Source organism: Mirounga angustirostris, unplaced genomic scaffold (assembly GCF_029215605.1).
Source record: "Mirounga angustirostris isolate CCGP_5_RB_7025 unplaced genomic scaffold, mMirAng1.0.hap1 SCAF_1, whole genome shotgun sequence".
In the NCBI taxonomy this organism is placed as follows: domain Eukaryota; kingdom Metazoa; phylum Chordata; class Mammalia; order Carnivora; family Phocidae; genus Mirounga; species Mirounga angustirostris.
In genome coordinates, this window is record NW_026991709.1 from 51,796,273 (window position 1) to 52,084,630 (window position 288,358).

The 288,358-nt window shown below is 36.6% G+C and overlaps 1 protein-coding gene across 3 annotated transcripts; it reads right to left on the bottom strand.

Moving 5' to 3' along the window:
• Nucleotides 1-3,667: 3,667 nt before the first annotated feature.
• On the bottom strand, nucleotides 3,668-227,670 carry CBLB (Cbl proto-oncogene B). 3 transcript variants are annotated; one of them, XM_045902809.3, is made up of 19 exons: nucleotides 227,536-227,670; nucleotides 225,986-226,167; nucleotides 213,128-213,378; nucleotides 135,633-135,779; nucleotides 116,134-116,290; nucleotides 108,090-108,211; nucleotides 104,885-105,022; nucleotides 101,674-101,761; nucleotides 98,688-98,819; nucleotides 87,208-87,411; nucleotides 69,559-69,744; nucleotides 67,640-68,005; nucleotides 60,004-60,101; nucleotides 46,941-47,087; nucleotides 43,785-43,882; nucleotides 43,538-43,669; nucleotides 40,817-40,957; nucleotides 32,993-33,112; nucleotides 3,668-7,335 (listed from the first exon to the last, which is right to left on the bottom strand). In XM_045902809.3, the coding sequence occupies exons 2-19, from the start codon at nucleotides 226,151-226,153 to the stop codon at nucleotides 7,076-7,078; spliced, it is 2,955 nt and encodes a 984-aa protein (XP_045758765.1). In that variant the 5' UTR covers nucleotides 226,154-226,167; nucleotides 227,536-227,670; the 3' UTR covers nucleotides 3,668-7,075. The 3 variants fall into 3 exon arrangements, with proteins under 3 accessions (XP_045758765.1, XP_045758767.1, XP_054360127.1); XM_045902811.3 differs by lacking the exon at nucleotides 227,536-227,670 and adding an exon at nucleotides 227,215-227,346; XM_054504152.2 differs by lacking the exons at nucleotides 225,986-226,167; nucleotides 227,536-227,670 and adding an exon at nucleotides 209,254-209,409 and having other exon boundaries at nucleotides 213,128-213,266.
• Between the last annotated feature and the right edge of the window lie 60,688 nt (nucleotides 227,671-288,358).

Sequence of the window (288,358 nt, forward strand, 5' to 3'; positions counted from 1 at the left end):
GGGAGAGTTAATGGGAACACATTCTTTTTCTTCACAAGTGCAATTGTAGTGTGTCCTTGATTTTTTCTTTCCTGTGTGTGTGTGTATTGGGGGGCGGGTAAGTCCCTCAGTGTAGACTCTCATATGTTCATATGTCCTTCAGGAGGTCACTCACTAGGTTGTTGTCTGACTCAGAAGATGTCCACTGGCTGACCTCCCTCATGCCTGGTTCGGTGGCGTACACCCCAAAGTCTTTTGCTGCTTGGGTTGTTGTGCCTTGTAGGTGGCCTTCTTGGGTCCCGTCAGGGTGGCTGAAGCTCAGCCGCCTTGACAGTGGTCTGTTTGCCCCATGGGAATGTGATGCATCCTTGCCCCCCGCTCCCGAGGTGGGGGGGGCGCTGCTTGTCAGTAATTCACTGCAGACCATTTTGTTTTTACTCTGCTCAAATACTCACAGATGGCAAAGGGTAAGTCCACTGCACAGACATCCAATAGGAAGAAATAACAGTTTTCTAATCTCTGCAATTGGTTTGGGAGAGGTGGATTCAATCCTTAACATTCCTATCCATTACTCACTTCTCCCGGGCCAACCCCTGAATCCATCTTCTTCTGTTTATTTACTTTGGAGGCTGCAGAAGAAAGTTCTGCCACTAGCCTCATAATGGGTCCTGCAGAGGTTTGCCAGGTGGGTTTTTAGAATATGGGTGCATTTCATCTGTTGTTTTCAGTTTTGGAGCTTTAGCCTCGTTCTAGGAGAAAAGGAAAAGTCCTTTCAACATCTGGCTACATTTGGTTTGAGGGGACTAGAGAAACTCACTAGTTTTGCCACTTTTCTTCATACCCTAAAGACAAAATTATTTTTTTGTGTGCCTGAACTAGATTTTAAATGAAAAACAAAACAAAACAAAAACACAAAAAAAAGCCTTTTGTCTACAAATAAAGATCTTCTGAATATTCAGTTTAGGTGGTGGTCAATGGGGAAGAAAGCAGCTCTCAAGAACCCCAGACTGGCATTGGCGGTCCAGCCAGCTCACCATCTCTAATCTCTACCCTCACTGTATGGGGCTTCGAGAACAAGCTCAGGAAGAATACATGATGGTAGTGAAGGTTTTCTGTTAAAAACTCAACTCTGCAGCTTTTCAGCAAGATGTATAGGTCATTACCCTTAAGGTTTCAAATTTCCTCAGTTTAGCCACACCGGTCTTGTCCCACTGTTGTCTACCTTTTGCTTTGTGAAGCGATGGGAAAAATCAAACATGCTTCTATTTGCAGTCTACTCCAGGGATTCTAGGAGATGAAATGTGGCTTAAGTTCCCTGGGTAGGGTATATGGTAATGAGAGCTGCCATTTATTGAGCATTCAATGGTACCAGACATGTTCTGGAAACTCAGTGAGTCTCCTTATCAATCCTTTTCTGTAGGCATGGTTGCCAGTCTCCTTTTACATATGCGGCACCTAATGGACAGAGAGGTTAGGGCACCTGCTTAAGGTCACATAACTCGGACGGGGCAGAGGTAGAGATTGATCCTGGGCATCCTGGCTCCACAGCCTCTACTCTTACCCACTGTCATGTTGCCATAGGAATCTGTGAGCAGTGATCTCTTAAATAGACATTTGTCATGATCTCTTTATGAAGAATTAAGTATTCTCTTAGCTTCTCAAGTTACTAAAAGACAGGTTTGAACTTTGCCAAAATAAATTTTATAATCTCGCAGTTTTTAGTTTGTGAATCTGATTTTTTTTTGTTTTTGCTTATTAAATAATTTTTGTTCCCCATCCCAACAGTGAACAAAAAGTTTCCTCTGTAGTCACTTTAGTGAATAGGCTTATACGTCTTCTGGTCCATGGGTGAAGAAAACAGGATCAAAAAAAAAAAAAAAAAAAGAGATACCAATCCACACAGATAGTGGCAGAGCTGAAACCAGAACTCAGGACTGTTTCTAGTATTGGCTATTTAAGGGTGCAATTTTTATTGATTTCAAATGTTTTATTGTGCATTACGTACTGGGTTCTGTATTAGCTTGGGACACAGAAATTAGATATGCTACCCTTACTAAAGAAGTTCAGTCTAGTTGGGACCACCCATGGAATGAGTGCAGAACGACTTAGGTATGATAAGACCATCCTATGTGACATAAAAAGATGACATGCTCAACTCAGCCTGTGCCTACTTCAGAGGCAATGCTTGAGCTGGATTTTGAAAAATAAGAGTTGGTCAGACTGAGAAAAGGGGAAGGCATATTCAGAACTAGCATGTACAAAGCCATGAAAAATGTTTGGACAATTGCAAGCTCAGCAGAAGTGAAGAGGGCCTGGGGTGGGAGGTGAGGATAAAGAGGAATGCAGACAGGGAAGCCCTACAGGGGTTTTTACACTGAAAGCCATAAAGGGCTTTACATTGAGGAGCAACATTTGATTTGAAGTTCAGAACCTTCATTCTGTCTTGCACTGGAGCCAAGAAATCAAATTCTAAGGGAGTCGTAATTCAGACCTAAAAGAGAGTAGTGGCAGTAGGAATGAAAAAGAAGCAAAAACAGGTAATTTTAAGAATGCTGTTCAAGTTTCATGTGAAAATCAAACAAAAGACATGAAGAAAAGGCATGGAAGTTAAATTTTCCTTAGCCTATTGCTTGTCATTTGATGTGCCAATTCCTGTTAGGCACACCCTCATCTGTCTGGATATTTTCATGGTTACTGTCAACTCTGACTTCCAGCAACTGATTGCTAATCCTATGGTTCCTAGAATCTTAGATGTCTTGCATGGTCCTTTACCAACAGGCGCCAATATACCCTCCCTCGCCTTTTCCGTGTTCCTTGGCCCCACTACTTCTCACCTTTTCCTAAGTGACTATTTTATAATGTGTACTGCTCTTTTATCTCTGGAGTTCTTAACAAAAACCTTGCTCCTCCTTTAGGCTGACAAAATGCTATTCAGCCTTATCACTGGTGGAAGTTTCCAGAAGGAATGTATCACACCTTTACTTCCATGTCCTAGAAGAGGCCTGATAGTTGTTGAGAGGGTTAAATGTTTTACTACTAAGTTCCTTGCATAAAGGGCCCAATAAAAGTTCTTAAGCACATACCGTAAGTACATAATTCCAGTACAATGTGATAATTTATATACAGCATTTATTGTGTTGGAATTATATGCTTATGTATATTCCCCCATTTTAATTGTATGTGCTTTGAGGGTATAACTATTACAACGATGTATGGGATGTTGCAGGTATCAATTACTTTCACAACATTTCATGGTTCTTGATATGGAAGTAGTTATTAACATTTTTTTAATCTCCACTGTTCCCTCCCCGTTATATACTGGCCCATTTTATATACTCTCCCTTATAAAATAAATGATTACAAAAAGCAAGAATTTAGAGAACAGATGTTACACTTGGTTAGGAATTCTCAATTGTCATCTGAAGACGTTCAGCCTTTCCCAGATATGGTTCTTACTTGGAACTTTAATAGAACTCTTTCAGTTCGAAGACATGGAAGGAGCTTATTTAAGTAAATATCTTAAAATTATATGGTTTTGGTATTTAATAACCATCTGGGATGGGTATTTCGTACAACCCTGTCCACTTAGTTCTTGAATCCAACGTCTTTTGCTTAGCACAAAAAAAACATAGAAATGCTGTGAAAGAAATGTTTTTGTTCATTTGAAAAATAAAATACCAACTCTGCATTTTGTTAAGATTCATTTTATAAAATACCTTAAAAGAACAGATAAAGTACTTGAGTTTACATAATAATCAGAATTGAAAAAAGATGAATATAAATTAATTGAACACATAACTATTTTGCCACATTAGACAAGTCTTAAAAAGGCATTTAAAAAAAATAGTAATTGGGAAGAAAACCCTTCACTCTATTGCTGTCTTTTTTTGGAAACTTTTCCTAGAAGCACTGAAATCCCAGGTCAACAGGCGGTACCTGTGTTGTTGAAAACACACTGTAATTTGCTTCCAAATCTGTCAGCTTAAGAGAAAAAATTAAAGTTTTAACCAGGTTCGATAATTCAGTGCAAATTTGAAAATTCAAGAGGAAAAGTAATGTCCAAACTGTAGGAAATGCTTCTGGAACTGAAAAAGAAAAAAATTCACATTATGAAGAAATCTTTGCAAGTGTTCTTGTGTGTGAGATATTGAGTTAACAAATGGGCCCTTTGAAGTTGCAATTAGGGCTTTAGTAAGACTATCTGCAATGTGGGCAAGGGAAAATGAACAGGGAAGACCTAAATGTCATTTTGTGGAAGGAAGCTCAAGTTAACCATAAGCACTGCTCTGATTAATTCTAGAAAATTTGGACAGGATATTGCAGACATCAAGGGGAAAAAAAGAAATTATGGAGACTAATTTACTAGACTATCATTGAGGATAAGTACTTCTATCCCCAGAACATGTTGGGGGATGGGGGAGAGCAAGTTAGTGTTGGCCATGATTGGTTTTAATTATATGGATTATATGGTCTACTGGCTTAAAAAATAATTACCAAGTCTTGAGAAATGGGAGGAATGTCTAACTTTCTAGATCACAGTGAAACCAAGTATTGATCATTTCCAACCATTAATGAGTAGTCATTTTTATAATTAAAGTATTTTTAATTATATCCATTAAAAAAATTTTTTTTTTGAGTTTGGTAGTCATTGGTAATATGTAGCAATGGGATTTTCATGACCACATTTGATAGAAAGTTTCCTTCTTTCCATTCCATAGAAGTTTCTGATTCTTTTTAATGATAAAACTAATGGTTGCTATTGAGTACAAGTTGCAGAGATTTTAGTGGAGGCTAGTAAGTCTTCTTTGCAAAGTAGATTTTTTAAAAAAAAATGTAGGTCTAAATTTATATCATCAGTCTTTTTCTAATTCTCACTGGAAATTTTCACATATTATTTGAAAACTGAGGATGAACTATGTTTTTCTAACATTTGTATTTTACATCACTCTCTATTAAAGTTAAAATGATGTTATCACAATGAAGTGGCAACTTTTGGCTTTTAGTTGTACCTATGATTGGCAAGTCATAAAAAACACAAAACATACAGTGCTATTCCAACGTGCCATCGGAGACTGACAGAAAAAGAAGTGAATAATCATGATGATGTACATGAAGTTCCTAAATCAATGAAGAATTAGCTGATGCCATTCGTAAGTGTACAAAACTGCACTCATATACCTGCTCACAGGTGGAACATCTAAGGAAAAGTCAAAATTCCTCTCTGGGGACACCACTGACCAGTGCAGAATCACCTGAAGAAATTAAAACACCCAAGCCCGTGGACTCCTTGCAAGTACCTCCTATCGTGATAGCCAAACCCTCAAGGGCACATGTCGCACGTCACTGCAAAACAATGCATTGGTTCTCCTCCCCTGGTTAACTTGGTGACCCCTCCAGGCTTGCACACTGATTTCCTGGGTCCTGCTAGGTGTTTGGTCCTGTCCTTTCAAATCCTGAAGAGAGGCTCACTAGCAGATGCATCCTTGTACATCACACCAGGTGTGAGGCTGAAAGAGGAGCGGCAGAAATGCGCACCACCCTGCAGTGAGTCCATATTTAGAAAAACTGCTGTGGGCTCAAGCATTTCACACAGACCTGGGTTTTGTCCCATTTCTCCACGAACTTCTCATTAGGCTTTGTCCATCAGAGAGAGACTTTTGCCATCAAAAGCACAGATAAAGAATAACAAGACATTACATCGCAATCAGCTTGTGACAGTTTGTGCTTTAAAAACATAGTGCGTCAAGCACATCAGAGATGCTAAATAAATATTTGTAGCTTTATTAAAAGAATAACATGGTTTCTGAAGAACCAACCTCCATTTTGGAAAAAAAAAAAAAGAAAAACCATATAAATTTCTTTCCCCTGACTGGATGGAACAATGAGAATCTACACATTAAATATGAACTCTGATTTGATTGCAGAGTTTGCCAAAAAGGCGAAAACAGAGAAGAAGAACATTGCCACAGTAGCAACAGCACTTAGCAGTGCGTTGAAGGTTTAACTTTCTCCGCCGCGGTATGAACTGGTTCCTACACCTGTTAGGCACCAGAGTGCAATCACTCACATAGGAAGTGAACTCTCTTCCACTTTGGGAAAGGTACGATCATAATTTTATCTGAAAATCAGGAACATATTTCAGGGAGACGGCCCTCTTCTTCAGCTTGTCTCAAAGTAATGCGGGAGTAAATGCCAGGGGACCTCATCCTATAACCTCAACATGGCATTGTCACGTGCAAGTGTATTCCTCCCACATCTGCAGTAGTTGCTTCCTACTATTTTATGTTTCTACAGAGTAGTGATGCCCCTGGGAGGACAAAGATGAGAATATGCAGGGATAAAGATCACAAAACTTACACTAAAAAGGGATGGTCCTCTATATCATATGAAAAACCCCTTATCAAAAGGCAGTGAGCTCACGGACGAAAAAATGCTTTATACATTCATAATTTTCCCGTCTCACGACAGCAAAGGTTTCCAAAGACAAGACTCAGTAGTGAAGGCCACACTTTTTTTTTTTTTCTTTTTTTTTGCATTAGTTCGATATGTTGAAAATCAGAACCTTGGAAGCATCTTGTAAATGGGAGAAATGGAACTGGACCCGGCTGGGCGTGGGGGCGGGGCGTGATGGAAGGGATCCAAACGAACGTGTGACTCAGCTATTGACGTGGACAGCAGGGGAGTTGGTGGGAAATGTTACAGCAGACCTGACTCCTCTACCAACGGTCTGTCAAGAACACAGTACAAGGATCAAAAAACAAAAACCAAAAACCCTAAAACAAAACTAAAACCAAAAATGAACTGCAACTTTGCCAGCTTGTAAACAAGGAAAAGCATTTCACAGATTCAAAGTTCAAGGGAAGTAAACGTCTTTAAATTATTTTTGTCAGTTCAACCCTGATTTAAAAAGTATGGCTAGCAGAAATAAGGAAGCACAGCCGTTGACATCCTGAGCGAGCAGATGTCTTCTGAGAAGCAGCACTTCCAAGCCTCTTCTCAAGATGCCACGCCGAGGAGACACCTTCTCTCACTTGTCTCTCTTCCACAGTCCTGGAATATCGATTGCTTGCCATGCTGGTGTGGACAGTCCTGGCTGCTATAGATTTAGACGTGGGGAGACTGGAGGAGGGTAGGCGAATTCTCGGAGGATGCTCCGGGCCACTTCCACATTATTCTGGGCTATCTCTAAGGCTCTCTTCACTTCTTCAAAGGCATAACCCTCTCCCATGAGTTTTGCAATTTTTGCATCAACATTTTCCAATGCTGCCTCAGGCCCGTGGGGTTTTCTGTGGTGGATTTCTGGTGCAGTCCTGCGTGGTCGTGGTTTAGGAGGTCTGGCTGGTGCTTGTGAACCATCTGTGTAGATTTTAAAAAGATCATGTAAATAATGGGCTAAAAATAAAGACACCGTATCAGTTTGATCTCATTTTATATGAAAACCCTATTTTTCATTATCTCCATAAATAAACTTGCCCTCCCATTTGAACGTTAAAAAAAACTGAGTTAGAATGTGTTGGAAGTTTGAGAAATTAATACAAATTTACTCCCAATGCCACATGTTATTCTTTAAGCCATATGAAGTAACAGGTAGAGAAGGGGAAAAAAATTGAAAATGAAAGGCTTTCATTATGGGGACACTAGCTTATTCTTTCCTACTATGGTGGAGGATCTTTCTTGGGAAGTTTCTACCAGGGGAAACTGTTACAAGGTTGTCGATATTCCTGGAAGCACATCCCCAGCAGGTCCTCCATCCCACCCAGGCCACAGAACAACTACTTTGAGCAATAGGCTTTGTGGTGTCTCTGCCCGTCTGACTTTTCAAGTTAATAATGCTGTCTGTCACCTGATGCTGGGGTGGGGAGAAAAATAGTATATGCTTCGAGTCTACTGTTAGTTAATAGGCTGAGCAGAAGTAAACTCACTGCTTTGCTCAAATACTTTACCCAGATTCCAAATGTAGGAAGTTTTGCTAGAGAAAAAGCAAAGCCAGCAAAAACATGAGCAACGGAGATTCGGACTCCAGATCAGTCCCCTGATAAGCTTCTCAAAGTTAAATCAAAAGACATTGGTGCCCATGAATGGAGAGTAATCTTACTAAGAGAAAGAATTAGAGACCACTGCCCCTCACAGACCCCAGGGCATGGGCTGGTAACTTGAGAAGGCACTTTTATATCATGGATGTCCATATCTATATTTGGTACTGTTTTTCAAAAGTCTAAATTAAAAAAAAGATTAAAATAAAAATTACCAAATTTATGTCATGCAACACATTTATGGATTTAAGACTATTTAGACATCGACACTTCCTTAATAGCTTTCTCAGAGCACTGACAAATGCCAAATGATAAATCCAAGGACATAGTTAAGTAGATGAGGAAGTGAGGCTACAATCCAAATGCCTTGTGACTCTTGTCCCCATCCTTGCCCTCCTGGTCTCTGCTGCTTTGCCAACTTTCCCAATATCTTCATGAGAAATTGTAAGCTGATATTTTCAATAATAATCAAATCTAAATCAAAAAATTATCTAATACATTCTTTTATATTTTTCTCATAAGTCTTTTTCCATGAGAAGGTAACTTGTCAAAAACATCCTCTTCACAATTCCAGCAGTATAGTAGTATAACATACATACGTGAAAGCCTCCAATATGAACATATTTCGTTCCACACCAAATTGGATGATAGTCTTATTTTTAATCTTTACTTTCTTAAGAATACTGCCCAGTTTGGAAAAATATAGCTATAGATAAAGCTTATTAAATTATGCTCATATACAAGAACACATTAATTTCTGGTTCTTGCTCAAGTCTGTATATACTGTACCTTGCATCTATAAGTAAACATCTCAAGTTACTATGGTCTGCTAAACTACATTTCTTACTATGTTTTCAGGTCCCATTTATTTTCTATTAAGTATTTCCATTATGTCATGCAGAGCTGGACAATAAATTTTACTTTGCTTCTAATCATTTCCATCTAAACTGTTAGAAATTCTAGCAAGCTATCCTTTAATCAATCACCACGGAAGTCATACATTGAAATCTTGTCTGCTCTGATTTACTTTTTGATGAGAAAGAGTACCTACACTTAAATGCAAGTCTAAATTCCCCGTTTTCTACAGGTAAGGCTCAAAGAGTTTTTCTAATACTTTCATTTTGCTTTTGTCCAGAATACTGAGAAGGGCAGATGAATGCCAAGCATCACTGAAAAGAACAGCTAAATATGCTCCTAGAATGGGAAGGATACTATGGTAGCCGGAGACACATCTAATAGTATAATTGGCAATGAAGTTTTAAGATTTAGAACTTTTAAATGTAATAAGGATATGTATTTTTAATTGAAGTATAGTTGACATACAATATATTTGTTTCAAGTGTACAGCAGTAATTTAACATGTATATACATGTTACCATCTGTCACCATACAAAGTTTTTAAAGTATCACTGACTATATTTCCTATGCTGTCCTGATGTTCTAACTGGAAGTCTGCACCTCTTGATCCCTTTCAGCTATTTTGCCCATTCTCCGAACTCCACACAACCACCAGTTCTCTGTATTTATGAGTCTTTCTCTGTTCTTTTCATTTTTTTTAGATTGCACATACAAGTGAAATCATATGGTATTTGACTTATTTCACTTAGCACAATACCCTCTAGGTCCATCCACATTGTTGCAAATGGCAAGATGTCACTTTTTATGGCTGAGTAATATTCCAGTGTGTGTCTCTGTGTGCGTATATACATCTTTATCCATTCATCTATTGAGGGGCACTTACATGGCTTCCACTTCTTGGCTACTGTAAATAATGCTGCAATGAAGATAGAAGTGCATATATATTTTCACATTAGTGTTTTTGTTTACCAGTGTCTTATAGTTTTCAGAGTACAGGTCTTTCACCTCCTTGGTTGAGTTTATTCAGGCATTTTATTATTTTATTTTATTTTGGGGGGGGCTTTTTTGGCATTTTATTCTTTTTGATTCAGTTGCAAATGGAACTGTTTTCTTAATTTCTCTAATAGTCCATTATTAGTATACAGAAATACAACAGATTTCTATATATTAATTCTGTATCCTACAATTTTACTGAATTTATTTATCCTATTAGTGTTCTGGTAGAGTCTTTAGAGTTTTCTATATATGGTATCATGTCATCTGCAGATAGTGACAGTTTTACTTCTTCCATATGAATTTGGATGCCTTTTGTTTCTTGTCTGATTGTGGTGACTAAGACTTTTGGTACTATGTTGAATAAAAGTTGTGAGGGAGAGGATCCTTGTCTTGTTCCTAATCCTAGAGGGAAACCTTTTCACTGTTGAGTGTGATGTTAACTGTGAGCCTGTCATATACAGCTTCACGATGTTAAGGTATATTCTCTACCCACTATGTTGAGAGTTTTTACCATATGAATAGATGTTGAATTTTGTCAAATAAGTTTTCTGCATCTATTGAGATGATCGTATGATTTTATCCTTCATTTTGTTAATGTGCATCACACTGAATTGCAGATGCTGAATCATCCTTGTACCCCTGGAGTAAATTCCACTTGATTGGGGTGAATGATCTTTTTAACCTTATTTTTGAATGTTGTTTGCTAATGTTTTGTTGAGGATTTTTGCATCTATGTTCTTCTGGGATATTGGCCTGTAATTTTATTTTTAGTAATATCTTTTGTCTGATTTTGCTATCAAAGTAATGCTGGTATTGTAGAATGAATCTGGAAATGTTCCTTTTCAATTTTTTGGAATATTTTGAGAAGGGTAGGTATTAACTCTCTTTAAATGTTTGGTAGAATTCACTCATGAATCCTTCTCGTTCCGAACTTGTGTTTCCTGGGAGTTTTTAAATTACTGGTTCAACTTCATTACTAGTAATTTGTTCATATTATCTATTTCTTTCTGATTCAGTCTTGGAGGATTGTGTTTCTAGGGACTTAGCAATGATTTCTTTTAGGTTGTGCAAATTGTTGGCAAATAATATTTTGTAGTAGCCTTTTATAATCCTTTGTATTTCTCAGTTGTAACTTTTCCTCATTCATTTCTGATTTCATTTGAATCCTCTCTTTCTCTTGATTAGTCTGGATAAAGGTTTATCAGTTTTGTTTCTCTAAGAACCAGCTCCTAGCTTTGTTGATCTTTTTTACTTTTTTTTTTTTTTCCCAGTCTCTCTCTCATTTATTTCCACTCTGATCTTTGTTATTTCTTTCCTTCTTCTAACTTTGGGCTTTATTCTTCTTTCTAGTTCTTTAGGTATAAAGTTAAATAGTTTGAGATTTCTGTTGTTTCTTGGGGTAGGCCTGTATGACTATAATCTTCCCTGTTAGAACTATTTTTGCTGCTTCCCACAGATTTTGGAAATTTGTGTTTCCATTTTCATTTGTCTCAAGGTATTTTTTTATTCCTCTTCGATTTCTCCATTGACCCACTTCTTGTTTAGCAGAATGTTGTTTAGTCTCCATGTGTTTGTGTTTCTTCCAGTTCCTGTAATTGATTTCTAAATTGATACTGCTGTGGTCAGAAAAGATGCTTGATGTAATTTCAATCTTCTTAAATTTATTGAGAGTTGTTTTATGGCCTAACATGTGATCTATCCTGGAGAAAGTTCCACGTGCACTTAAAAAGAAGGTATACTTGCTGTTTGGGGATGGAATGTTTTGGATAAATCTTAATTTGGTGTAATATGTTGTTCAATGATACTGTTTCCTTATTGATTTTCTGCATGAATTATCTATCCATTGATGTAAGTGGGGTATTAAAATTTCCTGCTATGATTTCATTAGTGTCAGTTTCTTCCTTTATGTCTATTAATATTTATGTACTTAAATGCTTCTATGTTAGGTACTTAGGTATTTACAATTGTTATATCCTTTTGTTAGACTGATCCTTATATCCTTACATAATGCCCTCTTTTACATCTTTTGTGTCTGATGTCCGCGTTTTTTTTTTGTCATTTTCATGGAATATCTTTCTCCATGCCTTTACTTTCAGTTTGCATGTGTCTTTAAGGTGTGAAATCTCTTGTAGACAGCATACAGATGGATCCTTTTTATCCATTCATTTGCCCTATGTCTTTTGGTTGAAGCATTTAGTCCACTTATATTTAAAGAAATTATTTATAAGTATGTAGTTATTGCTATTTTGTTAATTGTTTTCTGGCTATTTTCATAGTTCTCTGTTCCTTTCTTTTGCTCTCTTCCCTTGTGATTTGCTTGGATTTTCCTTCTAAAGAGAAGTACGTATTTTTATGTATTTTTGAGTATGTATTATAGGTTTTTGGTTTGTGGTTAGCATGAGTTTCATATATAATTCCCTATTTATACAGCAGGTTATTTTGCTTGTCACTTAAGTTTAAACTCATTTTGAAAGCACATTTTTACCCTGCACCCCACAATTTATGTATTTGATGTTATCTTGCACATTTTTATTATGTGCATCCCTTAACTAATTATTGTAGATAGTTGATTTTACTACTTTTGTCTTCTAACCTTTGGAATAGTTTTATAAGTAATCTAGTTTTACTATATAAGGCCTTCTCCCCCCACTCCGCCCCCCACTTAAGTCCCTTTAACATTTCCTGTAAGGCTGGTTTAGTGGTGATGAACTCCTTTAACTTTTGTTTGTTTGAGAAACACTAACTCTCCTTCAATTCTGAATGATAATCTTGCTAGGTACAGTATTCTTGGTAGTAGGTGTGGTTTCCCCGGCCCCCTCCCCACCCCCCACCCCCAGCACTTTGCATTTATCATGCACTATCTTCTGGCCTGCAAAGTTTCTGCTGAAAAATCAGCTCAAAGTCTTACAGGTGTTCCCTTGTACATAGCTAGTTGCTTTTAAGATTCTCTCGTTATCTTTAATTTTTGGCATTTTAATTATTATGTGTCTGTGCGCGAACCTCTTTGGGTTCATCTTGTCTGGGGCTCCTCTGTGCTTCCTTGGCCTGAATGGGTTTTCTTTCCCAGGTTAGAGAAGTTTGCCGCTTTTATGTCTTCAAATAAGTAAGTTTTCTGCCCCTTTCTCTTCTCCTTCTGAGACCCTTATAATAAAAATGTTAGTATGCTTGATGTTGTCCAAGAGGTCCCTTAACCTGTCCTCATTTTTTCTTTTGCTGTTCAGCTTGGATGATTTCCACTATTTGGTCTTTGAGATTGCCGATCCACTCTTCTGCATCCTCTAAACTGTTGACTTCCTCTAGTGTATTTTTCAACTCAGTTACTGTATTTTTCAGCTCTGATTGGTTTTTATATTTTCTTTATTGACAGTCTCGCTATCTTTAAGACCATTTATTTGAACTCTTTGTTTCATTTAGTTTCTCTTTTTTTTTTCTCCCTCTGAGGTTTTGCCTTGTTCTTTCATTTGGAAATTCTTCCTCTGTCTGTTTGTCTGACTCTGGGTTTGTTTCTATGTATTAGGTAGGTCAACTACATCTCCTGGTCTTGAAGGTAGTGGCCTTGTATAGAAGGTGTCCTGTAGGGCCCAGAAGTACACTCTCCCTTGGTCATCAGAACCAGGTGCTTCACCGATATTCCATGTGTGAGCTGTGTGTGGGGGGGGGCTGGCTTCTACCCTTGTCCTCCAGGTGTGGCAGGGTAGGAACCACTTTAGAGGGATATCTGTAGGAGAGGGCAGGCTGGATCCATGGGGGAATGCCAGAGTGGGGTGAGCAATGCTAGGAAAGTAGATGGAGAGCATCCAAACTGGTGACCACCAGCATTGAGCTAGCTAGGCTGAAGGAGGGCAAGGAAAATGGTGTCTGCCAACACTTCCATTCCTGGAAAAAAGGTTCTACAGATCTCTGCCCCTCCTGCACATACCCTAAAATGGTCAATCTTCAATAATGGCCCTGGTGCTTTTTCAAACTGCTGCCTTGGAGTAAGTTTATGTACAGGCCCTTTAAGAGTGGAGTGGAGCCTTGATTTCCTATGGCCCTCTGGCTCTTCTGGAGTGAAGCTCCACTGATTTTCAAATTTTCATATTCTTGATGCAGATCCCTAGGGTGTGGGGGATACCCAGTGTGGGGCTTGAACTGCTTACTCCTCAGGGAGGACCTCTGTACCTGTGATATCCCTCCTGCTTGTGGGTTGCTGTGCCAGGGGTTTGGGTCCCAGCCACATCTCCTCTCTGCCCCTTCTACCCTTCTCGGGGTGAAAGAGCTGTTCTGCTAGTCTTCAGGTAACTCTCAGAGTTGCTCTATACGTAGTTGCAGGCTTAGTATGTCTGTGGGAGGAGGGGAGCTCAGGATCTACCTACTCCACCATCTTTTCTTTATCCTAAACATATGTATTTTTGATCCTGGTAAAGAACATTAAAACAAGGCACCTTTCACCAGGAAAAACCCCAAGAAGCCTATCTGTTATGTAAGGTTGCTATAATTAATACTGGCAATGGTAGTTGCAGATGACTATTCTTTTTTTGAAAAAAATTAGTAAACACAATTTAGGAAACCTAAGTTAGCAAGGAAAAACACACACATACACAGACCTGATGATTAAATCAACTCTAGAGTAGTGAAGGTATCTCTGATCCTGGAACTGGTATTATTTTGCACACAAAATACATTTGAAATATCAACTATGGAAAGTGATTCAAACAACCATTGGAAAGAATCATGCTAGATTTTGAAGACTACTAAAAAAGACCTTCTTAAAGCAAAGATTTATTATCCTAATAGATATTTTCCCTTGAAATCCAAAGTCACATATCCCAGCTCATTTAATCCTAGTCCTAACTCAAAATTTATTTCCTCAAAAGAGTGCTGACCTCTCTTCAGAATTTTACAAATGCTTGGAATTTGAATTGTATCATGTATTTGAGCCTACAAATAGAAGTAAAACGGAATCTGTTGCAACTCTGGCCACTTGTTTATAAATTTCTACTTACTGATGAATATTCAAGTTTGGCATATCTTAATTTTTTGTTCAGTTGTTTTAATTGAATAGAGTAGCTCTGTACCAGGTCACTGACAGCTACAACTGAGACTTTTCTGGATGTAGATGAGGAACATCACTTATTTCACTTTGGCAACTAAGATTTTGACCTTGAGCTAAGCCATTTAATTGTACAATTTTCACTCTCTAAATCTACTTTCCTATCTCATTTTTAGAAATATTATTTATCCCTTCTCAGTGAGGTAGTATGCAAATAATTAATGTAATGGTCTTTTCAGCACATATATTGAACATTAAAAATAAAGGACAATGTGGGGGAGGAGCAAGATGGTGGAGGAGTAGGAGACCAAAATTTCGTCTGGACCCAGGAATTCAGCTACATAGGTATCAAACCATTCTAAACACCTACGAACTCAACAGGAGATTGAAGAAAAGAAAAACAACTCTCTGAACAGAAAAGCAACCACTTTCTGGAAGGTAGGACGTGCGGAGAAGTGAATCTGAGGCGATATTCGGGAGGATAGACGGCGGGGGAGGGGGCCTCCGTCAGCCACTACTGGCAAGTGATAGAGCAGTGGAGCACAAAATTGGAACTTTTAGAAGTCGGCTCTGCTGAGGGACGTTGTTCCAGTGGCTAAGTGGGGGGTGGAACCCTCACTGGGACAGTGTGGTCTCAGGACCCTTGGGGTCACAGAAAGACTGGGGGTGCCTGAGTGCGGCAGAGCTCCCAGATATTGGAGTGAGGAAGCCGGCTGCAGAGACGGAGCCGAGGAGTGGGCTCTCAGAAAAGGGTTGCCATAAACCGTGATCTGCAGCATAGTCAGGCCACTGCTCCTCCAGTAGGGACCCAACAAGCGGCAGATCCAGGGAGATTCCCCTTCCTCCACGGGAGGAGTGGTGCGGGAGCACATGGCAGGGATCTGCTGGGGTTGGAGACTCCACATGGGGATGTGGGCCAGGGATAGAAATGCTTGGTCACAGGCTGGGTGAGCATGGAGTAGAGCCAGAGACCAGGGAGACGAGAGTGATTGACTGCTTTTCTCTGGGGGCTCACTGAGGAGTGGGGCCCCGAGTTCTCGGCTCCTCCGGGGCAGAGATTGGGAGGCTGCCATTTTCACTCATCCTCCAAAGCTGTACGGAAAGCTTGCAGGGAACAAAATCTCTGGAGAGCAAACCTGAGCAGATTACTTAGTCCGGACCGGCAAGGGTGGGGCAATTCCGCCTCTGGCAAAGACATTTGAGAAACACTGCAACAAGCCCCTCCCCCAGAAGATCACCAAAAACAGCCAGCCAAGACCAAGTTTACCAGTCAATGAGAACGACAGAACTCCAGCACTAGGGAAATACAGCACATAGAATTCGTGGCTTTTTTCCATGATTCTTTAGTCTTTCAAAGTTGATTTTTTTATTTTATTTTTTTAAATTTTTCTTTTTCCCTTTTTCAACCAACATCTTATAAATACCTTTTTTTAAAAATCTTTATTTTTCATTTTTAGAGTCATATTCTATTCCTTCATAGTAGTTAACCTTATATAAGTTGTTCTCTCTTTAAAATTTTGGGAGGCACTTTCTTCTAACAGACCAAAATCTAGCATGTGGCAATGATCTATGCACCAGCATGATCATATTCTTTCTTTTTCTTTTTTCTTTTTTTCTTTGTCCCCTTCTTTTCCCCCAGTTTCAGGTCTTTTCTGATTTGTTTAGTGTATATTTTTCTGGGGTCGTTGTTACCCTGTTAGCATTTTTTCTCTCATTCATCTATTGTCTTCTGGACATGACAAGATGGAAAAATTCACCTCAGAAAAAAGAACAAGAGGCAGTCCTGACTGCCAGGGACCTAATCAATATGGACATTAGTAAGATGTCAGAACTAGAATTCAGAATGATGATTTTAAAGATACTAGCTGGGCTTGAAAAAAGCATGGAAGATATTAGAGAAACCCTTTCTGGAGAAATAAAAGAATTAAAAATCTCACCAAGTCGAAATCAAAAAGGCTATTAATGAGGTGTAATAAAAAATGGAGGCTCTAACTGCTAGGATAAATGAGGCAGAAGAGGGAATTAGTGATATAGAAAACCAAATGATGAAAATAAAGAAGCTGAGAAAAAGAGAGATAAACAACTACTGGATCACGAGGGCAGAATTTGAGAGATAAGTGATACCATAAGATGAAACAATATTAGAATAATTGGGATCCCAGAAGAAGAAGAAAGAGAGAGAGGGGCAGAAGGTACATTGGAGCAAATTATAGCAGAGAACTTCCCTAATTTGGGGAAGTAAACAGGCATCAAAATCCAGGAGGCACAGAGAAACCTCCTCAAAAATCAATAAAAATAGGTCAACACCCCGACATCTAATAATAAAACTTATGAGTCTCAGAGACAAAAAGAAAATCCTGAAAGCAGCTCGGGAGAAGAGATATGTAACCTACAAGGGTAGAAACATTAGATTGGCAACAGACCTATCCACAGAGACCTGGCAGGCCAGAAAGGACTGGCAGGATATATTCAGAGCACTAAATGAGAAAAATATGCAGCCAAGAATACTATATCCAGGTAGGCTGTCATTGAAAATAGGAGAGAGAAAAAGCTTCCAGGACAAACAAAAACTAAAGGAATTTGCAAACATGAAACCAGCCCTACAAGAAATACTGAAAGGGGTCCTCTAAGCAAAGATAGAGCCTAAAAGTAACATAGACCAGAAAGGAACACAGACAATACACAGTAACATTCACCTTACAGGCAATACAATGGTACTAAATTCATATCTTTCAATAGTAACCCTGAATGTAAATGGGCTAAATGCCCTAATCAAAAGACATAGGGTATCAGATTGGATAAAAAACAAGACCCATCGATATGCTGTCTGCAAGAGACTCATTTTAGACCCAAAGACACCCCCAGATTGAAAGTGAGGGGGTGGAAAACCATTTACCATGCTAATGGACACCAAAAGAAAGTTGGGGTGGCAATCCTTATATCAGACAAATTAGATTTTAAACCAAACATTGTAATAAGAGATGAGGAAGGACACTATATCCTACTTAAAGGGTCTATCCAACAAGAAGATCTAACAATTGTAAATATCTATGCCCCTACCATGGGAGCAGCCAATTATATAAGCCAATTAATAACAAAAGCAAAGAAACACATCCACAACAATACAATAATAGTGGGGGACTTTAACACCCCCCTCACTGAAATGGACAGATCATCTAAGCAAAAGATCAACAAGGAAATAAAGACTTTAAATGACACATTGGACCAAATGGACTTCACAGATATATTCAGAACATTCCATCCCAAAGCAACAGAATACACATTCTTCTCTAGTGCCCATGGAACATTCTCCAGAACAGATCACATCCTAGGTCATAAATCAGGTCTCAACCAGTAGCAAAAGATTGGGACCATTCCCTGCCTATTTTCAGACCACAATGCTTTGAAACTAGAACTCAGTCACAAGAGGAAAGTCGAAAAGAACTCAAATACATGGAAGCTAAAGAGCATCTTACTAAAGCATATGGGTCAATCAGGAAATTAAAGATGAATTTAAAAAATTCATGGAGACCAATGAAAATGAAAACACAACTGTTCAAAATCTTTGGGATGCAGCAAAGGCAGTCCTAAGAAGAAAGTATATAGTAATACAAGCCTTTCTCAAGAAACAAGAAAGGTCTCAAATACACAACCTAACCCTACACCTAAAGGAGCTGGAGAAAGAACACCAAATAAAGCCTAAACTGAGCAGGAGAAGAGAAATAATAAAGATCAGAGCAGAAATCAATGAAATAGAAACCAAAAGAACAGTAGAACAGATCAACTAGGAGCTGGTTCTTTGAAAGAATTAACAAGAGTGATAAACCCCAGGCCAGACTTATCAAAAAGAAAAGAGAAATGACCCAAATAAATAAAATCATGAATGAAAGAGGAGAGATCACAACCAACACCAAAGAAATACAAACAATTATAAAAACATATTATGAGCAACTATATGCCAGCAAATTAGATAATCTGGAAGAAATGGATGCATTCCTAAAGATGTATCAACTACCATAACTGAACCAGGAAGAAATAGAAAACCTGAACAGACCTATAACCACTAAGGGAATTGAAGTAGTCATCAAAAATCTCCCAACAAACAGAAGCCCAGGGCCAGATGGCTTCCCAGGGGAATTCTACCAAATATTTAAAGAAGAATTAATACTTATTCTTCTGAAACTGTTCCAAAAAATAGAAATGGAAGGAAAACTTCCAAACTCGTTTTATGAGGCCAGCATTACCTTGATCCCCAAACCAGACAAAGACCCCATCAAAAAGGAGAATTACAGACCAATATCCTTGATGAACATGGATGCAAAAATTCTCACCAAAATACTAGCCAATAGGATCCAACAGTACATTAAAAGGATTATTCACCACGACCAAGTGGGATTTATCCCTGGGCTGCAAGGTTGGTTCAACATCTGCAAATCAATCAATGTGATACAATACATTAACAAAAGAAAGAACAAGAACCATATGATCCTCTCAATAGATGCAGAAAAAGCATTTGACAAAGTACAGCATCCTTTCTTGATCAAAACTCTTCAGAGTATACGCATAGAGGGTACATACCTCAATATCATAAAAGCCATCTATGCAAACCCACAGCGAATATCATTCTCAATGGGGAAAAACTGAGAGCTTTCCCCCTAAGGTCAGGAACACGGCAGGGACGTCCACTATCACCACTGCTATTCAACACAATATTAGAAGTCCTAGCCACAGCAATCAGACAACAAAAAGAAATAAAAGACATCTGAATTGGCAAAGAAGAAGTCAAACTCTCACTCTTTGCAGATGATATGATACTTTATGTGGAAAACCCAAAGACTCTACCCAAAACTGTTAGAACTCATACAGCAATTCAGTAAAGTGCAGGATATAAAATCAATGCACAGAAAACAGTGGCATTCCTATACACCAACAACAAGACAGAAGAAATTAAGGAGTCGACCCCTTTACAATTGCACCCAAAACCATAAGATACCTAGGAATAAATCTAACCAAAGAGGCAAAGAATCTGTACTCAGAAAACTATGAAATACTCATGAAAGAAATTGAGGAGGACACAAAGAAATGGAAAAACGTTCCACGCTCATGGATTGGAAGAACAAACATTGTTAAATGTCTATGCTACCTAGAGCAATCTAAACATTTAATGCAATCCCTATCAAAATAACATCCACTTTTTTCAAAGAAATGGAACAAATAATCCTAAAATTTGTATGGAACCAGAAAAGACCCTGAATAGCCAGAGGAATGTTGAAAAAGAAAAGCCAAGCTGGTGGCATCACAATTCCGGACTTCAAGCTCTATTACAAAGCTGTCATCATCAAGACAGTATGGTACTGGCACAAAAACAAACACATAGATCAATGGAACAGAATAGAGAGCCCAGAAATGGACCCTCAACTCTATGGTCAACTAATCTTCGATAAAGCAGGAAATAATGTCCAGTGGAAAAAGGACAGTCTCTTCAACAAATGGTGTTGGGAAAATTGGACAGCCACATGCAGAAGAATAAAACTGGACCATTTCCTTACACCACACACAAAAATAGACCCCAAATGGTTGAAAGACCTAAATGTGAGACAGGAGTCCATCAAAATCCTAAAGGAGAACACGGGCAGCAACCTCTTCAACCTCAGCCACAGCAACTTCTTCCGAGAAACATCACCAAAGGCAAGGGAAGCAAGGGCAAAAATGAACTATTGGGACTTCATCAAGATAAAAAGCTTTTGCATAGCAAAAGAAACAGTCAACAAAACCAAAAGACAACCGACAGAATGGGAGAAGATATTTGCAAATGACATATCAGATAAAGGGCTAGTATCCAAAATCTATAAAGAACTTCTTAAACTCAACACCCAAAGAACAAATGATCCAATCAAGAAATGGGCAGAAGACATGAACAGACATTTTTCCAAAGACATCCAAATGGCCAACAGACACGTGAAAAAGTGCTCAACCTCACTTGGCATCAAGGAAATCCAAATCAAAATCTCAATGAGATACCACCTCACACCAGTCAGAATGGCTAAAATTAACAAGTCAGGAAACGACAGATGTTGGCAGGGATGCGGAGAAAGGGGAACCCTCCCACACTGTTGGTGGGAATTCAAGCTGGTGCAGACACTCTGGAAAACAGTATGGAGGTTCCTCAACAAGTTGAAAATAGAGCTGCCCTACGACCCAGTAATTGCATTACTGGGTATTTACCCCAAAGATACAAATGTAGGGATCTGAAGGGGTATGTGCACCCCAATGTTTACAGCAGCAATGTCCACAATAGCCAAACTATGGAAAGAGCTAAGATGTCCATTGACAGATGGATGGATAAAGATGTGGTAGATATATACAATGGAATGTTATGCAGCCATCAAAAGGAATGAAATCTTGCCATTTGCAATGACGTGGATGGAACTGGAGGGTATTATGCTGAGCGAAATAAGTCAATCAGAGAAAGACATGTACCATATGATCTCACTGATATGAGGAATTCTTAATCTCAGGAAACAAACTGAGGGTTACTGGAGTGGTAGGGGTGGGAGGGATGGGGTGGCTGGGTGATAGACACTGGGGATGGTATGTGCTATGGCGAGCGCTGTGAATTGTGTAAGACTGTTGAATCACAGACCCGTGCCTCTGAAACAAATAATACATTATATATTAAAAAAAAAAAAAAAAAAAGCAGGAAGGGAAAAATGAAGGGGGCGAAATCGGAGGGGAGACGAACCATGAGAGACCATGGACTCTGAGAAACAAACTGAGGGTTCTAGAGGGGAGGGGGAGGGGGGTATGGGTTGGCCTGGTGATGGGTATTAAAGAGGGCATGTACTGAATGGAGCACTGGGTGTTATACACACACAATGAATCATGGAACACTACATCAAAAACTAATGAGGTAATGTATGGTGATTAACATAACAATAAAATAAAAATAAATTTCAAGTTAGGGAAATTATGACAAATCCAAGGATCAAACAAACTTACTTGCTACCTCAAAAAAAAAAATAAAGGACAATGAATTCACATTTATGATAACTGCTATACTTAAATGCCATGAACAGTAATTACTACAAATTAAAAGTTATGTCAGAAGTGTGGAAGAGGAAAAAACATGGAATCTGTTGTGAGTGCTAATTCCATAGAAAGCTTTTAAGCAACATCTTAAGGAAGATCTGTTACAACCTGAACTAAGAGTAGAAACTATTTAAAAAAAGTGGGGGTAGGGGCTCAGTTGGTTAAGCATTCAACTCTTGATTTTAGCTAAGGTCATGATCTCAGGGTTGTGAGATCAAGCCCTGCATCCGGCTCTATGCTGGGTGTGGAGCTTGCCTAAGTTTCTCTCCCACTCTCTCTTAAAGGATTCCTTTTTTTTTAGTTAAAAAAAGGGGAGGAGGAGATCATTTTCATGTTCATCATTAGAGCAAACTGCTTAAAACTAATCTTTCTTTCTACATATCCATTCCCAAAGCTTATAGACAGCCTTCACTTTACAGCTTGTTCTTTTTCACCATGTCTGAAAGAGACACCAGGTCCTTTTTCCCTTTAGAATGGGTAAGTAATAGAAAGGAGCAATGAAACAGAAGATGAAACTATCTTATAGTTCCCCAAAAGTTATTACACTTTTGGAGTACATTGGAATTACTATGAATCTTACCAACTCTATGGAAATTTCTGTACCTGAATAAATGACCTTTCAAGATCTTCTTAAGGATGACATGTGTTTATTCTAGTGCTGCTGCCCATGCTCACTGTAGTTTTGAGCTATGAGCAATGGCAATGGCATCAAAATAAGTGCAAGAATACCTGGAGCCATAGGATATAAATAGCACATCTTCTTGGCGCGCCAATTTTACTCAAGGATTACAGATTTACCAAGGAGGAAAATGTAAAATTTGCACAAGTTTTTAAGATAAAACAGACTTGCAACACACTGGGGCTTTAACCAAAAGTGGACAATCAGGAAATTGATTCAGAGTTAACTCCTTGGTGGGCTGAAAGGTTTGAGAAGCGGTGGTTTAAGGTTAAATCTTGATTCAATTTTCATTATCTGAGCATATAAAAGAGCAAAGCGATACTGAGAAAAGTCCTGGATGGCACGGGAATAATCCTGATGAACACATGGTTAGAATAATACCTTAAATGGTTACTCCAGGTGGTGCATTCTAAATGAGGGCAGTATCCTCAGGAGGATGAAAATTGGTCCTTGAGGGATGAGAAAAGGTCTTAGATGCTAAAAGGTACACAGAAATAGAGAGTATATCTGTGGTATTAAACTGTCATTTGCAGGAGGGCAGGAGTGATTACAGAAAAAACAAAGGTCTAAAAGGGTCCTTAGGCAGATTATGATTAAAAAAAGCAAACAAAAGGCAAGCTACATGCTGTCACTCACATTTCTCAGGGTTGATGGCACTTCTACTTCAGGGGCTACCAACTATTTCACTGCAAGAGGTCCTTATTTATTACTCCCTTCATTGTCTAAACTTTGGTGGTTTTTTTAAATACATATTTTGAAAGATGTATCTAATAAGCAGATGTCATCACACAGATGAATCTATTTCCTATTTGTCATATTAAGCCTTATTTAACAATAGCTATAACACCAAGTTTCTATATTTCTAGACCAAAGCAGAGGCATTTAATTCATTACTTTTCTTGCAAATAAAGTTAGGGTTTCTGTTAGACGTCTAAAATATTAGTCTGTGACAGCACATAAAAATGATGGACCATCATACAATAATTTAAAATGACACTTATTTTAAAACTTAATGATGTGGTGAGTTACTTATGAAACTATGTTAAATGGAATTGAGACAGAATTGACATACTGAGTATGATCTCAATGTTGTGAACATGTACACAGACAAACATTAGAAGGAAGTACACAAACATTAGAAGGAAGTGCGCCAACATGGCAACAATGTTCCTGATTGATGATGGGTTAGAAGTGACTTCTCTTTGTTTTTGCATTTTATTCTCCAATGTGCATGTACTACTTTCATAATTAGAAAAAAAACAAATCGCCTCAGATCCCCTCTGCTAGCTTTACAGGTCTAAGCTGCTCAAAGATCTAATATGGAGAAATAGAATGATTTTGCTGATATAAAAAGTATAGAAAGCATAGAGTGGGTGGCTTCCTAAGATCATGTGAAACATGACCAGAATCTAGGTTTCGAAATCTCTAGTACAATTTCTAATAATCTCTTCCATCCCTCTGTCGTCCTTACTATTCCTTTGCTTCTATCAGACTTTATCCATTGGGCATCTCTAAACTCTGTTTAACAATCATTGTTATATGCATGTGTGATTTTTTTAAACTTAATTTTGGCTTAGCTACTGGCAGGATAACAACAAACTCTGCTAACAACAACAATAAAAATGCACACATAGCTTACTGATAAAACACAGAATTCATATCCTAATATACGGATACTTACTAGCTGTGAGACCCTGGGTAATTTACTTTCTTCTATAAATTGACATTAATACTATTTCAGATTGGTTGTGAGGAATAAAATTTTGTCTATATTTATAATATCCAATAAATGATATATATACATACATAATTACATAGTTATACATATAAATGTTATATATATTGAATTATCTCCTCTGTTTATACATATACTATATTTAAAATTCTTAGCTTAACATTTGGCCCACAGTAACTGCTTAACAAATTTAGAAATTAATTATTATGTACAATCTGAGACATCATCTCTAAGTTAGAGTTACTACTTCATGGATAGTATTTGAGATAGATATCGAGTCTTAACTTGAGTTACTACTTCACAGATAATTTACTACTTCATGGATAATACTTGAGATAGACATCAAGACTCAGACTATTGATTTTCTCAACTATAACAATATCTGAGAATTAAAAATATAAATTTAACTGATCGAGGCATTAAAAAATTTTAAATACATCATTATGACTCTGTTATTCTACTGGAAGTTAGATCAATTCTAGAACTCATTTATGCCACAAACTTCAATTGCTATTAGTATAGATACACTGATTTTATAAGGACATGTTTTAATATAGTTTTCACTAAATTACAAATAAAAAAAATCTTCACATACACAGTGGTAGATAATTATGATAGTTAAGGCTAAAGTTATACAATTTTGTAATACATCCAGACGATGGTTATAAGAGAACTATATTACTATTAAATTTGTAAGAAAAAAGGACTCTAGAAACTCTAGTTTGAAAACTAGAGCTGTGTGTAAAAGACATCTCAGGTAGTTGAATTGTGGTGAAACTCTTAACACTGCATTTTCCTTTGTTGAAACACAAAACAAAATCTTATAAACACAATTTATCTTCAAACATCTTATCACTAATGACAATACACAATTCCAACCCTTGACTGAAGTGAAGCCACGATTTTCAACTGAGATTTTAAGAATATTCTATAGATCAATAGACGATCTCTATAGAGATCTCTATAGAATATTTGGTCTTAATATAAAATCATTCAATATTCTATTACTTTTCCTTTAAGCTAGTAAAAAAAACTATATTGGAATTAGTTCCTTTTATGATGAGACCTGCTTTATTTTGTTAGTGTATTTGGTAATAAGATCTTTTACCAGTTACAAACATATTTAACATAAGTCATGTGCTGAAATTCTAGTTTTTTTTAGTGTTATTTTGAATTGCCTTCTAAATATCAAGAAATGAAAAAGCTTCCCATGAGCTAATTCTGCACTTCATCTGCACGAGCACAAACCCATCATTATGACTTTGTTATTCTCTGGATTTTTAAAGAATGGTATTCAAACCATAGCACATTATATCTTAAAACAAGAGAACAGCAAACTGGAAAATTTATAAAAACTCACATGTAGCTGATAGAGACATGAACCCCATGTGAAGAAATGAGATTATTAGCAAAAAAAAGTTTGCCCCACATACAGGTATATGTGAATTTAACAGAGTCTGGTAAAATCCACTTTTTTTAAAAAAAATCACTTATTTCTGATTAACTATTATGACATTCATATCATTAAATATCAATTGTTACATCTAAGAATATTATATTTTGGGGGAGAAATAAAATATTTGGAAGGCTGTTGGTATGTGTAGACATACATGCATACATTCTTTTTAGGTAAGATAAGGCAATATTTTTAAATCAATGAAAAAATATTTTTAAATTTTTAAAAAATATTCTTTTTCACAGAAAACTTATATATAAATCACTATCATTTATTTAGAACATTATGAAAGACAAGAGAAATTGAATTTGTAAGATACAAATTATACCGGAATCCTTAAAGGTCATTTTAAAAAGACCTTAATAAAAACACATCACTGCAAAATAAAGGCTTTAAGAATCCTAAAGACACATGGCACCCAGTCTCCAGTTTTTAATGGACAGACCTAATCCAAAGAACAAGCCCAGCCCTCTGTTGGTGTGAAATAAACCAGTGGGCAACCTGTTAGTCCCGTGAACTGCATGTCAGCAAATATCTTGATGGTAAAAAGTACCTTATTTTCTGTGGTCCAACTGTGTTTGTAAAGAGAGTTCAGGGAGTAGGTTGAAATATTTGATGTTACAGCTAGCTGAGGCCCTCAGAGTAATAATCAAGATGATTTTTATCTCTCAGGTAAAAGCCAGTTCAGACTTCTGGTAAATGCCTATTTGGAGATATTTCAACAAGGTTGTGACTCACAAGTTCTTCCTTGAAATTTCTAGTGTAATGCATATCAGAATTCCTACCATTTGAAATCCTATGTGAATGATGTTCCTCTGGGCTCTACAACACCCACATATTATGGAGCAAAACTGTAAAGAAGCTGTGTAAATACAGCCTTTTGGCCACAATTCTTCAAAAAACTTGAATATATGTTTCTTTTAATCTAGAATTGGTGGCAGTGAATAGATTATTTTAAATCAGTCATGGTACTTTCCTCAAAGTTGTATTTTAATGTTATTTCCTTAAGGGATTTGCTTCCTTCTCTTATGTGGAGGCTGTCAGATAATGTCACTCCTTCTTGAGTTTCACATTTTTTCATCCATCTGGAAATCTAGCCTTTCGACTGGAACTACAGTGTTTCAATGGCTACCCAGGGATATATCTGAAATCTTGAAAGGACTAGAAGTAAATAGGCAAGACAGCATGGACCAAAATTTGAATAGGTTAATAAAATTTTCTAACTTTCTGAGATCTCTTCAAATGTTAGAACATGTAAAACCATAGAGGGGCTTCTCCAATACATGTCATCAAGTACATAAGAACTACCGTGTTGATAATTCTCAAAGCAACTCATGAATTATCTTGATTCAGAGGTTACAGAATGGATGGCTGTCACTATCAAATCTTGAAAGAGGATAAGAATCTACATAGGAAAAACTTTTGATGTTTACAATTATGAGACAAAAATATTGCTCAAAAAAATAGGTGTGTTCAGTTCTGGTCCAAAATGGCAATGCAGGAAGACCCTGAACTCACTTCCTCCATGGACACACCAACTCTGCACCTATTTATAAAGCAATTCCTCCTGAAGAACTGAGGGCTGACTGACCAGCTTCTGTACAACAAAAGATAGACCACAGACAGAACAGCAAGAGAGATGGAGACACGGTCATGAAGGGAATCCCCACCACTGATGCTGCCAGCTGCCATGTGGAGGGATGGTTCCGAGGGACCATGAGCAGATCTGTCTGCCCTAGGGCACAGAAACAAAGCTGTGGTTTAAACTTCTTTTAAAAGAGCAACTAGACTGCACAGCAAAGGAAAAAAAAAAAAAAAAAAGAGCAACTAGAATATAAAGGGACTAGCCCTAGAACCCTAGCAAACAATGGGGGAGCTGCTAAAACTCTCTCCAGGTTGGGCAGGCTGGTGAATACACCATTTCCATTCCCCCCTCCACCTTGATCGAATGGATGGGAGCAGGGTCCAGGCATCCTGACTGGACTACCACCTCACTGAGCCCTGGGCCCTAGCCCACACCAGCCCTCACTGTCCCACCATGGCAGCCCCAGAGTGGTGCACTCTTGTCGGCACTTGCTGTGGCTCCAGCTGTTGCACTGAGGGGGCACAGGTGCACTGAAGCCTGGAACACTTCCCGTAACACTTTGGCTTCAGATGGTTTGCCAGGGTACCCCCCAATATGCAGCACCCTAGGAATCCCCAGTCCATGCCCATCTCGGTTTCAGCTGCCCTGCCAGGGCACCCACTGCATGGAGTGTCCTGGGCCCCTACAGCCTGTGTTGGCCTCAGCTCCAGTCAGCCCTCCAGGGCACCTCTTGCACTGAGCACCCCGTGACATCCTGGCTTGTACCCACTTCAGCTTCAGCTGCCAGGGCATTCTCTGCTTGGAGAGCCCTGGGATCACCCCAGCCCATGCACACTTCAGCTTAGGGACCTCCCGCGGCCAGCCAAATCCACAGGCACACAGTTTGTACAAGGGAGGACTATACACAAGAGTGTTCCTTCAAGCTTAGGAGAAGTTGGGGTTCTACCTAATTCATAGACACAAAAGTCAAATGACAAGACAGAGGAACATGCTCCAAATGACAGAACAAGACAAAACCTGAGAGAAAGACCTAAATGAACTGTAGATTATCAGGCATATTGCTTAAGAATTTAAAGTCATGATCAAAAAATGATCACTGGTTTGCAGAGAAGAGTGGAAGAACTTAGAACTTCAATGAAGAGATAAAAAATATAAAAAAGAACCAACCAGAGCTGAATTGTACAATAGCTGAAATGAAAAATACACTAGAGGAGATTCACAGTAGTGAATGCAAGAATGAAATCATATCCTACATCTTTTCCAACCACATGTTATGAAACTAGAAATCAATCACAAGAAAAAAAAACTTGAAAAAGCACAAATACATGGAGGCTAAACAACAAGATACTAAACAACCAATGGGTCAACAAAATGAGGAAATAGTACATGGAAACATGAAAGTGAAAACACAATGGTCTAAAATCTTTGGGATTTTATATAGAGAAAGAAGTTAGTTCTAAAGGGAAATTTATAGTGATACAGACCTATCTCAAGAAACAACAGAAATCTCAAGTAAACAACCTAAACTTATACCTAAAGGAACTAGAAAAAGAAGAACAAACAGAACCCAAGTTAGTAGAAGTAGGGAAAAAAAAGACCAGAGCATAAATAAATGAATTAGAGACTTAAAAAAAAAAAAATCATTGCAAAAGATCAATGAAACCAAGAGCTGGTTCTTTGAAAAAACAGACAAAATTGATAAACCTTTAGCTGGATCATTAAGAAATAAAAACAAAAAATCAGAAACAAAATAGTAACAACTGAAGCCACAGAATACAAAGAATTATAAGAAACTACTACAAAAAAATTATATGCTGACAAAGTAGACAAGCTAGAAGAAATGGATAAATTTCTAGAAACATCAGATCTTCTGAAACTAAATCAGGATGAAATAGAAAATCTGAACAGATCAATTACTAGTAATGAAATTGAACTGATAATCAAAAACCTCCCAACAGTAGTCCAGGACCAGATGGATTCACAGGTGAGTTCTACCAAATATTTAAAGAGTTAATACCTATTCTCCTCAAACTATTCCAATAAAATAAAATAAAATAAAATATAAAATAAAATAAAATATAAAATATAAAATAATATAAAATAAAATAAAATAATAAAATAATAGAAGCTTCCAAATACATTCTGTAAGACCAGCATTACCCTAATAGCAAAACCACCAAGACAAAGACACCACAAGAAATGACACCACAGGTCATTATCCTTGATGAACATAGATGCCAAAATCTTCAAAATATTAGTAAATCACATTCAAAAATACATTAAAAGGATAATTCACCATGATCAAGTGGATTTATCCTAGAGATGCAGGGATGTTTTAATATTTGCAAATCAATCAACATGAAATACCACAACAACAGAACAGGATAAAAATCTTAATAGATACAGAAAAAGCATTGGACAAGATTCAACATCTACTCAGGATAAAAACTCTCAACAAAATGGGGTTAGAGGGAACATATCTCAACATAATAAAGGGCATATGTGAAAAATACACAGCTAACATCATACATAATGGTGAAAACCTGAGCTTTTCCCCTAATACCAGGAGGAAGACAAGATGTCAACCCTTGCCACTTTTATTCAACATAGTACTGAAGTCTTAGCCACAGCAATCAGAGAAAAAAAAAGAAAAGGCATCCAAACTGTTAAGGAAGAAGTAAAACTGTCACTATTTGCAGATGACATGATACCATATACAGAAAACCCTAAGGATTCCACAAAAAAAACCTGCCAAAATAAATGAATTCAGTACAATCGCAGAATACAAAATTAATCCACAGAAATCAATTTCATTTCTATATACTAATAATGAAGTAGCAGAGAGAGAAATTAAGAAAATCTCATTTATAATTGCACCAAAAAGAACAAAATATCTAGGAATAAACCTAACCAAGGAAGTGAAAGATCTGTACTTTGAAAACTATAAGACACTGGTGAAAGAAACTGAAGATTACACAACCAAATGGAAAAATATTTCATGCTCATGGAGTGGTAGAATTAAAATGTCATACTACCAAAAGCAATCTACAGATTCAATGCAATCTCTATCAAAAGACACAAAGCATTTTTCACAGAACTAGAACAGATAGTACTAAAATGTGTATAGAACTACAAAAGACCACAAATAGCCAAAGCAATCTTGAAAAAGAAAAACATAACTGGAGTTATTGCAATCTTAGATTAAAGATATACTACAAAGCTGTAGTAATCAAAACACTATGGTACTGGCACAAAAACAGACACATAGGTCAATGGAACAGAACTGAGAGCCCAGAAATAAACTTGTGATTATATGGTCAATTAATGTACAACAAAGGCAAGAAATACAATGTGAAAAAGGCAGTCTCTTTAACAAATGATGTTGGGAAAAACAGACAGCTATATGCAAGAGAATGAAACTGAACCATTTTTTTTTTTTTTGAAACAACCACTTTCTTACACTATACACAAAAAGAAACTTAAAATGGATTAAAGACCTAAATGTGAGACCTGAAACCATAAAATTCCTAGAAGAAAACATAGGCAATAATTTCTCTGACATCAGCTTTAGCAACATTTTCCTAGATAGGTCTTCTCAAATAAATGATTGTGACTACATTGAAATAAAAAGCTTTTGCACCGTGAAGGAAACCATCAATAAACCCCCCAAAAGGTAACATACTGAACGGGAGAAGCTATTTGCAAATGATGTATTTGATTAGAGGTCAATATTCCAAATATATAAAGAACTTCTACAACTCAACACCCCTCCCCCCAGATAATCAACAACAGGTAGAGGACCTGAATGCATTTTTCTAAAGATGACATACAGATGGCCAATAGACACATGAAAAAATGTTCAACATCACTAACTACCAGGGAAGTGCAAATCAAAACCACAATGAGATATCACCTTGCACCAGTGAGAATGGCTAGAATCAAACAGAGAAGAAACAACAAGTGTTGGCGAGGATGTGCAAAAAGGAACCCTCAAGCACTATCGGTGGGAATGTAGATTGGTGCAGCCATTGGGGAAAACAGTCTGGAGGTTCCTTAAAAAATTAAAAATAGAAATACCATATGATCCAGTAATTCCACTACTGGTATTTGCCCAAATAAAACAAAAACACTAATTTGAAAAGATATATGCACCCCTATGTTTTTTGCACCAGCATTATTTACAATAGCCCAGATACGGAAGCAACACAAGTGTCCATTGATCAATGAATGGGTAAAGATGATGTGTGTGTGTGTGTATACACGCAAATTGCCATTTGTGACAACATGGATGGACATGAACAGTATTATGCTAAGTGAAGTAAGTCAGAAAAAGACAAATATATCTGATTTCACTTATATGAGGAATCTAAAAGATGAAACAAGTGAACAAAATAACTAAGAGCAGTAACAGACCCATAGAGAACAAACTGATGGTTGCCAGAGGGGAGGGGTGTGGGGGGACAGGCAAAATTGGTAAAGGTGAGTGGGAGATACAGGTGTCCAGTTATGGAATGAGTAAGTCACAAGGATAACAGGTACAGGATAGGGAATACAGTCAGTGGTATTGTAAGGACGCTGAATGGTGACAGAGGGTAGGTTCACTTGGGGTGAGCATACCATAAGGTATGGACTCATCAAATCACTATGTTGTACACCTGAAACTAGGGTAACATTGTGTCAACTGTACTTCAACAAAGAAAACTGTGTGTTCAGCATAACACATACATCAGCTACTCTCCCCTCCTTCTACCCATCCACTCCCCTACTCAGCTATCCACCTATCCAAGAATCATGCGCTGGGCACTCTTGTGAACATATGGGGACACAGCAGTGAAGCAAACAAGACTCCTATCTTCAAAGCATTAATATTCTAGCAAGGAAGACAAATAACAAATCAAACCAACAATGAATGCCATTTCAGGTAGTGACAGGTGCACGGAAGAAAAATAAAGCACAAGAAGAGCACAGAAAATGACTGCATAAGGTCTAGGAACTATTTGAGATATGGTGGTCGGGGATGGCCTCCTGAAGAAGCAAAGCAGCAGCATTTCATTATTAATGGCCAGAAGTATGACTGGTATTTACTAAAATGGCACATCCTTCTCCCATTCTACTTACTAGCTGCCAGCAGAGCACTGTGGCACAGCACTTTGAAAATTAATAGTTTGGTGCCAATATTAATTCTAAAGAGATTTCTTCCTTCAGTCAAAAAATAAGAGAATGCAGCACTTTGATGTACAAAGAGATTTTTCCCACTTCTCATATCTGGTAAGGCAAAACAAAAGTTAGAGAATGAATAGATTCTGAATCAGAATATGTGCTTTACCGAGTGAACAAAGATGATATGAAGGCATCATTCTTTTTTCTATTTCATGAGGCAGTTTTGTAGGCATTCCTCTCATAATACAAGCAAATTGTAAAGTGATAAAAATACTTTTTTTAGGCTGGCAGTGCTCATTAAATTATATAATGAATAGAAATGTGCTCTGAAAAGCAAAAAGCACTATATGAACATTAAGGAAGCATTATTACTATTATTAGCCAACTCACCTGAAGATGAAGGAAGCTGATCATAGTCCTGTGATGATCTGTTGGATTTGATATTTTCACCTGGTAATCTCCTAGCAGGAGGCAAAGGAATTTGGCCACTTGCTGGATCATAAAAGGGATCTTAAAAGTAAAGATAATTTTCAAATTAAAATGGTTATCTTTACCAAGTGGCTGGAAAAAAATTCTAGAAATTCTCTATAAAGAGCAAAAGTTTTGAAAATACTAGAATAAGAATTTAATAACTGATATTAACCATCTTCTAATCCTATTTTCTAATTTATTCATTACTTGCTCAAATATGCTGTTCCTATTTATTTCTAGACAATACAAAGTACTAATTATATATTTTTCAGATCTTAATTATAAAATTCTTAGTGATAAAAGCTGCTTTGAATTCTTACTTTCTGTCCCATTGTCCTGTACAATGAGTAGAAACTGTTGCAAAGTAGGGGCGCCTGCGTGGCTCAGCCGGATAAGCATCTGCCTTCAGCTCAGGTCATGATTCTGGGGTCCTGGAATTGAGCCCCAAGGGTCCTGGGATGGAGCCCTGAGTTGGGCTCCCTGCTCATCGGGGAGTCTGCTTGTCCCTCTGCCCTTCCTCATGTTCTTGCCCTCCCTTTATCTCTCTCAAATAAATAATAATCTTAAAAAAAAAAAAATAAACCTGCACAGTAAAAAAAAAAAAAAAAGTTTTGAATTTTGCCTGTAAGAGTCATTATCAAATCAGTTAATCTCTAAGTGTTAGGCATAATCTGTAAAATGTACCTGACATTTGGGATTTGTGAGGTTTAAATGAATCCATGTGTGTGAAATCTCCTGTATATATAAAGTGCCTTTTAAATTACTACTACATTGGGCATCCTATGCTAAAAGTCATTTTTAACTGGGTCACTGAAGAGTAGATTCAATTGTTAAAAATTGTGCTATTAGTAACATTAAACTTTGCATATACAGTAAAAAGTGATATTTTTAACCACCTTGATAATCAGAGCGGGGGCATCTGCAATAGTGCAAATTATAAATTATACACAAATTAAAAATTATTTTGCTACTTTTAATGATGTTTATTAACTGGAACTGAAGGCAGAAAAATAAATTTTGTCAGTGGTACCATATTAAATTGTTAGGACCATAAATCTAACTGGTTTAAAATTAGTAGTATATGGATTTAAATCCATAGATCTGGTTTCATTTCTGAGTAGATACACATTACCTCTGCGATGTCTGGCTCACTGATAATTTACTTAGCTACCACTTCTATCTCTGGCTCCTCTGTTTTCTTCTCTCATATTACTTTCTTTTATGTCTGCCAGGATCTCCAGAGGTATGGTAAGTTCCTCTGAGGGAATGGGTCTTATGTTACTCATCATGTTTGAATTATATCCCCTAACACACAGTACCAATCACATTGCTTGGTAAGTAGCCTAAACGTCATAAATATTTGCTTTTAACTACCAAAATAAACCCAGACCAATTTATATTTTTCATAAATTCAAAATCAGTGAAATCTGAATTGCTAGCATAAGATTTAGATTGTAAATATTAAGGATCCAATGTTTTAACATCCCTTGAAGTTTGTCATTAAGAATACATAAGATTTTGATTATTTAAGAAGAAAATGAACACATACCAACTTTTAACTAGATAGTGTAAGAGTTGAGGACTTTGATTATTATTTTCCCCATTTTGAGTACAATAATTACCCCTGCTTTGCTAGAGACTTTTTGACCTAAGGAAGGTTACTTACCTTGCTTTCATTAAATTCAAGATTAAAATTAATGTTAGATTTTACACTTTTGATATTTGAAGAGTCCATGGTTCAGCCTCATTAATTTTGCTGAAACATTTTCGGAAGCAATGAGAAGATAAATCAAATCCCATGCAACAAATGTTAATCTTTTCATTTGGAAGAGTAAAGTATTTGGAACTAGGTATGGTGATTTCTGCCCAAATTTAGAAATTTCCCAAAGATTTAGAATTGAATATTCAATAAAATTTACCTTCCGTTATTGTGCATTTTAAACATCACTGATGTGTGGAAAAGATTGCCTGTTTACAGTACATACACTTTAAAAAAATTTCTTTAGGGGTAATTTAAAGGTTTGTCAAATATACTTATGCTGTACTAATCATGCATTTAAGATTAAACATTAGATCCTGGATATACTGCAGGGTCATAAATAGACTACAAAATATAGAGTTGTAGGATATTGCTCCATTAAACTATTTCACTTTAAAAGTCACTAGGGTACACTAAAAATACTACCATAAATAGCAAAAATACTTAGTTCAGTTCTGACTCACTATCATATGTGTCTTCCTTCACGCTAAGTTTGCTACTGGTCAGGGATAGGGCATACTGGGCTTCTAGAGCAAGTTGTAAAGTTGAAAGTATTCATGCTTCGATGGGAAAAGATCTGCAACCCAATTACTACAGACAGTACAATAACCACCAACTGTCTCCTGATAAAGAAAATTTGAAAAGCAATAAAGTTTTTAAAAATAAGTTCTTCAAAAACTAATTAAAATTTTATATCCAGTTAGAATTAAAACATACATATTGAAAAAAGCATAGCCAATGTACCATTTATGTAGTAATAAATGTTCAAGAAATGAGTGAATAAACACGATGGGATTAATCTATTCTAAAAAGCAAAGTACTATTGCCTGTGATTTACAGTATGGTAATGTTAAGTTGAAATTAATACTTAGTTTAGAGATTATAAAAATCTAAGGAAAGACTGGGAGGAAAGGTTTGCTCACTATAAAAGAAGTGGGAAAATATTCATTGAAATTATGCTATGTAAGAAGGAAACCTATCAAATGGTTATTTCTAGGAGGTGGCATTATGGAATGTTTTTCTTAATTCCTTTTTTTTTTTTTTTTAATCTGAAACACTTCCAAATATTTACTCAAGTGTAGAAAAAGAGGCAAATAAAATTGGACAGTTAAAACAGTGGCATATTTCCTGCGGGGCTGTCCAAAAACCATCTGGAAGATTTATCTGTTATCCTCCACATTTTAAAAGAATATCAATGCAGGATCTAATTGTTAGAAGGGTCTAAAGAGCTATTTAGGTGAAATGAAATTCCTCCCTCTCTGTGGCCCTCACTCTTTAACTCACATTCATAAAATCCCTACTAGGTAGTGATCAGGCCACTGATTAAATCCTCCAGTGTTAGAGAACTCATCACCCCTCTGATTCAATAATTCTTAAAAAAAAAAAATGTTTAAGAATTCTTAATTTAGGAAATTACAAGGACATTTTCATTTTTTTTTAAAGATTTTATCTATTTATTTGACAGAGAGAGACACAGCAAGAGAGGGAACACAAGCAGGGGGAGTGGGAGAGGGAGAAGCAGGCTTCCTGGTGAGCAGGGAGCCCGATGTGGGGCTCGATCCCAGGACCCTGGGATCATGACCTGAGCTGAAGGCAGATGCTCAACGACTGAGCCACCCAGGCGCCCCAACATTTTCATTCTTAATCATTCGTCTCACTGGTCTGCCTTCGGAGGAAACACTGAGGAAATCTAGCCCTTTTTTCACAGATACTGTAACTAGAAACAACCCCAGTATATATACCGAAGGTCGTCTCGCTCATTAAACGTTGCAGGTCCTTTAATCCGCTGTGGTTTCTGCAGTCAGGTATAAATTCCCGTGAGCACCCTGGCTGCCTTCCGCCAAGAATACCCCAACTCAGTATTTTCCTCAAAATTGAGCATGCCTCACGGTCCCCCAGAAGGCTTGTGGAAACATAGATGGCCGGCCCTACTCCCAGAGTTTCTGATTTGGTAAGTCGTCTGTGGAGCCTAAGAACTGTATTCTTATGTAAGTCCGCCGGTGACGCTGATGGAGCTGGTTTGCAGACTACAATCTGAGAACCCGCCACTGCTCTAGCCTGTCAGTCCTTCAACATCTCACCACACTGGTCTCCGTGACAGCTGAGCACTGGACCTCACCTCTCGCCTCCTCGGGTCTGAACTCTGAGTACAACCCTCAAATGGCAGGAGGTCCCATGGTAGCCACATGGTGACAGTGTTTCATAAAGGTCATAGTTAACCGCCTAAATCCTCTTCAATAACTCTTGCTAATGACCTAAATATTCTATTTTACTTTGACATTGCACTTCTGGATGCAACTGGAAAACTTTCATTTAACTGTAATAAAGTCAATTTTTTTGGCTTTTCAAGTTGAATTGTGACTTTAGGATTGGATAAGGACTTCAAAAGAGATTCCAGGTCAGAAAAATAGTGAAAGCAAGGTTCAATGAGGGCTGCCAGATATGTTGTGTATTTTGTGCACTGCACAAAGACATGCAGTTATGGGAATGAGCAGACCGTAATACAGCCTTGGCTTTGTTCCTGGAGCACTGGTCCCGGCACAACGGGGAAGGATGGGGGCCGCTTTCAACCCACGAGCACAAAAGAAGGGCCTTTTTGTAATCTGAACAAAAGCACATATGTGCTAGCAAAGTATAAAGCTTTTTTTGAAAATTCTTCAGGTTTTGTTAAGATAGGACTAGCCCATCCAGAATGGATGCTCATGCACAGCAGTGGGCATGACTATTTGCTGAAAGAAATCTCGCATGAAGGCTGAAAACAGAAACCAGATCAAAGAAGCATCAGAGCTGTACCCCTGCTTTGCTTCCCTCCACATCCTGCAGGAGTCCTAAGGCTCCTCCGCAGAAACCCAAGACCTTGCAGTTTGGAAACTGTTGCTTCACAGAAGTCAGTGGGCTTATAAGGCTGGAAAGGTGAACCTGACTCAAGTGTGCAGGGCACTGAACGCTGGGAATAAAGAGGGAGGTTTGATCAGGTGTTTAACACAACACCATGAGGAAATCTAATTTTTTTTTTAAGTCATCTATCCTGTGTCTTCAATTAGGGATAATGATTTCATTAAGGAAAACAAATCTCAATCATGCCCAGTAAAGGTTTACCATTACACTAGGCTAAAATCTTCCCGATGGAACCACAGTGACAGCAACAACTGTACAATGCTCATGCAGTCTGCTTTAAGACAGCGATCCCCCCTAGTTCCCTTTTATGGGTCTACAACTAGGGAGTCAAACTTTCATCATTTATAGAGGGTTCTTTAATGAAGTTCACTGAAATAAGAGTGCAGAAAGGTCACAAATCTTCTACTTTAGATACATAATGTATTAAATCATTTGCAAAATGGTACTTAAATGCTTATTTATGAGTCAAAAGAAACCTTCATGTTCTATTATTATGTAAGAAGAATTAAAATAGTTCTTTTGAAAAGGAGGAACTCTAACATGTGGTTTAAGGAGATTAAGAGTACCAACTTCCAGGTATACAATAAATCACAGAGACTGAAAGTACAGCATAGGGAATAGAGTCAATAATACTATAACAACACTGTCTCGTGACAGAGGTGACTACGCTTTTTGTGGGCTACACTGAGGAGCGTATAGAATTACTGAATCAATGTTGTAAACCTGAAACAATATAACATTGTATGTTAATTATGCTTTAATAAAAAATAAATAGAATTGATTAAAAGCAGCTGTCTCAGTGGATCTCATATAGGATCTGGCAACAGACTAGAAATTTGTCACGTTAATGATATGAAAGGCTGGAAGAGGAAAAGAAATTACTATTTCTTCTCTTAGAAGTATTTATTATCAAGGGATGTCAACGCTATTAAGAATGGAATTAGACTACCTGCATGTACAAAAGAAGGTCAAGAGACGGTCAACGAGTTCCAACGATACGCCCTGGCCCCATACTAGCCTCACACCATAGGTTAAGGGTGACTGTTGCTGAGCTGCCTGGCAGCCAAGCAACATCAAAACAAGCAAACCTATATATGAAATAAAAAGAGTTTTTACAACTTTTGTTTTATCTAATTAAAGGTGCCTTTTCATTTTGTAATTTTTTTAGTAATATCGATGGCATTTTTATGAAGTTTTTTAAAGTAAAGCACAATGAAAAATAAAATTATGATAACTAAACATTTTACAATTAACTCTTTTGATTAAAAACAGGTAAAGCTGTGTATTTGTGTAAAATGTTCTCTTCCAACTCCCGGAAAACTTGACTTAATTTTAAAAGAAGGCACTACATTGGCTTTTATTTAATGGGGATTAAACCACATAAATAAAAGGTGACAGGGACCTTGTAGGAATCTGACCAGAGACTATCCAGAAGTTAGCCTTAGGAAAGGTTAACTAAAGTTTAGAGTGACTTTTTTTTTTTTAATGTTAAAGTCCATGTATAAAACAAAGATTTGAATAACTGAGTAAATGAAAAAGATAGCAAATGTTATTAGTGTTTATGATCTAAGAATAAATAGGAGCCTAATAGTTTTTTTTTTTTTAAGATTCTATTTATTTACTTGAGAGAGAGAGAGCGAGCGAGCATGAGAGGGGAGGGTCAGAGGGAGAAGCAGGCTTCCCGCTGAGCAGGGAGCCCAATGCGGGTCTCTATCCCCGGACTCCAGGATCATGACCCAAGCCGAAGGCAGACACTTAACCAACTGAGCCACCCAGGTACTCCTAGGAGCCTAATAGTTATCCATGCTTTCTGCTTGGATTAGAAGGGGTATGACCCTCGCTCTTTGATTGGTAGTATCCAGTGAATTCACGGACCCCAGGAAGGGAGGGAGCCATCTCACACAGCAGGTGATACAGAGGACAACTCAATCAATTATTTACTGATGAAAAACTAAATTCAAAATTATTTCTTAAAAAATGAATCTCTTTTAGAAACTGAAGTTACCTATTCCAAGTTATAGGTATATAATTTGTGTGTCTCATCCATAAATCACCTCAAATCTTCTAAGTTACCAAACTGAGTGGAAAAAAAACCCTAGGAAAATGAATACTAAAGGTGAATGATAATGGCTAAGATTCCCAAGTTTTCACTAAGACACTGAGGCAGCCCAAGGTCAAACTGAGCACTTATTAAAAACTTTCAGATTTATCTAATATAACAATGTAAGGTAATTATTAGAAAAGAAAAATTTTACCCTCTGTTCATCCAAACCAAATTGAGAAAAAGGTTTCCGAACACGGATCAGTCTCACCAACGTGAAAGATCGGAACAGTTAATAGCAGCAGATTCAATGTAACTGATTGTTTTTTCCTGACAGTTCTAATGGAGCGGATGGTTTATTGTAAGTCTCTTTGTTTTTATTTCTACTCCTCACTTGAAAGGCAAAACAAAACAAACAACCTATGTAGTAATTTCTCCTTGAAAAAGAACACTTTGAATAGATATATTGAGATATTAAGGAATAACAATGGTAACAATAAAATGCAGATACTTCAGAAAAACTTATCTACTGATGTTGTAATAATGCAATTTACCAAAACATTATCTTTTTGAATACAATTATGACCTGAAGCCATAGCTAGTAAAATTAAAACTATTAGGAAAAAAATACTACACTCAGAATCGGGAGAGTCTAAATTCTCTCCTCATCACTACTCTCCCAATCACGGAGCCCTTTTGGGTCTCAGGGATGCCTTCTGTGGCATAAGGATGTTATCTGGATTGGATGAGCTCTACAGCACCTAGGATTCCTATCGCTTCTGACATTTTTGTAATCCCAGGAGCCTGAGATCATGACCTGAGCCGAAGGCAGATGCTTAATGACTGAGCCACCCAGGTGTCCCTGTAATCCTTTGCATTAAATCAACCAACTGACAAGCAAACCTACCCAACTGCTGTTTTTTTCTACCTGGATTTCTCTGCTATGGAGTTAGAAACCAGTAAATTACTGATGTTTACTTGACAGTACGATCTTAGAAATGTTCTTGCTTTAAGTGAAAAGTTTTCTTTGGCTTTTTCCTCTTACCTGAAGGAAGAAGGAAAAGGTCCTGTCCTGAGGATGGCCGGCTGTTGGAGCCGGGAGGTTTGGAGTGTTCAGTGAGGCTATGCCTTGCAGGAGGTGGGGGAGGTGGGAGGGATGGGGGGAGGGCGTCAAAAGCATCTTCACCTGCATTTAAAGAAAGGTCAATATCAACAGCAGAACTTCATTAATGAAAACACAGCAGCATCAGACCAAAGTAATGATTGATTTTCTCTTGCTGCTCATAAAGAACTTCACCTGCAGGGTTTATCTCACAGTTTACCAACTTTGAGAACGAAAGCTGCTTATTTTCTGGGAGTGTCTGAAGAGAAACACAGGCATACAAACACACATGTACATGTGCCAACTTTTCAAACTCCCAGGCCTTTCTGGTAAAAAGCAGCACTGCAGGTTATGAAAGAACTTATTATCTACCTGTAACCTTTATAATATTAAGACACGAAGTTTGAACTAAAAATTATTGTAGGTCGTACCATCAAAACAGAACTTTTTATGTAACAAGAGTTCACAGCCTCTTATTAGAAAATCACACTGTGCACAAGAAATTTAATGTCACAGAACAGATTATCTTTTAAAGTTTATTCTTCTGGATTTTAATTCATTTAAACTAATGTTCCATATATTGTCAAAATACAGAAAATGTACCTATAGTAGAGAAATGTATTTTTCTATTTATCAGATATTGCTAAAGAGGAACAGTTAAATATAGAACTCTCTTCTGTGGTCCCCAAATTACTTATATTTGCATATTTCCCAGCTTTAGTAACTACAGAATATTGCAGTATGCTTTTAGGTCTACTTATTTTTCCCTTGTCACATCTTACTATTCTACTCATATTTTCCCTTATCTCAATTCTTTAAAACAATAAAATTGCAATGTATGTATTTTTGTAAGTAATCTCAAATATTCTGTGAATAAAACAGGGTATAAGCAAACACCTACATATTCCCGTAGTAAAAATTCATGTATTTAAATTTATTGACTTAAGCCAAAGGTATATTGAAAAAATAGCTTTATCATTCATCCAACTTGCCTTACAAAACATATTCAAAGTATTTTCTCTAATGATCATAAGTCTTTTTCTAACTTAAAACATTTGGAGGTGTGGCAGAGGGGAGGAAAGAGAGCTTTGCTATCCTGCCAACCTTAGGCTATCTGCTACATTCATTATCTTATTCATCCAAATCCTTTTTTCAGCCCCTCAATGTCAGGTACCATGCTAGGCACATGGGTAATGTGAAGGTCAAAATCACAAGGCCCTGATGCAAGGAGCTTAGATTCCACAAGAAGATCTAAGAAAAACTCACAAAGAGGTCTGATTCACAGGTAAGAGTCCCTCAGGTCTCACAGAGAGAGCTCCACATTGGAAGGAGGACAGGAAAAGTAGAAAGCGGTATTCAGCAAGGTGTTATCAAGAACAGAAAGGCCTGGGATATCAGAGGCTCAAAAACATTTATTCATTAAATGCAAGGATGGTGTCTTCTAGACAGAGGGAATAGTATAAATAGTATAAATAAAGCATGAAATGTACATGAAGAGCTGGAGGAAGGTTGAGTTACAAAGACAGGCTGGAACACTGATCTGCATTGTTTGATATGGTAGTCACCATCCATATACAGCTGTTTAGTTGAAATTAAAATTGAGTTCCATCCACAGTCGTGCAGGTGAATATATAGATTCTTTACATCACCACATAAAGTTCTACTGAACAATGCTGATTTAGGTCATGAAGACTTGGGTAACAGGTCAAAAACCAGCACACAGGAAGAAGTGGGAGGGAGAAAAAAACTGTAGGTAAAGAAGTTAGGAGGTGCCTGTAATTGATGTAGTGAGAATGAAGCACTGAGCTACAGAAAGAGCAGGAGCAAAAGACACCGCAATTATATAACTAGATACATGGGTTGACGGTGTCTGGGAAAAACTCAAAAGGGTCATTTCACAGTTCTCGGTGCCTACTAATTGATTCAGAGAAGCTTATAGATGGACCTTCATCATACATTACTTTATGTTATGGTGACTTGTTATTGTGAAGCCTTAAGGTGTGGAGATTCTAATTGTCTTCCTCTAAAAATAGGTGAGAAACTTCTAGAATTAATAAACACAGATACCAGCACCAGCCAACTTTAACATACATACATGTGTACCTTCACGCATGTATACACACACATTAGTGTACTTTACATTAAAATTCGAACCAAAGAGACTGAGATTCTTTGGATGTGTAATTGCAGTGATTATAAGACAGAATCCATCTTATATATATAATTTTCCATAATGTAATTAGCTAAGTAAGGGGAACTGGGCCATGTTATGCTGAAAGAAAGAGTAAGTACACATTCATTAAGAACTGTACTTAAGGAAAATCTCAGATGAACACTTCAAATCTACTAGAACACAAGGGCTCAGGGGAAGGAAGGATGAGCTCTCACAGGTTTTTTAGACTACATCTAGTACGTGAAGAGATGACTTGATAAAATGCAGACTGATGGCCAGCCCTGTACACCATTGCTTCAATCATATACGTGGAATAGTGGTTACGTGAACGTGAGAGCCACCACTACCTAGAGAATCCATTCTAATTCAGACAAATTCATAACCTTGTAAGTCTGTGTTACATTTAACTCTGAAATCTGATAATTCAGATAGATATTAACTGAAAGAAGAGGGAGGGTGGCTTGTTTGAAAATTGTTTTAAAGGTTTCAACCTAATGGAGGGATGAGAAGATCATAATCAGAGGGCGTCCTGTTGAGTGAAGAACCATGCTTTGGATTGTCCCGACTTGGAGGCCTGGCAGGTGGTAATGGCACTGGATCAGAGGCTGAATCAAAAACATCTCCTAGAGGATAACACAAAATCTTAATGTATTTTCAGTACAACAATGGCATGGAATTTTGCCTTTAAATTCTGACCATTAAGATCTAGAACACAAAGAGAATATGTTTTATACATACCCTTTAAATATATGCCTAATTCAGGGATGTTTGATTTCTTCATCTCTGAAGATGTACCATGTGTTCCATTTAATATACAATGACCATTATCACAAGACCTAAAGCAGAGATCAAAGGACAAAAACCGTAAGAAAAACTACTTTCCATTTAAAAGTAATTTGGAGGGTGATAGGAACTAGCAACGCTGCTCATACGCCAAAGCTTGAAAACAAATATAATTTCCCTTTCTGGAAAAGGTATAAGAAATATAATCTAGATATTTTTATTCAACTATTTTTACAAAGAAGAAGTAAGTATCTCATGGAGACAAATAATATTTTTTTAAAGTGAAATCAAGAGTTACAAAGGCCACAAAAATTGTTGATAAGCTAAACACATCTGTGAAAATTAACATATTTGGACGAGTTCAATAATACCTTGTCAAGTTTTTGAAAAAAACATGTAGTAAGGCAAAAATAAATACGGAATAGTCCCAATGACTTTATTATTTGTTGATGGTATTTAACATATATTTATTTCTGTAATTTAAGCTTTCCTTATAATAAACTAGAGCCCATCAAAGAAGAAGAATTATTAAATGTTCCAAAATTTCATTAAAATTCTGATAGGCATATTCGAAGACATAGGGTCTGTGTGAGAATTTCACTACCGCTGTGACCAAAACTCCAGCACTTCTAGCGGCTGTAGACAACTGACTTTGGCAAAGGCCTTGGGTACATGACAAATATTTTAATTTGGGTGTCTGTAAAGGATAAAACTTACTAAAAAAGTATTTTTGTTGTTTGTATTAATACATTGGAATCATACCATGACCACAATGGACAAAACTGGGCCATGCGAATATAGCAGGAAGAGAAAGTACAGAGCATCTTTTGTCTTTAGAATATGGCTGTGTAACAATGAACTCTCTGCTCACCAAGTTATTCTGTTCACAAAAAGCTATAGGAAACAGAGTTTGTATTTTCCTTTTCTCTGATTTACTCTGAATTCTTGGGCAAAGTAAAAGTACATACATAATGGACGAGATAGTGGATATTTAAATAGTTACAGCAAGAGTGTTTCATCTGAAATTCATTCCCATTCTCTCTGGTGGCCACGTCTGTTTCAGGGGCCAGAGATGGTTCATTTTAAAATAGTTATCATATATTGAATTTTCATAATAATGATGGATTTTTATGAAACTGAATTGAATTATTCATCTACTGTTTAACTTTTTCCACATATTGACAATTTATTTCTTCTGATGTTCCAAAGGGGGAAAAGGAAGTGTTTAAGCTTAAAGAGCTTAAAGAGTGTTCTGTGGAGGACATAAGAAGTTACTTCATCCATTGGCTTTCGAGAACAAATTAGATAAAAAAATTCACTCCAATTAAGGTTAGGGATTATCAACATTTATTACTTCTCTATAACAATAGAAAGATGGTAATGGTAGTCATAATTCAAATTTATTTTCAGGATTTGGGAGGCCTGTCACCAAAAATCTCATCCAATATGATCTGACAATTAAAATTTAAAGCATTTAAATTATACCTCTCAGTTCTTCAGCAATGAAAAAAATGAAATCCCAAGGAAACCAAAAAAGCTCATCTTATTTCAGTCTTTAAAAATTACATTTGTCAGAGTCAAAAGGACTAAAAATTGTGACAATTTGTATTTGATGTGAAGGAGTAAGTTTCTTCTAATAAGAGTAGTAAATATTTGGTTCTTCTGATATAAGAAATTGCCTCTCAGTTATTTATCTTCTCAATGATACTGTTTTATCAACAAATGCCTTAAACACCACTGATTAGCATGAAATGCTTTGGTTCTTGTTTTGAAATATGAAGCCCTAGACTGCAGAATGTTAGTAATCCTGGTTAAGAATTCTGCAGAGTGTTGATAATTCTAACCAGGATCACTCATGTAGACAGCTCTCTGGTTAAAATGAAGATTTGCTCCTTTTTCCCAAGTATTGCATTTTCAACTCCATGTGATACTCAAAGGCACTAAAAGATTTTTTAGATTTTCCAACTGAAAAGAAGGAAACACTCCACTCATAAAATGCTTTCCACTGATTGACTTGACCTTGAAAAGGAAATGGCACACGAAGGAAAGATGACAGAGATGGCTGAGAAGTGTTCGGCAGTTCTATCCTCAACCAAGAGCTGCTGGAAGGCAGGAAGGCTGGGCCACCAGCCGGAGTTGAGCCCTATGCTGTGTGCCGAGCATCGCTCCAGGGATTCCGTCTCACAAAGGCAATGAGCTCACAAAGTAAGTTTCAAAACCAAGATCTGACTTACTGAGTACCTCGTGTAAGTCAAATGAGAAAAAAGAAAAATACTTGAGATTACAGATTATTAAGTCAATTATGTAAGTGCAGAATCATCTTTCTACTTTTAAAAGCATACTAATATTTCAATACCCACCATCTGTTTTTAGTAACTGTTATACACCTCAGTGGAGCTGCCACTTCAAAGACCACGGGAGTCTCCATCATAAGGAGAACAAACAACTGACAAGAAGAAAAAAAAAAAGACACTATCCCTCACAATCTTATTCGAGCTAAGGAAAAGTAAAATAGTTCCTGATTAAAAAAAATACAACTAAGGGAAATACTTTTAGTTGGTTGTTTTTTTTTTGTTGTTGTTGTTGTTGTTTTTACTTCTTCAAGATATGATGGATAGAAGTAGGTAGCATATCAAGAAGGGAAATGAATATATATTATACTAGTCTTTACATCATAAAAAAAAATTAATTCTAAGGAAGGTTGAGTAATACTTTAGTTTCTGAGCACTGATTTTTCTTCATGAGATATGTGCTTAGAACTGATCATATGCACTGAAAATAGCGTATTAAAAATTCATGAATTAATCACCACAATACGTAATGTACAGCATTATTAGACTATAATTTGTTTTGTGGGGGGAGGGGCAACAAAAATGTTCCATTAGATTTACTAGTCGATTAATTTAGTTAAATGACTTCCTGATTAATGAGGAATCTCCATCTTTTAGTTTTCTCTGAAAATAACGCAGAAAATAATATATAGGAAGAGGTTGTTTTGACCAAGAAATCAAGGATTTTTAATTAAATACATGTAATTCAGTTGTTTAAAAAAAACCACAATGATAATGCTTATGCAGATGTGAGGTGATAAAAAGCGGCCTTTATGCTTACCTAAGAGGAGGTTTTACATTATGGCAATGAGATGGTTGTGAATTCAGGGAAACAGGATGGGATGAAGGAATCTTGTATTCATCATCATCTTCCTCTACTGGGTCTCTGGTTTTCTCTGAAAGGGAATTTGCTAATGGGCCAGTACACCTACCGGAGAGGGAAGAAAATCCAGTCTAGTTTCAGCATAACAATTCAGAACAGGCAAGTCGGATGTGATATATTCAAATCAAAGGAGCTACTTTGTCATTTGTGTTCATTTTTCAATTACAGGGTAACATCAGAAGGGCTGTTCTTATACTAAATACAAATGAAAAGGATTTTCAATCTTTTGTAAGAGTCTATTGATGAAATAAAAGAATCTTCATACTTATAATTTTAAATGGCACAGTAAGAAAAACTAGTATCCTGTCAAATTAAATAAAAAGGTCTTGAAGTCAAAAGAGAATGTATAAAATTATTCAAACCAAAGCTATTAAAATATTAACATTTTGTTCCAATTTAACTTAAATGGGTAAATTAAGATAATAAATATATACGCATGGTAGTTTTATATATTAATGAAGTCTTTATAGAAAGGTCAAACTTTGTCTCTTGTGAATATTACCTATAGCTGAAAAAAATCCAGTTCAATTAAATGAATTCCTTCTCCTGTGGAGTTCAAGTACAATTCAAATTGTTAATTTTTTTTTTCCCCAACAACTGCTAAGAACTAAAAATGACTGGAACAATTAGGAGTAGATAATAAGAGAACTTATTAAGTCTTTGAGGTACAGTACATTATTTTCATGGCTTCAATTCCCTGGCTAAATAAAAAAGAATGAAAATGAGTACAGCAATTACCTAATATCAAAAGAAATTTTCAAGCATTTTACTTGTCCATGAGAGTAAATAAACAAAATAAAACAAAGCCAAACAAGGAAACAAAACCCACTGTTTTTCAGTCGTCGCTAATGGAGTTTAATCTAATCCTTGCTTATGCAAGTGAAAAATATCAAAGTAGAAACACACGCACCTACCCTAACTTTCTGGCACCCAACCAATCTGCAAGACATTGTTGGTGTATATAAACCCAAAGCTTTTGCTAGTCATGGTGAAACCTCTGTTTCATTAAAAGCTTTTTTTTTTTTTTTTTTTTAATTCCTGTGACTGCAATTTTGAAGTACCTTCTGTAGAGGGAGCAAGAATCCTTTGGTACATGGGCCATCAAGCCCGAAATAACTTTCTCATTTAGATTTCTTCTCACTAGTTAGAACGAGAAACATTTTAAGGGCTTTTCTTTGTGCCCATTACAAGAAGACATTGTGAAAAACGTAAAAGTTTTCAAGTTTCAACTATGTATTTGAATCCTTAGAAAGTTCAAAGATTAAAGAAAAATCCCTCCTAAGACTTTTCAAAAGCATATTTTTACCTGTCTTTGAAGACTTTTTCAACACTGATTTTTGAATTCTTGTTTGTTTGAACAGTCTCCAAATTCAAATGACAGTTTATAGTGAGATGAAAGCACAGTGACACAGTGACAAAAAAATCCACAGCCCAGAGCCCAAGCTAATGACCTGATTAATAACCTAAGGGTTACACCTCCAATGGTGTAACCTTAGAAGAGGTATGTATATTCCAAATGAAGGCTGGGGAGTACATGGACTGCAAAATGGTGATCTTGATGGGTGTTAGAGTAGGGAATTCAAACATGACCATGGACATTGATTTACCTAACTCAAGGACCAGAATGGGTTCTATCAGCAAATGAAAGAATATACATCCTTTCTGTATCCTAATATACTTTCATTCATAATGAATCCTTTTTTCCTATGCAAGTCAAGCATATCTTGTATAAAAGAAAAAGACTTATTAACCAAATGTTCAACAACATCAATGTTAGAAATCTACCATCTGCCTGTTGAGGATTACTTCCAAAGATTTAAGAGTTTCCAAAGAAGCACTGCATATTGAGACAAGAATGGACAGTTTTTGAAATCACATCTGTTATGGCTGATTCTATATTTTCTCTTTAATGATAAAGAATTTCATCTGGGTAATTCCCCCCCTACTCTTTTGCTTTGCTGCAAATCAACATATGGAATATTTCTGAAGAAAATGAAAAGTAAAGCTCACCTAAGATTTTATGGAATAATAAAGGCTTACTGCTAAAATTTACTAACCATGGATTATTAGCTTAAGTGGATTTTAGTGGATTATACCCAGAAGTGAAAAAAGCCTTCAAGTGGCATTTCTATCTAAATCCAAAAAAGTGCTTAAATATCCCATTTATCACCATTTTAATAAGTTCGAAAGAGTCAGATATTTTTCTTCTTTGTGTTTTTAATGCAAACTTCTTATATCAGTATAATATTCTACTTAGATAAGCCAGTTTATAAAGAATATCATTCCAGTGCATTTAAAAAAATTTTTTTAAAGATTTATTTTCTTTACACAGAGAGAATGCATGGCGGGGGAGGGGCAGAGCGAGAGGGAGAGAGAAACTTTAGCAGATTCCATGCTCAGCAGGGAGCATGATGCCAGGCTGATCTCACAATGCTGAGATCATGACCTGAGCCGAAACTGGGAGTCAGATGCTTAACCTGACGTTTAACCAGCAGCGCCACACAGGTGCCCCTCGTTCCAGTACATTTTATTTAGCATTACATAACTTTTTGTATCAAATTAATCTTATCCAGTTCTGAAGGGAAAAATAAAAGCAGTTTCTATCCTAAAAAACAGGAATGTACAGTATGGACTTTGGGTGATTATGTGTCAATATAGGTCCAGCTGTTTTAACAAATGTACCACGACGGTGGAAGATGTTGATGATGGAAAGGGGAGGCATGTGTGTGGGGGGGTTAGTATAAGGGAAACCGCTGTACCTTTTCTTCAATTTTGCTGTGAATCTAAAAAAACTAAAGTCTCTAATTACTCTAAACTTCCCTAAAAAATAAAGTTTTAATAAAAAAAGAAGGTACAGGGGCACCTGGGTGGCTCAGTCGTTAAGCGTCTGCCTTCGGCTCAGGTCATGATCCCGGGGGCCTGGGATAGAGCCCCGCATCGGGCTCATCGCTCAGTGGGAAGCCTGCTTCTCCCTCTCCCTCTGCTGCTCCCCCTGCTTGTGCTCTCTCTCCCTCTCTCTCTCTCTAATAAAATCTTTAAAAAAAAAATAAAATAAAATAAAATAAAATAAAAAAAGAAGGTACAAATAAGATAAAGAAGTTGTATATAAAATACCAAAAGAGAAATCTCAAATCACGTAAATAATTACACTCTTTGTAATTATATGTGGGATTTTTTTTTCCCTCAGCACAGACTAATTCAAAAAGTACGTTCAGTTTTACTCACCACTAAATAAGTGGTAAAAGAATTAGCTTCACAATTTTCCTTAGCTATCACGTGTGTTTACTTTTGGCAGTGGAGAAAATACCTAACTTACGGGACACAAGAAAATTTTCAGTCATTGATTTGGCTTCTGAGAAATGTTTAGGGTATCAGAGGAACAAAACAGAGCAAATTGTATTTGGCTGGTTCCAAGTTAAAGCTGCCAAGTAACCCATCTCACCATTTACACCCATTACTTCATTCCCTTTATATTATCATCCTACACTCACAAAGCGCTCTGCACTGTGGCTGTCATTCTGGAGTTCATTCTCTGGTAATGCACAAGGACACATCCTCTCAAAGATGCACGGCCATTCTCTCCCCAACCTGCACCTCTTGTTAAATTCACTGTGTGTTAGTTATCTGAGCCTTCAGTGAGAAATACATCCATTTTCTGCAAGTGCACACTTGAAACAAACCAATAATATATTTTCCAACGCTGTTCTTAGTGATTTTTACATTTCAAAACAAACTCACAGATACACTCCTCTATAGCATTTTATATTCTTGGTGTGAGAGGCACATAATCAGAGGGGTGACCTGCATATCCCACTGGCTTTATTTATGTAACTTATAACTCACACACCACACTTTGCCATGTACTTTTCTTTCCTTCAATTGAGTAATTCTTGATAACTCACTTAGTCCATCAACTTTTCCAGAAAAAAAGGCAGAGTAGAAATATCCACTTTCATTGTCTATATATGAACCTCTTGTGACATTGCCCGACAAAACAATTTTCTTTCAACTTTAATTTGTTCGATTATATGTATTCAGTATATGTTCCTTCACTGACACTGTGTTTTCTATATATTCATCTATGTCTGTCATCTATTTCTGTCCTAAATTGCAAAATGCTTAAGGGTAGACCCTGAGTCAACAAAGGCCTGGCATGGTGTGTGTCCGGAGGAGCACTCACAGCTTTTAGATAAAAATGAGTGGTTATCAGAGAAATAGATGACCAAGCTGTTAAGGGGAAAAGAACAATCATTTTTAGGATTCTTTCGTAATCTTAAAGGCATTTTAAATTATTTCACTCGTTTTCTACATGTAACAACATTTCACTCGTTTTCTACATTTATACACTCGTTTTCTACGTTTAATCATATCTGAAGGCAAGGTTTTAAAAAATGTCTTTTCTTAAAACTGAATCTTCAGAACCTGCTGTATACATTAGTCCATATTTCTTGTACTAATTATCACAATCCTAACAGGGAAAATACTTAACTCACAGAAATCATAGCCCTGGGAAGTGGTGACACAAAATAAAGCTGTATTTGAAATGATTGCACCTATGCCAAATAAGTAATTTCCCCAGTATATCAGAGTGAGTTTTATAATACACATACTGATTTTGAGGGTTCTTTATGATATCGAGAAAAGTTGATGTGGCATATCATTATGTTTAACATGCGCTTTCCTATAAACTTTAATTATAAGCATTTCACGAACTTGTATATAAATTGGAGAAACAAACTTTAAGTTACATTTTTAAGTTAACTTATTCAGAACCAATGTCCATCTCTAAAATTTTTAGGGGGTCTGCTTTAGAAATCAAGAAGATAGATACTGAGGAAACACATACTTTTCTTGAGAATCTAATTTTTCAATATATGTTGGACATTAAAGACTTCACAATGATATTTAAAGTGGTATTATTTGTAATCACCCAAAACTGGAAATAACCCAAATGTCCCTCAGTGGAGGGATGGATAACCAAGCCACAGTATGTTTTAAAATGGAATACTTACTCTGGAGCAATAAAAAGGAACAAACTATTAATACACTTGATAACATGGATGAATCTCAAATGCATTACACTAAGTAGAAAGAAGCCAGACTCAAAGGACTATGTACCACATGATTCTATTTATCTGACATTCTGGAAAAGGCAACACTATATGGACATAAATCAGATTGGTAATTCCAGGGGTTTGGGGTGAGGGGAGACACTGACATCTTCTGAAGTGATGGAACTGTCCTGCAACTTGATTGTGGTGGTGAGTACATGGCTATGCATTAGAACTCACAAAGCTGGATTTTACTGTACGTAAATTATGCTTTAACCAGGGAAAATTTCATTTTAAATTAAAAACTCATTTAAATTCATTTTAGATATTGTAGATAAGCATCTTTCACAAATATGCTGAATATTCTTAGTGGCATTCAATTAACTTTGAGAAGACAAAGAAATCTTAACAGAAACTAAGAAATGCTTGAATGTTGTAGAATATGCAAAGATGCCCTTGCTTAATATGAAAATAAAATCTCATTCTAACCCTACACATTTCTATCAATGGATCGATATGTTCATGGAGAAATGGAGAATATATGATAGATTATGCCTCTGTGGGACCAAAAAGAGACCGTATAAGGAATATATTTTACATTGTATATTTAAATAGCATCCAAAGGCTCACATTTTTCTTTTCCTTCTTTTTTTTTTTTTTTTTTTTTTTTTTTTGAGAGAGAGAGAGAGAGAGTATGTGAGTTAGGGGAGGGATAGAGGGAGAGGGAGAGAGCCTCAAGCAGGCTCCACGCTCAGCACAGGGCCCTATGTGGGGGCTCAATCTCAGGACACCGAGATCATGACCTGAGCTGAAATCAAGTTGGACACTCAACCAACTGAGCCACCCAGGCAACCCTAATGGCTCACATTTCTAAGGCTACTTATTTTTTTGTGATCTTAAATGATCTTTTTGTAAATTATAAGTAACAGGTTTGTCAGACCACTAGGACTAATGTTCTATCAGTTCTCATCATAGCTTTTAGTCAGAGAAAATCAAAGATTAGTGGAATTAGCGGCACTCCCCCCCCATCCAGGTTATAGCCATCCACCAAATGTTGTTTTCCCATAAAAGATGAGAAGGGATTGCAATTCTATGTGAACTTAGAAATTATAATACTATGATAAAAGGGAGATAAATAATATTCATATTTATTTTATACACTCTCCACACATTATTGCTTTCTCTGTTGAGACTGGAATAAAATGATATACTTGCAACCCTCAACTGTTTTCATCAATGTCTCAACAAAAGGCTGTAGTGATTCACTAGAAAACCTACGTTAGGTTGGTCAAACTGCTTTGCAGATTTGAACAAAACTTTATTTTCCTGAATAGTCTTACGGATTTATAAATTAAGTCTGAGTTTCAAATACTAAGTTCTATCAGTAGGTAAAAATCAAATGCACAAGCATTCTACATAATACAACAACAGAAGAATGCCACAGCAATCATAGTGAACAAATTGAAAAGAAGGAGCCTTGGGGCGCCTGGGTGGCTCAGTCGGTTGAGCGTCTGTCTGCCTTTGGCTTAGGTCATGATCCCGGGGTCCTGGGATTGAGCCCCGCATCAGGCTCCCTGCTCCTCGGGGAGTCTGCTTCTTGCTCTCCCTCTGCCCTACCCCTGCTTGTGCACGCGTGCTCTCTCTTACTCTCTCAAATAAGTAAATAAAATCTTTTGTTTTTTTTTTTAAATAAAATCTTAAAAAAAAAAAAAAAAGGAAAAGAAGGACCCTGTCCACCATCCCCTATATATCATGTCAATTGTTATTTATAGGACACTGCTATCTTTGGTAATAATGCACTTTTCCATTTACCCAAGGTAAAACAAAAAAAGTGCAATATTTTGGCAAGACTTAAAAAGATTTTAAGGTACTACTAGAGGAAAGCTGGTTCTGAAACTAATAAAAGAGCAACCATATTCATTTGCTAGGATTAAAAAAAACAGAGTAGAGGGGCGCCTGGGTGGCTCAGTTGGTTAAGCGACTGCCTTCGGCTCAGGTCATGATCCTGGAGTCCCGGGATCGAGTCCCACATCGGGCTCCCTGCTCGGCAGGGAGTCTGCTTCTCCCTCTGACCCTCCTCCCTCTCATGCTCTCTGTCTCTCATTCTCTCTCTCGCAAATAAATAAAATCTTAAAAAAAACAAAAAACAAAAAACAGAGTAGCTCTTAATTACAGCTTATCTTCCATTAAAAAGTTTTCTACCATCTTTTCTTATATTTAAATCAATAACACTAATTTCTTATCACTGAGCACAGAAAGAATTCACGTAAAACTGAAGTACATATTGCCTACACTGATCCTCAGGTGAACAATAACAGAACACGTTTTCCTGCTTTTTTGACACTAGGCACACGTAATGAAGCCTGGTATGTACCATATACAAAATGAAAAATTCCCATCAAGCTCATTCCCTTTAAGTGTTTTTAAATTACAATGTGGTATTTGTGGTATTAATGTCTTCCGTGGTTTAGTCCTTTTTTTTCTTCTTTCTCTGTCATCCACCTGCTAGTTAAAAACAAAGCAAAACAAAACAAACTTTCCCCTCTACCAGGAATTCTCCAAATCGTTTCATTCACACACTGATCTAGCTTTATAGTTTTACACTCAGATTTATAGAGAGACCATTCTGGTGACTGTTTAAAGACAACCACCAAGGGCGCCTGGGTGGCTCAGTCGTTAAGCGTCTGCCTTCGGCTCAGGTCATGATCCCAGGGTCCTGGGATCGAGCCCCGCATCGGGCTCCCTGCTCAGCGGGAAGCCTGCTTCTCCCTCTCCCACTCCCCCTGCTTGTGTTCCTGCTCTCGCTATCTCTGTCAAATAAATTTAAAAAAAGAAAAAAAAGACAACCACAGTCACACGTGTGTTCACATGCACAGAGGCTGATGTTTGGAAGCGTGGATCTCTCTGGTCACTCTCACTGGAGGGTGGCAGTTGTCGAGGCTACATTCACAAAGCTACATTTCTAGTTTATTTTCCCTAGCAATTTGGGATATAAATGAAGATTTTGATAATAACCAATAATGTTTACTAAAATTTTACTCTACAGAAGTGTTCTAAATAAATTTTATCTAATTAACATTTCAGGGGTAAATGGCATAGTCTACTCCAAGGTTATATTTTAATATATAAGTTCCTATATTGTTAAAAATCTCACAGTTAACACTCATATGTCTAAGAGTATAACAAATCTATTAAATTTGAGCATTAAGTTTATTAGCTTTTGATAGTACCTACTGAAATATTCACCTGAATATAATATAAATTTTAAGCTTAGATCGTATGTTCAACTGTTCCCTCAAAATGTCTATTTAGGGGTGTGTGTGTGTGTGCGCGCGCGTGTGTGTGTGTGTGTGTGTTAAGCATTCCAAACTCAGCAGATCCCTAAGTCTCTGTCCTGTTCCCGCATCTGCTCTTCCCCAGTCTCCCTCACTTTGGAAAATGGCACCAATGATTCACTCAGTTTCTTTAGCCAAAAACCTATGTAGGGGTCGTCATTAACTATCATACCTCACAGATACCCAGTTTATTAACAGGTACCATTGGATCAAAATATTCCCCAAAGCTGACCTAGTAAATCTATCACCGTGACTCCAGTCAAAGCCCTGACCATCTCTGACTGGTCTACCACATCAGACAACGCCCACATCAGACCCTCCATTGGTCTCCCTGCTTTCACTTCTGCTGTCCTAACGACAATTTTCCACATAACAGCCAGGGAAATTCTTTAAAAATGCAAACCAGTATCATGTCAAAATGCTGACCAAAACTTTCCGAAACTAACCAAACCAAAATTCTTATCTTGGCTTTAAAGGTGGTATAATATTTAACCCCGGAAAACCTTATTCAACTCTAGTCAATTTATTTCAAGACAAATATAATTTAGTAAAAATTTAAACTACAAAGTAAAAAGTATAATACACATAGGATTTTTTTTTCATTCTCCTCCTAGAAAATAGTAAGTACCCATGTTTTAAGCTTTTATTTAAAATTTTACATTTATAGCTAAATGTCAATTATGTTAAATAGAAACCATTTAGAAAAACTATTTAAGAAAAAAATAACAATCTATGCAAACTAGTACAGTTTTAGCTTGCTTAACAGAACATTTTTTAAAAATAAATTCTATATTCTTCTAGGTCTCAAGATAGTTATATAATGAAAGTCACATAATTGCAAACATATAATTTTATAAGAAAGTAAAACTATCAGCATAGTCTCTTACATCAAGTAAATGGGAATCACGGTAACATCAAATAATTTAACAATTACACTTTGGTAAATATTTATAACAACACAATGTACATTTAAAAAGGTAAATGCCACCATCGGGGGTGGGAGGATGGGTTAGCCTGGTGATGGGTATTAAAGAGGGCACGTTCTGCATGGAGCACTGGGTGTTATACGCAAATAATGAATCATGGAACACTACATCAAAAACTAATGATGGGGCGCCTGGGTGGCTCAGTTGGTTGAGCGACTGCCTTCGGCTCAGGTCATGATCCTGGAGTCCCTGAATCGAGTCCCGCATCGGGCTCCCTGCTCGGCAGGGAGTCTGCTTTGCCCTCTGACCCTATCCCCTCTCATGTGTTCTCTCTCATTCTCTGTCTCTCAAATAAATAAATGAAATCTTTAAAAAAAAAACAAAAACAAAAACTAATGATGTATGGTGATTAACATAATACAAAAAAAAGAAATAAAACATTACAAATGTAAAAAATAAATAAATAAAAAATAAAAACAAAAATAAAAAGGTAAATGCTAGCTGCGACTTTCCTGAATTCAACTTTGGGATTTTCAATATTTGCGAGAAATATAAGTCTACGTTAGGTAGTAATATGTGATTTTGCTTTGGGCTGATTTTGAAACATGCAGAAAGAGTCTAACATGGAATTAGGTACTTGAACATCCAACATCTCTATTTCATCCCTATTTGCTGAGACCTCTGCTCTATGCCCCTCTAGGGCTACGGGTCTATACTCACTGGACTCTGGTTATACATTCTAATGAGGCTCAGGTAGACCAAACATAAAAAACAAAAACCAAACAAAACTAGAGCAGTAATCCAACTCATACTGGCTTCAGCAATGAGACACAAACAGCCAACTACAAATGAACACTTACATTGCCAAATATTTCATATATAATTAACACTATAGATGAGTACCCCTTAAAAAACATACTGCATAGAACCTAAAAAGTTGAAGCCCAAAAGGATTTTGGAGATCATTTAAGATAAACAGCCCCTTCATTTATCACTTGGAGAAAGTGAGGCCTGAGAAGTTGCCTTCTTCAAAGACAGTCAAATACTTAATATTGCTGGAGTCAGGTCTGGGATCAGGTTTGACTATTTTTAATGTTCACTTCAAAATTCCATGCTGGTTTTATAATAACACAGTCCATAAATGATTAAGACAAGTGCTTATTAAAATATTAAGTAACAAAGAAGGGCATGAAATTATCTCTACAATATAATCTAAATCATGTAAAAAAAATCTAAAAAAATTCAAAATGTTAAAACTCTGGACATTGATATTTTGAGTATGTATATGCTTGTATTTACATATTTGTTAATTTTCTTTCTTTTCTACAGTTTCCATATTTTATACAATGAACAACTGCTACCTATATAGTCAGAATAAAAAACTGAAGAGATAAATGTCACATTAAAAGTCGACACTTGTATTGTTAATTACGGTTAATTTGCAGCATGCAGAATCAAAAACTAATTTGCTGTTAAACATATATTGTTAAAATATTTCTCTGTTTAAGTAAAGCAACTGCACTGTTTCCGAGGGAAAAATCAAGAGTAAATGGGGACAACATATATTCACAGGCACTTACAAACTGAAGGACTAGAAAAATATTAATAAAACACACTATGCTATGAATTTATTCTTAATTTATAGGAGAAACGGTATCTAATATTGAATATATATGAAGCAAACTGCAACTTCTGCTTCTTACCCACTTGCCAATAGGAATTTAATAAACAGAATATATGAATTTCATCTCTAATTGGCAAGATTTTATTTACTTCATTTTCTGAATTATCAGAGTTAATTGAACTTAGATGTTTTATTATATATACATATATCCAGAGTTCATTTGAGGCTGGGATATCCTATGTTCTTACTGATTTAGAGCCTACTATACAGAATATGTGTGTTTGCTTCCAACTTTTATGTCAGCTACATTATCTGGCAGTTCCCAGAAAAGTTACCACTGGAGAATGCTCCAAATAGCTTAGTTTCCCACTGTCCCCTGAATGATGTCACATTTCACACTCTTGCTTCTTCTTGTCCGCTCACTTTTTGAACTGTGTCTATTCTTCATGACTCAGGAAATTTCCATCCTATGAAACAGCCTCAGACTTACAAAGTCTGTAACAGTCTTTCCTCCAAGCATAAGTAAAAACTAAGAAGTTAGAATTATACAATTTAGTGCATAATGTTCTCTAGGGATTTCATGTATGTTCACTTTATTTTCTAAAGTAGAGTGCAAATTTCTTGGGGGCTGGGATTTAGCTTATCCTTCTTTTGTATTTTTATGTATAGGGGAGCTCAGTGACCAGCAGAGGAAGGAGTGAAGATGCTCTAAGACTTTCAATTAGAAGTGAGATCTTACCCGATAGTCAACCAAGCAACCAGGTACTCTCGGTGTATTCATTACACAGCAAACACAGTAACGGGTTATGGAAGATCAGAAAATTTAAGAAAAAGTTTTTGCCCTCAAAACCTTATAATCTTTTTTAATGTGGAGAAGCACTTTAAAATTAGAAGACAGTGGAGCAGAGTTCATAGTTAAATGTGTAGGACATAGACTGTAGAAAGAAAAATGAGAATTAGTCTTACCACTTACTGTCATTATGAATGAAGATGTCACACAAGTTTTCATAAAGAAATAGAGCCTGAGACATGGACCTTTAGAATAAAGATTCTGAAAGGGTGGTGCATAGGCGGAAACAGCTTGAAAAACTCACAAAACCAGGAAAAAAAAATCAAGACAAGATTGGATGGCAAGCATTAGGAATTACTGAACAATGTTTTAGTTGGGTAAAATCCTGTGGATCTTACTGCTAGCAGAAGAGCACAGAATAATTTAAAAGGAAAGAAAAAACAATGCTGGGTTTTAAAGAGGAAAGTGATCTGGAGAAAGCAGAATTTAAATTCAATCAGCTGTGTAAACAAAATATATTGGAGAAAAGGCAGGGAGCCTGATTTAACATAAAGAGCAGGAAAATGGGAATCAGGAGACTTGGTTTTATCCTGCTTTGACTTGGGTAGATCTATCACTTAACTAACTGTCCAATGTGTCTCTTGTGTCCCCATTTTTCAAATACGATAACCCAGGTTAACTTATTTTTCGGCTGATTCATTTTAAAATCCACTGATACAAATTCTAAGATCAGGACATACCATCATGTGTAAGATTCTTTCAGTTGTCCAGCTATGAGGCAACCGGAAAGATTAGCTGATTATAAAAAAAAACTTCCAAAGAACAATCAATGTGACTTAGTGACTGAATGGGTTTGGGCATTGGGAAAATTGAAGGAATCAAAGATTATTTTCTGGTATCACACTGGATAGTTGGGATAAATGTGACGCCCCTCAGGGAGAGAGGTAAATTGGAGGAGAAAGCTCATTGTGCTACTCTGTCCTCTTCTCCGATACAAGGAAGACTTAAGTTTTCTCTCCCCGAGCTCCATGCTCAAAGTTTAGGTAAGTGTCATAGATGCTGTGGTTCCCAGCAAAGAATCAGGAAGGATCTTGATTTCTGGTACATTAGTTTATAAATCTGACTGGATCATTTTTATTGATGTGTTTCTATTCACCTTGTACTTTCTGTATGGAGTACTTCACACCCACTATTTACCATAGCTTTACACACCCTCCAAATTCAACAGAACTCACTTGATGCTAGGGAGGAGGGTGGCAGCGGGAGGAGGAGGAGGAGAAAGCCGGGGAGGAACATCATATTCTTCACTTCCCAGGTGGCCATTGGAAAAGACCTGAAAGGAAATGAAAGGGCTAGTTTAAGAATTTAACTTCTGGAGGACCTTAAAACAGTAACAGCTCTTAGAAAAACTATAATTTTGAAAAGCATATGTAATGTCAGTTTATTTAAACAAGTGAAATATCATATAATTTACTTAGGAGTCAGAGGCACCATAGCGATTATTCACCACTAACCAAAGGAGTATACCAAGTTATATGTAAAAAATATAATACAACGTGATTCTTGAACATATTGAGAAGGAATACATACTATAATTTCTATAAATCTGATACAGGTAGCTAGATGTACAGACAGTAAAATTTCCCAAATACCTATCAGTTTTTATGGAAAAGTTACCATTCTCTATAGGATTCTGTGAAAAGAAAGCAGTACTGGTGCAATTCTTATTTCAATTCTCCCAAAAAAAGTGTTCTAAATTATATCTCTCTGGGGTTAACAGAACATTTTTAAACTTCTTGATAAAACAATACATGAGTACAATCAGAAATGCCTTTCACCTTTCAAGGCTTAAGCTTCAACATTATTGGCAACGAGAGACCTGTTCTGGCTTTCAAAGTGCATGCAATTTTAAATGAAATTTTTCGTGTGAACAGCACAAGCTAAAATTGTTACCTTGCTAATAAGGTGGAGAGCCAGTGTTTAATTACTCAGAATAAGAAATTCCGATTTCCAGGTTTCTCAGTTATACTACAGGCACTGAACAACTGCTTGTTACTAATGCAACAACTTGGAATTAAAGCAATTTAAAAAAAGAGACTAACTTTGCACAGTCACACACATACAAAAAAGGTTAGACATATTTTAAAATCTTTAAGTAATCATTAGTTTTTGTCATGGGGCTCTTACCGAAACTCTTATTAATTCATATTTAAAAGGTAAGCTGATATGGGGGCAAAAGGCTGTAATATAACCTGAAAAGCCCGATATAGCCCCATTACCAATTTCTTTTCCTCCCCTCGTATTTCTAAAATGGTGTTGAAGCTTTTGGACGCAAGATAAAAGTCCATGCCCTTCTCTATCAACTTAAAATAAGAAACATGGTTTAAAGGACACATTTGAAATATATCAATGATTGCTTTTCAGAGTTACACAATCTAAATCGTATAGCATTGAGGTGTCACTCTAAAATCTAGGACCTGTGCTGGAGTTCCAATTTCTCCTTTGCATGTCTCCCTCATTAGAGGCGATACTATAGTTACATGTGGACAAAACAGATCCCAAACACCATTTCATTCTGAATTCCATGTTCCCACCTGCACCCATTCTAGTAGACTTAGAATCATTTTAGCTGCCACTGCCTGAGTGAGTGCAATAAATTATAGGTTGAGCTAAAAATAAATATTTTATGTTCTTTGGAAATGTGAAAAGCCTGTTTATAAATAGAAAAAAAATTGTTCCTCAAATGTGTAGACTGATGGCATCAACGGAAACAATTTACATGGAAACCCCATGGATTCAGGCCTTTTTTTTTTTTAAAGAGAGACATGGGCGTGGGGGAGGGTGGGGCAGGGGCAGAGGGAGAGGGAGAATCTCAAGATCTCAAGCAGGCTCCACACTTGGTGGGGAGCCCGACACGGGGTTTGATGTGACGACCCTGGGATCATGACCTGAGCCAAAATCAAGAGTCAGACACTTAACCAACGGAGCCATCCAGGCCCCCAGATTCAGGTCTTCTTTAATTCTTTAACTAAGGAGACATCTTTTTCTCCTGCCTTCCCAGCTGACCATCCCAAATGTACCACAACTCCATTGAAAATGCTACCAATTTAAATATTCTGCTCCTATTACTATTCTGCCAAAAAACAAATAACAACAACAACAAAAACCTTTAAAACCTCTTTCCTGTCTAACAAATTAAAGATAATTTAGTGTAGAATTCAGAACACTCTATTATTGGTTTCAATCTACACTGCTGTATTTCACCTACCCTGCCTATTCTATTTTAGCCATCCAAAATGGACTTCCTTCACTATGCCCATTCTCCCTTCCTTCATGCTAGTCCTCCCTGTCATGTCTACAAAAACACCCTCCAATCTTTTCGTGTCTATAAGCCAGTGACCTTCTTGCATGCAGCTTTCTTTATTTCTTCTTTTACACTGCATCTCAGTGAGATTTGTTTTTCTTCTTGAGGAGCCCGTATTGTTCTTTCTGAATGCTTCTCCTATGTCTTATCTTTTAGTGAACTAATCCTACACCTGTCTCCTTCTCACTATCACTAGACTTTGCTTTATTCATTTTGTATTTCCCCTGGTGTCTTAAACATCTTAAGAACTCATACAGCTGAAAGAGGCTGAAGAAATAAAAAGACAGTAGGGGAAGTTTAGACTTATGGAAGAAGTTTAATCTGAGTTATCATGTAACTTATTATAAATTCTAGGTTATCCTAGATTAATATGTTTCTACATGCCTTAAGATAGCATCAATGCTAATCTTGAAGTTTGAAGTGTCTTCTTAAGATTCAAATATTGTCTAAAAATTAAGCTTCAAGTATTTGGGACCCTTGAGATACCGGGTCTTTTGTGATCATCTTAGCACAATTAAGACAAAATCTTTTATTTGTACAAAACCCCAAAGGCAATCCCTTTTCCTTATCCCACGTATGTGAAGCCACACAAACATACCCCCAAAATATGGCTAAAATCTGTCCTTCTATGACATCAGATTGGAAATGAAACCAGTGTATGCCGAGGACTTATTTCTTGATAGCTCTTCAGATTTATAGATAAGTTCGAGGTATTCATATAAATATGTGCCTCTCCACCAAAAGGCAAAAGCCACAATCTCAAAAAGGGGAACTTTTCAACGTATTTATCTAGCAGCATCTTCAAAAGATTATTGTACACAGGATCATTTTAGAATAATGTCACTTGAAGTAACATCTCAAGTCAGTGATAGTTTTCTATCACATTAGAAACAGCAGTATTCTTAAACTTTCAAGAGGAACAAATAAAGATAGTTTAACACAACATTAGTATCTGGATATAAGTAGATAAATTTCAAGTATCCAATGATATTTTAAAACATTTTAATGCAAATATTTTCACCTCAGCTAATTAAAACAAACCAACACCAACAATAAATATCTAGCCAACAAAATTTTATTAAAGAGCAGGTTTCTAATGTGGCTAGAATCTGAGAATTTCAGAGAAAGGAAACAGTACTACAGGAAAGAAATTTCTTACCAATAAAACAAGATAAACCTAAAAACTCTTAGCTTGCACATTCACATTAAAAGTAAAGTATTACCTAAGCTAATTTGATGATGTTAGGTGGGAGGGAGGAGAGAAAAGGGAGTCAATGAAAGTCACAGAAAATTCTTACACTTCATTTTAATGATGAGCTGAATGGCTCTTTCCCTCACAGCTCTCTACAAGTGGCAAATGGTGTAATTAGAATTTAATTTATTCTTGCTCCCCTTACCATTCATCTCGTGAAGATGCAAATGGAAAGGGCAAATGCCTCTAATGGATGGTGGGAAGTGGCACAGTGACAGAGGACACATGATGAAGGAAAGCAAGTTGTCTCTCCATTTACGGGTGTTCATTTTATGAATTCCCCCTGCAGGTACATCCAATTCTAATTTAAGCATTTTGTGCTTACTCAAGTTTTCTTATCTTTATAATGGGAAGCTAATAGTTCATTTGAAGTATTCCCTCTAATGAACACAAGTTTACATGAAAGTTGTTCCTATTTCACACAACCATGTGTTTGTTTACAATTGGAGAGATTGATGGGTTATGTGAAGATACATCAACTTCCAAATATCTAGATCCTCATCCCCTTCATTCCCATGGTAAAATGCTTTAAAAACTGCACACCAGGTATGGGGGGTGAGGATACATTGTAACATTTACTATTCTCATGAAAAATAGGAGGAAAAAACTCATATTTCAAATGAGAAAATTACATGCTACCTTCGGCTGAAGGCCAGTGTTGGAAAAATACATTAAAAAGCTGTTTTTCCTCCTTGTATATCATGGATGTCCTCTTCCTCCAAGCCCTTTCCCTGCCCTGCCCTCGCCCAACCCAACCCCAGCACATATACACTCTCTTGCTTCTATCATCAGCTTAAATATTGTACTAACTCAGCAACCAATGTACTCATTAGGAATTATGCTAAATAAAAAGAGAGGAGGGAGAGAAAGAGATGATGATTTTGGTCTTAAATTTGTAAAAAAGAAAAAAAAGGACAACTGTAATGAATGAAAATGTCAACTGTTACAACTTCTACTGCTCCTTTATGTCTAGCTGTTACTTTTGGTTTTATTCCAGACCTGAGGAGTAGGAGGATTTAGGTATTTGGAGGGTAACTATTCTCCTAGATAAGGTACTATTATTCTTCCATTTTATAAAGTAAGAAAAATAAGAGAGACAAACCAAGAAACACGCTTAACTATGGTTCCCAGAAGGGAGGTGGGTTGGGGGGACGGGGGAAATAGAATCGATTAAGGAGTGCACTTGTGGTGAGGAGTGCCGGGTGATGTACGCAAGTGCTGAGTCACTATATTGTATACCTGAAATTAATATAACACTGTATGTTAACTATACCAGAATTTTAAAAAATAAGGAAATATTTTTTATGTTATAAATAAATCTACTCATTTAAAAAAAGGTAAGAAAAATAAGTGGAGTTGGGGCAAAGATGTAGTACGTTGCTCGCCTCCACAAAGTAACTTCTACAGCAGGAAGTAAGACTCCGTTCTGATTCCAGAGCCTGGCTGATCTGTGCTGATAAGATGGTTAGCTCTGTTAAAATGCAGCTACCAGGTTTGCCTTATCCTTGTCAGTTTTCATTCTGTCTGAAGGAGTTCTCTGCTATAAAAACCTTTTGTTAAATTTGGAAGGGGAGAAAACATTGGGATTCTGGTTATCCTGAACACCAGGAGGGTCTTGCATATAGAAAGCACTTACAAATGTGAAATTTAATCAGTTTGGATGGAGGAACTATAAAGATGTAAGGTGAGAGGGCGCCTGGGTGGCTCAGTCGGTTAAGCGACTGCCTTCGGCTCAGGTCATGATCCCAGGGTCCTGGGATCAAGTCCCACATCGGGCTCCCTGCTCTGCGGGGAGCCTGCTTCTCCCTCTCCCCCTCCCCCTGCTGGTGTTCCCTCTCTCGCTGTGTCTCTCTGTCAAATAAATAAATAAAATCTTAAAAAAAAAAAAAAAAAAGTAAGGTGAGAAACAAACTCCAAGGCAGGATCACAGAAACTGAGAACCACAAGATCCCAGATGGACTCAGTCCTCTGTCAGATGTTAGTTGAAGCCAGTCTCTTAGGTTTTGCAACAGTGAAATGAGAAGAGGAGTTAGGCTTTTTCTACTGTATATAAATTATGATGTACCTTGTGGTCTACTGAAGTTCCTTCATAAAGATAATAAAAGAAAAGAAGAAGAAACATCTCTTTTACATTATTTATTATATTAACTATATGTAAATCCTTCTTTATAATCCATTGTAGAAGTTGAACAACTAGACTGAAATCATAAATCTTAGAAGTCTAATTTTGGTTAAAATTTTATGTCTGGTTATAACATGAAATCAACTTTGAGAATATAAACATTGTATACATACAACATATGAGATTAGACCTTAAAGAATCTTAATGAGGATTATTTAGCAAGAACTAAACAAAATTAAAATCCAGCTTTCACTATGAGATATTGTGCAATTTACTCAATGTTCTCTAGGATATTAATATGTACCAATGGTCAGGACACAAAAGTTCACATAGAAAACATTTAAAGGAATCTTCAAAACTGAAGTCACTATTAATATTTCATACCTATAGTTAACATAATAAAATTTCATACCTGTAACCTAAGAAATTATAACCCCCATTTAAAAAATGGTAAGCTTCCATACAAAAATTAATAGCCAGTATGTTCTAGGGCTTAGAAGGGCAGGTTTATATTAGTGCTAAAACTGTATAACATATTATGTAAAAGAATCCAGAAATAAGAGGTCTTCAATGAATTGGCTAAGATAATTACTATAAGTATTTCCAAAGTCCATTCAGGAAATAAATTGTATTGTGTTGCAAGATATAACCAGTCAATTCATGTCAGAGCTCATTCCAACACTCTTCTCAAGAAAAGTATGATCAGGTATGAATGAAAAGTAATAGAGGTTAAAGGAAAAAAAGAAAAACAACCCAGCAGATCCTTTCAATCCAGATTCTAGGTTGTGGAAATATACATTTGATGATGATAAGCACTCCATTTTCAGAAAACATTATAAAAATGCTTTTATAAATACTTTTTCTTCCATTTACACGTTTAGATGACCTTGGAGGAAACCTTTAGAGACCTTCATATTTAAAATAGATGATATATTTAAAATACTGAAGGTACCGAGGTGAGTCTTGGACAAAGAGTCATGGCAAACTCCCAGCACTCCTCCCCTTTGTTTTGAATGCCACACTAGACATTTTGACTCTTCATATCCTGGCTGCCCTAGAACCTCTGAAGTTAAATATTATTATACAAAGGTTTCATTAGCACTTAACCTTGACACAAGAGCACATGTGTACACGCACACGTATGTGTGGGCACACACACACACACAAGTTGAATACATGTGTCGTACTTCACATTTCTTTTTTTCTTGAATATATGGTGAATTCATCAATGCAAACCATTATTTTGAAGGAATTGATTACTCTCCTGAAATAACAATTAAAGATCAATAGGGAGGCATCACTTTAATATTACAGTCTTCCAAAGAGGCAAAGCCTCCTTCAGCCGAGGGAAGATGGCAACCATCTGATCTCAGAGCCAAAAATATCATGAAAACAAATACCAGAAAATATTATAGTACAACTCTGCCAAGGGCCTACCAAGAATTCTAAACTCAATGATTTCTGCTGCTGCCTCTTTGGTTCCCTGTAAGCTTAAATTCTTTCCTGGATCTATAAATGATAGTGGTGATATCTTTCAAGTTAGAGCTCAACACGTGTGACAGTCTCTTTCAGTTTTATGGAGAAACAGCTTGCCCTGTAAGAGTGACCTGGAAGTGCTGTCTTTATGTATGGGAGAAGTTCATTTTATCTGGATGCACAAGGTGACTGTCCTTGGCAACAATGTCAATGGCCGATTTATGATACGCTATAATCAACTTTTTTTCAGACTAGGTAGAACCAGGTGAGTTAACAAAAAAAACCAAAAAACAAAAAAAAACCCCAAAACCAAAAAACAATGGTGCTCATTCTCCCACCAACAAGTTATTCATAGGAAAAAGTTTTGGCAGATGAAATAAGGGAAGGTGTAATAAATCTCCTGCAAATTATCTAGTGTCTTCACATTAAAATCAAATCATTACTTAGAACCTTCTTCCTGACTTCTTTTAAGTTTAAATGAGCTTCTGATTATTTATAACTTGGAGATAATTAAAGACCTTCAGGGAAGTGCCACACCAGGCAAAAAAAAACAAAAAAACCCTCAAAAAACAAAAAACCACTGCCCAACCTTTTATTCTACCTCCTATCAGAAGAGTTTGAGAAGACTGTTTAATCTCTGCTTTGCTTCTTTCTTACCTTGGCTCCTTCTAAAGGCAAATCATGGCGTCTGTGTTTCCGCATAAGCACAGGGTCAGAGCCCATTCTACCGTGCCTTCCATTTACATTTGAACTTGCTGTGATTCCAGGCTTTGGAGAGCCATCCCCTAAGAGCCGACATCCCACTGACTGATTAGTTCCAAACACATCCCGAGGGCACCAGGCTTCAAGAGGCATTGGCTGGTCTCGGGAAGGCACACTTTCCACGTGATGGAAGTGACGACTCAGTCTATTTTCAGGTGGGATTGGGGGAGGTCTCTCAGGTGGAGGTGGAGGAGGATCTCTTAAGGGAGGAGGTGGTGCTGGGAGCGGTTTATCTTGTTTTCTCACCATGCAAGGAGAAGACTGAAGAGATACAATGGGAAAAAAAATTAGAAGTTGTACCATACACTGAAAAATGATTTCCAGACTAGTCTATTATCACTTTTGTTTTCTAAGCCATAATGGAATTTTATTAGATTCCTGTGTCATCTTTTAATGTTTCTTTTTATCATCAATTAAAGACATTTTTGAAAATTAAGGAAAAGTTTACGCAAATATATCTCATTAGAATTTTTTTGTAGAAAATGAATACATAAACTTAAACGTTAAGGACTATAAAGACTCTATAGGAAAAAGTAGCAGATATCAAAATTATGTGATGATTTTGACTGACTGAAAATAATATTTAGTCCTTAATTTATTTGCACCTTTACACAATTTAGGAGAGAGAAAGAAAACTATCAAAGTTGCTGTTGTTTTGCTTTTTGAAAGAGCAACTTGATTTGTATTATCTCTGAAAGAAAGTGTTGGTTCTGCCATTTCGTAACATAAGGGGCAAATTTGCTCTGGTCCTTTGTTTTACCAGTTATTACCAGAACAGTGGAAAATCATAAATAATAGAGCAGCATTATTTGTAGAACCTATCTGAATTTGTATGGATCCTTAAAATGAAAAAATATCGGTCTAATTCCCATCTGGAAATATGAAGGTACATGCACCTAAATTGAATCTATGTGATTCTCATGTTTTTATTTTTATTTACATGGTTCATCCGATGAATGATTTTGTACTTTTATGGTTAGAGAATATTACAGAAAAAATGGAATGTGCTATATGTTTACATAATTCTAACTAAATACAATCCTAAAAAGTCTTAATCTGATCTTAAAACCAAGTTAACTGTAATAGAGAACAATCAACTACTACTAAAATATTGTGCTTCTGACTCATTTTAGACTCTAGAGCATATTACCAAATGGAATTAACTTTTTAAGTCTTATATTTAATAAAGCAAAATATGCCCTTATCGAATTTGGAAAAAAAAGTCCTCATAAAACTAAAACAAACCATGGACTTAGATTTACATAGTTAGAATTATGTCTTTAATATTAAAGAGTAATGTGATTACTTCACAAATAGTGTAATTCTTTGTAATTAATTCCTTCAGGTATAAAAAGTACTATACAAATAATTCCCTCTTCTGAGTCACCTTGAAACATGGGTGATAATTTATCACATTGTAAGCCCTTATGCAAATATACTCCCATCACATTTTTTCTTGTCATGACACGATGAAAATGAGTGTAAAATATCATTCGATAAGGGCATGCAATTTATTTTAATGCATATAATGACTTTTGAAATCCATTTTACAGAATAACCATATTTACTCTTTATGCATTTTTGCAAATCAGGGAGATATTATAGACATATGCTCTCTCTGAATAATTATGTAACTTTTATAGTAATAAAGCAAAGATATGATAGTGGGCTCACCATAAGCAAAATGAGAAACACATCAAAGTTCTTCATAAACAATTAAGAGCACAAGAAATGCAAGGAATGGAATTCAAAGGAACTTGAGCAACCAATAAGTGTTACTTAAATTATCTGTGTTTCTAATAAAATCCGTTTACCTTTGGTGAACCAGTTGGGCTGCCACAGGGAGACCGGACAATGCCTTTCTGAATTAGATCCAGGCGAGGAGGTACTGGTGGCAGGCTTAGATGTGGGATTTGGAGAGGATCTGGATGTGGTTTTCTTCTCTGTGCAAGGGGAGAGGATCCTGGTGATGTGACTGGTGAATTCTGCCTGTCAGTGCACTAGAATAGAGAAGACGAAAGATGATGGTGATTTGATATGGAAAGTGTATGCCTTTCAGTTCTTTTTATTTTTATTTTTATTTTTTTTAAAGATTTTATTTATTTATTTGACAGAGAGAGACACAGCGAGAGAGGGAACACAAGCAGGGAGAGTGGGAGAGGGAGAAGCAGGCTTCCCGCCGAGCAGGGAGCCTGATGCGGGGCTCGATCCCAGGACCCTGGGATCGTGACCTGAGCCGAAGGCAGACGCTTAGTGACTGAGCCACCCAGGCACCCCAGCCTTTCAGTTCTTAAGGAAGACATTTGGTTTGAGAAGGTGTCTGCCATTGATCATCTGTTAAACTCAGTTTACTCTGATTAATAGATAGAAAGCGCTCACATTGTCCCTCAAGGGCAGTATTATGTAAAGAATAAATGGGTAAGTTTCTCCTACATATTGCAGACAAGGTCTAGGAAAAAAGAAGTGCAAAAGCATAGTTTAAAAACAATCAAATGCAAACATTTCCTGCAGAAGCTCGTCCACATTTTATGAGGAAGCCAGAAATATACAATGCAGAAATGCACATTGTTCTTGGTTTCTAGACTATGGAATTTTCTTAAATCTTTGACTTATAGTATATTCTAGAACTTAGAAGTCATTTTGTTCCATACAAAATATGTATCCAGTGCATAGCCTACTTTCGTAAAACCAATTAAATCAGGCAGGGTTTAACAAATAAAAATGTGTATTTAAAATAAAAACAGACCAACTGTTTTTTCCCCGGGACTTCACATGGAAAAGAAATCCTCAAGTTAAGTGTTTTTCTTTGCTACTAAAGGTTTTCTACTTTCTCTTCTAGATAAAATGGCATCGAAAAGCCAGTAACAAGTACTTTGATTTATAGATGTGTAACCTTTTTTTATCTTGGAATTTTTCTTTCTTTTTTTTTTTTTTTAAAGATATTTTATTTATTTGACAGAGAGAGATACAGCGAGAGAGGGAACACAAGCAGCGGGAGTGGGAGAGGGAGAAACAGGCTTCCTGCCGAGCAGGGAGCCCGATGCGGGGCTCGATCCCAGGACCCTGGGACCATGACCTGAGCTGAAGGCAGACGCCCAACGACTGAGCCACCCAGGCGCCCCTTGGAATTATTCTTTTAATGTGACATAAACTGATTGTGATTTCATATAAAAACCATACCAATTAATCAAATAACCTTACCAAGGTAAACAATATTCTGCTATGAAATATCAGGCAGTTTCTTTTTCAAGGCAAGTTACTAGCTCTTTGGAGATCTAGGTTTGATTTTTGTACCTACTATGCTTTGATAGTCATCTGTTTCCTAATGCTAGCATTTTTAGAGTGTTAAGCTTACTGTTAACCTATTTTCCTCCTAACATTACTCACCTATATAAGAGCAGTCAATGTCAACAATTGACAATTTAATTCAAGCTGTAGCAACAGTAACAAAGATTTAGCCATTCTGTCTTTATCTGAGAGGAGATGATAGATTTGTGTTCACATCCACACTTAGTTACATTGTGTAAGGCTTTTTCTAATTAACTAAAACTGGGGTTTGTCTGGTGTTTTTCTCATGATTAGACTAGGGCTATGGGGCTTTAGAAGGAAGATGAAGGTCAAGTAATATTTTAACCACATCATATCAAGGGTCCAAACCATCAATATGATTCATCATTGTTGATGCTGACCTTGATTACATGGCTATGGTACTATCCGTCAAGGTCTCTTCCCTGTCAAGTTACTCCCGTTTTCTCCCCCTGTCCATACTATACTATACTCTCTGCAAGGAAGTCACTATGCACAGACCACAGACCACACTTAAGGAGTGGGGAATTATGGGCCCCACTGTAAAGGCTTCTTTTATTTTTTTTAAAGATTTATCTATTAGAGAGAGAGAGAGAGAGAGAGTGGGGGGTGGGGCACAGGAAGAGAATCTTCAAACCGACTCCCAACTGAGCAGGGAGGCCAATGCAGGGCTTGATCTCAGGACCTATGAGATCCTGACCTTAGCCAAAACCAAGAGAAGGATGCTTAACTGACTGAGCCGCCCAGGCGCCCTGAGGCTTCTTAAAAATAATTTTGAGTGGCTACACAAAATCTTCTAGACCATACCTCAGATATACCTGAATATTGTCATGACATTGCTAAACTGCCAAGTCTCTGCTTCTCTGAAGGGTGCCAAATAACTAAAATAGGTCAACAAATTTACCCATAATTTTACATGACAATTTTAAGAACCTTTTCTTCTTTTTAGTACTTCCGTGATTCTTTTTTATATTTATCACCCTGCGATAAGGCAAAAACAAAACAACAACAACAACAAAAAAAAACCCTCAAATGTTACTAAATTAGAAGAGAAAAAGTAGAAACTCTGTAGTAACAATAAACTGATTTTAATGCAGGCAGTGATTCTTAATAAAATGACAATTCTACCCAAAAAGCCATGGAGCCTCACATGGTCAGGAATTTGAACCTTCTGGGATAAAAATGATCCAAAAATGATCATACACATAACATAAAGAACTCCTGATGTAAACTGTGTGTATCACAGTATCATAGTATTTTAGATCAGGAGGTGTCACAGATCTCTAATTCTCCACAGTTCCCATTAGGATAAATTACATTCTCTGAGAATTAGCAAAACATCACCTGATAAAAATGCTTTGTTGATCTGGTTATTGTCCTTTACAAAACAGACGCAAGAAGCAAAACAATCCACAGTTCCTATTCTAAACCACACACACACACACAGAAAGTGAATACATAGCACTTTATCCATTCAGTTGTTAGCAGAGAAAGTTTTCAGTACTAGGTGCACACAAAGCAGACTGCTGAATAAAACCTCTGCCCCTCTGAGCACTTTTCTTCCACAACTCTCTTCCTGCTTCCTTCATTACCTGGAAACAATTCTGACACAGCCAACAGCCCACCATCACTATTAGACCTTGACTTCTGCTTTAATTATTAATATTTAAAGTTGCCAAATTCCTAATATGTTTAAATAAAGGGATGGATTTGATGTGAAATGAGTGAACTGTTAGATATTGAAAAGGTATACTGAAAATCATCAGGAGAGACATCCAAACCCATGTGTGTGGTGCAGCAATAACCTTGAACTTCTAGATACTTACAGATAAGCATACTCTCAACAGCTTCGTGAATATAATTGGAAGCAGACCTTGCTTAAGGATAATTCATGTTGTACTCTCAAGGTGATTACATACCATCCTCCTGAAAAACTAATTCATTTTGAAGCATTACAATATCTGTAAGTTGACTTAGATTTTATGGAGGATATATTTGTATGTGAAGAAAAAAAGAACGTTTCATCTTTATTGATTATGTGGACTAAATTTACCATAATTTATTTATTTTCCTGAGTTCCCCTGAATTATAGTAAAATCTCCATGTAAGAGTAGATAAGTTAACAATGCCCTTTAGATTAATAATGCATTATTCTTTGCTGAACCTTTTGCTCTATGAACAATTCTGTAATCAAGAGTACTGAAACTTTGCATTAACTTTTATTGCTGGCAAAATTCAATGCTAACTATGAACATCCGTAAACACTCTTAGTAGGCAGTTTTAGTAGATGGTTAATAAATAGCCACTTTTAATTTATTTCTATAATCACCATTTTTCCTTCCTATTTGATAGTCTAAGGAGAAAAGACACCTAACACTATGCTTCACACCCCAGCTCATAATTAAATTCTTAAATGAGGCATTAAAAATTCATGACATGAAAACCTATCAACTCAATGAGAAGAATGAAAAGTTGGCCCCCTTTTTCCCTTCTGAAAATAAAGAGAAGCAAAGAGAGTGATTTAATGGAGATCTAAAATTACTTCTCCTTTAAACTATACCTCTATCTCTATACAATGTTTGAATATTTAATGGTCTTTTAAAGGACTGTGATTCTACAGTACCAGAATCTCCCCCTACATAGGGAGAAATGACGAATGCCTTTAAAACTGAGCAGTGACAAAAACATGTGGCCAGTCATCTTTAGCCTGCCAATTTATACTATTTCCCAAACAGCTTCTACCATCAGACATTTCCCTCAGCTCTTCCTCCTGTGTCTTCTTCCACATGTCTAATCCCCATCCTAAGATCATTCAGGTCATTTACTCTTCTCTACTTCTTTTCTTTTTTTTTTTTGTTTAAAGATTTTATTTATTTATTTGACAGAGAGAGGCAGTGAGAGAGGGAACACAAGCAGGGGGAGTGGGAGAGGGAGAAGCAGGCTTCCCGCGGAGCAGGGAGCCCGATGCGGGGCTCGATCCCAGGACCCTGGGATCATGACCTGAGCTGAAGGCAGACGCTTAACGACTGAGCCACCCAGGCGCCCCTACTCTTCTCTACTTCTGATGTGTGATAAAGAGGGTTGTGGGGGAAAACAGCAACAACAAACGACAAACCTCAACTTATTCTCTGGTTCGGGCTTCAATTCTAAGACTGAACTATGCTAACTTAACCACATGATGTGTCCAATATTCCTCAAAATCACTACCATCTTCATTCTGTATAGAAATGCAGATTTAGTACACGTATATAAAACTTCTTGAGGAGAAGAGTAGGAAAACATTTATTTAATCCTGAATAATAACAATTAGGTATTTTCGTTGCTAGGGATACACTTGATTGGAATATGTGAATTTCAAGTGTGACTAACTGTCACACTGAAGTCCTAAAGCCAACTGATTATAAAAAACAATGACCATATAGTTAGACGTGTAATTTGACATCCACGTATATTTTCTAGATGTAATGTTTGAATTTCAGCTAGAACTTTAAAATGCCACACTGTCTTGCACAAATCGCCCACCTGTTAATATTGTTACCTGTAGATTACAAAAAGGTTAATCCATTTCATGGAGACCTTATGGGTTAATAAAATTAAATGAAATATGAAATAAAAGCTGCCACAAAACATTTAATTTTATTTGGATGATATAATTAGGAGTATTGACTCTTTTGATATAGAAGTGATAAAATGCAGCCTATTACATCTCCAAAGTTCCAAAGTTTGCTCATCTTCACTACCAAAAGATAATTCTATTAGAGATATCCTTAAAGAAAAGGCTCCCACCCTTATTTCTTGTTTTGTCCTAGACAATTCCTTTCACTATCAGGCCTAAACAAAATCAAATATCTAAATGAACAATTAGACTAAAGTCTTACAATGCATTCGAAAGTCAAAAATGTCATTTGGATTATTTGCTGTTATTAATTCTGATCATTAGCAAAAACTTCTAGAATTTAACATAAATTTTTAAAAAATACTTTATTTCTTTGACAGAGAGAGAGAGATAGTGACAGCAGAAACACAAGCAGGGGGGTGGGGGAGGGAGAACCAGGCTTACTGCCGAGCATGGAGCCCGATGTGGGGCTCGATCCCAGGACCCCGGGATCATGACCTGAGCCAAAGGCAGACACTTAATGACTGAGCCACCCAGGTGCCCCGATAAATTTTTATTTTTTTCATATCGATCTGGAGAGCATCTTAAATATAGAAATAAATAATAAGAGCAAAAGTAGTAAAGCGGAAGTTAACAGGTTTAGGAATATGTATGTTGTCAAACTGTTCACCATAATAAATAAGTTGTATTGATTTTTGTGCTCATCTCCTTGTGTCTTCAAGGAGACACACCGTTCACCGTTCCACTTTTTTTCCCTCATTTTAAAGAACATAATTCACTACACAAAATTTGGAATTATAGGAAAATGTAAAGAGCTTTTGAGGACATGTACACACAGCCATTGGTGATGTTTCCTAATCACATATACACATTTTTAATCTACTCTATATTGGCTAACAGTACTATAGCAAAAGAATTCTAGCTGCCATTAAACATTCTTCATGAATATAATTTTAAAGGGTGAATTATATGGATATACCAACATTTACATAATTATTTCCTGCCATGAACACTTGGGCTATTCTCAATTTTTTTCTATTGTAAAGTAATAAATAAAAAAGTCTTTGGTCATACACATTTTAAATTTTTTGTACAGACTTTGACTTTATTTAATTAAAAAAACTTTTTATTTGACTATAATTGACATGCATTTTAATTTTTAAGGGCAGAATCACAGAATGTTTTGAGCATAGGATAATAGGCTCATAACTAAACTAGGTAAAAGTTTATGAATATGCATAAGACCTTTTCTGTCCAAATGGTAAAAATAATTTATTCTTCTACCAGTTATGTGTGATGGTTACCACTGCACGAACCTCAAAAGCATAAAGTATTTTTAGTTTTGGATTTGTTTACTTCGATATTTGACTGGCATTTTAGTAGCACATGCTGATGTTTCACTTTGAACTGCTTTAATAATTAGAAAAGAATGTAACATTTTTTTGCCATGTGTATTTCTTCTTCCGCTTACTGGCTTTGCATGTTCTTTGTCTCGTTATCTGTATTATATTCTCTTAGGTACCCCTCATTGATTGGTATGAACGATTTATTAGGATAGTGAACCTCTGTTATGATATAATTATTATAAATATTTTTTCCCAGTTTAATTTATTTTCTTCATTATTTTATGATAGAGACTTTAGCTCTGTTCTTCTGGTTTTAATCTCCTAATGAATAAATAAAATCTAATTAGTGTAATAAGAAGGCATAGTAATCAAGGGATACTTCAAAAGATCATGTCCATTCTGCCACTGCCTTAAATGGAGTCCTTTCTTGGTCACTCCATCTTTATCTGTCTACTCTATTAAGTTAGGATAAAGAAATGGAAAGCTATGGAAAAATTAACTAGTTAAGTATAGGAAGTGGGATATGAACATGGAAGTAACTGTAGAGAATTTACTACACAATATAAAACAACCATTTACATAAATGCAACTACAAGAGTTGGGAAAGATGGAACCATCCTTGCACATTACAGAATGGTTGATTTTTATAATTTCATTCCTTTATTTTGATTTTGGGTAATTCTCACTTTTTTCTCCTATTACACTTGCTTTCAAAACTTTAGAATAAATTATCTTTTTTCATTTCAGCTCCTTTCAAAAACAAAAGCTGAGCACCTTAACTCCTGCCTGTATTACCATCATACTAGCATATTCATCTATCTTAACAATTTCTCCTAAGTTCTTTAATACTGGGAGTGATGAGTATGTCTTTAACAAATTGGAATCCTGGTGCTCTAGAAATTTAAAGACCACATCTGATTCTTTTATGTCTGCATACTTACCAATTTTTCCTAGCCCTTTGCTTCCCGAAAGGAATAAATGCTATTCTTTATTTCTCTAACAAACTTTACAGAATTCTTTAGCACTCAGAATAGGATGCTAATGACCACCATAATGAATAGGGAAATCCAAATTTGCAATTTTAACAGAAAATCCTGAGAGAAAAGGCCCAAGAAGTAAAGTAGTCAAAAGCCCATCTCAGGATGCTCAGCAATTACCAATAATAGTCGGGGATTCATTCTATTTTAGTCACTCTTCATTTTATCCACACCTTTTCAAGAGCAATTTTATAAAACCTTTAATAAGATCCATTATTATGGAAATGCAAAACATTTGGTAAGAAACCTCAAACCCAGCCAGGCTATTATTAAAAACAGGATAAGAGAAAACCTCTCCAATTACTAATAAGATGAGAGTACTGACAATCCCAAAGATAATCAAAGTCAATTTTATAATATTTCTAACAAGATTTTTACTTAATGAATTTTCATAACTGAACAAGGTAGATCCACATATTATAAGGATGATGAGAAGGACTCTTAGAAGGTCAATGTTTTTCCCTAAATGCAGGAAAATTAATGAAGGACACTAAGAAAACTTTTATCATTAAAATATAATATTTTAAGTATAGTTTCCTTGCTGCTAACTATCCTTTTGGTTCTTTTCTCATGTTAATTTGTGAACATAAAACCTAGAGTCTTTTAAAGAACAGCCTATACTGAATATTATTCTGAGGGTATCCATTACAAAAACATTTATCACACACACATACACTGATCCATATGCAATTATGACTTATGTTATCTATTTTGGAATACCTGTACCATTTTTTTTTTTTTAGGTAATAAAACTTATATGAGGAATGTGATGTAAAAGCAATAGAATCATGCCCTGCTTATCCACAGTCCAACTGCCAGAAGCTTTAATCTGTAGCAATTTAGGGAGAAACTGAGAGTAAAAGAGAAGAGTCCTCCCAATTTAATCTACAGATTCAATGCAATTCCAATCAAAATCCTGGCAAGTTATTTTGTTTGTATCGTCAACCTTCTAGAAGTTTATATTGAGACAAAAGACCACAAATAAACCAACATGATATTGAAGAAGAACAAAATTGGAAGACTGACACTACCTGACTTCAACACTTACTATAAAGCTACAGCAATCAAGGCTCTGTGGAATTGTCAAAAGAGTAGCCAAATACTTCAATGGACCATAATGAAGAGCCCAGAAATAGACCCACATAAAAACAGTCAACTAATCTGTGGCAAAAGAGCAAAGGTAATACAGTGGAGCAGGCAGTCTTTTCAACAAATGGTGCTGAATCAAATGCACATCCACATGCAAAAAAAAAAAAAGACAAAGACTTTATACCTTCATTCACAACAGTTAATAAAACCCCTAGAAGATAAATAGGAGAAATAAAGATGACCTTGGGTTTGGTGATCACTTTCTAGATGCAACACCAAAGGCGTGATCCATGAGAGAAATAACTGGTTACATTAGACATCACTAAAATTAAAAATTTCTGCTCTGTATAAAAAACCATCAAGAGAATAAAAAGGCAAGCTACAAACTAGGAGACAATATTTGGAAAAGACACATCTGTAAAGGACTGTTATCCAAAATATACAAAAAACTGTCAAAACCCAACAATAAGAAAATGACTGGATTAAAAAATGGGCCAAATACCATCACAGAGACTTCACCAAAGATATACCAATGCCAAATAAGCATATAGAAAAGATGCTCCTCATCATATATCATCAGGGAAATGTAAATTAAAACAATGAGATACCACTATATACTTCTCTGATGGTCCAAATCAAGGACACTGACAACACTAAATGCAGGAGAGGATGTGGAGCAACGGGAACTCTTATTCATTGCTAGTGTGAATATAAAACGATACAGCCACTTTGGAAGACAGTTTCATGGTCTTAGAAAACTAAACCTACTATAAGTGTATATTACTCATTGAAAGAAACCAATCTGAGAAAGTATGTTGTGTATGATTCCAGCTATATGACATTCTAGAAAAGGTAGAGCACAGAGGATTTTTAGGGCAGTGAAAATACTCTGCATGATACTATTATAGTGGAAATGTGTCATTATACATTTGTCCAAAACCGTAGCCATGTATAACACCAAAAGTGAACCCTAATGGAAACCATGGACTCTGGGTGATAATGATGTATCAATGTACGTTCATCAATTGTAACAAATGTGCCCCTCTAATGGGGGATGTTGATCATGGGGGAAGCTACTACACATGTATGGAGACGGGGTATGTGAGACATCTCTGTACATTCCCTTCACTTTTGCCGTAAGACAGATGGTTGCTGTGGGTGTCATCAAAGCAGTGGACAAAAGGCAGCTGGAGCTGGCAAGGTCACCAAGTCTGCCCAGAAAGCTCAGAAGGCTAAATGAATATTATCCCCAATACCTGCCACCCCAGTCTTAATCAGTGGTGGAAGAACGGTCTCAGAACTGTTTGTGTCAATTGGCCATTTAAGTTTAATAGTAAAAGACTGGTTAATGATAACAATGCATCATAAAACCTTCAGAAGGAAAGGAGAATGTTTTTGTTGACCATTTGGTTTTTGTGTGTGTGTGTGGCAGTTTTAAGTTATTAGTTTTTAAAATCAGTACTTTTTAATGGAAACAACTTGACCAAAAATCTGTCACAGAATTTTGAGACCCATTAAAACAAAAGTTTAATGAGAAAATAAATAAATAAATAAAACCACTCTAAAAGTCTAAAATAAAGAAATGAAACAAAACAAAAAAACAACCAGCCTCCCTGCCCCCCAAAAAAAGTCCTCTAAAGAGGGGGAAATTTTCTGCTGCATTTTTTTCTATAAGAACATAATGTAAGGCACCTTGTTACCTCACTAAGCATACAGGTATTTGATTTGTGTATAAAATGAGGTGCACTATTTTAAATTATTATTATTGTTTACATTCCACTAACAACTTCCAGAAATTTTTAGAAACTACAAATTAGAAGCAGTGAAGAACAGGTAAAGGGTTAGAAACTTAACCTTGGAGAGCTACTGAGCGGAGGAAGAGTTGCCTTCCCTGAGGTTTGACGGGGAGGTGGTTGATAAAATTGCACATTTAAAGAAGTGCAAACAGCCTGACAAGTGAAGTAACCTCAGAGACGCTGCTCCATTAAAACTTAAACACTGTTAACTACACTGACCTATGCTGCTTCCCCTGGAAATTCCTGTTTTGAGGACCTAATCCCCTGGCTTGGGACCAGCCTCCATAGCCCTGAAATTTCTTTGAAGTTTATATTTTAATTTAAATATCTGTATGAATTTTGCATCCTGATCCAAATATTATATGTGATTTTAATTTAAATGTATGGCTCTCCTCTCTTTGTGCAAGCCCCCCACCCCCAAAATCTCATAGCAAATATAAGCTTCAAGAAGTACCTCAGGCTGATTGTAGTGGCTTCTTATGCCCTTTGATTCACTCAGCTGCATAACCAATTTTGAAAAGTCAGGGAAGGGTGACATATAGTTCAGAAATATTTCCATAAAAATGGCTGAGAAACAAGAACATTCTGGGGACTAAAGGAATAAACTTCAGTCTCTGAATAAACTTCAGTCTCATGTGAAACCCACACTGCTTTGCAAAATACCAGGTACAGCTGGTTTGAACAACAAACAATTACTATTTAGTTACTGTAGCTCTTCACTGTACTTTAGAGACTACTTAATTATTTCAATTTACTTATGTGGAAAACAAGACTATTGTAAGCTTATCTAAATTATTTAGTGTTTAAAATAGTATTTCAGCTGAAATGATGGCAACTTCGCATTTTCTTTGAGTTTTAAACCTAAAGGATGATTTTATGATAAATTATTTTACTGTGGCCATGCCATGAAATCATAACGATGTAGATATTAATATAGCAAAGAAATGCAATCAACTGCTTGCCAAACCAACACAGTTTTGGTGTCTAGTTCTTTCTAAATAATGATAGCTAACAGCAGCTAAGAGAAAAAAAAAAAACTTTCCACAGACATCTCAAAAATACTGATATTTAATTCTCAGAAGCACAGCAGTATCTCGTCTTAAATAACACTCTACAAAATAATGTTAGTAACAGCTAATACTTAACATTCACTATGTACCAGCACTGCTCCAACGGCTTTATACATATTAACTCATTTACTCTGAGTAGGGTTTCACAGACGAGGTCACTGAGGCACAGGGGGTTAACTAACCAATGCAAGGCACATCGAGATTAAGTAGAACATAAACCCAGGATGCTGGACTCCAGGGACCTTAAGAGAACTGTTCTTCAGTGTCACTACCAATCATTCAGTTAAAAGAAAACAAAAGAAAACAAAAGAACCTCTTCTCAGTGACATACTGTGTGTTAGGCACTATGTAAGTCTCTGGGAAGGAAAAGAAGGGCCAGGGCTAGGAGAGCAAGGCACAGCATCTGGGCTCCAGTCTACCTACCACAAGGAGGCCGACTCAAATGAGGTACAGGTGTTCAAGTGCTTGCTTCTCCTAAACTACTCATTATACAAACCATTTTAAAGGAATCTGTAATGTCTCTGCAGTCACCTATAACTTCTTACAGCCCTTGGACAAGGCAGATTTTCCCTCGGTTAATCCCATACTGATATAAAAAAAACCCGCTACTGTTTTGCAGGGAGAGCTCTAGGAAAATCAGTAAACAGAATGAAGTTAAATGAAAGGAACCTGTTGACTTTGCATGGCTACTGTCACCCAGAACTACCCACACCGCCCAGTGGGGGCGGTGAGGACTTCTGACATGTGAGCAGAATAATTCTTCCTGGGTGGGACCGTTCCATGGCTTGCTGGAGGTCTCATACCACCGGCCACTAACTGCCACAGGTTTCTCCCACCCCTGAGTCACCGTGAAAATCAAAATGTCCTCACATATTTCTGAATACCTTCAGGAGGTAGACAGGCCTGCAGTTGAGAACCATGTCCTATATTTTGAATGTCTATTGTTATTTTTGTATTTCATTTTTGTTGTAAGTTTTATCTTTACTACTCCCACGTAGACCTGAGATCTGTGGCTGGAACCTAAGTCACATTAAAAAAACAACATTTTCCTAAAGACGCTGATGTGTGCACATGAACTCTTTCCTCAGGATCAGGAATACCATGGGTCCTTTTCTCACACATTATTATTGTTGGGACAAGCAAGAATTAGGTAATATATGAAGTTTTTAATTAGTAATATGTATTTTAACCGATGATGGCAACATTAGGAGAATGTCCAAAAAAGGATAAAAGAATGACTCCCTTGATCTCTGTATTAATCTCAGTTCACATACTTGGTCAGTCTGTCAACATTTTCATTTTTGAATGCAAATCTTTATTTTGTTTGTAATTTTACGTATCGGGTGAAAAATATGTTCTATCAACATAATTGCTGAGGAACTCTTAAGATCCCTTACACCTTTAACAAAATGAAACAAAACTCTCTGACTGGCAGTAGACACCTTTTCTTAGCTCTGATCTGACTGAAATCAGAGAGAAGGACATGATCTTACCAATCACACCCTAGACTTCCTCTGAGGACTCACTCAGATCCAATTATCCTAGAAATTCTGACAGCTTGAGAACTCAGGCAGAGGTAAAATTTCAAGCAAAATCTAAAACATCTAGTTAAAAACATAAAACAGACTATTTCTAGGATGGTAACCCATATGCTGTATTGTAGATTTATACATTCTGTTTGCTTCTGTAAGATTAGCATTAATATATTTATAAAAGAAACAATAAGATATTCTATATGTTCAGTATGCAACTATTTATAAACTCCAGCTACAGGATATCACCATGGTAACAGGAATATACAAACAGCCCAGTCCTCCATGCTATGATAGAAGCATTACTAATTTAAAGAATGCGATATGTTTAAGACAGGCAAAAATTAGTTCACAATATAGTCGTCAACCTGCTCATAAACAGGAGAAAGAGGAGTATTTGAAATAGCAGATAGAAGAAAACTGAATCATTCCACTGGACAGTGACTTACAATCACTCTGGAAGTTGAACGAATGAATGAATGAATGAATGAATGAGTGAGTGACTGAATGAGTGAATGAGGCAAAAGAATGAAAAAACAGAGAGGAAGAAGATTCAGGTAGAATAGCTATTGTGTCAAAATGACAGTGTGATATTTGTTTATAACCTCAGCTGTTAGAACTGAATAGTATCTATAATTTGATATTTTGCACATTTATATTCAGTCTTCAGTTTGGAATAAAGAAAGATATGTTAGATCAGGTCACCGATTTCAAAGAGCATGTGAGCATGCATGTCCATTTATTATTTCACTTAATATTTACTGCGTGTGTTTATGTACCAGGAAAACACAAAAAGAAAGAAGACATTGACACTGGCCTTAAGAATTAATAGTCTAATGGAGAAGGCGGTCCTCTAAATAAAACAAAACAATCTCGTGTAACTCCTGAGACAGAGGTACATATAAAGTGTTATGAGAACATAATGTCATAGCAACGTTTTTCCCAATTAGAGAGAACTGATGCTTCAATCTACACTAAAATTGAGGTTTTACTGAAAGTTAAGTGGCAGGGATTTATGAAATATTATAAAATTTACAATCTGTTTAATTGACTAGAAGCAGATAAGTGCACATGAAGACATTTAGTTGAAATATGATTCCTCAACTTACAAACAAATAATTACGAGTTGTTTAAATTTCACCAATATCTCACAACTGCCAGAGGGAAGGAGAGAAATCTGCAGTGGCGCTTTAGGAAATGACCTCGGGGACTGCCAACTAAGCCGCTGAAGGGGGGACTTCGGAACAATGAATATCTGAGACCACCAGTCTTCTCTTGGTAAACTAAAAAGAAGACCAGTATAAAAACCTCTCAGCAACCTGGACAGAAAGCTCCCCAGTGTGCCACGGAGAACAGAACATGCCCGGTCTTGTGAGTGGGTGAGAAGAGGTGGGTAGACCACGAGAGTCGCCCTGAACATTCTGCTGCGCACCTTAGGTCACCAGTGATTCCCTTCGGTTGTCGGGGCCACTGCTGAGCAGGGCTCAAGCTTCAACATACTTCAGTAGGAAACAGACCAAGATGGCAACTTTCCCTAAACTCCTGGAGGGCAGCTACTGTTACCCGCAAGCCGTTAAAGGATATAGAGTTCTTGAAAGAATTCCTCTTAAGACCCCGCTCTCCTCCCCTGACATCAATCACTGAAAGAAGAAAATCCATTTAGTAAAGAAAAGTGAAATGCCTTTCTCCTAACTAGGAAACATTACCTCCTAGGTCATGTGAACTACTTGAACTGCTGTATGTTTCTTAACGACTTTTCTGTTATTCCCTATTATCCATGCATTCAATAAACATTCTTTATATGCTTGCTGTGTCCTAGACCTGAGTCTTGCAATCTTTTTTTAAAGGGCTAGATAGTAAATATTTTAGGATTTGCAAGCCAAGCCAAGATGGATGAATAAATAAATAAATAAATAAATAAATAAATAAATAATCAAGGAAATTATGTAGGTACTTATAAGCTCATTTAAATATATAGACTTATAAAATGTAAAATCATTCGTAGCTCACAGAAAAACCAAGAAAAACAGGCCACAGCTTGCTGATTCCAGTGCTAGATCACTGTCAAATATCCAGGCCAAGCTAAGACCATTACGTTATCAAATTAAAAGGAAAGGTCTTTTGCATCAAGACCTAGCTTCTTCCGATAAGAGCCTACAAGGATGATCTAAGAAAGCTCTGTCCAACAGAACTATCTATTGGAGAATAGATATTTCTATTATATCAATAATATATATCTCAATACCTATCGAAAATGTTCTATATCTGTACAGGTCAATAGGTGGCCACTAGACACAAGCGGCTATTGAGCATTTAAAATATGTTCAACGGCACTCAAGAACATTTTATTAAACTTTAATTATTTTAAATTTACATTTGAATTAGCCAAATATGGCTAGTATACCGGAAAACAGATTTAATAGTCATTATGTATCAATTGGCAGGTCACAACTTAATTTTGTTTGGGTTTTTGGTGACCTGTTAGGTAGGTGTGGGTGTAAATATTTTTATAGGGCATAAATATTTTTAGAATTTTGTTTTTATCAACAGATCAAATTTAAATTATTTTTAACTTCTGGTTAAAATTGTATTGGGGGTCAGTCATTATTCATGATATACATTATATTATAGAACTGAAAAGACCTTCAGAGGACAGGTAGTTACGCTCTATCAAGTACAATGTGTGTGACATGTTGCATAGAGGGCAAAACAAGCATATTGGGTAATGGCTCACAGCTGGACTTTTGAAGTTAGGAAGATCTGGAATAAAGTATTGGTTCTGCTATAGAGTAGTACTGGGGTCTTAGGCAAGCTATTTCACCTCTTCCTCAGTTTCATCCTTTGTAATACATGTAGGACAGTAACAGTAGCTTCTTCATTGGGTTGGTGAAATAATCAGATGAGATCAAGGATTGAAGAACCCAGAACAGTGCCCTGTCACTGAAATCATCACTGTTACCATTATATTAAAATTAATAATACTGCATGAGGAATGTTCTAGCATACGCTCTACAATCTGACTTAGTAGAAACCATTTTATGACTCAGCATGGGAGGGAGCTATGCATGTGGTTTGGGACATATCGCTATTATCCAGAAAACGTAAGTTAGAATCTGGTCTCTACAACCTACTAACGCAGCAAGTGACATGTGTAGTCTGCGCCTCACTTCCCTATCTGAAGCATGAGAATATTTACCTCTGGAAGTTGTTGAGAGGATAAAATATGCAAAAAAAAAAAGCTTTGCTCATATAAAAGACATGTGTAGTCTGCGCCTCACTTCCCTATCTGAAGCATGAGAATATTTACCTCTGCAAGTTGTTGAGAGGATAAAATATGCAAAAAAAAAAGCTTTGCTCATATAAAAGATACTGAGGAATGACTACTTCCTTCCTTCCATCTCTTGGGTCAAAGGAATTACATGCTTCAAAACTAAGTTGTCAGGATTCAGGGGTAGAATCAAGAGTAGTTTCTCTGAGAGTTAAATTATGGCATTCATGAAAAATTAATGAGCTGAAGAGTAGAAATAATCTCAGACTGATAATGTCAGAGGAGCCATGCTGGTGATGGTGACATATCTGCACATGTGAAAAATACCAAGGGCATTCATCTTTGTTGAGCATGGAATGCTGAAATATAGAAAATACAGGAGCCCACGAGATAAATTTTGATATCCTCAAGGAGTAAACCAAATAAACGCCTCGTCTGTTTCCTGCACCAAGGGTTTCCCTCTCACAGAGACAGATGCAAACAATCTGATGCCATTACACGTTATTATCACTCCACCTAGATGGCAAATAGGTTTCACGTTACCTGCCAAGTCCTAATGAATTGCAGTGGAGGTTCTATAAGGCTGTGACCTCAGCGGGGATGAGTGCCATGATTGATTGGCCCTGTCTGCCACGAGTCAGGAGGAGGGCTGGGACGGGGCACCTTCAGAACTTCTGAGTGTAATCCAAATTTCATAATCTTTTCTGTACACAGAATAACCTGATATCTAAGAGTCCAGTTCTCTTAATCATTATATTTCTGGCTTGTAAATTATTCAGTTGGCATTCTAGTTCATTGACTAGTCTTTTGTGAGCTTAGCTACTCCAACTGGGCAGCAGCATCCATTCTCAGTAAATTGACAAAGTCAATTTTCTGAGTCAGTAATTTTGATAAGCAAAGCCCACACTATGGTAAATTCACAAAGGTAAATCTTATGTGACTTCTCAATAGCCAAATGGAAGGCTGGTTTTCCTGGTAAGAAAATAACTCGAACAGATACTTCCTTTAGACTTCAACAAAGACTGTTTTTATTCAGTTTCATCATTTCCAATTTTCATATTTTGTCTTAATTTTTTCTTCATTTTCTTAATTTTTCTTAATTTTTTCTCCACAGATCTGCTCTTGTCAGTCTTAGACAATGTTTAATTCTATAGGAAAGCTCTCACCATCTCCCATTTTGAAGTTTAAAACCAGCGAGAGTACTTGGAGTAGAGACATTAGTTCTTTCTCAGTCTAGGATTTCATCAGCCTGTCAACATTAATCAGGTCCTCACCTTCCTTTTGATTCTTCCACCTTTCTTTCCCAAACCCAAATCAACTGAGTTCTAGCCCATCTGTGACAGCATCAGTCCTTTCTCATGCCCCCACACCAGCCTGATGAAACCTGTGGTTTATCATTTTACCTTTCGAACATTTGCCAACCGATTCATCATCAAGGACTCCTCTCGGTCATCATCATCATCCAGGTCCAGCATGGGCATTCCAAAGGGGTCGATGATGCTACAGCACCTGGAACCTTCATCTCTTGGATCAAAGGGGTCCACGATTATGGGCTCTGTTCCTTTTATTTCACAGCGACAGAAGGGACAGCCCTGGCCGTCCGACTCCTGCACAAACAACAACAACAAAAATGTGATTGGTCTTTGTTCAAATAAAACAGTGCTGAGGGGCCAATGTTCTTCAACTATAAGAAGAAGTTGCAAACAAGAGGTTTTAGGGTAGGAAGTAAGAGTGAAGGAAGATCTGACTTGAAGAAGTAATAGAGCAGAACAGAGAGCCAACAAAATACATGATAAATGTTCAGTATCTCACATTTTCAAAGAAAAACTCTAAAAAAAGTTTGATTTGCCAAAGAAAAGGAGCCTAACTTTATTTTCCTGAATATTCACTTACAATTGTAATGTATCAAAACTTGAGAGTTCTATAGAAAACTGGAAATTGAATCATTTCCCCCTTTACCAAAAGGCTCCAGTGCTAGTGAAACATTCTATAAAAAGGACATTTTGAGGACACCTGGGTAGCTCAGTCGGTTGAGCCTCTGCCTTCGGCTCGAGTCATGATCCTGAGGTCCTGGGATGGAGCCCTGCATTTGGCTCCTTGCTCAGTGGGGAGCCTGCTTCTCCCTCTCCCTCTGCTTTCTCTCTCTCTCATGTAAATAAATAAAATCTTAACAAAAATACTTTAAAAAAAAGAAAGGACATTTTGAAAAAAATTCATTATAAATAAAGTAGTAGTATCAAGTAAACAAGCCATTCTGGAAAAGTTCCTGTGCATATAACTATGGCTAAATATTTCCATTTAATTGCCTAGGTATTTTAAAATCTTGTTTTTATAATCAGTGGGAAAAAAATAAAGTAAATTGACATCTAGGAACCATCAACTGTCCTGAGAACCTGTCATTCTGACACAGCTCATTTGGAATATAACACCAGGTAAATTTTAAATTTTACCCCTCATCTTGCTTCCAAACTAGATACTGCAAAAAGATTTGTGTAATACTTTTAGGCCAGAAACTCATTTATTGGTAATTATTAAAGGTTTTGTCTACCAATTCCATTTCTCAAAACTCACAATTGGCAAGGAAATAGAACAAGACTGTTTCCTCATCCTGCACATAATGCTGCCTTCTAGAGTAGATGGTATATGATACTCACCACCATATTTGTTTCTGCATTTTACCCTAATTTTAATCGTGTGTTATTTAAAAAATAGCAAAAAGCATAAAATCATTTTAAGGCAGAAATGGAATGAATTAAAACCATTTTAGAGATGAGACAAGGGATGCAAAGAGAGCTAACATCTTTAAAAGAACCATTTAGTACTTAACTCAAGACTGTCCCACCCACTTGGTATGATGGGAAACTGGTTATCTGCAAGCCCTACACTGATGCTCTGACCAGCAGTGGAATAACACTTCTGCTCTTCCCTCTCTGAACAATTGCTGGGCATCCACTCGGGCAGAGCCTGTGGTCGCTGGTTATTCTTTCCCAAATATCACTCAGATGAACAAAGTGAACATCTCCTTTTGCCATACATATGTCAAAAAAAGAAAAACAAATGCTCTCCGCACTGGTTAATGAAAAGAAAGCACAACATTCCCTTATACATCTACTGTTAGATAATTTGGGAAAGGAACTTGGGATGGTAAACTAGGTGAGCTAAGGTGGTGTGGAGAAATACAGGCAGGCTGATAGAAAATCCTTTGATGTTTACTGCTACAAATGTTTACGTTGGTGGGCTTCAAGGCAACTTAAAGATTTTGTGCCATCATTTTACAGATGATAAAACTAAAACTTGATTCTTTTGTACGACATTAACATTTCCTAACACGGGAGTAAACATTTAAGGAAAGCTAAACCTTTCTCCCGTCTTTTGATAACAAGAACATTAAACGCCAAGTGTATTGTCGACATAGGTTATCATCTAGATAAAATCCCCTTATCATTACAGTCTAAAGGGATCCATATTCTGTGCCTGTGAGAGCGTTTTCGTACAGATCTACGCGAAATAATTTCAAAGATAGTATATCTGATATAGAAGAGCAAGATGGGAAAGGGCTGATGTTCCCTGGGTGTCTTCAATGCACGAAGGATGGAAAGTAGTACTCTGGGCTCTAAGTAGACACATCATTCATTCAGACATTTAAAAAAATTATAGAAAATTTCAAACATATGCAGAAGCAGAGAGAAAAGTGTAATGAATCTGTACGCACCCAACTTTAACAATTATCAGTTCCTGTCCAGTCTTGTTTCATTGATACCTTTACTTGCTCCCTCCACCCTTGGCTTATTTTGAAACACATCTTACCTATAAATGTTTTCGTATGTGTATCTAAAAACAGAAAATCATTTAAGACCTAACTAAAGTATAATTACCGTTAACTAAAAATTAGTCCACCCGATCTAAAACATTGAAGTCAGTATTTTTTTAGCACAGTGCCTGGAATGTTTAAGTCACGGTATTCAGCTATAAAAGCTTCTCTTAGAACTTCCGAGGCCAATTTGCTATCTTTTCTTGGTTAAGGATGACTTCCAGTTTATGCCATCCATTTCATGAGAGAAGGTAACTGGAAAGATGAGTTTGGAAAAGGGAAGAGGGGAAGGGCAATAATAGCATCTTGATGGCACCAAGGAAAAGACTAGGAATAGTGCATCTATAACTGAAGTTAGTTTTTCTCCATCTCTGCTATCTGAAAGTTTAATACTGTACAAATTACTGATGTATGTTAGAGTTGTGGGTTTTAGGAATTTGGATCAGAGAGCATATTTTCTGTTTAGCTTTATCTCTGTTGAGAGTTCACATGACTCACTAAATTAATAACAACAACAAAAAATCCCCCCCAAAAGCCTGAGTTGCAATGTACACACACTTTGATTTGCAGACATGGATCCCACTGAATCTGTCTCCCTAATGGTATTTACTCAAATATGACTTTACCCATCACTGTCTCTGTAAACTGACTACTGCCATATGCAAATTAAGTTTAAGCATAAATTCTCGAATGCCACTTTGGTACTCTGCTCTAGTTCTGTCAGATGGTTGATTGAATACACATGAAGAATGTCTTCAACAGACATATAACTCATCAGGATTGTGACTCAATAATTAACATAATGTTTCTGTCAACATATACTTAATGCAAGATCAAGGAACATATGTTAATAAAGAACAAAGACCAATAAATAATTCCTTTCCCAGTCCTCAACATATTCACATCCTGAGAATGTTAAGAGGAAGTACTTGGGACTCCATCCGTTCTAATTGATTCAGTAGATTTTACTTCCTCGAATAAGAAATCCTTCCAAACCAAAGATACAGAAGTTATCAGTGAATACTACACTCATCTGAAACTAAACTATGTAATATGCTCATGACAAAATAATTCAGACTCATATGCCAACCATTAATACTGTTAATGATATTAAACATAAACATAACTTTAGGTAACCTGAGAACAAATTAACACTTGACAGAAAAATAGAAAAAAAAAATTCTTTAACTTCCCAAATTGTCCAGTCCCCAGTCACATGCTACGTAAAAATCCAAATAAATATCAGTATCATAACATCATCATCATCATTATCATCATCTTGCAATGGGTCAGCTTCTATATTCTTTCTGCTTAAATATTGTTCAGATGGATATTACCTCTTAAATAGCTTCTTTAATTTCTTTTTAAGATACACATATATAGTACAATTTATTTGCTCTCAGGATGATTATTATTAAAGGTCACACTTTAAGGTTAATCACTTCATGGCTTCCCATCTATTCAATATACATGGAGAACCCTGAAAAATAACTAGGACTTCCTGAGTCTCATTTTGGAGTGTATTTTATATTTTTTACTGTGTGTGTATATATGTGCTTTCTGTATCAGTGACTTCTAATTTATATTACTTTGCTATATTTCACATAGATTTGAAGTTACCATAAATCATTTCTGTAAAGCATGGAACAATTATAAATAAGTAAATAACTGGAAAAATACACACCTATACTGAGAATAAATTGGGTCCACACTAAGCATTTTCAGAGCACAATATTTCCTACAGAAATTCAATAACTTCTTGTTAAAACAATGAATGAGGATAGTTAATAGTAACCTTAGAAAGAGATGGTTGGTTTTGGTGCTCTTTTACGAGGAGCAAGGTAAAGAAGATGTTGGTGAATCTAGATTCTTCTAGTTTTAATTTGTGAGGCCCACAAAAACAGCAAATCAGAAAAAGAGCACAGACATTCTGAATCAGGACACGTGAATTAGAATCCCACACCTACCAATTACAGCTGTGTGACACTGGGTAAGCCATTTCATCTTATTTGTAGGGCATAATGAGGGAATGTACAGTTTAAGGGATATTTCACAGATAAAGATAAATTAATTCGAAGCTTTCAAAGTGCTTGCAAATTGTGGCATAATTACTATAAAAATAATTTCAAAAGCAAAGAAATATAATAAGATAACTGAGGAAACCTGCCTTAGCATCTGAAAATAATTCACATATCCACAAGAATTCCCATCTTATAATGAAACGAATACAATTTTAAAACCACAGAATCACCACTGTTCATAAATTAAGAATATCAGAAATAGGAGACAGCTTTGTAAGTGATACTATCAGTTACTACCATTAGGAAAAATACTAACTAAAATTTCAGGTACTATTGTAAGCACTACCCATATATTAACTAATTTAACCCTATGAGGTAGGTACCATTATTATCCCCCTTTCACCAATTAGAGAATGGAGAGTTGACATAATTTGATGGAGGTCATGAAACTGAGCAGCAGTGAGCAGGAAATTACATCCAGGAGGCCTAATGAGCCTAGTCATTCCATCACTATCCTACCACTATCCTACACTGTAACATAAGGATGTAGTGGTTCCTCAATATCAGATTCATAACCTAGGTTAAAATAAAAGTTTAAAAATAGCTGTCTAATACTGATCATTCAAAAATGAAAAAAAAGTATTTTGTTCAAATCGCAAATTTCAAAATTAAATAAACTACTATAATCAATAAATATCGTTTGCTCTAATTGAAAAGTTTCAGCTTTTAAAAGGAAGATGAAAAACTTGTCCTAGTAATTAGAGTATTCCTTGGGATATATTTTTTACATAGTAAAAGCTTTTGAAATATTTGCTGCTAGAGCCCAATTTAAAATGTTAATGCATTAAGTTTATGCACTTGCATTCTAAAGATGCTTTATTTAATGGAGTCAACTTTTAAAACACCTATGGATGGCCTCTGTTAGAGCCAACCAAAAACCTTTCCCAAGTGCCAATACCTGCTACTGTCCAGGCACATCACAATACAGTCAGCCCGAATTTAACACAGTCAAGCATCTGCTCCACCAGATTTTATTTTCTCCTCTTTTTCATTCCTATTGTCATCACTGTCGTTCATGAAATAATTGTAACATTTTTGGATGACTCTGGTAGCCCCTACATTACTCCCAAAGTGAAACAGGAGCTCCCAACATTTTATTTCATCTCATTTATACAAAAAGACACAATGTGTCACCAAGGACAGAAATACCTATTTAACTATCTTAAAGGCAAATATAATCTTATTTGTAGTACTAAGGTTAAAAAATTTCACTGAGGCTAGAATGTGAAGGTTGGTTGCTTTTGAGGGAAGATACAGTAAAAGATTATTTCTTTGTGCCTTAAATGTGATGATGTGAGCTGGTTTCTCACCTCTCTTACACATTTATCCCCTATGGTGCTCTCTAAATACGGACATCCATAAATCTCTTAAATCGTATTTCACATTAAAATCAGAGCTCGGGACACCTGAGTGGCTCAGTTGGCTAAGCATCTGCCTTTGGCTCACGTCATGATCCCGGGGTCCTAGGATCGAGTCCCACATCAGGCTCCCTGCTCAGCAGGAAGCCTGCTTCTCCAACTCTGCCTGATGCTCCCCCTGCTTGTGCTCTTTCTCTCTCTGACAAACAAATAAAATCTTTAAAAAAAAAAATCAGGGCCTTACTGATTTTCATCTAATGACTTTGTGAAATTTTATTTTGAACATTCCAGATATCTTTCTTTTAAATCATTTGGGAAAAGATGCAGAAGAAATAATCACAGGAAGAAATTAATTTTATTTCTGACTGAATTAAAGTCCTTGGCAGTAATTCAAAACAAGGCTGTATATCCAATTGACATATGTATATCCATTTTTATTTTGAAAAGAAGATGTGAATAATACAGTTTAGAATTTGTGCCATTCGTAAGCTCGGAAGCCACATTCTAGATTCCTGGGGGGTGGGGGGAACACAGTATGAAAACAGTCCCTCACTTTACACCTCGTGTGGTTAAGCTTGCACCATCACGGCTGCGCAGTATGCTACTACAAAAAGATGTGGAGGAGTTCTGGATGCAGAAGAAAAATGTTTTGTTAAGAAAAATGTTTTGTGGAATAGTGAAGAAGTGAAAGAAACTGCGAGTTTTATTGCCAAGGACAGAACAGGAATGCCACACCCAGAGTGATACTGCTTCAAAGAATGTCTCCAGAGAGGTGATTATTCAACTTATTTCGTATTCTGCGCAAACTCTGGCTTGCTTATTCAATTTATTAAATAACACAGATGTCTCAGAAGGAGAAAAAAGTATCTGACACCTCTTGAGAGGCATGACTAATGGGCCATTATGACAGAAATGAAAGGGTAACCACTTGCTGAACAGCTAACTGACACGGCTACTATGCATTTCTTAGGGTTTCCGTTAATTACATAAAATTTCAGTTTCCAATGAATTCAATTAAACCAAAGTAGGGCAACAAGTGGAAGGAAAAGTTGGTGAAGAATGACTTGCTAAAAATGCACACTGGCTGAACACATAATGTTTTATGGTCAGGGTTTAGTATTTCTTTCCTCCTGGACTCTGACTGATTTATCAGAGCTTCTTGGCAGACGTGCAACCTTTAAAATCCTTTTCCAATCAGCATGCCCAACCAAAGTAGTAGAAAGTAACAAAAGATGTCTCGAATCCATAATTAAATTTGAAGGATAACAGGATGTTCATTTTAAGTAATGATTATTAATACATGCCCCTTTATAAAACTTTCATATTTAGTTTTAACTTCTGGAGGGTCAGGCCTGGGTCTTAATAGTGTTCTTCCTAGCTCAGAGATTAGTACAGAACCTGGGACACAGCAGCTGCCCAGGAATGTTTCCTAAATATATGGATAAGTAAATGGATTTGAGACGTTGTAGAATGATGGATAAAACAATCCATGTCTGCTCCCACCAAGTAAGGTAACAAATGATCCCTATGCCTAATTAAGTTTGAAAACAACTTTTTCTCTATAGAAAAAATAAACAAGCATATAAAGCAAAAACAATGGTTTTAAAGTCAGAAAATAAGGACTCTAGCTCTGTGCCAGTTTGAATAAAGAGAACATTGAAAAAGAGAGACATATTGCTATGTGGCATCATATCCAGACTTCAGAGTCATACAACGTTTCCCACTGCATTTACAAGTTTAGATACAATCTTTGACAATATCCTGCAGAACTATGGAAATGTTCAATAATTGTTCTTTTACTTCTCATATTCACCATGGATTAGGTGAAGTCCTGTGAGCAGCTTATCAAGGCCATGATGTGAGGCTTTTAGAATATCTATGGTTTGTCAACTGCATTTTAACTGGATTAACTTTATAAGAATTTTACTTTTATTAAGTAACAAGGGCATTTTGCAATAACATGCTTAAATGATTGTCAAACACTGCTATTCATATTATATGAAAACAGCCAAAACGGAACTGTTGGTTGGCAGGAAGCACCACTTTGTGAAATCTATATGTAAAGGTAGAAATATTCATGTTATCCCAAAGTGGAAATGTTCAAAAGCTGATGCTTCCTTTAACGACTAAGATCCGAGTGAATTAGAAAGACTATGGAATATCACTTGGAATTCGCAAACCTTGGCCTAAGAACAGTTTTCTTCAGGGTAGAGAAAACTTGAACCAGGGATCACCATGCAATGCTTATTGGTGTAAAAAAGTAATAAAGAGAAACTCAGTTTTACTGCCTCTAGCTTACTGCCAGTATTATTGCAAGCGATAAAAGTAAAATAATGTGGCTCAAAAATAAGTGGACAAAATCAAAATGTGAAAAGTTGAAGGGAATCATCCAGCAGCTACTGAATGGAACAAATGGATCTTAGGTTTAAAATTCTTAGAATTTATTCTCAGATCTTGAGCATAATAAAAAGTCTTTGAAAAAAATCATAGGTACTTTTTTTTTTTTTAAATCACAGGTACATTTTAAAAGAAAAATGAAGAGAACTAAAACATCTGATCTACAATATCAACAATTTATCTAATTTATCTATTTAGCATCTTTTTAATGTAATTGAGTCTTCTTGTCTTTACACTATCTAGCATACAGTCCATAAATATTTACTGAGTACCTACCACTGTGGAGGCAGGTGGCATGCTAGAAGAGAGGGATTCCAAACTAGGTTCTTGAAGAGAAACAGGTAAATATGTATGTTTACAATACAAATACAATGAGGTAAGAGTTTACAGGGACATATACAAAATGTATCAGAAGAATATTTATTAACTGCAACCTGTCTTGTGTGGGAGGAATTAAAAAATAATGCTGAAATAATGCTTTTGAACATTTTTCATTAACCTATATGCAAAATTCTTCGATCACATTAAAATAATAACATTATTTGCTAGTAGCAGAAGTGTGATTTGTATTTCAACCTTCTGAGTATTTTTGCATTTGTCATTTTTTGCTTACTCCTTCACTTAGTAAACCACTACTTTATAATGACCTTCTCCTGAAATTTTACTCAAAGACTAAATTTTCAGTGCTTGGTAATTTATGCACTTCCTCAATTTCTAAAAGTAAAACTGAGAAGTACTTCAGAGTAATAAGGAAAAAAAAAGCGAAGGTTAACAATTTACAAATATGATTGGGCACGTCTTTACATAAGGCCATTAGACCAATATGAAAAATCATGAAGTGAATCAGGGAACTGATCAGCCACTGTCAAGAGGAACTGTACTATTTGGAGAATGCACAGTAATATACAGAAAAGTTGTAGTGATGTAAGGGACAAAGGATTAACAACACAGCCCTGGCAACAGAGAAACACTCCTGGTCTTTGGCACATAACGTACCTATTTATTGCAAAGAATTCACGAACTTGCTAAATAAAATGTGTAGTATTGTCCGTGAAATTTTAGAACATAAATTTCTTTTAAGAAGTATACAAAAAGTAAAATAAATAAAATCTGCTTGTTTTATATTCAGTCATACTCTTTTACTTACTCTGGGCTGTAAGGTAAACAGCCATTCTGTACGATGCTTTAAGCAATAATCTTCAGTAATCAAAGGTTTCGCCAAATGGGAACTTCTGACTTTTAACCCACTTAATTTCCAAATACTAGGTAGGTATCAAGTTAAAGATGCCAAGTCCTGCCATATGTACATATGTGTATGTTCCCAGACTGAGGCCCCAAGAGTAGAGGCCAAAGACATAGGCTATGTGTGGGGCCAAAGAGTACTGAGAGTTTGTATCAGCCTAAACCTCTGGTGTCTTTAGGGGGAAATACAAAGTTTTTAGCTTCTCCGTACCTATGAGAACCATACCACCACCCAGAAGTCATAAGTCAATCCAAAGGGGTGACAAACACAATTGGCCTCTATTTATCCCGAGATACTGAATGGGTATCAGGTAAGGCAAATCATCATAACAGTCCCATCTGTCAGTCGGGCACTGAGTCAGTATCTCTGCAGTAGTTTCTACTGATTGATGTGAAATACACGTGCAAACATAATTCTCTCTTCTACCAGAGTAACTTAGTGAAAGTCATTTATAAAAAGACATTATTAAGTGTGTAGAACAATTAACACAACTTACATAGCAATCAAGTGCCTATACGGTGAGAATAAGTTTGCTAATGCCACACCGAGCAATCCTCTCCCTCCAAGTTCTCCCTTTACTGCACAAAATTCACCACCATCATGAAGGGTTTATAAAGGGAAATTAGGGCATGGATATCAAGGAAAACCTAAAGTAAAACAAACCCAATGCATACTGGAAAAGAGAAGTGTAGGGATATTGAACAATTTTTACTGAGGTAGGAAAGATATCTGGGAGTTCAGAAATGATGCTGAAGGGGCGCCTGGGTGGCTCAGTCGTTAAGCGTCTGCCTTCAGCTCAGGTCATGATCCCAGGGTCCTGGGATCGACCCCCGCATCAGGCTCCCTGCTCAGCAGGAAGCCTGCTTCTCCCTCTCCCCCTCCCTCTGCTTGTGTTCCCTCTCTCGCTGTGTTTCTCTCTGTCAAATAAATAAAATCTTAAAAAAAAAAAAAAAGAAATGATGCTGAAAACATAAATCAGGGGCACCTGGGTGCCTCAGTAGGTTGAGCGTCCAACTCTTAATTTCGGCTCAGGTTATGATCTCAGAGTCCTGGGATCAAGCCCCTCAACGGGCTCCAAGCTCAGCAGGGAGTCTGCTTCAAGTCTCTCTCCCTCTCCCTTAACACCTCCCCCTGCTCACATGCTCACTCGCTTTCTTTCTTTCTCTCTCAAATAATATTTTTTTTAAAAAAGAAAGAAAAGTCAATTGTAATTCATTTCTTCATTCTTCCTCTTTTTCTTCATTTCTCAAATCTCCCCAAAGGAAGAAGTAGGTCTTTTTTATAAGATCGTGAAAATGTGAAAATCATTATATTTTATTACTAAGTAATGAGCTCAATAGCGCCAGTGCTCCTGAGTCTGCATTCTCCCTGCCTGACCCTCTAAGGCTTTCCTTCCTCAAGCAACGAAGAGGTTCTGGGTTGGACAGAAGATCAAGGACTGAGACAGCTCAGGAACGGGGCAGGGATGTCGATTATATACTCAACAGCAAATTTTTTAAAAAGGTTTGAAAATTTAATTATTTGCTTTCTAAACCCCATCAATAATATTGACTTCAATAGTGACTGTGTTAAACAGCAGTTAAAAAAATGACTTGATCAAAATATTCTGTGAATCCTTTCAAATACTCAAAACTGGAAATTTGTCCAAAGACCCATTTTCAAGCCCCCAACCTCTATTACAGATAAAGAAATATAAGAAAACCCTTGGGGAAACCAGTTATTCTCTAGGTCTTAGTCTAAAACATTAAATCAATTCATATTTATTGAGGTACAACTACTTATGACTAAATCTTAAAATTAAATTATACATGCAAAAGAAACAATATAAAAAACAGCAAGAAAAATGAAATTATATAAAACAGAAAATCAAACACATGAGGTTTTTTTTAAACTACTCCTCAAAGAAAGCACTTAACAGACCATTTCCTGAATCATTAAGATGAAAAAAACTGCAAGGAGAAACAGTAACAGGAGATATAAACCTGGATCATACCTGCCATGCTGTGAGGCAAGAGGTGCACATCAAATGCCCACAAGGCTCAATCTTGACATCTTTGTCGTTCTCAGCACAAATTTTACACAGCTGAAAAGTGGAGCCCATTTCACAATATAATTCATATTGTTCCTGGAATTTGGGAGGGGAAAAAAGGCAGTGTTAATGTATTTCTAACATGAACTCCTAATATTGAATTTTTTCAAATACAATGACTTACAGTAAATTCCTCACACTTGATCCTGTCAGGAATATGTTGCCACTTACAACATGTTTTAAATTGTTAATCACAATTTGGACATTTGAGCTTTTATCTGCAATTGTATAAGCTTTTTTATACTTTGGATTATTTAATGTTTTATACTGTTCCTTTAGGAAGGGACTTGCTTCAATGGTGACTCAAAAGACAAAACTTATGGTTTTAAAAGAAAATATAAATAACTTTAGTTTCTTTGTGTGTTTTTTTTTTTAAAGATTTTATTTATTTATTTGAGAGAGAGAGAATGAGAGATAGAGAGCACGAGAGGGAGGAGGGTCAGAGGGAGAAACAGACCCCCCGCTGAGCAGGGAGTCCAATGCGGGACTCGATCCCAGGACTCCAGGATCATGACCTGAGCCGAAGGCAGTCGCTTAACCAACTGAGCCACCCAGGAGCCCCAACTTTAGTTTCTTTGTAAGTGCCATATATTCATCTAATTTTACTGTAAAATTGCAAACACACATACATACTTATACACACACACACATATATATGACTCTGACTGAACACTCAATTTTATTTTTTAAATACCTTTAGAAATTCCAGAACAGAAGAAAGGCAGAATTTGCCAAGCTCTTCCTGCATGCTACAGACTGTGGTCCACATTTATTATGTCATATCATCTCCAAAGCATAGTAAGACATATTGAATTAAAAAAAATACCTGAGGCTCAATAAGTTTAAATTATTTTCCTCAAATTCTATATTAAATCTCTAAATTGCATACTCTTTTCCCAATACAGCACTGTCAGGAAAACTAATCACTTCAGCAACCAAAAATTGTTTTATTAAACATCTATTCTCTTGATATACTAGTTTTGAACATTTTGACATAGTAAAATTCTTGGTGTCCAAATACTGAAAAGATCTAGGTCACAAAGAAGATATAAATATATCAGTACGTGTAAAGAAAATATGAAAAAAAGTTAATTAATAGGGATACAAAGAAAAGGAATTATGGAAATAAAAATTCATTTAAATAAGGCAATGTTTCAGTTAATAAGTGTCTATTAGGTACCTGGCCCTTGGCAGGATAAATAAACGACAATATTTAACTGCTAGTCTACTAAAAGATCTTATAATCTTGGTGAGAAAAAATATATATATATATATATATTTATATACACGTATATACACAAAGATACACATGCACATACACACATTCATATACAAATTGTGTCTACCATGAAGTATGTATGTGTGACTGTTTAATTTTTAAAGAAATTAAGAAAAAAGACGAGAATGGATCAAGATGAAAAATAAAGAAATCTAAAGCAATTAAAAATATATTGTAAGTCACTGAAGTCTTTAAAATAATAGCTAAGTATTTATATTGTTATGACATCCAAAGGACTGGTTTGCAATTATTAAAAAAATTACAGTGAGCTAAAAGCACGGATGCAAAACTCAATGGAACCTAATGGGTAAGTTATTCAAATATTTATGATAATTTAATGGAATGATATTACTCCTGATTATGTATTTTTAAACCATGGCTTTATAAAGGGGAACTTTCTTTTGTGAGTGTCCTTTTACATGTATTAGAACATAAGGAATCACTACATAATTAAAATAATGTCAATTATATTTTATACTGTAAAAACTGTCCATCAACTGTACATATGTCAACAAATATGTTTCACATAATAATACCAAGACCACTGGGACTAAATCTGGAGAATTTGAAATAAAATAAAATGATCTCTTGTCTTCCCCCAAATCTACATTTTCTGGTTTTTATTTGATTTTTATTATTTATTATACAAAGCACAAAAACATATAAATTATAAAATATTTTAAAACTAGAGTATATGCAAAACAAAATACTCAGGTTCTCCCTTTCATCTTCTTCCTAATTCCCTAAACCTTCTTACCTCCTCAGTTAAGTACTGTTACCAGTTTGGTATTTTTAATTGTTATTTTTAAAAATGGCAATTTCTTTCTTTCTTTCTTTCCAGAAACTGAACTAACATAATGTAACTTTACACAATGAAATGTTACATAATTGAGATTCTTAGTAATGGAACTTTTTTACATAATAAAGATGCCGAAGTTCCCATGTGAATATGTGGAGCTATCTTCCTCCTCTTAATGACTTTACAGTATAATGCAGTATGAATATACTATGGTTTACTTAACCTATGATTAAATAGTTTATAATTTTTCATTTTAGGAAAAATGCTGAAGTAAATACCCCAATGTACAGATCTTTCTTTGTATATGTGAGTGATATATACAGAATCCAGAGTCAAAAATGTTTTTATTTAGATTTTGATAATTACTATTACCCTCAAGAAAGGCTTACCAAGTTACACTCTCATGCAGTCTATGAGGTTGCCAACAATAGATTTATAAGAATATAATTATTATCTTCAATACACTTCAAGTACCCATTTGACTCTAAAAGCTAATGCATATTATTATTCTAATCTTCTTTGGCGTTTACTAAATCTATGGCTCTCTCTTCATAACTATTTACTTACCTATGAATTTATCTATCTGTCTGCATAAATGCCAATATTGTATTGGAAGCAAGAATATTAACAGAAGAAATTTTTATTCAAAAAATGGAGACAGTATTTTTTTCAAACACTCTTAGAATTCCTTAAAGTATCTTCTGCATGAAATACCTATACATCCTTTTAGCTACAGTATAAGAGGATGCTTTTTATTTCAAAAGCATTAGATACTTAACAATTATAAATGGGTTACCAGAAATTGTCCTTACCTGCGTAACTTTTATATGGTCATGGGGTGTGGGTTCACATAATCCAGTTAAATCAGGATTATAACTCCTCCCATCAGGATAAAGATAGCTGTATTATAAACATGAACTTTATTACCATAAATATACATTTTTTAATTGCATTTAAGATTATTTAATCTGATTCTTTTATATTCAAACCCACATGTTGAAGTTTCCTTTTTATGTAATTTATATCAAGAACCTTTGCTATCACTGTTTCCATAATATTACAAGTTACTTTTAGGACATTTAAAATTTAGAAATCATTTTCATATAAGAAGTACATAATGAATATGGACTCAGCCACTAAGCAACTATTTCCAATTAAATATCTTTACTATAGTCCTTTAGGTAAGTTAAACATTTATTTTTCTGGTCATTCATGGTCTATTCCAAAACACTTTGAATGTACACCAATTTGCAATGATCGTGTTTCTCATGTGAAGCACAGTTAATGTTACCTGCATCATTTTACACCATGCTTAATAACACGAGAGAAAAACGGAATTAAAGCCCACAAGTTTCCTATAAAAGTTATGCAAACATCTCCATGGTTCCTGTTTCTCCAGTTTCCCATCCTCTGTCTTTCCATCTCACCTTCCAGTCACCCCTACACACACTAGTCTACACACATGCTGACAAACACATGTACACGCATGATTAAAGAAATTAGAAAATGTTACAATTATATGCTTCATTTACTTCAAATCAAACTAAAAACACAATCATTTATAAATATGAGGTTCCACTGTTACAGAGAATTAAAATAAGAACTAAAGTTATAGCAATAAGGCCATCTTGTTAAAAGCTTTTATTCATTCAGACACTCCTTTAAAAATGAAGTTTATTGTGTTAGGAAATACCTATTTTAGATTTTTAAAAATGGTAATATTACTGTTGGATAATGTTGACTGATTAAGTTATATAGTTAGTTTTGTTTGGTAGCTCTCTGTTTTGGATGGCTTGAATGAAAAATTCAGAATATACTACTACTGTGATCAATATTTTTAGGGGCAAAACTATACTAAAACTGTTCTGTGAAGTAACAAAAAAATTTATTCTTAAATAGTCCAAAATATGTTCATAAGTGTTAAAATTTACTAGTAAAACTAGAAAAAAAATTAACTTAGAGGACAGACGATTCTCATAGGGTAAGGAACAAATCAGTAGATCAGTGAATTTTTTTTTTTTTTTTTTACAATTTAGGAAAGAGAGTTGACTACATCTGAAATGACAAATTTAGAGTGTTTTCGCAGGGGTGGGTTAAAGTTCTACAAATATTAAATGAAGAGTGCTAAGTGAGAGTTGGTAAGTAGATTTCTTTTTATACCCTAAATAATGGCCAGTTTTAAAATTATTATATAACATTTTGCTCATCACACTTAAAAAACATGTAGAAATTCTATGAAGAATTCAAACCTGAAAGATTATAAAAATGACAATAAGGTTGCTACAGGAAAGGTTGAAGGGTCTATCTAATGTATAAGGGGCAATTTGTTATCACTATCCTCAGTAAACAAGGGTCTACTGATGAGACCCTCCTCAATGGTAGGAAAGGAATAAACAATCTCGGTTGGCTGGTTATGGAAGTAAATTACCTACGTCATACTAAATTGAGTTAATTAAGGAAAGGACAGCTGACCCTGATGATAGCTGGACCAGATAATATCCTGTGTTTTACTGATCTTAGGGGAAAAAAAAAAACATCTAATAATATCTATTTTAATATAATCTAAAAATCTGATTTAGTTTTAAATAATAAAATGTTAATATGACCTATTTTAATGTACTCTATCACTACAGTTCAAATTCAACTAATTAAATGCCTCTGAAGGGGTGTTTGTATGTATGTGTGTGTGTGTAAATATTAACATCTGATTTGCGTAGGAGTTCAGAGGCTACACTACTGATTACAATATTATAATTTGGTTTTTTTATTGGCTTTTAAAAAATAGATGGAAGGCGTTATGAACAATATAAATAAGTTGTATCAAAATTACTACATGTACAGATTTGCTCGCTCATAACCTCTATTTATAAAGTAAAACTTTACAGCACACTTTCTTAAAAACAAAATCCTGTCATCACAGTGAATCAAAAGCTACACATATGAATCTCAGATGCATTACAAGTAAGTTATAAATAACTGAGGATAGCAAATTTATACTAAGTTAAAAACACAGAAATACAAACTTGTTACCAGTTTGCCATACAATTCTTACGTAATTATTTCTTGAAAGCTCATAATTTATAAAAAAATGTTTTTCTTCATATATATCCTAGCACTTTTTTTTTTCTTTTTTGCAATTATTTTAGAAAAGGTGTAACTTAAATTATTTTCTCTTTGCTAACTCTTGTGCGCTTTTTCCTGCTAGGTTTCTATCACAATCTGTGCTGTTAGCAAATAAGAGAACATCCGTCCCTTATTACTCAGTAAGGGCAAAGGGCAAGAAAAGTGAGCATGATGATACGACAATAGAACAGAACAACACAAAAAAGAGAACAAAAAGATGAAGGGAATGGCACATGACTAAAACGAATGAGAGATATTTACTAGGAAGGCCCCTATCAGATTGTCTAAACTTTGTGGAGAAAAAAAGTCATTCTTACTCTAAAAGACAAAGGAGAACATACTTATTTTTAAATTTTAAAAAAGAATAGCTTAAGTTAAACTGAATTCAGCTCTTAACATATAATTCTGGAATAGGGATTGAATATCAGTGTGACCAAAAGAAGAAAGACACAAAGAGAAAAAGCGGGGAAGGGGTAAGAAAAGGATAAGAAGAAGAAAGAGAAAATCTGGTACTACCGGTCAAACAAAAAGGAAAACTAGCAACATGAGGGTTAAACGAAGCAAGAGAAGTTGGTTATTTTAAAGAATTATCTTTTTAATAAGTTTTTTCATCTATTTTAAACTCCTTTTAAGTGCTTTTTTTTTTTTCCTGTGAAAAATACAAACTCATGTTCTAATCTGATGCTGGAATTTACTGGCTGTCATATACAGTTTAAATCAAACCAGTTACCTTAAAATGACTATTTTAAGTGAACGATAAGAACTAAGGAGCACTCCATTCCTCAGTCTTGAAATAGACCAGATCATCAGCCTCACTATCTTTTCTCTCCATCATAAAGCAGTGTCTGTCTTTCAAACTGGTGAATAATAAGCACCCTGACTCCCATTTCTCATACTCACAATCCTTCCCTGCTGCCGTCAATCAGGGCTTGAAATAAGGGCTTGTTATGCGGGATGGTCTGTAGGATATTGCCGTCCCCTGTCACATAGCCGATGGCCCACTGTCCCAATCTGGTGCAGCTTAACCGGAAAATGTAGCTGTAAAGCGTGAGAAAATGATGTTTAGTCACAAAGTGTATGCTAACTACTAAACAATCTGTTAGACTTTTTTAAAGTCAAAGAATAAACGGAATCATTTAGAATATCCGAAATAAGGTTCTTTCTTCTTATTTTAACACCATTGTCCTTCTCTGTTCATTGATCTGTAAAAGCAGCACTGACAGTAATCCCACTTAAACACCTCCAGGGCTATAGGACAAAAGAACTGAAGTTGATCTACTTCAATATCAAAGGATCTACTGCCATCCCCATCAGCGGGTGCTCAGTATGAAACAGTTAGGACAGAAATCGTTTTTGGAAAGCAAAGTCAAAATTTAATTTGTTCACTTCAGAGAGCAATTGAATCAGTTTCTACTATGGAATTCAATATATCACTTTGTAATTTTAAAATTATGCATTTTAAGTTAATGACTTGTTTAAAAATAATATATTTTTCTTTGGAGCGTTCCAGCCATTCATCTTTAAATGAAAGATCAAAAGAGCTGAACTACATTAATGAGAAGACAAACTAGATTAAGCACATGGCTGCCACCCAACCCTGTCCAGTTCAATGTCTTACAATAGGAAATTAAAATAGTTCAAAAATATAAATCAAATTAATGAAAATGACAAGGAGACACTGACTTGGTTTTAAATTCACTGTTACTTATTTATTAATATAGCTATCTGCTTGTTTCATTTTAGATCACTTATCTTTATTTAAGTGTATTGCACTCAATCTTGCCATCATGATAACCGTATCTGGATTGTATAACCCCTTAAACAGCTCAAAAGTAGGTCAACAATCTGTTGGCTATATTTGAGTACCCTGATTGCTCTACATACGTGACAGAAATTGATATATCCTAATGTACATTAGTTACTTATGAACCAAGTACTATAACTTTGCAGAATAAATTAACATACATAATGGCTATACAGTTATTCAATTTAACTAACTTGTGTATTTAGTACTGCAAGGTGATTTCACCTTTGAAGAAAATTGGGTTCTTAAAGAAAGGAAGAAGTCGTGATTTTTAAACAGTAAGAATTTCATACTTGTTTTAAAACCTTTGGAAAGGACTCTTCAAGAAAGTCCTAAAATGTATTCTCCTAGAGAGCCTGAAAATAGGCTATCAACCTGCCAATAAATGGAACCCTTAATCAGAATCATAGACAAAATAATTCCACACAGACTTCTAGCTGTCAACTGGATCCCCCCAAAAAGCAAAACCTGAGAGACTCAAATGTCCTTGCAACAGGTCCTACTATTTTCTGTACCAGGAAGCCAAAGAGAAGAAATGCTTTCCAAGAGGAAGAAACTATTCCACAAAACAAGTATTTATCAAAATCATTTGATTTGTTCACCGAGTTTTCCTAAACTTTATGTTTTAAATACCACATCACACTTTAAACATAACAATTTACCACAGACTGACCATTTCATCTTTGCCAAAAACTCAGTAGAATAAACTGTTACAGGGCAAATTGGGAAGAAAAGGAAGAAAGACATCCTTTTGGAGGGCACTGTCCTTTTATTAAGAGAACTAGTCCAAAAGTGATGCGGCCTGGCTTTTGCTCCCAACAGTGTTCTCTCCCAACATTATTTATCTCCAGAATCTTGAACAAGAGAACACAAAAGGGACTCGGTTTCTTAATTTTGCAAATAACTTCTGTGTTAAATTTGTAGGATTGTGTAATTCCAAACATAGCACATCTTTCAAATCATACTCCAAGAACAAGAAGATACTTTGATGCCAATCTACAGAGTAGAAGTTATGGAAAAATCTGGTATGAGAGATCCCTGACCAAAACAGAATGACTCATGTAAGCCACTGTCAGCATCTCAATGAGAACCAACTCTCCTTAATCTAAACAGAAGACTTCAACAGGAGCCAAACTGTTCTCTGTACCCACTACCTTCTTTTTATATACCACATAAATTCGTAAAAATAAAAAAAGATGGAAATTTTCACTGTGGCAGAGAAAAAGGAATCGACAGTATTGGCTTATACTAGAAACTACTTTGTTAAAGGACAAACACCATTTGCACTACAAATCAGATAAAAATGGCATTAGAAGAAAAATGGAACCTTAAAAAAACAACCAAATTCATTCCTGCAATGAAATGACTCCTGTTGAGTGATACAATGAAATCAGTGTCCTCATGGATGTTGGGAAGGCATCTCCTATTAAAATGTCACTGTATGAGGAGGACAGGTATCCACTGTCACTGCTGTCATACCCCGCACACTGCTTGCCACAGCACAAACGCCTACTATGTAAGGCATTTCTAAATGGCACATGGGGAAAATGTATGAATGAGGAAAGAGATTTTCTGATCCCAGATTTGTCATTAATAAGGTATGATTTCTCAGCCAAAGCCACAGGGTTGACCAAACAGCCAACCTCTGAGTTTCACCTAGTTTTATCATCTGGAAAATAAAACATAAATTCTGAAGCTACAAAGAATGACAAGGTATTATGGAAGAAATTCTTAAGGACATGAAATTGGTTGGATTGTAACAATGGGCTTACATATGTTTATATACTTATATGTGTTCAACATGTACATACATGTACACTTATATGTACTTATATTTGTTTATATTATATGTTATTATAAGTGTTTACCATAGAACCAAATTGAACATCTTGAAAAATATCCTAAAATAATGAACATGAAACTGATTTATTTTGTCTTTAGCACAATATTCAAGTATTCAAATATACACATACAATTTTATATACAAACACAGGTGTCATGAAAGAGACAATGCTAATACCCTCCTTTAGTTTGAAAATCAGAGCTCTGAGACTTAATGAATGTCCAAGTTTATCAAATTACATGGTACCATATCCTCTTTCACTTCATGAATAGAGTTTCAGTACAAGTACAATGAATGGATTAAAAGGATTCAATTAAAAAGTACCATTGTGGTCTATTAGCATTTCCTTCCCCCCCCTCCCCCCCGCCCCCATGGGTGTTACTGATTTACTTAAGAATGGACAAGAGAGGACTTTTCATCATTAGATATACCACATAATATTGCTGCTGAAGTCTTACCTTCCAGGTTTGGTGCTATATTTCTGCAGTCGTGCTTTAACTTCATCATATGTGAGAAATGCCATGTAACCCGGATGTGTTACAGCTAAGAAATTCCAATTCCGTAAAATAGAGCCCCAAGGCTAAAAATATGAATAAATGAAAAGATACTATTTAGATAATATCAACTATCAATTATACACCAACCCATCACTTAATATAGTTACTGAAATCTCCTAGATATTTTTAAAGTGAATATGAGCTTCTGTAGCTTAGGTCAACCTTTACCATTTAACAGTAAACATGAAATACCTTACTCTCTTTTTGGAGAAATATTAGGCAGAAAACAGGATAGGATACAGAGAACAAAAAGAAAAACTATATACTTTCTTCACAAGTTCTATTCCCAATACAGCATTTGTGGTAATTTTGAAACATAAAACACATCACTTTTCTGTTCAAAACCCTCTAACTTTGAGTAAAAGTCAAAGTCCTTACAAATGGTCTAGAAGGACTTTACAGGGTTGATGCCCAGTTCCCTTTCCTCCCCATCTGTTGTGACTTCTCCACTTTCTGCCTCTTCTCCAGGGATGATGGCTTCTTTGTAGTGGGCTTGAACACAAAGGTACTCCCCCACCTCAGAGGCTTTGTATTTGCTAATGATGCCTCTACCAGAATTTTTCCTCCAAATAGCTAAGTGATTCCTCTCCAGTGTTGCTTCCTCAATGAAGCCTTCACAGACCACTCTATTGAAAACTGCTAGCTCTCATCACATTCCTTATCTCCCTTGGTCTGTTTTGTTCACCACTGTACCTTTAAGGTATCTAATTTTATAGAACAAGAAGCCATACCATGGGATGTAAGTGATTTGGCACCATTTATACATTAACCAGAAGCTACACAAGAATAAGGAACATGCCTGTCTTGCTCACCAAAGGGATACCAGCACTGATGTAGTCTCAGAATACAGTGATCAGGGAGGTGTAATTGTTGAAGAGCTCCTCTAACTAGTCACTTGTCTAAAAGGCCTTGACTCCCAACCTACCATTCTTTCCATGGTAACGTACTACTCTGCTCACATTTGGCTAGTTCTTGCACAATTACAGAAGGTTTATGATTCAGTAGTAAGTTAAAGATCTTGCACAGAAATACACAAAGGCACACAAACAGAGTCTGTACCATTCTCTCTTTCATGTGATTAGTTACCCCTCCAGTTACCATGGCAAGAGAAAAAAAGGCAGTCAGTGATAGACAATTTTGCTTGAGGGTGTGAATGAATTGTCTCGGCCATATTTTTAAGGCTGAAGCTGCATTTATTCCATGGACTTGGCGGCATACTCTATCTGATGTGCCAGGTTATTAACTCATATCTTCTACAGAAAAGAAGAAAAAACGGTATTTTATGTTGCCAAGTGAGAACTGTTGAAGTGGTCATCCTAGACATGATCATTGGTAGAGGGCTCCTGCTTTTGAATGTTTTGAGACTTGTTCCTCATTATTGTTAAGCAAGTTTTAGATTCACAAGGCAGAATTCTTCAAGGATTGTATCTCTTGAGATGAGGATAACAAGGGAAAGAAAGATTTAGTAATGAAGAGTTCTTTAACCTTTTCTGACATAACAAGAAAAATCTTCAGGGTATTCCCCCAGCACACTAAAATATCTAATTGGGCAAAAAGGAGCCCTGGAGAACACAATTATGAGAGGTTCTGTCTATGTACTTGGGGGGAAAAGAAAAAAAAAAAACATGTTTCTAATTTTCTTCTAAAATCATGACTAAAAATTACATAAGCAATACTTGGAAGAATATTAGCGTATCTTTTTAAAAAAAACTGAGAAATAACTGCTAGTATAGGAAATGGGTTTTGTTTTGTTCTACTTCCTCATCTACAAAGAACAAGGATGGAGAGAATATAACATATTTGGGTCACTTCCATCAAAGTCTACAAAAACTAATGGAAGAGTTGTTTAAAAAAGTGCTGCACTTTGTGGAGAACCAATGCGCAGATCAGAATACAACTGAAAAAAAAAATGAAATTGGAGTTTTGAGCCAACTGCTACAGTATTAAGCAACCATTTCTTGGTACATAATCCAGAGGGCCAGCTTCTAACTACAAAAATATTTGTGTAATAGAAAGAGTCTGTGTACTGTTTTTCTTGTGAATGCTACCCACAGTCTGAAACACATGGTAGTTACGTGTTTTTTGTTTTTTTGTTTTTAAAGGATTTTGCGAACTAATGGCTTAAAGAAGGCAAAATAAAATGCTTTGGAGAATAAGATTATTTTTGCATTTGTTTTTAGACTAAAGGAAAGGTTTTCACACCCACCAACACAAAATTATTTAGAGATTCTTAAATGACTACAGAAATTAATTGAGTGAATGAAGGAAGCTATTCCCTCCATTCTTCCAAAATACTATTTTCAAGAATAGCCCTTTACTGACTTAAAGCTTCTGCTGGAAGAGGGGCCCGGACTGCTCTGTCTAGATCCGCTCTCTTATTCCTTGCTATAACAGATGTCTTTCCTCTTCTTCTTTTGCTCTCTATTCCACTGATGCTATATATTCCATAGTCACGAATATATTCCCCCAAATCACACATTCCTTATGCCGCCACCCAGAAGCCCCATTTCTCAGCAACCCCATCGTCTCTAGTAGTGGGGAAATGGAAGGAGAAGGGGAGCAACAGCCCCAGGGAGAGGGAAGAGAGAAGCAAAATCCCCCTCTTTCTGTTTCAGGACTTTAGCACCTGCCAATCCCAGCATCTCTGAACTACCTGAAAAGGAGAAAGAGAAGATTAAAGGCAGAAGAAAGAGGAAAGGAGGAAGGTAGCTACTGCAAGATTGTTCCAACATCTTCCTAGTATTTGTTCAAGTTCTGGCAGAATGTCAGGATAAGGGAAAAGAGGAAAAGAACGTACCTAGTAACCAGACTTACGTTCTTTTCTTCCCTTCTTTCATTTCCTAGACAATTCTCAATTTCATCTCCTAGTTCCTGCTGATGACTTCTTCCAACCCTTATGCTAGTTCTCTGTTGTCAAACCGCAATCTTGAGCATGTACCTTACTCACTTTCAGAGCCCATTCTGCTAAATACCCCACTCCCAACAATTTAGAGGTGAGAATTCATTGCTAATTCACCACCACCACTGTGCCTGCAGAAAAATATATGTTCATGCAGTTATAGTATTCATAAAACACATTTTTCATACAGAATGCATAATTATAACTTAAAAAAACCTACTACTCAATTTTTAAAGTTGTATAAAATAAAAGATCAGTAAAAGTTAATTTTAAGGCACATGTATGATTAGTTAAAACATCTGAGTAATGAAACCGAAAGAAGTGAAGAATCACAGAAGTATATAGGAGCTAATGAGAGTTCTTTAGCTACTTCTGTAATTTTGAGTTTTAAAAGAGACTAGGCATGTTTAATTTACAGGTATTTTTTTGGTTTTGTTATCTAAAACTTTTCATGGTAACTCTACTTAAAAAGACTCTTTTCCTCTCCCATCCCAGTGAGCATAAATAAGACACACGTAAGAGTATTAAGATCACCTGCGCTGTTTTAAAGTGAAACAGCTTATAAGAAAATATGTACACGTTAAATAACAGTTTGGGTAAGTGTTCAACCAACATTAAAGTGCCCTCATAACTTTCATATATAACCCAGGCATTCTAGCATTTAACATCCGCACTAAAAAGTCATCTAGGCCGCCCAGAAAAAAACACACTTTTTCTAGAATGAACAGTTAAGGCAGGAAAATAATTTTTTTCTCTTCCTTCACAAGGGGAAGAAACAAAGCTTCTACTACTTCAAATGTCTTTGTATTATGTGAAATAAATTATTTGTAAAATTATCAGAAACCTTTAAAGAAAGGAGAGGTTCTATTATAAAATGGTCAGTATCAGGTAACACAATCTTTTTACAAAATGTATCATTAAAATCATTGCCTAAAGTAAGCTAATGGCCTATACAGGCATACCTCATTTTATTGTGCTTTGCTTTAACTGCACTCCACAGATACTGTGTTGTTTTTGTTTTTGTTTTTTTCAAATTGAAGGTCTGTGGTAACCCTATATTGAGCAATTCTTTCATGGCACCATTTTTCCAACAGCATTTGTTCACTTCAAGTCTCTCTGTCATTATTTTGGTAATTTTTTAAAAGATTTATTTATTTATTTATTTATTTGAGAGAGAGAGACAGTGCAAGCAGGGGGAGGGGCAAAGGGAGAGGGAGAGAAACAGACTCCTCACTGAGCACAGAGCCTGAGACACGGGGCTCGATCTCACAACCCTGAGATCATGACCAGAGTCAAAATCCAGAGTCACACACTTAACTGAACCACCCAGACACCCCATATTTTGGTGGTTCTTAAAATATTTCAGATATTTAAATCATCATCGTTTCTGTTATGGTGATCTGTGATCTTTAATGTTGCTACTGTAATTTTCAGGAGTGTCACAAACCACACCCACATAAGATGTCAAATGAAACCCATAAATGTGTGTTCTGACTGCTTCACTGACCAGCTGTTCCCCCCCATCTCTCTCCCTCTCCTCAGGCTCTCTATTCCCTAAGACACAACAATATTGAAATTAGGCCAATTAATAACCCTACAACATCCCCTAAATGTTCAAATGAAAGAACAAACTAGAAATGATTCAGCTGAATGAGGAAAGCAAGTTGAAAGACAACACAGACTGAAACCTAGGACTCCTGCAGCAAACAGCCAAATTGTGAAAGCAAAGGAGAGGTTCTTGAAGGAAACGAAAAGTGTTATGCCAGTGAACACACAAATGATAAGAAAGCAAAACAGCCTTATTGCTGATACAGAGAAAGTTTTAGTGGTCTGAAGAGCAGAGCAAACCAGCCAAAACCTTCCCTTAAATGAAAGCCTAATCCAGAGCAATGCCCTAACTCTTTAATTCTAGGAAGACTGAGAGGTGAGGAAGCTACAGAAGAAAAGTATGAAGCCAGCAGACGTTGGATCATGAGGTTTAAGGAAAGAAGCTTTCTCCGTAATATAAAAGTGCAAGGTGAAGTAGCAAGTGCTGATGCAGAAGCTGAGCAAGGTATCCAGAAGATCTGGCTACAACAATTAATGATGGTGGCTACCTTCAATGGAGAGGAAATGGCCTTCTCTTGGCAGAAGATACCATGTAGGACTTTCATAGCTAGAGAGGAGAAGTCAGTGCTATAGTCAATACTATTCTCAACAGAGCCTGGATGACAACACACCTGTTTACACATGGTTTACTGAATAGTTTCAGCTCACTTTTCAGACATACTTCTCCAGGCAAAAAATTCCCTTTCAAACTATTACTGCTCATTGTTGATGCATCTGGTCATCCAAGGGCTCTGATGGAGATGTACAATGAGATTAATTATTTTCATTCCTGCCAACACAACAGCCCATGCATCAAGGAGTAATTTCAACTTTCAAGTCTTATTATTTACTTATTTTTTAAAGATTTTATTTATTTAAGAAAGAGAGAGAGAGAGCACTAGAGGAGTAGAGGGAGAGAACCCTCAAGCAGACTCCCCGCTGAGTGTGGAGGCTGACGCAGGGCTCGATCTCATGACTCATGAGATCACGACCTGAGCCAAAAGCAAGAGTTGGACGCTCAACCAACTTAGCCACCCAGGTGCCCTCAAGTCTTATTATTTAAAAGATGTGTTTTGTAAAGCTATAGCTGCCCTATACAGTGATTCCTCTGATGGACCTGGGCAAAGTTAACTGAAAACCTTCTAGAAAGGATTCACTACTCTAGATCCCATTAAGAATATTTGTGATTCATGGAAAGAGGTCAAAATATCAACCATGGACAGGAGTTTGAAAGAGATTGGTCCCAACCCTCGTGGATGACTCTGAGGGGTTTAAGCCTTCTGTGGAGGAAGTAAGTGCAGATGGGGTGGAAATAGCAAGAGAACTAGAATTAGGAGCGGAGCCTGAAGATAGGACTGAATTGCTACAATCTCATGATACACCTTCAACAGATGAGGAGTTGCTCCTTAGGAATGAGTGAAGAAAATGGTTTCTGGACATAGAATCTACCCCCTGGTGAAGATGCTGTGAAAATTGTTGAAATGACAATAAAAGATTTAGAATATTAGTTGATAAAGCAGCGGCAGGGTTTGAGTAGATTGACTCCAATTTTGAAAGAAGTTCTACTGCAGGTAAAATGCTTTCAAACAGTATCACGTGCTACAGAAAAAAACTGTTTGTGAAAAAAAGGACCAATCAATGCAGCAAACTTCACTGCTGTCTTATTTTAAGAAATGGCCACAGCCACCCCAACCTTCACCACCCTGATCAGCAGCAGCCATCAACACTGAGGCAAAGACCAAGACCCTCCACCAGCAAAAAGATTACGACTCACTGAAAGCTCAGATGATGGTTAGCATTTTTTAGCAATGAAGTATTTTTAAATTAAGGTGCATACATTGCTTTTTTAAGACATGATGCTATTACACATGTAATAGGCTACAGTACAGTGTAAACATAACTTTTATATGCACTAGGAAACCAAAAAAAATTTTTTGACTTGCTTTATTGTGATATTCACTTTATTGCACTGGTCTGGAACTGAATGAACCTGCAACATCTCCAAGATGTGCCTGTATATACCAAGGGAATAATCATGAAACTAGTGTAAACTGAAAATATGCAAAAGCACAATTTCTGCAATCATTTATCTAATTTCTTATCCTATACATCCAGGTAGAATATGATCTTAAAGTTGTAATAAAATAAAATGTGTTCTATAAGTATTGTTGACAAGAATTAATTTGCCTTCTGTTAACAGGTCCTTTCGTAAATTAAAAGTTAATCCCACATAATTTGATTTTCTTACATAAATCAGTCACCAGATCCTTGCAAACTAGTGCCAAGGAGAATCATAAATCAGAGAAGGGAAATTCTTATAACATGGGAAACATGAAAACCAATATTATACTCCCAACATTTGTTGAAAGCGTGTTTCAAACAGAATAAATCTTACTATAGACTAAAGTAATAAAAAATTGCATCAGAATACAAGCAAGCCTGTTTTCTGATCAATTTACCTCACTTACTATAGAATTCATATTACTACAAGCATAAAGATTTTAAGTGGGATTCTTTCATTTTGTGACTACTTGAATTGAATGCCATACATGATATATTTGACTCTGCCAATGCAGAGTCAAATAGAAAACACAAATTTCAAGTCTTCATGTTTAGGGTAGTTCCACGAAGATATACAAAAGAATAAAATGATAGCATCCAGCTTTCATCATTCAATAACACTTGCTTTTGAAAAGCTATCTAAAGACAATTATAAAGGACAGACTAAAAAATAAAAACAATAAACAGGACAAGAAGGTTATGTCACAGTCATACATATCAGTGAGGAAACAGGAAAAAAAAAAAAAAAGCCTAAATTTACCAAAAGAGTAATTTGTTAAATTAATGACATACTATTTTGATGGAATATTATACAGCAGCTGAAAATTAATAATTATATTAATGAAAAAGATTTATTGACATGAAAAAATGTTTATAATATATGGTTGAATGAGCAACGTAAGTTGTACAACAGTACACACCACTGGACTCTCCTATACAGAACCTGATAAATTTACTATTTATTGCCAAGTTTACCATTTCCTTTCTCACCAAATGAAAGCAGGAGACAAAGGGGAGACATTGGGATACAACCTCAGCAAATGCCCACCTGTAAAATTTGCATTCTGTCAGTTACTGGGCTAAAAGTGAGAAACTAAATAGGAAATTTAAGAACAAAGCTCCTTTGCATGGATCTTCTCAAAGGTAACAAGCAATCGCCAGCCTCATAGCACCTGGTACTCCGAACTTAAACCCTAAACATATAGAAATGACCAAAAACTTACACCAGCGACTTCAAAATTATAGACTACCAAAAATGAGACTATTTCTCATATGTTTGTGTGTGTGAGAGAGAGATGTACACATACACGTGCACACAAATGAACACACGCACATCACATGCGCACACAGGGAAGGAGACCAGGAGGGAGGAAAGGATGAAGCAAATAGGAAGCTTACCTGAAAGAGCCTGGTAAAAATATCAAATTCAAAAACTGAAATGTAATCATTACAAGTTAAATCAATTGTTGATTTCAGAGCCATTGCTTCCAGGCCAGAGCTAATTTGATGAACCTCATGAAGGCACTGTCTGAATACTTTCCATGGAACAATAGTTCTGTGCAAGGAAAAAAAAAATAGTAGTTGAATCAAGTGTCATTTAAGACTACCTTCCACTGAAATAGCACAGTTCAATCATAACAGTAATATAATTAATTGCATTTGTATTAAAAGACAAATAGTTGAGAAAAAAGAAGACAAACAGGTGTTCATAATCAGTAATGGGTTTTGCTAACTGGATTATTTTCCATTTGCTAAGAATGTGACAAAAATCTAAGTAAATTTCTCTCTCAAAAAAATCCTTCACTATCAAGATATTTCTAAAAATACATCCAAAAGAAGGGATTAGGTCAAAGTCCTGTGTGTCTGACCTCTTGCGTACACAAGATCATTTGACTTTGAATCAAGTTAAATTTTCCCCCTCTTTATTTCCTTAAAATAACTCTAAGATGATGGGTTCACACAATAGTAGGAATTCTTTATTCATGGCACAAAAGAGTAATTCACCATTTTAAGAAAGCGCAGGAGAAAAGTCATGAAGGCATTTTAGCCATTACCCCCTTGTATTCTGCAGATAAACAACATGTTATCTAACCTTTCATATTAATACAAAGGGAAATTTTAAATTGTTTAACTGGTCACACTGGCTAGCATATAGAAAGTTATTTATTGAAAACTTATTTTTCTTAAATATCATGCATCAAAATTTTTATTAAGCAGCGCATTTACGTAGTTTAAAAATTTAGAAGAGCAAAAAACGGTGTCCAGGGAAGTCTCCCAGTCTGTCCTCCACCTGACCGGTTTCTGACCTTCACCACCTCCTCCCCATCATGAAAATAAGTAATACTTATTATTCATCCCTTAGTTCATTTTCCTCCTTTTGGAATGTTAAATGCCTACTCCTGAAAAGGTGGGAGAAAGAAGTCCTTCATGTTTTTAAAATTTTAAGCTGCAGTTTTTACAACAGGACATCATAAGAGCTATACCTACACTCTTAGAAGATTATAAATATTTAAGCCTTAGGTTTTTCTTTTCTAGTATCTTGTAAGAAATAAAAGACTCAGGCTGAATGGACTACATCGGCCCTATCCTAGGCCAATTCTCCCAGCGAAGCATCGCCATAAATGTACAATTACATATTCATTCAATAATTATCTACTGCAGCGGTTGTCAAACTTGAGCATTCATTGGGATCGTTGAAGGGCTTGTTAGGACAGAAATTGCTGATCTGCAGCCCAAGATATTCTAATTCATTATGACTGAGGTGGGGCTGGAGAACTTACAGTTTTAACAAGTCTCCAAGTGATGCTGATGTTGCTGGTCTGGGGAACAATACTTTGAGTCACTGATCTCTTAACTGCTAAGGCAAAGCACTGTGGATAAATACAATTACGAAAATACAAGATACTATCTGTCCTTGAAGAAGATACACACAGGATAGAAATAAGACGTGTAATGTTAAAAAAAAAAAAAATTAGAGGGAGGGATATATAAGGAAGTCCTGGAGGAATTCCAGAGAAGGAGTGGTCTGCGGCAAGATGAATAAATGAATGGTGGGATACGCTTACGATACCATGCTGTATTTATAAGAAAGTTTAGGTTTGATATACCACTAAAAGAAAGAAAAATATGAGGCTGAATACATCAAAAGGCTTTTCTCCATGTATGAAAAAAACAGGAAACCACAGAGAACTGAAGAGACATACCACATCAGACGCCGTTTAGAAGAAACACACGTCAGGCTCTGACTAAGGTTAACAAAATGTTGCTGTTTTAAGAAAACAAGGAACACTTCTGATAATGTTAGAAGGCTATTGATTTATGGCGAAGTGTAAATATGTAATTGTGTCCAGTTTCATTACAGTTACCACGAAAGTAGTGCTTAAGAAGCACATTTTCTTTTCCAAATTAAGGTTCAAATATTCAATGCATAAAAGGGACATGAACCATAATATTCAAATTTTTAAAAATTTATACAAAGAACTATTGATTTAAGAATGGTATATGTTTTATTTTTGTATGGAAATCTTAAGAGAAAGTTATCTTGTGTATGAAGTATAAAAAGTAAATCAACTGGCTAGATACCTCTGATACGTTTCCATAAAAAAGTTATCTTCATCCCAATATTTAAGGAGCTTGCAGATCATAATTCCTTTCAATACCCAATGATTTCCCAGGGCAAATTCTTAAAAAAACATACGAACTTCTAAAATTATAGTCTAACATACCACTTGCAACAATAATTTACAAAGCAGCAAGCCACATTTCCACAGTACTTGTGTAAATGATACTTGCTCACAGTTCACTTGTGATAAAGGTGCAAACAAGCTCAATTAAGGGTTGTAACAGGGATTAAGAAGAAAGGGCATTATCTGGTTAACTAACTACATACAAAATTGGTACAACAGATACCTTTCCTTTGATCAACTGAGTCAAACACCCAACATAGAGAATGGTGGGGAGAAAGAGGATTTCATGAGTGAAGAACAGAAATAGCGTACAATGACTTATTAAAACAAACAAACAAACAAACAAAAAACCTGTTCTAAAACTGTTGCACTAAGGATCTAGCCTTTCCAAAGAGGATTTCAAGTTGCTACCACCTTCTTTCCTGATGTGTGTGGGGGGAGGGGAAAAGGAGAGGATGGCTTTCACACCTTTAATTAAACTACAGCAACAACAGAAAGTAGTGGTTTCTACTCTCTTTCCCTAGAGATGAAGTCAGAGAAAATATTAATGACAAATTGTTTTACAAATACGTACAAACTTCATTGTGCTGGCAGAGATCTGGGAATAGAAAAGAGGAAGAAAAACTAAAGAAATAGAACATAAAAGCTTCAAGCTCTCACCAACCCAGAGATATTTTAATCTGTCCTTTTTGCCACTTACAATCATAAATCACTTTAATTACAAATTGAATTAACTTTAAAATCTACTAAAAAGCACAAGTAGCTGTTAATCCACAAAGAATGGAATACAAGGCCAATGGTTAGCCAGACACAGAATAATAATGATTTCAGGATTTTTAAACATCCAGTAAGAGTAAGAGCTGTCATTTATTGATTGGTTGTCTACTCTCTCTGCCAATCACCAAGTCCTATTACAATATATATTACTGGAGTTTGTCACAATAACACCATGAGGCCGGTAATATATTTATCCTCATGATACAGATGGGAAAACTGAGGCTTAAAGAGGTTAAGTAATTTGCCTAAGAAAGACTTTATATGTCCTAGGCATTTTGGTAGGTTCAGAACAGAAATATAAATAAAGTCACAATCTAATTAAGTGGAAAGACTTGTAAATATATTATGTTGTGTCAAGTGCAAAAGTTATTATAGAAAAAGATGGATGTGCCTTGCAAACCCCATGAGATGAAGCTCCCTGAGAAAAGGGAGCTTACTCACCTTTGCCCAAGACAAACAAGGTGTGCAACTAAAATTTGTGTAATTAGGGGCACCTGGGTGGCTCAGTCATTAAGCATCTGCCTTTAGCTCGGGTTGTGATCCTGGGGTCCTGGGATCGAGCCCCGTGTTGGGCTCCCTGCTTGGCAGGAGGCCTGCTTCTCCCTCTCCCACTCCCTCTGCTTGTGTTCCTGCCCTTGCTATCTCTCTCTCTCTGTCAAATAAATAAATAAAATAAATAAAATCTTAAATAAATAAATACATAAATAAAATAAAATTTGTGTAATTAAACTGTGTCTAGGGAAAGCAAGGGAGTGTTACACGGAGGAGGAGCCTAGAAATTTGTGCTCAGTCACTTTCTCCACTACACAGAAATCTTTTGAGGACTGAAAAAGAGTAATAGTCCATTCATATCATGTCAGGAGAGATAAGAACTTAATATAAGACTATATTATTTTATTATTAGATGATAAGTCTTGGTCTGTTTACTAAGAAAACAAGAGTAACTTTATTTATAGTCTTGAAAACAGAGGGAGTGTCCTTTCAGATAAAAACAGATAACAGGGAAACAAAACTGAAAAGTTGTCAGTAGGTCAGCAACTGACAAGCCACTCAAATCTTCCAGGCTTTTCTCCTCCTCTATAAAAGTGGAAGAGTATATTGGATATTCTAACTTGAAAATCTTGCAGTTTAAAAAAAATAATAAAAGGAATGGAAGACAAAAGATGTTAGGAGATTGTCACACACACACAAAAACAAAAGAAGGCAAAACATTTTCATGACACCACAAGTTCATAAAAGGATATAGGTTTTACTTTTAAACTCCTATGAAAAAAAAAATCCACATAATAAAGGTGTGAATCTCAACAAAGGCTAGGGTGTTTGAAAAGTCATATACTTCTGGTGTGAATGAGAATTTATACAGCACTTCTAGAAGGCAATCTGGCAGCAAGTTTCAAAAGCCTATTATTTTTTGACCCTGAAAGCCTACTTCTAGGGATTTCACCTAACAAAATTATGTCAAAAATAAATAAATAAATACACAGTGGCACAAATATCCATCCGTAAGTCTCTTCAATATAGTGTTGTTCATAATAGTAATAAATTAAAAACAAATACACTCAATGGTAATAAAAGGACATACTACATTCAAAGATTATAATATTATAAAGCAATTAACAGTTGTACAAAAGAATATTGTCATGGAAAAGTGTCCATGACATACTTAAATGGGAATAGCATTTTTGAAATTGCATGTCCTTTACGAGCCAATGCTAAAAACTGTCTAGAATGTCGGGAGAGATCAATACACAGTTTAACTGATAAGAACTGGCTCATGCTGGGAGTTTAAGTGATTATTTTATTTTTCTCTATAAGCCATTAGAGTTTATTAGAAATAAAGAAATAAAAGATATGCTAAAACTGTTTTAAAATATATTATATAATCATAGAATGAATCAATTAAAAACAAAAATTATAATAGTATTTGCCTGAGACCACAGGTTTATATGTAGGAAATACAAAAGAATTTATATATTGAGCTATGAAAAGAAATAAGAATTCAACATGGTTGCAGAATAAAAATCAGTTGTATTTCTATAAATAAGCAATGTATCATTAGAAAATAAAACTTAAAAATACTTGATTTTTACAACAGCATCTGAAAATATTAAATAAACAGGAATGAGATAAACACAAACACACAATCAGAGATATAAAAGACACAGAGGGTTATAACACTTTAATGGACTGGCAGATTCAATACTGTAAAGATATCAATTATCCCCAAATTGACTCTTAGATTTAATATAACCCCAATCAAAAATTCTAGGAGACATTTCTGCAGTAGGAAATGGTAGGCTGATTCTAAACTTTATAGGGAGATGTCAAAAGCCAAGAATAATCAAGTCCATCTTCAATAAAAACAACACTGACAAACTTACACTCTGTGCATAATTAAGACAGTGTGATAGTAGCACAAGAATAAACAAGTAGATGGAACAAAACAATAATTTTAGAAAGAAATACAACTATATTTGGACACTGGATATGCAATATCAATTAGATTTAAACAGCAGTGGGGAATGAATGATGTTTTCAAAAAATGCTGCTGGGTCAAATAGATATACATATAGAAGAAACTGAATCTTGACCTTTACCTAATACCATATACAAATTTTATTTTAGATTATTGTTTTATCTTTCATATTTAGGTCTAAGATTAAAGGGTTTTTTTTTTTTTTTTAGAAGAAACTAGAGAATATCTTCATTACTTTGGAGCAGGCAAAAAATTTAAACAGGCCCCCAATTGCTCAAAGGATAAAGAAAAAGAGAAATTAAAACCTGTGTTCATGAAGATAGATCACTAACAATGTGAAAAAGAAAGCACACATTGGGAGAAACATATAATCGACAAAAGATTCCCATCTAAATATTAATAACTACTACTCAAAATTGGGCAAATGATTTTCACATACACACAAAAAATCAAAATGTTCAATAAACAAAGATATATTCAGCTTCACTGGTCATCAGAGAAATGTACATTAAAAACACAGTGAAAGGGCGCCTGGGTGGCTCAGCTGGTTAAGCGACTGCCTTCAGCTCCCGGGATCGAGTCCCACATCGGGCTCCCTGCTCAGCGGGGAGTCTGCTTCTCCCTCTGACTCTACCCCTTCTTGTGCTCTCTCTCAAATAAATAAATAAAATCTTAAAAACAACAACAACACAGTGAGATTCCACTTGACCCCACTAGTATGGCTTATGAAGAAAAAAAAAAAAAAGACAAAGGATATCAAAGGGTTGGAGAAGATATGGAGCAACAGGAACCTTTAGGCACTGCTCACAGGTGAGTCAGTTGGTAAGCCACTTTAGAAAACTCCTAGAAGCATTAAAGCTAAAATTATGCAGAAACTAGAAGCCAGCAATTCCATTCCTTGGTACACATCCAACAGAAATGCATACATGGGTTTTTAAAAATATAAAAAGAAAAGTTCATAATAGCACTACTGATAATAATCCGAAGGAGGAAGAACCCAATGACCATCATCAAAAGAATCAATAGGTAAAGTATGGTATAGCTGCACAATGGAGCAAGAAGAACGAACAGTCTGTCACATATAAGAACATGGGTGAGTTTCATAAACAAAGAATAAAAGGAGCCAGATTTTTTTAAAGCACATAACTGTATAATTTCAACTCTGAATGATTCCATGATGCTAGAAGTCAGGATACCATAGGCAGACAGTGACTGTATGGAACTTGCTGAGGGGTTGGGGAGAAGGGGTACTCAGAATTATAGGTAATATGCTATTTACTTTGGTGGCATTTACATTAGTGTGTTCATGTCATAAAAATTCTTCACTTTACAATGATGTTTTCTATACTTTTCTGTATGTGTATTAAACTGAATATATAAAGCTTTACAAAGTTTTACATAAAAACTCTAAGATGAAAAAGAGAAGAAAATGTGGGAATGGATGTAGTACCTGCCATAATATAAACAAGAAAGTCAATGTTTATTTGTGGTTATTGGTTTTGTCACTGTGGTGGTGGAAGCGGTGATGGTAGTAGTTGTTTAAAATTCATTCTAGCTCAAGGAAATAAAATGTCACCTTGATTTTAAACAAAATGAAAATCTGTTCTATCTATATTAACCCATTCTTATGTTTAATTTCATCTGAATTTGGTCAGAAAATTCACTTTGACCAACGAAGATATATTTAGTGTCAATACCTTTAAATTGAGGGCTAGTTTTGGTCAGAAGATAATGAAATATTCATAAGATATTTTATATGTTTTGATTTTTATTATGGATTCAAATAGTACTGTGACTCCTAAGCCTGTTGATATTTTGTATAGAGTTTTTCCTAAAGCCATTCTTTTTCTGTAATTATTTCTGTAATTTGTTAAAGAATATGAAAATAGATTGTTATCAAGCTATACTGTTCTTACTCTTCCATCACAAATGTTTCTAAACACAAAAGTTTTTGTTTGTTTTTGAAAAGCAAATGTTTTCCAGGAACTCACACAAAGAACATATCAATACTCTGGTCAAATAGTTACCTTACAATTCATCATGGACACCATGGTAACAACCATGGTTATCAAGGATGTTCATAATTAGATCTAACCATTCCTGTGAAAATTCTTGACTCTCATACAGAAAGACACACATGCTGGGTATTTAGGGTTATTTTTTCTCAAAAACATTCATAACATTTTGTCTATAGTGTGGACAAGCATTACTTCTCTGTAAAACAGACAAGTATCATTCTCATTTTCAGATTCTGAAAGTTAAATTTTGAATCAAACACTTTTTATAAGATTGCAGAAACAAGGAAAATAGCTTCTTCAACATTATTCCTGATTTTCTCAGTAATCTCATTCATATGATAGATTTGATGCTTTCTAACTTCTGGTCTCACAACCAGACTTTTGAACACGATTAATTTACTATAGCCATGAAATTATTTTGGACATAATTCCATTTATTTTCTGGCTTTGAAATAAAGTTTATTGGTGAAAAGGGATGGGAAGAGGAACTGTAAATATAATCCATAAGAATATGTCAGAATTCCATGTTTAACTTTTCCACTTAGTAGCCATTAACCATAAACAAACAAAGATTCTGGTCTTAAAACAGTGGAGTATTTGTTCTTTTCTTTCTACTGCACAACTTTCTTCAGTATATTTTCTTTGAAAGGTTAGTGATACTTGGTAGGTTTGTAAGACACATGAGATACGTGGATCACAGCAAGATACCTTTGATCTGCTGAGGTCAGGTTAAATAAAATCAAGAAGTTATAGATTCTAAAATTAGAAAGTCCTGCCACAGAAGGGCTTCAGTAAGGCTTTAAAATGATCTTCCCTTTAGCATTAAGAGGCCAGCCCATCTTACAAACAACACAGTCCATAATAAAACAAAGCTCCTCATAAATCTCTCTACAAAGGTGAAATAAGTTAACAAGCAACGGGCAACGTCTGCTAGATATTGAAGTTAAGCTGAGGCAAAAGAAATATACAACTTTCAACAACACTTTAAAACCCTCACACAAGAAACTGCATAAACACATGGAGCCTATTAAAGCTTTGGTTATAAAGGAGACCTACAGAATTTCTTAAAAGAGAAAATAAATCAGGTTATAAGTGCCTTGTTGTTACTACATCTAATGCAAACTTTTAAGTCTTTATCTAGTTTGATCTTTAAGTACTATTATCTGGTTCATCTCCCTCTTTCTTTAAATCCTGTCTTCCTTTAGCATCTGTAATACCACCACACTCATGTTTTTTCCCCTACTTTTCTGTGATTCTTCCATCTCCTTAAATTTCTTCTATGAATACTTCATTTATCAGAATTCTTTTTTTTTTTTAGATTTATTTATTTATTTTAGAGAGAGAGTGAGAGAGCACGGATGGGAGGGACAGAGGGAGAAGGAGAGAGAGAATCTCACGCAGACTCCATGCTCAGCGTGGAGCCTGACTCAGGGCTTGATCCCAGGACCCTGAGATCATGACCTGAGCCAAAACCAAGAGTCCAACTCGTAACTAACTATGCCACACAGGTACTCCCATTTATCAGCATTCTTTAAGGATCTGTCCTCTTCATTCTCCCTGCACATTCTTCATGGTCTACATCAATTAGTCCAATGACTTCACATACCTTTCAGAGATTACAAACTCAAATATCTGGGAACCAGGCAGTTAAGAGAAATGAGTAAAGAGATCCAGCTAAGGAATGCAGTGAATTGGAGGAGAGCCTGTCTCACCTGGGCAGCTGGCACCCAGGTCTAGCCAAATGTTGCCCTGTCAGAATTCAGACCTACTGGTGCTGTCACTCCCAATTATTCAATGAAAGTCAATAAAATATTTTTATGGAAAATAAATTTTTAAAAGTTACCACTAATTTTTTGGTTAAATATTTCATAAGGCCAAGAAGTATTCTATAGGCTATCAATATGCAAACTCTCATAAATACACTATCAATTCTAAAATCTCTATCCCTATTCTATATTCTTTCCATAGTCTCAAGGTTGTATATCCAACTTACTATGTTTATCACCACACGGATTTATCTTGGTGCACAAAACCAAACACAGGCCAAACTAAACTTATCAGGTTGTCAAATCCCCTCTTCTTCCTATTTTCCTGTCTCAGTGAAGGGTCCTCAGTTGTTCAAATAAAAAATTGAGCCATCACATTTGACTCCTTTCTTTTGTCTCATATATCTTGATAATCAAGTATGCTTAATTTTATCTTTATATCATTCTCAAATTCATGTCTTTCTTTTACTTATATATATGTATAAGTTATTTGGTGTATTGATTACCTTTCATATATTATTTTATATATTGATTATTTTATGTATATTATTATAACCACCACCTAGTTTTCTACAATAGCTTCCTACCTATTAGTCTTCTATTTCTCTTCTAATTTTTCAGTTTCTAAAGTGTGTGGGGGTGGAGGGGGGCAATCAGACCCCAGGGGGTATACAAGATGATTCTTTTCAGGATGAGAAGAAAATATTGAAATTCTACTTGCATTTTTATGGAGGTTTTTTTTTTTTGAAAATTTTATTTATTTATTTATTTGTTTGTTTATTTATTTGAGAGAAAGAGAGAGAGAATGAGAAGGGGAAGAGAGAATCTGAAGCAGACTCTGAGCTGAGCATGGAGCCCGACTCAGGGCTCCATCTCACGACCACGAGCTCATGACCTGAGCTGAAACCAAGAGTCAGATGCTTAACTGACTGAGCCACCCAGGTGCCCCTTTATATAGTATTCAAAATTTGTATTATATGTCCTTTATTTGTCTTACATATGAGAATATATGTTATTTACACAAAAATATATGTATGTATGCAGATGATAAATAATGATATGGTCAAAAAAAGTATTTACTAATAAGTTAGTAATAATGAATATAACCAAGTGGGTTTGGAAGCCACTGCTCAAATTCATTATCCATACTTCAGCAAGAGTCACCCCACCTAAAATGCAAGAGTGACCACTTCCCAACCTAAAACCCATCAATGGGTCCCCATTGTTCTCAGGGCTCGAAAGAACAGAGTTTTAAAAATACAACTTTGTATATGGAAAAAGAAAGTACAAAGGGGCAGAGAAAGACAGAACTTTCAAAGCATAGTTGGAGAGAGAGAGAGAGAGTGTAACAGTTGCAAGGACTTCCGGCCTAGTAGGTAACTCCTACAGTGGGTCATAAACCACTACCCCTTATTTGGATTCCATGTTCACCAAGGAATTTTGATATGGCTCCACATATAATTTATCGATGGTGGCACACACATCGTCACCTGCCTGACAGTGGCATTAATCATTGTAAATTAAAAAAAAAAAAATTCTGGGTTATAAGATCAGCTTATGAGCTCAGTTAAATTGTGTCCATTCTGTAAACATACTCTTGGTTCAGTTCCATGAAATCAGTGTTCAAGGATGAGAACCAGAACCTAAGTCATGGTGATTTTACTAGGTAAAGGTCACTTACTGAAGGATTCAGAGTGGAGAGAAGGAAAAGGAACAAAATAACAACAAAAAGGAGAAAAAAGGAAGGCATTTATGTATCCTTGAAGTTATCTGTATCTTTCTTTTGAACTTCAGCAGACACTGTAACAGTTCAGTCCCGACCACAGCGTTTCCCACAGAACAGACTCCTTATTAACATATGTGCAACCCATACGTCATACCAGCCCCTCTATGGAGCCTGAGTGGTCCTCTGACCGCTCTAGTAAATAATTTAGTATCTGTGACATTCCTTAGGCACCTTTCTAATGGCACAGAACTGGTTTTAAATATTTATCACCTCTGTATATACTATCTTCCCCAAATTGAATACATACTGCTTAAAGGTAGAAAATTATAATTTGGCATCTTATTTGCTTTTTGTATCTAAGATCTTGTTATAAGGGGTTATACAAAATAGACCTGTAATTTCATTTTCCTTATTAATATAAAGATCTTTAGATTTTTTTAAAAAATAGGCAATAATAGAAGTTGACTAAATAAGAGAAATATTAAATAGTATTCCTTGAGTTCTAGGTCAGTTTTGTTCTTTCTGAGCTCCTGCTGTCCAGTTACCTTGTACAAGTCCTGAATTTCTATTGTGCACCTCCTCCTTTAATTAAATATGACTAAGTTGCCTTTTCTTTGACTAGAGGAAACACTGATCTAGTTAATATACTAGAATAACACGTATCTTACTCACTGGAAAGGTAAAGAGACTATTGTCCTTCATTTCTTATTAAAAGTGAAAGGAGAATACAGGAAACCAAAGAAGGTCCATACCACTTCCCCAGGAAATCAAAGGTAGAGGCAGTGAAATGAGCTTTAAATATATTTTTTTCCATGGTAAGCAGGGCAGTTTCTTATATTCTATCCTATACCCAATTTTAGAAAATTTATTGTTTATTTTTGGCTTTTGCTTTCAGATTTCTAGGGACTATGGAACAGCCATCATACAAAGTTGAATATAAAAAATATTATTTGCAGGATTACTAATATAATGGAGTTTTGAATAAGATGAAACCTTTAAATTGGTTAATTATTCCATAACATAAAGTGCTTATTATGTGCCAGACATTGTTCTCTATGCCTTATCAGTAGATTTTAGCTCTTTCAACCTTCATGACAACCCTGGATAGGAGGTAGTGTTATTATTATCAACATTTTTCAGATGAAGAAACTGATGCATGGAGAAACCAAGCAGCTTGTCCAAAGTCACAAAGCTAGTAAATGTTACAGTCAGTCCTGAACGCAGACAACCTACCTACATACCTGTCAGCCTGTTGCCTCCCAATCAATCAAACAAACTGTGTCCCTGTCTGTATCTCACATATGCACACGCTCACACACAGTCCTTTACTCCTCAACTCATTTGAATTAAGTAAACGACAGTTCCTGAAATCTAATATATTTTTATGAGACACTGTGCTAAGAGACTTCAGAAAATACAAGGATGAATAAATAAGCCTGATTTCATGGAGCTTATAGTCTAATGGGAAGTAAAATAACTAGACAAATAATTTAAACAATAAAAATAATAAATACAAAGGATAAACAAGAGCTTAGGGGGTTTAAGAAGAGATCTAGTAATAACAACAGAGACAGAATCATACGCAAGACTCACTTTGAGGGATTAGTCAGAACATATACGCCAGAGATTATAAAAACCTACAAGTGGGAGGAGCAGTATGAGCACAGACACAGAAACCTGTAATTGCTGATATATCAGGAAAGAGCCAAATAATCCAACTTGACTGAAGACCAGGACATAAGTAAAAGAAAGAAATGCTAGAAAAATACATGAATTCACCCAACAATTACTGTCTATTATGTATACAGTACCTGAAGGATTCATTCAATACATTTAAAGGATAATGTTTAAAGATGATATTAAAAATGAAGTTAGCATATATGAAAGCACTGGAAACAGGGCTTGACATATAATAACTCTACCAATGTATCTGGATGAAATTTTTTGGATAAAAAGTCAACAAGAAGCTTACAGTCAAGCAGGAAAGACCCACAAAGTAAACATACATTCAATAATACAAACATGTCTAAAACACAACAGGGACATGAGGCATGGAATAATTAAAGTTGAGCATATGGAAGGGTGTATATTAGTGAGAACAGTCCAGAAAAGGGGACTTCTGAACCATACTTGAGGAATTGTGGGATGGTAAAAAAGAAAGAAGAAGCTAACGGGCTTCTGGAGAATTGACCTGTAGGAACTGAGGATTTAAAAAAAAAAAAAAATCAATTTGTAAATAATAAAGTCACTGAAAATTTTGAGCAGATAATAAGTATCATCCATCCATTCACTTATCCATCTAATTATTCATACAATCTGTTAACATTTATTAGTGTGTACACATTCCAGGAAATGTGCCAGGTTCTGAGAAACAAAAATCAGGAAGGCAGGACCTTGCTTTCAAAAAACCTTTTCTAGTCTATCGGGAAATGTGATCATGTCAGCAGTTCACTGCAGTCTAATAGGACAGATATGAGCAAAGGCACTTGGAAGCAAAGAGTATGGATATCCACCTTAGATTAGGGTAGTTTCCAAAGTGGCATGGGCTTTCCAAACAGTGGATGCAATCTAGGGGAAAAAACCACAAAGAATGGGGGGGAAAATGCACATTGGGAAACGTAACAGTGCTGTGTAGTTAGGTTCTTTCTTTGTGGATGAGCGGACTACAAAGAGATGAAGACAGAAAAAAAAAAAAACACAACAGCAGCAACGAAAAACTTCCTAAAGCTTGTCATAATAATGGGATTTTATTTTTTTTAAAGATTTTATTTATTTATTTGACAGAGAGAGAGAGATAGCAAGAGCAGGAACACAAGCAGGGGGAGTGGGAAAGGGAGAAGCAGGCTTCCCGCTGAGCAGGGAGCCAGATGCAGGGCTTATGCCTGGACCCTGGGATCATGACCTGAGCCAAAGGCAGACGCTTAACAACTGAGCCACCCAGGCACCCCTATTAATGGGATTTTAGATTTTAACCTAGAATCAATAACAATTTGTAGAAGCACTTCAGACAAAAACGAACAAAAAAATAGAATGATTAGTTCTGTGTTTTGTTTTGTTTTGTTTTTTTGAGAGAGCTCTCTAGTCTAAGAAACACAACAGGACAGGTTGTTACTGAAAATACAAAGGCCAGTCAGAAAGCTGTTGCTATAATACAGGGAAGGATTTGAACTTGAAATTGAAGAACAGAACGTGAAGTAAGGATGGAGAGAAAATAACACATAAAAAGATGCAGGTTTAGAATTCATGGTAAGAGATTCACAGAATTCATAGAATTCATGGAAATGTATATCTAAATCTATTACCTCAGTGTAAAGAAGTGCTTAGCACCAGTGGCCCAAAACCTGCTACCTGACTTGCTTAGAAAAATAACTGTTGGGGCACCTAGGTGGCTCAGTTGGTTAAGCGTCTGCCTTGAGCTCAGGTCATGGTCCCAGGGTCCTGGAATCGAGCCCCGCATTGGGTTCCCTGCTCTGCGGGAAGTCTGCTTCTCCCTCTCCCAGTCCCTCTGCTTGTGTTCCCTCTCTCGCTGTCTCTCTCTCTCTCTCTCTGTCAAATAAATAAATAAAATCTTAAAAAAAAATAAAAAAAGAAAAAGAACTGTTACCCACAGTCTAAGCCCATCGATGAATTTTTGTTGTTTTAAACAGTTAGCAATCCACTTTTTGAGGCTCATGCTTAGTTTCTGGACTCTAAACTACTATTCCAGAGTGCAAAGATTCAGTTTGGTACTGACCTTATTATGCAGAATTTACTTAGACATATTTATTCAATAATGTCACTTCTCTTTTTCTACATATTTCTACTATCTCCTGGTCAACAGATTAAGAAAGCAAAAGCAGGACTCAACCATTGAAACATTCAATGAATTTGCATAAAAGCCTAACAAATGCAGACCTTCCCAACCAGTCTACCATGACACATGATTGTTATTGATCTACTTGGGACTCCAGTTAGACACAGCCTTTTGGCAGCTTGGGCTTGAGTCCTGAGCAGAGAGGTGGGCCCTGCCATGCCTTTGAAAAGGTTGAGAAGCACAGAAATGAAGTATTAGGCATATGACACCTAAGGATTTTTGTCTGCTGGGATACAAAATCAATATACAAAAATCTGTTGCATTTCTACACACATATAATGAAGTAGCAGAAAGAGAAATCAAGAAAAACGATCCCATTTATAATTGTACTAAAAAGAATAAAACACCTACATATACACTTAACCAAGGAAGTGAAAGACCTGTACTCTGAAAACTATAAAATACTGATGAAAGAAGTTGAAGATGACACAAAGAAATGGAAAGACATCCCATGCTCATGGATTAGGAGAAAAATATTGTTAAAATGTCCATACCACGCAAAGCAATCTACAGATTTAATGTAATCTCTATCGAAATACCAACAACATTTTTCACAGAACTAGTACAAATAATCCTGGAATTTGTATGGAACCATAAAAGACCCCGAAACAGCAAATTAATCTTGAAAACAAGAAGAAAACTGCAGGTATCAGAATCCTGGATTTCAAGACACACTACAAAACTGTAATAATCAAAACAGTTGGTACTGGCATAAAAATAAGACACACAGATCAATGGAACAGAATAGAGAGCCCCGAAATAAACCCATGACTATATGGTCAATTAATCTTCAACAAAGGAGGGACGAATATGCAATGGGAAAAAAGACAGTCTTTTCAACAAATGGTGCTTGGGAAACTAGACAGCTATATGCAAATGAATGAAACTGGACCACTTGCTTCCACCATAAACAAAAATAATTCAAAATGGAATAAAGATCTAAATGTAAGACCTAAAGCCATAAAAATCCAAGAAGAGAATACAGTCAGTAATTTCTTTGACATTGACTATAACAACCTTTTTTCTAGATATGTCTCCTGAGGCAAGGGAAACAATAGCAAAAATAAACTATTGGGACTACATCAAAAGTAAATTTCCGAGATCAGACGAGATCGGGCGCGTTCAGGGTGGTATGGCCGTAGACACATCAAAAGTAAATTAAAAGCTTTGGGGGCACCTGGCTGGCTCAGTCGGTAGAGCATGAGGCTCTTGATCTCAGGGGCATGATTTCAAGCCCCATGATGGGCATAGAGTTTACAAAAAAACAAAACAAAATACCTTCTACACACCAAAGGAAACAAAAAGACAACCTACTGAGTGGGAGAAGATATTTTCAAATGACATATCCAATAAGGGGCTGGTATCCAAAATATATAAAGAACTTATACAACTCAACACCAAAAAAACCCCCCAAATAATCCAATTAAAAAATGGGCAGAAACATGAACAGATATTTCGCCAAAGAAGACATACAGATGGCCAACAGACACATGAAGAGATGCTCAACATAACTAATCATCAGGGAAATGAAATCAAAACCACAATGAGATATCACCTCACACCTGTCAGAATGGCTAAAATCAAAAGCACAAGAAACAACAAATGTTGGTGAGGATGTGGAGAAAAAGGAAGCCCCATGCACTGTTGGTGGGAATGCAAACTGGTGCAGCCACTGTGGAAGAGAGTATGGAGGGTCCTCAAAAAATTAAAATTAGAATTACCATATGATTCAGTAATTCCCCTACTGGGTATTTACCCAAAGAATATAAAAACACTAATATGAAAAGATATATGCACTCCTATGTTATTGCAGCATTATTTACAATAGCCAAGCTATGGAAGGAGATCAAGTGTCCATTAATAGATGAATGGATAAAGAAGCTGTGTATTCATGTACAGTGAAATACGACTCACCCATAAAAAAAGAATAAAACCTTGCCATTTGCAACAACACAGATAGATCCAGAGGTTTAACGCTAAAAATAAGTCAGTCAGGGAAAGACAAACACCAAATGATTCTACTCATATGTGCAATTTAAGAAACAAATGAACAGACAAACAAAAGAGACAAACAAAAAACCTTTTAAAATAGAGAACAAACTGGTGGCTACCAAAGAGAAGGTGGGTGGGGGGATTAAATGAAATAGGTGATGGGGATTAAGAGCACCCTTATCGTAATGAGCACTGAGTAATGTATAGAACTGCTGAATCACTATATTGTACACCTGAAACTAATATAACATTCTATGTTAATTATACTGGAACTAAAATTTTAAAAAAATAAAAATAAAATACAAACATTTTTTCTTGCTTCCTGATTTTATGAGGCCTGAATACCAAAACTGCCTTTAGGAGTTTTACAAAATCTTTTGAAAAATAGTTTTTTCCCAATTTTAATTCAATCTTAGTATCTTATTCTGACGGTTACTTTGAAAAAAAATTACAATAATACCTTAAACTTAAAAACTGCTTTATAAAAATCATAACCTGATTGGCTGTTTTTAGAACTAACTCCTCAATGATTCTGTTTTTGGGAACAATACACTCTCAAGTTTAAAGGCACTGGTTAGATCAAATGAAAGCATTCTCACATGGCCTCAATGTGTAGTGAGATAAATGACAGAGATGCTTCTATATGAGAGGTTATGCAAAAATATAAGCTAGTATTAGAGCATGAAGAAGATAAAAGAATTCAAACTTTTGAAAGGCTACATCATTCATGCATTTGCTTATTCATTCAATAAAATATTGTGCAATAAGGTGAAAACCCACAGAGAATATAAAGATGGTTTCTCCAATGATCTAATAAAAGAATCATTAATTTTGATGACTATGGAAATATATCTGAGTTCCAGAAGGAGCTTTAAATTTGGCTCTCATCCCAAAAGGAAAATGTTAAAGAAAAATGAAACAGCCTTCTCAAGTAAGTGAAGACAGGAGAAAAAGGTATAAAGGTTTGGGAGGGTAAGGAGAGTATTTAATCAGTATTTCAACACCCCCGTTTGATTTAATAGTGATTTCACTCATGTAGCAGTTGGACAGAAACGTCAGCCCCTTGATGTTTATGGTTATATATAAAGGGAAATAAAGAGGTCTCAAATGCATAATTCTCTGTGGCTTGAGGTGCCAGCAAAACAAACTTCTCTCTTAAAAAAAAAATGTCAGCAATCTTTCTATTTTTTACTGACCTTTTGACAAGCAAACAATTTTGTAACTCACCAGAATTTTCAGTTTTCAAAAAGAAATACCACAAACATTGTGGCCTATAAATTTTCTTAAAATTTTAAGATAAAGTAGATTTTGAAGGTTACCAAGTGTTTGCCTTAGGCTCAAGGTGTTAATATATGAGCTGTGACTTTAAGAAACCCTCTCAGTTTCGGAATCCCAGCATTGGGCAATGCCTTTCTGCTTTCTATGGTCCACAAATATTTAATTAGTGTACTTTTGGCTGTTATTCTAATTTAGATGAGGATGAACCTTTCCTTTTAATTTCGCACTTGTGAATGGATATAGGAGCATGATAAATAGCTAGATTTCTGGAACACAAAATGTCCATGTTAGTGGCAATAACAGTATTTCCCCCTTTGGTGCCAAAAAGTCATTCAGAGTACATTTTATTTAAGACACACGGAAAGGGTTTTAATATTTCTGAAGCCAAAAGTTATGAAGCTAAGCACTTAGCACTTAAATAAGCATAGCACTTCATAAAGAGAGAGAGAAAAAAAAAGGAAACCCATTGTTCCAGTTAATTCACCAGCGTCGTCAATAAGACCATCAAAAGTGTATACCACATTTTATAGGTCTCATTTCACCAGTTAACGTATAAATACAGACTTTTAACTACGGCATGAGAACAAGAATCTACGTGTAAGCAATCACTCTTCCCCCTTCACACTCAGCCAGGGTTCTGCCTGCATTCAAGGACATTCTGAGGGTGCTCACCAAAGTTCGTGTCAGGGAGGAAGTACCTAAAGGAAATCATCTCTATCTGCCCCTTTGTGATAACATGATCCTCATTTTCTCTAGCTTGTTTACACACTTACTCTCTGCAATGATACAAAGAAAGCCTGAACTGGGGTGCCAAGGCTTTCTCTCCCACCTGAATATCAGGTCTCAACCAAGCTTACATACCACCTCCTCTGAGAAGCATTCCTTGATTCATTCAATCATGAAGCAACTGCTGCCCTCTCTGAATTGTCAGAACAATTTATTCGTGCCATTTTGAAAGTATCTATCCCTTTCTGCCTTTTATTGTGCGTATGTGTCTTAAGTATGTACTGAGTCATAAAAAGTTGTGAGCTTCTGAGAGATTCCCTCTTACATACCTTTGCTTCTTAGAGCAAGCTATTTAACTCAGTGGATGCTCATCAAGTAAATATAGTACAACTGATATTTGCTTTGCAATAACATAAAACTATTCAGTTATTAAAGCATACTTTTGGTGGCTGAACAGAAAAATTAGCAATCAAAATACTCATCAAAAATGCATAAGTACAGTCTCAAAATATTCAAGTAAAATCTATACCATATGGAACCGCAGGCAGGACTAGGTCATTCTTCAAAAAGGGATGCAGACTATAATGATCTGTACTTACTTGTCTCCAAAAAACTTTCTCCAGAATTCAGCAGCATCTGCTTTCGTGATACGAAAGTTATCTCCCTGGAACTGCCCATTGGGAAAGATGGCTTTGATTTCTGCCAGCATGTGACTGAAGATGAGGGACAGTTTTGTAAGATTTCGTCTGTGGACACAAGGGGGGGGGGTGGGAAATGGAAAAATAAATAAATATATGTGCAAGTTTTAATGGGAATATATATTATGAAAAATAAAATTATGTACAGTATTAACATAGGTCTTGATGGCGGATCATGAACCTCAACTTAATAATGCATCTAAAAACAGTGTTCACACAAACTATCCATTTAAATTCCTAAGAGGCTTTCACTTTATTATGCACCCATGTGTTCATTTAACATAAACATGAACAAGATAAATTACATGATTTCAATGGGCTCACAGTTTAATGGGAGAGATGCACTCCTGAAAAAAATCATAATCAAATATAAACGCTAAACACAAAAGACAGAGTGACTACTTCTACATGGGGGAGTGAGGAAAGATTTGTCATTAGAGGAGAATCTAGAAAGATTAAGTAGTCTGACAGATGAAAGACCTGGAGTGAAGGGGAGGAAGGGAAGGAGGGAATGGGAAGGAGAAGGTATTAGGGCAGTAGCAAACAGCTTCTATACAAAAGGATAGAGGGACGGAATAGAATGCTTTGTGTCTTAGCCGGGTTTAGTACGGCTAGAGAAGAACAGAAGGTATTGAAGCAAATGGCATGACATAGGATGAGAAACTTTGGTGGGGACAGGGCATAAAGAGGCACCTGAAACAATGAACAAACTCTTTGTCAAATAGGCTTTCTACTCCTGCCAAGAAATGAGAGTTTCTGGTGAGGGGTTCCAGATATGTGCACATTTCAGAAGCTCCTTGTTAAGAGCTACTGCTAGAAGGAACAGGGAGCCAAAATGGATTAGAAAGATGGAGCACATGATTAAATCTGTTTTAGAAAGAAAAAGTTACGGTGGAATGAAAAAAAAATGGTTTGGAATGGAGGGAAAGGCATTTTTCTTTAAATGGTCTTTACCATAAAAAGGTCTTTACCATTACCATGGTACGTTCTGGGGATTCTGACAGGATTTAAAACGTGGTTCAAAACATGAGTCATACTTCAAAATACTACTATCATGGCACTCCTTCCTGCCACTTCCTAAGAAGTTTACAACATTATGCTAATCAGTCCAAACCTGCTAGTGTGAAACAGTAGAGAAGCAAACTGAAACACAAAACCCTGAAGAACTTGTCAGTTTTGAAATGACCTTGCTTCTTTATATTCCCATTTCCTCAGAATCACCAGACCTCAATAGGTACATATATAATATCATTCTATTTTAGAAGCTTCAGCTGCTTTTGTGGGTATGTTGAGGGGTCAGGATGTAAGATGGGGAGGAGGCAATTGCTTTAGGACTAATAGTAAATACAGAGGATAATTAGTAGAGAAAACCATCAAGTCTGCAATGCATTTAAAACCTTACAATGCTTCAATAGGCCTAGGACACTGAGAGATGTGGCTCTTTGCCTCACAGTCACTCACATATCTGTGCTTAATGACCCTCAGATAATAAGCAAAAACATGTTAGGTACCTAAGAGATTGTATAATATGCACCTGTCAATAAAGTCAATGAGTACCACTCTTTCCAAAACATTTAGAAGAGAAGCCAGTAACTTCCCATGTAAGATGAGTACAGAATAAATGAAGGCACTCATGATAAAAAGTGGGAGACGCAGGAATGAAAGGAAAGCAATAGTATAATCTATACCTCAATGAATTCATCTGTATTGGAAAACAAGAAATGTCCCAATTTCCACAATCTTAATAATCTATGAGAAGATTTATGAGACAGAAGAGTCAGAATTTTAGGCCGTATTTTAATGCTTGACTGGCAACAATAAACAATCTGCAAAATCGTTATGGTTACACATAATGTTCCATTATTTTCTTAGATTCAGCAACACTTCCACACAATTCAGCCTAATCCAAATGTGAGAGTTCTTTAGCTGAATCTTTGATCTTCTCATTTGTGTCAACACATCCTCATTTAGATGATGGTAGATACAAGAAATTCAGTTATAGGAAATGAAAACTGAACTATTGAACTAGATCAAAGGGAAGAATTGTGGCCAGTACAAACTGCAACTGACTTTTGAAATTTGAGTTGAAGGGCATAAAGTCCTTTTAGAAAATCTGCAACAAATTTATTTATATCATTAGGCAAAAGGGTTAATTTTCTACCAAACTTCCAATTGATACATACAGGAGAAAAAAGAAAAATCAAGATGGCTATAATTAGGGTAAACCAACTGTTCCTTATGTCTGAACTTATTGCTCTCCATCCCTTTATGTCTTTGGTCTTTAATCATAATCATATCCAAATGTTTTTCATTTTTATTTGATAGATCTAAAGTCTGAAGCACAATGCCAGCGATTACCCATCTCAGCTATGTGATCCACTGGCTACAAGACACTATACTTTAAAGCGGAAAGAGTAACATGCTATCTTTTTAATGTATAGTCTAGAAACTCTAGTAATCACTAGTACCTATATAACTAATCACTTTTTTAATTATAAAATGTGTGAAAGAGGGATGCCTGGGTGGCTCAGTCAGTTAAGCGTCTAACTTCGTCTCAGGTCATGATTTCAGGGTCCTGGGATCAAGTCCCACATTGGGCTCCCTGTTCAGCGAGGAGCCTGCTTCTCCCTCTCCCTCTGCCTCTCCCCCTGCTCGTGCACACTTGAGTGCCTTTTCTAATAAATAAAATTTTTAAAAATAAATAAATAAAATGTGTGAAAGAGTTCAATTTTCTTACTCCTACAAATGGATCACCACATTCTTTTACTTTTGCACAAACTATGGCCGTGGAAAAAGATATATTTTGCCTTTAGTCTTTAAAGAAACTCAAATTCAAGTTGTTAAAAATATGTGAATGCAACAGTTTTGCATTACCTTAATTTTCACACAGACCACAATATATATTTATCTTATATCTAATTTTAAAATACACACATGCACCACATATATGGTACCTTGGAAAGCCATTATTTAAAAGATAGATGTTTTTAGAGGTTGCAATCCACAAAATATGAAAAGAACAGACGCCTAATTGTAGTATCCAATGTCATTTAAATTTATTATCACAGCATGTGGTTTCTGTCTTCTATATAATTGTGGGGTTTTGCTGTTGTTTGCCATTATTTTGCCATATATTATGTGCTTTCTTTAATTCCTCATCTCACTTTTTCTTTTCTAAATAACTTCCAATTTTGAAAACAATATCCAAGAATATAGTCATCTCTAACCATCTAGACACAGAAGAAAGGCAACAACTATACATCTACGAAATGTTTTTCCCCTTATGAAATTTTTCCATACTCGGCCAATTTTCCCTAAGCCTACCGACTGCTGCTCACTATAACACCAAAATGATGACTGCTTAATAAAGGATTTGATAATTACTAATTAAGAATATGTTTCTATCACTAAAACTCCCCTACCTCCAAACATCTAAAGAAGTAAAAAATTTCATCCACAAAGACTCAATAATCTTGTAAACATAACTTTAATTTTACAAAGAATTTTGCAACACTTCACATATAAGAGATACTTTATTTTGACTAATTACTACCACATATCCGCTATTAACCACCATAAGCTAAGCCATTTTTAAAATTTTGTGAAGTTTTGTATGAAATTTTGTTAATTAAGAAATAAGCTTTAGAATAGAAGTTATCTTCAAATACCAGGTGATCAAAAAGTAGCTTCGGATGGCAATACTGGGTAAACCAGTAAAAGATGTAAACATTAGAGGAAACTTGAAAAAGAGGAAGGGAGGGAGGAGAAGAAGGAAAGCTAGCTACATTATTTTAAAAACCATGAAATGATTAGCAGTGTCAAGAATATTGCCTACAATGGGGCGTCTGGGTGGCTCAGTGGGTCAAGCTCGTGATTCTTGATTTTGGCTCAGATCATGATCTCAGGGTCATGAGATCAAGCCCCGTGTTGAGCTCCGTGCTAGCGTGGAGCCTGCCAAAGATTCTCTTTAAGATCCTCTCTTTTCCTCTGCCTCCCCGCCCGCACTTGCTCTCATTTTCACTCTCTCTCTCTCTTTAAAAAAGATTTAAAAAAAGCATATTGCCTACCAAAGCAAGGTAGCTCTTTTTATCTTGGATTCAGCTACCTAATATTGTATTTCTTTAAAATGGTATGAATCGGGCGCCTGGGTGGCTCAGTTGGTTGAGCAACTGCCTTCAGCTCAGGTCATGATCCCAAGGTCCTGGGATAGAGTTCCACATCGGGCTCCCTGCTCTGCGGGGAGCCTGCTTCTCCCTCTCCCACTCTGCCTGCTTGTGTTCCCTCTCTCGCTGTGTCTCTCTCTCTCAAATAAATAAATAAAATCTTTAAAATAAATAAATAAATAAATAAATAAATAAATAAATAAATAAAATGGTATGAATCAATTTATCCAAAAGTCAAGCTACATTACTACAAAGAATGTGAGGTTGAACCAGAGTGAATTAGCATGACTTCTGGAATGATGGAGTTTCTCTGCTTATGGTAAGTCTCAGCAGCTTAAGGTGGCTACGGCCAACATCAGACTGGAGGCACACACTGTTTGATGTGAGATGATACAATCTTACCCTTAATAAAGAGAAAAAGGAGAAAAAGACATGGATAGATTATCATGATACAATATGGAGGGGGCAACACACCAACTATAGCCATCTTGGGATGATGAATTAAAACTTGAAAAATGAATAAAAAATATATCAGGATTTAATTAGTAGCCTCCACTAAATGTGGAAGACACACGAGGAATGGAATCTAATCAGATTACATGTAGTCCTTATATTTTCTCCATTCAAGAAACAAGCTGTGTCATAAATCAAGGAAGAAATAAAAAGGTTTAAAGGCTGAATTAGTGAAAAACTTCAAATGACACTTTATATCAGTGAGGCCCAAAGTTTGTGAGAATGTACTACCTCTGGTAGAAGAAAGAGGAGACAATTTTTTATCCAAAAACTATTAATAATTCAATTCTCACATTTAAAAGGTAGAACATGCTCTTCTTAATCTTTACAAGGTGAAACAAATTCAAAATAAAAGAAAGGCAGACATAAAGAATATAAACAGTGGCATTTAAAATGAGACTCATGTCCGGGCGCCTGGGTAGCTCAGTCATTCAGCGTCTGCCTTCGGCTCAGGTCATGATCCCAGGGTCCTGGGATCGAGCCCCACATCGGGCTCTCTGCTCAGCGGGAAGCCTGCTTCTCCCTCTCCCACTCCCCCTGCTTGTTTTCCCTCTCTCGCTGTGTCTCTCTCTGTCAAATAAATAAATAAAATCTTTTAAAATAAATAAATAAATAAATAAATAAATAAATAAATAAATAAATAAATAAATAAAATGAGACTCATGTCCAGTTAAAGAGCAATTTCCATTCACTGTATTTCTAATGCAGTGCTCTCCAAGATAGGTTTAGAGAGTTACTTCACAGTGTTTTTGACCTTGGGAACATTTTGGTTCCTAAGAAAGTGAGGAGACTAAGCTGATGTAAGTCTTGCCTTTCATTTCTCCCTCATGGGAATAGAGACTATTATTAAGGTGGATCCGGAGAGCCTTAAATAAAACTGGATCTTACCCATTCCCTGCCCAATGCTTTAAAGTTTCCAATATTGCTAAGGGGAGTGTGGGGCAGTTACCAATGAAAACTCTGAGTCTACTCCAAGTCATAAGAGAAGTAAAGAGTGTGAGCAGAAACTCACTAACCTGAGCAAGGGAAAGGACAATTTTTTTAAGCTGTTCCAGGTTACTTTTTAGAAATTGAACTGCTCACTTAAAAAGGAAGGTAGCAAACGATGTAGTCCAAACACTGAACTAAATTGGGTAACTAAGGAAGGTCTTTTTCTTTTGTTAAAGGATACATCATCTATCACTAACATGGCCAGGAGGCCCAGCCCAAAATTGTGGCTGGGAAAGACGAATCCTGGGCATCCTTTGATCTCTTTGAGAGATCTTGAATGTGTTGCCTGTGAAGGCTATTAAGAAGAGCAAGAAGTTAGCTCTCAAAATAAGGATGCTGCTCTCACAGTAAATATATTTCCTTTCTAAAACGGTTTTAAATGGACAATTTATAAATGCCTTACTTAAACCTAACTCAAACATGAAACTTGCCTATTATGTTCAAATATAGTATCCTTTGACAAGTTTCCAGGTGATATTCAAAACATTCTGCTTCGAAATAAGTCAATCAGAGAAAGACACATATCATATGATCTCACTGATACGAGGAATTCTTAATCTCGGGAAACAAACTGAGGGTTGCTGGAGTGGTGGGGTGTGGGAGGGATGGGGTGGCTGGGTGATAGACATTGGGAAGGGTATGTGTAAGACTGCTGAATCACAGACTTGTACCTCTGAAACAAATAATACATTATATGTTTAAAAAAAAAAAAAAGAAGATAGCAGGAGGGGAAGAATGAAGCGGGGGAAATCGGAGGGGGAGATGAACCATGAGAGACGATGGACTCTGGGAAACAAACTGAGGGTTCTAAAGGGGAGGGGGGTGGGAGGATGGGTTAGCCTGGTGATGGGTATTAAAGAGGGCACATTCTGCATGGAGCACTGGGTATTATACTCAAACAATGAATCATGGAACACTACATCAAAAACTAATGATGTAATGTATGGTGATTAACATAATAAAAAATATTCTGCTTAATTTGTCAATGATCCTATCCTGAAGTTTGATAGTACAAGGTTTATATCCTTACTCTTGAACAAGTTGCTTAACTGGTCTGTCTGCATCTGTTTCCTCACCCCTAAAATTTTAGATAAAAATGCCTGTCTCACTGAGTTTCTATACATAAATAAGGCATGTAGGTAAGAGCCTAACACATCAAATTTTAAAAACAGTAAAAGTTATTATTAATTCTACCTACCACTTCTGTTTAAAAGTATCATTAATCTTTCTTCTTTTTCCAATATTATTGTCCATTAAATTGATGGCCATCTTAATAAGGCAAAAGTCGTCATTCTCACTTTACTAAGATCATCAGTTGTCAATGGCAGCCGTTTATAGTTCCACGGCAAACAATGGACAAGTATTTGACTCATCCATTCAGTCACTTATTCCATAAATCTTGAGTATCTATAGATAGTAGGTTGAGTTTAGGTCTACATAATGCAAAGGTGATGGCACAATCCTACTCTTCATGAATTTAGGGGGCTTAGACATCTCCAAAGGCACAGGACAATGCAGTGGGAATAACTCTGCGAAAGAACCAGAACAAAGGTGGTAATCAGGAAGAGAGGCAGAGGAATTTATAACTTCTGGGGTGATGCAGAACTGGCCAGAATGTGGCCCTGCATCAGGTAGGTACATTAGGGGGAGTGCTACTGAAGCTAGGAATTTGATTAACTCCAAGGTTGAACAGGGTCATTTGTGTGTCTTGAAATTTCCTAGGATTATGACAGTTTGCATGAAGAAAATAACAATAAACCTTATCTCAATATCTCAAAAAAGCTTCCCAAATAATTATTTTAATGTCAGTTAAAAAATATTGTGGCAATGCCAAAATGGGATTAACAACATCTCTTTGGTGATTCCAACAGTTTTAACAACATCTCTTTGGTGATTCCAACAATTTTATATGGAAAATTAATTATGAGAACCAACTACTGTATGATATGATCACTAGTACTTTCAACTGGCTTAAAAACCTAATAATATCCTCTTCAATAAAGAAAACTCTTTTGTCTTTAGTATGGGACATCTTTTAATTAAACGTAATCTGTAACAAGTATCCTTTTGTAAAATAAATCTTAAAAATGTAGACCAGTCTAGAAAGAAAAGAAAAAATCCATTCCTATATTCTTTTTTATTTAAGATAAAATACAATGAAAGTTCTGTGAACTAAGTGGAAAGTCAACACTGCTATGAGATTCACATAGAAGCAACCAGAACACAGAACTGTTTCTTTGTTAGGTTTTTTCCCAAAAGAAAAAGAAACAAATTCAAACTATACATTTGACCCGGGGTAATGTGATAAAAGACCAGTCTCATCAACAAACACAACAAAGTTGACCCTGCAGCAACACTTTTTCTTTTTTTAATCTAGAGTTTTAGTTCTTTGCAGTTCCCTGTAAACTACCATGAGGGGAAAAAAAAAATTACAATGAAGTAGCAAGCTGAATTACGTTAATCAGTTAAGTATTTATTGCTTCTTAATTTTTTTTTAATATTTATTTATTTGACACAGAGAGATAGCGAGAGCAGGGACACAAGCAGGCGGAGTGGGCGAGGGAGAAGCAGGCTTCCCGCTGAGCAGGGAGCCCGATGTGGGGCTCGAACCCAGGACCCTGGGATCACGACCTGAGCCAAAGGCAGACGCTTAACGACTGAGCCACCCAGGCGCCCGTATTTATTGCTTCTAATGGAAAATTCTCAATTATCTTTCACTTGATACACTCTCTATTCCACATTTTTATTTTTCATCACATTTGACACTTCAAGGATGGCTTTTGTTTTTTTGCTCAATTGAATATGGTTTAAAATTTTCCTAAAATAATATTTCCTTCAAGGATTTCTACTGTCCATGGGACAGAGCTACCTTTCTGCCATTTCTCACACCACCTCATTGGCCTCTCCTCCAGCTCTCCAATGGTCTCCTATTTTCCTGCTCCACACCTTGGGTTGACCCGTCTCTTCCTCCTCTCTGATACAAAGGTCCTATGCGTCAGCCTGTTGAACTTTCACCTGCACCACTCCTTTCTCAGATGTGATCTATCCGACGCCAACCCCACCACTTCCTATGACCTGCCACAGCACAAAGGTTTCTCTGAAGAGCAGCATGGTTATTTTATATACACACTGCATTTCACTTCTATCAGAACAAAACTCTTTTTTTAGAGAAGTGAAAGTCTTATTATACTTTTAAAAGCTTCTTACATATAACAGATATTCAATAAATGCTCATTTCAGGGATAATGGAAATATTTAAAGAATTATAAATAAGAAAGTTTTTCCATGGGGCGCCTGGGTGGCTCAGTGGGTTAAGCGTCTGCCTTCAGCTCAGGTCATGATCCCAAGGTCCTGGGATGGAAGCCCCCGCATCAGGCTCCCTGCTCGGCAGGGAGTCTGCTTCTCCCTCTCCCTGCTGCTCCCCCTGCTTGTGCTCTCTCCCTGTCAAATAAATAAATAAAATGTTTAAAAAGAAAAAGTTTTTCCAGAACGCAAAACAGGGCTAATCAACAGATAGATAGGAGCAGTATATAAAAACAGTTCATAGAAATGCCACTTAGTAAAGCACCAACTTTCCAAACCTTGATGAAAAGAAATTTTACCAAAAGCTGCTTTAAGAATTAAAAATCTGGGGTTTGACTATAAATTAGAGAAAAATCTTTGTTCTATGAGTTTTAAGATCTTTTTTCTTCCACCCCCCCCTTTTTTAAAAATTTCCTTGTGAATGGAAATATAATACCACCAAGCTAAAGGAAATTAGTACTATATCCCCCATGTGTAGTTTCCAGAACCTCAAGTAAACTGAACACATTTGTCGTACTTTCTGAGGAAGCACTACATAGTTTCCCATCACATTACCTGTTCCTGACAGTTACTTCCTCCTTTTGGCTCTGGAAATTTTCCTTATTGATAACTTTGTCCCACTTCAACCCTGCTCTCTTAGAGCAAGTGAAAGACAAAAGAAAATAAAGCTCATCTCTCTGGTGCTCACATTGTGCATTACCAGCAGAAAAAAAGCTAAAATCATGAGATTTTTCTCCATCTCTTCCGCTGGGGTTAAAATGATCTTCATTCAAATGACTTCGGGAAATATAATCACCATTTTCCCAAGCAATTCTCATTTATTTTTGGTATCATCTGATGTGGATACCACATTCTAACACTCTGTATGTGAGTGTGTGTGCCACAAAATAAAAGAGTGAAGTGGAAAAAAAAGGATAATAAATAGTAGGCCCGGGACAGTGTTAGTTCTATTAAAAGCTGAATATCACACTATAGATAAATATAAAAAATTATAGGATATACACAAATAGTAGTAATCTCTGGGTAGTTTATAACTGTTTTCTATTTTTGTCTTTAAATTTTCCAATTTTCAACAAGAAGCAAAAATGTCATTGAAGGGCCGTTCTATTGACATTCTCAGGCAAACCTGTGATGTACATGTGGGAGAGTGAACAGAATTCCACACCCACAACAATGTCCCCATCCTGTGGCAGGCCCCACGGACATCCAGGCTGCTTTGGCTCTCAGGTCAAGTAGGCATCTCCAGTGCAGTCACCCCAAACCTCTACTTGACCACTGATTCTCAATTTTCTAAAATGTATGAGCCTTTTGGCCACAGTACATTCATCAGTGGCACACTAATATTTCTCTAAATCCCTCTCTAAAAGAAGGCCTCAATTACAATTTCACGTTTTTGGAACATTAAGCAGGGAATACAAAGGTTGGGCAATCGAATAACCGCTAAGCAGAATAAGGAGTCTTCTCAATCTGTTAGGTCTCATTATCCTTAAATCTAGTTGGTGATTTTATCTCCTACCTTTATAATAGTCTCTTAAAAAAACACACACACACAATTCAAGATGAGTTACTTTTAGGAACATAGTTCAATAGCTATACAGGCAAATTAGTACATCACATATACTCTTTGTCACAAAACAGCATGAAAGTAATTTCTAGTTACACATGACCAAAGGATTCAATTACCCACATTTTTTCCTTCAGCTTACCAAATATATGATATATAGATATAGATATAGATATAGATATATATGCTAATGATTCAAGAGAAAGGAGCTAGTTTAGAGGCCTACAGCCTCACTGAATAATGCTGGGGTTTTTAAAGCACTGAGTACATGGAGACATTTTTTTCTTTCAAAATGAAAAAACAAAAAAGTAAAGCAATCAGAGGAAAACATGGCTGTCATAGTTGCTAGCAGGAGGATTTCCCTGGACCACCATCAACCTCTTAAACTTTCTGAACATAGATAGCAACAACAAATACATTTAAAAAAATTTTTAAGGTCTAAGATTTTCTTAAACTGGTGAAAAGTTAAACTGGATTTAACTTATTCTGCAGCTGAGTGGTGGTGATGGGTCCTTCTTAGACAAGTGGTTTCTACATTGCCAATAACAAACCTCGTGAGGGACGTACTCTAATACAGTGGGGGAAACCATGGCACCGTAGTGTAGGGTTCTAGACAGAGCTCTGCCTGTCTCATTGCTCCACGACAGGAGAAAGAGCTGAAAGCTTCTTATTCAAAAGGTTTTCCTCTATAAAATGAGGTGACCACAGTACCTCACTGCTGAGGTCCCATAACATTCTAGGAGTTGATCATGACTTTTACTCCAGCCAGCAGAAGGGGGCTAGAGAGCCCTGGCACTGCAAAGCCCGTAGGCTTTAAACAAAAACCGTGAATCCATTTCATAACCTGCAACTAATACAAAGTAGGAGATGATATATAACCTCTCCAAGTTACAGGCTTTCCTTAATATGCCTCCCTCGGAGATTGCAGAGATCCTAGAGTCAGGATTCAAAAATCTAACATAGAAAATTGAACTTTTAGTAAACATAAAAAATCATAATATATTTGGAAGCCTTAATTTTTATTCTGTTCCTTACCATAATAGGCATCTCTGACATTTATCTTTTCTCAGCAAGGAAAAATCCTTGAAAAACATTGCCTCTCAAAAGAAAGAAAACCACAAAGCAGCAGAAATAACAACAAAAAAGGCAATTTAAAAGCTCTGTGTTTCATGTTAATGAATAGTAAACTCTAGGATATTGAAACCATATGAAAAATGTAGACTGCTAAAATAGAGTATGCCCCCTGGGAAACTTATAGTTTAAAAAGTCAATTTTATTTATTTGTTCTTGGTAAGGAAATGTGCTAATATATGTAGTAAGCTTAGGATAACAGCACGGCTAAGAATTTTAACTTTTATCTCAACCAAGAGTTTAGTAATATCCAAATTTAGGGAGACTATTATGTTTACCACAGGATGGCTCATCAATAATACGAATCAAATCCCTTTACTATTTCAGTCTGATTGCAAATGGAATAGCCCCCACATCAATAAAACCCCCTCAGATACTGGTTTTGGAGTAGAAAGACAAAGAGATCTAATCTATCTACACCCTGAAGGCAGTGTATGACATTAGTTAAAAACTCCAGCTCCAGAGTCAAGTTAACCTAAATTTGAGCTTAAACCATTTAGTACCTGAATGGCCTTGGGTACTAGGCTATGCCCTCTAAGCCTTAGTTTCCTCATCTCTGAAATATGAATTATGAGAGTACGAAACTCATAGGATTTGTGGAGGATTACAAATGGCCAAAAATTCTTCGCCACTCCTCCCATCATGGAATGGTGTCTTCTTCCCCTCCCCTTGTACCTGGTCTAGGCTGTGCCTGGCCTTGATCAGTAGAATGTGGTAGAAGGAGGCTGTGTAAATTCTGAGGCTAGGCCTTAAGAGACCTGCAGTTTCTGCCCCTGCATCTTGGAAAATGTTCTTGGAATTTAGCTGCCACGCTGTGAGGAGGCCCAAGCAGTCATGCAGAAAGGCCCTAGTGAGTCCCCAGCTGCAATGCAGCAACACCTGCTAGGTATGTGAGGAAGGCCACTGGACCTTCCAGTTGAACCAACACCATATGAAGTCAACGTACAAAATCGTAACAAAGAATAATTGTTGTTAATTAAGCCACCAAGTTTTGTGGTTGTTTGATATGCAGCAGTTAAATAATTGGCTTAGGAAACTGACACATAGCAAGCATCTGATAAATATTAATCATTACTAGTACTATTAAGTGCTACTAACTTATTATAATCATTATCATCAATAGTAGCAGTTGAAAGGACTGGACCGTCTTCTGTCAATATGAATAATATGGATTAAAAAAATCAAACACATTATTTAAGAGTTGTATTCCTACCTAACAAAATACTTTTACACATTGGAAATTATAAAATTTATAACCTCTAATTTCTCTGATACTAAAACAAACCAACCAAGAGAGATATTTTAGACAAAATCTGGACTACACTAATTGGAAAGCAGCCTACTCCGATTTGGATCAGAAGGAATTTACTACAGTTAATTTCCAAAACATATTTATTTACATAACCACACAATGAACTGAACTGTGAAAATACCATTAGTCTAATCCACTTATTTATACTGACAACAGACTTACTTTCTACTTAAATGCTCAAGACAGAGAATCCCCTTAGTACTACATGTATGTAAAATATAAGCAAAGACCTAAAATGTTTATAGACTGTATAGCAAGGTCTTTTAATTGAGCTGCCATTTAAATCCCTTGTTTTTTGAGGATGACTTAACATACCTAGATTTAACATATGTCTAGGTAAGAAATCACCCTGGATTTTGGCTTACCTAGTTCTATTCACTGGGATCTCTGCTTAAAAGTCAAGCACTATTAATAATCCCTTACTTAACAACACTAAAGTATACACACTGATCTTTTTTAAGCATAATTCTTTTGGCTTTCAGCTGTACCTACATCATCACTACATGCCACTTGAGAAGACATCTAAAAATCCTGCTGAACAGATCCCTGTACCTATCTACCATGTAAATGCTTAGTGAAATGGTTATTCGACAGATGTACCGCTATACCCAAAACTTGCAACACTTAATTTATACACTAAGCATGAGAATCAATCATTATTCCTCTCCTAGAGATACCTACCATTTAAAACAATAGAAATAAGAAAACAGAAATGTTTAAAAAGCAGAAGCCATTTTAAATATTTCAGTTAAACATCAGAATGATGGGAGAAAGACTGTGTATTAACTTACGAAAATTTTATTTCCTCTTAAATCAAGTATTTCTTAAGGAATCAAATATTAGGAGAGAAAGAAGAGCTACAAGTAATCCGAAAAGATGAGGCTGTAAGAGCAGCACCAGTTCATCTTTTCATTTGCTGGAATATCTCACCCGGGGTGCAGCCACCCCCCCAGCCACTCCCCCCCTTCTCTGAAAGTCTAGCTTGTTTGCACAAATGTAAATTCTCCCTGTTTTTTAGAATAATTTTATATGCATAGAAATTGTGACCTATAGCTACAGACATGTGTGTATATATACATATATATATACATATATATATATATATATGGAATTCCAGTGACTTTAAATAAAGTTATTCACTCAATAAATATTTTTTGAGGCTCTACTGTGATCTGCCACTAGCACTAGGCAGTGGGGATAATAAGATATAATCCAGTTACGCCCCTGCCCTCCAGGAGTTTAAAATTTAAGTGGGTAATTATGTATAAAAACACAATTACAATACGGTGTAATTGTATAATTGAGGTGCATTCAATGTGCTTCAGGAACACAGAAGCTAAAGGGAGAAAGTACTCAAACCTGGGCCTCTAAGAAAGGAGTAAGAGGCAGGGGGAAAGGCAGAAGAACATGCCAGATAAAAGTAAAAGCCTGGTAGACAAGCCTGTGGGTGTAGAGGAGTCTGGCAATGTGACAGACTGCAGGGTCAGAAGTAATTTGTATTCAGGGAAGAGGCAGCAAGACCATGCTATAGATATTGAACTGCCTTCCTATCCAGGCCTGCCCATTGTCCCGGCACAGGCCCACCATCTACTCAGACTGCCCGAGGGTGCAGGGGTCTACATATCCGACCATGATTCCACCAGGGAAGGCTGCATCTAAGAAGAGACTGAAAAAACAAACAAACAAACAAAAACCCAAAAACAAAACCACTTTTAATAAAATGTAGCACAAGGTGCAACTTAATAACTAGGAATTCTTAGATCTTCATTTACCCCAATTTAAAAGCGTTTGTTGACGATTTCTCGATTGTAATAATTGAATTTTGAGGATTTCTTCCTTGTGTCCTTGATGGAATATAATCTAGATTTAACAAATTGACAAAACAAACAAAAGAAAACAATAGCACACAGAGAGGAATGCTCCAGCAGCCTAGGTCTTAGAAGCAGATGTTCTACTTTGGCAGAGTCTCAGCCCCTGGTGTATTACCATTTGAAACAGACTCAGAGATCACATTGCTGATGCACATCTGAAAAGATGTGTTTCTATTTCCAAATACCGCAGTAATTCCCTCGCTTCCAGAAATGATTCACCAGATAAAAATTTAGTGAAGAAATATGTCCTTTTTCCATGATTTAAAATAGAATACTGAGCTGAATACGGCCAACCCCAAACACAACATTATCAGTAACCAATCAAGTACCACACCACCAGGTGACATTCTCATAGAGAAATCTCTGGATAGGGAGACTGCCAAAGCTCTCAAGAATAAGACCCAAATGATTCCACTGAATGCACTGCAATCTGTTCTTTAAAAATGGACTGCGGTTAAGCAATACATTTTTCCATTAAGTTTTATGGAGTCTGATGTATTTCCTGTGTCAAAATCTGTTACAAAAATCTGTTTCACAGACATCTTGTTAGGTATAACACACATGTGAATATGGTACCACATGGAGATGTCTGCAAATAGCAATGTATAGCCCAGCATTTGGTTTCCGATCAGAAAGAATTTCTAGTATGTTGGCTGGTGGATTTAATTTGGATCCTATTACTATTATTTATCACCGTTCTTCCCATAATACATCCATAATATAGATACCACAGGGAAAAATAAAATCTATCTTCTTCATTATGAATAGCATTTTCATCGTCAAGTGTTAAGAAAGTAGGACTAAACATGAAGAATAAGTGATGATAGTTACTTAGTGGGCTTTAGATTTCAGTTCAGCATTCAAGATCCACGGCAAGAAGAAAAATAAATGTCTAACAATTATATTCAAACTTCAGTCCTTGGATAGGCAGCAGAAACATCACCTCACAGTTTGTTAAAAATGTGAAATTTCAGACCCCAGCCCAGAACCACTGAATCAGAATCTGCACTTTATTAAGACCCCCAGGTGATCCCCATGCCTGTTTAACATCTGTAAAGCACAATTTAGCAGGAACCTCAAAAGATCTTTTATTTTTCATTGCTCTGCCTCTAAGTAAAGCTGCATCTAAAGCAGCCTCAAGATCTAAGTACCTAATTAAAGATTTGTGAAAGATTCCACTCTGTTTTCCAAATCACATATCTATCAGTCCCTCTCATGACACAGCCAATGTGCTGGGAGTCAGCTAATGTCATCGCAGGGCTGGAAAGTCATTGTTTCGGAACGACGTAGCTTCTCTTTCAGCACAGACTCAAGGGCAACTACTGATGGGCTTTCATTTGTCATCACTCTTGCTCAATAACCCTGAAGAACTCACCCTGAGTCCTGGATGGCCCAGTCCTGGGACAGTCTGTACTTTTCACATGCGTAAATATCAACATCAGGCTGATAATAACCTCATCACCACACCCCATTTCACCCCCACATCTCTATCCTAAGAGAACTAAATTCTTCTGAGTGGTTAATATGTTGTCAGAGGCCAGAGAGTAGGCCTGCTTCCTCCTACCACAGGAAACGGAAGACGACCGCACACATCACTCATTGAGCTAAGTGTGGCTCACCTACGCCTCATCTGAAAGAGGAGTAAACGAGCTCTCCGTTCGATAACCTCCCTCCATCAACATTAACCTCTGAGATTCCTAAATGCAAGCAATCATGGGCTATGTTTGGTTCTATCCTTAGGAACAACAGAGGGTGTGTGTGTGTGTGTGTGTGTTTGGGGGGGCCGGGGAGTAGAGAAATTTGTGTGTGTGTGTATGTGTGTGTGTGTGTTGGGGGGGGCTGGGGAGTAGAGAAATTTGTGTGTGTGTGTGTGTGTGCGTGCGCGCGCGCGTGTTTGGGGGGGGCCGGGGAGTAGAGAAATTTTTCTGCCAGCGGAAAAATTAAAAATATCTTCTCCAAATGCCACTAAGGTGCTTTATCCAACTAGAACCAATTTTTCCCACTGCTATATATCTCCTTGTAACTTAATAATTAAAGAGCAATCAGGGCCTCCCTGCCTACCAACCAGCATAAATATCCATGGAAAATGTCAATCAAGCCCAGATAACTAATTTTATCATGAGAACCTCTAATCAAAGAGAAAGAGATCTTGGCACTGCCTGTGGGGGAGTGATGCACTCAACACCATGGGCTGGAACAAGGCCAAGGAGCATCCAAGTTTGAAAGGACCAGCTGCGTTATCCTAAGGGTGATGCTGCTCCATTCTGGCACCTGAGAGAAGGAAAGTGAAAGGCAGAAAGAGACTCTCTTGGCACAGAGCAGACAGCATGCCCAGGGCTCTTTGAGAGGCCAGCTTGGAGTAATAAATCAAGGGTAAAATTAAGGCGCTCTGAAAAAAACTGTGATGCAGAGACGCTAACCTGTTCAATATAAAAGGACTGATGGAGGAAGATGTTCTATGAACCACTGGTTTCCATATGTTTTTATTTAAAAGACCTTGAAATGCTTCACAACAAAAACAGGGGAACTAACAAAGGATTCCTATTTATTTCACCAAAGAGCATTAACACAAAACCTATCATCTATTTGATAATAATATTTTCCACACCACAAAAAAAAAAAAAAAAATAGGAGGAACAGAATTTCAGAAAGAAAAAAAAACATGTATTCCTTTAAATGGTATAAATTTAACTCCATGAAAGATTCACTAAAATGCTTGCCATGACTTCCAGTTCCAGGCCAGGGCCGGGTTTCTGAGGAGTTCAGAGACACCCGCCGAGTCTTTGAGTTTCACCCTACAGATCCTCCACACGCCCCTAATCGCAGTGAAGAACTGAGCTAGACTCACTACAGGCTTTGAAAAGAAATGAAACAAAAAGCAACAAAGAAGGTTCTCATGAAAATGAACTAAATATGGTCTGCTAATAACTAATTATTATTCATCTATTAAATATTAGCTCATTTTTCTCCAACTCTGAAACTGACTTGCAAATACAGATTATACATGGGAAAATGCCACACAAAAGAAGAATGGATTATTAAAATATACGCAGCCAACACTAAAAATAAGACCAAACACAATGGCTCCCATTTGATTCACTTAGCTCAACTGAAAGTTTACCATAAAATTCAAAGATTTCTTTGGACATGAAATTCTAGGTTAATCAAATTATTTGGAGAGTAAAATTTAGTATTGTAATTTCCAATATTCTGGTAAACTTCCTGAAAACTGTTTCCATGAAAAGGAAAAAAAAATCATTTTAACAAGGGTCCTACATGAATTAGCCTATTATTAAAAGTTATGCCTGCTTATTGAAAAGCCCAAGTAGATTCTCACATATCCCAACACTACTGAATTACTGTGAAAAGGATAGGATTAGAAATTAACCTTACTAGGCAGTTTGTTCCTCAAGTTAGCAGATACCGCAAAAGCACGCTTAGATCACTTTTTTTTTTAGGACATTTCAAAATAATTTCAGAAATGTAGAGATGAAGTCACCATAATTATAAATCATATAATAATTTCTATCTTCTCATTTATAGAAGTGGAACTGCAAACTCAAAAAGGTTGTAACAGACCAATTAGGGCCTAGAACTGAGTCTCTGAACTCCTGAAACCACACATACAGTTACCTCCTAATATAAACAGGCAATACTTTCTTGTGGGCTAACCAATTAATCAAGCCATAACTGACTTACTTACTTATTTTTTTTTTAAAGATTTTATTTATTTGCGAGAGAGACAATGAGAGACAGAGAGCATGAGAGGGAGGAGGGTCAGAGGGAGAAGCAGACTCCCTGCTGAGCAGGCAGCCTGATGTGGGACTCGATCCCGGGACTCCAAGATCATGACCTGAGCTGAAGGCAGTCGCTTAACCAACTGAGCCACCCAGGCGCCCTTATTTATTTATTTAGAGAGTGAGCACAGAGGGAGAGGGAGAAGCAGACTCCCCGCTGAGCAGAGAGTCCAATGCAGGGCTCGATCCCAGGACTCTGAGATCCTGACCTGAGACAGAGACAGATGCTTAACCGACTGAGCCACTCAGGTGCCCCCATAACTCACTTTTAAATGATCAAGAAAGTTAGCAACAGATGCCATATAAACATTAAAATGTCAAAAATGTATACAAATATTCTACTAAATCAGAATGCATGCATACCCACCCTATGACCCAGCAATTCCACTGTTAGGTATATATATCCATCAGAAATGCATGCATAGGGGCGCCTGGGAGGCTCAGTCAGTTAGGTGTCTGCCTTCAGCTCAGGTCATGATCCCAGGGTCCTGGGATCAAGCCCTGCATCAGGCTCCCTGCTCAGTGGGGAGCCTGCTTCTCCCTCTGCCCCTTCCTCCCATTTGTGCTCTCACTCGCTCACTCTCTCTCAAATAAATAAATAAATAAATAAAATCTTTAAAAAAAAAAAAGAAATGCATGCATATATGTGCACCAAAAGACATGTTCTAGAACCTTCACAGCAACATTATTCAAACTAAAACTACTCAAATGTCCATCAATTGCAGAATGGATAGTGAAATACTCACAAAATAGAATACCAAACAGTAATGAAAATGAACAAACTATAGTAACATGCAGCAATAACATTATGACTCAATGATAATGTTGAGCAAAAGTGACTCAAAAAATGGGGCACCTAGGTTGCTCAGTCAGTTAAGCATCCAACTCTTGATTTCGGCTCAGGTCAGGATCTCAGGGTCATGAGATCAAGCCCTGTATCAGCCTCCGCACTCAGCGGGGAGTCTGCTTAAGATTCTCTCTTTCCCTCTCCCTCTGCCCCTCTCCCCTGTGCTCTCTTTTTCTCTCTCTAATATAAATAAATAAATCTTTAAAAAAATGTCTGATTTCAGTTCTCTAGTGATATTTATTTAGATTATATATGGATATGTCACCTATTAATATAGATATCCATAAATATGTGGATAGATAGGTATTGAATACGTATATTTTACACACACACAAACACAACATTTCCCTCCATTCTCTGGATAAAGAAGGAGGAAAAGACTTCTGCTCCCATTCCCTTCTTGAAACACAAGCTTATGACCTCAAGAGACTGACCTCCACACTGGCTAGTTTTCAGTCCATGCTCATGTTTTAACAAGACAAGAAGCTTCAAATGGAGTCACTTGTGCTAAGTCCCATGTCTCCAAACCGAGAATTAATTACAGTTCTGGAGCTCCCAGAAATGGAATCTTAAGCCAGTCAATCAGGAAATCATCTGATTGGCCCTAGTTAGGTAATCTGATAGACCTCTGCCATCCCCTAAAATAAAATAACCTCGGAATAACCAATCTGCTTTTTTGCCTAATATAACTTCCTTATTCCCACTCCTGTCTGCCTATAAAAATTTTTCCTTTTCCAAAGCTTCTTGGAGATCCTTTCTTTCTGCTAGGTTGGATGCTGACAGATTTGAACTGATTTTTGCTCAAATAAACTTAAAATTTTTGATATGCCTCAGGTTATCTTTTAACACCCCTAAAGCTAAATGTGAAACTGCCAAAGTCCATGAATTGAGGTTAATACCAGAAAGAAAGCGGTCTCATTTTTCAACCTGCCATTGTGGATATCATACTTTTTTTTTTTTTTAATCCATCTTCCTTCCCTTGAAAACTACAACTACTAATTTCCCATAATAAACTCAAAATTTCAATAAAAATTCAGTTTTCCAAAAAAATACTTCTGAATTTGAAAACATGCAAAACAATGTAGGCAAAATTAGGCCTAATTTAAGTTTGTAATTTATAAATTCAGACATTAGGACAGTTTGATTTTCTTGGGTATGAATCCTTCCCTCTCAGACATCTCCTAATTCTACACATTGAAGCAAAAAGAACAATTTGAGAAGTAGAAGCTCTATATTTTTCATTAACCTATTCAAGCTTGAGCAAGGCAGTTTTCCCTGGTTATATCCACTACAATGGTAAAATTAAGGCAAGTGCTAATTACTGAGCAGGCATCAGGTGCCAGGTGAAGGGCAGATCCAGACCACCTCGTTTTGGGCATAACAAATTTTAAGGTGACACCCATTATCAAAAACACAGATATTGTGGGGTGCCTGAGTGGCTTAGTCAGTTAAGGTCTGGCTCTTGATTTCAGTTCAGGCCATGATTTCAGGGTCATGGAATCGAGCCCCACTTCTGGGCTCTGCACTCAACAAGGAGTCAGCTTGTCCCTTTCCTTCTCTCCCTTCTCCTCACCCCCCCAATCCCCCACCCCGCCAATCCCCTCCTCCCCCACTTGCATGCTTGTTCTCCCTCTCTCTCTCAAATAAATAAAATCTTAAAAAAAAAAACACACAGATTTTGTAAGAGAAAGGTAACATACAGAATAATCTTGAGAAATTATGACACATTTCTTTTTTAAAAATGCTACGTTAAACTATATTGATGTAAAGTGATAGTTAAAAATTTTTTAAATGTGTAGTTTTAAAAATACACAGATATCCAGGGGTACCTAAGTGGCTCAGTCAGTTAAGCGTCTGCCTTCAGCCAGGTCATGATCTATCTCCAGCCCTGCATCGGGCTCCCTGCTCAATGGGAAGTCTGCTTCTCTCTCTCTCTCTCCCTCTGCCCCTCCTCCCTGCTCATTCTCTCTCATTCTCTCTCTCTCATTCTCTCTCGTGCTCTCTTTCTCTCAAATAAACAAAATCTTTAAAAAAAAAAAATACACAGCTATCCAATAGCACCATTTGAATTCTGCCCATGTGACTTCATTACCTATTCAAAAGTTAAAATATAAAAATGAATTATTTTTACAGTAGATGAATTCAATGTCTGTTTTTTATAGTTTCAAAAGCAAGTAGATGTTTTAAGTTTGTAAATGAATTAAACATGTCTGTTTTTTATTGTTTCTAAAACATGACAGAAACACATGGGCTCAACAATAACTTCTTTCTTTCAGAGCTTCATTAAAGGATGATTAGATTTAACCCTACCCAGAAATTTGAAATGCTGGCATTTTGCATTACAACAACTCAGAAAAATATAAGGCATTGGGCACCCCCTTTAGATCTCCTGTTACAAGTCATTAACCAAAACATCTGACCCTACAGACCACAATAAAAATAGAAATGTTATCTGAAATCAAACTGTTTTGGGGGTAAGAGCAGGCTGAATGGGGATTTGAGTCTGTTTTTTTTTTTCCCCCATCTGTAGTCAGAACCAGATGTTAGAGATTGAGATTAGGGGTGGGTAAGAAAACTTCCTCTTTTAAAACCCAAGAACTACCCCTTTTTCCCCCCTTGCTGCTTATTTTGAGTGACATGAGTTTAAGCAAACGTACAAGGTTTCAAATGAAAAGTTGCAGCCTAGATGTCAAATTCTCCTAACTGTTAGTGAATGAATGTGTGAGGAGGTCAGGAATTTTGGGATGCGTCTATGGTTTGGTTTTGTTTGGGGATGGAAGGGCATCACAGAGAAAGCAACAAGTACCACATAATGGTAGGGCTAAGCAGCAAGGAAGGAGCCAATTCCTTTTAAAAGAAGCATCAATACCTCTAAAAAGAAGAAATAGTGAAAAATAAAAAGATCTCCAGGGTGATAACTTGTTGCTAATCTCTCAGAATTTAATACCATCTCTAGATTGAAAAATAAAATGTATAAAAATGACCGGAGTAATAAAGATGGAAATGCAAGAAAGAACAGCAGTGGAAGAAAAGAACACGTGATAAAAATGGGAAAGAGCAAAGAAAGAAAGTCCCTGTAATTGAGAAAACAAAGGAAAAACGCTAAAAGGGAATTAACAAAATAAATTAAACAAAATAAAGGGTAGGGAAAAACAAGAATTTTAATGTAGAAGTTATTAAAAAAAAAACAGGTAAGCATGGAAAAGCTACCTTTTGACTGTCTTTACATTTTTATTAACTACATATAATAGGCATAATGAGCACACATTTATTAAATAGATAAGGCAGTCGTTGCACTCTGAAGTTTTAGCACCTCATATATACACACTAATCCCATCTACAATTAAAATATTTGTGTAAGAAGCAGAAAAACAAGAGCATTTCAGCATTTGATTCAGAAATAACATTTGGGCTATGTTATCTCTGGGTGGTACGATTATATATGTGTGATTTTTATTTTGTTGTTTATTTATACTTCTATATTTCCAAATTTTCTATGAGTATTTATTCACACTATAATCCAGACAAGAATAAAACATACTTTTAAACATTCAGTTTTGAGGTATGAGGTGAACACAGCATGAAAGAATATTCTCCTAAAGATTGGGAGTTTACCATGTACCTTGAGTGTCTACACCAATCGCTCCTCCCCTACACAGATCTAAGTATACCCCAACTTAGAATCAGGTGTGTACAGCCCCCTTTTTTTTTTTTTTTAAGTAGGCTCTACACCTAATATGGGGCTTGAACTCATGACCCCGAGATCAAGAGTCACAAGCCCCAGGGACTGAGCCAGCCAGGCATCCCCAGGTGTGTACAGTCTTAAGGTTACTGTTATAACTGATAAACCTACTCCAAGGAAGACCTGCACCAAGACTCCAAAACAAACATCCATATAATCACATATTTTTTTTATAAAGTGTGCTGTACTGAAATATCTCAAAATTTGAACTATCTATTGTACCCATTTCGGTTACAGATCCACAATTTTTTTGAAACAAATAAGGTCCCCAAAGACCCTTTTCTCTGCAGAAGCAGGAATAAAACAGTTCTCCACAATAAAAAGACCAAAATGTGAACAAATCATCACAAAGGGAATTCTTTTAAAATGTCCCCTTTGTTTTCAAAGGATATCTATCTTGTACCACCTTTACGCCATTAATATTCTATGAAGAATAAACAAGTTGTAATCCATCAACATATACTTACTGAATAAATTACACAGCAGCTACAAATTCCTTCCATACCTATATGCACGGACCTTTGCAATGGGAATGCCCCCTCCATCAAGAGGTGGAAACTCACGCTTCACTGCTTTAAGCAAGGCTTGGTCATATAACTGTTTCATCAATGAGCCATTATTAAATGCAAAAGAAGCAGAGGCTTGGGCGTCTGGGTGGCTCAGATGGTTAAGCGTCTGCCTTCGGCTCAGGTCATGATCCCAGGGTCCTGGGATCGAGTCCCGCATCGGGTTCCCTGCTCAGTGCAGAGCCTGCTTCTCCCTCTCCCTCTGCCACTCCCTCTGCTTGTGCTCTTCTGTCTATCTCTCTGTCAAATAAATAAATAAAAATCTTAAAAAAAAAAAAAAAAAGCAGAGGCTTATATAGCCCTTGTGTGTTGGTGGGTCCCTTCTCCTGCTGCTAAAAACCATTATGCAATCTTGTGAACATGCTCTGACTATCCTCCTTAAGGATGAAACACATGGAGAGAAACTCCAGCCACCCAGGTGAGGTCCCAGACACACACCCTTATGTTCATGAAGATGCCAGGCTAAAGATGACAGAAAGACAAGTGTAATAAGTAAAGCAAGGTACAGGTGTTGCAGGGGCTAGAGGTACACCTAGAAAAAGCCTTGTTTGTGTGTTTGGGGAATTAATTAGATGTGGGCTGAAGGATAAGAACTGCCTCACACCTTCCCTCAGCCCTAAGAGTACCAAATACACATTTGTTTGCCAAATATATGAGACTATATAGCCTATAACATTTTCTCAACATTTCCCCTTTTCTGACATTCTGAAGACTGTATTTCTAAACCGCTGCTCTAATTTCTACCTTTGCTATTAATGTTATTGCTAAAGTACACTTTATAATATTCTCTCTCTCTATAATATTCATTCTCTCTCATTCTCTCTCGTGCTCTCTTTCTCTCATAACTTGACCCAAGTTATGAACACAAGCATTATAATTCCTGCTATAGAAATAATGGCATGAGGCTAACCTGGTCTAACACATTTCACTTTGATTATCTCTTTGTCTAATTCGCTTCCAGATAATGTGCACAAGTTTGAGAATACGTCAAAGCTCCTGATTTCTCTTATGTCATAACTGAGGTAACAATTCAATCTTGGCAATGAACTTTCACATCTTCAGTGTTAAAACAGAGAAAATAAATTTGTCATCTTCTGGACAAAGCAGCCAAGGAACATAATTTCGGGGGTACTTATGACATGCCCAAACCTCCCCTTTCATAAAAATATGTGATGTCCTGGTAAAAATACTGGACTACAAGTCCGAAAATTAGAATTCTAGTTCTGCTCTATGAATCTTGGACAAGTCACTTAATAATCTCTTTGGTCTGGGTCTCAGAGTCCTCAAAAAAGTTGGTGACCAGTGGTTCTCAATTTTGCCTTTGTATTACAATCACCTGGCTGTCCTGCAAAATCCCCATGCCCAGGGAATATCCTAGAACAATGAAAACTTCTCGGGGATGGGACTCAGGTACCGGAGTTGCTTAAGCTCTCCAAGTGATTCCAATGTGCAGCCAGGGTTGAAAACAACTGAGTAAGAAGATCTCCAGGTACCTTCCAACACTCAATAGTTCCAATGGTGGGTTGCACGTCAGACTCACCTAAGGAGTGTGTACAGCCCATCATTGCCAAGGCCCACTCCAGCCCAAGTCAATTGGAGCCTCAGAATATCAAGGCCCCGGTGTTACTTTTCACACTCTCCAGGTGCTTTTGACGTATTGCCATGATTGGGAGTCACTGTCAAGACTCACATTTAATTTACAGAAAAATTAACTTTAGAATTCTGGAAAACAGCCAGCACTTAACTAGTAACAATGGGTTTGTTGACAAAAACCTGTAATTACAAATTTCTAAGAAAACAATATATATAAAACCACTAACCCCAATCCAAAACTGTGAGCCAAGTAATATCCCAGGGACACTTACTGATAATTTTCCTATAAATCCCTAACATGGCCTGATTTACCGGGAAACTGTATTTACAGAATTGTACAGGAAAAAAAAGAACAAGTATAAAGGCACAACTTGCGTTTTAGCAAACAACTACACAAATCAAATTTAGTAAATAAACAGAAAAACAAATCGCGGAAGACCGTCAAATGCATACTTCATTAAAAAAGAACGTTGACCCATTTGGCTTATTCAACCACTTGAAAAGAGAACAAAATGCTACCTCAGCATATTAAAAAAAAAAAAAAAAATTCCTGCAAAGGGACTAAAAACACTTATACTCTTTGAATGTTTCACTAATGAGTTTTCATGAAAAAAAAAATTTGTTTAATCATTCATGACTTCAGCAGGTTGAAAGCCAAATTTTAGAGAGGATTTACCCTCTCTCTGCCACTGAAATATTGGCTTGGTAATAAAAATAATCTTTAAAGCACCCAGGAAAATAACATAAAAAGCAGTAGCAGCTATTATTAACCCATAAATGGTCTATAACTTTAATAGCTTGCAAACCCAGGTTCAGGAGACTAAAATGATACTTAATTACTGCATTAAATACCATACTTATAAAAGTGGAACTAGATAGCATTTTTAATGAGCAAGCATATCATATTTTTAATATTTCAATTTATTGTAGACTATTTAAAATATGTTTTGCTACTTAAAGGATAATGAACTCAAAGATTAAAATGAGTAATCTAACAAATAGTTAGTCCAATTAGTCATTTAGCCTTTTAAGTAAGCATTAAGCATCAAGACAGGTCTGAACAATTTTAATTTTCATTTTATAAAGAACTTTGTTGTGCTTAACCACATCACTGAATTCATTTACATGAAATGGTCTTCCTTCACTCTGTGTGGTACCATGAAGAGTGAGGGGACTTCCTAAAACAGGCTGGGCCTGGGCCCGCTGCCATCTTGAAGGTGCCCCTAAAATTCATTGTCTTCGTTGGTATTGTTTGGGCATGGGCAAGGTCCTCTAAGCTCAAAATAACAACAAAAAGCTCATTAAAACTCCTAAGAGTAAAAATTAGGAAAAATGGGATTTCCTCAAAAACATGCTTCAGAAATGGGGACAAGCTCAGGGGTCCACCTCAGTCAGGGGGTCACTTTGAGCTGTAGCCTAGGACAGAATCCTGAAAGATCCCAGGGATGTCTGGAGGAAAATGAGGAGGTTGCCTGGACTGTAAGAGGGAGTCAAAACCACTTTCTTCAAACACATAAAGGAAAATATAATTAAATCAGAGGTGATAAAGGATATCAATTTGCCAAAAATAATTAGCTGGATCATATTAACAATTTTCAGGATAATCCTGTAAGCAAGCCACTAATGGGATATAAATCGAAAATACCTCAAGGAGAAATTCACACACCCCCACACACCCACGTTGTACTGGATGGCAGATTCCTGTCCTTCATTGCTTGGTCCCTGCCTCCAGCCTCTTTCCTTACTGCAATCTCCACACACACAACTGGCAGTTCCCTAAACAGGTCGTTCTGTTTCAGGCATCAGTGTCCCTTCTCACAGCCAGTCCTCTCCAGCTGGAACAGTTCCCACTTGGCTTCTTTGCCTCATGAATTCCTCCTTAGTCTTATGCAAAAGTATTCATGTGCTTACGTACATCTTGATGGGAAAAAGAAGCCATAGTCTCTACTACATTCTTAAAGGTGCCTGTGAACCAAGAGGTTAGGAACCAGTGCCCTCCGCATGTGTGCCAAACACCAAATTAGTGTCCCAGATGCTAATGCTCACTACCAATGCAAGTCCCACACAGTTTCCAAAGAACTCCATAGCCAGGACCAAAAGATGAAAAAAATATTCAAATCCCAAGAGAGTCTACCCCTAAAAATCATTCACTTGCCCATATGTTTTGGCAGGGAAAGTCGGAAAAGAGAAAGATGTTTAGCTGACTCCCTTTAGACACACCTACAAACTATATATACTCCAGGATGTAACTAGCTCGGCCGAAGCAGCTCAGATACTTAATGGTGTCAGTGGATTCTACTATTAATTGTCCCCTAAAACATTTAGAAGACACTGAAATTTTGTATTTATTATACATGACATTTATATTTCTTTTAGAAGACACTGAATTCAATAATGGGGAAAATTTTTTATGACATTAGCAAGGAGATTAACATATGAATGAAGAGGTTAGTATTTTCTTGGAATTTATAAATATATTTCTATACATTTTAATCTAGTTATCTGATTTCACCAGTTTAACCGCTTTATTCTAAGAATAGGACAACTCTTCGACATAGATACTGAGGCAGCTAACATTTAAACCTGTAGTGTTGATGAAAATTAGAGAAATCAGTGAAGTCTTCACACCAGCCAATGCTAACAAGCACCCCATTATAAATAGCTCTCATGCATAGTCATGTTATGTACAAATTTGGGTTATGGAAAGATATTCACTGAGCAAGCAATTCCAGGTAATTTACTAGTTGTGATTATTGTAATGTGTAATTTTTAGTTGTGATAATTACCCAAGAGGTTTAGAATACACAATTTGTGGAATAATTATGGAACCTCTGTTTATTTCTTTAGGCTCAGTATTTGAGGAGAGAGCCTGAATTTATGAGGTCTGAGATAATTTCTCAAGCCCCTACTCAGTTACCTTTGTATGTTTGTATGCAGTTTGCATGTCTCTGATTCCCCACTGTAACTGCTATTCATTATTAAATACATCTCCTTTCAAAGTGTCAAGGGTACCATTAAAGACATTCAGAGTTTATTTTTGTTGCGTGAACCACCTCCTCACGATTCTCTAAGCTCAGTAAAAAGGAGACCACCTCAAAGCATTCTGTGCACACCTTCCATCTTCCTCGAACTGAAAGTTGGGGTGGTGCCTAGTAGAGTTGTATAGCTCAAATGCCCTTCTCAGCTGTTTCCCAGAATTCTTTCAAGTGCTAGTTTTAATTATTTGTTCTATTATTCTAATGGGGGGGGCAGTTCATTCTTGTAGAAAATCAAATTAAAATAATCTGGAAGTTGATTAATATGACAAAGTTAATAAAGCTGTGTATATATTCTTCTAGATAATGGACTAAACTTAAATTGATTATCTTATACCCCTTGAAGTGGTTACTTATTTTTTTCATTATGCTCATTGTTAAGTGACATTTTCCCCTCAAAAATGTATTGCTTGCTTAAAAATATTTGAAACGAGGAACAGTTACTGGAACTAGCAAGACATTCAATTACAGGACTGCTTTTTAGGTTAATGCTGAAAGGAAGTTTCTTCTATTCCGCCAAGAACCCGTGTTTTTATGCTCTTAAGCTACAACTTTATTCCAAGAAATCAGCAGTTTTCACTTAGCTCTCCGCATACTTCAACTCCATAACCCCAACATTTTTAATATGCATAAACTGTAGATGACAAAAAAAAAAAAATGACTTCCCAAAACTGCACCGCCCTCTACAAGCAGTCATTAGGCACATGTGCCATTCAGGGCTTCAAAGATTAGTCTAAACTGAGATCTGCTGTAAGTACAGAGACGTACTGGATCTCAAAGACATACCATGAGAAAAACGCATGTAAAATAGTAAGAATTTGTAATATTGATTACATGTTGAAATGATGATATTTTAGATATTTGGGGCTAAACGAAGTATTATTAAAATTAATTTCATCTACTGCTTTTTACTTTTTTTGACATAGGCACTAGATAATTTAAAATTATATGTGCCCTGCATTAGATTTCTGTTGGACACAGTTGCCCTTTGAGGTCATCTGCTCCCACTTTCTATTCTATCTGTTGCTTTGTTTCTGCTTTTCTTTTGTTTTTGTCTCCTCTCTTTTTTTTTAAGATTTTATTTACTTACGTCAGAGAGAGAGAGAGAGAGCACGCAAGCACAAGCAGGGGGAGTGGCAGGCAGAGGGAGAGGGAGAAGCAGGGCTCGATCGCAGGACCTTGAGATCCTGACCTGAGCCAAAGGCAGATGCTTAACCAACTGAGCCACCCAGGCGTCCAGCTTTGTCTCCTCTTTAAGGATCCTTGAATCCGCTTAGATATTCCCCTCTAGTAGAGTAGCTGTTCCTCTATCCTCACTCCACAGTGAGACAACATTCCATCTCTCATACCTACCACTACCAGCTATCTCAAAAATAAGCAACACTATATTCCTCCATTTCTTTACCTCCCTGCACAAATAACTTCCACATCTACCACCAGAATAGTTGTTCTTCAGAGGTCAGACCCTCAGTATCTCTCATCCAAATAGCAATCCAAATATCAGTTCCCCTGCCTCCAATCTATCCCCTCTGATAGACTTCCATACCCACCCATGATCCTCTTTCTAAAGCACAAGTTAAATGACTTCACTCACTTCCTAAAATAAATGTCAATGGTACCCTAACTTTAATAAAGTTCACATTTCTGAGCATCACATCACTCCCTCTAGCCTGAACTGACAATCCCAGCCACAGTTTTTCATTACACCTCTTCTGAAAACATCTGACTCAACTCCTTATACTAGTTATTACTTGGAATTCCCTGGCATGCCAAGTGCATTCAGAACGCTCTCTTTTAGGCAGGCTGTGGCTTCAGACTCTAAGACCCTTCCTGCTAATGGCCACTACCCAATACTGGTCCTCCAAAGGGGGAAGCTATCTCCAGCCCCTGAGCTGCTCCCTGAAGCCCCCAGACCACTTTGCCTACATCACTGGTGCGGCGTACAGCAGTTACACTTTTTCTTCCCTTGAATTATATTCATGTATCTGTCTCCTCTGCTAGAATTCTTCTCAAAAAAAAAGAACAAAAGAATCAAAGGGAGGAAAGGAGGAAGGAGAAGGGGTAATAAAAAAAAGAACAGAAAAAAGGATTCTTAAGGATAGGAAACAGGTCATGTTAACCACCCTGTCACCACAGTACCTATTCTCATGGTCTGCACATAGCAGGGACTCAATAGGAAAAAAATGTCTGCTAAATACTCAACAGCATCAGTGAAATTTGTTCTGGTTTTTAAAAGGCAGAAATTCAAAGAGATTTTTAATTGTCACTTTCATGTGGCATTACATATAACATGTGCTGAGTTAATGAATAAATGAATTAGCTTCTTACACTCAGACACCTTGTGCCTGGAAGTCTCAACAAACATAACCATCTTAACCACACAAAATTTCAGGACAATGGCACACCGTCCTCCAAGCTGCCTATATTCTCAAATATTCACTGAACTCCACTTCAAAGCAAAAGTAGAACTTATTATTTGTTCATATGGTCTAATGAACTGACTTTAAAACTTCTCAAAAACGGCAGAGATCCTAAGTATGAGATCGGTATCTGTTATCAGCAAGAGGATAGTCTTTTTTAAGGTCACAAAGATATGGTAAGCCTTAACCCCTCGCTAAGCTTTGCCAAATAGAGGGCTGAAAAGCAACTCAAAGAAAATAGATATGCCACAGGAAACAGCATGTTCTACCACATTCTTATTTTTAAGCTAAAAATTAATGAGTAGAAATTTCCAAAAAAGAGCTATAGAAAAAAAAAACATGGAAAACTGTTAAAATATAGATCAATAATACAGAAATGTTTAGAAACTAAATCTTAATTTATCCAAAGGAAAGAAACTTAAATGGGGCCAATTCTAGCTATGGATTTGTGTAAAACATTCATTGTTGCTTCCAAAAATTAAAAAAAAAAGATTTAAAGCAACTCATTTTCATTACAAACCTAAAAATGGAACCATAGAAATTACTAAGCTACTGTTGCTGAGCTATTCAGACACACAAACCAAGATTTTCTTAGGCTTACGCACCAACTCTGGCAATGAGATAGTTTTGATTAAAACAAATACCATATTAAATACTTAAGTCAATTAGTACTTAGGATAGTAGACCATACATATATCTACTAGAATACCATTATAAAAAGGGAAACTAACTTTTCTAAGTAAATTTCTACTAATACATCCAAATTTCACTGAAATAAGCTTTACCAGATAAAATTTTACAGAAAGATTAATCACCTACTTTCCTAATGAGTCTACTTTTCCACAAAAAAATCACAAGAAAGATCTTTCATTCTCAGCAGTTTAATTACTATACTCACTAGCAATGTAATTTTGTAAAGAATCCTGAGAATTTACTATGTGTCCAGTATGCATTTTTAATGGTTCAATTTATAGTAATTTTATTTGTGAAATAAAACCACAATATTCAGAGAAACACAAGGGAAAACATATACATAAATATAACAAATATATAACAATATAATGTAATAAATACTATATACCTAAGAATAAGAATTTACAACCAAAACAAAAATATCTCTTTTGTTTTAAAAAAGAAAACAAACAAACAAACAAAAAAACCCCAAAAAACTGTGATCCTTTTCAAGATCAGGCTGTTAGTGCAAAGATTATTCAGAATTACTGTTTTTGAAGTTAAGAGATGGAAAGAACTTTAGAGATTATGTGGTATAACTCCATGAATATACAGGTAAGTAAAAAGGCCCAAAAAACTTGCCTGACATCACACAAACAGGTGGAAACAGAACCAGGACCGGAATCAGAATCTCAAGATACTTCATTCACTACTCATTCTATTATACCATCATTGTGTGTGTACTAAATGCATATTTGCCTTACGTAGTAAAATCAGAAAACCAGCCACCAAGAAAGAACTTGTGATCACAAAACTTTTCCCAAAAGATACTGCTGATCCTTTGTCTGTGTGGCTAGCTTGGCCACTTAGGTTTTACTACTACTATTTGTCTTCTACTGAGCGTTCTAAAACCATAGGAAAAGGATTTTGCATGTAAGTTTAAAAAGAAAAAAAACTTAATTTTTCATCCTTCTATAAAACATTATTCAATTTTTGATCTAAAATGGTGCTTTGTTAAAATGCTTAAGAATTATATAAAATTTATTTTAAACATTCTTAGCATAACATTAAAATTATAAGACTATTTAAATATACTAATTTTATTATCTCCACCTCAACCTTAAGTCATACTCAATCCATGTCCCATATTCTATAGTAATACTTGTCTCTGGATCTGTTTCATAAGGATCTCTATGTGCATTTGTTTTACAATCTATTTTAGTGGAAAACTGTCCAAGCAATTATTCATTCACCAGAGATCCATTAAGGTTAACTCAGTGTTTTCATAATATAAACTTTACATCAGTTTCATGCTATATCATAGACTTTCTTAGGTTGTTGTACTGTATTTACCCAACTATACTCTTACGGTTCTTGAGGGCAGGAGTCACAATTTCTGTTTCTTTTGCTTTGCTCTACATGCTTTGTACATAGTAAGTATGTAATAACTTAGCAAAAAATAACAGAATATATGACTTAGATCTCATTCTTGGAGGCACCAGCAATAACATACATTCAAGGTGAAGTACTTTAAACATGAAAATAGCATTAGTAGACATTATTCATTACCAATATTTCTAAAAACTAAGTTACTTATTTGTCTTGTTTTATTTTGTTTAGAGAAATTAGTATCTATTGATGTGAATACTTTCACATGACAATTTTAAAAATCATTTTAGGCCAAATTCAAGACTAAATTATATCCAAAAACCAGGAGTACTGAAAATAAGTAAAGAAAAATTCCTAAAGCTAAGTATTAGCTACAACTTAATTGTAGCTTTTAGATTCTAAGATCAGAATCAGTGCTCTGCCAACTGCTTAAATAAAAGCAGAAAGCAACCCAACATTCAAGCAGATTCATTCATTCCTTCTTTCACTCATCAAATATTGAGTCCAGCTATCTAACAAGCACAATTCTGGGCAACAATGATACAGCAGTGAATGTACAGAAAAATTCTTGGATGAACAAATGAATGGAGAGTCAGATGAAAATAGACAAATGTATGGATAAAACAAATTTTGAAAAAGAAAACTTTTGTTTCATTAAAGTCTACTTTGTTATAATAAAATCAGAGGTAGTTAAAAGAAAAAGTATATAAGCAACACTCTACATCTAAGAAAAGCTCAGGAAAAAATATACTCAACATTTGAATTTAATCATAGGTAATTGTTAATATAGTCCAACTGAATAATATGAATGGATGATCATTCCTTGAAAATTGTATCATTAATCATTTGACTGCTATGTGAAGTTCTAAAAGTTGATGGGGGATTAATAGGACACCGTACAACCAACTCAGTATGATGTATATCACATAACCTTTGGTCAGCCTATAAGCCATGCCTTCAGACTTTTTCTTATTTTTAAGCTTACACATTGTCAAGATTAACAAGCAAAAAGAAAAATCTAAGGCAAAACTATGCAGACACTAAAAAAGATCAGTGGTTGCTAGGGTGTTGGAGGGGAAAATGAACAGACAGAGAACAGAAGTTTTTAGGGCAGTGAAAATACTCCGCATGATACCATAATGATAAATATATATCATGCATTTGTCCAAATCCATAGAACATACAACACCAAGAGTGAACCCTAATGTCAACTATGGAATTTGGGTGATAGAATGTGTCAATGTAGGTTCTTCAATTATAACAAATGTGCCACTCTGATGGGGGGTGGTAATGGGGGAAGCTATGTATGAGTGAGGGCAGGTAGTATATGGGAAATCTCTGTATCTTACCCTCAATTCTGCTGTGAACCTAAACCTAAAAACGTACAATTAAAAAAAAAACAAAAACCTATCAGCGTCTTGTATTTTTTTTTAATTCCGACATATCTAATAAAAAGTCTGCTTTATGCTCACTCTTGTTTACGGTGATTAGCATCATAAAATCAAGGACTGGGAGACAGGAATGTATACAAATCCCAGGCAGACCAAGCAAACTGCCAAACACTGTTCTTATTGTTTTCCTTTGGAAATCCTGGTTGGTTAACTGCTTTCTAAAACAGACTAGAGCTCAGATGGGGCAAAGGTCACAGACACTGTTTAATGGTATATAGCAAAACAATAAAGCAGAGGTAAACTACACATGTGGTTTTAATGTCCCATTATCATCTTCTGAAATGAAGAAATTTAGTAAAAAATGAAGATGGGATATTTACAGAGTCCGCACTCTCTAATAACTAAGTATAGCTAGCATAGCAAAAATAAGTCTAAAATTCCTAAAGAAACATGTTTGTAGATATTAAAATAAAAAAAAAAAAGACAATTTGAAACTCTCCACTGACTTCAAGAAGAAGAATATAAACTAATGACCCACCAAATACAGAAAGCGTATACCCAGGAACATGCTTTCAGCCTGGCTAGGAGCTCTACAAATTAAGTGAAACTGGTTTTGTTATGGATTTATGCCCATTTAAAATCAATGACTGCCTGGAAATGGTGCCAATTCAAAGACATCTCCTACTGGGAAATGTTTTTTTTTTTTTTTTTCCTAATTTTTACTAAATGAAATTAATGATATAGTGTACATTTTTAATTATATTTGATGCAGGAGTTTCTATTTTAATACTAAAATAAAAGTTTCTTGGCTCAAAATCTTTAAAAAAATTCTTGTAAAAAATTAAAACATTCAATTAAGATACCCAGAATTACTTTTTGTGAATCAGATTTATTTGAAGTGGTTTCTAAATTCATGAGAATCACGCACTTAAAAAGACAAATTATATTCCATTGATAGCCTATCCTAGTGAATTACAAAAACAAACTAGGTATAACTTGAACTTAGGATAGAAATAGCCAATCCTGGTAATATTCTATTCCTAAATCTCAAAATTAAAAATCCGAGGAAGTGTGGGCGCCTGGGTGGCTCAGTCGTTAAGCGTCTGCCTTCGGCTCAGGTCATGATCCCAGGGTCCTGGGATCGAGCCCCGCATCGGGCTCCCTGTTCCACGGGAAGCCTGCTTCTCCCTCTCCCACTCCCCCTGCTTGTGTTCCCTCTCTCGCTGTGTCTCTCTCTGTCAAATAAATAAATAAAATCTTTAAAAAAAAAAAAAGATTTAAAAAAAAAAAAATCTGAGGAAGTGTAAATGCTGTACCAGTCATGTCAAATGCTAGAAAACTTACAGACCCCAATCAAAGACATTCCACAGTTTGAGAAAATACTCAATAATTATGAACCATTTTTTCTACAATCATAAAATGAAGACAAGATTAAATAGAATGACTTGCAACACAGGAAGAAATTTGATTATCAGATTCTAACACTAAATCAAACTCTTATGTTATTTTCCTCATACTTCTTGATAGGCATAAAGGCCTGCTACTTCCCGGAAATACTCAAGTTGCCCATGGATCGATTATAAACCTTAAGTACTTCATAGATATAAGTTTAAAATATGGCCTAATGCATTAAGTATACATATTCTATAACATACATAGTTCAGAAACCACGTGCGTAAAATACATTGTCTCCACTTTTATTACTACTTTTTATTATCAAAGCAATTAGTTACCAGAAGAAAAGCATTAGCAGATATGTATGTGATTAAAAACATTTCTTTTTTATTCTAATCCAAGTGATTAAAGAGTAGTTTCAGGAAACCTTAATTAGGCCTTTCCCTGAATATTAGGGGATTCCTGCTGGGCCAAAACAACAGTCAGGCTTTAATTCCAATTTCTGACATGCATCCAAGTTGATAAAATTAAATTTTTTTAATCTGCGTGAACATAGTTGGCTAAGAGGCATAGTTAATATCTTTCAAGATAGGAAGATTAGTCAAATTCTGGCACTAATGCTAATGAACAATCCCTGACACTGGGAGAATTCTATGATAGAATTCCACAGCAACATGGAGTTTAATAATCAATTATTTAGTCTCATGGCTTAGTGACCTTGAGCAAGTCACTGAAGCAAGTCTATAAACTTCTATTTTCTCATCTTAAAAATGATTAGCTTACACACACACAAACACACACACACACACACTCACTCACTCTCCCATGAGCACATGCATAACTGGAGAAACCTGAATGAGCTCTGTGGACATGCCAATGTCAATTTCCGGCTATTGATACTGTGCTTCAGTTATAAAGGTGTAAATATTAGGGGAGACTGGGTGAAGTTCCAAATATAAAGTTGGAAAAAAAAAGACTTGCCTAGATCAATTCCAGTATTGCATCCAGCTCTGGAACTCTGGAACTCTGAAAATCCTCTTTTTTTTTTTCTACTTGATTGCCTCCCTTTCTTCTTTCCCCTTTGTATACTTGTTTGTTTGTTTGTTGTTTTAACTGACCTTCCAATGCTGGAGCCTACCAGTTATATCCTCATCACTGCTTTGCTATTAGCAGCACACAGAGTAAAGGAGGACAATGTAGAAACCGACAAAGATGACTGGCTGACTGCAAGTGTTAAGAGACTACGGTGGAAACTTCAGTTCAGATAGTTTCATAAAGCCATCCGCTCACCCAACAAGTATTTACTGAGCACCCCTATGTCTTGATAGCTATGCTAGTCGCTGTGGGGGTCCAACCGTGAATGAGAACAGACCTAGGCAGGGCAGAGTCAATCACAGAATTTACAGGTCAGTGTGAGAAAGGCAAGAATCAAACTATAATGCAAATGAAAGTGACCCTGCACCTGTGCCAAAGGCTATTTCAAGAGATTTGACCTAGTGAGGTCTGGACCCCTTTCCCGAGGAAGATGAGCTCTGAAGAACAAACTGGAATTACTGAGAATGAAAGGAAGGAAAGGGCAGTGCCAGGCAGAAGAAGTGAGCATGGACAAAAGCTCTGTGGTAAGAGGGAAAGAGCGATTCCAAGGGTTTGGAAAAAGGGTCAGTGTGGATGCGGCAAAGACATAAGGGAAATCTGGCGTGAGATGAAGCTGGCCGGCTAATAAAAGATAAACTTGGGAGGATCTTAGAGGTTATTTTTAATATTCAAGACCTATCAAAGATTTGAGAGTCTTACTTTTTATTCTTCTGATTTCAAAAAAAAAATTATGTAGGATAACTACTAAAATTCTCCTTGACTACTGTTTTAAATAAAATCAGTATCTTAATTTCAGAGTCCTAATTTCTTATTTCAACTTAGTCATCTTAGCCAGGTCACTTAAACTGACAGTCTATCAGTTTTCTTACCTAGAAGATGTAAATAAAATCATCAGGCCCATTTATGTCTCAGAGCTGTTGAGAGATTTAAATGGCAAATTGCATTTTAAAGGATGAAGCAAAAACAAAGTGATATGAATTAAAAAATGATATTTCAAATACCATTAAAACTAACCTACAAAAATAATATTTTTAAATGGGTAAAATTTGGCTAACTCAGTCAACACAAGGAAACAATGTTAGATCATTTTCTCTGAAAGGAAGAAGAGTGATTAACTGATGAAGAAAAAACTCTAGAGAATATTTCACTATATTGTAACACATTTTTTCTAAGTGACAGATACAAACATAAAACAGGAAGAAGTCAAATTAACTAGATCAAACCAAATCTCCAATATGGGTATCTTGGAGCTCATCTCTATAGGCTTGTTTTATAGAGGAAAATATTTTAAAAGGTTGGCAATGACAGATATGGGAAAAAAAGAAAACCCACTTTACAGACAGTAGTTACTGTTCCAAATTATTTTAAAATATAAAATAGGTACTCCTTGACCACTTTATTATACATACAACATAATTTTTGTCCAGAGGTTTTTAGAGTAAAGTTACAAAATCCTTCATCTATCCTTCTCCTAAGTATTAGCATTGTTTGACTATGAAAATATTAGTTCAAATTATAAATACATATTCATCTTTCAAGGTCTATAAGATCATGTCCCCAAGAGCCAAAAATAATATTGCATTTATAATTTATCACAGAAATATTAGAAAACATATAATTTTGTGAAGGAAGACTCACATCAGAGGCACAAGTAGCAGCTGTACATACAGAACCAGTATTTTGTAGATAACTGGTAAGCCTATACCAAAAAAATTCAATAACAAGAACTCCAAGCTGGGTATTACTCAACCACACTTAGAAAACTGTGACTATTTGTTTGACTTCCCCACTCGTGGGAAATCTGCTTTTCTCCTCCTCCTCACCAATGGCAGCAGTTCAGTAAAGAAAATCTGTCTTATATGCTGCTTGCAAAGCCTATTAGACTCTCCCATGAAGAAAGATCCTAGGGCAGAAAAAATTGATTGATGACACTGAAACTCAAATGCAGCTTGACTTGAAATGCAGTTCAATTAAGTAATTTTGATTTTTTTTTAAAAATTCTAATGAAAATGAAAAGACAGGTCATCTGGCTTTTATGCTCAAACATTCATATCTCAGAATTTGAGAAAACAAGGAGTAGGACTCAAAACCTGAATAGGAATTGGACAGGATTAAATACTCCCAACCAAAATGTAAAATTTGTACTTTATATGTTCATCAAAGATAATAAGAAAAATATAATTTGATGAAAAATAAAGCTTATACGATGGAATATAGGTATGAGAATCTGTCAATATACCTAAATCAACAATGAGCATCACTGAGGCTAAGTAAGCCTGTTGTTTTCTTTTTGTTTTGTTTTATGCAAAGTAGTACATTTAACTTGAATTAAATTTTGTAACAAATCTGATCTAAGTTATTTGTCATGAGAATAAACAGACTTTGATGCTACAAGAAAAATCTTTTAATCAAGTATCTTCCACCACTGACCATATTTGAGGAGGACAGTATAAATGTATAATATATCCTGAAAAAATCACTAGATTCATGGAAGCATAAAGGGATGTGGTACTAAGTTTCGCTGATTTTTCTGAAATCACTCTTATGCCCATTCCTTATTTCCCATTCTCACTGCAGCGATCATAAATTTAGGCTTCAGGGGTGCCTAGGTGGCTCAGTCGGTTAAGCGTCTGATTCTTGATTTTGGCTCAGATCATGATTGCAGGGATGTGAGATCAAGCCCTGCATAGGGCTCCACGCTGGGCATGGAGTCTGCTTAAGATTCTCTTTCTCCTTCTCCCTCTGCCCCTACTTCCCCTGCCTCTCTCTTCCCTTAAAAAAGAAAAAAATGCCACAACAGTCTCTATAGAAGCGTCCTAATCACCAACTTCATCAAACTCCAACTTATCCTACAACAGTGGTGTCAAATCTTCATAAACACACCTCTGGTTATGTCGCTGTTCTTCAATTATTCCTCATGTCCTACTGAATATGAGACATATTCCTTAGTCTAAGATTCAGGTACATTCAAGATCTGGTATCACCTACGTCCAGAGCCAACCTTTTTTACCTCTCCCCTCCCCTCACCACCACATACCTTGCACCTGCTGCCCCTACACCTTACACAGTACAGTGCCTCTATCTCCTACCATGTCGCCAGTAATATCCCATCTATGTCTGAAGCTGGAATCAAATGGGCTCCCCAGAATACTCCATGATCAGGCAAGCCTTGCATGAGAAATCTCTTTCTCTTCAGGAGTTCTTTCTTTATACTCCTTTCAAAGCACTTCCCATCACCCTTCCATGCAAAATCATAATGACTTCTGCATACCTACATTATTTCCCTAATTTGATAATTCCTTCAGGGTAGACTGAGCTTTAAATCTGAGAGTGCCTTACATATCTGTAGGTTCCTCTGTCTTCATTGAATAAATAATAAAAATATCTTTGTTCCCTTTGAGAGCAATAGTGAAGGATAGACAAATAAAAACATCCATCCCATTCAAAGGATGATAAACAAAAACCACAGGAAGAAAGTCTGTTAATGGATTTATATTTCAATGAAATATCAATGATAACTTTTATTAGTTCCACTGAAACATGCATAAATTGCACGGTGTCATCTGATTTAATCTTATTTTCAACTTTGCTAACCTAACAAATTAATAGCAACTAGCTGAGTGCCACAAAGCCACTTGAAGCAAACCTGTCAAGTAATTTCATCTACACCATTTAAGACAACTACTAAGCAGGTTTGCTCAACCTTCATATTTAGTACTTAAGCTTTTCTTTCCTCAAAAGCTTAATTTTGTTATGTTAAGCTCTTGGTTACACCGAAAGTTCCCAAGAATCTTAATTAATGGAACTTTTATAAATACTAATCAATATTCCCCATACTAAAAAAATACATTTAAAAAATTTAAAAAATAAAAGCATTCCAGAAAGTAGTCTACAAAAAAAGAGAGAAGCAAAAAGTACTTTTTAGGAATAACTACAGAAGTAAATTGTACATACACTGGACTCAACTCTATGTGTTTGTGTACATGGGCTGTTCACCTAACGTCAAACTAAGTGCTTTCAAGAAACAAAGTCTTTACTTGGGGGATGCAATATCACCTCTTTAATCAAGTCCACCAAACATCCAGTTTACTGAGCACCAAAATATGGGCCCAGCACTACTGCAGTGGATACCTAAAAATAAATGACCTCTGACAAAGGAATCTAAATTTCAATTGAAGTAACAAGTCTACCACAATTGCAAGCAATGTAAAACAAAATATACTTTGGAATACATTAGCATCTAGCTCTTTAAAGCTAAAAACAGGTTCAGGAAAAGGAGAGACCAATAAGCCTTTTAGAGTCATGTTAGAGCTGGGACACGAACTGGGTGGATAGAATGAATGAAAAGTTTCCAGATGCATTGGAGAGCAAATCATTACCAAAGGCATAGAGACAAGAATTAGTGTGACATGTTTCTAGGATTGAGGGAATGAAAAAAAGATTGAGACGAGACTGGAGCAGTAAGAAATGAGATGGGGTATGTAAAGAAAACCAGATTACAAAGAAGACATTCAATCTTTTGCAACAAAGGCAAATGCCCATAGCTGGGGACCAAAGTGTTAAAGAAGACTTTTCTAGCTTTAGCACAACAGAGGAACAGAACAATACACTAAAAGGCCAGCCTTTAACAGTAATCTAGCCATGAGTGGGGGAGGGCTGAAAATAACACGGTTGCAAGAAAACAGGGAACAGGAAGAAGCAAAAAAGTTTATTTTTAGGGGAAAGGAGAATTACTACAACCCAGGACTAAATGAAGAGAGAAAACAGATGAAAAGGATGAGTAGACATAGATGACTTGAAGCTTGATGACACTAACAGAAAGAAACAAGGATGTTGGGGAGAAAGAAGAGGAGTTCAAGTTCATTAATTTGAGATAATGTTATGAGTTCCAAGCATTCGTGTTCATATGTAATATGGAACAAGAGCTAAGTTGAACAGAAAGAATCACAAACAACAGAACCAGAAACATGATCATGATAACTGAGAGTTAAATAAAATCACCAAGGAGAGAGTAGACTTGGGTCAAAGACTGAGCCTTGGAGATCATTGGCATTAGGAGGAAGAGAATCCAACAAGATGAGTGCATATGGGAATGGTTTAGAGGTAAGAAAGGAGTTAAGACAGATAATATTACTAAAACCCAGAGAAGTGAATATTTCAAAAACCAGTGGGAGGAGAGGCCAGCGCAGCAGACACCAAGCCAGAGAGTTGAACAATAAGGTCAAAGGAAATCTTAGAGGCACTTCTGAAAACTGGAATATCCTAAGGTCCAAATCCAAGATAAACAGAGTTGTGTACACCACTAGCTTGGCAATAAAGACAGGCAGAAAAGTGACTCATGAAGCCTTCAGGTTGATGTGAGAAAGAAGTTGATATTTAATAAGCATATTGAGAGTTTGAGGTACTACACACTTACACACAAAGCAATGTATGCTGTCATAGCCAATAAAATCTAAATTGCATTAAGTTTTATGTCTATTAATTTATCATTTTAAATCATTATGCTGAAACTTGTTTCCAGGAATGAAAATGCCTTGTGAAAATAAACAATTACTATTTCAAAGGTTCAATTATATTATCTCTTGTTTAAATATTCTGTTTTCCATAAATCCTTGTGATTTCATTTAAATATATCACAATGCTATTAAAATGGGTTTTTAAAAACAAATACTACAAACTTGGTCAGAATTAGTGAAAACTTGTCTTGAAAAAAACTTTAGACGATAATTATTCCAAAGAATGAAAATTAATAAAATTGGTAATAATAGCATGTATTTATGGGCATACTCTTATAAAATCAAATTCTAGACTTCAACACCAAAACCCTTCATTTTATAACTCAACTTAGCAAATAAGCCATTAATTTTAACAGTTCATCATTATCAACAATCAACATGTACTGAGATTATACTACTGTACTGATAAAGGAAGGTTTGAGACAGAAAATCTCCAGATAGTTACAATGCAGGTAGGAAAACTGGAGACATATCAAAAAGGTAATGAAATGGGTTCATGTTAATAGTATTCCCTACTGAAATCATAAGAGCAGTTTAAAAATAAACCACAATAACAATACAGTATTTTCACATCAATAACAATGCTGAGAAACAGCACTGACATTTTTGAAATTAATGCAACAAATTAAAACTGAAAATTAAATTAAAAGCAAAAAAACTCACGCATGCTTTTGATTACTTTAGATAATAAATATGCCATAAACAACTGTTCATTACCACTGAATTTAATGCAAAGTGTTTAAACACAACAGAAACTGTAGGAATCCCTCAACCAATAAATTATATTACAAAAAGCCTACAGAAGTTTAGAAAAATGTATAATTGGGAAGGTCAGTTTTATTTAAACAATTATAAACAATACAGTATACAGCCATTTTAAGCTACTCTATCAGCGTTAGTAGCTTATTAAGAGTAGTGTATAGAAAAATTAAAGCCTAAAGATTTAGATTGAGAAAAGTGAGGATCTGCTCTGTGCTACTGACTTGTAAAAAAATCCTCAGAGAAACTTGTTATGTCAGTGAGCAAAAGGAAAGTGAAAACAAAAGTTTGTTTCAACTCAGCTCCCTCTGACTTAACTTCACAACTGCACCTGTCAATCCATAAAACAGAAATCCTTCTACTGATACATAGACAATAACTCCATTATGTTTCAAACATACTTGGCAAAATGATATAACTTGACTAAGTCTAGACTCATATTTCAGCTAAATATAGTCAACCATTGTGTAAAGTACTTGAAATGAATAATTATAAATATTTAAGTTGGAGCATTAGGTTTCTCTGAAAGTCAAATTAATAGATTCATCAAAATATACTGAGGTAAAACTTAGTATAGAAATTGAGTGGCTCTACAACTCAGCTTCTGGTCAAGAGTAATCAACAGTAATCAAACAATGTTGTTGTATTCTCATGTTTTTGTTTCCTTGGTCCTGAAGAGTCTTACTCTCATTTCTAGAAATAGAGTATTATCAAAATTTTGCACTAATTGCTATTACAACAAAATTCTTTATTTTGTTTTTTGTTTATTCATTTGTTTTTTAGATTCCGCATGAGTGAAGTCATATAGTATTTATCTTTCTCAGTCTGACTTATTTCACTTAACATAATACCTTCATAGCCCAGGTCCATCCATGTTGTTGAAAATGGCATGACATCATCTTCTTTTATGGCTGTATAATATTCCAGTGTGTGAGTGTGTGTGTGTGTGTGTCCATCTGTCTATCAAAGGACACTCAGAGGTGGGTGGGAGGATGGGGTAATTGTGTGATGGGCATTAAGGAGGGCACGTGATGTGATGAGCACTGGGTGTTATGCAACTAATGAATTATTGAACACTACATCTGAAACTAATGATGTACTCTATGTTGGCTAATTGAATTTAAATTAAAATAAAGGACACTCAGGTTAATTCTGTATCTTGGATACTGTAAATAATACAGCAAAATTCTTTAAATGGATGCCGTTATTTCCTTTCAGTTTTACTCACTCTACATACCAAATATCAAACAATTCCAAAATTCTCTTGATACACTATTTTCCTAATATTACATAGAAGAAAAAAAATCCTAAGATGAAAATGTTATCTTTATATAATAAAATCCACTTACCCTAACTATACTAGGATTTAGGAAGAAGAAGCTGGCAGAAAGGGTTTAAAGTAGTAGAAGCAAGATTAGAGGAGAGGTGTACATTAATTTGATTCTAGGAATCAAGGCCAAGATATCAAAGTCCATGCTCATCAATTAGTAGTTCTCCTGTGCCCCCATCCCCTCTTTTCTTCTTTTAAGATTTTATTTATTTATTTGACAGAGACAGAGATAGCGAGAGCAGGAACACAAGCAGCGGGAGTGGGAGAGGGAGAAGCAGGCTTCCCCTCGAGGAGGGAGCCCGATGTGGGACTCGATCCCAGGACCCTGGGATCATGACCTGAGCCGAAGGCAGACACTTAACGACTGAGCCAGCCAGGCGTCCCTCCTTTCTTCTTATAGTGACGAGGGAAAATAATCTGTTTTAGCTTAGAAGAGGTCATCAACTCATTTGCTTTAAACCCGTCACCATAATTAAGTTGTATGAATTTCACATACACACAAAATTAAGAATATGAAACCTCAAAGAGCACAGAAAGACATTCTTTAAGATAAGTTTTAAGAATTTTATACCACAAAATCAAGAAAATATATACAAAAAAACTAGACCTTGTCCCACTGTAAGGAAATCCACAGAACTGATAACCTGAAAATTCATTCAGCTTAAAAAGTCCTAGAAAGTTTTCTTTTACCATCTTTGCTACTCCCCACTCCATTTTGCTCTTTACCAGGAAAAGTGAAATTCTAATTTTAGAAAAACTAATAATTCAACAATTTTATTGGAGGTTCATAAGATCTGGTTTAAAGAAAACATTTTCCCTATACCCTGAAAGGTAGGATAGGAAGTGATGGTTATAAGTGACCATAAGACTCCATGATCTCCAACACTCAGAATTTTATACAAATGTCAAGTAGAAACTAAATATTCCATTGTTTCTATTTTTCTTGATTTTATAGGATTCAGAAAATTAAAGTAGGGACTCATTCTGTCCCTTATATCCAAACACAAAATAATTTAGGTGCCTGACTAACATTATTCAACAATCCTCATTCCTTAAAGACCAGAGACACACAACCTACTATTCAAATGGTGAACATCTGTCTAAGACACCCATCAATATTTCAATGCCAAACAGTTAAAAGGTTTATACACTCACTCCCAAAAATCAGGTGCCAGAGCACATAATCTAACTATTAAGTCCTTTCTAGTTCTACCAATAGGTAGCATCATCCTATCACAAAACCAGATTCACATAAAATGCTGCTGCAAAAAAAGGATGGGAGGAGAGAGAAAAGAAAGAAAGAAAGGAAAGAAAGAAAGAGAAAGAAAGAAAGAAAGAGAAAGAAAGAAAGAAGGAAAGAAAGAAAGAAAGAAAGAAAGAAAGAAAGAAAGAAGAAAGGAAAGAAAGAAGGAAAGAAAAAAGGAAAGAAAGAAAGAAAAAAGGAAAGAAAGAAAGAAAGAAAGAAAGAAGGAAGAAAGAAAGAAAGAAAGAAAGAAAGAAGAAAGGAAAGAAAAAAGGAAAGAAAGAAAGAAAGAAGAAAGAAGAAAGAAGAAAGAAAGAAGGAAAGAAAGAAAGAAAGAAAGAAGAAAGGAAAAAAAGAAGGAAAGAAAAAAGGAAAGAAAGAAAGAAAGAAAGAAGAAAGAAAGAAAGAAAGAAAGAAAGAAAGAAAGAAAGAAAGAAAGAAAGAAAGAAAGAAAAAGAGAAAAAGAAAGAAAGAAAATTTCTAGAAGGCAAGTAGAAAAAGAACCTGATTACTAAGTTCAGTCGCACTTTATCATGCTAATGCTAAACACCAAGCACGCCTTTGTATTCTCTACCCTGAACATAGGAGAAGGTACTGCAATCACCCAACCAATGAGCCTGCTTTCTTCTCAAGACTTCCAGGTACTGACATGTGCATTTAAAAAAATAGAATTTGTGGTCACTGACTTCCCTTCCTTTCTTCCTCAACTAATTTTTCATCATTTGAGTATTTCTCTATATCTTTACCCCACTTCTCCTTCCCTCCTATCTAAGGAAGAAACAAAGAGGCTCATTTCCAAGGTCATGACTCCATCCCTTCTCATCTCGTCTCATGGTCCAAACATAAACAAGCATAGATGTGAATGTGTGTGGCTGCATACATCCCTGTCCATGTTACTGTACAAAAGCACACATGTCTGCATCTTGTTTTATTTTCCTTTTGTGTAAAACCTTGAAACTGTTCCATACCAGCACGTATCGATACAATTCATTACTTTTATAAATGGAAATATTCCACTGTATGGATGTGTAATTTCCTTAACTGCCATTTGCTACTATAAATTACAATTACAATTTTTATTTATAATTATTTTTTATTCCTCTGCCCTTATATACAAATATATAAATATACATGCAATGGTATACACACACACACAGTGACAGTGTTGAACCCATTTAACAGCAAATTCAACTTTTGAACGGGGTACCATGTTAAATACCTCTCAGCACAAGAGGCATGGAAAAGCTGGCGAATATGAAAGAAATAAAATGCTTTAGCAGTTCTCAGGCCTGTTAATTCTTTAACAATTCCAATAGCTCAGATTCTATTCTTAGGATGAGCATGCTAACAAAGATTCTAAGTCTTTCCATGGCTGGTCAATTCTGGAAGGAACTGGTACTCTCTATTTTGAGTGCTGTGAATGGGATCTCCTCCCTTTGAAAGTGAACTGAAATAATGTTCTCACTCAGTTACATTTGCTGGAGGGTTAGTATCTCTTCAGGCACACTCAGAGCCAAAGTAAACAAATAAATTAAATCTAAAATAGAGTGAAGGGGTAACAGTAGGACCCTTTCAGACCCAGATGGGAAAATAAATCTCCCCTGTGAGATTTATAATTGTCTTCAAAGTCTCCTCTGCTATTCTTAGTACCCAAACAATTCTACCCTTTTTGTTCTGCCTTTCATCTTACCGTTTCTTTAAAAAGCAACATGTGTTTAGTCAACATATAGTATTATTCACATAATCAGCCAGGAGCACTGTCTAGGGAACTGAATAATGGCAGTTAGGTACATGAGCATTTTGAGTTATAACTTCCGTGTTCCTTAAATCAAAGATAACAGAGTTGCTTTCCCAGATTGGGGCAGAGAAAGCTCTCCAACCTTGCCCCCCTCATCACATCCCCTGTCCTGTTGACATGATATCATTGTGAGGCTGTGTTCCTGTTTATGGCTCAGAAAAATACTTGTTTATAGAACCCCGTTCAATGCCCTATTCATCCCCAGAAGTTAAGTGTGTTGAAATTAAAAAGCTGTGCTTGAATTTGATTAAGTGAAATGACAGAGGACAGAAGGTCTAAACAGCTTTAGCTGAGGCCCTTATAAAAGGCCCTAAAATTCAAACATCACCTCTGATATTCTTCCTGCTTCTACCAAAAATAGATGGCAAGGTTGAACTTTCACTGAAACAGCTGTTTTTGGCTACGATCAGTGTCACTGACGAACAAAACCACACAGAAGAGAAGGCTCCCTGGCCTGATCTCATCCCTGCTTCTCTTGGAGACCTTCCATCCCCACCACAAGAAGAAAGGGTGAGAACAACTCCTCCTCCAGACTGAACCACAAGGATTTACCCCAGACCCCTTCAGGGCCACAGCAGCACGGCGTGGACATGTTCAGACCCACAAATCATTGCTGTGTTACAAGAAAGTCTTGAGTTCTAAGTCATCGGTTTAAGAAACACATAGGACGTTTTATATTTCTTGATCAGCTTATATCCTACTTCCAAATCAATCAATCGATTCCAAATACCCCTAATTCAGTCACCTACACACTTTGATTAACAGTCTTCCTATTGGGCTATTCTGCCTACTGCAGAACATGGGCTGAAGCCCTGCACCTCAGCAGTCTGGACCTTTGAAAAGGAGGATGCTTTTCTGTCTTGGACACAATTACCCTTTGTTTCAGGTTGCAAATGATCCTCTCTTGTTCTAAGCTCCAACTTGCCAAGGTCCCAAAAAGTCTGCACTCAGAAATTCTCCCCTGCCCAGGGGGACAAGCTCCCTTGAGCGTCCATCCTTACCATTTCTCCATTATTCTCCTCCCCTCGATGCCCCCACCAAACCCTGGCCCCACTCCTATTTCTAAACAGCTGACTCTGGATCTCCCCATTATACTTCAATTTCTTCCTTAAGAAATCCAAATATGTTTCTTTCTCCCCAGTTCTCTCCACACGACCACCGGTCCTACTTTATCTTTTGAACTCAGAGGTTTTCTAATCCCCGCAGAACTCTTCTCCCCAGCTTCAGCCCTCCTGAGGAGCAGGCGGTTACCGGGGAAGCCTAAACACAAGCCTACTGGTGTTTTCTTCCTACAGAATCTTGAGGGCCCAAAGTCCAGATCCACAGGCTGTCACCCAAAGTTCCCTTGCAGCCCTGCTCACTACTCTTCAGGGAGAAATGTGAGGTAGCTGCAGTCTTCTTTGTTTAAAGAGAAACTTTATGGATAAGGGGCCTAGCCAAGGGTACTGCTTGTGGAAACTGTTACCACAGCCTCGATTTCAAATCAAATACGCCCCTGCATGGGAAATGAACTAGAGGCTGGTGTTCTGCTGTCCAAGCAAGGCTGCTATAGTTAACAAACATGTAGCTAGAACCTAAACCAAATGCTACATGTTTCTGTCGCCTTAAGGGGGCTGAACACTACAAACCTAGCCTTGGTTCAGGGACACTGTGAAGTCGATTCAGGCTGTCTTTAGTGAATTCCACCCTCTCCTCTCTGAGCCCTTCTTCTCAGCACCACTCCCTGGTGCCTATCACCTAGCCCATTCCTACTCACAGCTGGCTTAAGGTAGTTAACTCAGCAGAGGATTTCCTTGGGGACTGTGAAGAAGGAAGCTGATAGACTAGCCACTCCACTTCACACCAGCTGAGAGGGAGGTTTCACTTTTCTGCTTTCTCCCTTTCAGACTTAGAGCTATGGGAAGAACTACCCCTACTCCTTGTGAAAGGCTTGGGAATGACAGAGCCAGGCAGACAACACTAGATGTAACCAGTATAGTGCCTTGGGCATCACTACAGAAGCAACCCCTCTTCCATCCTCTTATCCTAAATCACCCTTCCTCAGAGAGCTTATCACTAACTGAAACCAGAGCATTTCTAGGTGTTGTTTTCATGGTCTGCCTCCCCCAGTAGAGGGTACGCTCCATGAGGACTGGAGCTGCAGCTGGTTTGTGCACCACAGAATCCCCTGTGCCTGGAATATGGCTGGCACACCAAGGGCCCCCAGTAGATAACGATGGGATGAAGGAATCAATCTGGTGACAGTCATAGCCCCTTTCATGGACCTGCAGCTAATGTCTTATGAGACACTGTGCCATGATTTAAACCCAGGGTGGGAAAACCATTCCCTTAAACCAATCTTCCACTCCAAATTCCCACCTCCTCATCTCCTTGAACGCTGAGATGGGGCGGGGGTGGGGGGGTGGAGCAGCAGGGATAGAAAGGGGAAGGAGAGGAAGATGACAAAGAGGAGAAGGAAAAAAGCATTCAAAGCAAAATGTAGATAGTGTTCTGTTTTCCTGATATTTTCTGTCTATTCTCTAATACACATGAATGAGGATTCAGGCTCAGTAATTGAGAATTACCCTGTGTGACTAAAACAGGGCCAGGACAGAGTAGGTGCTCAACAAATCACATTGAAGGAACTGATGAATAAATACATGAATTACTAAAAATTTGAGAGTAAGGTGAACTAACAACAGCAGATTTTACTGCCCTGTGTCTCTTGCCTCAGTTTTCAGGTTAAAAACAACTCCTTGTTAAATTGTTTTAAAGGCATGACGTGGTTTACCAGTAGTTGAAATTCTTACCTGCTTCTGACTCACTGTTCCTGATGCAAAGGTGTAAAGGCAGTAATTTAGGAAGGCACCATCCTAGGCTGATGTTAAGCATTCACTTTCTAGTATAATAAACAATGCATTATATCATCAAGTGAACCTGAATCATTTTCACTCACACTTCACTTGAAATCTGAATGGCATATTTGAGAGTATTCTGGTAACATAGAAATTCATGGAAATTATGCAAAATCAATTTAATAAGATTGAAAATCTTGAGGAGATTGCTCTAAGCACCGAAACAATAAATCCAAATGCTTTCGAAATTTAATGCCAAGCACCTGGGTTTCTAAATGGTTCCAATATGACATGTCTCCTATTTTGTCTATGGAGACTTAAGTTCACTGTACAACTCAATTAGGGCAACAAGATAGTAGATACTTCAAAAGAAATCCATTATCTCCCTGACCAAAGAAATGAACTCACATTTACTACATACATAAAATTTTCTCTATCAAGTCATTCATAAAGAAGTAATAAAAAGTACGAAATTTAATAATATGAAACATGATCTACATTAAAAGGAGATACAATAAGAAACAAGACACGCTAACCTGGGAACATCATAGCTTCAGTTTATAATCCAACAAATTTCCTACTCCGCTCTCTAGCATTTACCACTATCACATAAACTGTGTAACTGAATCACCTTTCACGTGCATTATTTAAATAGCGCCACTTCACTGCTGAAGAACCCACAAAGGTTCTCCACAGCTTCTGTAAAGTCAAATCTACATTCCTTAACCCTCCCTTATTTTGTCCCCAACTTCATTCACCTTTTCATCATCTTTTATCATTCTCTCAAATAATATTAAAGATAAAAGCAGCTCACATTAATTTAATAACCACTCATTGTCTTGAACTATATTAGGCGGTTAACCAATGTTTTCCTATATATTCTCAACCTTGCCACTAGATGGATATTATAATACTTTTCTTACGAGTAAAGATATTGAGATGTGGAGAAGTCAGGTAAATTACCTAAATTACCATTAGCAACTAGGAGAGCTAGAGTTTGAACTCAGATGTGTCTGACTAATGATTAATGGGATCCAAGCTGGGTACAGAAATGAGTGAAGCCTAAAGAAAATCAAGAGACCAGAAGAATGGAGTAGGAATAACAGAGAATACCAAGGACTACTAAGAGTAGATTTCATGGGTATAAGGAAATAAGAGAGGTAGGACTGAGGCTGTGTTTGCAGAATGAGATTTGGAATTCAGGATTCCCAAGGGTAGCACGACTTGGCCAGGGATATACATGGCCGAGCGGAATAAAGGTAAGAGTCCCTGAGAGTGAAGTCAATAAGGTGAGAATTACAGCTGCCTAGAATGAAGGTAACATCTGGAGCGCAAAAAGACTAGAAAGTTCCCTTCCAATGCTGGTGTAACTATGAAGACTAATACTGGCGTCTATAAGGATGTGCCTGCTACAGGAGTCAGAGATTGTGGAAGTACTGACAGGAACATTTTTTTAAAGTAAACAGAAGAGTAATGATACCCATGCGGCTCCAGTGAAACAAGAGACTTCCAATATTGCTCCAAGGATCACAGCAGATGCTGGTGCTAGAAGGTTTTCCAGATTGACATGGAAGGTGACGTTCCCTCTACTTTTCCATGCACATATAAAATGAAATTTAAAGGGAGGGTGAATCACAGGCAAGGAAGATTTTGGCCATTCCCCAGGTTTCTTTAAAATGCAAGATGCCTGGTGCTTGCACGCAGTTGTAGCTATGCATACAGAATGTGATGGAATTTGGCAGTCACAAAGAGAGAGCTTAGGAAGGACACCAAGAGATGCATATGCATTGTTCTTGTAAGAGAATGCTGCCCTTCCTTCAACTTTCCCACTTAGAGCTTCACCCATAATTTACAATGATTCTGCAGGGGCAGAGTATTTCAATATAATGAAACATAACTAAATAACTCGGGAGCAAACCACATCATTCAGTGAAGCTATATCCCATCCCCAGTGTGGTGGTGTAAGTTGCCTTTTGGACTGAAAATGACAAATGACACAATGCCTTCTGAAAAGTTCTCACTCATCATTGTGAAACGTTTTTTTCCTAGTACTCATCTCCCACACAGAACTATGTTCCTATAACATTCACAATTTCTTGTAAGTGTTATTACTTAGTCTTAAAGGTTGCGAAGTACAGGGCATTTTCCCATCCATTATGATATAAGTCCACAAACTCCCCTAAGCAAGTAACTGAATTTCACCAGTGTGCGTATTCAGGAATAATGCCAGGCACCTGGTCTCTATTAAGGTCTATTAAGAGCTGCGCCAGAACTCCCCCAGATGTTGGCCAAAAGTAGAAGGGGAAGAGAAAGATGTGGGGGATGAACATAAACGGAGGTATAGTAAAGCAAACACAAAGACTACAAATAAAAGAAATCCGGACTATCAACAGATAATATCATTCAAACTCTCAGTGGGTCATGAAATCCAACAGTTAGGGATAGTCACAAAACAGTATAACATAGAATAACTGTACAATATAATCCACAACAATATAATATTAAAGAGCCTCATTAGCATGAATTTAGTGCTTACTTTTAGCTAAATGAGGCATAGTTAATAAAGCTTTATTTCACATGGCCATGCCTTCATTTATGACTATTACACAATTTGAAACTTAAATCTCAAAAAAATGGCAGCAGAAATGGTTAATCCTTTCAGCATAGTGGTGGATTCCAGCACATAGTTTCGGTTTTATGGGACAGTGACACAGAATAATAGTGGCTTATGCTGATGTTTAGTTCCCTTTCATCTAAATGTATGGCAGCTCTAGTCTACAAAATGGTCAATGACCAAGGCTCCTTCTCCCTTGAAGTTCTGCCACTCCTTTGTCATTCGCTCTCCTCCACATGGCCCAACATGACTCATAACCATCTTCACATTCTAGCCAGCGGGAAGAGAGCAGGAAAAGAGGTAGGAGGGTTATGTGGCCTCCCTTTAAAAAGCATGACCTGGGAGCTGCACACCTCACTTCTACTCATATCCAATTAGTCAGAACTTACTCACAGGGCTACATCAGCCCCACAAGAGCCCCCCAAACACTGTTTACTATGAGTCCATCACAGTGGAGGAATACATTATAATAAGAAAGGAGCCAAATGAATCTGGGGGCAATTACTAATCCTCAGTTCATATGATAGTGGCAACTACAAAATGACTTCCATTAGATATAAATGCAGTTTCACTGAGTGAATTAAGCAAATCAGATCATCTTTCCTTAAAGGAGAAAATATTGATACACGCCAAGACACATTAAAGATAGGATTTTGTGAAATACTAAATATTTTTTAAAAACGAATTTTTTTTGCGTTTGTCTCAAATATTTTTAGCATAGAATAATAAATAATAAATAAATTCATATGCATCAATAAGTTAAGTAATATTGCTCTTAGCCTTGGGGCAAAATACTCACTACCTTTCTTTAAGTGATAAATTTACAAGAGAGAGGTGATTATAAATGCAATATAAGTTGATGTATTCTAATAAGTAAACTTACTTATCTGAACACATATAAGTACTTGATTTTTAAAGTAATCAGCAAGTTTAAAGCATCTTACTTAGCCTTTAGTATAGAAAAGGTCAAAGGAAGTTTTACACAACTTTCTCTTGGCACATCTCAAAGTATCATCTACATCAGCAGTAATGAAGTAGTCTAAAAAGGTGAGAAAACATTTCAACCACAATGGAACAGAAGCTTCTAGGGAAATTCTATGCCACATTTCTAGACCAGAAAATTTAACATGTACAACCTGCTGCAATTATTTTTAAGTTGCAGTCTTTCTGAAAGTAAAAAACAACTTAAATAATATATTTTTTTACCTTCTATCCCCGTGTAGTAACTGCTAAAGAGACGCTGTAATATCCTCTAATGTAATGATAAAATAATATCTTAAAATACCATTTTTATAAAACTCATGAAATATGTATACTTCAGAAAATACAGATTACTTTTCCAATCTGGTTTTGTAGTTTATGGCAAAATAAACACTTTAGTATCAAACACAGGTGAAATAAATCTAATGAATACTGTTTATCTATATAGTTTTCCCACAGTGAAGGCAGAAGATCAATCCCTATACACAAAACTGCAGCAATCTTTATGATATGGAAGATTTCCTTTTAAAGTCAAATTTTTCTATGTCCTCCTCTACTTCTGTTGGAATGAGACCTGATATCAGTAATTCCCAGCCCTGCATCAGTTCACAATTCTCCCCAGTTCTCTTTAGGATGAACCAAAACTCTAAAAAGAAAATCCTCTGAAAGCTAACTAGCATTTACTTTAATTTAAAATTCTCTATCATGGGGTGACCTGGTGGCTCAGTCTATTAAGTGTCTGACTTCCACCCAGGTCATGATCTCAGGGTCCTGGGATCGAGCCCCACGTTGGGCTCCTTGCTCAGAGGGGAGTCTGGTTCTCACCCTCTCCTTCTGCCCCTCCCCACCCCTTTTGTGCTCTCTCTCTCTCTCAAATAAATAAATAAAATCTTTAAAAAAAAAAAAAAGATAAAATTCTCTATCACTTCATCTAGCATATCACCAACAATTTTTAGAAGATACATTATTATAATTTTGGAAACATCTCGTCATGTTGCTAATTGTCCCTCTGCAAGAGAAATTCTTGCTCCTGAAAGCCATTATGAGAAGTGGAATTAATTCATTACTACTGAAAACTGGCTCAGTATAGTCCTGATAACAATATTTGAAGTGCTGTTTTCAAATACTGACTGTATTAACTTAAAGAGATATCTCATTTTATATGTAATTAGCACAAATGTAAACCCAAGAACCCCAACAATCAGGTATGTTTAATTTGACCCTCTTTTCACCTGAATACTTACTTGGGAATTCTACTGTTTTGGATGTTAAGAAATAAATAAGAGATGGGGTGGCTGGGTGGCTCAGTCAGTTAAGTGTCAGCCTCCTGATTTCAGCTCAGGTCAGAATCTCAGGGTCATGAGATCAAGCCCCGAGTTGGGTTCCGCACTGGGAGTGGAACCTGCTTGAGGTTCCCGCTCTCCCTCTCTCTCTCTCTTTTTCTCCCCCCTCTCTAAAAAAAGAGAGAGAGCAATAATGTAGTTATAATCTGTACTTTCTACCCCTCCCCCATAATGTTTTGCTGTCAACATCAAAACAACTTATGAGACTGTCTGTGGTATAACTACTTGATAAATCCTGGAGAACCATGATGGGAAAAGTCTTCTAATAAAGCCACTGAATAGGTGTCCAAAATTGCCTAATAAGGCTGTCCCTTGTTTATATGACAGACACTTATTTAGATCCTCATACTTCATTTCCTGGAGGAAGCAACAGTGCCTATCAAAGGCTTTTCCTCTGTATGTAATACTTTCCCCTGAGTGAGTAATACAAGAATCTGAATATTTTTCTTCTGTTAGGGAAAGTGTTGGTAACTTTGATTCAGGATCAACCTTGGGAAGTATCATATCATAATATGAAAGATCAATCAGATTTTGTTGTGAGAGACAGGAGACAGATGAGAACTCGTGTTTTTTTCTTTTAAAGAACCACCTCTGTTATTAACAGTTTATAAAAAAAATAAAAACAACAACAACAACAACAAAAAAACCCTGAAATTTTAAGATTATATTTTAAAGCTGAAATTATAAGACAGGAAAATATCTGATTATATAATTTCAGAGACAAACCATTTTAGGGTGTGGAAATAAGACACACACCTGCTTGTCTCACGAGCCTAATGTGAAGTGCAGTGCCTACTGCAACTTCAGTCAGGGCACAAGGAGGAAAACTCACCAAAATTAAAGGTCAAACTCTTTTCTCAAAAGCTGGTAAATTCTTTTAGGTGTTAACTGAGTTCCCATTGTGCATATGCACATGGTTTAGGATAAAGCATTTAAAACAAATGAAACACCAAAAATACAAATCAGTAGTACCAAACTTTAAAATAAACAACTAACAGGTGAAATATCCAAAATGCAAAACTTTCATTTAAATATGAAATTGTGTGGTATACTATCAGGGTGACTTCCTTTCTTTTTTTTCTCCAATACATGCTCCCCTCTATGCATCAGAAACATAACCAGACTCATAGTAGAAAAGTCAGAAGAGCAAAAGAGAAAAAGTCTAAAAAAGGAAACCCTAATCCCTTAATTCCCACCCTTCTGAATATGCAAAACCACATAACCCCAACACAATATGCTTTCACATACTCCTGAGCTAGGTGGCTACTCCCCATTCCTTCCAAAGATCTTCCATGGTACCCTCGCCCTACCCATACCTAACTGCTACTCAACCCTCAAGCATCAGCCCATACATAATTCCCCACCAGACGTCTCCCAGGTGGGCTCAGGTGCCCTCCTCTGTGAGTCCTCAGGACCCTGAGTTTCATCAACTGGATAGAGGACATCCAAAGAACTAAGACAGAACTCTGTTTCCACACAATCAACCACGGCACTTTAGCAATTAGTAAAAGCTCAGGAAACTCAAATTCCAGCACTTAATTACTGAGAAAATGTATCAAGAATAAGAACCTCAATTATATCTTGAAAGAAAAGTGACATAATTGGGAAAAAGGAGAAAACATCAGCAAACATTCAAAATACTAATTGGGACAACCTACTTTAGATAGGGTGGTTAAAGAAGACCCATCAAAGGTGATATGTACACTTAAATCTTTGTCCCAACCCCTAAAAACGTGAAGAGTGAGGGGAAGAGCTTTTTAGGAAGGGAAAGGTATTTGAAAAGGCAACAAGGTGGAAAAGATCTGGTACAATCCAGAAATCGAAATTAGACAAGTAAGGCTAAAGCTTAAATGTTATTCAAGAGGAAAGCAAAAGAGTAAAACGGTAATTTTAAAAATTGTTTCAAATTAAGGGCACTATATAAACAAAACTATATGGAGAGAATACTTTAGTACGGGATACTGAGTAATGGATGGAGGTAGAGAATATAGTTCAGAAAAGCAGGGTGGAGCCAAAAGCTACTCAAAGTAGTTTCAGGTTGATACAACTGGAATTAAGTAATCATTTAAAAATTATATAAAAATAATCATGCATGATATAATCTTTATTTTTTTTTAAGATTTTATTTATTTATTTGAGAGAGAGAGAATGAGAGAGAGACAGCACATGAGAGGGGGGAGGGTCAGAGGGAGAAGCAGGCCTCCCGCCGAGCAGGGAGCCCGATGCGGGACTCGATCCAGGGACTCCAGGATCATGATCTGAGCCGAAGGCAGTCGCTTAACCAACTGAGCCACCCAGGTGCCCCATGATATAAGATGGCAATTCATTTAGGAAGGTAATAAGTAATGCCTAAATATTGTTCACCTGCTTCCTGGAGAGAGATATATATCAAAGACCCCTGGATCTAATATATTCGTAATATTGTGTTCATTAACTTAAGAGCTACAACTAAGAAACTACCGAATAACACCTCTGCTGTAGGGATTTTGAAATTTTACTTTATTTTGCAGGAAGAAAAAACATACATGGATACATCGGATTGCAATTTCGTATTTCTCAGTAAAACTTTTAAACATGCTAATTTGAACCGGTAAAGAACAACAAACAATTAAACATGCGAAAAGTGGTTTTACTTGTAATTCTCGTATTTCTGCGCTATTTAGTTCTATGCTAAAACAGATTCTAGACACTGGTTCTAATGATGGATCAACAGGCAAAAGAGTGATGCATGTGGGCTTCAAGGTCCTTTTCATCCTCTCTACAATGTCACATGAAAATAAAATCCTCGATGATTAGAAGTAGTATCTCTGGACCATACAAGATTAGTAAGCCCAATTTAATTAAATTTCTCTGGCTTAATAACTATTAAATGTCTCTTTCCATCACCAGAAAGAAAACAAAAGCGAACAAAACAAAAACACCAACAACAGCTTCTGTCCATATATAGGTTCAAGAATGCCTGCCAAGTTCCAGGACGTTCCTTAAATAGCATACAGCTTGAGATTAGCCTATACGCGGCCCTCATGCCGGTCAGATGTGCTTACTGTGTACCTACTGTGCACCGGATTTGAAGTAGGCACTGGGGAAAAGTAGTGAAAAAAAGTAAGATTATATAGACTACAACGGGATCTGGAGAGAAGAGAACAGAATACCATAGAGAAAATAAAGCACAGGATCACTTAGAGTGATGGGTCAAGGAAAGCCCCTCTGAGGAACTGGCACTGAGGCCATGACCTGAAGGATGAGCAACAGTGAAAGAGCTCAAAAAGCTTCCAGGCAGGTGAAGCAGCAGATGTGGAGGTCCTAAAAGCCTGAAAAACTGAAAAACGGGGGGCCGAAGCAAAGACCTGAGGGAGACTGTCTTGAGATGAGGCTGGAAAGGAAGAGGACAGAGAAACAGAAATGATAAACCACTCATATGAATAAATAGTGTTTTTTGTTGTGTTATGACACCAGGTTCTAGCCATCACAGCTTCCACTCATATCAACCATATGGCCTTGGACAAGAACAGATTTTGGGGCTTGCAAATAAAAATGACTCATTTGGCATGACGGTTCTGGACAGCATTCCAGAGTCTGGCTTCAAGGAGAAGAGAGAAAGCACACTAAATACCTTGCTCTGGGTCAAATGGGCTCCTTAGTTTCCATGACCAGTTAAAACTAAAGAGGAAATTTAAAACCTTAACATAAAAGTTACCAGTTTTTATGTTTTTTGCAACTCATGTGGCTTTCAAGCAATCAGTAGGATATTTTCGTTCTGCTTGTGATCACCTTCGTTTTCTGAATAAGAAATGCTGTTAAGATTTGTTTTCAGTATCCAGAGGTGGTGTTATCATAAGTGTCCGATTTTAATTCTGATTTGAAAAAAAAAGGAAGACTCACATCCTTAGGTGTTTTCCTTAAAATTCAAATAACTTTATTATTCACAGAAATTTCAAAAATCAAATATGCTCTTTTAAACCTAGTGACATCAATAATGAATAATTTCGAGATATGGCTTTTTTATTTTTAATCCTGGAATAGCATAAATTTTAAAATGAAAAGTCTGAGCTTATATAATTTCCTCTAAGACAGTTAAACAATCACTAAAGGCTAGTATTCTAAAGGAATTAGAACTTGATAATTATGTAAAACCTGTAATTAAAAAAAAACCTAGATCTTAAGATTTCCAGGTCCAGAATAAACGGACCCTCTCAAATCATCCATTAAGCAGCCCCTCTCTGTTTGACTACTGATGTTTTGGTTTGGGTTTTTTGTTTGGTTTTTATTGCAAATAATAATTAACTCTACTCCTTAAAAACTGTATCAATCAAAACTTCCCAGTTGTAGATTAAAACGAGCTGAGTAATTCGAAAACAAATTCTTAAGGACTGGGGTCATTCTGATAACAAAAAAACAGATTACGTGGGGAAGATCTAGCCCAAATAAGAATGTCATGACTGTGCACTTCTTTTACCATATTGACATCATCTGGAGAAACAGTTCTTAAAATTCTGTAATGTACAAGTGGTATAACAGATGTCCTAATGGTAGTTTTCTAGGGCTTTCTCTCAGAATCCAAGAAACTACTTCTTCTATAATTGTACACAGTAGGTGGTCTTGTTCCTACAAAACAATGCTAAGTGCTACTTAAACAAACAAAAGAGCTGAAGGAAACACAAATATATTCCTAGCAATTGGAGAGAACCCAGAAGCTTAATAAAACTAAGGAGGGGAGAGGACTACATAATATTGATATCATATTGTATTTATAACACATTTTAGCACATAATTCACATAATTCACTATGTACGTTGATTATAAACCCAAAGTGAAAAAAGAAACAAAAAGGACTCAGTCGTGTTAAAAAAAAGACAAAAACAAAAACAAAACACATAATGTCCACAGGCCTTTCTCAAAATTGTAATGCTATCTTCTCTAAGTTTATAACATTTAAAGAAAGTGACTTTTCAATTAACTTTATTATTACCAAATTGTGACACACTCTGTTCTTCAGAAATGCTGTAAATCTTGAGGGGAGAAGAATCATCTATAGAACTTTTCATCGTAAGTTTTCCTGTTCACCAATTAAACTATGAATACATGCTATCCCCAAGCTGGTAATTGTACAAACTATGCAACATTTTGCAATTCAGGAACAGTCGGCCTTTTGCTATATCACTTACTAACCTCTATGAACTATGTATGGCACCAGTCATATTTCAAGGCTCTTTATTTCTATTTTAATGGTGAGAAGCAACTGTTTTTTCAAGATCTTCATATTGTTTGTAGAGATGAAAAGAAACACATAATTATACAAAGAATAACCTGAGAAGGCTTCATATGTGAATTTAATTTCCTGTACCATGAATAGTTCTAAAACTAACTTCTAGCTGGGGAAAAAAAAAAAAAAAAAAAAAAACAACACATCAACTTTGAAGCCCCATTTCACAGAAATTCTTTTAGAAAACTGAAGAACTGAATTTTGAATTACGTCTGACAACTACTACGTCACAGTGGAGAAAACTTCTGTAGAGCTGTGGGAAATTAAAAATAATCACCACGAAGAAAAACAAAAATGAGCTTACTAAAAAGGAGAGATATCAGAAGAAATTTTTCAATCTTTAAACGAAACACACTTGATTCTGAACTCCAACTACAAGTCTCAGATAGTATTTAAAATTAAGAAGAAAAACAGGTTTGCTCTAAGGAATATTGGGACCCAGTAAAATTTTTACACTCTTAAAAATATAACCTACTAGATCCAGATGAACTTTCAGCCACATGCAGTAGATTGCTGATCTGTTAAAACACATGGTGTACATTCTGTTTCAGCCCAAGCTTCAGTGACCTGCAGTGAATTGGAAACTTCCTAAAATAACATCTAATTAAAATTCTTTACAGTAGTTTGAGATTGTAATACAGCAAATAAAGTCCGCTCTTACCTTGTTTACTTGCCATCTGTCTCTCTTAAATGTCAAGTACTGAAAATGCTAAAATTATTCTAGTTATTTTAATCCCACATAAATGACAGTTTACAGTAAACGCATATAAGGAAAAATTTAACTTGCTGCTGGAATAATGTCACATATACAGTAGAGAAAATAAAGAGTAGTTACATAATGGAAAGTTATCAGGGACTCAAGACATTTACGCTCCTCTTCAAATGTAATGGTTACCTTGGGTGATGAAAGGAAAACACTTGACTTTCTGTGTCTCATCCTAAGGCTTTACTCCCCCACCTTAGAGTCAAGTAAAAGCGGTACCAGGTGCATCATGTTGCATTACTCCCTGGAGTGCCATTTCTTTTAGAACATAGCAAAAGGGTCAAGACATCTCTGCCTAGACCACCTTCTCTTTATAAATGGTTCCTGAAATCAGAAGATGCATTCAAATCAATTTCAGGAGCTCCAACTTCTCCTTCAGACAGAGACGTCCTCATCCCTGATCAAAACAATCTACTGTGGTTATATGTGTCTAAAACCACCTCCTAGGAAATGAGATGTGGATTCAGGAGCATCCCCAGTCTCGACATAATAAATAAAATTAAATTTTATTATGTAAGAAGAACTATCAAGATAAATTGAAAAGGACAACTCAAGGAGGTTCCCAAACTAGTCTGGGGAAATGACATGAATCCATCACAAAGGCATTGTGAAACAACAACAAAAAAAAGGGCATATATCTTAAGAATTGGGTTTTGTTACCAAAAGAGAGAAACTATTTGGCACATATTTTTAGGGCAAGTTTCAGGACTAAAACATGGAAGAAATGGATGGATCATAGCCAATCAAAATGGTAAAGTTAAGATTACTGACATCCCACACTAGATAACTTACAAAAACACACAAAACCACCCCCACCTTGGTATAGTGAGTCAAAACAAACTACTGACAAATCCTAACAGCTATGTGAGGGGGTGCAACGATAATACACAGTGAGAACACACATGCCTCTGTTTTCCTTTAAAGTCTGCTTCTGAGTCTGCATGGTTGATGTAAGAGAACAGCAATTCCTTTCTTTAAAAGCCCTGTCTACAAATTCAAAATGTCTCAGATGTCCCTCAGAGCTAGTGCGCTCGTGGAAAACAAAACAAAACAAAAAGCAGCTTATATGGCAGGAATACCAGATCCAACCATCCAAACTTGCTTTTTAAAAGGAAAGAGAAAGAGGGGCACCTGGGTGGCTCAGTCAGTTGAGCGTCTGACTCTTGGTTTTGGCTCAGGTCATGATCTCATGGGTCGTGAGATTGAGCCCCCCATCTGGCTCCGCGCTCAGCTTGGAGTCTGCTTAAGACTCTCCCTCTCCAGGGCACCTGGGTGGCTCAGTCAGTTGAGCGTCTGCCTTTGGCTCAGGTCATGATCCCAGGGTCCTGGGATCGAGCCCTGCATCAGGCTCCTTGCTCAGCAGAGAGCCTTCTTCTCCCTCTCCCACTCCCCCTGCTTGTGTTCCCTCTCTCTCTCTCTCTCTCTCTGTGTCAAATAAACAAACAAAATCTTAAAAAAAAAAAAAGACTTTCCTCCTCCCTCTGTCCCTCCCCACTGCATGTTCTCTCTCTCTCAAATTAACAAATAAATCTTTTTCAAAGAGTAAAATAAAAGGAAACAAAAAGAGATGGCACTTAAATACAGAAATACAGAAAAATTTTAGCTAAAAACTAATTTTCAAGTTTGAAAATCCGTGTACATATCAGAGAATTCCATCCATAGGAACACAAGATGATTGCCAGAATAAGACTTCTTAAACTGGTACACATGTACTCAGGCACTCTCTGAAGAGTTGTGAAAGGATGTACTATCGTCTGTTGCACAGCAAGCTATGAAGAGGATGAGGTACTCCTGGCAAAATACGTAACAAATGAAACTGGACTATTCATGTCGAAAGCATAGATTTTGGGAGGATTCCCCAGTTGCTAAAAAGTCCTGTGTGTTCAGAGTCATATATACAACATAGCAGAGAAACAAAAACAGTCTTTGAAGAAATGTGAAAATCAGAATAAGAGGAAGTGAAAACACTCATAAGAGCTCAGATGGAGAACTAATAATAGGAAAGTCATGAAATATGCTTGCCTTGAGCAGTTTGTGGGACCAGGCAGAATGGTGAAGCTGTGGGTTTTAAGGGCTTTATTTTATAGGTGCTAAGAGTAGCTACAAGATCACTCCATTAAAGAAGTGCTTCCCAATCTTAGTAATGCTACCAACTTTCTCCAAAAATGTCACTGCATTAAAGACATTTTGTGTACACATAGAATTAAAAAGCTGTTTCAAAATATAAATAATCTACAATAAATAATAATGGTGTGACTATGCTTACGGACATTTTTCCTTCTAAAATCAATGGCACTCATTGCTAAATCTGAAGTTGATATTCAGAGCTTGTCTACAAATTCTAAAAGCCAAGCCTCTGGACACTTCATCAGACACTTTCCAGTGTAAAGTTTTCACTTTCCCCTGTTTCTGGGACCTCGTTGCTCTTAATCAAGGAATAAAGCAGGATTTTCAAATAATCTTACAGTAATTCTAAAGCAATAATATATTTTATGAGAGGGCACCTGGGTGGCTCAGACAGTTGAGTCTCTGACTCTTGATTTTGGCTCAGGTCATGATCTCAAGGTCCTGGGATCGAGCCCCACATCAGGCTCTGCACTCAGTGGGGAGTCTGCTCGAGATTCTCTCTCTCTCTCTCTCTCCCTTTCCCTCTGCCCCTCCCCCCACTCACACTCTCTCACTCTCACTTTCTAAAATAAATAAATCTTTTAAAAAATTATATATATATATGTATTTTATGAATGTTTGCCAACAATGCAATACTGGACACTGTTAAAGATCACACAGGAAAAGAAATTAGTTTTGCCTTAAAGATTAGACAATGAAATATTCAAAATAATCTGTTTCACAAAATACAGTAATACTTGACAATATATATTTAAGTGCTACATGAAAGGCCTTGATAAATGCTACAGTCCATGGGAGAAGAGACATTTTGGCAAGAGTAATCAGAAAAAGCTGATGAGGGTGGGGACCAAGTGGGGGCGTTAGCTATATTAATACTAAGAAAGGATCTGCACAGAAAGGGGATGAGAGGGAAAATGGTCGGATACAAAGTTGGCATGCCAAGGTAAATTCTCAGGGTAGTGAGCTGGCCAATCTGAAAAGAATGTAAAAAGATAATTTCAATCCTTCTTTTCCAACAAAATTCCTTCAAAGACCTTACCAAACTTATCTTTCCTGGGGATCCTTTAAAATGACGTACAACTGGGAGTGGAGCCCTACAGTGGTAATAAAGGAAGCGTAGTCAAGTGCAAAGAGCTCTGTCAGACCCAGGATCCTCATCCCCCTGTGCCCTCTCAGTAGTCCCTGGTAACTGCACACGGAAAGTAAGATGGTTTCACTCAGGGAGACTCTTGACAACAAGCACAACATCAGAACAGCTAAGGTACTCTTAAAAATGTGGATACTCAGATGCCAGCTGGTAAGGACAGGGTACCATACAAATTCAAGGACATGCACGTTATCATTAGAAGATTAGAATGCATCACCTGGTCCATCGACTCTATAGGGAAACCACTAAATAGATGACTCTGCACTCGGGGGGGGGGGGTCATTTGCCAAAAACATTAGTGATATATCTTGTGTTTAAAAAAAAAAAAAAAAAAACTAAGAAAAGTTTAAATTTTATGCACTTTAAAATTATACACATCAGGGGCATCTGGGTGGCACAGTCGTTAAGCATGTGCCTTCAGCTCAGGTCATGATCCCAGGGTCCTGGGATCGAGCCCCACATCGGGCTCCCTGCTCAGCGGGGAGCCTACTTCTCCCTCTGCCTCTGCCTGCCGCTCTGCCTACTTGTGCTCTCTCTCTCTCTCTGTGTCTCTCTCTGTCAAATAAATAAAATAAAAAATAAATAAAATTATACACATCAGAATACTGACACAAGATAGGAGATGGAGGTCTCTAAGAGCTTTAGCCCTCGGTCATGGACTATCTGCCATTAATATTTTATTGCCCCTAGAAGATCACAATGGCCAGCAGTTCATAAAGCATCATGGGCAGAAACGGGAAAAAAGAAAAAGTGAAGAAAATGTTTCCTTTTAAAAATGCAAAGCTTCTAAGACTGCCATGGGCGATTATGTCAGTCATGCAGGGGTTGGTAAACTTTCTCATTGAAGGCCCAGATAGTAAATTTTTTCAGCTCTGTGGACCACACAGTCTCAGTGGCAGCTACCCACTTCTGCCAGTGTAGCCACAGAATGGACAGGTCCACGTGCTCCTGAAATCTTATTTAAAGAAAGAAAAGAGGACTAGATTTGGCCCACAGGCTTTAGTTTACCAAATACTGATAAAGTGGAAAAAAGTAATGTGATAAATTACCAACTTAAACTTCAGTTGCTTTATACAAACATAACTGAGGTGTTTGCAGCATCTGTAAAATGAGCTAACAATTTATTTTCAGAAAAAAAAATTAGGTAAAGTTTCCAATTTCTCTAAAGGAAAAAAATACTTTGCTCATCTAGAAAAATTAAAAGCATAAAAAGTCACAGGCAGCATTTTTCTCTCTCAAGCAACATTTCTTTTTTTTTTTCTCTCTCTTACACACAGACACACACAAACACACACGAAAAGGCATGCGAAATGAAGCTTTAAATAAACAGTCCTGAATTTAACTAACAAATATAAGCTGCCTTGTTAAAATAAAAGTTGCATTTACTGACCATTTGACATACAGGATTAATACTGGTTTAATGAAGATGAGAAAACACCTCATTTTTACAAGTATAAAATGTGCTAATTGTTCAAATGAGTTCTCCTGAAACAAAGGTGAAAAGGTTTGCAATGCTGATACCCTTCAGATGCCAACAGCTACAGGCTCACACATGCCAACCTGGTAATGAGACATCATTTAGACATACAAAAAAAAAAAAAAAAAGAAAGAAAGAAAAGAAATACATCACATGTAAATATATACAATTCTTGTCAAGTCATGTAACTTCCAATCAAGTTAGCTTCTCCAGATAGAAAAGGGAATTGGAATACTAACTACTCATCTCTGAGGTGTAGTCATTGATAACCAATACAAATAACATATTTCTTATAAAACATAATTTCAATCTTCCTTACCACTGAAACAAAGTATTTGCTTTCAATTATTTGTGTCTAAGCCTAAGTTTACAGTAGTCAAAGTTTAAAAGAGGTACTACTCAATGGAAAAAAAAAATTGTTTTCTCTTTTATAGGATAATGAGTTTGAGATGAAACGGTCTTAGTAAATTTGTTCCTTGTCTTATTTTGAAATACTGTTTTCCTATAAAGCCAATAAGAATAGAAAAAGTTTACTCTAAAAAGTTTTCACTATTGTCCTGGATGTCACAATTATTTCATATATATGAGATTCTTAAAATATTTGATATTTCATAATACACAACTTAATACATATGGCAGAACCCAAGATTTTGGTCTTATACTAACAATCTGAAATATTACCATAATATCTTATTCTTAAGTGAGATTCAAATTTCATAACTTAAGACACAATTATGGTTTCGAGGAAAAAAATGAACATACATATTTTGGGATAAAATTCTCCATGGGTCTCTCACATGTCTGCACATATTTTGATCACAGATACTGACACCTTTGTTTGGGACTATCCTTTCAGAAACACTTATAAAGCAAACAGCCTTGGATGATAGCAACAGTGTCTCCTTCTGGAACAAAAACAAGATTTACTATCCAGTGTCTCCTTCCAGTACAAAGGTTAGGCCAGTTTACCTCCCATTATAAAAGATGCAGGTTCCTTAAGCTCAGGGTTCTTTCCTAATGCAATCCACTGAGTGAGCAAGTGTCACCTGTCCTTTATATCCCCCTGTAGATGGGAGTCAGGGACCTACACAAATGGTGATATTCTGCCTAATGCTATTACTAAAACTAATAAACAGTCATTTTTCTCCAACCATTCTTACGTCTTCTGTCAGCATTTATGAAGTGTGGCTGATTGCCTTCAAAATTAGTTTTTGACAACATAGTTTTAAAGAAATGTGTCCTAAAGTCAAGTTACACCATAAAATATGTCTAAATTGTGTTTATTGATGTTGGGTTATCTATTGGGGCAGATATCATAGACTGACTGAATATCCTTTCCCAATCCTTTTCTCCCTTGTCTTTCACTAAAATGAAAGAATGCTGAAATTTAAAATTATCAATAGACCAGGCACCTTTGTAGCAAGGGGAGACTTGGTGGCCTAAAAAGGCCTCAAAGAAATCTGCCTGAAGGAGCAAGTCAGGTAGAAAACTTCCAGGCAGCTTTTTGATCTATGATAAAAAGAGGACAGACATATCTGGTGCTGCCCTGCCCTTTTTTCCTGTCTAGTGGCCTTAACAAAGATAAAACCACAGCAGAAATTTTACAACCATGAAGTGACTAGAACGAGGACAAACCCAACTAAGGGAGGAGATTACAAAGCCAGAAAGCTTGAGTCTCTGGCAGCACTGTTGAGAAATATATATCCCTATACTCCTGAACTACTGTTGCTTAGGTATTGTTACTTTTAGCCAAACACATTCTTAATTCATGCAACTTACATACTTGGTTATGTTGATAAAACATTTTCAAAATTTTACTGTCCAAAAATGAGATTAATACTTTAAGCCAAGAGTTGGCAAACTATAACCGAAAGCCAATTGTGGTAGACACAGCATGTCTACCACATGTTTTTTTGTAAATAAAGTTTTATTAGAACACATCCATGCCAATTCATTTACATATGGTCTATGTCTGCTTTCCTACTATAAAGGCACAGCTGAGTAGTTGCCAGAGACCATGTGGCAAAATCTAAAATCTAAAATATTTACTATCTAGCTCTATACAGTTTGCTGACCCTGGTCTAAACTATTCAATATGCCACTTGTAGAAACAATTATTTACTCGTTTAAATTAAGATCCTTGAATTTATTCCCTAAAGTCTTAATTTGAAGTCCATACTTACAATACTCTTTATCTTAATATTAAAGGTACAAAGTGGATGGGAAGTGTAGCCTTCTCTATGCCAACATGGAACACACCTCACACCTCTTTTTTTTTAATTTGCAATACAGAAAACTTTGTAAGCAGATTTAGCAACGATGATGTAAGTCATAATCAACTATTTTAATTAATCCTCCAGAGTTTTTATCACAAAATGAAAGAGTAAAACAGGGAATCTTAATCAAGTGATAATCAGGGCTATTAATATTATAACCTTTAATTAAATATACAAATTTGTAGTATTAATAATTTCTAAAGAGAGACATAACATTGAAATCAGTAAGAACGTTTGTTGTAAAAAGGTATTTATAAATATATTTATGTCGATATATATAAAAATATTGAAGGAGTCACACCATGTTTTTAATATATGCATAAAAATTAATCAAGAAAGTAATTCACCATGCTTTTTATTATAAATACGAAAAAAATTACAAAAACTATTTAACCTATAGGTCTTTCAAAAAAATGTTTTAAGTAATTTGTTTGTCATTATCTTCAATAGAGAAAAGTCTTCCATACTTCTCATGACATATACTCTAATGAGTTTCCATTTTCTTCTCCTGAGTATAAATTTTATACTACCATTTATTTGGTCACTGTTATGGGTTGAATTGTGTCCCTTAAAAAGATACATTGAAATCTTGGGGCACCTGGGTGGCTCAGTTGGTTGAGCACCTGACTCCTGATTTCGGCTCAGGTCATGAACTCAGGGTCATGAGATCAAGCCCCGTGTCAGGCTCACGCTGGGTGCGGAGTCTGTTTGAGATTCTCTCTCCCCCTCCCTTTTCCCCTACATGCCCTGCCCCCCACCCCCCGCTCTCTATTTCTCTCTCTAAAAAACAAATAAAAATACATTGAAATCTTAACCTCAACCCTACCTTAAATGTAGCCTTATTTGGAAACAGGATCTTTGTAGATGTAATAAAGTTAAGATGGAGTCATTAGGCTGGGCCCCATCCAGTCTGATTGGCATCCTTGTTAAGAAGAGGGAAATGGGGACATATGCAGAGGGACAAGAACACCCTGTGATGACTAAGGCAGAGATTAAAGTTGTGTTGCTAGAAGGCAAGGAAAGCCCGGAGCTACTGAAACTAAAAGGGTCCTGGAAGCATCCTCCCTAGAACTGAAAGGAGCACAGCCCTGCTGACACCTTGATTTCAGACTTCTGGGCTCAATTTCTGTGAGAGAATCAACTTAAACAACATAAACTGTTGTTCTAGCCACTCAGCTTATAACATTTTCTTATGGCAACCCTAGGAAACTAATATACTTACGTATGTTTGATTACCTAGGATTACAAGATCAAATGATCAGATGTTCAAAGTAATATAGTTCAATAATAAGTCTAAATTATCTTTTCTTCAATGATCCTACCAAACCAAGCAGCCTCAATCTCTATTATCTGAATCCACAAATGAATACGTTTTGTAATTCCCTCATAGGTGTATCCTGCTATAATCAGCACACCTATAAACAATTGATGTATAAATGCAAATTCAAATAAGAACTCATGTTCTAATAGCTTAAAGAAACAAAAGATTAATATTAAAAATGGATTTAGAAAACTGAGTGTTTCTGAAGCACTTTATTTCAAAATAGTCAACATGAGTACTATTTTATGACCTACCCAATTAGTGCTGGATGCTAATCTGTTTGGATTCCTGGAAACTCCACTTTGTTAAATCACTAGGGAAGAAAAAAAAAACAAAAAACGGCACTTCTTGGGCTAGATTTTCAAGCATTCCTCAAGCTATATGATTATTACTGCAGCTTGTCTGTTTTATAAACAGACTTCAATTTAGTTTTTTAAGAAAGTGCCAAAGGAGCTGTCTTTAACTACATAACAAATCTGCTGCTTGAAAGACATCATTCATCAACCTTCTTTGTTGGGAGTATTGTTATTACGAAACTAAAAACAGGCATTCTTTTTTGAGTGCTTCTGGATTTTAATTATCAAATTTGAATGTCACCAGATATTTACTGAAAGGAAATAATCAATTTTAATAAGCTGCCTTAAGACTGAAAAACATAAAAGGTATTCAACCATAAAGTCAAGTTCACTTGAGTCTTGTGAGCTGGCTTACTGTTTTATAATACAATGCTTATTGCTCTCAGGAATTTGTAAACATTTAATAAACCTAAACTGGAGGGAGAAAAAATTCTCCAATTATAAAATCAAAATATCATATGTGTATAATATATAATTTGACTTGGAAGGAATTTAAATAAATTGCAATAAAATTTTTGAAAGCTAATAAATCAGGAGTTATTTAGAGGCTGCTTGATATTAACATAGGGTTGGGAAAAAATAAATAAATAATATAAAATGAATTAAATGTAAACATTTTAAAAAATAAAATTAAAAAAAAACAATGAATTTAGTTTTAAATTATATCTTAATAACTTCTTTGGATTTTAAAAATGTACTCCAAAGAAGAAATTGTTGGCAAAACCCCCTTCACTTTTCACTTACATGAAAATCAATAAGAAAATTATTTTGTATCTACTTAGCAAAAGCAGCATAGATGTAGTTACTTACAAAGTCCTTACCAAAGATTCTTCAAGCTCTCACCTGCCCACTCTAACAGACTCCCTTTGTTTAACTTTGAAAACATTTGTCTAAGTAACTTTCTTGTGGTCTCTCCTTTCACAGTGTGTTAAAAAATAAGCCCCTTTATTTCCAAACTTCAGAAAAGTATATTCACATCTCTCAGATGCTTAAGAAATATGAATGAAAGCATTCTTATCAAGACTGCATAAACTTTCTATTCATTTATGATAAGTCAATCTCAGGAAGATGTTCAAGTTTTCTAAAGAAAATTCCATTTCCTACCTGGCAGACACTGCTACTCGAAAGTGTTGACTACTATTTGTCCTCTCAATCTAAGTTACCTATTACTTTAAAATATCAAAAATTAATCTTTTGTTCCTCTAGCCTTCCATCGAAAAGAAAAAAATGCTTAGAATGCAAATGTTGAAAAAATTAAACGGCAATTGAATGTTTATACTAAAGTACTTGTGCTAAAAAAAAAATATCAGTAACCTATTTTCATTTATTTAGAAATCATATTTTTCTACTTGCAACTTGTCCCTTGTCCTCATGAAATGCAAAAGCGCTACAATTTCCACCATTAATAAATAAAAAGAAAGGAAAGAAATAGAAAGACTAGAAAGAAAGAAATAAACCATTCCCTCTCATGCATCATTCAACAATACATACTTCATAAAATATATGAAATACATTCAATACTGTATGAATTATTTATAAAAGAAAGGCATAACTTTCCTAAGACTAATTCTCCTGAAAATGATTATTGTAAAAACAAAAATAGTATTTTTACTAGAAACTACTACTGGATTTGAAAAATTATTTAACAGACTGATACAACAACAGTAGCCTTTAGTTTGAAACAAACTGCATCTTTGTTTTATGGTGTTGAAATGTCTGAACCAAAAAATATTGTGGCCATCCAGAAAATAATTTAAAGGCTGAAAAAACATAGATTGGAGTCAGGAAACCAACCAAGGCTACATTGAACACTTGGAGCAGAAATGGCAGCAGACTATTCAAAAGCAGTCTTTTCTCTATTTCCTTCTCGCAATGTACAGAGCTGTCTACGAGAAAATGTAGAACTTAATGTGGCATTTTAAACAAGGCCATTAACCTGTGAATTCTAGTAATAATGAAAACTATTACATAAAGCCCAAATTGTGTGTACAGGTGAATCTCTTTACACGGTTAAACGGAAAACCCAGAAGGAATTTCATGACTACTTCCATGACTGATGCAATCAACTGAATTTGCATTTACACAAATTTAAACATCTAAACTGATACATTATTATTTGGCCAAAGCCATGTTGCCTACAGGGGTCTGAAGAAAGCTAAGTAGGTTTGTTTGCAGCTTTGTGTTTTTGTTGTTCCTGTTATTGTTGTTGCTGATATTTTCTGATTCAACTTTTAACTTAACCATGTATCCTTAAAATATCAGTTCCAAAATGTTCTTGGTACACTATCTCATAAATTACAGCACAGGTATAAACAGCAAGCATAGTGATTTGTAGTCCTTAAGAGGGAAAAGCACTTTATTAATATAGCAGGGAATACATTTTTCTTTGTTCAATCAAGAGAGAAAGATTTTTGCGTGATACTACTGAAGGATCTTAAATAAAGACTAGCATCTTCCAGGACTAATCTTTCTAGGTTGAAATACTTTTTAAAAAAATTCTTACTTGGGATGCATATTATTACACAAGCCATGCACACTGATTTTCTACAATACATGTGCATAAGGAATGGTCCAGCAGCTGTGAAATGACATTAATAAGACAACAGCATCTGTGTATTACTCTCTGGCATGAATTTTTTAAAGGCCTTTTTTTCCCTCACTGATAGGTCATCAAACGCAGAGCTATTTTTCCACCTCAGTTGACTTTTGGTTTTGTCTCAGTGGTTGTAAACCAGAATGTGGGAGGGGAAAATGGGTTGTTGCACTCTGGTTCACTGAAGCAGCTCTGAAATATGGAAAATCTGAGTATCCTTAGGCCATCCCCTCTGGGTGTTCTAAAACAGTGTCCAAAATTTGGCCTTGCCAAGCAGGTGATTAACACATAACTTCTTATATGAAAGAGTAAATATCACTACTGAAATGGCCAACTGACGAAACTACCAGTCAAATCCCTGAAGAAAGGCCCCCCCTGTCAATTCTACTTGTTAGCTATAGCTAGCTTCACACTCATTGTGACTTTTGCCACTAAAAATTTAAGCCACATGATAAAAAGTTTCACCTCTCCTCTGTGCTTCATTGAAACTACAAATTCTCCCTTCTCTTCGTGATCCCCAGCCTCCACCCCACACATACACACGAAAACTTTCTGTGTGCCAGAAATCACTGAATTACTTTTCCCAAAAATAGCAGCTCAGAAGGGTTTAGACATTCAGCTGGAGACACACTAACTCAGTGTGAGGTTCAATTGTTTGTAGGAGAGAGAAAAGAGAGAGGGAAAAAAAAAAAAAAAAAAAAAAAAACTTGGGAGAAGTGATACCAAAGAAGAGGTTTACTGTAAAAGTCCAGCAAGGCATGAAGCATGCTTCTCACCAGAAATCATCATTCCACCCATTCTCAAGGAGGCTTTCACGATGCCTGTAATATCTATTTCACTAGCAAATAAATTCATCTATATTTCTACCTCTCACCTATACACACAAAAAAATACATCGCATGCTATTTGCTATATTTCTTCATTTATCCTTCTATTTATGATATTTGTCAAGTTATGTGAAATTGCTTTAAAAATTTAGGCTACAGGGGCACCTGGGTGGCTCAGTCATTAAGCGTCTGCCTTCGGCTCAGGTCATGATCTCAGGGTCCTGGGATCGAGTCCCGCATCGGGCTCCCTGCTCGGAGGGAAGCCTGCTTCTCCCTCTCCCACTCCCCCTGCTTGTGTTCCTGCTCTCGATGTCTCTCTCTCTGTCAAATAAATAAATAAATAAATAAAATCTTTTAAAAAAATCCAGGCTACTCATATTTCAGCAATCAATTAAAACGGAGCTTATTCAAAGTTGATACCTGAAATTTTCCCATTTGTCCTTACACTTAAAACAAATCCACAAAGAACTTTTTGATACAACAGTGTATCACAGTGTACTCTTTGATTCATGAGCTCATCAGCACAATGTCCCTCAACAGAGTACATAATCACTTGGGGCAATGCTGATATAGTCAGTAGGCTCCAAATCCCTCTCTCTCCTGTTACTGCTCCCTTCAGTTTTCAGCTTAATAATACCAACATCCCTACTGACATTGTTTGCAGAAGCAAAGATTTTTCAGAGAATTTATGATATTCTCAGTAATCAGTGCATCATCCATGTTCCATAAGGCTCATTCTACCAAATGGAATACTTTGTTGCCTACCGTAAGAACATTCTAAGAAGCTTCTTTTATTTTCTATAGAGCAAAACGTCCCAGAGTTCCATGTACAATGGCACACTTTAGCCTCAGCTTGCACTTAAAATCCCAAGGAAACTTAGAAGTGAATGTGTAAAAATAGATTACCACCAAAAGAAACATAAATCAGAATCTATGCCCTTGTGATGGTACAGCAAGAATGGTCCATTATTATGAATTCTGATTAAACATGTACCAAATGTAAGTTCTGCATAAAAATGGCTGGTCACAGAACACTATCAGAAAATGAACATGGATGACAGTAAAATTCATTTAGGAATATGCTATATCAGCATAGAAACTAATAAACTTTGTCTTAGGGTGGAATTTAGGAGAGTGACAAAATTTACTTGGACACTTAAAACACAGAATTTATAGAGTCCCCTCAACATGATCAATCAGCATTATGCAACCTATCATCATCTGTGGAAATCTACCACAAGCAATCAATATGTATAGAGATTCCCCCATGATATGCTCCCACATAAAAAGCCAAAAATATCAAAATTTATAAATGAAATAGTAATTACATCTACTGGGTTAGAAAATGTTTCAGGTTACTAAAGAAGTCATAGAGTGGGGTACAAGTTTACCACATCATATATGACTACATCCAATGAAAGCACTGTATCTGCTCAAATTCCTAGACTGAGAAACTAAACACCTTCTCACTAACCTGATATCCTAATAAGTGAAATTAAATGGATTTCTTTGCTGGTTCATGAAGAATTTCAGGGCTACTAATTTTGAATAAGAAGTATAAATACAGTTATAAAACAAGTTGATTTTATTAGATCACTGGTAGAACTACAAAGTAAAAATATAGTGTCAAACATAAACAGCTGGACTCCCTAACCGTGGTCATTCTTAAAAGAACTGCAAGAAGAAATAATCACTACGATATTTCTCTACTTTGCTTCTGATGCCATGTGGTGATTTACATTCCTCTTGGCAGTCTTGGAGCGTCTTAGAGCTTTAAAACTAAATAAAAGGCAACTGAAATATTCACCACCTTCAAGATGTGTACACTGTCATACAAGTATATTAAGTGATGAGCCTAGAGTTATAATTGGGTAGATATTTATGATTATGTTAGAGTTCATCACTAATTTAGAGAACAAATTATATATAAGTAAACATTTATGCCATTTTACATTTTGGCAGAGGGTTTTTCTATGTTTGATTTTGATGGTTTTACTCACTCTGGGTATTTGTTTTGCTGTTATTTACAGACAAGTTCAGCGTCTACACACCTAGATAACTGAATTTGCTATTAGACAACCCTAGGCTTTATCAGACTACACGAGGCTAGCTTTTCTGACCTGAAAGAAACATTAGTGGTTTCTTGGAGGTTTTCCTATATGTAAAGAAACTAAAATCCTGAAAGATTAAGTGTCGTAAGCTAAAATCCAACTTGCCTATATAAAGATATTAGATATTTTAACTAATATTTGTTTTCAAATGTGGAAATCTAAATATATTATCACTATCAGTGAATATTCTAGATGTTTGCTGGAGAGGTGGGGGTTGGGAGGGATGGGGTGGCTGGGTGATAGACATTCGGGAGGGTATGTGCCATGGTGAGTGCTGTGAATTGTGTAACACTGTTGAATCACAGACCTGTACCTCTGAAACAAATAATACATTATATGTTAAAAAAAGAAGAAGATAGAAGGAAGGGAAAAATGAAGGGGGGGGAAATCAGAGGGGGAGACGAACCATGAGAGACTATGGACTCTGAGAAACAAACTGAGGGTTTTAGAGAGGAGGGGGGTGGAGGGATGGGTTAGCCTGGTGATGGATATTAAAGAGGGCATGTACTGAATGGAGCACTGGGTGTTATACGCAAACAGTGAATCATGGAACACTACATCAAAAACTAATGATGTAATGTATGGTGATTAACATAATAAAAAAAATAAAAAAATAATAATAAATAAAATATCCCAAAAATGGAAAACTACTCTTCTTCATTTGATTTAAGATAGATCATGAGATATAAGACTAAAATAGCCAGATGACAAATTTTAAAGGGGAATCTCTAAGTCTGGAATCCTGGCTATAAAGTGAAGATTCAGTTGACGTCCCTTTAGTCTTTGCCACTGCTCTTCAGTTTCTCACTTAACAGTCAGACCCTGAGAGTCAAGCATCATCTCCCACCCACATCTATGACCTGCACATAACCAATCAAGGCTGCATCTTAAAGACACTCCCCTCCACTACCAAATACTGGTGCATGGAGGGCAACAGAATTCTCATTTATCACTGGTGGGAATGCAAAAATGGGATAGCCAGTTTGGAAAATAGTAGGGAGTTTCTTACAAAGCTAAACACAGGCTTATCATAAGACCCAGCAGTCATGCTCCTAGGTAGTTACTCAAGTGAACTGAAAGCTTATGTGCACATAAGAACATGCATACGAATATTTATAGCAGCTTTATACATAACTGCCAAAACTTGGAAGCAACCACAATATTCTTCAGTAGATGACTGGATCAACAAACTGTGGTACATCCATGCAATGGAGTATTATTCAGTGATAAAAAGAAATGAGCTATCAAGCTACAAGAAGACAAGGGGGAACCTTAAACACATATTGTTAAGGGAAAGAAGTCAGTCTGAAACAGTTACATATTATATGATTTCAACTGTATGACATTCTAAAGAAGGAAAAACTTATTATAAAGAGAGTAAAAAGATAAGTGGTTTCCAGGGATTCAGGAGGGTGGGATGGGGGTGGGGGACCAGAGGGGCAATGAATAGGCAGAGCACAGGATATTTCTAAGGCAGTGAAATTATTCTATATGATACTGTAATGGTAGGTACATGATGTTATATATTTGTTAAAACCCACAGAACTGTGCAACACAAAGAATGAATCCTAATATAAACTCTGAGCTTTAGTTAATAATACTATATCAATATTGGTTTATCAATGTATCACACTATGCAAGATATTAATAACAGGAAGGTAGATGGGAACTCTGTACTTTGGAGTAAGTTTTCTGTAAACTTAAAACTGCTCTAAAAACTAAAGTCTAAAAAAAACCAGGGTCTCGAAGTAGCTATTATCACAAAGAAATTTAAGTAAAACTGTAAGGTTTAAGTAATGTGAAAAGCAAATCTACAAATGCAATATTTCTTCTGAAACAAAAACATGGTGACATTAATGCTGTGATGCAAAAAGCCATGGAAATTATGACCTTACCATCGAAAACAATAAAAGCGGAAACATTCTTACCTGTCCTGTGACTGCTCTTCATACATCCTCTCCTTGCCTTCTTTAAAGAGTCTTATTGCCCGCTTCGACTTTTTCATCAGACTATCGATGTAGATTTTAAAATATTCATTCTCACTGAGTTGGGCAAGTTTCTGGTTGTCATCATATTTACTCAATATAAGTCGCAAATGCTGATATGTATCAGGTAAAATATCAAGTATATATGGTGGGCTATTTTTCAACTGAAGCTTGGGATTTTGGCACAGTCTGACCTAAAAAAGAGGCAAAAATAAAACATTTTCATAGGAACCACAATAATGTCTTTCACAGAAAAGTTAAGAAATTTATCAAACTATACTATTTCTTCATTTTCCACAATATAAATTTTGATCTTAAAACTATTATTTCCGGGGCGCCTGGGTGGCTCAGTCGTTAAGCGTCTGCCTTCGGCTCAGGTCATGATCCCAGGGTCCTGGGATCGAGCCCCGCATCGGGCTCCCTGCTCAGCAGGAAGCCTGCTTCTCCCTCTCCCACTCCTCCTGCTTGTGTTCCCTCTCTCGCTCTCTCTGTCAGATAAATAAAATCTTTAAAAAAAAAAAAACTATTATTTCCAATCTACAAAGAATTGGTAAATATCTGCATCCGTCTTGATACAATTGAATCCAATTTTCCTCTCTCCCCATTCATTTTTTTCCATGTCACACACCTTCACTTTTCCCCTCTAAAGTTTTCATTCTCTCTTCTACAGTATCCCGTTGTTCATGGCTTTGTAGAACCCCAGTGTGCCAAGTATTGTATACCACTAATAGTCTCTTTTGTTAAAATAAAAATTAGGAAATGGGCCTCTTCTGCTGGCAACCAATGTCTCACACTTAGATATTATCTTACTACACTGAACTCCCAGCTAACGTTCTTTCATAGATTTCAATTAATGTTTTGGTCTATTGTTCCTGAACCCCGAGGAGACTAAAACAAAGAGGTGCAATGTTAATAGCTGAGTTATTAAGTAGTAAGCAGGTGTCAGGCCCGAACGAGTCTTTTCCACCCCACCCCTCCACATTATATCCCATGCCTATAAACATGTGCTACATAATGGTTCAGTCAATTCCATCAGGGGCCACCCAACCACCGGGGCATTTGGGCTGCCTGCAGAACTGAAAAGTACTTCTGCAAAGGGTGAGTTAACCCGTCTTATTCCTAGCCCTCGAACCAGCGTGTAAGGAACCACCCAATTAAACGATTTTTAAATGACAGGAGCGTATGCAGTGCAAAGGTGCACACTCTCCCGCATAAAGGCAGCCTTCCTGAGAAGCCAGCGAAGCACAGGCTTGAGGGGCCCTCAAAGAGCTAGCCCTCTTCTGAGTCCTTCATTACGTATTCTTTGTAACACTTTCAAGAGCAAGATATTCTTTTTTTTTAAGATTTTATTTATTCATTTATTTATTTATTTATTTATTTATTTATTTATTTATTTATTTATTTGACAGAGAGAGACACAGCAAGAGAGGGAACACAAGCAGGGGGAGTGGGAGAGGGAGAAGCAGGCTTCCCGCGGAGCAGGGAGCCCGATACGGGGCTCGATCCCAGGACCCTGGGATCATGACCTGAGCCGAAGGCAGACGCTTAAGGACTGAGCCACCCAGGCGCCCCAAGAGCAAGATATTCTAAACACAATTGGTTAAGGTTTCTGCCTTTTTCCAGGAGGACTTCCCTTCCATCACACTTAACCACAGCATAGGTACAGGAAGATCCAAGTCAGATTTGGTCATTTATATGTGTCCAGAGGTACCCAGGACCAGAAATACACATGGGCAATGGAAGAGAATCAAAGTATAAAGTGTACAGCGTCGAGATTATTTCTCTGATGTTTGTGGATTTATTAATGTTTTAAAAATGTATAACTTGTGTCTTATTTATCAATCTAAAAAAATTCACTTTCATACCCAATTTTGTATTTGTACTTTTGTATTATTTTTCTTTAAAAGGACCCCCTCCAAATTTCAGGTTCTACAGAACATGGATTCACCCCTGAGTACTCACAGAAGTGCCTGGGCCAAATAGAAAACAGGAAATAACAAATGAAAAAGTATTCACACTAACTTTCACACTTGCTTTAAGAAATAACTATACGATTATTTATTTTTTTTTTTTGTGGGAAGAAAAATCTGGCTCAAACTATCAAGCATCAGCCCTTAATTTAAGACAACCATTTCACACATTAACGGAGGGCATTATCATATCTTCCTCCTTGCTGTTGTATACAATGTAGAAGTATCTAGCATATAGTATAGACATAACAAATGGATGTATAGATGGTTAGAATACTTCATGTTCATACATGTTATACAAAATATATACCTAAATCATATGACTATATTACTTGCTTATTTTCATGATTGAATATACTAGTATTCAAATCAATAACCCAAAGGCACAAGCAAAGATTAAATATAAGAATATTATTTTGATACCCTAAATTTCTTGGAAAGGTAAGATGCCATATAATTTATTAAATAATGTCAAATCATGAGAAAAGTATAGTTAAAGGGGTTAACAAAGCTTTTCACCCTCTTTCTACTTTTGTGACTTCGATATAATCAGAGAAGCTCATTCCGCCATAAAGACTGATGAAGTCCCAAATATGTCAATGATTTGACAAATCCAAACAAGATATAGTTTTTCAATTCTTAAAACTATATAAGATAGTATCACAAGTATATACAAATTTCAAAAATATTGCCAGCCACATCCTACGGCAGGCACAGTTTAATCTCAGCAACATAAAACTTGGTACAGCGTGTCACAGATTGATAAATTATTAACTTGTAGTTAGGGAACTAGGCAGTTTCAAATTAATTTTGTCTACTGGTGAACATTTAACTGATAAAAAAAAAATTCTCTCAGGTATTTTCTTCAGACATTCCAAGTAAATGTTCTTTAACAGATTATTTTAAGTGTTACAGATTCTTAATTTACTATTCTCTTCCTGACCTTTTTCTCATTTGCTTTATTTAAATTTTAATTCTATCTGGGAATTTATTGCTTTATTCAGTACAATTGTTTGCATAACTACTATATACCAGGTACTGAGCTTACTGCCAGGAAATTATAGATGACTAGAACATACTTCCTGCCTCAAGGAGTCTGGCAGAAGAGACCTAGTTCTCTATAATTAACTTAGGAGCAATGCAATTCTTGCTCTAAGGAATCTTCGGAAAGATCCTGTCCAATCCATTCATTTTCAGATAAAGAAACGAAGAACTACAAAGATTAAGGGACTATTAAAAAATCATTAATCCAACACAAGAGCCTACATCTTCTGAATCTCAGGCTGGTCTTCTTTTTAACTATATCAAAATTTAATTAGAATTAGGCATATAATTAATGATCCCTCGCTGACCTCATTTACATTTTTATTTTTACACCATTTGCAAATTTCCATGAACTTCAGGACCCATTTGTTAATTCTACAAACGTTTATGTGTCAGGCATTGTTTCAGGCCCTAGGGAATGCAAAATGAAATACATCACAGACCTGTCCTCAAGGAGTTTTCCAGTGAAAAAGAGGGATGGCTTAAAAAAGAATTACAGGAGACGTTAAGGGCTTTAATGGAGGAGAGTACAAAGTGCTGGAGGAGAAAAGCAGCAGCTCACTCACATCTCGACATGAGAGTATCAAGAAAGGCATACCTACATTTGCAAAAGGAATATTCCAGGCAAAAGCGTACACAAAGGCTTGAGAGGCACCAGAGAGTAGAGCAGAAAGAAAGAGGAGTCGATGCAGTCATTCTAAGAGGTGAAGGCTTAGGGAGCCTGTGGGTGAATGGCACAGGTAGATTTAAAATAGGCTAGATTCCCTTCATCAGGGCTCCGGTGGGCCATGCAGTTTTCTAAATTTGCATTTAGGAAAGTGTAACATACAATGCGAACTATGATATGCTGCGGGGGGTACAGTCCATCAGTTGGATTAGTATTAAGCTCTGTGATTTATGACAGCTCCTGCCAAAAACCAATCACCCTACACCAGGACTATGACTTCTACGCAGGTCAAATTCAATTCAATAAATATTTATTGAGTGCCCATTATGTGCAAGGAACTGCGGAAGCCAGAGAAAGAAAAACTGCTTTTCTAAAAACAGTATGTTAAGGAGAAAAATCAAGCTCACCACAAAGTTCAAGTTCAGATTCAAATGACTTATATGTCTTCTAGAAATATCTAAGTTGCTCCCTATTCCCAACACAGAAAAGCTTTAAAAAGAACAAATTTATAGTCATATTATACAATACTGATCTTTTTAGGGCATCAACTAGTGCATAAAAGGATTGGTTCATTAGCAATGTTACTCTTTGCTCTTGAACTAAAAGGCAAAACACTTAGTATTGAGTTAGGTTACAAATTCCATTATAGTCATTGAGTCAAAGGATTTTAGAGCTAAAGAGAACCTTGGAAATCACAATGACCAATTCCTTCCTTTTGCCTGAACAATACTAAAACAAAGAAATGGAACATAGCTGAGTTTACTGCTCAAAACCCTAATGTTGAGAGTTCAAAGTCAGGCACTCCCTTCATAACCTTATGCAATTGCCTGTTGTATTTGTTTACATGTATTTAGAGATTTTTAAGGGGCCCTCTCTATGTATGTCTGCATCATTTCACATACCTAAAAATATGTATCTAATCTATATATATACTACATATCCTGTATATTCACATACATTAAAATATGTTTGACCATATCAAAGCAAAGGCACAAATACAAACACAGGATCTGCTAGTGCTATAACAATTTCCAAAGCCATTAATTATTCTTGGAATACTCCTGTATTTAAAGATTTTCCCCACTGTGCCTTAATTAAAACTTGCAGTCAAAAGTTAACAAAAAGGTATTAGGTCAGCTAACATATTTCCTAGGTTCACCCCAGCCCCTGAAATATATGAAAGAAATTCTACTGAAGCAAATGGAAACTTCAACAGTAAGGAATTGTGCCTAGATTATAACAGACTTTCATTATAAAGCACACCTCACTTCATGGAGGCTTCAGTTATATTAAACCAAGCAATGTACCCACGAAGTGAAATACCCCATTTTTAACAACAGTAGGAAAAGCTTGAAAGAATCCCTTGTCTGTGCTCCTCACGTAAATGTTTTAAGAGGTTCCTTAATGCAATTACACAGAACTATATTATTATGATAAAAAGCATCCATGAGTTGAGTTCTTCCCACTTTAATTTAGCAAATCATCCTAAGTACATAAAAGTATATATATATATATGTATACAGTATAAAATGTAAAAAGTATAAAAATAATCAAAACTCTACATAAAATATTAATTGGGGAAAACTAGAAGGTTAGCATATAAAACTGGTTATGAATCTAGTATATTAATTCAGGTAGGATTTGGGGGCAACTACCAAATCATTTATGGTTTTCAATGAAGCTTTCTTTAAAAGCTTTCTTTAAATATAAGCATCATTAAATAATTGATTAGCTGTAATTAAAATATCAATTGGAAATTGTTATAGCACTAGCAAATCCTGTGTTTATATTTGTGCCTTTGCTTTGATATGGTCAAATATATTTTAATGTACGTGAAAAGGGTCAACAGGACCTGTAAATTTTACCCCCACACACAGACAAAATCATTTGTTCACTATCTTCCTTCCAAATGAAAACTGGTCTTCCTTAAAGGTGGAGGCATATCTCTTACTTGTCTGTTTCCTTCACCTAACATAGAATCTTGCATACAGTAGATGCACAATAAATACTTGATGGAGGAAAGAAGGTGTAGAAGGAGGAAAGGAACAAAGAAAGAACTTCTCAGAAGAAGATAATATTACAAATAGGATAACCATACCTATAGTGAATAAATCTAGATAAGTGAGTACAAAGTTTAGAGAAGAATTTGATCATATCAAATATTAGGGGGTAAATAGTCTTTTGATTCCCTTCTCATGGAAGGGGGAAGAATCATATATTCCATGGAATAATGCTGTGCTTGAATCTTCATACTATGAACACAGATGCTAGAATCATCAAACCTAGGATCTCGTGCTACCATTTATTAGCTTTACTACTTTGGGCCAGTTTCTTCTAGAAAACTCTGAGGATGTTATGATTCTTTGAAGAGGAAATGTAAAGTGCTCTTCGCAGTACCTAGCACATAGTTGGTACTCAGTACTTCTTGGTACCTCTCTTCCTCCCATATTTTATATTATACCACTCTGCAGATATTGCCAACATATGAGAATTAGACCAAGGGCACTGACCGCTCTGTTGAGCATCCTTAAGAGTTCTTTCAGCTCCTAAAGTTCTTTACACTACCTGAAACTCTGTAAAAGTCTGGAGTGTTTTGTGCAGGAAAGCAGCAAACAGTAATAAGCCCAGCTCGGTCCTCCTGATAGGGAATTAATGTATCAGCAGTACTCAGCTGATGCAGTATCTGAATGGGTAGAACATTTACTTTAATAACTATTTTTGTTATTACTATTGGAAGATAGCATGAGTGAGCTTAACAATTATTTAAATATTAGTATGTTAAAGAGCTAAAAATTTGGTCAGTTATTTTCAAAATGCTTCATTACTAGGAAAATATCAGCAATTTACAAATACTAACAAACAAAAACAACAACAACAACAATTTACCCATATGCCCAAGCAGAGTGGATATAAATAGTATTGTGGCACCATTTAAGTCACAGCATGTTTCTTAAATGATCTTAATTAATATACAGGATAAGAACTTATTTCCATCTCAATGTTTTACTTATTTACCCACTTAACTGCTAGAAGACTGATTAAAATAGTCTATTTTTATTCTATACAATTTTAAAATGTGGTTTAAACATTACAAATGTTATTCCTTAAATCACTTCCTGACAACCCAACATAAAATTTACAAATTCCCTCAAAACTCTGTACATTTCCTTACTTCCCTCTTATCTAAGTAGAAGTTATCTACCAAGGTTTACTCTTCTTGTTCTTAGCCTTTCCCTGCCACATTGTAATCTAGGATGATACTTTATTATTTCTTCTTCCTTTACATTTTAAATCACTCCCCACCTGCATCCCTTCTCCTCAATCTATGAACCTCTCCTTTCGCACCACGCACACACAAAGTTATGCTCTGCTCAAACCCTCAAGCTATCTATCAGAACTTTCTTCCTTTTCACCAGTTGTCACACTTAGAGAACAACTGTTACGTTATCCACACATTCTTTCTAATCTAGCCCCATTACCTAAATGAAACTACTCTGAAAGGTCAACAATGGCCTCTACTCAAGAAACTCAGTGACTTCTTAAATTTTCATCCTGCTTGGTTTTCTCCATTTGGATTTGAATTTGGTTTTCTCAGAATTGGAAACTATCTCCTTAATTGAAGCTGTCTCTACCCAAGAAATCAACCTGCCCTAATTCTTTTCCTACCTCTCTCATCACTGTTTTTTACAGGATTCTCTCTCCTTCACCGCCATCTAAGTACAACCCCACACACAGACAAAACACCAGTCTCTTGACTTTTTCTCTGACTCTCATCTTCTACTCTGCATTGCAAATCTCTTACTGGTCTACAGCTTGAAATACTACCTCTGTGGGCATATCTACCAAACATATGTCTCCAGTTTCAACTTCTCTCTTTAACTGCACATTCAACTTTCTGACTTCAAAATGGATCTCACTCTGGCATGTCAAACTCAACATGGCCAAAAACAAACTTATGCCCCAGCTCCCAAGCTTCCTCTTTTTCTTACTATGTTCCTATCTCATTAACAGCATCACTGCCTTCAGGCTAAAAACCTCGAGTCACTTTCACTTCACCTTCTCTTTCATCCTCTATCTCTAAAGGGTCACCAGGACCTGTAAATTTTACCTCCAAAATGCCTCCCACATTTGAACCTACACTTGATATATCAACTCTCAATTCTCTAGCTCAGCCCTTCATTATTTCTTGCCCAGTCCATTTTAATTCCTCTTGATCACTACTCCTACTTTTAAGTTTTTCTCTTAACCCATCTTTTGTAGAGTCAAGAGAGTAATCTACCAGAGCATAGCCTTAACTGTTTTTCACACTCCGCTTTAGGTTTTAACATTTCTCTTCCACCGAATAAAGTCCAGACTCCTTGAAAGAGCAGAAAGCCTCTTCATCTTTCTCTAACTTACCTTCTCAACAATCTCCCTTTACCCACATTCCTTCAGCCTGGTGTGTTCTGCACGTCACTGGAATCCAAAACATCCTTGAAAGAGTAGCTGGATAACACCTCTACCATGCTGTGTTCCTTATCGACTCTTCACCCCGCAGCAAGCACATTCTCCCCCACCATATCCTATGTTACAGCACTTTATTTACACCCCATTACAGCATTTACTACATTCTAGAGTATGTAGAATACACTATACTACACAGAATGGAATGGGTATTTATAAATCTCTGTCTTTCCATAGATGGAATTTGATAAATGAATGGTGAAATCAACAGACAGCATATAGAGGAACTTTGAAGAAAGGAAGAGCTGATTTATAATCTGAATTATAAAGATTTTATAAGAGTTGAAAAGATGACTAACTGATTAAGCCTTCTGTTAAATGAATGTCCTATGTCACAAGGATAAACCAAGGTAACTTGGTAGGATTCCTTTAAATCTTTTACTTTACCAAAAGTTTTCCCTGAAAGTGGAAAGGAGCACTTTGGGATCACTTCATTTAGCCAAGCACAAGTTCAAAATCTCAGTATTAAACAAAAATGTTCAGACACTTAATGTGTTATCATCTACCCAAGTCTAATAGTGCCCATGATTCTGCTAACATGGAAGAACTTCACTGGAGTAAAGGAAATACATGAAGAATAATTCAAATAAATGACATTCCCTATTCCAAGGGCCCAAGGACAGTGATATCTCAAACCCAAAAAACACAAACAACAGGCATCCAAAACCTACATTTTATCCCACATATAATATTTTTCAGAGGTATGAAGAATTCATCTTAGAAAAGTATACCGACTATTAGTTGTTAAAGTAGCTGCATGTATTCCAAGCATCTTTGATTGACAACCTTTAAGATATATTATAGTTGCAGTAAAATTATAAAGATGGAGAATGAATTACACTCCAAGCTTGACAAATGTACTGAACGTACTAAGGGTAAAAGGCAGGAAAAGGCTATTTGGCATCATCACTTTTTAAATGCTTTTAAAACTCTTTCAGTGATGTAATTTCAAATAAACGACAAGGACAGCAAGACAAAACATAGGCAGGTACTCAACTTGCTTTGCTCTTTGGCATCAATTAACTCTTTTCTAATTTCCTGAACATCCATGTAAGCTCAGTACATTTAGCATCTATTAGATTGAAAACTGTTTCTTCCATTTTCCATCACCTGGCTAAGACGCTTGTGAAAACCATGCTCAGGAACCTCACATTAATAAATTATCATTCCTCCCATACTGAATAATAATCATTTCCTTACCCTCACCTCAGCATTTCCAACAAGAGTACAATAATGCTATCCTAAAGGTAGTGTGCAGCAGAATCCAGACAGACAACTGTCTGAACAGTAGCCAGAAAAACAAGGAGGTTCTTCTTCACTTTGCTCCCACTGTACTTCCCATAGGTCTGTATTACAGTCTTGTCCATACTATATGGCAATTACCTAATAAATATAATATAAATAATAAATTACCATTTATATGCCTGGCTCTGATGTTGGTGTCTGAGTTCCTTGACAGGTCAGAGGCAGAGTTATACACATCTTACCTAGCTTTGTATCCTAGTATCAAGCACTTAGTAGGAACATAGTAGGCCCTCATTACATGTTGATTAAGTGTTTAAGAAACCCATCTCTGTAATAGTTTTGAAACAGACTCCATATTTCAGGTATATTTGAACCTGGATATATATATTCATGAGTAATAGTTCTGTCACTGCATCAAACAGGCATCCAGGGACCAGAAGAGTTTGGGCTTAGCTATTGACATAAACTGACACATCGAGCTAAGGCCAGAAAACATGTCTCAATGCGATGCTTTGGTATATGCTACCATTCTTTTTCTCAGTAAACTGACGTTTGGTTACAGAACACTTAACATCTCACCAAAAAAACACAACTGAGCAATGACTCCCTCCTACTCTCAGTGACCTTGTACAGAAGTCTGCCCTCTGAAAACATAACAATTAGTTGGAACTGGAGTCTCAGTTGACTTTTTAAATTCTAGAGGCCAGGGAATGGTAAAACTACGCACTTACTGGGTATTTCTCCTATAGTCTGAGACTGCTTCATATCCCCTGTAAAATAAGTTCTTTTACTTTGTAGGTAGCTGCAACATACCGAACTTAAAAGTTTGTTTCATATTTATCCTTCTAAGATCTGCCTTTGTTGAAGAGGCTTCCTAAAGAAAAAAAATGCTAACTAAACACCTAACCCTGCCTTTCAGGTAACCACCAGCTAGACTTGAAAGTTACTATTTACTGTTATTCGCAAGCTAAACTCAGGCTATTGCTGTTATTTTATAAAACAGGTGATACATCAAGGGATTAACTTTTGGACTCATAATAAATATCCTGATGTAATCACCAGGACAATGTTGAGAACCACCTCCTTCACCACTGACAAAGAAAAAAAAGGTAAACACATGTGAGGGATGCTTCTGCATTACACAATTATATTTTCAGTTAGTAATTATCAATGCCTTTTTATTACTGTGTGATAGAGTAGTGATAAACATCCTGAAGTCTTTTATAGCGATTTATGTGCTTTCCCTCCACAAAGCCCCTGGATGCATTCATAAATGAACACAATCATTTTCATTCTTGACAAATAATGAAGACAAATAGGCAAAGTCATACCAATGCACCTTTGCCAACACCGTTACCCCCATTCCACTAAGTAGAGACTTTCAATAATAGTTTTCCTTATGAGTCAAGCTTCTCAACTGGAGAGGCTAAACCCGAACCCACAAAAGGGTTAATAAAATAAACAATGGCAGAGGCTTAACTATCACAAAACCATCTATTTTACCATAACCCATGGTGAAATAATTAGAAGTGGATAAAACTTATGTTAACAATCAGTTACAAACCAAAATTATGAATATATTCTTTAATGTTTGAAAAATAATGACTTTATATTAACTATAGCTCACCACTTCCTGATATCAGTCTTTTTTATTTGCTGTGCTAACATTCACTCACATACAAATTATGACCTCTCACATAAGGGGATAGGGAGGGAGCGGCAGCTCCTTGGTAGAATCTGACCCATGTGTTGCCCACTCATATAACAGGTAAGCTGGGGAAAAACCATGAATTCCTTCTCTTATGCCCAACTAATGATTTAGGCAATGAGAGTGACCTTCAATTGCATTTTCTTTAGAAAAGTAAAGACAGTTAGTCTTGTGCCTGCCAAATATACCCCTCATTCTTAAGTGTCCAACGCTAAAATCCAAACCTGACCTCAAGCAGCAAGTTGCAATGTTCTGACACTATGACATCATTCTGTCTGGAGCATTTTAATATCACAATTTGAATAAACTGGCAGAAGCTTAAATAGGTCACAATGAAGCCCAAAACTAAGGATATTTATCTGGCAAAAATTTTCTGACTCTGCATTTAGCATCACCAGCCCTAGAATGGCAGGCCTATCATTCATCTATCCATCTGTACTTCACATACAGATAAATGAAAATAAAGCAAATCTTATCACCTTCCTATACCGCGAATACCACACTGACAGTGGCTTTTTGTGGCAAATATTCATACACAGTTACAGGCCAAACTAAAGGCGACTGCTACTATATGATTTCATGGAGGCTTTAGCACATCCCTACAAAGGATATTTTTTTAAACCTCCATTTCTGCAGTCACAAAGATATCAAGAGCCCTGTATCAACTAAATTCATAATTAGCCCCAAATATCTATGAAATGAAACCAGATGTTGCTACAAACATTTACCAATATGCAGGGGACAGTAATACTGCTTCAAAAACAAGAACTATTAATTCTGCACAGCAGCAAGCTACATCTTAATCATATTTATTTCATAATCCTACTTAGTAAGCTAGGACACTGACAGCTAGTTTCTCAGTAGACTCCAGTAAAATATTCAGGTTGCCTAGACTTCTCGGGGTACTGACATCCAGCTTGACTTCTTCTTGTAAAATTATTATTCATCTGAAAGCAACATGCAGAAACCACAGAGGTTTCTGATACTCTCAGCCCCACCACCTCCATCATAAATTTTCCTTTCACAATAAACAATGTGCAGTCGAAAAGGTTTCCTGTTTCAAATGGAATAGATAAAAGAAACTGTAACTCTACCATTAACAGCAACAACGAAAAGTTTCTTAATGAAGATGAATTCTCACAGATGAAAATGGAAACTCTCTCAAATACTGCTTCCTCACTTAAGGACTAATCTGGTTCTTCCTCTAGTAAATATTCTCAGCGTCATGCATTGTGGTTGTCATGAGTGGTCCCTCAGAGGGTTTTCTTAAAACACTGGTTTGCACTCGTTTGTTATTTAACAGAAACACAACCTCATATAAGACAGAGCAAACACTTCCAAACTATTCTATGGCCATGTACTAACAAAGGGCAGCCAACAGTAAAAACTTTGCATATCTGAGTCATATAGAGGAACTTTGAACCTTGAAGAGTAGGACAAAAGGTAAAAAAAAAACAAGTCTTTGCTCTGAATCCAACTTTTTAAAACACACAGAGTGGATGCAAGGAAAATGGTCAATCCAAGTCAAAAGACCGTTGCCATAACAATAATTATTAATTAAGGGTAACAATAATATTAATTGATGGTACAAATAAAACCATACAAGAGGAAACCATATCCAGGGCAAATAAGGCTACACAGAGGCACAAGCATACAGAACTTACCACTTTGTCCATGAGTTTCCAAGTTTTCTCCACAGTCCTGCGATCCGCTGCTGCTTGCTTAGGAGGTCCAACTGCATCCTGAATAGCATCAATAATACCCAAAATCCGTCCTTTTCGGGGGTTTCCTCCTCGACCACCAGGGTTTCTGCCATTCATAGAATTTGCCATCTGGAACCTTAGTTCTTTGAAAGGCAGATTAAGAAAAAAAAAGTTAGTCGGTCATGAAAATGTTTATCCAGCAGAAAACTGAACAGGTTAATCTGTACCCACTACATTCTCCATCAGTGAGAACAAAATCCCAGGTTCCCAGATTCAACTTCTCAATAGCAATGAATTTGCACTCTCAATCTGTACACACAACAAACAGTAACCTTTTGGGGCACTAAGAGTTAAAGATACATCCTTCTCGAATTTCACGTAGCAAAGCCTTGATTAATAGCCAACTCATAACCGAAACAAACAAACAAACAAAACAAACAACTTACAGAGGTTTCCTCCAACTAGATAAGAACACAATGTTCTCCCCATCCCTGCCTTAATCTCAATTCAATGTACACTAGAACTAAAGCTCCCAGAAAACATTTTGGGAGCCTCACTTGAAAACCTCACTTTCACTCTGTTAGATTTCACCGAGTTATATAAACGTAAAGATTATTCTACAGGAGCACAAGGGACATATCTGTTGTCAACAAAGGCTTAGGACTCGGATTTTCCCGGCTAAAACCAACAAGTACGGATACGGGAACACGGACACACGAACACACAGTTCTTTAAACCAACGTGGTAAGGAGTTAGCCCCAAGTTAAGAGCCAAATAAACCAACAAATAACCCACTAAAAAAAGAGGGGTGAGAAACTGACAAGAGCGGGTACAGAAAGGAGAAGAGAGTTCACTTATTTCGCTCCTTTCCTCTCGTCTCACTCAAGGGGAGTGGGGGTCCAAAGCTTTGTTTCGGGACGTCTGTGCCCCCTCCTCGTTCAGGACCCTCCCCTGCCACTCTCGGACCTCAGCTGGGGGAGGAAGGTGGACACAGAAAGGCCAGAGTAGCCCCTCGCACCTCCAGCGCCCGCAGACCCACCGGTCTTGGGCGCCCCGCATTCAGCTCCCGGGCGGACGCACCCCCCCACCCCCCCACACACACCCGGGATGTCTGCAATCCCAGCCGCCCGTCTCCCTTCACTCCCTCTCCCTCCTCCCCCGGCCCAGCCCGGGTTCCGGTCTTTAAATACCCCTCTTCAAACTGTGCCGGCGGCGGCGACAGCAGCTGGAAGCCAGGGCTGTCCCCTGGACCTCCGTGGCCCGCGGCTGACTGCCCCAGGGCCCCCTGGCCGGAAAGAAGCGGCAAGCCTCCCCGGCGCCCCCTTCCCTCCCGGCCTTTCCGCGCTGTAGCTGTCCAGAGACACGAGTGTGCGCGGGTCCTACTTTACACGCACGAGCCCAGGGTGCGTGGGTAGCCGGGGCAGGGAGTGTGTGATCGCCGTAAAAGCACGTTCCCGAGGAAGGAGCAACCCGGAGCACAGACCACCGAGACGGGGAAACGCAACAATTACCGTCAAGACCAATCCACACCCGCTCTCCCCTCCCGCCTGATTCTCGGGGAGGCCGCGGGACGCCGCAGCAGCACTTGCCGGAGGTGGAGACCACTCGCTGGATACCCCACCCCTGTAGGATACACACACAGAGAGACCCAGGAGCGGGGCGGAGCCGGGGGCGGGGCCGCGCGCCGCTGGGCCAATCCCACGCGCCCTTGCACTGCCCGACAGCGGGCGGCGCCAATGGGCGGGAGGCGGCCGTCCTTCTCGCACTACCACCCAGTCCACGTCTCCCACAGTACACAATGGCCCCAAAGGAAGGCCCGCTCGCGGCACGTCCCAAATAGAAAGGGACTGGGAGGGAAATGGGGGGACGGGACTCACCCAGGAAGAAAGTGGAAAAGGGAAAGGAAATGGAAGAAAGGATGCCAGGCACTAGGGAACTGACCAATAAGGAGTGGGCGGGTGGGCGTGAGCATTGGGAGCCCGAGCCAAAGCCAACTGGGGCTAAAAGGCGGGACTTCCTGCTTCGCTCACCTTCCTCGTCTTTTGTTTCATAGCAACAGAGTAGTCGCTGAGAGGGAGTACTCTGGGCGGGTCCGAAGCTGAAGAATTTCATCTCCCCAGGGCTGCCAAACTCTTCTACCCAGGACAGCAGCCAAGCAGGTCTAAGGCATAGCTTCTTGCTGGCTGTCAAAAAAGAGCAACAGTCACCCAGCTAGTTTCTAAGATGAAATATAAACCTCGCATAGCGTAAACGAGGGTTAGCACCTGATTGCCAACCAAAACTTCCTAAATTTCTGAGTGTGGCTCTTTTACTGTTAGTTCTAGACAGAGTGCAGATCAAACATCAGGCTGATGAAAAAAGCATATAATTGACAGTGCTGACCAAATAGTCTCTACTAAACAGGCCAGGGCAGTAAAAGAACCAGACTATAGGAATTGCTAATATATGCATCACACCTTTTAATTTAGTGCAAGTTTCTGCATAAATGACTGAAGAAGAAACAGCTTTTGTATTTTGTTTGAGTCAGGTTTGTATGGATTTCTCTCCGTCTTAAAAATAACTCTATTGTGTCTGCCATTCTGTCCTATCATTTGTGATCTCTCTTCTGTGGTTCCATCACTATGCCCTTAGAAAGAACCACATCTGGCTAATCTTAAAAGGAAAAATCTACTGTGTTGGGACCCTTCTTTCTACAAGATCATAGATTAAACAAATGCCTTATATTTCTTTCTGTTTAACTTCAATCCTACCACAGGTGCTACTAACAATTGCACTGGACTGTCATGCTTTGGAATTTTCTTTCCATTACAGTTGGTAGTGCTGAATACACTTTACACCTTAGGCTTCTCAGATGTTGTGATATTTTGTGCCTTTAAAAAATATATATATTTCTATTCTTTCTCTAATCTGTTAACCTGATAAAATATTTCTCAATGGTTCTAACCACTTTCTAGCTAAATAAACATTTTAGTACTGTGATTACTACTGTCAAGGATCCTGAGTTGTTATAATTTACTCTACAGCCCTAAATTCAGATGGTTAAGATTTTCATTTGGTTAAAACAGGCAAAACGAGCTCTTTGCAACTAGTCAGGTGATAGAATGTGGTTCAGGAAGTAATTTTGTTTCTTGCCGTTATTTCTATGCCAATAATTAAAGAGTAGTTCCTTGTTTTCACATTGTGTTTATCTACAATAGTGCTGACCTCTCCATATCTCCTCCACCCATTCGTATCTCCTTTATTCATGGTAACAGTAGATACATTTACTAAGGGGAGACTGCAAAAGGGAAAAATCTATTAGGTCACCTTTTAAATAAATTAAAAAATGTATAAACTGTGTATAGAAGGTTTTTTAGCATGTAGGAAAATAGTGGCTTAAGGGAACACTGTAAGTACATTACTCATACTCACATCTGGATAAATGTAGAGTAAGTAAAATACATGTTATAGCATGTGGCATTCCTCATATTAGTTTTGCAACTGAAAGAGATGACTTAATGAGAAAATGGCACTGCCTATGTTTCAAGCATACCGTATTGATACAAATTATAAGCTTTATGGGATATGGTAATACATGTATGTATATATGTACACACATATATAATACACACACACAATATCAAGAAATTACAGCTTTATTCTCAACTTTATCAAAATCATCTAAAGTCTAAGTTATGTCCTGACATAGCAGAGTTCCCATTTGAACCCAAACTAGGATTCAGGGTTTGGTTATGTCTGATTAACTGATGGGGCAGTAGCCCTTCCTGCAAGCTGTTAGCATGAGCTGATGTATATGGGAGAATAAAGACCTGTTGGGATAAAACTTCATACCCCAGGAGCCTCCAGTGGAAACACAAGAGACTGAGTATAAGAAAGGACCACATACTGAAGGACTATAAATGCAAGCACACACACACACAAAAATGTGTTCTTAGGAGACTTAGGAGCAAAAACGGTAGTACTTCAAGGTGGCAGAGCTGATTTGAGAAAAACTTTTCTCATTTCTGCACAGAACAAGTCAATTTCCAGCCCTTTGCAGTTTAACATGAATGCAGCATCCTTTGGCAGTGTGGTGGTTTGTAACCTGAGAGAACTTGAACATGGCATCTTCACAGGAGAGGGGTGTTCTCCTGGAAGACCCTGACCTGAGGCAGAATGCTAAGAGTCTTGCAAGCACCTTAGCAGCCAGTAGGTGAATAATATGAAGAGGTTGATCATCAGCACATGGGAGACCCTTCCCCTATGATTCCAAAAAAGACTGGGAGACTTTGTGGCAGGAGTACTGAGAAATTTTGTAATGGCAACTATGAACCCTTGTAATTGGAGCATTAATATTTAACATTAATATCTGTACTCAAAGGTTGGTGTCATCTGGGGAAATGTAGATTACAGTCCTGTCTTTGAACACAGGGAAAAAAATTTAAAATAAGACAACTCTTTGGGACAAATTTTTAGACTTTTTTCATTCCGTTCAATCTTTTTCTTTTCTTTTTTTCTAACTTTTACAAATTCACAGTGTCCCATGTGATAATAGGCATGAGCTGACTAAATAGCAAAGCCTTCCCATAATTTACTTGACCCATAATAGTTACTCAAAAACAAAATGTTGAATGAATGAATAGACTGTTTAAGGGTATCACATAGGAAATATAAGGCTGTCCCTGTTTCTGTGCAATGGAGAATCTACTGTATTCACAATTCTAAGCAAGATGTTACATTTCCTACAAGGCAGATTTTCAATGCCTCTCCTAACATAAAAATAGAAAATGACACAACACAAAAAACAAATCTTCCAGAGATTCATTTGGAATGGACACAAATTCACAGATAGAAATAAGAGCATTACTACCTAGTCATATTTGGGTTTAACAAGTCATTCCTTGTTAAAATGAATATATTTCCAACTGTCTTTAACAACACATACTAATAGCTGGCAATAAGAGGTGGTGGATGTATGGTTTCATCAGACATAACCAGCCTCTTGAGCACAAGTTTGGGCTTGACTGGGATTCTTCCTTAACAGTGACAGCAACAACAAAAACATGAATGGCAAAGAAGATAGAACTTTATTTCTCTCACACACAGAAAAAGTCTGAAGCTAGGAATTACAGATAGGAATGGTGGGTCCACAATTTTCTCAAGGATCCAAGTTCCTACCTTCTGTATCATCCCAGAACCCAAGATGGCTGTTAGTGCTCCAGCTACTACCGCTGATTTTCAGACTATAGGCTAAGAAGAAAGTGAGAGGCTATATTGAACTTCCAGCTCAGTCAATCCCCTTTCAGCAATTTTCAGAGAACTCTCACAAATATTTCTCTTTGAAGGACAGATTTGAGTCCAATGGTCAAGCTTAGCTGCATAAATATCTGGAAGACAATGTGCTTTTTATATTAGGAAGCAATATAACCAGCCTAAAATTAGAGTTTGGGTTCTAAAGAGAAAGGGGTGAATGGGTGTTTGGCAAGAAACTGGCAACTCCTACCACTAATAGTTAACTTATGATTAATAAATCAGTTCTGGAAACAAAAACTAGAGTTTCCAATGCTGGTGGTATGAGATAATGAAAATTTGGGATACTCAGTTGAAATCCAGAACATATAAGTATATATGTATAATAATATATACATAATATGTAACATATATAAATATTTATATTATAATAACTTATCAGTTCCTTAGCAAAAACTAGTGTCTGCTATTACTAGATAAATATATGCTTAAAGTTTATTATATGAAAATATATATAGTAAATTATATATAATTCTCATTACAGCATGTGGGCTCAGTGATCCTGAACAATTCAATATCATAGGGTACAGAATGGGCAAAATCAAGTAAGCAACTGCCTTAATGCGTTTCCACTCTATAAAGTGTTTATCAGATTAGTTATTTATGTGGGGGGGGGGAACCTTCTAAATCACTTCACTTCTTTGTGATTTTCTTTCCCAGACAGTTGATTCCCAGGTCCATCATTTCAATTATTTTCCAGAAAATGATTTGACAGTTGTTATTTGTAATAATAGGATTTATACTAAAGTGTTAAATATAGCTACTTTAAAACTTGGAATAAACCTACTACTTTGCCTCAGTTCTGTATTCCTTCGTACCTCCATTGCATTCTTCATATTTCATAGTACAGTTTCCATGTTTCCCTAACATGCCTTGATTCAGAAAAATGTAATTTTCTTTTCCCTCAAGACTATGTGTAAGGAATATAAAATTTGATAGAATTTGTCACAATAATTTCTCTACAGTCCCTGTGCATTTTGATTTATACCACATTAATACAAGATTGAATTTTTATTTTAATTTTTCAATTAAACAAAATATATAAATTCAAAATTTTAAGGCTGAAGGGGATCTTGGTACTGATCACACCACTCAGTTTGGCAGATCTAGAAAGTGGAAAATTTGTCCATGGTGATTGAACCCTAAAAAATATAGATAATAAACTCAAATTCAGGAGATTAATGTGTAGTATACAAAATGTAATTGTGTGAGAAATATAATTGCTAATCAGACCAGTATTAATATAGACCAGATATGTATTCATTTTTCTACTCAAGAAGCCAAATTAAAACCAGAAAATTCTGAAATGAATGTATAAATCAGAAGCACATTACCTCCAGGAGTAGCTCTAATAATGTCAACAGAGATTTAATATATTCTAAGTCTACAGAAAGTCTCTCTACTGGTTCCCAAGTTCCCAATTCTCAACAGACAAAAGTTATCCTATTCTATTTTATATCCCTTGATTGTTTTGAGACAAAATATCTACTAGGCATCCCACTTTATCAGCTATGACTTCTAACTGCTCATTTACTCATTTATTCAACAAACATTTTTGAGCATCTAATATATGCCAAGCATTATGCTAGACACTAGGGAATACAAAGATGATCAAGCAGTAGTCATTGTTTTCAAAGAGAAAGCAGGCATATTCAAAGATCATTATAAGCTCAAGTGGTAAAAGCAGTAATTTCTTGAGGCAGAGATCATTATGAGAAATTGAGGAAAGGCACCTAACTCAGCTTGGAAAAAGTGATTACAAAGCTGAAACATATAAAATAAACAGGATTAGCAGTTAATCACAAAAGGTCATTACCAGTCAGAGGAGGCTCATGAGCAAGGACATAAAAGAAAAAAACAACTTTGTATGCGCAGGGAATAAGTGGGTCCATTTTGTGGGAAGTAGAGAAAGGTAAATCAAAGGGAAAAAAATGGCAAATGACAAGTAAATGAAAATGAGGCCTCAGGTGCCCAATTAATGACCTGGGTTTTATCTTTTTTGATGGGGAACCATTGAAGGGTTTTAAGCCAGGGAGAGTACACAGGATTAGAAAAGTGAGGCATATGACATTGTAACATTCATATTCCAGAGTGTTCATCCTGATGGTCAGATTGATAATAGATTGCAGAAGGATAAAACTGAAGACAGGGTGGCCAGGGAGGGCATATGCAATAAGCAATGAAGATGATCTAAAATGAAGCAGTGGTACTGGAGGTAAAAAGAAAAAAGTGAGATATTTGAGAAATATTGGGGAAAAAATGGTTTCCAATCCTCTCCGCCCATTAGAATAACAAATTTCCAAGCTGTCCTCCCAGAGATTCTGCTTTCATTGATCTAGGATAGTTTTAAAGTTCACTAGGGGATCCTAATTAGCAACTGAGGCTGAGAACCAGATTTAGTTAATGTAGTAATCACTGATAAATATAGGAATATAAAAAGTACAGAAAATAGAGGAGTCAAGAATGATGGTCAATACCCCAGTTTTAATGACTTGGGAGAAGAGACCCTCAACAATTATCATAGAGAATATCAAAGGACAATCTATTTTGGAGAAAGGGAAAATTAATTTGGTTTTTAAAAATAAAAAAATTAAGGCATCTCTCAAGTAAGCAGAGGATATTTTAGTTAGATGATTGGAAATATATGATCTTAGGTTTGGCAACATGGACAAATGAGTAATACTTGAGAGATGTGATGGCATAAAGAGAGATTATCTGGGATAAGAAGAACATTGAGTTGAGAGATGAACCTTGAAGATCAACATTCGGGAAAATATCGGAGAAAAGAAGAAATCACAAAAAGTTGGAGGATCACAAAAGAAACCAGTTGGGGGTAGTATCCTAGAATCCAGGAGAGTCTAGTGTTTCCATGAAACAAACAACAATTTCAATTGTAGGAGAATGGTCCGATAAAGAAAATGGAAAACATGCACTGGAGTTAATAATTGAGAGATCATTTGTGACCTAAATGAGAACAATGTCAATTGAAGAATGAGTTGAAAAGAACGGGATATGAGGGTGCCTGGGTGGCTCAGTTGGTTGAGTGTATGACTTCGGCTTGGGTCATGATCTCAGGGGCCAGCTTCAGGCTCTGCACTCAGTGGGAGTCTGCTTGTCCCTCTGCCCCTCCCCCCACTTGTGTACACTCTCTCTCAAATGAATAAATAAAATCTTAAAATAAAGAAAAGAATGAGATATGAGGAATGAAAAGCAGAGATTAGTCTTTTAAGAAATCTGTGTAAGGATGGAGAAGAGAACTTAATATCTACAGATGAATGCAGAATTGGGTGGGTTTAGGGAGGGCAAAATTTTGGAATGTAAGCATGAGTGTACATGTCGAGAAATAAATTAGAAAGAAAGAGATTAAAGGGCATGTTATCCTACAAGAATGGAAAAACAGGAGACTTCTGAGAATGAAAAGGGAGAAACATGGAAATATTTAAATAATAATATCTATAAAAGTATGCATACTTTTATTAAAAATATATTTCTAGAGGTGGTAAGAGTTTGAGGGTGACCATGTTTGTTGGTTTCTAACTCTACTAGAGGAAGTGGTGAACAAAATAGGCTTCTCAAATAGAAGGGAACTTAGGAGGGGTGAAGGTTTTGAGTTGAAGAAAAGAAAAAAGGACAAGTAAGAGAAAGACACAGAATCTACTCTAAGAACACAGTGGAGTTTGGAGACCATGAATTAGATAGTGATACCAAGGGGGAAGGATTTGTACATTTCCCTAGCAGGGTGTTGGGGAAGTAAGATTGTAACTTCAAAACAGGTTTGTGTTTTGACTGAACAGGTTTTGCAAAATGCAAGAATGAAAGAAATCAAGAAATCAAAAACATCAAATCTTTTGGTGAGAGAGTATAGTTCAGATGATCAGCTCTAGGGTTCAAGATGGGTCAGGAAGGAAGAGAGCACACAGAACAGAAAAGATGGTTATCTTTTTCACAAAGAGTGTTAACACACCTCAGCATCAGCAAAGTCATGTTATAATAATCCTGCCCCAAAAGAAATTTTTCCACTTGCTCATGCTTGTGTGCAGGGTGCTTGTGAAAAATTTTACAGTTTTGTATGGCCTTTTATACACTTTTATGTACAGTCTATGTGTAGTTAAGTAAATCTTAAATACTCTGTTTCTTTTACAGCAAGTTTTCTATTCTAGTAGCCAGAGTAAAATAAAAAAATAAGATACTTTCTCACATTAATAAAATTTTGATTTAAAATGTTCATGGTAAGGGTGCCTCAGAGGCTCAGTCAGTTAAGTATCTGCCTTCAGCTTGGGTCATGATCCCAGAGTCCTGGGATCGAGCCCCATGTTGGGCTCCCTGCTCACTGGGGAGTCTGCTTCTCCCTCTCCCTCTGCAGCTCTCCCTGCTTGTGCTCTCTCTCTGTCAAATAAATAAATAAAATCTTAAAAAAAAATAAACAAACAAACCAATAAATAAAATAAAATGTTCATGGAAGGGTGCCTGGGTGCCTCAGTTGGTTGAGTCCAACTCTTGGTTTGGGCTCAGGGTAGTGAGATTGAGCCCCACATTGGTCTCCCAGGGAGTCTGCTTGGAATTCTCTCTCTCCCTCTCCTGTTGCCCCTTCTCATACTCACACATGCATGGTGCACGTAGGTCCTTGAGCTCTCTCTCTCTCTCAAATAAATAAATCTTTAAAAATCAATCAATTAATCAATGTTCATGGAATATATTTTTCACAAAATAATGAAACATTAAAAAGCAAAACTATTAACTTCATTTTACTATTTTTAAATGATTGCCAAAGAAATTTTTAAAAACCAAGAGGGTTATTGGCTTTTTATCCATTTGTATATTTTAGCTGCTAACTTTGTACGTGCCTTTTCACACGGAGTGAAACAGCAGTCGTCTAGAAATAAAGTATCCTGCTAAGATGACATACAGAAACATGGGACAACCCAAAGACAATTTTCTGGACTACTACCTGCCCTACTACATGTCATTTTAATTTCTTGATCTATAAGTAAAGGGTATATATAACTATTAGTGAGATTCATTTCCATTAACAGGATGCTGCATGTCAAAGAACCAGAAAGGTTACTAACCAAGCCCCAGCTCTCTCAAAGCAGCATCTAAAAAAATAACAGGGCGCCTGGGTGGCTCAGTTGGTTAAGCGACTGCCTTCGGCTCAGGTCATGATCCTGGAGTCCCTGGATCGAGTCCCGCATCGGGCTCCCTGCTCGGCAGGGAGTCTGCTTCTCCCTCTGACCCTCCCCCCTCTCATGTGCTCTCTCTCTCTCTCTCTCTCATTCTGTCTCAAATAAATAAATAAAATCTTTAAAAAAATAAAAATAAAAATAAAAAAAATAAAAATAATAAAAAAATAACAGCATTTTTTAAAAAAATCAACAGTATTGAGTCCATCACCAAAACTCTTGTTTCTATCAATTGTCAGTATCTCTCCACAGACATTTTATCAAACTATGCCATTTATGAATTAGATTTCCAGTGTTTCTGATCGGGGTTGGAGGTATGACTGGGATCATCTAACCATTTTCAACGGTTTCTCCTTTTTGCATTCTTTTCTCACTTCATGGCGTTGCCCCCCACACATTGTGTGCAGACACACACTCTCACACCTTTATGCAGCCCATGTGACTAAACCTGCTTTACTTAACCAACCTTAAGTTTCTAGGACTCAGCTGTCCCTGCTCTTTAATGTCATAGTTTACCCACATTGTGTACATTGTATTCAGATTGTATTCAATTGTTTCAGACAAGCTCCTGTTTTCTCTCTCTGCCCTCTTTCTCTACATTCCCCCACCCACCAGTTGCTTGGTTAAAAAATTATGACAAATTTTCTCTTGTGATTGGTATATGAGTTCAATGCGTTATCATTTTCCAAACAGTTACATTTTATTCCAGGGTAATAGGATGTCTTCATCAGATAGCATTTTATGAAGTGTCAGGCTTGGGTAGGGCTGATGATTTTGGTTCTGTGCACCCCACCACCCCACCACTACATCAAACACCTCCCCAGCAGGAAGTCACTTGGTCCACTTATATACATTTTTTTTCCTCTATCACATCTTGTTTTCGTTTTGCCTGCTAACCAGAAGAAAGTGTCTATTTCCAATATTAAAAGGGAAGATCAAGAAGACTTCATGTTGTTATTTCATCTGTGGTATTAATGAAAAAACAGATGTACTTTTAAAATATAATTTTATGAACACCAAGCTAGGATGAGAGGCAGAGACCTCAGTCAGGAGATATAAGCAGCTTATATTTTCTAGTCATGAAAAGGAATATTCACATGAATAATACTGACCTATGAAATATAGATCAAAGGCTTTCTTACCAGCTACAGTTGCATCTAAATATGAAGAAAAATGGATTTGAAAATAAAAGATGGCATTTTGGAAGGCATTCTCTGGGAAGGGACTGAGGTGATGAATATAATTAATTTTCTACTCTTCTTCTCCTTATGCTTGCTCTCTAAATGACCTCCTCTCAATTTTCCATGTTACTCTCACAGGTCACAAAAGACTGCTGAGAAAGCAATCAAAATTGTGAGCATTGATTTTTTTAATGTACATAGAAAAATAAATGAGGGGATTGTATGAGTTGAATGTCAATAGCAGTTGACAAAGTTAGGTCAACTACCACCTGCTAAAGTTGGTCAATTTCCTAAAGAAGCTCTAGAAAAAAAATGTTTATAAAATTTCATGGGGTAAATAACCTGCTTGATTCTTCTCAGTTGCTAAATCTCTTGACAAATCCCCCCCCTCCCCAGTTACAATAAATCTGCCCAAAAAAGGAAGGAAGGAAAGAAGGAAGGAAGGAAGGAAGGAAGGAAGTTAATTCATATCCTAAAAGTCTCTCTCCTTTTCTCATATTTGTCCTTAGTTTATTTTTTTAAGCATTTCTACTATTGCATCAATGCATATAAAGAATAGCCAAAGAGTCTTCGCTCTGGGTCAGGTACAAGGTAATTCTTGCATGAAATTAGCTATTTCTTGGCAGACCTAAAAATAAACTGAGATGCTACCATGGCTCCTCCAGCTTTCAAGCAAACTTCTTTTCTAAATTCTGGTGTAGATGGTTTATCCTCTGCCTCTTAGCCACAATGCACCTGATGGAAACATTTCCTCTTATCTGTGGATATTGACAGAGATGTGTTTTTTTCAGGTCTAATGTTGTAGGAAATAAGTGTTATTGTGAAATGAGATTACATAATGCACAATTAAGCCATATTATTGGTGGGAAATGAACAGGACTATGTTATATGTCCAGCGTTTCTCTGATACATACTGTAATTACCTGCTACTAGTTTATTCAACAAGTATTTGATGTAAATATATAATTACAGTGCCTACTATGAAAGTAAGAAAGAAATGAGTATTTAACTTGGGCAAGAGAAGTGAGGGAATGCCCCATGGAGAAAGTAAACTGGACCTTCAAGGATGTTGAAGGAGGAAAACATAAATTTGGAGATTGGGATTAAATGGAATGCACAAAGGAAGCATAACAAATAATTAAGTCTGTGTGTCCAAGGGAAGGAAAGGTGCCAGTTTCTATGGTAGAAAATTCACATTAAAAATGACAAAATGCAACAGATAATAAAAACCAATTATGGAAAGTTATTTTAAATGATATAATTGGGAGTTTGTACTAATTCTGTAGTCAAAAGGGAACTTTAAGGATTACCGAAGAGATAAAGGTAAAATAAAATCAGTATGTGAGGGACTTCGTCATTAGTAGGGTAGACTGTACCCTACTAATAAATATATAGAAATAAAGAGAATAGTAGTGAGGGCTCTTGTTATGACACTGTTGACCCAGTTTGGGTTTCAACAGTTTAGGATCTGGAATGATGGGTAGTAGGAAGAAATTAGAAGGATGACTGTTAGACACACTTTAAAGCAGAAGAAAGATCATGACTTTAACTCTAATTGAATATGAATTTAAATGAAGGAAAAAATTACAGGGCACTAGGGTGGCTCAGTGAGTTAAGCATCTGCCTTTAGCTCAGGTAATGATCCCAGGGTCCTGGGATCAAGAGCCCCACGTGAGGCTCCCTGCTCAGCAGAGAGCCTGCTTCTCCCTCCCCCTCTGCCATTCCCCTGCTTGTGCTCTCTCATTGTCTCTCTCAAATAAATAAATAAACCTTTAAAAAAATTAAATGAAGTAAAAAATAACGTATCTGAACATACGTGTATTTGATAAAAATAGAAAAGTCAAGAAAGGGAATAGACTTGGGGTTATAAAGAGTTCATTTTCACACACATGGGCTTGAGGCCATATTTGATGATAAAGAGGTCTTTCTCATGGAGTCTTACTGTCTTCTTCTTTATCACAATATCTAGCAATACCTGGCAAAATAATTGTTAGTTTGATAAATGGGAAAAAAGTCTTAGGATAGAGGAAATCTCTGGGTTAAGAAGATCTAATGCTTTGATTCCAAATACATACCCCCTATTTAGTGATATAATAGCCTTTGATTAAACATACTAAAAGGGGACTCCATTCCCATCTAGCCACTTCTGATAGTGAGAAGAAAGCTCTTCCTTACAGAGAGCCCAAATTTATGTACTCAGAGATAACTCAGTGACCTCACTCAGTTCTGCCATTTGGAACCATGGAGAAAAATGCAAGCTTCTTTTTGGTTGAAAGCTCTTCACAATATATCAGTATGATAACACATAGCCCCCTGAACTTTCTATTCTTTTTTTTAAGTACATATATTTTTTTAATTTTTCTTATTATTTTTTTCTATTGACGTATGGTTGACACACAATGTTACAACAGTTTCAGGTGTACAACATAGTGTTTCGACAAGTTTATATGTGATGCTATGCTCACATTCAGTGTGGCTACCATCTATCACCATGCAACACTATTACAATAACATTGCCTATATCCCCTACTCTGTACTTTTTATTCTCGTGACTTGTTCATTCCATAACTGAAAGCCTGTATCTCCCCACTCGCTTTCATTCATTTTGCCCTTCCCCCCTCCTCCCTCCCTTCTGGCAATCATAAGTTTGTTCTCTGTATTTACGGGCCTGTTTCTGCTTTTTGCTTGTTTTTTTTTTTATTCATTTGTTTTGTCTTTTAGATTCCACACGTAAGTGAAACCATATAGCATTTGTCTTTCTCTGTCTGACTTATTCCACTCAGTGTAACATCCTCTAGGTCCATCCATGTTTTTGCAAATGGCAAAATCTCATTCTTTTTTTGTGGTTGAGTAATAGTCCATTTTTTATATATACCACATCTTCTTATCCATTCATCTATCAATGGATACTTAGGTTACTTCCATTATCTTGGCTATTGTAAATAATGTAGCAATAAACATAGGGGTGCATATATCTTTTTGAATTAGTGTTTTCACTTTCTTTGGGTAAATTCCCAGTAGTTGAATTACTGGATCATACAGTATTTCTATTTTCAGTTTTTTGAAGAACCTCTATACCATTTTCCACAGTGGCTGCCCCAATTTATATTCCCACCAACAGTGCACAAGGGCTGAACCCTCTATTCTTTAGGACAAACTACTTTAGTTTCTTAAACTGTTCATCAAGTTATTTGGTTTCTATCCCTTTACCTTTTGGTGTTTCTTCTCTGGCCATACTCTAGTTTGTTTGTATCTCTTAAAATATGATCCTCATCTAAGGTAAACTGTGGACTTTGGGTGATTATGATACATCATTGCAGGTTCCTCAATTGTAACGAATGTACCACTCTGTTGGGTGGGTGATATTGATAATGGGAGAGGCTATGCTTGTGTAGAGACAGAGGGTATATGGGAAATCTCTGTACCTTTTTCTCAATTTTGCTGTGAACCTAAAACTGTTCTAAGAAAATAAAGTCTTTTAAAAAATATGATGCTCAGGGATGCCTGGGTGGCTTAGTCAGTTAAGTGTCTGCCTTTGGCTCAGGTCATGATCCCAGAGTCTTGGGATTGAGTCCTGCATCGGGCTCCTTGCTCAGCAGGGCGCCTGCTTCTTCCTCTGTCTCCTGCTCCCCCTGGTTGTGCTTTCTCTCTGACAAATAAATTAATAATAAAAAAAATATGATGCTCAGATATGAATACTGTTATATGTGGACTCACAGAGTATATTTGGACTTAGTCATCTTACAGACTGTAAGTTTATTAAGGCAGTCTTCTGTATGATTAGTTGTGGTCTATGGGCTCATTCGTTTGTTTAAGCTCAAGTATATTTCATCCAAAATGTTACTCAGCTATTTTTTACCTATCTTGTTAATTGCATAAATAAACTTTTTCACCATCCATCAGTTAAAACATGCACACACATGTACACACACACACACCCAAACTCTATGGATGGATAGTACAATTTACCACACAGCGGGCCCAAATCCAAGAAAGTTTTTCAACTTTCTTAAACAACTTCTATACCAGAATTGAAGGAAGAGTCTTCAAATCCACTTCAGGTAATTTCTCTTACTGACTAAATTCAACATTTATGTAAGAGAAGATATCAGATGACATTTAGCTAATGCCCGAAATGGGTAAGTCTATTTATTAGGAATGCCTCATCATTTTTCTTGAGCTATCATCAAAGGTTAAGCTTTAATAAGAAATAGAAATTTAAGAGAAGAAACAACTTTACAATAACTTCATATGTAATACATAATTAAAGAGTTGTGCTGAATCAGGATTTGAGGAGAATCTCAATAAATCTAATACTAATAAGTCATACTTAACTAGTTAAGGAAGCTTATCACTCTGGAAACAAAAACGTTTACTTAAGTCTGAAATGGAATAGGTGGGATTCATTCCAAAGAAGTCTTAATGATGCATGTATCATAAAATCCACATTAAAAATAGAAAAGGAGGCTAAGCATAGTCATTAAAGCACAATGTGTGAAAGTAATAAATGCTAGCTTATCCAAATAGCACAACAATTGGGGAGGGGTGCTGAGAGTGAAGGAAACTGCTTTATATCAGTGTAAACTCAATTACTCAACCGACATGTAAAAACACAAGGCTGGATCAGATTGGGGCCAGAAAAAGTGCAAGTAGAACTTGAATTAATAACTTTTGATGGAACAACAAAAAAAATATAGCAGTGAAGGGAATGAGCTATGCAGTGACAAAAGTTAACTGTAGAGATTAGTGGTTCTTGAATATCAGTGGGGCCCACTCTGTTTCATGGACAGAAACCAGATTTATTTATAGTTTGTGATGTCAAGATATCAGAAGCTGAGAGACTGTAGTAGGTAGAATCCGAATATTAATAGGCCCTGGAGGTGGGCGCTTGCAAATACAGAGTCCATAGTCCATGTTATAATTTCACTATCTCTGTCCTTAAGATAGTCCCAGAAAATAGTGGATTACTTTTCCTCTGATAATAGAAAAGGAAACTGTCTATAATTTCATGAGAGAAAAAAATGGCACCAAAATGATGGCCACTATATTCACAGTTGGATACAGAAGTCAGATTTTTCATTCTGATCCTGATGGAATGAGGAATAGAAAATTCTATGCTATTCCTCACACAATGGAGGACAAGTACTTCTAATTCTCTTCAGCCAAAATAAATCAATATGGGCTTACACCACAGCATTTTCAGGAGCAATGGTAACATTGACTATATTCATAGTCATAATAATTTTAACTTATTATTTATTTCAAAAGTTTAAAAGGTTTTTTTTTGCAATTTAAGGATACAAAAATATTATATTAAACACTTATGGTGAGGACTGATTTATTGAGTTAGACCTCAAGGGGCAGCAAGAAGGTAAATGTGGTGAGCACACTTTAAAGACTAGACAGGAAAGCAAATGAAAACATCAGGAGAACATTGCCCTGAAATATTTCTTTGTCCCTCCATCAGGCTCTGAAAATAAAGGGGAGGAGAAAAAAGATAGTAGTCTTAAATTAAACAACAACAACAACAACAACACAAATAAAAAAATCTAAGTTATTCCTTTCTCAAAGTGTTGACATTTTTAATAGACCAACAATTTGGTTGAAACTATTTTTCTCACATCACTAAATGTTTTTGAGTAGCAAGGGAAGAAAAAACTTTATTTTTTAATTTTTTAAAGATTATATTTATTTATTTGTCAGAGAGAGGGAGAAAGATAGAGCACAAGCAGGGGGAGTGGCAGGCAGAGGGAGAAGCAGGCTCCCCACCAAGCAAGGATCCCGAAGCGGGACTTGATCCCAGGACCGTAGGATCATGACCTGATCTGAAGGCAGAGGCTTAACCGAGTGAGCCACCCAGGAGTCCTGAAAAGCTTTAAAAATCCTTTAATTTGTCTATGTTAAATAGCTGAACTGCTTAATTTTAAATCAAGATACTTTATCATTAAACACTGACATTATTTAATGTACAAATGGAGTGCGCTAGTATACAAACAAGATAAAGCATTGTACTAGAAAATTTTTAGTTTTAAGTGGTGAAAACCCATCTCACATCAGTATAAGTAAAATAATGAGGGAAAGGGGTGTGGGAAATGGTGCTTTTGGCTCAGGCCCAACGCAATTTCCAGGGGCTCAAACATTATGTTGCCTCTGGTTGGTCCTACTTAGTAGGAAGTTAGCCCCTGGCAGTTTTAACCTTTTCTCATTCACACAGCTTATTATCCTTGTAAGGAAACTCTCCTTCCGATAGTTTGAGGAAACTAACAGGGAAGGCCCTGATTAGCTTGGCTTGTGTCATCATCCAACCCCCAGTTACTGGATCCAGGAGACTGAAGTATTGATTCAGGGGTCTCCCTGCAGCCACATGGGAGTGAGAATAAAATGGGGAGGTCTAGATGCTAACTGGACAAAAACCAAGTGTCCCCTAAGATATCTCATGGTTACAAGAGCTCTATATGGAAGATGAATAAGAAGCTCTGAGATGAATAAGAAGCTCTACTGATTACTGCCTAGTAACTAGTCACCCAATCACATTAACTTCAGTTTCCTCTGAGGTAGAAACGTAGACAGTTGTTCTCACAAGATGACAGAGTATTCTGTTCATCAAATGACAATGCCAAGACAGCAACTTTGCCAGTTTTACTTCTACCCCACCAACTACTCCACCTTGTCTTCTGCTGCATCCTCCACTTGTAGTTGATCTCGGAATGTGGAACTGATTAGCACTCTACCCTATATCCACCTCCTGCCCTTCTCCAACTGCGACATCCTTTAAATGACCTCATCCTCTCTCGTGGCTTTAGATATCATTTCTATGTCCAGTGTACATACCCATCTCCAATTCTGACCTCTCCCTACAATTCCAGATTCATATATCCAAATATCTACTTGATGTTTCCACAGGCATGTTTAATAGACCCAAAGAGAACTTCTGATATCATAGACTCTCAAACCCACTTTCTCCCTCTTGTGTACCCCCACATTAGTAAACAGCACTGCAATTCATGCAAATACTTAAGACAAAAATCTAGGAATTATTCTTGCTGCTGTTTCTTCATCCTTCAAATCCATGGTTTTGGCAAATTATGTAAATTCTACTTTTAAAACTTAACTCAAATTCACCCTCTTTCTATCTCTACTTATTAACATCCCAGCCCTAGAAACCATGGCCTCTTGGCTTGACTATGAGCCTCTTAACTGATCTCCCTTGCCTTCCCGTATCCTATTCTCTGCAAAACAGATAGAGTATTCTTGTTAAAATACACCTTAGCTCACATCACACAAAACTCTCACATCTCACTCACCTTCCCAACACTCCTGGAGTAAAAGCCCTCATCTCTAATATTACCTCCAAGGCCATACTTGCTCTGGCCCTAAATGTCTTTCAGATCTGACCATTCCCATCCCTCACCCACACTGGCTCATTCTTGCCTCAGGGGTTTTGTTCCTGCCACTCCTTTTGCTTACCCCTCCTCTTCATCTCATCAAGACTGATCCCTTCTAGTCAGCTATCAATCTAAATATCACCTGTGCACAATATTGTTATCTAAGAAAAACTCCCCTGTTATTTCTTTACTATTCACTCAATACTTCTGAACTCCAAATGTATATGGGTTTTTCCCACAGGAAGTGATTCTCCAATTCTGACCAACATCAACTGGTTGTCCTAAATTCACTCAGTTCTGATGCTATCCACAGAGAGCTAGCATTAGATCATACAAATTAGGAGCTCAGTCCTGTAAGATGACCCCAACCCAGACTTCAGATGCCAGTCACAAGTCTAGGTGGTTATCTGTGCTTCTAAGTGGCTAGAAATCGGAGGTTCCCACGTGTGAGAGAAAATCTCTGAAGACCTGATATATAGGGAAGCCATTTAGATTTCTTTCTAAATCAGCATGATTGTATGTAAATGTTATTTAAACCAAAAGCCTAATTTATGGCCCACCAATAATACATTGTATATCTGCCTTATAACTGAGTAGCCTAAAGGAAAACCATCTTATCCTTAAGATACCCATCAATGCTCCTACTACTTCCTGCATTGGTTGATGTTAAAACTCATGATTCCTGCCTATATGTTAATCTGTAATCTTTTGAGCTTTTACAAGATGTAAAAAAAATATTTAACCCTGTAAAAACTGCTCATTTTCCAGACACTTTCTTCCCTGTGAAGAGCATGTTTCCTGGGCAGCTGTCCAAATTTGGGCTCCAATAAAACTTTCTTTTTTCTTTTTTTTTTTTAAAGATTTTATTTATTTATGTGACAGAGAGACACAGCGAGAGAGGGAACACAAGCAGGGGGAGTGGGAGAGGGAGAAGCAGGCTTCCCACGGAGCAGGGAGCCCGATGTGGGGCTCGATCCCAGGACCCTGGGATCACGACCTGAGCAGAAGGCAGACTCTTAACGACTGAGCCACCCAGGCACCCCAAAACTTTCTCTTTTTTTAGAGATTCTAAACGGTTTCTTCATTTTGTATCGAAACATGACTCCCTCCTTCAGTCTGATTAATTTGCTATAGCAGTTCACAGAACTCAGGAAAACAGTTTACTTACTAGATTACCTACTTATTATCACAAAAGGTTTTAAAGGACCCCAATGAATGGTCAAATGAAGATACACACAGGGCCAGGTCTGGAAATGTCCTGAGCACAGGAGCTTCTGGCCCTGTGGAGTTCAGGATGTGCCAAACTTGTTCACTAACCTGGAAGCTCTTCAAACTCCATCCTTTTTGGGTTTTTAATGGAGGCTTCAGTACATGTGTATGATTGATTAAATCATTGGCCATTGGTGATTAAGTCAATCTCTAGCCCTTCTCTCCATCTTGGAGGTAAGAAGGGGCAGGTGGAAGGGTGGGACTGAAAGTTCCAATCCTCTAATCACTTGGTTGGTTCCCCTGACCATCAACCGCCTTCCTCAATGGCTTTCCAAAACTCTCCTCATTAACATAAATACTGCCTGGTTGAGAGGTGCCTGTTATGAATAACAAAAGACACCTTTATTGCTCTTATCACTTAGGAAATTACAGGAGTTTTTTTTTTTTAATTTTTTTTTTTTATTAAGAGCTGTGTGCAAGGATAGGATGAAGACCAAATATAAATTTGTTATAAATCCCAGCATCACAATTATTCTCCAATGATTCAATAAAAAATGGCCACTCAACCTCACTCTTTTATAGGAGTCTGCAATTTTTTTTTTTTCTGTAATGAACTAGATAGCAAATCTTTTAGGTCTTACTTCCCATATGTTGTCTGCTACAACTAATTGGTGTTGGCAGCAGGAAGGCAGCCATAGACAGTATGTAAAGAAATAAAACTTTATTTGCAAAAACATTTTGCCAATGCCTGCTCAATTACATCAAGCTGTTTTAATTCTCTGTTTAATGGCATCTTATTTGTGCACTGTGTTTTCCACACATTCAGATTTAAACTCTGCCCGAATATCCTCAAAAAAGCACCCCAGGAGAAACAAGCTTGACCACTCTGCCATCATCAAGTTCCCCCTCACCACCGAGTCAGTCGCAAAAAAAAAATAGAAGACAACAGCACACTTGTGTTCATTTGTAGATGTCAAGGCCAACAAGCACCAGATCAAACAGACTGTGAAGAAGCTCTGTGACATTGATGTGGTCAAGGTCAACACCTTGATCAGGCCCCATGGAGAGAAGAAGGTATATGTTCACCTGGCTGTTGCCTATGATGCTTGAATGTTGCCAACAAACTTGGGATCATCTAAGCTGGGTCCAGCTGGCTAAATCTAAATCTGAATTTTTCACCATAAAAAAATAAAAATAAAAAAATAAACTCCATGAAAGCAGCAGTGACTTTGATTATCTCCCTCATTGTTTTATTGTTTGTTTGTTTTCCCTAACACCTAGTGAATGGAGCATAAACAGAGCTTGGTAACTACTTATTGAATGAATGGTTGGTTGGATGGATGGATGGATGAAACTGGTATATAAAATTCAAAACACTATAGAAAAAACAAAACATCTCAGAGCGTTTACCTAATTTTTCATTAGGACAAGAAAGATTAGGAAATTATTACTATAAATAGGTGATTTTACTGTTTAAAAGTCTCTATTTCTTCCTTAAATATAATTATACCACATAACGAGAGAAAGACAAAGGTAAATTTAAATTATGTTTCCACAGTTCATATTTTACAAATTCTACTCATTTTTACTTCACATTAAGGCCCTTCTCTTTAAGCCAGTCATTCTCAACCTGGGTGATTTTGCCTCCCAGGAGACATTTGTCATTGTCTGGAGAAATGTTTAATTTTAGAACTTGGGAGGAGGGGGTACCACTGGCATCTAGAGGTCAGAAGCCAGGGATGCCACTAAATATCCTACAATGTACATGACAAAACCCCACAACAAAGAATGATCTAGCCCAAAATGCAGTAGTGCTGAGGTTAAGAAATCTTGTTTTATGCTTATTTCCCATGAAAATAGTTCTTTGTTTTTAGGGAAATTTTATGGAATCTCCGGATCTGTAGACTACTTTTGAAGATTTGTGAGAAAGCCGATTTTATTTCCTAACATCCTTAAGTTTTGTATGAAATACAAAACAATTCTGAAAGGAACACTTCAGTTGGGGAAAAAGAAGACAAACCTCACTGTCACATTTATATTCCAAGAACATTCAGCCAATCTGATAACCTCCTTAGAGGAGTCAGACTTCAGACTGCTTGCTCCGTGGACTCATAGAAGATTAAGTGCCTACCGCATTTCATGATATTCATTGGCCAAATGACAACAATGACAGTAAATTTGAGCTGACATCCTATGGTAGCAACAAAACAGGAAAGGAAGGAAGGAGCATTCCAAGGGCAAGAACAATACAGCAAGTATCCTTTTATAGTTTTCATGTAAGCCTATGACTTTGTTGTTGCATGCTGATACTGTCCATTGTTGAGTGAAACTGGCCCTATGCCACATTACTTCAACAAGTTAGCTCAAACAATAGTTATAATTTCTTGATAGTTAATGCTAGAAATATTATACTTATTTAAATTTTTTTAGATCTCAAAAGAATATAGCAAGAATTTGTTGGTATAAAGACCCATTATTTAGGAATACAAAGAGAAACTTTCATAACCATTTACTCATACTTACTTCACATAGCAGGGGAGCAGGTGTGTGTGTGTGTGTGTTGAGTGGTAGGGAAGGGTATCTAGAAAATAAACAAAGACAATGTTCCGCACATTTTGATGCTGTTCATATCATTAAATAGATAACAGGGATTATACATGAACAATGTATAATTCCATCTTTATGAAACTGCACAATATTTCATTGTTCAAATTCTACTCCTATCTCTGCGATTATTCCTTCCTGCCACCTTCCCAGGGAGTTCTTTCTTTTGTTTTCTCATGTGAATATTTTTTAAAGTTCTGCCTTGGGCTCCCTCTTCCAATTCTGTATTTATTTGAGGATTTCATCTACTCTAATGGCTTCAACTATTGCTTTCCTGCCAGTGACTTTCAAGTCTTTGCCTCCATTTTTCACCTACTTCAGGAATACCTATTCTTTGATTTTAATAGCTATGGATGCATCTCTTTGGAAATCCTGTTGGAGCCTTAAATTGCATGAGTCCAAAACTCAGCTTATAATTTCCTCCTTTTATATGGATTTTTCTCACTGACCCCCATCTCACCCCTCCCAGTGGGTAATACAAAAATATGCAAGTCACCCCGACTCTTCTTTCTTCTTAATGTCCAATTTCCAATCCATCATAAAATTCTACTCTTTTTCCCTCAGAAATATTTCTTAAATGTGTTTACTTCTCCCCTGTCTCCCACCACCACATTAGTCTGTGTTCCCACCTCATCCTCTGATTATGATGCTTTCATGTTTAAACATAGTCGATGTCATCCTATTGCTCTTAGGGTGACAGACCTTTTAACATGGACTACAAGGATCTGTATGATTTAGCTCTTTCTTGCCCCCTTCACCTAGAATCATGGCTTTCTTTCTTTTGCTCTGCTCCAGTGACATGGTCATCTTTCCTTTTCTCACACATACCATCCTCTTTCTCTCCACAAGGTGATGGTGGTTGTTTCTACACCTCTCTCTCTCTCTTTCTCTCTCTCTCTCTCACACCCACACACACACACTCAGACTCTGCTTTAGAAGGACTTTTGCAGGCCTCCTCTTCTATTGGCTCTCACTACCAACCGTTCAGATTTCAGATTAAGAGTCATTTTATTGGGAGAAGCACTTCCCCAGAAGCACTGGAAAGACTGCTTTTTTTGTAGCCTGAAGTGTAATTAGATATCTCTCCTTTATGGTGCTTGTCACATTTGTTACACTGTTTATATTTGTTTGTATTATCAAACAGCCCAGCTGTCTTCCTTAATAGATGATAATCTATCTGTTTGTGCTCAGCATTTTATCCCCAGCACTTAGCTTGTTTTCTGGCACATGATAGGATATCAATAAATATTTGCTAGAAGTATGCAAAAAAATTAAACTCATCATGGCAACCCATCAGTTCACTCCCTAAATGCTTATATTTCTGATTTCGCTTATTCTATCATGGTTACCATCGTCTACTAGACTCCAGGCCCAAATTTTCAGACTTCCTTGGCTTCTCTCTCTCTCTATTTTGCCACCCACACCTAACTGTTTGCTAGTATCATTGATTCTACACCAGAGCACATTTCCCAAAAGCCGTCTCATTGCCATTACTGCTCTTTCCTGCTATAGGCTGTCCCCATCCTGTCTCTAGGCTACTGCAAAATCACCCAGTTGGGTTCTGTATCTAATCTTTTCTTGTCCCCATCTTTCTTTCATCTTCAAACAACACTGCTCATGTTGCTTCTATGATCAAAATGATTTTAGGATTCTTGACCACGTATTCCGTACAGTAGCCAGCAGGCAGCTTCTCTGTAATCTTGACTGAATGAACACTTTCTTAATTATCTCTAAACATTCTGATTGTCACAGCTTATATTCCAACCAAACTGAAATATTTCATGTTCCCTGGACGTGCCTTCTTTTTAGCACTTCTAGGACTTTATCTGTAATACTCTCCCCCTTAAGCACACATTTAACTTTCCTTTTCTAGACTACTTTCTTATATTCAAGGATTGGCTCTTTTTGTTTTTGTTCTTCTTTTGTTTCACATTTTTGTTTCTATTTTTTAATTTAAATTCAATTAATTAACATACAGTGTATTGTTAGTTTCAGAAGTAGAGGTCAGTGATTCATCAGTCTTCTATAACACCCAGTGCTCATCACATCACGTGCCCTCCTTAATGTCCATCATCCAGTTACCCCGCCCCTCCACTCTCCCCCACCCAGCCCAGGATTCTTTCTCACTAGCCTTGTATAGACTAGAGTGATCAACAAATGATGCTTAATAGATATACTTAACGAATTGCCTCATTCCTTTCTTTTTTTCCTATGTAGCATTAGTTTACATATCTTAACGTATTTTATATCTTTCGATCAGAGTTTTTCCATGCCTTTTTCTGAAAAGACAACCACCAAAAGAAGATTTTATGAAGTCTGCCTCCTTTGCCTTTTAAGGGTACTTCATTTTTTTCAAAACTGACAAAATGATAAGAGCAGGATTTTTAAAATTATGACCTAGGAACAACAAGCACAAACACTTGTTAAAAATCTGTGCTTTTCTGTACTCAGAGATGACATGCAATTCATAAACTGATCAAAGACTGGAGAAAGATGAAGTTTATCTAAAATAATAATACACACTATAAATACTAAAATAGCAGCCCTGGAAAAGTTTAAGTTGGCTTTCACTGCAATATTTACCTTTTATCTCAGGAAATCTCTCAACTGTTTCTTGAGGATGTTAACCACGGGTGTTCTTAGCAATTTAGGTTAGGACAACTTATCATAGTATTGATTGTATTTATTTCCAGGTAGTCAACCTAGAAACTGTAATTTTGAATTGCTAACACCACAGATGTCTTTTCTTTTCTGCAAAAACACTAAAGTAAAAAAAAAATAGTATTTTTAACAATTTTACATACACTCTACCCAGTGCTTTGTACATATTTTCTGGTAAGACTCTACTATATTTTAAAGGAGATTTTTACCTTCCATTTTAAATAGTCTTTACACATAAACCATGTAAGTATTGAGATTTTTCTTTTTTTTTCCTTTTTTTTTTTTAAAGATTCTATTTATTTATTTGAGAGAGCGAGAATGAGAGAGAGGAGGGTCAGAGGGAGAAGCAGGCTCCTCGCTGAGCAGGGAGCCTGATGCGGGACTCGATCCCAGGACTCCAGGATCATAACCTGAGCTGAAGGCAGTCGCTTAACCAACTGAGCCACCCAGGCGCCCATGAGATTTTTCTATTAAGTAGTTATTCACCTACTTTTTTAAATCTTAAATGTCTTTCATATAGTTCATTGCTCCAAGCCATATGTATGTATATATACACACACACCTAAGTAGGGTTAATAAAATGCATACATAGCATAAAAGATTTATAGATTAAAATGACACTATGAAAGTATATGGTATAAAGTTTAAATACAATCTTTAAAGAATCTTCCCCATGAAAATCATTGTGGTAAAACCACAAACCAACCAACGCATGGAAATCTTTCTTTTTAAGTTTCAAGACTTCTCCAAAAAGAATTTAAAGCTGTTGAAGGCTTTCCTGTGGAGTAAACTGAATGTGCATGCGTGGAAGCATCTAAAAATAAAATGATGTAAACCCTGCACTTTAAAATTTAACTCTGGTGATCATGAAACTGAGAGTCAGTGTCATCTTTCAAAATTGAGATACAATGTGGAAACAGACCATTGTCTGTTACGATGCCTTAGTATATGGCAAGAAGAAAGTTTATTTACTTAAAAGTGAAATTATAATAAAGAAACCCTACTCAATTGAGTTTATTTTAACATTAATTTAACATCTATTTATTAATTCTTAGGGTAAAGATAATTTATGAGATAAAAAGTGTTATTTAAAACATTGACACCAGTAAAACATTGAGAAAAAAACTTTATTTTAGTAACAGCTGAATTAAATTAATGGAACATCCCACTCCTTAAAATAACAGCAGTGACAATTATTACTATTAGTGTTACTTACATATTTGGCAGCATCTTATAGTTATTTATTTTGGCTTATGGAGTTTATGGAACTCACTTTGCAGCATACAAATTTGCCTTGGGTTTGATAGGTAATCATCATTTTGAACACTTATTAGTTTACATTTGTTGAATATTGAATGGGTACCATGCACTATGCAAAGTATTGTCCTTGTATTTTTTTGAGATAATTCTTTAGTTCTTGCAACACATTCAATGAAGTAGGTGCTATTACCCCGATTTCAAGAAACCAAGATTTATAAAACTAAGTAGTTCACCCAAATCATATAGCTAGTAATTAGCATAATTGGTTCAGACCTGGGTCATTCTGATTCCAGAACCCAAGCTTCCAACCCTCTCACATCATTATTGACTCGCTAAGCTGAGATTTCCTGATCTAAGACTGTTACAGCTTTAATCCTAACAAAGACAGGAACTATCAAATGTTCTCTCTATCCTAAAAATTAAAAATGGGGCTCAGATAAGTCAATTATCTTGTACTTAAATGTTATACTTAAAGATAAAAACCATGGCTTGTCTACATTTAGAGCCCAGGCTGTTTTCACTATTCCAGTCCAACTGGACTCTCAGCAAAGATAGAAATGATCTCTCTTGGCTCTCTAATAATGTAGCCACATGTGGCTATTGGAACACAACTGATGCTACTAAGGAACTATGTCTTAAATTTTAGTTAATTTTAATTGATGAAAATTCAAATTTAAATCTACATGTGGCTAATAGCTACATTACCACACAGCACAACCAGGATTGAACTCTATTATCCTGACCTCCTAAGCTGTACATAAAGAAAACTTGATGGAGGGGCGCCTGGGTGGCTCAGTTGGTTAAGCGGCTGCCTTCGGCTCAGGTCATGATCCTGGAGTCCCTGGATCGAGTCCCGCATCGGGCTCCCTGCTCAGCAGGGAGTCTGCTTCTCCCTCTGACCCTCCCCCGTCTCATGCTCTCTCTCTCTATCTCATTCTCTCTCTCAAATAAATAAATAAAATCTTTAAAAAAAAACAAAACAACAAAAAAAAACTTGTTGGAAAAAAATTTAAGGAACTTAATTACTAAATAAACTTAATTTTAAATAAATTCAATTATTACTCATTAGTTAATCCTTTAATTCAATATAAACTGGAATTTCCAAGTAAAGTAACCCAGCCATATCCAATGTAGAACTCAAAAACTTTTCGTTCTTCATGTTTGCTCTAAGTTCACTTTTTTCCCTAGTTGCTTTATTTCTACTTAACCTTTTTTCAAATTGCTTAAAAATCAAAAGATACACATTAAATCATGCTGGAAAAATATTTTGCTGTGCATCCTTGATAGTCTTTCCCTTTATTTTTCAAACATATAGAAAATGTGAGCTCTGTCTCCAATCTGTTTTGCAGGAGATCTGTTTTGCATTTTACCAGTCGTGTTGTGACATTCACAGATCAGTAAATCCCACTTTGGAGGACTAGGGGTCGGAGATGAGGGGATGGAATTAGTGTCGCAGTCCCTAGTCTGGGCAAACAACCCAAGGCACGAAGATTTTGGTTTTTTACTCTTCTAGTAACATGGGAAAACATCCCAAAGGCTTACAAAATTAAATGTTTCCCCAAGCTAAGGTCTGTGACAAAAGTTATTGGCAAATGAGATGCCTTGGTATGGCTCTAAGCTGCCTACCTGATGGACAGTAAAATCCTTGTCCTCTTACTACCCTTGTTAACACTGCAGGACCTGAAGCTACATCGAGATGCGATTTATATCCTAGAATTAGTCTTAGAATGTGGTATAATATCAATCCACACTTCTGAGAAACAGCAAATAAAACAATTATTCTTTAGCTTGTCAAATTGCCATAGATCTTCCCTATGTTATCCCTTTTCCTCCTGTCCTACTCGCCTCCAGAATCCAGAGGGTAATCCCAAAGTCACTGGGTTACGAAGAGGTATTGATCTATACTAATACACATTCATACCTGCTGAACAGTTTCTACCATGCACATTTCCCTGATTTTTCTTAGAATCCAAGTACCTTAGCATAAACTTTGATTAAAATTTGAATTCTTTAGAAACGGCATCTCCCTGACACTTGCCTGGCTCATTCTTAAAGGCATGCGACTCCTGATCTCCAGGTCCTAAATTTGAGCCCCATATTTGGTGTAGTGATTACTTAGGTAAATAAATAAAAATTTTTAAAGATTTTATTTATTTATGGGGGGGGGCAGGGGAAGGAGTAGAGGGGGAGGAGGAGGGAGAGGGAGACAATCCTAAGGGGACTTGGCCTTGGTGCTGAGCTCTGGGACTCGGGGTTAGATCCCTCCAAGGGAAAGATCATGACCCAAGGTGAAACCAAGAGACACAGGCTTAACCAACTGAGCCACCCAAGTTGCCCCAATAAATAAATAAATTAAAAATAAATAAAAAAATAAAATGTAACATTGTGGTTTTTTTTTTTTTAAGAAGGAAATGACATCTTCCCTGTCTTCGTGACTTAAAAACCAAGCATCATTCTCTTGTCATAATCATTTCCTTTAGGTCTTTCTTTTTTTTTAACCTGATACCAGTTTAACATTAAGCAAAAATTTCATAATGTAACTCAGATATCAGAATGGAGATGATTTCAAAATCATTAGCTGTATTTCTTGTCATTCACCTTTCCTGAACTTATGTGAATGTTATTAAATTAGATGGATTAAATGGAAACTTTACTGGTTTTCTGTTTGTGTTTATTTCTTTTTTTAAAGATTTTATTATTTATTTGACAGAGAGAGACACAGCAAGAGAGGGAACATAAGCAGGGGGAGTGGGAGAAGGAGAAGCAGGCTTCCCGCTGAGCAGAGAGCCTGATGTGGGGATCCATCCCAGGACCCTGGGATCATGACCTGAGCTGAAGGCAGATGCTTAATGACTGAGCCACCCAGGCACCCCTTCTGTTTGTGTTTAAATCCTGACTCTGACTCTTGAAAGCCATGGACTTGGTTGAGTTCTTTTAATTCTCTTAGTCTTGACATCTTTATCTGGAAAATGGGTGTGATAATGGTACTTACTATACGGAGTTGCTGTAAGAATCACATAAGATAATTTACATGAATTACTTAAAATATGGCTTGACAGATTAAAAAACACTTAATAAATGGTATTAGTGTCCTTGTATTGTTGTCCATGTAAATAGATATAGGAAAATTAATGACAAGTAGTAAGTACACACTTTAGTCTATTTATATGTAGAGCAATGCACAGTAATGAATATTCAGCCAAAACCAAGGAAAAATCTTTCAAAGTATCTATAAAGAATTAAGCCTGATGATAGACCGCTAATCACTGAAAACACATTTTCCTAGTATTTGAGGAATAAATAAATAAAAATATTATTCCTACTATTTAATTTATAATCAAACATGAATGAAAAAGAATTACAATGGTTTTTCTTGAGGCTTTACCTGGAGCTAGTTAATGCCGATTGGTATATTTTTAAGAAAGAGAATTCTCAATGTAAAAGCCAGAAATGAAGCACCACTTCTTACTGAAGAAATCAATTCTTCTTCCCGGTTTTCTTATTTTTTTGTATTTGCTCAAGGAAGTCTTCCTAAAGTCCAAACAAGAGTTCATTGTTGAGATGAAGTGAAAGTCCAACCTCTCCACCACATGGAAGTAGTCATTAGACCAGGCTTGTGTATACAGTTAGGTCTCAATCAACCCTGATGACAAAGCCCATTGTGACATACACTCTAAACTCAGAGATTATCTTGAAACTGCATCTTTATAAATTTCAGCGTATAGTTCTGCAACACCTTCAACCAGGATTGTTTTCTGGATTTTTACAGGATCATCTACACTTTCATATTTGTGGAAGTGTAGCCATGATGTTTCTATGAAATGTTAGATCAACTTGTTCTTATTTCCTAGAATAAAGCAGGAAAGAGGGTTTAAAAAGGCAATGAAAATGGAATTATAAGACTGTATAACTTTTCTCCTTGCATACTAATGTACTACACTGTGAACATTTGGGTATACATTGAATGTCAGCAATCAGAACATAGCAGGTTCCTCAAACCATACAGCCTAAGATATATAACATCCCACACATTTTGATTAAAAATTGAAAATATTATTCAAAGCAATAAAGCCCACTTCAAAACTGACATAACATATCCAGAAATCAAAATGAAGTTTTCATGGAATCTAAGTGCTATCTGAGTTAAATTAGCTTTTGCAGAAAAGTTTAAAAAATGTCATTGCAGTTATTTCTGAAAACCCTGTAATATATTAAAGGACAACTTTGCAGTACATTTGCAAATACCTGAAAGATGTCAAGAGAATAAGTTATTCTCAGGAAGGAAGATTTGGTTGCATGCCTTTGTCCTAACTTTAAATGTAAAATTTAATAAATTGTCAAAATGTTAACTGTGGTTCTTAATAAACAAAATACACCACTACCAGTTGAACCCTTTTTCTCAGAAAACTCAGATTTGTGTTTAAGTTAATAACATGTCCAGCTACAAACAGACTCCTTTGCAGCTAGAAGTGGCTACATGACCAAGACTAGACAGCAAGATGTATGAGAGGACCCTGAGGAAGATATTCCTTCCCCAAAAAAAGGCAAAATCTTAGTAGGATAAAGCATTTTGGCCATTTGCATGTTCCGCTACCCAGAACACAGATATGGTGACTAGAGGTATAATGTCAATCTTGCAATCATGAGGATAAAAGACTATATGTCCAAGATGGTAAGAGCAGGAAAACAGCATCTGAAGAACTTACATCATGAAGCTACTTCAAGTGTCAGGACTGCTCCCCTCAGACAACTTGTTGTATGAGAAAAATGAACGACCTAACTGATTAAGCCCCTATCGGTTGTGTTCTTTGTAGAATGCAGCCAAACACAAACCTAACAGATTCCACGCACTATAAAATTACAAACATTATAAGCAGTGATGTTTAATTATTTGGCTAAGATCAATGATAGAATGAAAAATAGCAAGGTGTAGAAATAGAAAAGAGAAATAATGATTTCATATTTTTAATATGTGCATGTTCTCTTAAGTATTCTCTAACCAGTCTGCTATAAAATACAACACTCAGCATTTTTGCAAACTTTCAGTTATTCCAAAATTATGTTTTTTAAAATGGCTTAAAGCAGGCTACTCAATAATCAAATGGATAGTAAATTCTTCCCTAGTTTGCTCAACTATAAAGCAGAGTTATAAAAATTTGATATCAAAGTCCTTAGGTTAAAGTGATCCAATCAGAAGTACTGGGTGATAGAGAAAAATGAATTTCCACTCTCTTTGGTAGTTATCTCTTTGCACAATAGAGACATGTGATATAGTGATAGAATCTCTATTTGTTAAAACCAGTATTTGAAAACATTTACTAATCAAGAAATAATTTCACTTATGAAAATTTAAAAAATGAGATTGGTTGTAAAAAGAGCAGGAGGTGTTGCTTCATGACACATCCAGTATTTCTTATTTAAATAAAATCTTGATTCTCTGATCTGTACTTATATACGCATTTAATTTTGATACTGTATGTAAATGAAGTTTATCATTTCTTCTGAAAAATTAGAGTAAGTTTGATTTCTATCATAAGAAAATCTTTGTAAAAAATACTCAGGAACATCCTCTGTACCTATTTCCTTATGTGTAAAATAGGTAGGAGAATATTTCCTACCCCATAGGGTTGTTAAATGGTATATATATCAAGCACATCAAACATGTCTGGCACAAAGTAAGCAAATAATAAAATCTCATTATTCCCACTGCTAGGGAAGGGAGATACGATGACATGTTTCCTCAAAATGTGTGCCTTCCTTCTGCAGTATTGAGCTTTTGCTGAGAAGTGGCTCCTCAGCTAGGGACTCCATTTCCTAGCTCCTCTTGCAACTCAGTGGGCCTGTGTGTCTAGTTCTTGCTTGTGGAATGTGAGTGGCAGCAGAATATATCACTTCTAGGTCATGGTATTTACCAAGTAGGTGTGTTTCCTTACACTTTTTTCTCTGGCCAGTATATACAGATGAACTCCAAGACCCTACGAGGCGGAGAGGCATAAAGTAGAAGAACCCTACATCCTTGAATCATCAAATGGAGGAAAGTCATGTACGCAGGAACAATGAACTCTAAAATGAGTCTATTACATGAGTAAGAAACAAACTTCTATGATGTTAAGAGACTAAAATTGGGGAGTTAATTTGTTATGTGTTAGCTGTCAAAAGTTTTATGAAAGTGATTTAATAAAGTTCATATTTACCACATAAGCTAAAAGTAAAATTCTGATTTTTTTCCTATGAATTGGTTATGATAGCCTGAGAGTTGTGTATTTTCTAATATCAAAGACAAATTTTAACATCATTACATTATTTCTTCTATATGTTTTAAAAACATTAACTTCTATGAGGTTTCCTTATAAAACCTAATTAATTTTTGCGGGTTTGAAATTTAATTATTGAAGACATTTATTGAAGAGCACATTATAGAAGCTATTATAATTCAAGATTTTTTTCTTTTTTTGCAAATGAATGGTCATAATGGAAATTTACAATTTAAAAGCCAATTAAAAGGAAAGATGTTCTAGTAACTGATGTTCTAGTAATGTTGCTGGTGAGCAAAAATCTGTTAATGTAAGTCGGACCATCTTTCAGTTGACATTTGTCTCAAATGATACTATCTGTGATTTTAGTTAGGATGTTATGACCAGAGCCAATAGCTATTTCTTTTATATAAATAATTAGATTTTTATTTCAAAGCTTCTATAACTCAATTCTTAAAAGTAAAATGATGACAGTGTGAAAGAGTTGTGGTAATGCCAAAAATCTTAGTGACCTTACTTTTTCTAATTAAAGTAGAAAAATATTTATTTTGACATATTTATGATATATTCAGATCCTGGAAGGCAGGGATCTATTTATCTTATCTTTCTATCTATCTAACTATCTATCCATATAAATATGCACACAGGTATAGTGTTTGGTTTTCCATCTGACCCCTACTCAAAGTATGAGCGGAGCTTCTATAGTTTATTTGTTCAACTAAACATCCTTTAAAAAAAAAAGATTTATTTATTTGAGAGAGAGAGAGCATGGAGAGGAAGGGCAGAAGGAGAGGGAGAGAGCGAATCTAAAGCAGGCTCCACACCCAGTGCAGAGCCAGACGTGGGACTAGATCTCATGACCCTGACATCACGACCTGAGCCAAAATCAAGTCGGACACTTAACCGACTGAGCCATGCAGGCGTCCCTAAACATCCTTTTATATACTTTTTTTTTTCCAGATGAGCTCCAGACTTGTATGTGACATTAACAGTATGTTTGTGAGGGGCGCCTGGGTGGCTCAGTCATTAAGCGTCTGCTTTCAGCTCAGGTCATGATCCCAGGGTCCTGGGATCGAGCCCCGTGTCGGGCTCCCTGCTCTGCGGGAAGCCTGCTTCTCCCTCTCCTACTCCCCCCTGCTTGTGTTCCCTCTCTCGCTGTGTCTCTCTCTGTCAAATAAATAAATAAAATCTTTAAAAAAAAAAAGAAGAAAAGTCAGTATTCTAAAAACAAACAAACAAACAAACAAAAACCAGTATGTTTGTGTTATGCATTGATGTCTGTATACGCATGATTATGATTGTGCATTTGTATGTGAAAAAGGATAGATGAGAACTCTTATTCTACATGTTTGGGTGCCCCACCTTCTTGAAAACACTTGTTTATAGAGAAGTGAAGAATTGCAGGTCTCTGCCTGAAAGTATCTTAAAGCATTAATTTTTTTTGTAATAATAATTAATGCTCATCTTAAGGGCATAAGGATACATTTCATTTTGGCATTAACAATTCTATTCATATAGAATTTCACTGTCCTGTTATGTTGAAAAGAGTCAATGATTAAATTATGTTTAGTCAGGGAAAGAGATATATAACCTATCCAGTTCCTATGAGAACTATATTTTTTTGGTTCACTGAAATAATCTAGGCAAGAAATAGAAACTTTGTAAATGACTAAGTCAATATATACTTTAATTAAACAGTATTTTGGGAAAATACTAAATAGTATTAAAAATGTTGGTCATAATTCTTTCACCAAACATACTCTGGTCATATTTTGAGATGATTCCTCTTTACCACACACATTTTTTTTGCTGTGGTAGTGGTGTTTGAATAATTTATCAATTTTTGCCTCATTATTTTCCAGATAAGATTATATGAGACTTGCTTCATTAAAATTATACTTCAAAAAGAAACACACACACAAGGCATACAGGAGTATATATTCTTTAAATATCATTTGCCATCTTGCATGTTCATGCCTTTAAAACAATCTGTGATAAAGTGCATTTACATTTCTCCAACTGTTCTTTATAACACATTTTCTCTCAAAAATTACCCCATTCTCTGGTTTAGAATCCATTTCACTCCTCACCACTTATATTGCTATATATGGGCAGGTATACACAAGGTTTACTCATGCTTATGTGTCAGACTAACTTCTAATACAAACATACTTTTAAAGAAATTATCTGTGGTGGTTATGCTACATCTCTATTCCTGATTGTTCACATATCCCTCTCTATGCTTGTTCTTTCTTCTTTGGCTCCAATTTTCATTCATTTACTCATTGGGAGAATATTTATGGAATCCTTTTCCATGGCAGGCAATGTGCTAGGCCCTGGGCCATGATGAATAGGACACAACTTTTGACACTAAATTACAATATAATGGGATAGGTGTCAATTGGCATAAATAGAAGGTATTATGGCAGAAAGAGTACAAGCAGTCAGTCTGGTCTCAGGTGATCAAGAATAGCTTTCTTGAGAACATGGCTTTATCAACTGGAATACTGCCAGCCCAGGATATGACTGATGGCCAGAAAAGGAAGATTTAGTTGTTACAATGGATTTCCTCAAATATAAATTTGGAAACTCAGGTAGATTCAGGAATGAGACATTCTACAACTGGGATAATGCAAGGTGTTGAGGAAGGAGTAACCAAGCTCCATTCAAAGATTAAGTTAGGGGAGAAGCTGGGCAAACTCATTTAGCTACAGATACTGTCTCTGAAACTGCATAGGCCACCCAATGCATAGTGCCTAATGGCATAGCAGGCTCTCACAACTAATGTGTTGCTCTCATAATGTGTTCATTGAGATCAGTTGCTTTAGCCTAATGGGAGGGGTAGTGCAATAGGGAATTCGAGATGAGGTATTGGACATTAGGAACTTTCTATACATGGGAGAACGGGAGACAGGATCCGGGCTTGGGAAAAGACTGCACTGCAGCCCTTGGCTTTGAATTCAGTAGGCTTCACTGCCAAAGACAAAAGCAGTGGAGCCTAGAAAAATTAACACACAATAGAATCTTAGGAGAGGAACCTGAGGCTGAATCCTGTCAAATAGCCTGAATCAACATGCAGTGCACAGAAGTCTCTATTATTGGGAAGGGGACACATTTTAAGCACCAGCTATACGGAATCCATGACATGGTTAGTGAGATTCTTTCCTCCTGAAATAAAGTATGCTTGCAGACACACTAAGCTTTTTCTCTGTCTGTAATCCTTCAAACTAGAAATTATCGAGTTTTAGTAATATTTTCAGTAAAATGCTGTTAAGTGATTAGCTGTCTAAGAATGAAGAGGGGAAACAACTAGAAAAGCCTCAAAAACTCTGAGCATTATTGAACTAGAGGAGTGGGCTGGGTCCTATTCCAAGCCATCTTCTAGAAGCCAGGATCTTTAGAAGGCAGCTTGTGGGGTCTCGGGAACTGGTTGGGGGAAGGGCAGGACTCTACACTCTGCTAGTTCCACTTGTTGGTGAGCTCTGACAGGAGGTGTTGACTTTGTGGATTCATGACATACAAGCTTAGGAACTGAGTAAACTTTTGAGATCAATTCCCTCCCTAACTTCCATTACGGTAAACAATTTCTGCTGATGGTCTCCAAAAAAGAATCTGAGGACATAAAAAATTCCCACAGACTATTTATCTCAGGAATTCACTTCCTGACTCAACAGTCTCAGTCTATTAAGCAATAGGCAGAAGCTCACAAATGGTATCTATGATTCCTGTGAGCTGTCACATGCGTGAACTTCCTCTGACTACGAATTTTCCCTGACCTTGCAATCCTCTTAAAGTTCTTTATTTTATTATTAAGTTTTTAAAACAAATTGTCTAATTAACATATATTTAATATAAAGTTTTTCAAAGGTTCAGAATAAATGTAGAGAGGGAGGAAATACCCATCTGTAATTATACTGACTTTTTCAATTTAACATGTGAAGGATCTAAGTGTTTTGAGTCTGTATTCTTAAAAGTAAAACTCTCTAAGGCAGAGCAGAAAATCTGAGACCCCTACATTTTTTTTTGGTGGGGGCATTCTTCCTTTACCTATAAAATTATTCAGAGAAATGAAATAAAAGGGAGACTGACCTGAGGAGCAAGGGGATTTTTTATTCTTGATCCTTCAAATGCCAATGTAGTTTCTGCCCAAACCTATATAATGTTTGGGAAAAGGCTATTTCTACAATTATGTTTCATTCATACAATGGAACACCATGCTTGCAGTATGAAAAAGGAAAAAAAAATCCTTATTCATTAATATGAAATAATATTCAAGATACATTAATTTAAAAAAATTAAATGGTATAATAAGTTATTATGTGTTCAATTTGTGTTAAAAAGGAGATAGGCAGATCTATAGATTGATAATACATATACTTGTATATCTAGAGTTTTTTTTCCCCAGGAGAATATACAAAACACTGATAACTGATAACAGTAGCTCCTTCTGGGTAGGTTGGGAGAGGGGAAGGTTGGAGAGGCTGCAGAATGTGGGTACTGGGTTGCTGGAGGGGGAAGAAAACTTAATTCTTATTTAATTGCCCTTCCTCTGTTGGATATTTTTACTATATAAATGTATTATTACTTTTATTAAAAAATAGTTTAAAAATATTACTCTATGAGCTGTATGGAATGGTCTAAAACTTACTTCTTTAGTATATGCTTATTATGAGACATCTAAATAATTACTTAGCATTGAACCTGTAAATTAAGATTGTTGTTTGCCCATTTCTAATACACTACACACTTATAGAAGATGGATCTATGGGAGACTATAATGCAATCTTAGGGACTAATATAATATAGTCTATCTATTCTTTCAGGACAAAAGTTTCTATAATCTTAAAAATTATTGTTCAGGAGTTCAAAACCTTGCTAGAACTCTATACAGTATAGCCATCCTTGGTTAATTTTCCATTTCTTATACTATTGGGCATTTAGATAAACTTCAATTCATCCCTCACTTGTGTGGCTAAAACAGAAGCTTCCTCAGAATACCATCATTGCCAACCTGAAAAAAACTGTAAGATACAATTTTATTGAGTTTTGTAAGTTCTTTATAGATTTTGGATAGTAGCCCTTTATCTGATATGTCATTTGCAAATATCTTCTCCTATTCTGTTGGTTGTCTTTTGGTTTTGTTGACTGTTTCTTTTGCTGTGCAAAAGCTTTTTTATCTTGATGAGGTCCCAATAGTTCATTTTTGCCCTTGCTTCCCTTGCCTTTGGCAATGTTTCTAGGAAGAAGTTGCTGCGGCTGAGGTCCAAGAGGTTGCTGCCTGTGTTCTCCTCTAGGATTTTGATGGATTCCTGTCTAACATTTAGGTCTTTCAACCATTTGAGTCTATTTTTGTGTGTGGTGTAAGGAAATGGTCCAGCAAATAATCCAATTAAGAAATGGTCAGAAGACATGTACAGACAGTTTTCCAAAGAAGACATCCAAATGGCCAACAGACACATGAAAAAGTGCTCAACATCACTCGGCATCAGGGAAATCCAAATCAAAACCTCAATGAGATACCACCTCCCACCAGTCAGAATGGCTAAAATTAACAAGTCAGGAAACAACAGATGTTGGCGAGGATATGGACAAAGGGGAACCCTCCTACACTGTTGGTGGGAATGCAAGCTGGGGCAGCACTCTGGAAAACAGTAGTGAGGTTCCTCAAAAAGTTGAAAATAGAGCTACCATACGACCCAGCAATTGCACCACTGGGTATTTACCCCAAAGATACAAAATGTAGGGATCCGAAGGGGTACGTGCACCCCAATGTTTATAGCAGCAATGTCCACAATAGCCAAACTGTGGAGAGAGCCAAGATGTCCATCAACAGATGAATGGATAAAGAAGATGTGGTATATATATACCATGGAATATTATGCAGCCATCAAAAAAAACTGAAATCTTGCCATTTGCAATGACGTGGATGGAACTAGAGGGTATTATGCTAAGTGAAATAAGTCAATCAGAGAAAGACATGTATCATATGATCTCACTGATATGAGGAATTCTTAATCTCCAGAAATAAACTGAGGGTTGCTGGAGTGGTGGGGGTGGGAGGGATGGGGTGGCTGGGTGATAGACACTGTGGAGGGTATGTGCTATGGTGAGTGCTGTGAATTGTGTAAGACTGTTGAATCACAGACCTGTACCTCTGAAACAAATAATACATTATATGTTAAAAAAAAAAAAAAAACAAGAAGATAGTAGGAAGGGAAAAATGAAGGGGGGAAATCAGAGGGGGAGACAAAACATGAGAGAATATGGACTCTGAGAAACAACTGAGGGTTCTAGAGGGGAGGGGGGTGGGGGGATGGGTTAGCCTGGTGATGGGTATTAAAGAAGGCACGTATTGAATGGAGCACTGGGTGTCAGTTTTTGAAAAATCAGATCCACTCCTTAGAACCTTTTACTAGTTTTGAAAATATTCCAAAAGAATTGGGATCTGATTGTCCCATAGAGGCCTCAAGCTAAAAGTGTCCAAAATTAAATTCAGTATTTTCCTCCACTCACTGTCCCATCAACTCCCTTTCCTGCTGTGTTTCTTTTTTTTTTTTTTTTTTTTTAAGATTTTTATTTATTTAACAGAGATAGAGAGAGAGCACAAGTAGGCAGAGCGGCAGACAGAAGGAGAGGGAGAAGCAGGCTCTCCGCCGAGCAGGGAGCCCGATGCGGGGCTCAATCCCAGTACCCTGGGATCATGACCTGAGCCGAAGGCAGCCGCTTAACCGACTGAGCCACCCAGGTGTCCCCCTGCTGTGTTTCTAATCTCAGCAAAGGCCTCTACCCTTCTCTACCCTCAATTACTCCATCTCCTCCCCTTCATCCAGTCTAACTGACCTAAACATCTCTTAGATCCACTCCTTTCTTCTCTCCTATTAACCTCGACCTAGTTAAAGTTCCAATAATATTGCCTGAATACTGCAGCAGGCTAATAATTAATCTCTCTGTCTTCAGTCTTTTCACTTAAAATCCATCCCCGCAAATTCTTTTAAGACACAGATACATCCATGTTGCTTCCTTCAAATGACTTCTTTGTGAAGGGTTCAAGACTCTTCACCAGCTGACATATTGCCCAATTTCCATGATCAAATTTTATCCTGTGTTCCATATGTATTCTGAATTTTCAGGCATAATACACCCACGGCCATTGCTTTTTTGAATGAGACAGTTTCTCTTATGATTTCATGGAGTTGGAAGTGTTGTTGAGCAAACAAGAGTCCTAGCAAAGAACTTCTGCAAATATCCCCAGGAAAAGACACAACAGTAAATAATTTAAAAAAAAAAAAAAAAACTTATGGGAAGAACTGGACTTACTCTCTAAACAAAAAAAATTATAAATATAAGAAAACTTTTTTCCTTCAAAGATGAATATTAAAGGAGAGACTACCAAGAAATAAACCTTGGCCTTGCTAGAACGTACTTTTCTTTTTGTGAAAGTAGGGAGAAGACATTAAAGAATAATATGGCTCTTTTTTTTTTTTTTAAGATTTTATTTATTTATTTGAGACAGAGAGAATGAGAGAGAGAGAGCACATGAGAGGGGGGAGGGTCAGAGGCAGAAGCAGGCTCCCTGCCGAGCAGGGAGCCTGATGCGGGACTCAATCCAGGGAGTCCAGGATCATGACCTGAGCCGAAGTCAGTCGCTTAACCAACTGAGACACCCAGGCGCCCCAATATGGCTCTATTTTTGTTGTTGTCCTGACCTTGAAGGGGAAAGAGGATCCGATAAGTAATTTGCATAAAAGTGTGAAGTGATGTCCTTGGAAGGAAGTGATCCAATGATAATTGAGGCAGATGAGGAAATCCACCTTTCCAATGTCCCTTAAATTCCAGGCAACCCACACTCATTGCCTGGAGCTCCCAGAGGTAGCAGAGCTTTCCCTATGAGCATGCCACTCTCTGCCTAGAATGCTTCCCCTCCCTGCCTGCCAGTTTCACTCCTGTTCATCATTCAAGTTTCTATGTCAGTATCACCATCTCTGTGAAGCTTTCCCTATCCGTCTCCTCTGCTGTATACTTTTGTTAAAGCTGTTTACTCACTTACCTCATCAAGTACATCATGCTTTCTTCAAGGGCACTGCCATATCTCTAGTTATCTGTCACAAAGAGCTCTGTTTGTTGAGTAAATAAAGGAATGAATCTACCACAAACTCTGAAGAAAAAACAAATAGCAGCACTAGCAGTTATCAGATAGGGTTCAGGTTTTATAACCATTAATTTGAAAAAAAAATTCAGTTTATAGTATAAATTTCAGTTAATTGCTAAAAGTTTTCAGTCTCATTACCATTGCAAGGGAAACCATCCATTCTCTCTTCTCATGTTCTACTTTGTTCATAAATAAGGAACTTTTCACTTTCTCAAAAATATTACTAGACCATTTACCTTTCTCTGACCTCTCACTTGTTCCTTTCCTTGGAAGGAGGAGTGAATTATGTGATGAGTGTGATGGTAGGAGTCTGACTTACATTGATCTACATTTCTTTTTTCTAATGCTCAATGTCAATACGCTCAAGGTTGCTAACATGTGTGACCTTTCCTCTTGAGCTCTCTCTGCAGCTCAGTGTGAGGCAGCTACTTTGCAGACCCAGCTCACTCCAATTCTAAGTCCCAATGCCTAGTCATTTGGCATCAAAATCCATTTTGATTTCAGGCAGAGGAGAGGTTTTTTAATCCAGCTTTATCAGATACAAGTAAGCAATACATTTCATCTATATCTGGCCCTTTTGATTATTTTTCAATTGGTACAGAATTTGTTGTGTGGGGTGAGAATACCACTTGTAAAACCGAACAACACTTAATAAACTTCATAATGCATGTGTTTAGATGTGATAAAGCAATCTTTTGACTCCCCAGATGGCAGAGCCACTGAATGTTGGAATCAGAGTATAACTAGAGGTTCTTTGATAAACTTGGGGGAGATAGTCCATGGAAACAGGAAAATTAGATTCTATTTTCAAGAAACCTATTTAAAAAACAACAACAACAGAAATCAGAGCTGGTGAGATTTAGGCACAGCTCTTCTCTCTCACCACCAGCCCACTGGAAACCCCTTCGACATTCCAGCAAAGTTACTTTCTGTGGTTGATACTGCAATTAGGCCTGGGCTTTTACTTATATAATGGTCCAGTTGGCTCCTTCATTTTACTGCTAATGCTGAATTTTACTGAGCAATTCTTTCCCTGACCTACTTTCATGTAGGACTGCCTTCGTTCGCATAGACCAGATACCTCCAAATGACTGGGATCATAGAAAAAGGCAGGATAATATCTCTTGATCTAAAACATGATCTTTACTTCACTTTCTGATTTAGGACAAAGATAAGGACTTGGTGATGAGGTATTTGCTTTTCTCCTCCATCCTAAGGAAGGGTCATTTAGGCAGTTACTTGGTCCCTGTCTCTTCATTACATGGTCAAAATCCTTCCCCTTCAAGAACCTAGACTGTATAACTCAGACATGGGAAAATGCACTGTGGAAGAATATACCCAAGTAACAGTTAGTGCTAAAGTGTCTTGAAAAAAAAAATGGTGAAGATTAGTCAAGAGAAGTTTTGGAAAAGGAAACACTTAGAAGAGATTGTTGTTAATGTTATTATGGGAGTTGGAAGGAGAGGTAAGTTAGGAAGTATGGGAGAGGTGCTTATGAGTAGACTCTCTTGTGAAACTCAACTCTGTTTTTTCACTTTGGAAACTGAAAATGTATTATTTATCATAAAGCTTTAGTTTATCTTCTTTTGTTTAGTTATCATCTTAAATTGCAGCAACACTACAGTAAAGAAAACCATTTATAGCTGCATAAATAGCATGATGGTCTCAGGGAGGCTAAAGGGATGAGGGAGTACAAAGGTAAAATGACCTGATTTATCCTCCTGACAGAAAGCAGGCTCCCATGCAGACAGTGGCCATCATCTCAGGAAGACTGTGACCTCTATCCTTTCCATGTTGATCCGCAAGCTAGATACAGCTTTTTCTGAAGAACAGGGCATGATGCATCCTGTTTGTCTCATAGATAAAAAGATAATGCAAGTCAGAAAGTCTAATGATGAATTTTAGAAAATAAAACTGTGGTTAATTTCCAGGGGAAATACTGACTTGAATGAACATAAAAACACCAGCAAAACAAGGTCTTCCTCCACAACTGAGAGAGAGCAAATAATAATAATAATACAACACACACAATCAAAGAATTTAGAACCAGAAAAAGCCTAGGAATTATTCAATCCTCATTCCTGGTTTTGAACCTGAGGTTTAAAGAGGTTAAAATCTTGTCCCAATATCACCCAGTGTGTGATGGGGAGGAGGGCTGTGGCGAAGCCTAGAAACCCTGACTCCTGTCTATAATCTGTGTCCCTTAACATACCATACTGTGCCTATTCTCAAATGGCCCTGATGGGCTGTGGTGAAAACCAATCCATGCCTCAAATCAGCAGAGTCAAACAATGATCAGTTTTCTAGTCAACTGTGCCTGATGAGCTGTATGACCTGGATTTCTCCTGCAATGTCTCAATTTTTTCTTGCCCAGTTATTTTTATGACCTATTTAATACATCATAAAATTATATACTAAATTAAAAAGACTATAACTTGTAAGACTATATTATGAGGATAATGCCATAAGTAAGAAATCCTAAGTAGACTATTACTTTTTTAATTTCACAGATATCTATAAGTTCTGCTTGGGAGAGCTGGTTTGGACTGGATACAAAGAAATAAGCCATGTAACAATTTATCTCTTTGGCAAACCCATTTTCTTAGTTCTTCAAGATGACTCTTGCTTCAAAAATGAACGCATGTCTACAGCCAGCGTACAAATCCAATGGTCATTGCAATAATATTGCAAAATACCATCTGACCTGCCCAAATACATATTTTTAGACAGTTCTATAAATGGCTCCTTCCCACGGGATACATATTTCTATTCCTTTTTTGTGAATGAATGTGTTCCCCACTCCCGCACCCTTCATTTACAGGAAGAGGAAGAAACATTGGAATTACTAAATGGAGCATGACTTTTTTTTCCAGAAAACAGGCCCAACCATGAGAATTAGAATGTCACTTGGCAACCAGATCCCTTTTCTATCCTCAGAGACGATGACACTTCAGGAAAGAGCTTACCTCCACACACTTCCCAAAGCCTTATAAGGTCAGGAGTGTTTGCTGAGAAACGTTTATTTTCCTCTGCCCAGTTTAAAGGCATCATGATCTTTTTCAGAGAGGTTTAAACTCTATGAGATAATTCAGTAAGGAGACTTTGGATGTAAAATTTGTCATATTAAAACTACTAAAATCAGTTTACTGGAATTGGCTCCAATCTAAAATAATTATTATGAGAATATAGCTCTTGTATTTGTGTTTTTTTTAAACTCATCATCTTTTAAATCCTTTTAATATTGTTTTATCTTAATTATAGTAAGGTTAATCAAAGACATGGTTGTTTTTTAGCTTAGCTGGCAAAAAATGGAGAAGAAAAGTACAAATTTTTAAACTTAATATTCAGAGTAAATTTATAAAGTAAAATATTAAATTCATCTTATATGTAAATGGTTATAAATTCTTTTAGAAATCTACTAGGAAGCTCTGTTCATTAATCTGACTTGATGGTACCATTAGGATCTCTCTTGGTAATGCTGCCTGCCTTGTTCTTTTTTCATCATAAAAGCCAAATCCTCACTAATAACTCTTGATAGAAGAATATCACTGTGGAGCAGAAAAAGGAAATATGCATCCCAATGATATTGGAATTTACTCGGAAAGACAAATATAGAAAGCAAATTAGTGGTTGATAAATATTGAGAGGTCTTTAATGACTGACGTCTCATGTACTCAAATGTTATAAAACAGAGGGAAGCTGCCAGGAAGCCAATTGCTGGAAGGATTTGTTGAGCTCTTATGATATGATGTCACGAAAGCCTTTGGAAACATTAAAACATAAAAGTCACCACCCCACTTCCTTCTGAGAGAGATTCTAAATGCCACTGAAAGTTCAAGGTACTAAAATTCGCTGATCTCTTAAAGATCTCCACTCCTGGAATAAGGATCTAGGATGTTTTAAATGTTACCTGGTTAGTTGACAAAGATAATCCTTAATCCTTAAGTCTTAGAATGCTCTTGACCTTAAACTTATTTCTTAAACTCTGTCAAGTTACAGAAAGTGTTACTATAAAACTGCATAGAAATTGATGGTATCCTGACAAATAGTTAACAGGTGAGCTTAATGACTGAAGCTTTGATAAAATTTAATTCACCCTCATTACCTTTTCTTTTGTTATTTTCTTATGTTTGACATACATTACTGAATTTATGGGTGTTTTTGCATTTTAAAGCAGACATTAAACAGGAATCTCATAGTTTCTGCAAGAGGTAATTTTTATTTCTTTGGATAAAACAGTATTTTGATAGTTTAAAATAATATCATCTGTGGTTATTGAATGGTGCTATTTTGCTGGTGCTTCTAGAGACAGTCTTGTATTATGTGGAATGGGAGCTGAAAGTTTGGATGACCTTACTTCAGCTGCTGAATTCAAGTAAAGGAGTTTTGTTGATTTGGCATCTCTTAACATCAATCAAAACATATAATCTGTCTTTAAATTCAGGTCATGCCTCTACCAATCATTATTTGCTTCATAAGTGGCCTTTCTTGGCCAATGAAGATAGCCATTGACTTACAGGATCAAAGATACATTTTGTCTTTGAAATGAACTCCAGTTTCTACCCAGTATTTTGGTAGCAAGGCATTCCCCTACTGTACATCTAATATATAAAATCTTGAAGAGATTATTTAGAAATTGTTCTTAGTGTTTCTGATTCTTTGCTTCTCTCTATAATAGTCTATATGCTATCAAACCATAGACAGGGCAACTTAAGGAAATTAAAAATAAAAATCATATATTTTATCTTGGATAAGAAGCTGGGTGCAGAAAGAATCTGCAATAGGCTAATAACAAACTTTTAGATTATCTGTGGATTTTTATTGTGGATTATTTCATGTAAAACAAAATTTTCTTAAGATCATTATTTTCCATCATAAAAATTTTTATAATTTTTAACAATTTTATAACATCATTTTATATTTCCAGATGTTGTGACAGGGTGCTTTTCTGAAAGAAAGGCACAAAGACTGAACATTAATTTATTAAAATTAGCCTTTATGATCATAGTAGGAGAAAGTCAAATAATGACAGCTCTCTCAAAAACACATAGTGATATCTGGGTATAGAATAAGATACTCATAGAGGAGTTTTTAGGTTAAATTTGGTATATCAATACTGTTCTTGGCAGAATATATTTACTTAATCATTTAAAAATATTTTTTAAGGGTCTATTATGCATCACTCTAGGTAATAGAAAACTATGGTCCTTTCCCTCAAGTAGGGCATGGTTCAATGAATACAGTGACTGAGTACCTGTGAGGAGACTCTAACCTGAATTCAGGGTGATGGAGAATAGAGGAGGGCATTCTTCCTAGAGAGGGTTGAATTGATGAGCAGGAATTGTTAGATAAAGATGGGTAGGCTTTTGAGGCAAGAAATAGAGTCAGCAAAGATGACTGTAGTTAGAGAGGCTTAAAACAGATATATCAAGGGTACTCTACTAATGTTCCTAAAGCATAAAATAGGAGATCAAAAGTGGCAATGGATGATTAGAGGCATGGGTAGAAGCCAGATTATGGAGGACTTTCTAGTCATGTTTGAGATCTTGGTCCTTTTTCTTATAAGCAATGGAGAGATGTAGAAGGGTTATAAGCAAGTGTAGACATATGGAGAATGAATTTGAGGGGGTTAGCTTGGAGCCAATTGGGAGGCTGCTAAAGTAATCTATTTTAAAGATAATGCAGCAGTAGTAGGAAAGAACTAGATATATTTGAACAATACTTTGGTGATATCAGCAGGATAGTTATTGAATGTGAAAAGATAAAGAGTGAAGGAATAATTAAGAATAAATATTTATGGTGTGGGTGATTAGGTAGATGGTGAAGCCTGTCACCTGTATTAAAAAATCTTAGGGGTGCCTGGGTGGCTCAGTTGGTTGGGCGACCGACTCTTGGTTTCCACTCGGGTCATGGTCTCATGGGATTAGGCCCAGCATCAGGCTCCATGTTCAACATAGAGTCTGCTTCAGATTCTCATTCTCCCTGTCTCATACTTCTCTCCCCCCACCCCCCCACTCACTCTCTCTCCCTAAAATAAATAAATAAAATCTTAAAAAAAAATCCTAGAGAAGTTTAGAGAGGAAGAGGATGGGCTAATGTTGAGACGCTTTAATTTTAGAGAGGGCTTTTGTTCATTCAAATGGTGGTACCTGGCAGGCATTCATATATACAAAGTCAATGCTCCAAGGAGCTTTTTAACCAGAAATATCAATTCAGAAATAATTTTCATATAGCTGGTGGTTAATATAATAAGTATGGGCTGAGATCTTCCTGTGAAAGAAGATGGAATAAGACCCATGGCCCAACAACAGTTTCTGAGAAGTTTTAAGTGATCAGAGAAAGAAAAGTCCAATAAGGAGACAGAATAGAACTGGCAATAGGTATTAGAAAGTTTAAATTGCAGAATAAAGTGCCAACCAAGCCTACTAGGTAGAAAGTTTCATATGTTTCTGTTTTTAGAAAGATAGAACAACCATCAGTTTTGTTTGTAATAGAAAAGTCCAGAGCAGTAGAAAGAATACTTACCTACAGATAACAGTGATAAAGATGTCATTAATATCTTAGTGAGATCTTGTCCAGGGTTGTGATGGGGAAATTATCACTATGCATTAGGAATGATTGCATGGATGACAAAGTGGAGACAGAAATATAAACTAAACTTCTGAGAGGTTTGGATGAGAAAAGACTGAGAAAGATTACCTCTCTTCTCCCCCTTTCTCCAAATTGAAAACAAAAACAACTCTCCCAAAAACTCAGACTACAGTGGCTAATACCTTCTGCTTCCTGCTCAGCCTACCTTCCATTCGCTTCTCTACAGCCATTTCTCTGACATCCTTGTCATAAAAATTGATCTTACTGGATTGCAGAGAAGTGAGGGGGAAAGTAGGAGAGGTGAAAAATGTATTAATAAGTTAATACATACTTTTCCTCTTAGCTAAACTGTTGAGAAGATATAATGAGGAACAGCACTGTGATATCCAAATGCTATTCTATGTTTGCAGATTTATCTAGGGAATAAAGTAGCGAATGAAGAGAAATCTTATTAAAGAGTCTGTCAACCTGTCTTTCTCTTTCATGTCTGGTATTTTATAATAGTGAAAGCTAGGGCTCTGGGTCAGGCTGCTTGGGTTTAAATCCTGGCTCTTCCCCTTATAAGCTGTATGACTCTAAGCAAGTTAGTTAGCCTCTCTGTATCTGCATTTCCTCATCTGTAACACAAGGAGGGTGGTAATATCACTGAACTCACAGTTATTATGGAGATTAAAGGAGATAATGGTGATAATATACAGTGAGTCCTCATTTGTTTTGACTACTAATACAGAGAGAAGAAGAAAAAGGAAGTCAGAGAGAGGAGAATTTAAAATGTGTGTCAGTTTACTTTAGAAATAATCTGTGAAATAGAAATCTATTTGAATTTTCCCCTACATTGAAACACTTCAAGCTAGGAGATCAGCAAACCTTCAGGGGTTTTTGATGACAGGTTCTCTGGAAATAAGATGGTTGTTGGCAGTCCCAGGTTAAGATTTAATTACACAACTGAATTCAAGGTGAAATGACTTTTAAAGATGATTTCAATTAATAGATGGCTCTTCATAGTTGCATACAATATGAAAATTAGAAACTGAAATGAAAAAATAAGAAGATTATTGAGAAAGATATTAATAGGAACCTTAACCCTTTGTTATATTATAAATCTTGTTTTATAAAGACTATTTGATTCAGTGAATGTTACTTAAGTTTGGTTTGATAGAATTTTCATTTAAAAAAAAAGGTAGTAGAAAATATATGGTCATATAGTACAGATCAGGTCTAGCCCATGCCTTATATTTCACATTAGGTGACTGGTATTCCTATTGTTATAGCTATTTTATATTTTTATTTTTTATTTTTTAATTTTTAATTTTAATTTTTAATTTTTTATTTTTTTAAAAGATTTTATTTATTTATTTGACAGAGAGAGAGACACAGTGAGAGAGGGAACACAAGCAGGGGGAGTGGGAGAGGGAGAAGCAGGCTTCCCGCCAGGCAGGGAGCCCGATGCAGGACTCGATCCCAGGACCCTGGGATCATGACCTGAGCCACCCAGGCGCCCCTATTTTTATTTTTTTTTTTAAGATTTTATTTATTTATTTATTTGAGAGAGAGAGAGAGAAACAGCATGAGAGGGGATAGGGTCAGAGGGAGAAGCAGGCTCTCCGCCGAGCCGGGAGCCCGATGTGGGACTTGATCCCAGGACTCCGGGATCATGACCTGAGCCGAAGGCAGTCGCTTAACCAACTGAGCCACCCAGGCGCCCGCTATTTTATATTTTTAAGTAGTAAATAAAATTCTTAAAATTTGAATCTCTAACCTAAAGCTATAAAACAGCATTAAATTCTATTTACATGACCAAACCTTCTTACAGCTCTATAACGAGTAACAAACAAGAATCACTACTTCTCAAATCTATTGATACTCCAGGCCATTTATTACTTACCATAATCGTCTTGTATTATTAATTAATATTCTTTGGTTTATTACTTGACTCCTCAACTGATACATAAGTCTCTTGAAAGCAGTATTATTTGGCCCCTAGGTGTGACCTAATATGCTACCTTATAACTCAGGCAGGCTTGAATCATAAAGAAAACAAATAAACAAAAACTTTTGCCCACAACTTTTATTTGTTTGCTTATATATTCTCTGATGGTAGGGACTTTATCTCCATGGGCTCAGCATTTAGGCCTGGCATAGTGCACACACAAAATAAATAGATGAGGGATGTAGAAATAAATAACTATTGAAAGGTTTTTGTAATATAAACAGAATGGCCTTGGGCAAAATCATAAAGTGGATAAAATTGGTCTTTCATTTTTCCAGGCTCCATTTCTCATATTCTCTCCCATTTCAGAGACATCTCACCAAGAATGTGGCTCAATTGTCTAGTAATTGCTTCTGGCCACTAGGCTATCACATACTAGAAAAGAAGAGGGAAAAATCCCAGGACTAAGCACCCTTGGTTGAGCCAGGCACCGCAGGTATTGCACGAGAGAAAACCTGTGTATTTTCTCTTTTCAGGTCTGTTTTGTTGAGTGGAGGTAGCTCTGGATTTGGGTTTTCAGAGGGGGTGGAAGGAAGGTTTTATTTTGTTTTTATTAAACAGATAGAATGTCACAGAGTCCTGGGCCCTTCAGGATCTGCTAGTTCTGCTGTTTGAACTTTGGAAGGATGTATGTTTGGTGCTGCAGCCAGCATATCCCTTTGAGGAACATAGGTGTGGTCTTTTTTTTTTTCACTTAATTCATATTTTCTTAACATCTATGAAGACTGAGCATGTTTCATATGTTTATCAGGCACTTGGACTTGCTCCTCTGTGAACTGTCTACTCAAATCGTTTTTGTTTGTGTCTTTCATGTTGTTAAGTTTTTTGTACCCATTCTACAAAATTTCTTTATGCATTATAGCTATTTAGTCTTTTATGTGTCATCTACATTGCAATTTGTTTCTAAAGTGGTGCTTGTCTGTCATCCAATATTAATACATTTTTGCAGAAAATTTTTTTATAACATTTGTATTTCTTTTCTTGGTTGAGAAGATCTTTTCAATCTTGAGGTGTGAACAGAATCTCCTAAATTTTCTTTTAAGATTTTTTATTGGGTTTAAATTTGCTAGATATTTAAGTAGTTTCCACTTTGTTTGGCTTTATAAAGAGCAGTGTGTACCTAAATAAGTCATATATAATGATCACCCCCCCCCCCAGCCCTTAAAATGGCTAGTTAGTAAACCAAACCAAAACAAAATAAAACAACACAACTCTCGAGGTTGGAAGATGGCAGCAGAGTAGGAGGACCCTAGTCTCATCTTGTCCCATAAATACAATTAGATAACTATCAAATCATCCTAATTACCCCAGAAATTGATCTGAAGACTGACAGAATGAACTCCACAACTAAAGGTAGAGAAGAGGCCATGTTGAAGATGGTAGGAAGTGTGGAGATGTGATTTGGGAGAGAAACAGATCATGGCTACTGTGGTAGGGAGGGAGCTATGGTCTTGGAGAAGGGCAAGAGACAGACTAGCACACAGGGGAACACACTCAGGAAACGAATCCCCATAGCAATTGGCTTGGAAAGTGAGAGGGTCTAAATTGTGTGACTTCTGACAACCAGTGGGGCTCAAAGCCTGGAGTTTTAAAGGTCAGCAGGCTTGGCTGGGATAGAGCCCAAAGGGCACTGCATTGCTCTTGGAGAGAAGGTAAGCAAACAACCCACGGATATACAGTGTGGAAATAGCAATCTGAAGAACATCTGGGACACACAGTGAGGAGGTTATTTGCTCATATTGGAATATGTCCCAGAGAGGCAGCATTCACAGAGAGTTCTCTGGGAAGAGAGGAACTTGTAGGCACCATTTCCCTCTTTTTCCCCTCAGCATAAGCAGAGGACCACCTGCGGGAACTGTCCTGTCCCCCACACTCTTGTGGAACTGCTATTCCCAGTCCAGCTTACCTCAATCCCAGTGCAGGGGGCCCCCTCTTCCAGAAGAACAGCCCAATCCCCTGCCTACACTGCATCTCCCAACCTGGGAATTTGCAGAGCCTCGGTTCTGGCAGTAGAGGTGACAGGTCTCATTTCACAAACAGGCCAGAGTACACCTAGTTAAAATTCACCACATTCAGGCCAGGGACCAAACACTGCCCACAACAGGCAAAGAGAGGCTCTGCAGATGACTGACCTGAGGAATAAAGTGATCAGGATAAAACAGAAGAGCACACATGGCCCACATTGGAGACACTCCCAGAAGTGCCCTGGGGAGTAGAGGACACTACACAGTTGGGCACTCTAGGAACTCTTCTTCATAAGCCTATTACCATCAAGAACAAGAGACACATCACAGATTTTCCTAACACACAGAAACAGGCACAGAGACTTACACAAATGAGAAGACAGAGAAATTTAACCCAAATTAAAAAATAGGACAAGGCCATGGACAGAGATCTAAGTGAAACTGTTTTAAGTAATATGCCTGATAGAGAATTTAAAGTAATTATCATAAGGAGACTCACTGGACAGAGAAGTGAATTAGTGACCTGGAAGACAGAGTAATAGAAATTAATCAAGTTGAATAGAAGAGAGAAAAAAGAATTATGCAAAACAATAATAGGCTTAAGGAACTCAGTGACACCATCAAATGTAATAACATTCATATTATAAGGAGTTCTAGAAGAAGAAGAAAGAGGAAAAGGGGCAGAAAATTTATTTGAAGAAGTAATAGCTGAAAATTTCCCTAATCTGTCTGGGGAAGGAAACAGACATCCAGATTCAGGAAGCACAGAGAACTCCCATCAAAATCAACAAAAGCAGATCCACACCAAGACATATTGTAATGAAATTGTCAAAATATAGTGATAATGAAAAAATTTTAAAAGAAGCATGACAAAAGAAGACAGTTACACAAGGGAAAACCTAGAAAGCTAGCAGGGAATTTTTCAGCAGAAACTTTCCAAGCCAGAAGAACATGGCATGATATATACAAAGTGCTGAATGTGAAAAATCTGCAGCCAACAATACTCTATCCAGCAAGTCTACCATTCAGAATAGAAGGAGAGATAAAGAGTTTCCCAGACAAACAAAAACTAAAGGAGTTCATGACCAGTAAACCAACCCTGCAAGAAATATTAAAGGGGACTCTTTGAGTGGAAAAGAAAGACCAAAAGTGAGAGCATAAAAGTAGGAAACACAAAAGGAATAAAAATGAATATTTCTGTAAAAAAAAATCAGTCAAGGAACTCACAAAATAAAAGGATGTGAAATATAACAACATATACCTAAAATGTAGGGAGGAGAGGATAAAGAATGGGTTCAAACTTAAATAATCATCAACTCAATATATACTGCTATATGCAGAAGAGGTTATATATGACCTAATGGTGACCATATATCAAAAACCACTAATAAATATGCAAAGAATAAAGAGAAAGAAATCCAAATATATGATTAAAGAAAATCATCGAACCATGAAAGAGAGAAAGACAAGAAAGAATCAGAGTAAGTCTTCAGAAACAACCACAAAACAGATAATAAAATGCCAATAAATACATATCTGTCAATAATTACTTTGAATGTAAATGGGCTAAACTCTCCAATCTAAAGGTATAGGGTGACAGAATAGGAAAAAACAAAACCAAAAACAAAAAAACAAGAACAATTTATATGCTGCCTACATGAAACTCATTTTAGACCTGAAAGCACCTGAAAGTTAGAGGATGGAGAAACATCTCTCATGCAAATAGATGCCAAAAGAAAGCTGGAGCAGCCAATACTTATATTGGAAAAAATAGACTTTAAAACAAAGACTGTAGCAAGAGACTAAGAAGGACACTATATAATAATAAGGGGGACAATCCAACAAGAAGATATAATTGTAAATATTTATGCACCGAAAATAGGAGCACCCCAAAACATAAAACAGTTAATAACAAACATAAAGGAACTAATTGATAATAATAAAATAATAGTAGGAGACTTTAACATCCCACTTACATCAATGGACAGATCATCTAAACAGAACATCATCAAGGAAACAATGACTTCGAATGATACTCTGGAACAGATGGATTTAACAGATATATTCAGAACGTTCCATCCTAAAACACCAGAGTATACATTCTTTTCAAGTGCACATGGAACATTCTCCAGAATAGATCTCATATTAGCCCACAAAACCAGCCTCAACAAATTCAAGATCAAAGTCATATGATGTATTTTTTTTCTAACACAATGCTATAAAACTAGAAATCAACCACAAGAAAAAATCTGGAAAGACCACAAATACATGGAGGTTAAATAACATGCTTCTAAACAATGAAAGACTCAACCAGGAAATAAAAGAAATTTAAAAATACATGGAAACAAATAAAAAAAAAAAAAACCCACAATAATCCAAAACCTTTGGGATGCAGCAAAAGTGGTTCTAAGAGGGAAGTTTGTAGCAATACAGGCCTACCTCAAGAAGCAAGAAAAATCTCAAATACATAACCTAACCTTACACCTAAAGAAGCTAGAAAAGCAACAACAAACAAAATCTAAAACCAGAGAAAGAAAGAAATAATGAAGATCAGAGCAGAAATAAATGATATAGAATCTAAAAATAATAGAACAGATCAAGGAAACCAGGGGCTGGTTCTATGAAAAAATTGATTTGTGAATATTGACCACCCTTGCAACACAGGAATAAATCATACTTGATCATGACGAATGATTTATTTAATGCATTGTTGCATTAGGTTTGCTACTATTTTTTGAAGATTTTTGCATCTATGTTTATCGGCAATATTGGTCTCTTTTTTTAGTGCTGACAAACCTCTAGCCAGACTTATCAAGAAAAAAGGAGAAAGGACTCAAATAAATAAAATCACAAATGAGAGAGGAGAATAACAACCAACACCACAGAAATACAATTACAAGAGAATATTATAAAAAACTATATACCAACATATTGGACAACCTAGAAGAAATGGATAAATTCCTAGAAACATATGAACTACCAAAACTGAAACAGGAAGAAAGAAAATTTTAACGGACTGATAACCAACAAAGAAATTGAATTAGTATTCAAGAAACTCCCAAAAAGCAGAAGTCCAGGACCAGATGGCTTCACAGGAGAATTCTACCAAACATTTAAAAAAGAATTAATACCTATTCTTCTTAAACTAGTCCAAAAAACAGAAAAGGAAGTAAAAGTTCCAAATATATAGACACATAGATAAATAGAACAAAATAGAAAACCCAGAAACGGACCCATAACTGTATGGTCAATTAATTTTTGACAAAGCAGGAAAGAATATCCAATGAGAAAAAGACAGTCTCTTCAACAATTGATGTTAGGAAAATTGGACAGCAACATGCAGAAGAAAGAAACTGGACCACTTTCTTACACCATACACAAAAAATAAGAGCAAAATGGTTGAAAAACCTAAGTGTGAGACTGGAAACCATAAAAATCCTAGAAGAGAACACAGGTAGTAACTTCTTTGATATCAGCCATAGGAACATTTTTTCTAGGTATGTCTCCTGAGGCAAGGAAAACAAAAGCAAAAATAAACTATTGGGACTGTATCAAAATAAAAACTTGTGCGCAGTGAAGGAGACAATCAACAGAACTAAAAGGCAATCTACGGAATGGGAGAAAGTATTTGCAAATGACATATCCGACAAAGGGTTAGTATCCAAAACATATAAAGAACTTATAAAACTCAACACCCAAAAAATAACTAATGCAATTAAAAAATGGGCAGAAGACAGGAACAGACCTCTCTCCAGTGAGGACATCCAGATGGCCAAAAGACACATGAAAAGATGTTTATCATCACTTACCATCAGGGAAATGCAAATCAAAACTACAATGAGCTATCACTTCATATCTGTCAGAATGGCTAAAACCAACAACACAAGAAACAACAGGTGTTGGTGAGGATGTGGAAGAAAAGGAATTCTCGTGCACTGTGGTCAGAATGCAAACTGGTACAGCCACTCTGGAAAACAGTATGGAGGTGCATCAAAAAGTTAAAAATAGAACTACCTTACTGACCCAGCAATTGTACTATTAGGAATTTACCTAAAAGATACAAAAATTCAGATTTGAAGGGGTACATATACCCCGATGTTTATAGCAGCATTATCAACAATAGCCAAACTATGGAAAGAGGCCAAGTGTCCAACAACTGAAGAATGGATAAAGAAAATGTGGTCGGTCTATCTATCTATCTATCTATCTATCTATCTATCTATCTATCTATCTATCTATCATCTATCTATCTATCTACAATGGAATATTACTCAGCCATCAAAAAGAATGAAATCCTGCCATTTGCAGTGATGTGGATGGACCTGAGTGTATTAGGCTAAGTGAAATAAATCAGTCAGAGATAGACAAATACCATATGATTTCACTCATATGTGGAATTTAGGAAACAAAACAGATGAACATATGGGAAGGGAAAAAAAAGAGGGAAGTAAACCAGAAGAGACTCTTAATGACTGAAAACAAACTGAGGGTTGATGGAAGGATGTGGGTGGGGGATGGGCTAATGGATGAAGCATATTAAAGAGGGCACTTGTTATGATGAGCACTGAGTGTTATACATAAGTGATGAATCACTTAATTCTAATCCTGAAACCAATATTACACTATATGTTAACTAACTAGAATTTAAATAAAAATTTGGAAGAAAAAAGAAACAGACTGTTAATGATAGAGGACAAACTGATGGTTCCAGAGGGGAGGGACATAAGGGGATGTGAAGATGATGCTTTTCCACTGCAATGTTGCTAGTTATAAATTTAAATGATAATATAAATGATGATCACTTTTTAGCAGATGATGATGAATGTATTTGCAAATACATGTAAAAAGTATCTTTGGGATACTTGTCAGAAGTATAATGCGTCTTTTCAAATGATCATTGATTTTTAGATGTCACTAATAGCAGTAGCTGACATTTATTTTATGGTAGTATTCTAAGTAGTAATTAATTTCACACAACAACCAGAGGGGTAAGCCCTACATATCTCAAAATTTTATGGATAAAGAAACAAAGGTAGGGTTGAGTAAAAGTCACATACTTAGGAAGTAGTGTAGGGAAACCCAACCAACTCTATGTTACCTCTCAGAAGTACTAAACATAGTCCATTATCTAGATCTTTTAATAACATATGAGTTAAATCTTACTTTAATAAGGACTGGGATAAACTTTTAATAGTTCAACTCAAAACTTAAAAATTTATAGTTAGCTTTTCTATGTACTTAATTTAATTAGATTTGCAATCCAGGATTTCATCATTTACATTTACCATTTAATAGAAGTTAATTTTCAGAAGCACCTCCAGAGAGAATGGTCATTTAAAAATCTAACTTTAAAAAATGTTTTTTAAAATAAAGTGAAATATAATTCATGGACATTTACTGTCCTAAACAGTACTAGCCTTGGGCAGTAATCACACATTCTTAACTTAAAAGGTTAATTTAGGGTTTAAAGGAAAAATAAAATAACCATTGTTCATGATTATTAATTTGATTAAAACTTTTAAAAAATTGGTTTCATCATGAGTCAGACAACAAATTGACTTATAGAAATATATTGGCTCCATTTAATATATAAAAAATAAAACCATGTGGGTAGTTTTTTGTTTTTCCTAAACCACAGTCTTTTAGAGAGCTCATATTTACAGAGGAACCCTGATGAGTAGCATGTGTTGAATTTAGAAAGCAGGGCTTGGAAAATTACACTACGCACACAAACTCTTCCATGTGAAGCAGGGTGTGTGTGTACTTATCTTTGATATTCTTTTCACAAATAGACACAGAAGCACGCTTATCTTAATCTTTAGTCCCTACGGTATTGTGAAGTCTTTTTACTGGGTGAGAATTATTAGGCGCAAATTTGGTCTGCTATGTCTGATGTATTTTCTTTGTCTTTGGTTCCTCATTCTCTTGCTTATCCACTGCACAAAACCCAGTGGAGACTCACCAGCAGATGATGCAGCAACAGCAATGGCAACTGAGTGCTTAGACGTCATGGCCTCTAAACTTTTCCATTAGCCAATTTTCTTCAAAATTCTCCAATTCTCTGCCCACATTTAGGGGAGCTTTTGGGGGACAATTTGTAAATAAGAACTTTCAAACCAGAGTCTCACAGACCAAATTCAAATACTAACATGTTTTGATTTGTTTCTTGTTTGGGTCTTCACCATGTGTTTTATTTTAATTATATTTATTCATTTACTTTTAGATCTTATATACAGAAAATTGGATGATAATACTCCTAAACCATAGTATATTATTATCATATGTCCATGTAGGACTCCTCTTGATTTTTTTTTTAAAGATTTTATTTTTTGATAGAGAGAGAGACAGCAAGAGAGGGAACGCAAGCAGGGGGAGTGGGAGAGGGAGAAGCAGGCTCCCCGCTGAGCAGGGAGCCCGATGCGGGGCTCGATCCCAGGACCCTGGGATCATGACCCGAGCCAAAGTCAGACACTTAACGACTGAGCCACCCAGGCGCCCCTCCTCTTGATTTTTTTTAATTGGTATTTCCTTCTCATTTCTCATAGTTAGTTCTGTCTCCCATAACCAAGGCAGGATTCTAATGTGTTTGGTTATGTTATTAAATATACATGAAATCTTGTAGAAAATTTTGTGTTTTTCTATGTGAATGTGTTTGTAATTTGTATCAATGATTCTATGCCATAAATCTCATTCCTTTTCTTTTTTTATCAATGCTATATTTTATAAATCTGTGTTGCTATGTACCATAAACTATTTTTTTATAAATGTTGAATCAGTTCCTAACATTTACAAATTAGAAGATTTTATATGTGAGTGCAGATTATTGGCTTCCCTTTGAGTCTACATTTCTGAATGGCAAACAATCATAGAAGCTATAATGATTGCTGCTTTTAGAAGGGGCATATGCTTTCTATTTTTCCACTGGACCCCAGTCACTCATTACCTGTCTCCTGTAAGCATTTCAATTTGTCCCTAGAAACTATGAAACTTGAGCATGAATCATAAGATATTGTGACCTGTTAAGCTCTTATACTTTCCTTCCTTCTCTCCTCTCTTGTACCTAACGTAAGTCTCCAGGTTAACTTCTAACTACCAGTATCTTTTTCTCAGTTATTAACAACTTTTTCTTCGAGGCAAAGAGTATTTCTATGATTGTTTTCTATTTTCACATTTGTGTATAATTCAGCCCTTTCTTTCCACGAGTCTCTTCTACTATTGTTCTTTTTCTTTAAAGATTTATTTATTTTTTATTTATTTATTTATTTATTTATTTATTTATTTATTTATTTATTTATTTTAGAGTGAGAGAGAGAGAGCATGAGAGGGAGAGGGAGAGAGAATCTCAAGCAAACTCAAGGGGTTCAATCTCATGACCCTGAGATCATGACCTTAGCTGAGAAACCAAGAGTTGGAAGCTTAACTGACTGTGCCACCCAGGTACCCGTCTTCTACTATGTTCTATGGGAACATGTGTTTCTTTACCTTTATTTTAACTCTAATGTGTGTCCTTTGTCCTTATTTATGAGATGTGACTCTGTAGGTATCATTTGCATAGGACTTCCTGTTCTATCACTGCTTCTAAAACCAGGATCCTCTACACCCTCACATGTATCTCTTCTCTGAAGTACTGTATGTTCTACCTTTTCTCTTCATTCATTCCTTCAGTCAGTCACAAATGTTTATTGAGCTACTAGGTGATAGAAACATTGTTCCAGTTTTTGGGAATACAGAAATTAACAGCAAAAATACCCCCAAACAAAAATATCTTTCTACTTCTATCCTCATGATTCAGAGAATATATCAGTAGTTGAGAATAAGTGCTGGCCCAAATACCATCACTCTCCCATACTCTTAAAAGGTAATAACAACTGGGTCAAAAATGTTTGAATGCACTTTTTGACTTTTCATCTACTGTTTAAAAATGGATAGAGGAGAGGGAGGATCAAGATGGCGGAAGAGTAGGAGACCAAAATTTCGTCTGGTCCCAGGAATTCAGCTAGATAGGTATCAAACCATTCTAAACACCTATGAACTCAACAGGAGATTGAAGAAAAGAACAGCAACAACTCTCCTAACAGAAAAGCGACCACTTTCTGGAAGGTAGGACATGTGGAGAAGTGAATCTGAGGCAATATTCGGGAAGATAGACGGCAGGGGAGGAGGCCTCCATAAGCCGCTACTGACAAATAATAGAGCAGTGGAGCACAAAATCGGAACTTTTAGAAGATGGCTCTGCTGAGGGACATCGCTCCAGTGGCTAAGGGGGGGAAGGGGTGTAACACTTGCTGGGACAGTGTGGTCTCGGGACCCTCGGGCTCACAGAAAGACCAGGGGTGCTTGAGTGCAGCAGAGCTCCCAGGTATCGGAGCGGGGAAACTGGCTGCAGAGACGGAGCGGAGGCGCGGGTTCTCAACTCGGGGTTGCCATAAACCATGATCCGTGGCACAGTCAGGCCACTGCTCTTCCAGCAGGGACCCAACAAGTGGCAGATCTGGGGAGACTCCCCTTCCTCCCTGGGAGGAGCAGCATGGGAGCACACTGCAGGGATCTGCTGGGTTTGGAGACTCCACACAGGGTCAGGTGCCAGAGATAGAAACGCTCGGTCACAGTCCGGGTGAGCACGGAGTGGGGCCGGAGACCCGGGAGACCAGAGTGATTGACTGCTTTTCTCTGGGGTCTCATTGAGGAGTGAGGCCCCGAGTTCTCAGCTCCTCCGGGGCAGAGATTGGGAGGCCGCCATTTTCACTCTCGTCCTCCAAAGCTGTACGGAGCTTGCAGGGAACAAAAGCTCCTGAGAGCAAAACCGAGCAGATTACTTAGCCCGGACCCCTCAAAGGTGGGGTAATTCTGCCTCCAGCAAAGACATTTGGGAACCATGGCAACAGGCCCCTCCCCCAGAAGATCAGCAAGAATAGCCAGCCAAGACCAAGTTTACCGATCAATGAGAACAGCAGAACTCCAGTGCTAGGGGAACACTGTGCATAGAATTCATGGCTTTTTTCCCATGATTCTTTAGTCTTTCAAAGTTATTTTTTTTTAAGTTCCTTTTTTTTTTTTTTTGGATTTTCTTTTCCCCTTTTTCAACCAACATCTTATCAATCCCTTTTTTAAAAAACATTTTTATTTTTCATTTTTAGAGTCATATTCTATCCCTTCATAGTAGTTAACCTTATTTTGGGTATATATATATACATATATATATGTATATATATATATATATAAGTTGTTCTCTCTTTAAAATTTTGGGATATAGTTTCTTTTAACAGACCAAAATATACCCTAAATCTCTAGTGTATGGCTTTGTTCTAGTCTCCTGCCTGATCACATTCTTTCCTTTTTTTTTTTTTTAATCCTCTTCTTTCTTTTTTCTACCAACTTCTTATCTTATCAATTCCTTTTATAAAATCTTTTATAATTTTCATCTTTACAGTCATATTCCATCCCTTCACCGTACTTACCCTTATTTTTGTACATATATAAGTTTTTCTTTAAAATTTTGGGAGGCACTTTCTTCTAACAGACCAAAATACACCCAAAATCTAGTGTGTGGCACTTATCTATCAACCAGCCTGATCATATTTGATCATATTCTGGTTTTTTTTGGTCTTGTTTTGTTTTTGTTTGTTTGTTTTTATCTTTTTCTTTCTTTTTTTTTTTTTCTTTTTTCTTTCTTTCCCTTTCTTTTCCCCCGGTTTCAGGTCTTTTCTGATTTGTTTAGTGTATATTTTCTGGAGACGTTGTTACCTGTTAGCATTTTGTTCTCTCATTCATCTATTCTCCTCTGGACAAAATGACAAGACAGAAAAAATCACCTCAAAAAAAATAACAAGAGGCAGTCCCGACTGCCAGGGACCTAATCAATACTGACGTTAGTAAGATGTCAGAACTAGAGTTCAGAATGACGATTTTAAAGATACTAGCTGGGCTTGAAAAAAGCATGGAAGTTATTAGAGAAACCCTTTCTGGAGAGATAAAAGAACAAAAATCTAACCAAGTCAAAATCAAAAAGGCTATTAATAAGGTGCAATAAAAAATGGAGGCTCTAACTGCTAGGATAAATGAGGCAGAAGAGAGATTTAGTGATACAGAAAACCAAATGATGGAAAATAAAGAAGCTGAGAAAAAGAGAGATAAACAACTACTGGATCACGAGGGCAGAATTCAAGAGATAAGTGATATCATAAGACGAAACAACATTAGAATAATTGGGATACGAGAAGAAGAAGAAAGAGAAAGGGGGCAGAAGGTATATTGGAGCAAGTTATAGCAGAGAACTTCCCTAATTTGGGGAAGGAAACAGACATCAAAATCCAGGAGGCACAGAGAACCCCTCTCAAAATCAATAAAAATAGGTCAACACCCTGACATCTAATAATAAAACTTACGAGTTTCAGAGACAAAGAGAAAATCCTGAAAGCAGCTCGGGCAACAGACCTATCCACAGAGACCTGGCAGGCCAGAAAGGACTGGCATGATATATTCAGAGCACTAAATGAGAAAAATATGCAGCCAAGAATACTATATCCAGGTAGGCTGTCATTGAAAATAGAGGAGAGATAAAAAGCTTCCAGGACAAACAAAAACTAAAGGAATTTGCAAACACGAAACCAGCCCTAC

Excerpts from the sequence above, each read along its gene's own strand:
- CBLB (XM_045902809.3), bottom strand. The coding sequence starts at position 226,153 with ATGGCAAATTCTATGAATGGCAGAAACCCTGGTGGTCGAGGAGGAAAC. Across the intron at positions 116,291-135,632 it reads AGAAAGTTTTTTGGAGACAA|AACTATTGTTCCATGGAAAG; the intron begins GTAAGTACAGAT and ends TTCCTTGCACAG. Across the intron at positions 87,412-98,687 it reads CTTGCCTCACAGCATGGCAG|GAGTCGGACGGCCAGGGCTG; the intron begins GTATGATCCAGG and ends TTGTTTGTGCAG.